We start from the raw sequence: 288,358 nt of genomic DNA, 5'->3' as shown, positions 1-288,358 counted from the left end.
GGAGGAGAGGAGCAAAGTGTAGGCCGAAGCCTGCACTGGTGGCAGCTTTTGGTCGGTTGTGCCAGCGTGGCTTGTGCTGGACACGATGCCGGCTACACAGCGGGGGAACAGCTGGCGTTGCTGAACCCCACTAACACATTGGCTGGTGTTTTTCTCTGTGCAGCTAGCATTTCCGGGCAAAAACTAGCGTTGTTACAGCCCAGGGTCAGCAGGAGGAGGAGAGGAGCAGAGTGTAGGCCGAAGCCTAGTTGAACCAATTTCAAAGGTTACCTTTAACCCCCCCTCAGGTGTTACAAAGAGCAAGAGCCACTCCTTCTGCAGCATTAATGCTGCACAAGTAAAAGGTTGCTCTATTAATTTGTCTACTTGCACAAGCTGAATGCAACACGTAGACTATTTAGCCCATTATACTGTTTAACAGTAGTGGAGGCGTGACTTGTCTTTTTAAAGAAAAGCAGCACAGGTGTCGAAAACACCTTTTTGCATGGGCGCAGCTTCCTGAGCGTTGTTAGTTGCTGTACAGGAGTCTGCGCTCTTGTGATCCTTTGGCCATGCGCTGTGAGCGCTTCCTGTCTTATGACCTCATTTCATGTTGGCCGTTGCGGTTAGCGATGGACATGAATCCCAGACCCACAGTGTGTTTTTAAAAAATCACACTGCGGTGCTGGGATTCGTGCCCTGGTGCAGTAAATATGTTTGCCGCTCACACATGTCCTTACACCTGCTTCAGACTGGACGGCCTCATCTGATCCCTTATCGCATGCCGCGGCCATGAGGCCGCACAGTCAGAAGAAGGCGGAAGGAGGGGAGTGAAAACAGGGGAACATATGCACTGCTCGTGCCCATCAATCACACCCTCGCAGTCAAAATATATGAGACAACGGGGGGCGTTGTGTCGGGCAGGGGGGACGCACAGGCACAGCCAGCCAACCAATGATGTCAGGAGACGGGCAGCGCTAACAATGGGGGTGCTGCGTGTCATTAAAAAGGAAAGTCACACCTCAGGGACATTGTAATGGTCTGTAATGAGACACATTTTGTACTTGTTGAGTTCCACGTGTGCAAGGAGAAAAAGTCAGCCACCTTGTACAAATGCAGCAGTACTGCTGTACAAGGTGGCTGTTATACATAGAAACACCTGGGGGGGTGGGGGGCAGGCTCCCTTCAATTTCAGTTCATGTGCCTGCGTGGCGTTTGCAGGTCACGTTGCAAGCTACACAGCAGGGGAACAGCTGGCGTTGCTGAACCCCACTGACACATTGACTGGTGTTTTTCTCTGTGCAGATTGCATGTCCGGGCAAAAACTAGCGGTGTTAGAGCCCAGGGTCAGCAGGAGGAGGAGGAGAGGAGCAAAGTGTAGGCCGAAGCCTGCACTGGTGGCAGCTTTTGTTCTGTTGTGCCAGCGTGGCTTGTGCTGGACACGTTGCCGACTACACAGCAGGGGAACAGCTGGCGGTGCTGAACCCCACTAACACATTGGCTGGTGTTTTTCTCTGTGCAGCTAGCATTTCCGGGCAAAAACTAGCGGTGTTTGAGCCCAGGGTCAGCAGGAGGAGTAGAGGAGCAGAGTGTAGGCCGAAGCCTAGTTGAACCAATTTCAAAGGTTACCTTTAACCCCCCCTCAGGTGTTGCAAGGTACAAGAGCCACACCTTGAACAGCATTAATGATGCACAAGTCAAAGGTTGCTCTATTTAATTTTGCTCCTTGCACACGCTGAATTAAACACGTACACTATTTAGCCCATTATACTGTCAAACAGTTGTGGAGGCGTGACTTGTCTTTTTAACGAGACGCAGCACAGGTGTCAAAATTTGCACCTAGGTACTGGGCGCAGATTCCTGAGCGTTGTTATTTGCTGTACAGGAGTCTGCGCTCTTGTGTTATCCCTTGGCAATACCCTGTTAGTGCAGGCCGTCTCATGACCTCATTTCATGTTGGCCGGTGCGGTTAACGATGGCCATAAATCCCAGACCCACAGTGGCTTTTCCTAAAGTCACACTGCGGTGCTGGGATTCGTGGCCTTGTGCAGTAAATATGTTCGCCGCTCACACATGTCCTTACACCTGCTTCAGACTGGGCGGCCTCAGCTGATCCCTTATCGCATGCCGCGGCCATGAGGCCGCACAGTCAGAAGAAGGCGGAAGGAGGGGAGTGAAAACAGGGGAACATATGCACTGCTCGTGCCCATCAATCACACCCTCGCAGTCAAAATATATGAGACAACGGGGGGCGTTGTGTCGGGCAGGGGGGACGCACAGGCACAGCCAGCCAACCAATGATGTCAGGAGACGGGCAGCGCTAACAATGGGGGTGCTGCGTGTCATTAAAAAGGAAAGTCACACCTCAGGGACATTGTAATGGTCTGTAATGAGACACATTTTGTACTTGTTGAGTTCCACGTGTGCAAGGAGAAAAAGTCAGCCACCTTGTACAAATGCAGCAGTACTGCTGTACAAGGTGGCTGTTATACATAGAAACACCTGGGGGGGTGGGGGGCAGGCTCCCTTCAATTTCAGTTCATGTGCCTGCGTGGCGTTTGCAGGTCACGTTGCAAGCTACACAGCAGGGGAACAGCTGGCGTTGCTGAACCCCACTAACACATTGGCTGGTGTTTTTCTCTGTGCAGCTAGCATGTCCGGGCAGAAACTGGCGTTGTTTGAGCCCAGGGTCAGCAGGAGGAGGAGAGGAGCAAAGTGTAGGCCGAAGCCTGCACTGGTGGCAGCTTTTGGTCGGTTGTGCCAGCGTGGCTTGTGCTGGACACGATGCCGGCTACACAGCGGGGGAACAGCAGGCGGTGCTGAACCCCACTAACACATTGGCTGGTGTTTTTCTCTGTGCAGCTAGCATGTCCGGGCAGAAACTGGCGTTGTTTGAGCCCAGGGTCAGCAGGAGGAGGAGAGGAGCAAAGTGTAGGCCGAAGCCTGCACTGGTGGCAGCTTTTGGTCGGTTGTGCCAGCGTGGCTTGTGCTGGACACGTTGCCGACTACACAGCAGGGGAACAGCTGGCGGTGCTGAACCCCACTAACACATTGGCTGGTGTTTTTCTCTGTGCAGCTAGCATTTCCGGGCAAAAACTAGCGGTGTTTGAGCCCAGGGTCAGCAGGAGGAGTAGAGGAGCAGAGTGTAGGCCGAAGCCTAGTTGAACCAATTTCAAAGGTTACCTTTAACCCCCCCCTCAGGTGTTGCAAGGTACAAGAGCCACACCTTGTGCAGCATTAATGCTGCACAAGTAAAAGGTTGCTCTATTTGTTTTGCTCCTTGCACACGCTGACTAAAACACGTACACTATTTAGCCCATTATACTGTCAAACAGTTGTGGAGGCGTGACTTGTCTTTTTAACGAGACGCAGCACAGGTGTCAAAATTTGCACCTAGGTACTGGGCGCAGATTCCTGAGCGTTGTTATTTGCTGTACAGGAGTCTGCGCTATTGTGATCCCTTGGCCATGCGCTGTGAGCGCTTCCTGTCTTCTGACCTCATTTCATGTCGGCCGTTGCGGTTAGCGATGGACATGAATCCCAGACCCACAGTGTGTTTTTAAAAAATCACACTGCGGTGCTGGGATTCGTGCCCTGGTGCACTAAATATGTTTGCCGCTCACACATGTCCTTACACCTGCTTCAGACTGGGCGGCCTCATCTGATCCCTTATCGCCTGCCGCGGCCATGAGGACACCCAGTCTGAAGAAGGCGGAAGGAGATGAGTGAACACAAGCAAACATATGCACTGCACATGCCCATCAATCACACCCTCGCTGTCCAAAAAAATAAGACACCGAGGGCCGTTGTTTCGAGCAGGGGAGATGCACAGGCGCAGCCAGCTAACCAATGATGTCAAAAGACGGGCAGCGCTAACAAGGGTGGTGCTGCGTGTCATTACAAAGGAAAGTCACACCTCAGGGACATTGTAATGGTCTCTAATGAGACACATTTTGTACGTGTTGAGTTCCACGTGGGCAAGGAGAAAAAGTCAGCCACCTCGTACAAATGCAGCAGTACTGCTGTACAAGGTGGCTGATATACATAGAAACACCTGTGGGTGGGGGGCAGGCTCCCTTCAATTTCAGTTCATGTGCCTGCGTGGCGTTTGCAGGTCACGTTGCAAGCTACACAGCAGGGGAACAGCTGGCGTTGCTGAACCCCACTAACACATTGGCTGGTGTTTTTCTCTGTGCAGCTAGCATGTCCGGGCAGAAACTGGCGTTGTTTGAGCCCAGGGTCAGCAGGAGGAGGAGAGGAGCAAAGTGTAGGCCGAAGCCTGCACTGGTGGCAGCTTTTGGTCGGTTGTGCCAGCGTGGCTTGTGCTGGACACGATGCCGGCTACACAGCGGGGGAACAGCAGGCGGTGCTGAACCCCACTAACACATTGGCTGGTGTTTTTCTCTGTGCAGCTAGCATGTCCGGGCAGAAACTGGCGTTGTTTGAGCCCAGGGTCAGCAGGAGGAGGAGAGGAGCAAAGTGTAGGCCGAAGCCTGCACTGGTGGCAGCTTTTGGTCGGTTGTGCCAGCGTGGCTTGTGCTGGACACGTTGCCGACTACACAGCAGGGGAACAGCTGGCGGTGCTGAACCCCACTAACACATTGGCTGGTGTTTTTCTCTGTGCAGCTAGCATTTCCGGGCAAAAACTAGCGGTGTTTGAGCCCAGGGTCAGCAGGAGGAGTAGAGGAGCAGAGTGTAGGCCGAAGCCTAGTTGAACCAATTTCAAAGGTTACCTTTAACCCCCCCCTCAGGTGTTGCAAGGTACAAGAGCCACACCTTGTGCAGCATTAATGCTGCACAAGTAAAAGGTTGCTCTATTTGTTTTGCTCCTTGCACACGCTGACTAAAACACGTACACTATTTAGCCCATTATACTGTCAAACAGTTGTGGAGGCGTGACTTGTCTTTTTAACGAGACGCAGCACAGGTGTCAAAATTTGCACCTAGGTACTGGGCGCAGATTCCTGAGCGTTGTTATTTGCTGTACAGGAGTCTGCGCTATTGTGATCCCTTGGCCATGCGCTGTGAGCGCTTCCTGTCTTCTGACCTCATTTCATGTCGGCCGTTGCGGTTAGCGATGGACATGAATCCCAGACCCACAGTGTGTTTTTAAAAAATCACACTGCGGTGCTGGGATTCGTGCCCTGGTGCACTAAATATGTTTGCCGCTCACACATGTCCTTACACCTGCTTCAGACTGGGCGGCCTCATCTGATCCCTTATCGCCTGCCGCGGCCATGAGGACACCCAGTCTGAAGAAGGCGGAAGGAGATGAGTGAACACAGGCAAACATATGCACTGCACATGCCCATCAATCACACCCTCGCTGTCCAAAAAAATAAGACACCGAGGGCCGTTGTTTCGAGCAGGGGAGATGCACAGGCGCAGCCAGCTAACCAATGATGTCAAAAGACGGGCAGCGCTAACAAGGGTGGTGCTGCGTGTCATTACAAAGGAAAGTCACACCTCAGGGACATTGTAATGGTCTCTAATGAGACACATTTTGTACGTGTTGAGTTCCACGTGGGCAAGGAGAAAAAGTCAGCCACCTCGTACAAATGCAGCAGTACTGCTGTACAAGGTGGCTGATATACATAGAAACACCTGTGGGTGGGGGGCAGGCTCCCTTCAATTTCAGTTCATGTGCCTGCGTGGCGTTTGCAGGTCACGTTGCAAGCTACACAGCAGGGGAACAGCTGGCGTTGCTGAACCCCACTGACACATTGACTGGTGTTTTTCTCTGTGCAGATTGCATGTCCGGGCAAAAACTAGCGGTGTTAGAGCCCAGGGTCAGCAGGAGGAGGAGGAGAGGAGCAAAGTGTAGGCCGAAGCCTGCACTGGTGGCAGCTTTTGGTCGGTTGTGCCAGCGTGGCTTGTGCTGGACACGATGCCGGCTACACAGCGGGGGAACAGCAGGCGGTGCTGAACCCCACTAACACATTGGCTGGTGTTTTTCTCTGTGCAGCTAGCATGTCCGGGCAGAAACTGGCGTTGTTTGAGCCCAGGGTCAGCAGGAGGAGGAGAGGAGCAGAGTGTAGGCCGAAGCCTAGTTGAACCAATTTCAAAGGTTACCTTTAACCCCCCCCTCAGGTGTTGCAAGGTACAAGAGCCACACCTTGTGCAGCATTAATGCTGCACAAGTAAAAGGTTGCTCTATTTGTTTTGCTCCTTGCACACGCTGACTAAAACACGTACACTATTTAGCCCATTATACTGTCAAACAGTTGTGGAGGCGTGACTTGTCTTTTTAACGAGACGCAGCACAGGTGTCAAAATTTGCACCTAGGTACTGGGCGCAGATTCCTGAGCGTTGTTATTTGCTGTACAGGAGTCTGCGCTATTGTGATCCCTTGGCCATGCGCTGTGAGCGCTTCCTGTCTTCTGACCTCATTTCATGTCGGCCGTTGCGGTTAGCGATGGACATGAATCCCAGACCCACAGTGTGTTTTCAAACAATCACACTACGTGGCTGGGATTCGTGGCCTTGTGCAGTAAATAGGTTTGCCGCTTACACATGTCCTTACACCGGCTCCAGACTGGGCGGCCTCAGCTGATCCCTTATCGCCTACCACGGCCAGGAGGCCGCACAGTCTGAAGAAGGCGGAAGGAGATGAGTTAAGACAGGCGAACATATGCACTGCTCGTGCCCATAAACCACACCCTCGCTGACAAAATAAATATGACAACGAGGGGCGTTGTTTCTAGCAGGGCGGATGCACAGGCGCAGCCAGCTAACCATGATGACAAAAGACGGGAAACGCTACCAAGGGGGGTGCTGCGTATCATTACAAAGGAAAGTCACACCTCAGGGACAGTGGAATGGTCTCAATGAGACACATTTTGTACGTGTTGAGTTCCACGTGGGCAAGGAGAAAAAGTCAGCCACCTTGTACAAATGCAGCAGTACTGCTGTACTAGGTGGCTGTTATACATAGAAACACCTGGGGGGGTGGGGCCAGGTTCCCTTTTAATTTCAGTTCCTGTGCCTGCATGGCGTTTGCAGGTCACGTTGCCGGCTACACAGCAGGGGAACAGCTGGCGTTGCTGAACCCCACTAACACATTGGCTGGTGTTTTTCTCTGTGCAGCTAGCACTTCCGGGCAAAAACTAGCGGTGTTTGAGCCCAGGGTCAGCAGGAGGAGGAGAGGAGCAGAGTGTAGGCCGAAGCCTGCACTGGTGGCAGCTTTTGTTCTGTTGTGCCAGCGTGGCTTGTGCTGGACACGTTGCCGACTACACAGCAGGGGAACAGCTGGCGGTGCTGAACCCCACTGACACATCACCTAGTGTTTTTTTCTGTGTAGACAACACTTCCAGGTGGCAACTGACAGTGTTGAAACCCAGGGAATCAAAGAGGAGCAGAGTGTAGGCCGAAGCCTGCAGTGGAGCAAGTTGAAAGGGAACCTTTAACCCCCCCCCCCAGGCATTTGTTGCTGAAAGAGCCATCTTGTACAGCAGTAATACTGCACATGGAAAATGGTGGCTCCGAAAATTATGCTCCTTGCAAACGCTGAAGTACACACTCATATAATGTGTCCCCTCACACCGTCAAACCATCCCGGAAGTGGGACTTTCCTTTGTAATGTGACACAGCACAGCCGTCATTCCAACCCCCTTGGTGCCGGGCACCACCTCCTCAACGTTGTTTGGTTCTGTCACGGAGCCCGCACTGTAATGTTATCCCTTGGCCATGCACAGTTAGCGGTGCCCGTCTTCTGACATCATGTAGGTGTCAGGCTGGCAGTGCCTGTGCGTCCAAGCTGCCCGAGATCCAACCTTGCAGTGTCATCTAATGTAGTCCCACTGCGGGCCAGGGATCCATGGGCATGCGCAGTGCATATCATCGCCTCTCACTCACCTCCTTCCTGCTTCTTCAGACTGTGCGGCGTCACGGCCGTGGCATGCTATTAGGGATCAGCTGACGCCGCCTAGTCTGAAGAAGCGTGAAGAAGGGGAGTGAGAGGCTAGTATATGCACTGCGCATGGCCATGGATACCAGGCCCACTGTGGGATCACATTAGACGACACTGCGAGGTGTGATTTCGGGCAGCGTGGACGCACAGGCGCAGCCAGGACGACAACAAATGATGTCAGAGGACGGGCAGCGCAAACTGTGCATGGCCAAGGGATAACATAACAGCGCAGGGTCCATGACGGAATCAAACAACGCTAAGGAGGCAGCGCACGGTGCCAAGGGGGTAGCAATGACGGCTGTGCTGTGTCACATTACAAAGGAAAGTCCCACCTCCGGGACGGTTGGACGGTGTGAGGGGACACATTACATGAGTGTGTAGTTCAGCGTTTGCAAGGAGCATAATTTCAAGAGCGACCTTTCCCTTGTGCAGTATTAGTGCTGCACATGGTGGCTCTTTCAGTAACAAACGCCTAGGGGGGGGGGGGGACAGGTCCCCTTACATTTTAGTTGTGCCAGCGTGGCGGTCGCATGACACGTTGCCGGATACACAGCTGGGGATCAGCTGACGTTACTGAACCCCAATAACAGAGGAGCGACTGTTGACTGTGCACACAGCACTTCCAGGCACCAACTGGCGGTGTTAGAGCCCAGGGACAGCAGGAGGAGCAGATTGGAGGTATTGCCGCACACACAGCTGGGGATCAGCTGACGTTACTGAACCCCAATAACAGAGGAGCGACTGTTGACTGTGCACACAGCACTTCCAGGCACCAACTGGCGGTGTTAGAGCCCAGGGACAGCAGGAGGAGCAGAGGAACAGAGTGTAGGCCGAAGCCTGATTGGAGCAAGTTGAAAGGAAACCTTTAACCCCCCCCCCCCAAGACGTTTGTAGCTGAAAGAGCCATGTTGTGCAGCACTAAGGATGCAAAAGGAAAAGGTTGCTCTTTTAATTATGCTCCTTGCAAACACCGAAGTAAACACTAAAAATGTGTCCCTTTATACCGTTAAACCGTTCCGGAGGTGCGAATTTCCTTCGTAATGGGACACAGCACAGCTGTCATTCCTATCCCCTTGATGCCGTGCGCTGCCTCCTCAGCGTTGTTTTAAGCTGCCACGGAGCCTGCGCTGTTCTGTTAGCCCTTGGCCATGCCCAATTAGCGCTGCCTGTCTTCTGACATAATTTGGTGTCAGGCTGTCAGTGCCTGTGCGTCCACGCTGCTCCAGATCCCACCTCGCAGTCTCATCTAACGTAATCCCACTGCGGGCCTTGGAACCATGGGCATGCACAGTGCATAACCTCGACTCTCACTCCCCTCCTTCCCTCTTCTTCAGACTGTGCGGTGTCACGGCCGTGGCATGCTAGGGATCAGCTGACGGCGCACAGTCTAAAGAAGGCGGAGGGAAATGAGCGAGAGCCCGAGGGGAAGATATGCACTGCGCATGCCCATGGATCCCAGGCCCGCAGTGTGACTCAATCAGAAGACACTGCGAGGCGGGATCTCGGGCACCGCGGCCGCACAGGCGCAGCCAGCCTGACACCAAATTATGTCAGAAGACAGGCAGCGCAAATAGGGCATGCCCAAGGGATAACAGAACAGCGCAGGCTCCGTGACAGCTTAAAACAACGCTGAGGAGGCAGCGCATGGCACCAAGGGGGTAGGAATGACGGCTGTGCTGCGTCACATTACGAAGGAAAGTCCCAGCTCCGGGACGGTATAACGGTATCAGTGAACACATTTTATAAGTGTTAAGTTCTGCGTGTGCAAAGAGCTAAAAAAAAAGAGCTACCTTTTCCTTGTGCAGCATTACTGCTGCACAAGATGGCTCTTTCAGTAACAAACGACGGGGGGGGGGGGGACAGGTTCCCTTACATTTAGGTTGTTGTGCCAGCGTGGCGGTCGCAGGACACATTGCCGGCTACACAGCTGGGGATCAGCTGACGTTACTGAAACCCAATAACACTGGGTCGTATGTTTTTACTGTGCAGCCTGCACTTCTGAGCCGCAACTGGCGGTGTTGGAGCCCAGGAATAGCAGTTCAGGTGGTAGAAAGATGAACACAGCAGGAGACCTGGATGACACCCAATTACTTAATCAGGCAGAGGAGTGGCAAATTCCTGCGAGATCCAGGCCTGGTTCATTTTCAGGAAAGTAAGCCGGTCAACGTTATCGGAGGATAGTCGCATGCGACGGTCTGTTAGTACACCACCTGCGGCACTAAAGACACGTTCCGATAAGACACTAGCCGCAGGGCAAGCCAGCACCTCCAATGCATACTGGCTTAGCTCTGGCCATGTATCCAGCTTAGAGACCCAAAACTTGAACGGGGAAGAGCCGTCTGGGAGTACAGTAAGAGGGCAAGCCATGTAGTCTGTCACCATCTGACGGAACCGTTGCCTCCTGCTGACTGGAGCCGCCGGTGATGGTGTAGACATTTGGGGCGGGCACACAAAAGTGTGCCAGAGTTGTGCCATACTGGGCTTGCCTTGGGCAGAGGCACTGCTTCTGCTCCCTCTTTGGGCAGAGCCTCCCCCACTGCCTCGACGCACTGAGCTGCTTTGTAAAGCACTAGCAGCACTCCTCTCAGTTGGACAGGAGAAGATGATGGAATTCACCAGTGTGTCGTGGTACTCCCGCAATTTACGCTCCCGGGTCAACGCAGGGATGAGGTTTTGGACGTTGTCCCGGTAGCGAGGATCGAGGAGGGTGAACACCCAATAATCAGGCATGTTGAGAATGTGGTCGATGCGGCGGTCGTTTCTCAGGCACTGCAGCATGAAATCCACCATGTGCTGCAGAGTGCCAACCGGCCCAGAAACGCTGTCCCCTGCTTGAGACATGATCTCTGCCCGCTCGTCATCACCCCACCCTCGCTGTACACACTGACCACTGGACAATTGTGTCGCTCCCTCCTCTGGACGGAGCTCTTCCTCCTCCATTGACTCCTCCTCATCCTCCTCACAAATTGGCCCCTGCGTACCCCTTTGTGAGGAACCACGTGGCGCTGACTCTCCAGAAGCTGATGGAAAAGGTGACTCCTCATCCTCCACCTCTTCCACCACATCATCCCTTAACCCTTGCAAAGTTTGCTGAAGCAGGCAGATAAGGGGGACAGTCATGCTGACTAGTGCATCATCTGCACTTGCCATCCGCGTGGAATAATCAAAAGGACGCAAAACCTGGCAGACGTCCTTCATAGTGGCCCACTCTGTGGTTGTGAAGTCTGATCGGCGCTGACTGCGACTTCTTTGCGCCTGATGCAGCTGGTACTCCATAACTGCTTGCTGCTGCTCACACAACCGCTCCAACATATGTAACGTGGAATTCCACCGGGTAGGTAGGTCACATATGATGCGGTGTTCCGGAAGGCGGAATCGGCGCTGCAGAGCAGCAATGCGGGATCTGGCCAAGCTGGAACGCCGCAAGTGAGCACACTCTAGGCGGACCTTGTGCAGCAGGGCATCAAGATCCGGATAGTCCCTCAGAAAACTCTGCACAACCAAATTGAGCACATGTGCCAGACATGGGATGTGAGTGAGGTTGCCAAGGGCCAAAGCTGCCACCAGATTTCGGCCATTGTCACACACTACCATGCCTGGCTGGAGATTCGCTGGCAGTAACCACACATCGCTCTCCTGCTTTATGGCATTCCAGAGCTCCTGCGCTGTGTGGCTTCGATGCCCCAATGAAACTAGTTTCAAGACGGCCTGCTGACGTTTGGCCACGGCTGTGCTCATGTCGGTCATAGGTAAACGTTCACGGGTCCATGTGGGGGTGGACTGTGACGGATCCTGCAGAGAGGAATCAGAGGAACTGGTGTAAGAGGAGGAGTCGATGCGTACAGACTGGATTCCTGCAATCCTTGGAGTGGGCAGGACACGTCCTGCGCCACTCGCACGATCTGTACCTGGCTCAACAACATTAACCCAATGGGCAGTGAGGGAAACATATCGCCCCTGTCCATGCTGACTGGTCCACGCATCGGTGGTGAGGTGGACCTTGCTACTGACGGCGTTCAGTAGCGCATGTTTTATGTTTGCCTCAACATGCCTGTGCAGGGCAGGGACAGCCTGCCTGCTGAAGTAAAAGCGGCTGGGCACCTTGTACTGTGGGACTGCCAATGCCATCAAGTCACGGAAGCTGTCAGTCTCCACCAGCCTGAACGAGAGCATTTCCAGGGACAACAGTTTGGCAATGCCTGCATTCAGAGCCTGTGCTCGGGGGTGGTTGGCCGAGAATGCCCGCCTTTTCTCCCATGCCTGTACTACCGATGGCTGTAGAGTAGACTGGGAGTGTGAGGATGACTGGGAAGGTGGTGCTGTGGGTGGAATTACACAAGGTCTCTGGGAGGAAGCCAAACCAGCTGTGCGTGAGCTGGAGGAAGAGGCAACACGAGCTGAAGAGGTGGTAGCTGCCGCTGTTGGTTGGCCTACATCTTCAGTGTGTTTCTGTAACTCCACCGCGTGCCTGGTCCGCACATGTTTCCACATATTTGTGGTATTGAGGTTGCTGACATTTTTCCCTCTTTTTACTTTATGATGACACAGCTTGCATTTGACAAAACAAATGTCATCTGCAACTGTGTCAAAAAAGGACCAGGCACTGCAAGTCTTGGGAGCGCCCTTTTTGGCTTTGGAAAGAGACAGGCTCCTAACGGGTGCCAAAGTGGAGGCTACAGGCTCCGCAGTCTTCCCCCTCCCTCTCCCTCTTTGGCCCGTAAGAGGAAGCTCTTCCTCTGAGCTGCTCCCACCACCTTCCTGTTCCTCACGCCACGATGGGTCAAGGACCTCATCATCTCCACTACCCTCTGCCACCAACTGCTCCTCCTGGGTAGTCTCAGCAGCACAGTACGCACGAGAAAGCGGCACCTGAGTTTCATCATCAGATGCGTACTGCGCTGTGGTCACCGGAGGCACTGGCCCACCTGCCTCTTCAGAGTCAGAGAGAAAAAGGTGTTGGGCATCACTGCACACTGCCTCTTCTTCCATTTCTCCAATGCTGCTTGGCTGGCCCCCTGTTTCCAAGCCAAGAGATTCAGAGAACAGAAGTAGAGACGGCTCCTGTCCTGGGCTCTCTGACTGCCTGGCCAATTTGGCAGGTGGTGAAGAGACAGATGGCTGCTCTCCAGTGCTCTGTGCCTGAGAGGATGTGGCACTAACTGAAGTCGATGCCGAGGCGTTAGCTGCCATCCACCCGACAACGGCTTCAATTTGGTCTTCACGCAGCAGCGGTGCACGGCGCTCTCCGACAAAGCTGCGCATGAAGGACTGTTCCCTGCTGAAACTGAGTGACGACGAGTCACCGGCGCCCGCAGCAGGCACAGAATCATCACGTCCTCTCCCTGCTCCTCTCCCTGCTCCGCGCCCACGCCCACGTGCCTTACTCCCTGCCCTCTTCATCTTGGTTGACAGATAAAGATAAGCAGAAAAGTACTAAGGCCTTAGTGTGCTTATTCCTGTAATGCTCCTCCTAACAGGTGTAAGAAACACTAATGTTGTAAATTGTGGACTAAACTTTATTATTTTTCAAATGTGGCCTACACAAGTGTAAGTTGTGTTTGGTGAACTTAACCTTTTTTTTGGTGCAGATCGGGCTACAGAGCTAGTTTAAATCACACGGAGACCGTGCAGACAGCCGTAAACGGCGCTGCAAGGCCAAGAAACCCTCCTCTAGGTTATCCTATATAGTGTTTTTCCACTATTTAGCTGGATACAAGTGGAAAGACACTAATAGGAATTTTTTTTTTCAAATTTTAAACTGGCTGCACTATTTGAAAAAAAGGAAATTGTTTTTCAAGGTATGAGGCAGTAACGCACCCTGAGCTGAATCCAACCGGCTATGGCTGCACACAGACTACAGGGCGAGCTGGGCTCACACGGAGACCGTGCAGACAGCCGTAAACGGCGCTGCAAGGCCAAAAAACCCTCCTCTAGGTTATCCTATATAGTGTTTTTCCACTATTTAGCTGGATACGAGTGGAAAGACACTAATAGGAATTTTTTTTTTCAAATTTTAAACAGGCTGCACTATTTGAAAAAAAGGAAAATTTTTCTCAAGGTATGAGCCAGTAACGAACCCTGAGCTGAATCCAACCGGCTATGGCTGCACACAGACTACAGGGCGAGCTGGGCTCACACGGAGACCGTGCAGACAGCCGTAAACGGCGCTGCAAGGCCAAAAAACCCTCCTCTAGGTTATCCTATATAGTGTTTTTCCACTATTTAGCTGGATACGAGTGGAAAGACACTAATAGGAATTTTTTTTTTCAAATTTTAAACAGGCTGCACTATTTGAAAAAAAGGAAAATTTTTCTCAAGGTATGAGCCAGTAACGAACCCTGAGCTGAATCCAACCGGCTATGGCTGCACACAGACTACAGGGCGAGCTGGGCTCACACGGAGACCGTGCAGACAGCCGTAAACGGCGCTGCAAGGCCAAAAAACCCTCCTCTAGGTTATCCTATATAGTGTTTTTCCACTATTTAGCTGGATACGAGTGGAAAGACACTAATAGGAATTTTTTTTTTCAAATTTTAAACAGGCTGCACTATTTGAAAAAAAGGAAAATTTTTCTCAAGGTATGAGCCAGTAACGAACCCTGAGCTGAATCCAACCGGCTATGGCTGCACACAGACTACAGGGCGAGCTGGGCTCACACGGAGACCGTGCAGACAGCCGTAAACGGCGCTGCAAGGCCCAAAAACCCCCCTCTAGGTTATCCTATGTAGTGTTTTTCCACAATAGAGCTGGAGACTGGTGGAAAAACACTAATAGGAAATTTGAGAAAAAATGTGCAGCAGGCTGCACTAAGAGCAAAAAAGAACAACTGTGTGAGGCAGTGTGAACCCCCCCTGAGCTGAATACAACCGGGTATATGGCTGCACACAGACTACAGAGTGAGCTGCACACACACACACACAGAGACCTTGCAGAACGCTGTTAAAACAGCGCTGCAAGGCAAGAGCAAGGTGAACAGTGAAGAACACACAGCGTTTTGCTAAATTAGCCTTTGGAAAGGAAAATAAAGCAATTAGCTAGCTCAACTGGCCCTCAGTTAGAACACAGCGTCCTGTCCCTAACTGAAATCACAGCAGAGTGAGCGCAAAATGGCGGCAGCGCTTTTTTATAGTGCAGAGTGACATCATTTCAGCAGCCAATCCAAGCCTTGCCAGTACTTACATGCCCACCATGCTAAACAGGATGTGCCCACACTTTCATTCATTCCTCATTGGCTGCTGCGTTCAATTTGAATTCTGGGAACTTCCGATTCCGGTATCCGATACGCGGGAAGTATCGGAATTCAGTATCGGAATTCCGATACCGCAAATATCGGCCGATACCCGATACTTGCGGTATCGGAATGCTCAACACTACTCATCACTCTTCTTAATAACCACCTTTATCCACCTCTATTTCTGCTGCATTTTACTTTTATTTTTATTTCTAATTACCAGTATTCTTATTTTTCACATATGTCATTTGCCTATTTCAGATTTATCTTTCTATTCAATTTCTAAGTTTGAGAAGATAATGTCATGTACTGGTCATATGATCATAGAGGATCTTTAAGCTGCTGTGAATAGTCTGCACCCCTCTGTCTGTGGGAGTAGAGTCCTTTAAGTCGTTGTGCATTTTCTAGGAGTCTGAGAAATAAATAATTGGCATCAGCTGTCTCATTGTCATTAATAGGCCAAAGAAATATATTTTTAAGACCAGTGCGTGTTTTCTAGTTGTCTTGGAAAAAAAATAATTGTCATCAGCCATCTTGTTGCCATTTAAATAATTTTTCTGGACCGGTGTGTTTTTTTTTTGCAGTCTGTGAAATAAAAAATAGGCATCAGCCATCTCACTGCCATGTATATGCCAAATAAATAATTTTTCTGGACCAGTATATGTTTTTTATATGACCAATAGAGGACAATGAAGCTACAATATGTTCCAAAAAATATAAATTTATTTAAATCACAATCATTGGATATATACAAAGCTTATTAATGTAGAAAATTACGTAAACATGCATACAAAACAGTGTCACCTAAAAAGAGGGGACTGGCTGTATATCAGGAGAAACAGATAGGGCCACAAATCTCTAAGTATCTATCACTATCATTGTCATCAGCCATCTTGTTGCCATTTAAATAATATTTCTGCACGGTGTGTGTTTTTTTAGCAGTCTGGGAAGTAAATAATAGGCATCAGCCATCTCATTGCCATGTATATGCCAAATAAATTTTTTCTTTCTGGGCCAGTATATGTTTTTTAGTAGTCTAGGAAAAAATATTTGTCATCAGTCATCTTGTTACCATTTATAGGCCAAATAAATATTTTCTCAGGTTTGCTGTTTCCTAGCAGTGCTACAAATAAATAACTGGCATCAGTCATGTCATTGCCGTCCATAGGCCAAATAAATAGTTTTTCAGGACCACTGTGTGTTTTCTTGTAGTGTTGCAAATAAATAATTGCGTCACAGGGCCAATAGGAGCTGCTACAGGACTTGAGCATTTGACCCCCGACCTCCAATGAGAGGTCGTCCCTTGGGCATGCTCAGAAGAAGAAAAGCAGGACTTAGTCCCAGGGATGCCTGCTCGCTGCTGATCAGTACTGGTTACAATGGCTGAGCCTGGAAGGACAGCAGTAAGCAGCCGCACAGTATCAGGTTGAGCCAGACACTGGGACCCATGTCTCTGCTGAGCAGGCTCCACTGCGGCTGGAGGAGAATAGGAGACCACAGCGGAGATGGTTCGAGATTCCCCCTGTGCAGCTGCATTAACGTGACACCTAACACTAATGGTCTGGGAAAAAATAATTATTATCAGCCATTTCATTGTCATTTTTAAGCCAAAAAATATTTTTTCAGGACCGCTGTTTGTTTTCTAGTAGTGTTGCAAATAAACAACTGCTATCTTGCTTGCATTTATAGTCCCCAAAAATATTTTTTCTGGAACAGTGTGCTAGTGTCCACGGTGGTCTCTCATTCTTCTCCAGCCGCAGTGGAACCTGCTCAACGAAGACATTGGTCCCAGCGTCTGGCTCGAGCTAATACTGTGCTGCTGGTTACTGCTGCCTTTCCAGGCTCTGCCCTTGTAGCCAGTACTGACCAGCAGCGAGCAGGCCTTTCTGGGACTAAATGCCGCTTTTCTCATACTGAGCATGCTCACGGAACGACCTCCCATTGGAGGTCGGGGGTCACATGTTCAGGTCCTGTTGTGGTTCCTATTGGACCATCTGGAAGGTCCCAATCTGCTACTGCCATAAAAGGTTTGCATGGCCGCTCGGCCATGCTCTAGTATAAACCTTGACAATGTGTGTGTGTGCTTGGAGGAATGACTGTCGATGGATGAAAGCTCCTTAATCATTCCCATTCTTTTTGTTGTTGACTGCTCGCGAATGGTGGAAGCTATCTAGCGCCCGACAGTGCTATCTGCACACTAAGCACATGTTGCAGTGCCCGTCTCTACGGCACTGTGCGTCATCAGTGTGCTCTCCTGACAACCGTCAGTATAGAGTGGGAACTCCCACTTGAACTGTTCATCTGTCTCAGGGCGTCCTCAGGCATGGGCTCAAAAGCCACCGAGGGTAAGAGCCAGTTCAATCACCAGATTAGTGGGGGTGATTATTAGGGATCCCACTAGTGTCTTGTAGCTGTACTTTGTGACTGCTAACAGGGTGCAGTGTATTGTGCGACTCTGTGAAGCAACAGAGCTCGCTACCATTTCACATGGGGTAAAATCTAACCCATGTGTAAGCTAAGTGTCCATTCGCCATTACATAGCAGCAGGTACCATCTCTGCACGGTGGACCCCAGGCTGCAAACGCACCTCACATCTATCTCTTCATTATATTTGGTGCGTTCCACTAGCCCTAACATTTTGCTAGTTCCAGGGTCTGGCTAGTAATGGCAGATTACAACGGTATATCCAGCAGCTGGAGGGTAGGTTGGCGGCTCTTGAATTTTACCGCAGTTGCTGTTCAGGCTGCTAGCGTGGCTGCAGCCAGTTTGTCCACTGACACCCCTGCTCCGACATTATCTCATCACCCATTACCAGACAAGTTTTCTGGAGACAGTAAGCTGTGTTGGGGATTTGTGAGCCAGTGCACTATACATCTTGAGCTCCTGGCTGCACGTTTTCCAACAAAAGGGGCTAAAGTGGAATTCATTTTATCCCTTCTGTCGGGAAGGGTATTGGACTGGGCAACGATGCTGTGGGAGCATAATGATCATGTGGTGCAGAGTACTCCAAGGTTCCTGGACACTCTGAAACAGGTCTTTATGGGACCTCGTATCATCCATGATTCAGCGCTTCAACTGTGGGCATTAAAACAGGGTTTGGCTTTGGTCAGCCATTTTGCCGTCTAGTTCTGGACTCTAGCATAAGAGCTGAAGTGGTTGGATAACAAGGGCAACAAAATTAATAAAGGGGATGGGAGAACTACAATACCCAGATAGATTAGCGAAATTAGGATTATTTAGTCTAGAAAAAAGACGACTGAGGGGCGATCTAATAACCATGTATAAGTATATAAGGGGACAATACAAATATCTCGCTGAGGATCTGTTTATACCAAGGAAGGTGACGGGCACAAGGGGGCATTCTTTGCGTCTGGAGGAGAGAAGGTTTTTCCACCAACATAGAAGAGGATTCTTTACTGTTAGGGCAGTGAGAATCTGGAATTGCTTGCCTGAGGAGGTGGTGATGGCGAACTCAGTCGAGGGGTTCAAGAGAGGCCTGGATGTCTTCCTGGAGCAGAACAATATTGTATCATACAATTATTAGGTTCTGTAGAAGGACGTAGATCTGGGTATTTATTATGATGGAATATAGGCTGAACTGGATGGACAAATGTCTTTTTTCGGCCTTACTAACTATGTTACTATGTTACTATGTTACTATGATAAAGTCCTGATTCCTGTGTTTTGGAAAGGACTGGCTGACCATGTTAAGAACACCTTGGCCACCAGGGAGATTCCCGCTACACTGGAGTAGCTAATAACTATATCCACTTGCATAGACCTCCATTCTAACGAGTGAAGGTTGGAGTGAGCCCAGTGTAGACAGAGGTTTCAATTGGCGCCTACCTTCGCCAAACCTCTGGGGTCACCTGTCCAGGCATCTGAGCCCTATGATGCTATGGAGGCTTCTTGTGCAGGTCCTAAGTTCTGGGCTGCTCGAACACCCATGCTCTGTAGTGTCTGCCAGCAGTCAGTACATTATTCCAAAAATTGTCAGCAGCGGCAGGGAAACAACTGCGTCTAGTAACTATAGGAGGGGGTTCACTAGACACAGCGACGTTCTCCTCCAAACTGTCCTTTAATGGGACAATTACTTTTGGCCTTTCTACTTTTGCGGTTGAGCTTTGTGTGGATTCCGGGGCGGAGGGAAATGTCATATCTTCTTCCTTTGCTCAACGGCATGCAATTCCTCTGGTTATGCTAACCAAACCAGTGACCGTTAAGGTACCTTCACACATAACGATATTGTTAACGATATCGTTGCTTTTTGTGACGTAGCAACGATATCGTTAATAAAATCGTTATGTGTGACAGCGACCAACGATCAGGCCCCTGCTGGGAGATCGTTGGTCGCTGAACAAAGTCCAGAACTTTATTTCGTTGCTGGATCTCCCGTGGACATCGCTGGATCGGCGTGTGTGACACCGATCCAGCGATGTCTTCACTGGTAACCAGGGTAAACATCGGGTAACTAAGCGCAGGGCCGCGCTTAGTAACCCGATGTTTACCCTGGTTACCATCCTAAAAGTAAAAAAAACAAACACTACATACTTACCTACCGCTGTCTGTCCCCGGCGCTGTGCTCTGCACTCCTCCTGCACTGGCTGTGAGCGTCGGTCAGCCGGAAAGCAGAGCGGTGACGTCACCGCACTGCTTTCCGGCCGCTGTGCTCACAGCCAGTACAGGAGGAGTGCAGAGCACAGCGCTGGAGGACAGACAGCGGTAGGTAAGTATGTAGTGTTTGCTTTTTTTACTTTTAGGATGGTAACCAGGGTAAACATTGGGTTACTAAGCGCGGCCCTGCGCTTAGTTACCCGATGTTTACCCTGGTTACCGGCATAGTTGGTCGCTGGAGAGCGGTCTGTGTGACAGCTCTCCAGCGACCAAACAGCGACGCTGCAGCGATCCGGATCGTTGTCGGTATCGCTGCAGCGTCGCTTAATGTGAAGGGGCCTTTAGAGTGGTGAATTGGTCTGAACTACCTTCACAGATCACACATCAACTATCCCCTTTTCATTAACCATGTCTCCATCTCATCAGGAGATCATCTCCCTTCTCGTCATTCCTGGGGGAATAGGTAAGATTCTTCTAGGGATACCATGGTTGCGTTACCACTCCCCACATATTGATTGGTCCTCTGGGAGAATACTGGGATGGAGTAAATCCTGTGAAGGTAGATGTCAGAGGGAGTGTGTTCAGGTTACCACTACGGAGATACCCACATATCTTAATTCTCTTCCCCAACACTACTGGTCCTATGCAAACATTTTCTCCAAGAAAGCTGCGGAGACTCTTCCGCCTCACCGCCCTTATGACTGTTCTTTTGACCTCTTGCCATTGGCAGAGCCTCCTCGGGAATGTGTCTATCCCTTGTCTCTCCCAGAGACGGAGGCAGCAATGTCACAGTACATCCAGGATAATCTGGCAAGAGGCTTCATTAGGAAGTCAGTGTCACCTGCGGGGGCAGGGTTCTTCTTCGTGCAGAAGAAGAGCAGAGAATTACGTCTATGTATAGACTACAGGGGTCTTAACGCTATTACCGTTAAGAATAAGTACCCTCTTCTCCTGATATCTGAGCTATTCGATAGGCTCCGGGGAGCTAGGGTATTTCCTAAGCTAGGAACCAACCATAGGGAGATTACTTCCTGAAAGGCCACTTATGACGGCAAGGAGGAGTAGTAGCTATAAGGATCTCTTAGTAAAGAGCCATTATGTTGCAAACCCCACTCCTTTCTTCTCTACTGGAAGACCACGTCAGGGCTGTTTTCCCTGTGGATCCTACCTGGAAAGCCGCAATGTGGAGCGAGTATGTGATTTTTACTCCTCTGATGGTAAACAAGTTTTTAAAATCAGGGAATATATCTCGTGCAGCAGTGACTTTGTGGTTTACTATGCCACATGCCCCTGTGGCCTTATATATATAGGACTTACATCCCGTGAATTATGGATTAGAACAAGGGAGCATGTTAGGGATATCAAGGCAGCCCAAACAAATGTTGACATCGCATCCTTGAAGACTCTTCCACGCCATTTCAGGCTGCGCCATGCCTGCAATTTGGATCTCCTTAAAATACGTGGTATTGATCGGGTACACGGTGGTATTAGAGGGGGTGATCTGAAGCGTAGGCTGGCGCAGCTTGAGCGTAGATGGATTATAAGATTGAACACCATGTCTCCATCAGGTCTAAACGAAAAAGTAAGCTTTTCTTCTTTTTTTATAATACTAATGGCCTTTTTTGATGATGTGATTTATGATGGTGGTCATCCGTTTGTCTCTGCAATGTTCATATTTGTTTTTAGTTTTTTTATTTTAATTTGTGTGTTTTGTGTTTTATTTTCTAATAGCGGATGTCTTTCCAGCATTGACGCTTTTTTGGTCCCATGTTCCCTAATTTAATGTTACATTCAAGAATGCCATGTTTACTATGTATGGAGCCGAATATTCCAACATGAATCCGGTTATCATCTGTGGCCATACATGTGATATCTAACCAGCCGATGGATCGGAAGAATCTATATGTTACTATACCATATTATGTGACTTGAAAGACATACTATTTACGGCGAAATGTGTTTATATATTTATTTATTTACATTATGTATCATTCTGCTTTGTCCTTTTCCGTTGCCCTTAATGGTGATGGCTGCTCCTGCTGTATGATATGTGTTGCAGCACATTGTATTCTGGCCACTGCATTCCGCTTTGCCTTTTTCCAGTGATGGCTGCTCTTGCTGTATGACATGTGGTGCAGCACATTGCATTCTAGCCGCTGTGTGCAGCGTGTATGGGCGGCTCCTAATCTGGCCCCCGTCGCCGAGGGCATCTTCACGTGGCGAATCTGGCGATCTGTAATTATGCTGGCTGGAACGTTTGTTTCCATTACTCACCGCCTCTGTGATGCCGGATGTGATGTATTGTGTCCTGTTTGGCTCCGCCTCTGCACGCTCATTCAACATGGCGGGTGTGGGCTCGTCTCCGTTCCAGAGTGCTTATTGGCTGCCTATGGGCATGGTGGGATATTTAAGATGGCGTTTGAGGCACATTATGCACTGCTCCCCGAAGAAGCAACAGCGAAACGCGCGTCGGGGCACCAGCGCATTGGGTGGTCAGCAGCATGGGTAAGTGGATCTGGAGATGTTCTTCACTTTGAATAATGTTGTCAGTGTGTTATGGATGATCACTGAACTTGTGACCATTACTTGGATCCTATTATTTTGAAGTTGGTCTCCTTTTTTTCTTGCCCGGGCTCTGTGCAGTGCATGGTGACATTCCAGTATTTACATTTGCTGTTTTTTATGCAGTATGCACTTTATGGATAATGGAGGCTGTTTAACCATAGCTTTACCTGGATGTCTCTATGCACTTGTATTATATACCGCCCATTGCTTTCCGTGGTTTAGTATTGCTGCCCGCTTGCTCTTTTTTAAATTTAGATAGAATTATATTGGTGGATTGAAAATATTATGGTTGTAAATAAAGTGATGGTAAAAAATAAAAATCAACTTGTAACCTTACAAAGTTGTAAATGTGGATTCATTAGCAACCTTGATTTATTTTGGGATTATATTTACTGATTTGGATCAAAAACTCTCTATGGTCTCTATGCATTAACTATTGTATTCTTGAGAGGATCCCTTGTTCCCCTCTTTTGGGGTATTGGGAATATGTATTATATTTCTCATTGGTTCCGGTATGTTCTCAAAACATGTCCACACAATAGCAAGGTTTTAATACATAGGTTGATACTAGCTCATGGCCTTGTGGCCATTCAAACCTTTTACAGCTGTAGCAGACAAGGACCTTCCTGGTGGTCCAATAGGAGCTGCTACAGGACCTGAGCATGTGACCCCAGACCTCCAATGGGAGGTTGTCCCATGGGCATCTTCTTATTACCGTTGATGAATGCTGAATCCCTTGACCTTTTATGCTAGGCCAGGAATTTGGCCTCATATGAAGGCCAGGATTTTTCTATGCATGAGTAGTGACTAGTGAATATCACATCGGGACATTATTACTTTGAGACCTTGTGACTAGTGTTGAGCGATACCTTCCGATATCGGAAAGTATCGGTATCGGTTTGGATCGGCCGATATTCAAAAAATATCGGATATCGCCGATACCGATACCCGATCCCAATGCAAGTCAATGGGACCAAAATATCGGAATTAAAATAAACCCTTTCTTTCCTTGTAGGTTCATTCTACATGAAGGAAAACAACTAAGAATAATGCCGGATGTATTTGGGGAGGTGGCGGAGACATTAAAGTCATAGAGGTTTATCCCAATCAAATAGAATAGCATGTTTTTTGTTTTTTTTTAAGACGTTCGGAGTGACAAAGATATTGACTATGTAAATTTTTTTTTTATTTTGTCAGATATTGATGTTTCACTATTCCACGCCCTTCCCCTTCTTTTTTTTCTTTTTTTTTTTCTTTTCCCACACTTTCATCTTCATCATCATCAGCATCTTTGACATCAACTTCTTCACCTTATTCATCTTCTTCTTCATCTTCTACCTATTTTTTTTTTTTTATTACATTCTTCATATTCATTTTATTCAACTATTATTATTCTTCTTATTCTACATATTCTTTTTATTCCACTGTTATTATTCTTCCTATTCTACTTCTTCATCATATTCTCATTTGTGACAGGCATTCCCGTAGTTGTTATCTATAAAAGTTTGAAGATTACACCTTCCGTTCTGCCAGTCACAAAAGTTACATTTGTCCGCGTTCAGTTTGGCCTGCAGCATCAGGCTTTATCCAGGGGCACCACGAGGAGGAACGGACTCACCCCCATACACTGCTTAGTCTTCTTCTGCATATAATTTAGATAATATCTTTTGCTCTGATATTAAGTCTTATGCTTAATGTTCTTCTGCTCTTTGTTCTGCAGCCTCTTGTTCTTCTGCTTCTCGGTCTTCCATGTTGTCGTCTCCAGGGTCGTCGTCTCCAGTGTCGTCATCTCCGCCGTCGTCGTCTCCGCCGTCGTCGTCGTCGTCATCGGGGTGGTCTTCCGTGTCGTCGTCATCGTGGTGGTCTTCCGGGTCGTCGACGTTAGGGTCTTCAACTTGGAAATGTAGCAGAAGGTACAAGAAGGCTGAGAAAATGCCAAGAACCAGCTGATGGAACTGGAACTCGGATGGCTACCCGAAGGTTCAAGAGCCTATGGAACTACCGAGGACCAGCTGACGTTACTGGAACCCGGTTACTAAGCAGGAGGTACCCGTGCTAAAAAGCACTACCAAGGACCGCCTGACGTTGACGGAACTCGGATACCCAGAAGGAGGCACCTAAGCCAAAGGCTCTGCCCGGAACCAGCTGACGTTACTGGAACCAGGATGGGGAGCAGAAGGTACAAGAGCAAAAGACACTGCCGAGAACCAGCTGACGGTACTGGAACCCGGATGGGTAGCCGAAGGTCCAAGAGCCAATGGAACTACCGAGGACCAGCTGACGTTACTGGAACCCGGTTACTAAGCAGGAGGTACCCGTGCCTGAAAGCACTACCAAGGACCACCTGACGTTGGTGGAACTTGGATACCCAGAAGGAGGCACCTAAGCCAAAGGCTCTGCCCGGAACCAGCTGACGGTACTGGAACCAGGATGGGGAGCAGAAGGTACAAGAGCAAAAGACACTGCCGAGAACCAGCTGACGGTGCTGGAACCAGGTGGTGGACCCGAAGGTCCACAGGAGAGGAGAGAACAGCTAGGCCGCGAGGCAGCCGCAGTTACCGAACCCCAACAGTCCTACAGGGGGAGCTGGGCCTACTGGCACTACAGAACCAGCCTTGACTACCAGTTCACGCAGCCCACATAGGAAGCTCCTAAACTGGAGGCACCCTGGAGTTGGCTAACCCGACCGCACCACGACGAGGCAAGCATAGGTGTCTCAGTGAGCTTGACACAACCCGGAAACAGCTGACGGTGCTGAAACCAGGCTTGGCACGAGGGAGTACCTGTGACAAAAACACTGCCGAGAACCAGCTGGCGGTGCTGGAACCCGGATGCGTTGCCCCAGTGTGCAAGAGCCAATGGCACGACCGAGGACCAGCTGACGGTGCTGGAACCCGGTTACTAAGCTGTAGGTGCCCGCGCTTAAAAGCACTACCAAGGACCGCCTGGCGTTGGCGGAACTCGGATACCCAGGAGGAGGCACCTAAGCCAAAGGCTCGGCCCGGAACCAGCTGACGGTGCTGGAACCAGGTGGTGGACCCCAAGGTCCACAGGAGAGGAGAGAACAGCTAGGCCGCGAGGCAGCCGCAGTTACCGAACCCCAACAGTCCTACAGGGGGAGCTGGGCCTACTGGCACTACAGAACCAGCCTTGACTACCAGTTCACGCAGCCCACATAGGAAGCTCCTAAACTGGAGGCACCCTGGAGTTGGCTAACCCGACCGCACCACGACGAGGCAAGCATAGGTGTCTCAGTGAGCTTGACACAACCCGGAAACAGCTGACGGTGCTGAAACCAGGCTTGGCACGAGGGAGTACCTGTGACAAAAACACTGCCGAGAACCAGCTGGCGGTGCTGGAACCCGGATGCGTTGCCCCAGTGTGCAAGAGCCAATGGCACGACCGAGGACCAGCTGACGGTGCTGGAACCCGGTTACTAAGCTGTAGGTGCCCGCGCTTAAAAGCACTACCAAGGACCGCCTGGCGTTGGCGGAACTCGGATACCCAGGAGGAGGCACCTAAGCCAAAGGCTCGGCCCGGAACCAGCTGACGGTGCTGGAACCAGGTGGTGGACCCGAAGGTCCACAGGAGAGGAGAGAACAGCTAGGCCGCGAGGCAGCCGCAGTTACCGAACCCCAACAGTCCTACAGGGGGAGCTGGGCCTACTGGCACTACAGAACCAGCCTTGACTACCAGTTCACGCAGCCCACATAGGAAGCTCCTAAACTGGAGGCACCCTGGAGTTGGCTAACCCGACCGCACCACGACGAGGCAAGCATAGGTGTCTCAGTGAGCTTGACACAACCCGGAAACAGCTGACGGTGCTGAAACCAGGCTTGGCACGAGGGAGTACCTGTGACAAAAACACTGCCGAGAACCAGCTGGCGGTGCTGGAACCCGGATGCGTTGCCCCAGTGTGCAAGAGCCAATGGCACGACCGAGGACCAGCTGACGGTGCTGGAACCCGGTTACTAAGCTGTAGGTGCCCGCGCTTAAAAGCACTACCAAGGACCGCCTGGCGTTGGCGGAACTCGGATACCCAGGAGGAGGCACCTAAGCCAAAGGCTCGGCCCGGAACCAGCTGACGGTGCTGGAACCAGGTGGTGGACCCGAAGGTCCACAGGAGAGGAGAGAACAGCTAGGCCGCGAGGCAGCCGCAGTTACCGAACCCCAACAGTCCTACAGGGGGAGCTGGGCCTACTGGCACTACAGAACCAGCCTTGACTACCAGTTCACGCAGCCCACATAGGAAGCTCCTAAACTGGAGGCACCCTGGAGTTGGCTAACCCGACCGCACCACGACGAGGCAAGCATAGGTGTCTCAGTGAGCTTGACACAACCCGGAAACAGCTGACGGTGCTGAAACCAGGCTTGGCACGAGGGAGTACCTGTGACAAAAACACTGCCGAGAACCAGCTGGCGGTGCTGGAACCCGGATGCGTTGCCCCAGTGTGCAAGAGCCAATGGCACGACCGAGGACCAGCTGACGGTGCTGGAACCCGGTTACTAAGCTGTAGGTGCCCGCGCTTAAAAGCACTACCAAGGACCGCCTGGCGTTGGCGGAACTCGGATACCCAGGAGGAGGCACCTAAGCCAAAGGCTCGGCCCGGAACCAGCTGACGGTGCTGGAACCAGGTGGTGGACCCGAAGGTCCACAGGAGAGGAGAGAACAGCTAGGCCGCGAGGCAGCCGCAGTTACCGAACCCCAACAGTCCTACAGGGGGAGCTGGGCCTACTGGCACTACAGAACCAGCCTTGACTACCAGTTCACGCAGCCCACATAGGAAGCTCCTAAACTGGAGGCACCCTGGAGTTGGCTAACCCGACCGCACCACGACGAGGCAAGCATAGGTGTCTCAGTGAGCTTGACACAACCCGGAAACAGCTGACGGTGCTGAAACCAGGCTTGGCACGAGGGAGTACCTGTGACAAAAACACTGCCGAGAACCAGCTGGCGGTGCTGGAACCCGGATGCGTTGCCCCAGTGTGCAAGAGCCAATGGCACGACCGAGGACCAGCTGACGGTGCTGGAACCCGGTTACTAAGCTGTAGGTGCCCGCGCTTAAAAGCACTACCAAGGACCGCCTGGCGTTGGCGGAACTCGGATACCCAGGAGGAGGCACCTAAGCCAAAGGCTCGGCCCGGAACCAGCTGACGGTGCTGGAACCAGGTGGTGGACCCCAAGGTCCACAGGAGAGGAGAGAACAGCTAGGCCGCGAGGCAGCCGCAGTTACCGAACCCCAACAGTCCTACAGGGGGAGCTGGGCCTACTGGCACTACAGAACCAGCCTTGACTACCAGTTCACGCAGCCCACATAGGAAGCTCCTAAACTGGAGGCACCCTGGAGTTGGCTAACCCGACCGCACCACGACGAGGCAAGCATAGGTGTCTCAGTGAGCTTGACACAACCCGGAAACAGCTGACGGTGCTGAAACCAGGCTTGGCACGAGGGAGTACCTGTGACAAAAACACTGCCGAGAACCAGCTGGCGGTGCTGGAACCCGGATGCGTTGCCCCAGTGTGCAAGAGCCAATGGCACGACCGAGGACCAGCTGACGGTGCTGGAACCCGGTTACTAAGCTGTAGGTGCCCGCGCTTAAAAGCACTACCAAGGACCGCCTGGCGTTGGCGGAACTCGGATACCCAGGAGGAGGCACCTAAGCCAAAGGCTCGGCCCGGAACCAGCTGACGGTGCTGGAACCAGGTGGTGGACCCCAAGGTCCACAGGAGAGGAGAGAACAGCTAGGCCGCGAGGCAGCCGCAGTTACCGAACCCCAACAGTCCTACAGGGGGAGCTGGGCCTACTGGCACTACAGAACCAGCCTTGACTACCAGTTCACGCAGCCCACATAGGAAGCTCCTAAACTGGAGGCACCCTGGAGTTGGCTAACCCGACCGCACCACGACGAGGCAAGCATAGGTGTCTCAGTGAGCTTGACACAACCCGGAAACAGCTGACGGTGCTGAAACCAGGCTTGGCACGAGGGAGTACCTGTGACAAAAACACTGCCGAGAACCAGCTGGCGGTGCTGGAACCCGGATGCGTTGCCCCAGTGTGCAAGAGCCAATGGCACGACCGAGGACCAGCTGACGGTGCTGGAACCCGGTTACTAAGCTGTAGGTGCCCGCGCTTAAAAGCACTACCAAGGACCGCCTGGCGTTGGCGGAACTCGGATACCCAGGAGGAGGCACCTAAGCCAAAGGCTCGGCCCGGAACCAGCTGACGGTGCTGGAACCAGGTGGTGGACCCCAAGGCCCACAGGAGAGGAGAGAACAGCTAGGCCGCGAGGCAGCCGCAGTTACCGAACCCCAACAGTCCTACAGGGGGAGCTGGGCCTACTGGCACTACAGAACCAGCCTTGACTACCAGTTCACGCAGCCCACATAGGAAGCTCCTAAACTGGAGGCACCCTGGAGTTGGCTAACTCGACCGCACCACGACGGGGCAAGCATAGGCGTCTCAGTGAAGTTGACACAACCCGGAAACAGCTGACGGTGCTGAAACCAGGCTTGGCACGAGGGAGTACCTGTGACAAGAACACTGCCGAGAACCAGCTGGCGGTGCTGGAACCCGGATGCGTTGCCTTGCCTATTAAAGATTGTCTTCCTAGAGCCCCAACTAGCGGTGTTGGAGCAAAGGGTAAGCAGGGGGAGATGAGTGTAGGCCGAAGCCTGCACTGGAGGCAGCTTTGTGTCTGCGTTGCGTTTGCAGGACACTTTGCCGGCTACACACTGGGGGAACAGCTGGCGTTGCTGAACCCCACTAACACAATGGCGTGTGTTTTTCTCTGTGCAGCTAGCACTTGCGGGCAAAAACTAGCGATGTTAGAGCCCGTGTTGAAGCAGGAGGAGGAGGAGAGGAGCAGAGTGTAGGCCGAAGCTTAGTTGAACCAATTTCAAAGGAAACCTTTAACCCCCCCCTCAGGTGTTACAAAGTACAAGAGACACACCTTGTGCAGTATTAATGCTGCACAAGTGAAAGGTTGCTCTATTAATTTGTCTACTTGCACACGCTGAATGAAAGACATACACAATTTACCCCATTCTACAGTCAAACTGTAGTGGATGCGTGACTTGGTTTTTTGATGAGACGCAGCACAGGTGTCCAAAATAACGCCTTGGTGCTTGGAGCAGCTTCCTGAGCGTTGTTATTTGCTGTACAGGAGTCTGCGCTCTTGTGTTATCCCTTGGCAATGCCCTGTTAGCGCTGCCCATCTTATGACATCATTTCATGTTGGCCGGTGCGGTTAACGATGGCCATAAATCCCAGACCCACAGTGTCTTTTCATAAAGCCACACTGCGGTGCTGGGATTCGTGGCCTTGAGCAGTAAATATTTTGGCCGCTCACACACGTCCTTACACCTGCTTCAGACTGGGCGGCCTCTGCTGATCCCTTCTCGCATGCCGCGGCCATGAGGCTGCACAGTCTGAAGAAGGCTGAAGGAGATGAGTTAAGACAGGCGAAGATATGCACTGCTCGTGCCCATCAATCACACCCTCGCAGTCAAAATAATTAAGACAACGAGGAGCATTTTATTCAGGCAGGGCGGACGAACAGGCGCAAGTAGCCAACCAATGATGTCAGAAGACGGGAAGCGCTACCAAGGGGGGTGCTGCGTATCATTAGAAAGGAAAGTCACACCTCAGGGACAGTGGAATGGTCTCAAAGAGACACATTTTGTACGTGTTGAGTTCCACGTGGGCAAGGAGAAAACATCAGCCACCTTGTACAAATGCAGCAGTACTGCTGTACAAGGTGGCTGTTATACATAGAAACACCTGGGGGTGGGGGCCAGGCTCCCTTCAATTTCAGTTCATGTGCCTGCGTGGCGTTTGCAGGTCACGTTGCAAGCTGCACAGCAGGGGAACAGCTGGCGGTGCTGAACCCCACTAACACATTGGCTGGTGTTTTTCTCTGTGCAGCTAGCATTTCCGGGCAAAAACTAGCGGTGTTTGAGCCCAGGGTCAGCAGGAGGAGGAGGAGAGGAGCAAAGTGTAGGCCGAAGCCTGCACTGGTGGCAGCTTTTGGTCGGTTGTGCCAGCGTGGCTTGTGCTGGACACGATGCCGGCTACACAGCGGGGGAACAGCTGGCGTTGCTGAACCCCACTAACACATTGGCTGGTGTTTTTCTCTGTGCAGCTAGCATTTCCGGGCAAAAACTAGCGTTGTTAGAGCCCAGGGTCAGCAGGAGGAGGAGAGGAGCAGAGTGTAGGCCGAAGCCTAGTTGAACCAATTTCAAAGGTTACCTTTAACCCCCCCTCAGGTGTTACAAAGAACAAGAGCCACTCCTTCTGCAGCATTAATGCTGCACAAGTAAAAGGTTGCTCTATTAATTTGTCTACTTGCACAAGCTGAATGCAACACGTAGACTATTTAGCCCATTATACTGTTTAACAGTAGTGGAGGCGTGACTTGTCTTTTTAAAGAAAAGCAGCACAGGTGTCGAAAACAACACCTTTTTGCATGGGCGCAGCTTCCTGAGCGTTGTTAGTTGCTGTACAGGAGTCTGCGCTCTTGTGATCCTTTGGCCATGCGCTGTGAGCGCTTCCTGTCTTATGACCTCATTTCATGTTGGCCGTTGCGGTTAGCGATGGACATGAATCCCAGACCCACAGTGTGTTTTTAAAAAATCACACTGCGGTGCTGGGATTCGTGCCCTGGTGCACTAAATATGTTTGCCGCTCACACATGTCCTTACACCTGCTTCAGACTGGACGGCCTCATCTGATCCCTTATCGCCTGCCGAGGCCATGAGGACACCCAGTCTGAAGAAGGCGGAAGGAGATGAGTGAACACAGGCAAACATATGCACTGCACATGCCCATCAATCACACCCTCGCTGTCCAAAAAAATAAGACACCGAGGGCCGTTGTTTCGAGCAGGGGAGATGCACAGGCGCAGCCAGCTAACCAATGATGTCAAAAGACGGGCAGCGCTAACAAGGGTGGTGCTGCGTGTCATTACAAAGGAAAGTCACACCTCAGGGACATTGTAATGGTCTCTAATGAGACACATTTTGTACGTGTTGAGTTCCACGTGGGCAAGGAGAAAAAGTCAGCCACCTCGTACAAATGCAGCAGTACTGCTGTACAAGGTGGCTGTTATACATAGAAACACCTGTGGGTGGGGGGCAGGCTCCCTTCAATTTCAGTTCATGTGCCTGCGTGGCGTTTGCAGGTCACGTTGCAAGCTACACAGCAGGGGAACAGCTGGCGTTGCTGAACCCCACTGACACATTGACTGGTGTTTTTCTCTGTGCAGATTGCATGTCCGGGCAAAAACTAGCGGTGTTAGAGCCCAGGGTCAGCAGGAGGAGGAGGAGAGGAGCAAAGTGTAGGCCGAAGCCTGCACTGGTGGCAGCTTTTGGTCGGTTGTGCCAGCGTGGCTTGTGCTGGACACGATGCCGGCTACACAGCGGGGGAACAGCTGGCGGTGCTGAACCCCACTAACACATTGGCTGGTGTTTTTCTCTGTGCAGCTAGCATTTCCGGGCAAAAACTAGCGTTGTTTGAGCCCAGGGTCAGCAGGAGGAGTAGAGGAGCAGAGTGTAGGCCGAAGCCTAGTTGAACCAATTTCAAAGGTTACCTTTAACCCCCCCCCTCAGGTGTTGCAAGGTACAAGAGCCACACCTTGAACAGCATTAATGATGCACAAGTCAAAGGTTGCTCTATTTAATTTTGCTCCTTGCACACGCTGAATTAAACACGTACACTATTTAGCCCATTATACTGTCAAACAGTTGTGGAGGCGTGACTTGTCTTTTTAACGAGACGCAGCACAGGTGTCAAAATTTGCACCTAGGTACTGGGCGCAGATTCCTGAGCGTTGTTATTTGCTGTACAGGAGTCTGCGCTATTGTGTTATCCCTTGGCAATACCCTGTTAGTGCAGGCCGTCTCATGACCTCATTTCATGTTGGCCGGTGCGGTTAACGATGGCCATAAATCCCAGACCCATAGTGGCTTTTCCTAAAGTCACACTGCGGTGCTGGGATTCGTGGCCTTGTGCAGTAAATATGTTCGCCGCTCACACATGTCCTTACACCTGCTTCAGACTGGGCGGCCTCAGCTGATCCCTTATCGCATGCCGCGGCCATGAGGCCGCACAGTCAGAAGAAGGCGGAAGGAGGGGAGTGAAAACAGGGGAACATATGCACTGCTCGTGCCCATCAATCACACCCTCGCAGTCAAAATATATGAGACAACGGGGGGCGTTGTGTCGGACAGGGGGGACGCACAGGCACAGCCAGCCAACCAATGATGTCAGGAGACGGGCAGCGCTAACAATGGGGGTGCTGCGTGTCATTAAAAAGGAAAGTCACACCTCAGGGACATTGTAATGGTCTGTAATGAGACACATTTTGTACTTGTTGAGTTCCACGTGTGCAAGGAGAAAAAGTCAGCCACCTTGTACAAATGCAGCAGTACTGCTGTACAAGGTGGCTGTTATACATAGAAACACCTGTGGGTGGGGGGCAGGCTCCCTTCAATTTCAGTTCATGTGCCTGCGTGGCGTTTGCAGGTCACGTTGCAAGCTACACAGCAGGGGAACAGCTGGCGTTGCTGAACCCCACTGACACATTGACTGGTGTTTTTCTCTGTGCAGATTGCATGTCCGGGCAAAAACTAGCGGTGTTAGAGCCCAGGGTCAGCAGGAGGAGGAGGAGAGGAGCAAAGTGTAGGCCGCAGCCTGCACTGGTGGCAGCTTTTGTTCTGTTGTGCCAGCGTGGCTTGTGCTGGACACGTTGCCGACTACACAGCAGGGGAACAGCTGGCGGTGCTGAACCCCACTAACACATTGGCTGGTGTTTTTCTCTGTGCAGCTAGCATTTCCGGGCAGAAACTGGCGTTGTTTGAGCCCAGGGTCAGCAGGAGGAGTAGAGGAGCAGAGTGTAGGCCGAAGCCTAGTTGAACCAATTTCAAAGGTTACCTTTAACCCCCCCCTCAGGTGTTGCAAGGTACAAGAGCCACACCTTGAACAGCATTAATGATGCACAAGTCAAAGGTTGCTCTATTTAATTTTGCTCCTTGCACACGCTGAATTAAACACGTACACTATTTAGCCCATTATACTGTCAAACAGTTGTGGAGGCGTGACTTGTCTTTTTAACGAGACGCAGCACAGGTGTCAAAATTTGCACCTAGGTACTGGGCGCAGATTCCTGAGCGTTGTTATTTGCTGTACAGGAGTCTGCGCTCTTGTGTTATCCCTTGGCAATACCCTGTTAGTGCAGGCCGTCTCATGACCTCATTTCATGTTGGCCGGTGCGGTTAACGATGGCCATAAATCCCAGACCCACAGTGGCTTTTCCTAAAGTCACACTGCGGTGCTGGGATTCGTGGCCTTGTGCAGTAAATATGATCGCCGCTCACACATGTCCTTACACCTGCTTCAGACTGGGCGGCCTCAGCTGATCCCTTATCGCATGCCGCGGCCATGAGGCCGCACAGTCAGAAGAAGGCGGAAGGAGGGGAGTGAAAACAGGGGAACATATGCACTGCTCGTGCCCATCAATCACACCCTCGCAGTCAAAATATATGAGACAACGGGGGGCGTTGTGTCGGGCAGGGGGGACGCACAGGCACAGCCAGCCAACCAATGATGTCAGGAGACGGGCAGCGCTAACAATGGGGGTGCTGCGTGTCATTACAAAGGAAAGTCACACCTCAGGGACATTGTAATGGTCTCTAATGAGACACATTTTGTACGTGTTGAGTTCCACGTGGGCAAGGAGAAAAAGTCAGCCACCTCGTACAAATGCAGCAGTACTGCTGTACAAGGTGGCTGATATACATAGAAACACCTGTGGGTGGGGGGCAGGCTCCCTTCAATTTCAGTTCATGTGCCTGCGTGGCGTTTGCAGGTCACGTTGCAAGCTACACAGCAGGGGAACAGCTGGCGTTGCTGAACCCCACTAACACATTGGCTGGTGTTTTTCTCTGTGCAGCTAGCATGTCCGGGCAGAAACTGGCGTTGTTTGAGCCCAGGGTCAGCAGGAGGAGGAGAGGAGCAAAGTGTAGGCCGAAGCCTGCACTGGTGGCAGCTTTTGGTCGGTTGTGCCAGCGTGGCTTGTGCTGGACACGTTGCCGACTACACAGCAGGGGAACAGCTGGCGGTGCTGAACCCCACTAACACATTGGCTGGTGTTTTTCTCTGTGCAGCTAGCATTTCCGGGCAAAAACTAGCGGTGTTTGAGCCCAGGGTCAGCAGGAGGAGTAGAGGAGCAGAGTGTAGGCCGAAGCCTAGTTGAACCAATTTCAAAGGTTACCTTTAACCCCCCCCTCAGGTGTTGCAAGGTACAAGAGCCACACCTTGTGCAGCATTAATGCTGCACAAGTAAAAGGTTGCTCTATTTGTTTTGCTCCTTGCACACGCTGACTAAAACACGTACACTATTTAGCCCATTATACTGTCAAACAGTTGTGGAGGCGTGACTTGTCTTTTTAACGAGACGGAGCACAGGTGTCAAAATTTGCACCTAGGTACTGGGCGCAGATTCCTGAGCGTTCTTATTTGCTGTACAGGAGTCTGCGCTATTGTGATCCCTTGGCCATGCGCTGTGAGCGCTTCCTGTCTTCTGACCTCATTTCATGTCGGCCGTTGCGGTTAGCGATGGACATGAATCCCAGACCCACAGTGTGTTTTTAAAAAATCACACTGCGGTGCTGGGATTCGTGCCCTGGTGCACTAAATATGTTTGCCGCTCACACATGTCCTTACACCTGCTTCAGACTGGGCGGCCTCATCTGATCCCTTATCGCCTGCCGCGGCCATGAGGACACCCAGTCTGAAGAAGGCGGAAGGAGATGAGTGAACACAGGCAAACATATGCACTGCACATGCCCATCAATCACACCCTCGCTGTCCAAAAAAATAAGACACCGAGGGCCGTTGTTTCGAGCAGGGGAGATGCACAGGCGCAGCCAGCTAACCAATGATGTCAAAAGACGGGCAGCGCTAACAAGGGTGGTGCTGCGTGTCATTACAAAGGAAAGTCACACCTCAGGGACATTGTAATGGTCTCTAATGAGACACATTTTGTACGTGTTGAGTTCCACGTGGGCAAGGAGAAACAGTCAGCCACCTCGTACAAATGCAGCAGTACTGCTGTACAAGGTGGCTGATATACATAGAAACACCTGTGGGTGGGGGGCAGGCTCCCTTCAATTTCAGTTCATGTGCCTGCGTGGCGTTTGCAGGTCACGTTGCAAGCTACACAGCAGGGGAACAGCTGGCGTTGCTGAACCCCACTGACACATTGACTGGTGTTTTTCTCTGTGCAGATTGCATGTCCGGGCAAAAACTAGCGGTGTTAGAGCCCAGGGTCAGCAGGAGGAGGAGGAGAGGAGCAAAGTGTAGGCCGAAGCCTGCACTGGTGGCAGCTTTTGGTCGGTTGTGCCAGCGTGGCTTGTGCTGGACACGATGCCGGCTACACAGCGGGGGAACAGCAGGCGGTGCTGAACCCCACTAACACATTGGCTGGTGTTTTTCTCTGTGCAGCTAGCATGTCCGGGCAGAAACTGGCGTTGTTTGAGCCCAGGGTCAGCAGGAGGAGGAGAGGAGCAAAGTGTAGGCCGAAGCCTGCACTAGTGGCAGCTTTTGGTCGGTTGTGCCAGCGTGGCTTGTGCTGGACACGTTGCCGACTACACAGCAGGGGAACAGCTGGCGGTGCTGAACCCCACTAACACATTGGCTGGTGTTTTTCTCTGTGCAGCTAGCATTTCCGGGCAAAAACTAGCGGTGTTTGAGCCCAGGGTCAGCAGGAGGAGTAGAGAAGCAGAGTGTAGGCCGAAGCCTAGTTGAACCAATTTCAAAGGTTACCTTTAACCCCCCCCTCAGGTGTTGCAAGGTACAAGAGCCACACCTTGTGCAGCATTAATGCTGCACAAGTAAAAGGTTGCTCTATTTGTTTTGCTCCTTGCACACGCTGACTAAAACACGTACACTATTTAGCCCATTATACTGTCAAACAGTTGTGGAGGCGTGACTTGTCTTTTTAACGAGACGCAGCACAGGTGTAAAAATTTGCACCTAGGTACTGGGCGCAGATTCCTGAGCGTTGTTATTTGCTGTACAGGAGTCTGCGCTATTGTGATCCCTTGGCCATGCGCTGTGAGCGCTTCCTGTCTTCTGACCTCATTTCATGTCGGCCGTTGCGGTTAGCGATGGACATGAATCCCAGACCCACAGTGTGTTTTCAAAAAATCACACTGCGTGGCTGGGATTCGTGGCCTTGTGCAGTAAATAGGTTGGCCGCTTACACATGTCCTTACACCTGCTCCAGACTGGGCGGCCTCAGCTGATCCCTTATCGCCTACCACGGCCAGGAGGCCGCACAGTCTGAAGAAGGCGGAAGGAGATGAGTTAAGACAGGCGAACATATGCACTGCTCGTGCCCATAAACCACACCCTCGCTGACAAAATAAATATGACAACGAGGGGCGTTGTTTCTAGCAGGGCGGATGCACAGGCGCAGCCAGCTAACCATGATGACAAAAGACGGGAAACGCTACCAAGGGGGGTGCTGCGTATCATTACAAAGGAAAGTCACACCTCAGGGACAGTGGAATGGTCTCAATGAGACACATTTTGTACGTGTTGAGTTCCACGTGGGCAAGGAGAAAAAGTCAGCCACCTTGTACAAATGCAGCAGTACTGCTGTACTAGGTGGCTGTTATACATAGAAACACCTGGGGGGGTGGGGCCAGGTTCCCTTTTAATTTCAGTTCCTGTGCCTGCATGGCGTTTGCAGGTCACGTTGCCGGCTACACAGCAGGGGAACAGCTGGCGTTGCTGAACCCCACTAACACATTGGCTGGTGTTTTTCTCTGTGCAGCTAGCACTTCCGGGCAAAAACTAGCGGTGTTTGAGCCCAGGGTCAGCAGGAGGAGGAGAGGAGCAGAGTGTAGGCCGAAGCCTGCACTGGTGGCAGCTTTTGTTCTGTTGTGCCAGCGTGGCTTGTGCTGGACACGTTGCCGACTACACAGCAGGGGAACAGCTGGCGGTGCTGAACCCCACTGACACATCACCTAGTGTTTTTTTCTGTGTAGACAACACTTCCAGGTGGCAACTGACAGTGTTGAAACCCAGGGAATCAAAGAGGAGCAGAGTGTAGGCCGAAGCCTGCAGTGGAGCAAGTTGAAAGGGAACCTTTAACCCCCCCCCCCAGGCATTTGTTGCTGAAAGAGCCATCTTGTACAGCAGTAATACTGCACATGGAAAATGGTGGCTCCGAAAATTATGCTCCTTGCAAACGCTGAAGTACACACTCATATAATGTGTCCCCTCACACCGTCAAACCATCCCGGAAGTGGGACTTTCCTTTGTAATGTGACACAGCACAGCCGTCATTCCAACCCCCTTGGTGCCGGGCACCACCTCCTCAACGTTGTTTGGTTCTGTCACGGAGCCCGCACTGTAATGTTATCCCTTGGCCATGCACAGTTAGCGGTGCCCGTCTTCTGACATCATGTAGGTGTCAGGCTGGCAGTGCCTGTGCGTCCAAGCTGCCCGAGATCCAACCTTGCAGTGTCATCTAATGTAGTCCCACTGCGGGCCAGGGATCCATGGGCATGCGCAGTGCATATCATCGCCTCTCACTCACCTCCTTCCTGCTTCTTCAGACTGTGCGGCGTCACGGCCGTGGCATGCTATTAGGGATCAGCTGACGCCGCCTAGTCTGAAGAAGCGTGAAGAAGGGGAGTGAGAGGCTAGTATATGCACTGCGCATGGCCATGGATACCAGGCCCACTGTGGGATCACATTAGACGACACTGCGAGGTGTGATTTCGGGCAGCGTGGACGCACAGGCGCAGCCAGGACGACAACAAATGATGTCAGAGGACGGGCAGCGCAAACTGTGCATGGCCAAGGGATAACATAACAGCGCAGGGTCCATGACGGAATCAAACAACGCTAAGGAGGCAGCGCACGGTGCCAAGGGGGTAGCAATGACGGCTGTGCTGTGTCACATTACAAAGGAAAGTCCCACCTCCGGGACGGTTGGACGGTGTGAGGGGACACATTACATGAGTGTGTAGTTCAGCGTTTGCAAGGAGCATAATTTCAAGAGCGACCTTTCCCTTGTGCAGTATTAGTGCTGCACATGGTGGCTCTTTCAGTAACAAACGCCTAGGGGGGGGGGGGGACAGGTCCCCTTACATTTTAGTTGTGCCAGCGTGGCGGTCGCATGACACGTTGCCGGATACACAGCTGGGGATCAGCTGACGTTACTGAACCCCAATAACAGAGGAGCGACTGTTGACTGTGCACACAGCACTTCCAGGCACCAACTGGCGGTGTTAGAGCCCAGGGACAGCAGGAGGAGCAGATTGGAGGTATTGCCGCACACACAGCTGGGGATCAGCTGACGTTACTGAACCCCAATAACAGAGGAGCGACTGTTGACTGTGCACACAGCACTTCCAGGCACCAACTGGCGGTGTTAGAGCCCAGGGACAGCAGGAGGAGCAGAGGAACAGAGTGTAGGCCGAAGCCTGATTGGAGCAAGTTGAAAGGAAACCTTTAACCCCCCCCCCCAAGACGTTTGTAGCTGAAAGAGCCATGTTGTGCAGCACTAAGGATGCAAAAGGAAAAGGTTGCTCTTTTAATTATGCTCCTTGCAAACACCGAAGTAAACACTAAAAATGTGTCCCTTTATACCGTTAAACCGTTCCGGAGGTGCGAATTTCCTTCGTAATGGGACACAGCACAGCTGTCATTCCTATCCCCTTGATGCCGTGCGCTGCCTCCTCAGCGTTGTTTTAAGCTGCCACGGAGCCTGCGCTGTTCTGTTAGCCCTTGGCCATGCCCAATTAGCGCTGCCTGTCTTCTGACATAATTTGGTGTCAGGCTGTCAGTGCCTGTGCGTCCACGCTGCTCCAGATCCCACCTCGCAGTCTCATCTAACGTAATCCCACTGCGGGCCTTGGAACCATGGGCATGCACAGTGCATAACCTCGACTCTCACTCCCCTCCTTCCCTCTTCTTCAGACTGTGCGGTGTCACGGCCGTGGCATGCTAGGGATCAGCTGACGGCGCACAGTCTAAAGAAGGCGGAGGGAAATGAGCGAGAGCCCGAGGGGAAGATATGCACTGCGCATGCCCATGGATCCCAGGCCCGCAGTGTGACTCAATCAGAAGACACTGCGAGGCGGGATCTCGGGCAGCGCGGCCGCACAGGCGCAGCCAGCCTGACACCAAATTATGTCAGAAGACAGGCAGCGCAAATAGGGCATGCCCAAGGGATAACAGAACAGCGCAGGCTCCGTGACAGCTTAAAACAACGCTGAGGAGGCAGCGCATGGCACCAAGGGGGTAGGAATGACGGCTGTGCTGCGTCACATTACGAAGGAAAGTCCCAGCTCCGGGACGGTATAACGGTATCAGTGAACACATTTTATAAGTGTTAAGTTCTGCGTGTGCAAAGAGCTAAAAAAAAAGAGCTACCTTTTCCTTGTGCAGCATTACTGCTGCACAAGATGGCTCTTTCAGTAACAAACGACGGGGGGGGGGGGGACAGGTTCCCTTACATTTAGGTTGTTGTGCCAGCGTGGCGGTCGCAGGACACATTGCCGGCTACACAGCTGGGGATCAGCTGACGTTACTGAAACCCAATAACACTGGGTCGTATGTTTTTACTGTGCAGCCTGCACTTCTGAGCCGCAACTGGCGGTGTTGGAGCCCAGGAATAGCAGTTCAGGTGGTAGAAAGATGAACACAGCAGGAGACCTGGATGACACCCAATTACTTAATCAGGCAGAGGAGTGGCAAATTCCTGCGAGATCCAGGCCTGGTTCATTTTCAGGAAAGTAAGCCGGTCAACGTTATCGGAGGATAGTCGCATGCGACGGTCTGTTAGTACACCACCTGCGGCACTAAAGACACGTTCCGATAAGACACTAGCCGCAGGGCAAGCCAGCACCTCCAATGCATACTGGCTTAGCTCTGGCCATGTATCCAGCTTAGAGACCCAAAACTTGAACGGGGAAGAGCCGTCTGGGAGTACAGTAAGAGGGCAAGCCATGTAGTCTGTCACCATCTGACGGAACCGTTGCCTCCTGCTGACTGGAGCCGCCGGTGATGGTGTAGACATTTGGGGCGGGCACACAAAAGTGTGCCAGAGTTGTGCCATACTGGGCTTGCCTTGGGCAGAGGCACTGCTTCTGCTCCCTCTTTGGGCAGAGCCTCCCCCACTGCCTCGACGCACTGAGCTGCTTTGTAAAGCACTAGCAGCACTCCTCTCAGTTGGACAGGAGAAGATGATGGAATTCACCAGTGTGTCGTGGTACTCCCGCAATTTACGCTCCCGGGTCAACGCAGGGATGAGGTTTTGGACGTTGTCCCGGTAGCGAGGATCGAGGAGGGTGAACACCCAATAATCAGGCATGTTGAGAATGTGGTCGATGCGGCGGTCGTTTCTCAGGCACTGCAGCATGAAATCCACCATGTGCTGCAGAGTGCCAACCGGCCCAGAAACGCTGTCCCCTGCTTGAGACATGATCTCTGCCCGCTCGTCATCACCCCACCCTCGCTGTACACACTGACCACTGGACAATTGTGTCGCTCCCTCCTCTGGACGGAGCTCTTCCTCCTCCATTGACTCCTCCTCATCCTCCTCACAAATTGGCCCCTGCGTACCCCTTTGTGAGGAACCACGTGGCGCTGACTCTCCAGAAGCTGATGGAAAAGGTGACTCCTCATCCTCCACCTCTTCCACCACATCATCCCTTAACCCTTGCAAAGTTTGCTGAAGCAGGCAGATAAGGGGGACAGTCATGCTGACTAGTGCATCATCTGCACTTGCCATCCGCGTGGAATAATCAAAAGGACGCAAAACCTGGCAGACGTCCTTCATAGTGGCCCACTCTGTGGTTGTGAAGTCTGATCGGCGCTGACTGCGACTTCTTTGCGCCTGATGCAGCTGGTACTCCATAACTGCTTGCTGCTGCTCACACAACCGCTCCAACATATGTAACGTGGAATTCCACCGGGTAGGTAGGTCACATATGATGCGGTGTTCCGGAAGGCGGAATCGGCGCTGCAGAGCAGCAATGCGGGATCTGGCCAAGCTGGAACGCCGCAAGTGAGCACACTCTAGGCGGACCTTGTGCAGCAGGGCATCAAGATCCGGATAGTCCCTCAGAAAACTCTGCACAACCAAATTGAGCACATGTGCCAGACATGGGATGTGAGTGAGGTTGCCAAGGGCCAAAGCTGCCACCAGATTTCGGCCATTGTCACACACTACCATGCCTGGCTGGAGATTCGCTGGCAGTAACCACACATCGCTCTCCTGCTTTATGGCATTCCAGAGCTCCTGCGCTGTGTGGCTTCGATGCCCCAATGAAACTAGTTTCAAGACGGCCTGCTGACGTTTGGCCACGGCTGTGCTCATGTCGGTCATAGGTAAACGTTCACGGGTCCATGTGGGGGTGGACTGTGACGGATCCTGCAGAGAGGAATCAGAGGAACTGGTGTAAGAGGAGGAGTCGATGCGTACAGACTGGATTCCTGCAATCCTTGGAGTGGGCAGGACACGTCCTGCGCCACTCGCACGATCTGTACCTGGCTCAACAACATTAACCCAATGGGCAGTGAGGGAAACATATCGCCCCTGTCCATGCTGACTGGTCCACGCATCGGTGGTGAGGTGGACCTTGCTACTGACGGCGTTCAGTAGCGCATGTTTTATGTTTGCCTCAACATGCCTGTGCAGGGCAGGGACAGCCTGCCTGCTGAAGTAAAAGCGGCTGGGCACCTTGTACTGTGGGACTGCCAATGCCATCAAGTCACGGAAGCTGTCAGTCTCCACCAGCCTGAACGAGAGCATTTCCAGGGACAACAGTTTGGCAATGCCTGCATTCAGAGCCTGTGCTCGGGGGTGGTTGGCCGAGAATGCCCGCCTTTTCTCCCATGCCTGTACTACCGATGGCTGTAGAGTAGACTGGGAGTGTGAGGATGACTGGGAAGGTGGTGCTGTGGGTGGAATTACACAAGGTCTCTGGGAGGAAGCCAAACCAGCTGTGCGTGAGCTGGAGGAAGAGGCAACACGAGCTGAAGAGGTGGTAGCTGCCGCTGTTGGTTGGCCTACATCTTCAGTGTGTTTCTGTAACTCCACCGCGTGCCTGGTCCGCACATGTTTCCACATATTTGTGGTATTGAGGTTGCTGACATTTTTCCCTCTTTTTACTTTATGATGACACAGCTTGCATTTGACAAAACAAATGTCATCTGCAACTGTGTCAAAAAAGGACCAGGCACTGCAAGTCTTGGGAGCGCCCTTTTTGGCTTTGGAAAGAGACAGGCTCCTAACGGGTGCCAAAGTGGAGGCTACAGGCTCCGCAGTCTTCCCCCTCCCTCTCCCTCTTTGGCCCGTAAGAGGAAGCTCTTCCTCTGAGCTGCTCCCACCACCTTCCTGTTCCTCACGCCACGATGGGTCAAGGACCTCATCATCTCCACTACCCTCTGCCACCAACTGCTCCTCCTGGGTAGTCTCAGCAGCACAGTACGCACGAGAAAGCGGCACCTGAGTTTCATCATCAGATGCGTACTGCGCTGTGGTCACCGGAGGCACTGGCCCACCTGCCTCTTCAGAGTCAGAGAGATAAAGCTTTTGGGCATCACTGCACACTGCCTCTTCTTCCATTTCTCCAATGCTGCTTGGCTGGCCCCCTGTTTCCAAGCCAAGAGATTCAGAGAACAGAAGTAGAGACGGCTCCTGTCCTGGGCTCTCTGACTGCCTGGCCAATTTGGCAGGTGGTGAAGAGACAGATGGCTGCTCTCCAGTGCTCTGTGCCTGAGAGGATGTGGCACTAACTGAAGTCGATGCCGAGGCGTTAGCTGCCATCCACCCGACAACGGCTTCAATTTGGTCTTCACGCAGCAGCGGTGCACGGCGCTCTCCGACAAAGCTGCGCATGAAGGACTGTTCCCTGCTGAAACTGAGTGACGACGAGTCACCGGCGCCCGCAGCAGGCACAGAATCACCACGTCCTCTCCCTGCTCCTCTCCCTGCTCCGCGCCCACGCCCACGTGCCTTACTCCCTGCCCTCTTCATCTTGGTTGACAGATAAAGATAAGCAGAAAAGTACTAAGGCCTTAGTGTGCTTATTCCTGTAATGCTCCTCCTAACAGGTGTAAGAAACACTAATGTTGTAAATTGTGGACTAAACTTTATTATTTTTCAAATGTGGCCTACACAAGTGTAAGTTGTGTTTGGTGAACTTAACCTTTTTTTTGGTGCAGATCGGGCTACAGAGCTAGTTTAAATCACACGGAGACCGTGCAGACAGCCGTAAACGGCGCTGCAAGGCCAAGAAACCCTCCTCTAGGTTATCCTATATAGTGTTTTTCCACTATTTAGCTGGATACAAGTGGAAAGACACTAATAGGAATTTTTTTTTTCAAATTTTAAACTGGCTGCACTATTTGAAAAAAAGGAAATTGTTTTTCAAGGTATGAGGCAGTAACGCACCCTGAGCTGAATCCAACCGGCTATGGCTGCACACAGACTACAGGGCGAGCTGGGCTCACACGGAGACCGTGCAGACAGCCGTAAACGGCGCTGCAAGGCCAAAAAACCCTCCTCTAGGTTATCCTATATAGTGTTTTTCCACTATTTAGCTGGATACGAGTGGAAAGACACTAATAGGAATTTTTTTTTTCAAATTTTAAACAGGCTGCACTATTTGAAAAAAAGGAAAATTTTTCTCAAGGTATGAGCCAGTAACGAACCCTGAGCTGAATCCAACCGGCTATGGCTGCACACAGACTACAGGGCGAGCTGGGCTCACACGGAGACCGTGCAGACAGCCGTAAACGGCGCTGCAAGGCCAAAAAACCCTCCTCTAGGTTATCCTATATAGTGTTTTTCCACTATTTAGCTGGATACGAGTGGAAAGACACTAATAGGAATTTTTTTTTTCAAATTTTAAACAGGCTGCACTATTTGAAAAAAAGGAAAATTTTTCTCAAGGTATGAGCCAGTAACGAACCCTGAGCTGAATCCAACCGGCTATGGCTGCACACAGACTACAGGGCGAGCTGGGCTCACACGGAGACCGTGCAGACAGCCGTAAACGGCGCTGCAAGGCCAAAAAACCCTCCTCTAGGTTATCCTATATAGTGTTTTTCCACTATTTAGCTGGATACGAGTGGAAAGACACTAATAGGAATTTTTTTTTTCAAATTTTAAACAGGCTGCACTATTTGAAAAAAAGGAAAATTTTTCTCAAGGTATGAGCCAGTAACGAACCCTGAGCTGAATCCAACCGGCTATGGCTGCACACAGACTACAGGGCGAGCTGGGCTCACACGGAGACCGTGCAGACAGCCGTAAACGGCGCTGCAAGGCCCAAAAACCCCCCTCTAGGTTATCCTATGTAGTGTTTTTCCACAATAGAGCTGGAGACTGGTGGAAAAACACTAATAGGAAATTTGAGAAAAAATGTGCAGCAGGCTGCACTAAGAGCAAAAAAGAACAACTGTGTGAGGCAGTGTGAACCCCCCCTGAGCTGAATACAACCGGGTATATGGCTGCACACAGACTACAGAGTGAGCTGCACACACACACACACACAGAGACCTTGCAGAACGCTGTTAAAACAGCGCTGCAAGGCAAGAGCAAGGTGAACAGTGAAGAACACACAGCGTTTTGCTAAATTAGCCTTTGGAAAGGAAAATAAAGCAATTAGCTAGCTCAACTGGCCCTCAGTTAGAACACAGCGTCCTGTCCCTAACTGAAATCACAGCAGAGTGAGCGCAAAATGGCGGCAGCGCTTTTTTATAGTGCAGAGTGACATCATTTCAGCAGCCAATCCAAGCCTTGCCAGTACTTACATGCCCACCATGCTAAACAGGATGTGCCCACACTTTCATTCATTCCTCATTGGCTGCTGCGTTCAATTTGAATTCTGGGAACTTCCGATTCCGGTATCCGATACGCGGGAAGTATCGGAATTCGGTATCGGAATTCCGATACCGCAAATATCGGCCGATACCCGATACTTGCGGTATCGGAATGCTCAACACTACTTGTGACGTGAAGAAACATCCTGGGACTGATCACAGCCTAAAGTCCTGGCCTTGCATGGGGAGGCCTGGGGATTTCAGTGCTCCTAGCGATGATAAGAAAGTGTGCCAAGCATTGGATGGTGGACGGTGAAAAGGGACCTGAAAGGTTAATGGCAATGTGAGTATAAGGACTTTTTTTTATTTTCAACATCTTATGATTATTATGTTCTCATATTCTGTTATTATGTTCTTATATTATATCTGCATGATTTGGCAAGTTTGAATCTTTTAAGATACATTCATCTTTACTACCTACGAAATAATACTCATCATTTGCTTCCCATTTCTAAACTCTTTATATTTTTCTTGCTCTGATTTATTTTTTCATTTGTGATTTTTCCTAAGCTTTTTTGCTTGCTAAATCTCATATAATACCCATAATGAATTTTTCATTTTCTAATTACAGTAAACAAATGTCTGTAAGGACCAAAATGAACATTAATGATACTACACTTTCACAAACTTCATTGGTCATTGGATATATTAAAGCTTTAACTTTCAGTAGCAGCCAAGCGTAAGTAAAGACAATAAATAGGGATGAGCGAATTTGAACGGTAAGGTTCGGGTCCTTACTGAACACCTAGTTTCTGTTCATGGAGCTCGTTAACGGATTTCTCCCTGAAGTCCATGTTACTATTCGGGTTTAGCAGCCCAAACATGCTGTGTTCCCCACTCTGTTATCTGTGTGACAGCACAAGAAACACCAGTTCTGATCGGTAGTGATCAGAGTGCTACATTGCCATGCTGTCATACAGATGACAGCGTGTGAGCCAGCAGTTGTGACCGGTTGTAAAAAGGTTACTGCCGATCACACTGGTTGGCTGAAGAGACTACTAATCTCATCATCGTACACCGGTCTCGCTGATAGCAGTGAGAGTAGACATACGATGATGAGCGTATCCTTCAGCCGATGCCTATGCAATAAATACGTAAAATGAAAAACCTGTGGACTTGATGTCAGCTGACTTTACAAAGCTGACATCAACCCCACAATTATTACCCAACTTGCCACTGCACCAGGGCAAATGGGAAGAGTCGGGCAAAGCTCCAGAAATGGCGCATTTAATAGATCCACCTTTCCTGTGGTGGCTACATGCTGCTATATTTAGGCTGGGGAGTGCCATTATCCATTGCCCCTTCCCAGTCTGAGAATACCAGCCTTCAGCTGTCTGCTTTAGCTTGTCTAGTTGTCAGCAATGGGAGGGAACCTTACGCCATTTAAAAAAATGATTTATTTAAATTATTTAAATAAAAAACAACGTGGAGACCCCTCTATTTTTTATAATCAGCCAAGATAACAGTGAAGGCTGACTGCTGTAGCCCGCAGCTTTCAATTTTTCCTGCACTGGCAAGCAAAAACAGAGAAGACCCTACACCATTTTTTATTTGATTTATTTATTGCACAGGTGCAAGCTAATGAATACTCTCAACATCGTACCCCTGCTCTCACTGCTGTCAGCAAGGCTGGGAGTACGATGATGATAGTAGTAGTTTCATCTGCCAACGCCAGTGACCCGGAGGTAACCAAACTTTTTTTTAAATGTTCGGCCTAGCTCGCCAAACCTGAACATTCATAGGTTCACCCGTCACTAACAATAAATCTTGACTTTAGGATGCATGAACCATACGATACAAGTCTATCGGTATGAAAAGAACAGTATTGATGTCATCAGGAATTCCTCTGAATTGGAAGTCACAGGTACACAGGGCTGCATATATGTAGGAAAATGTAACTGTACGGCAAAATGTAGAATAGAATGTTATACAGTGGAAGAAAAGCTGTGACACCACACTATTACATTTGTTGCAATGGATTCATCAACACCACCTGCTATTTCATATGAGAAATCATTTCCCAGTAGCAGTATATTTAGAGTATTCTTCTCTCTAGTAACTACTTTGGAATTTTTATTTGTGAAATCCTGTTTGGCACTGTCTGAATGAAAAAAAGTAGCACATTTATTTGCATATATTTCTTCGGTTCCAAGTCTTATTGTCACTTTCTTTTCATTAAAAGTATTTTTGAGTTTTAATAATCTGCAGCTGACAAAAAGTATTCATTTATTGCTTTTTTCTGTCTCTCTTTTTCTTTTTCTCCACCGATTCTTAACACCTACCAGCTGTGCCAAAATATTTTACATTTTCCGAAAGTCTGCAGTTTAGACAGATGCTATTTACAATTTACATGGTAATGACACTAGGCTAAGCAAAAATAGGAGTTTACTCTGAAGAATTATCTCATTTCTATTGCAAGGGAAAATAAAAAGCAAATCGACTCTATCTCTGGAAAACATTAAATGTCACTTTTGCCAAATGTACACTTTCCGCACATAATGTATGTGCAAAAGCAATGACTGCATCTATCCCCTTGGGTACTGCCTAACATTTTGAAACATCATCATGATCACCAGGGGAGTACTTAATGATACCTAGAGTTGGAATTTAGCTTATAAAGCTCAACAAGAAAACTAGCCAAGCGTTGTTTCTCAAAAGAAAACGATTTCCTCTCTAATATAAGGACACTTATAGCAATCAGCTTCTACGTAAATTCTGAACAATAAATACAAGTTGAAAGGAGATAATTAAGAGAGCTATATGTTCATCATTATTGGAAATTATGCCGATCTATCCTATCCATCATTTTGTGGAGCAGGTGCACTAATATGTCTGTCACTACATATACTCGAAACATCAGGAACGGATAGGATTCAACTGTGCAATCTATTGTAGTTTTTTTAGCTGTTGAGATGATATTTTGATGTTATTCTAAGAGCAGAAGCATTTTGCCAAAGTTTGCGATATCTGCATTAATGGACTGTATACTTAACTTTGCATTTTTCGAGCTTTATTAAAATGGTGAAAGTTTATAAAAATTGTGTGCTATGATGGAATCTTTGACCCCGTTTGCCTGTTTTTTTGCCTAGTTTTGTGTGTTAGAATCACCCACCTTACTGGTATAGGTGAGAGAATGTATTTGAGTGAAATTAAAGTCTACTCTGACTTTTTTGTTTAAAAATATAGATTTGTCGAAATGTGGATTTTCTGTAATTTTCTTTCACATAGATTTAGCAAAATTAGTGGCAACCTAGCCGCTATTTAGCTGATCAATAAAGATCAAGTAATAGGTTTAAAATGTAAACATTTTTGATATTCACCTTATAACTCACCTCTGTGACCTTAGGCATGAATGCGCAGTACTGCATTGGACCTCATCAAAGTTGGAAGTCCCGGACTAGTGTCGAGAGACCTGAGGATTTCAATGCTTCTGGCAGTGATCAGATGATGTGACGAGGACTGGACAAGGACAGTAAGTAGCGGATGGGTAAGAGGTGAGCAATAAGGTGAGTATACATTTTTTATGTACAGTGGGGCAAAAAAGTATTTAGTCAGTCAGCAATAGTGCAAGTTCCACCACTTAAAAAGATGAGAGGCGTCTGTAATTTACATCATAGGTAGACCTCAACTATGGGAGACAAACTGAGAAAAAAAAATCCAGAAAATCACATTGTCTGTTTTTTTATCATTTTTTTTTGCATATTATGGTGGAAAATAAGTATTTGGTCAGAAACAAACAATCAAGATTTCTGGCTCTCACAGACCTGTAACTTCTTCTTTAAGAGTCTCCTCTTTCCTCCACTCATTACCTGTAGTAATGGCACCTGTTTAAACTTGTTATCAGTATAAAAAGACACCTGTGCACACCCTCAAACAGTCTGACTCCAAACTCCACTATGGTGAAGACCAAAGAGCTGTCAAAGGACACAAGAAACAAAATTGTAGCCCTGCACCAGGCTGGGAAGACTGAATCTGCAATAGCCAACCAGCTTGGAGTGAAGAAATCAACAGTGGGAGCAATAACTACAAAATGGAAGACATACAAGACCACTGATAATCTCCCTCGATCTGGGGCTCCACGCAAAATCCCACCCCGTGGGGTCAGAATGATCACAAGAACGGTGAGAAAAAATCCCAGAACCATGCGGGGGGACCTAGTGAATGAACTGCAGAGAGCTGGGACCAATGTAACAAGGCCTACCATAAGTAACACACTACGCCACCATGGACTCAGATCCTGCAGTGCCAGACGTGTCCCACTGCTTAAGCCAGTACATGTCCGGGCCCGTCTGAAGTTTGCTAGAGAGCATTTGGATGATCCAGAGGAGTTTTCGGAGAATGTCCTATGGTCTGATGAAACCAAACTGGAACTGTTTGGTAGAAACACAACTTGTCGTGTTTGGAGGAAAAAAATACTGAGTTGCATCCATCAAACACCATACCTACTGTAAAGCATGGTGGTGGAAACATCATGCTTTGGGGCTGTTTCTCTGCAAAGGGGCCAGGACGACTGATCCGGGTACATGAAAGAATGAATGGGGCCATGTATCGTGAGATTTTGAGTGCAAACCTCCTTCCATCAGCAAGGGTATTGAATATGAAACGTGGCTGGGTCTTTCAACATGACAATGATCCAAAGCACACCGCCAGGGCAACGAAGGAGTGGCTTCATAACAAGCATTTCAAGGTCCTGGAGTGGCCTAGCCAGTCTCCAGATCTCAACCCTATAGAAAACCTTTGGAGGGAGTTGAAAGTCCGTGTTGCCAAGCGAAAAGCCAGAAACATCACTGCTCTAGAGGAGATCTGCATGGAGGAATGGGCCAACATACCAACAACAGTGTGTGGCAACCTTGTGAAGACTTACAGAAAACGTTTGACCTCTGTCATTGCTAACAAAGGATATATTGCAAAGTATTGAGATGAAATTTTGTTTCTGACAAAATACTTATTTTCCACCATAATATGCAAATAAAATGTTAAAAAAACAGACAATGTGATTTTCTGGATTTTTTTTCTCAGTTTGTCTCCCATAGTTGAGGTCTACCTATGATGTAAATTACAGACACCTCTCATCTTTTTAAGTGGTGGAACTTGCACTATTGCTGACTGACTAAATACTTTTTTGCCCCACTGTATATTTTTATCCTATGGGGTCAAGAGAGATCTCAGATCTTAATATGGGACATTCCGTTTGCAGAGAATAACTTTGCTAAAAATCGAATTTCCAAGGAGAATCTGCGCTATCCTGTGAATTTTGTCAGATCAGCTCAACTCTACTTACCGGAATCAACATTGTGCAAAAATGCATGATTACCTGCTCTATAGGGGGATAAAAAAAAATAAGCCCAGAGCATTAGATTATCACTACAGGACTAGATATCTCGTGCCTCTTGGTCCAACCCCACCCCACCACCGATTAGCAGATTTTTTGCCTATACTCAGTGTACATAGAAAGCAGCCAATCAGTAATGTGTAACGGGTTATGCACGGCTCAGCATTTCAAGCTCTGCTTGATCCGCAGCAGAGAAAACTGTGATTATGTTACAACTACTGCACCCAGTAACCTAAGTGGTAAATCACTGGAATCGCAGTCTCTGTCCCTACATCATTCGGCTGCGAGATTACATATCAAAAATCTGCTGACGTATTCTGTTTATTAATTGTCAATGAAAACTGAAGTCAAACTCAGTGGGATCCAATTCCAAATTTGTAAAACAGCCCCCACCTACTATGGGCCATTTCTAAAACTAGCACATTCAACATGTGATAAGGTAAAAAAAAGAGTGAAAAAGTGGTATGTTGGCCTGCATTTTTGCAATATTGCAAATATTGCAACATTCCTTGTATGCTGAATTATCCTATACATGTTATGGATCAACCAGTTGAAAATGTTATGTTAACTGACAGTCAAAAAGAGGCAAAGAAAGAGAGTCTGAAAATTACTAGCTGCCGAATGACCTTCAGCATGAACAAACGGGTGTGTAATGAACATTTATTTCCATTTTTGTAATTAAATCTATAATGCACTGTGAATGCTCTTAACTGCTGTAATGTCATCGGATATCCATCTCTGATAAATATTTAAAAGCTGAGAACTCAATGTCATTTTCAATATTTTAATAATCTCTCTCTTGTCTTACTTCAATTAGTGTCTATATGCTAAACATTGATAGACTAGAATAAAAAGTATGCTTTGTTTTCTAAACACATTATTTTAATATAATTTAATTATGATATAATATACACATGTAAGGGAATCCTCAATTATATCTGCTTAATCTAATTGTAGCAGAAATAAGGCTGCTTAGGAAGCTAAGTGTTGTGGTTAGTTTAAGAATTATACTTCAATTATCAAATTTGTAATTAATTTAAAATGGTCACTATTGTTTCTACACATTCTGCATGCATAAATCAATATTAAAAACAAATATAAGAAACTTTTTTAACACATCTTATTACAGAAATATGCTTTTTTCCTCACTTATGAACCACTTTTCCGCTTCCCCGCCTCCTGAACTTATTCACTGCAAAGTACAGCTTAACTCCATCTTGCTTAAAGGGATTGTCCACCTTTTGGGAACAATTTAGTCTTTCCTTTTTAAATGCATGCAATTGGGGCTAAAAATCCCCCTAAAAGAATTTGTCCTGTCCAAATCGATAAGTCTGCAGTCACTTTGTGTGACTGCAGACTAATGGATCTCTCTAGAGCACCAACTGTGCACTGTCGGGATTCACCTGTTTCTGAGCAAGGACCAGAGGATATGTATGCGTTATACATACTTCAATCCAAAACCTGGCTAGTGGGCACGGCCGTGCTCCATACACTAGTGATGTGGTCGTCCAGTGGCCATGGATGACTAAAGGTCACGGCCTCAGTCTATACAATTTAATGGAGCGAGTCTGCACCCACTGGACGGCCTCTAGCCAGGAATTTGTAGAACGCATTCATACCCCTGGTCTGCCACACTATAGTTAGAGGGATCTGCCACATTATCTTTATTTTATCATATATGTTGGGGACATAATTTTGTGTCACTTACTAGTATTCAGGTAGGACGGGTTCTCTTCCTTCTCTTGTTAGTGCAGCTTTCTTCACAGACTGCACAGATCTTTAGTCCGTATATTGGCTGCTGACGGATGAGCATGTGACCATTCCTGTCCATCAGTCTCCTCCAATAGAAAAGCAGTTTTCTTATGAGAGGTTTTCTATTGGACAGGTCCAGTAAAATGCTCCACCAGAAACTAATGTATGCACTGGAGACCTGTGCAGTCTGTGAGGAAAGCAGTACTAACAAGAGAAGAAAGAGAACCCGTCCTACCTGTAGAATAGTAAGCGGCACAAAATCATGTCCTCAACATATCTGATAAAATAAAGATGTGGCTGACCCCAATACCTCATTCAATACCTCAATGTTATACAGCGGCTATAGGAGGCAAATGGTGCAAAATCTTTATACATAACTGATTTTTTTTTGCCCCATATGCATGCATTTCAGTAAAAAAGAAATTGTCCACAAAGGTGGACAACCCCTTTAAGGTTTGTTTCCATCATCTTAGATAAGTATTATTTAATGTGCTTGTAAAACCAATTTAGCCATTTTCCTGCATTAAAATTCCTCCAAATCACATCCTTTTTATATTAATGTTTACTGCTCATTGACAAGGGGACCAGCCATTGTGGTAGTGGCTGAATATATCAAGCTCCTTCCAACTGAACTTGTAAGAACTGTCCTGAAGCTAGCAGAGATTGCTAGAGTGCAATGCTTACCTGGGCTTTACCAAGTCTCCCAGGTGATTTGTCCCCTTTAAGAATTTGTTCACACATACCTTTTTTACTCTTAGCATCTTTGCATATGACTTTCCTATAAATTGGAATACCTTACTTTACTGTTTGGAATAATATAGCAGAATATGTTCTTCTACATTAAAAATATTCAAAGATCTAAAGCATAAATGAGTAAAAAAACTTTTAATGTATACGTCAAATAGAAGATCTTGAGCTAAACAGAGTCTTTCTGGATAGAAGAAAATGCCTGTCCCACTTTGAAATTATCAATGGATTTTTGCACGCATTGAATCCTTTAAAGGCCTGGAGCATGTGTGTGACCCACAGCCGGAGTGGCACGATGGGAAACAGCACCTGCAAGGAGGATGCCGAATACCGCTATCGCGCAAGACATCATGTTGTTACACTTGAACAAGAAAGGAAAATGCATAAATAGTTGTGCAACATGAAGCTTCTAATATAACGCATTACTGGCAATCTACAGAAGATTACAATAACATACTTCACTGTCAGTCTGCATAGTATTTTCATGTCTGTAGACTCTATACACAACTTTAAATAAAACACTCCACAGCAGAAAACAATTTCAACGGCCTACCCGCTGTGAACAGGTTGAAGGAAATCTGTCATCTAAAAAAACACTACGTAAACTAACAACATTGTGAAATAGGAAAATTTGCCTCTATGAAATTCATAACTTTGGTGTAAAAAATATTGTCGTTGGGCATAAAAAGCAGTTTGTCACATATGCAAATGAGAGTGTTCAGTGGACTCTTGGCGTGGCCCCTTAACTTTCATGCTCCATCCTCTTCCACTAAGCAGATTGACTGAGCACACTTGGGCAGAGTGAGGACTGCCTGAAAAGAAAGGTTTGGCATATAAGCAAACAGTAAAACCAAATAAATGAGCCAGAACACATGTTGGTATAACTGCAATGTGTAGATGCACATTTACACTGCGGCAGACAAACCTTTTTCTTGCTGTGCATCTCATGTGCATAGCTTTCCACCCCAAGGAACTAAAGTGTCAGGTATTGGTCTTGCTCTGCCCTTATCTACAGCTGCTGGCAAAAATTAAGAGACCACCACATCAAAACCCTGTCATGGGCAGCCCAATCTCCAGGCCGGAACCCCATTGAAAACCTCTGGAATGTAATCAGGAGGATGATGGATAGTCACAAGCCATCACACAAAGAAGAACTGCTTAAGTTTTTGCAGTGTGAAAGACTGGTGGAAAGCATGCCAAGACGCATGAAAGCTGTGATTAAAAATCATGGTTATCCCACAAAATATTGATATCTGAACTCTTCCTGAGATAAAACATTAGTATTGTTGGTTCTAAATGATTATGAACTTATTTTCTTTGCTTTATTTGAGGTGTGAAAGCACTGTTTTTTTTTTATTTTGACCATTTTTCTTTGTCAGAAAAAAAACAAAGCTTGGAAATTCGGAGACATGTTGTCAGTTGTTAATAGAATAAAAGAGCAATCTATATTTTACTCAAAGATAGACCTATAAAGAGAAAAATCAGACAAGCTGAACATTTTGCAATGGTCTCTTAATTTTTTTCCAGAGCTGTATTTTGAGATCTGCTGACACATAGCAGGGTGAACCACAAGAGGCAAGGTCCATCCAGATTGGGTACACTTTACTGCTGTCAGATGGCTTTTATGCTCTTTTGATCAAAATAATGTCAAATAAATACCCTCTGTTATTTACTTAAATATTTAGCTAATGCAGGGTATTTCCTAATTTTTTTATGCTAGATTTTGTGTAAGTAGCCACAGTGTGAATGTGCATCTACACGCTGCACTTATACAAACATTTCTGGCTCCTTTCTTTGTATTTGCTTTAGGTTTTTGTACTTTATACATACAAAGTTATGGCTCCTCCTTTTTTGGGCCTTGTATCTTGTCTACATAGCTTTCCTCGGGCAGGTGCAGAACAGTAAGGTCTGGGTCCTGCTCTGCCACACTCTATTTTGGCATCTGCTGACACATAGTGAGGTGAACTACAATAGTTAGGGTCCATCCTAATTGGATACATCTTGCCATGGTGGGATGATTTTTTTCACTCTTATGTTCAAAAAAGTGTCCACTAACTATCCTATGTTATTTATACTGTATGTACTATTGCTATTCAATTACTGCAGGATATTTGCTCCTTTTCGTTTTTACATGGCACTGTGGTGGTCAGTACTTGGGCCACAACAGATCAGTGGTTCCCAGTGGAATACAGTTTGTACATTAGAGTCCTTTTACACCTCAAGTATCACTGGGTCTCTCTCTCCTATAGAGTGTAAGCTATTATGGTCAGTGGGGTCCTCTCTCTCCTGTAGAGTGTAAGCTCTTATGGCAGTGGGGTCCTCTCTCTCTCCTGTAGAGTGTAAGCTCTTATGGTCAGCGGGGTCCTCTCTCTCTCTCTCCAGTATAGTGTAAGTTCTTATGGTGAGCGGGGTCTCTCTCTCTCCTGTAGAGTGTAAGCTCTTATGGTCAGCGGGGTCCTCTCTCTCCTGTAGAGTGTAAGCTCTTATGGTCAGTGGGGTTCTCTCTCTCCTGTGGAGCGTAAGTTCTTATGGTCAGCAGGGTCCTCTCTCTCCTGTAGAGTGTAAGCTCTGATGGTCAGAAGGGTTCTCTCTCTCCCCTGTAGAGCGTAAGTTCTTATCAGCAGGGTCATTTCCCTTCTGTAGAGTGTAAGCTCTTATAGTCAATGGGGTCCTCTGTCCTGTAGAGTGTAAGTTCTTATGGTCAGCAGGGTCCTCTCTCTCCTGTAGAGTGTAAGCTATTATGGTCAGCGGGGTCCTCTCTCTCCTGTAGAGTGTAAGCTCTTATGGTCAGCAGGTTCCTCTCTATTCTGTAGAGTGTAAGCTCTTATGGTCAGCGGGGTCCTCTCTCTCTCCTGTAGAGTGTAAGCTCTTATGGTCAGCAGGTTCCTCTCTATTCTGTAGAGTGTAAGCTCTTATGTTCAGTGAGGTCCTCTCTCTCTCCTGTAGAGTGTAAGCTCTTATGGTCAGCGGGGTCCTCTCTCTCTCTCCTGTAGAGTGTAAGCTCTTGTGGTCAGTAGGATCCTCTCTCTCCTGTAGAGTGTAAGCTCTTATGGTCAGTGGGGTCCTCTCTCTCCTGTAGAGTGTAAGCTCTCATGGTCAGCAGGGTCCTCTCTCTCCTGTAGAGTGTAAGCTCTTGTGGTCAGTAGGATCCTCTCTCTCCTGTAGAGTGTAAGCTCTTATGGTCAGTGAAGTCCTCTCTCTCCCCTGTACAGTGTAAGCTCTTATGGTCAGCAGGGTCATCTCTCTCCCCCCAGTAGAGTGTAAGTTCTTATGGTCAGCAGGGTCCTCTCTCTCCTGTAGAGTGTGAGCTCTTATTGTCAGCAGGGTCCTCTGTCTCTCTCTCCTGTAAAATCTTATCTCTTATGGTCTGTCTCTCCTGTAGTGTGTAAGATATTATCGTCAGCGGGGAACTCTTTTTCTCACCTCTCCCCCATGTGTAATTTCAGACCAATTACAAATTTTCAGAGCAATTACAGTATTGAGATTCAAGCAAATTTATTTACCATGAATCAAATCTTTGTGGAAAGAAATGGCAAACTTGAATTTCAGAAGATCCGTTCATCCATGTTATCAATGTTATATATAACCCCTTTAATCACTTTTTACAATGTCATTTTTACAGGTATTTTGGAAAGATTCACCTATTAACAGTTAGTTAATTGTCTTCAAAATTGCATATTATGTACATTTTTGGACCTCACTTGTGAAGTGAAGACAACTCTAATACACTAATCAGTAATATGATGGCAAAGAGCATTTTACTTCACTTGTTCCCTTGCAAGCTGAGAGATATGGCATACTCTGCACATTAATTCCACAGAAACAAAAAGTTTTAGTTACACATAATTTAGATGGAAATAATATTCTTCCTAAAAAGTTTTTGGATATGTACTTATCTGCAATTTTTCATCAACATGAAAATGTACTAATCTCCATCATCACTTCTTGTAATGTATAGCTGAGCGAATCTTAGAACTGCCATTATTACAGTCACTCAAAAGCTGTTTACAATGATTACATAAACTGCAAAAATCCTCATCAATGTTGAAGCACTGACAGGCATATTTTAAGAGCGTATGCTATTTTTTATTTGGAACATGAAAAATATTAGTACAAAAAGAAAAGTAAAAGAAGCATTGATGATTCTGACTGCTGAAGTACTTTAGAACTACAGTTAGGGTTCATTGCTTACATTTGAAACTTATTAGCAAGATACACTACATAGTAGATGAAAGGAACTTTATAAAATGCCCAAAATGAAAACATATTTTGCTGTACCCATCAATTAAAAGGAATGTGATTTTTTGGGGGGGATTTTTGTTGGTTTAAATAAATTGCTTTCATTTTAGTGTATGGACTTGGAAGACCATGAAGAGCCTTGACACGTCGAGAGATTGCAAATTTTGGGAAAAAATATCAACTAATATCTCGTATAGTTGTTCATCTTTGCATGATGCAGCCATGCTCTGTAATAATGGAGGAGAAAATTTAGGATATCTGTTATAGATAAGCGGATCTTTGCATTTGATTTCGCCAACTTCAAATTTTCCCCAAAATATTACACTCTACAGAAGAGAGAAGAACCTGCTGACCATCAGAGCTTACACTCTACAGGAGAGAGAGGATCCCACTGATCATACGAGCTTATGCTCTACAGGAGAGAGAGGACCCTGCTGACCTTAAGAGCCTGCATTCTACAGGGGAGAGAGGACCCTGCTGACCATAAGAGCTTACACTCTACAGGAGAGAGAGACCCCGCTCACCATAAGAGCTTACACTATACAGGAGAGAGAGAGAGGACCCTACTGACCATAACAGCTTACACTCTACAGGATGGAGAGAGAGAGGACCCTACTGACCATAACAGCTTACACTCTACAGGATGGAGAGAGAGAGGACCCCTCTGATCAAAAGAGCTTAAACTCTACCAGAGTGATCTGACCCCACTGACCATAATAGCTTACAGTATACAGGAGAGAGAGGGCCCCTCTTTCTATAAGAGCTTACACTCTACGAGAGAGAGAGGACCCTGCTGAGCATAAGAGCTTTCGCTCTACAGGAGAGAGCGAGAGGATGCCTCTGATCATAACATCTTACACTCTACCAGAGAGATAGGACCCCACTGGCCATAATAGCTTACAGTCTATAGGAGAGAGAGGGGGATACTGACGATAGGAAATACACTCTACAAGAGAGAGAGGACCCTGCTGACCATAACAGCTTACACTCTACAGGAGAGAGCGAGGATCCTGCTGACCATAAGAACTTGCACTCTACAGGAGAGAGAGTGGGAGAGAGAACTCCTCTTATCATAAGAGCTTACACTCTACCTGAAAGAGAGGACCCCACATACCATAGGAGCTAACAGTCTGCAGAAGAGAGAAGGCCAATCTGACCATAAGAGTTTACACTCTACAGGAGAGAGAGGGCCCCTTTGACCATAAGAGTTTACACTCTACTTTACAGAAAAGACATGAAAATGACCACACTGATAGTGAAAGCTGACACTCCACAGGAGAGAGAGGGAGTAAGAGGACCTTGATGACCATAAGAGCTTACACACTACAGGCAAGAGAGAGAGGATTGTGCTAAAAACAAGTGTTTACACTCTAAAGAAGAGAGAGACTTACTCTGTACGGCCGATTTCACAAGTCCTGATATTTTAAGTACTGGAATAAACGGTATCGGAGATATCTGTGTCCGTGTGTCTGTGTGTACTACGTGCGGCACATGTGTGGCAACGGTGTGCCGCATCAGTACTACACGGATGGCTGCTGGAGAAGAAACACTGTTCCCCGGTGGCTGGTGATGAAGCCGGCTCTCATCATTCTCCCCTGCTCTGAAGGCGATCGACGCAAGCAGAGGAGAATGATGTCCGAACGATGTCAACAGGTGGGGGCTTTTGGGACTCTTACCCCCCATCATTTGACACCTGCTGCCTCTAATAACAGTGACAGCAGGAGCAGATGATCGGGGTATTCCATAGCCACTGCCTGCGATCTAACTTATTAAATGAATGATAAAACCAACTTGGGTCGCCACCTTTTTTTTTTACCTAACCTGGCAAAACTCATAGCTGAGGGCTGCAACACTCATCTGTCAGCTTCTGCAAAGTTGGTTATCAAGAATGGAGAGGTCCCCATGCTGTTTTTTTAAATTATTGAAACAAATAATTTTAAAAAACTGTTTGGGGTCCCCCCATTTTTGACAACCAGCCTTGCCAAAGCTCACAGCTGGGGGCTGCTATTCTCAGGCTGGTAAGGTGCCATGGATATTGGCCCCCCAGCCTAGAATCAGCAGCCCACAGCTGCCTAGAAAACGTGGAGACCCCTCTATTCTTGATAACCAACCATGCAGAAGCTGATAGCTGAGGGTTGCAGCCTCCAGCTGTGAGTTTTGCCTGGTTGGTTCAAGACAATAAGGGGAACCCAAGTCGGGTTTTTCATTAATTTATTTAGTTAGATTGCAGGCGGCGGCTGTAGAATACCCCAATCATCCGCTCCTGCTGTCAATGTTATTAGCGTGTGCTATTAGTGTTATAAGAGCCCCAATAGCTCCCACCTGCTGTCAAAGTTCAGATATCATTAAGAATGATGAGAGCTAGGTTCAGCACCAGCAGCGGGGAACAGTGCTTACTGTAGCGCTTCTTCCCCATGGCCGTTCGTATGATACTGATGCATCGCACTGACGGCAACCGTGTGTGGTACTTGTTTACACAGACCCATTGACTTGATTGGATCTGTGTAATCCGTGCAGCTGCACAAAAACAGACATGTCTAAGTGTGGGTCACTTGGACACATGATCCGTGAAAAAACACAGATTTGTGCACAGACGCATTCATTTGAGTGGGTTTATGTGTTTCAGAGTCTCCGGTAAATGTGAAAACTGTCACCACAAGTACGGGAGACACTGATGTGTGAAAGATGCCTCACTCTGGAGATGCAAAACAACTCTGATGTACAAACTGTGCTCCCATGGGAACCACTGATGATTCAAATACTGACCACCACTGTACAAGGTATGATAATCCGCTAGATGTCATAGTTGAAAGGCATTATGGAGAGGCAGTGTGGCCAGGCAAAATGACATCATCACTTTCTCTTCAACAGTGTGGGATATGGCAAGTTTCCTTTTTCTAAATCAAATTTCAAAATGTTTAAATTCACATGAAATCTTGAATTTCAGGAAATTTGTCTTAAACGTGATTCTTTTCAAAACGATTTGCTCATCTCTAGCATATATACTTGTAAAGGGCTATTACATAGTGCAGGTCAGCCTGATCTAAAAGTATGTCACCAGCAGTTTGTAAGCTGGAATATTTATGTGCATGTATCTGTGTGACTTATAGAAGTCTTATATGTGCGCATTTATAAGTAGACAATCCCACTCCTCATGGTTGATAGGTGTGAGTGCTTATTCATCAGTATTTTGCACCTGTGCTGTTCCAGTCTATTACCATAGAGGCCAGCTTCATCCTGTAGTGCTATTGTGAAAAGGTGTTGGTGAGGATGGCTATTTTTTCTGTGATGTTTGAAAGGAATGTGTCACCTATAGATGTTGTGTTTTTTAGCTTGACACATAATGCATTCCCAATAACACCATAACTGGCAGTTAAAACAATATCAGAAGCTGTACATGTCAAGTTAGGCGTCAAACTACAGTATTTTGTTTCAAGCTATTTTTATGTATGTAGTATGAGTGTGTGGCACCCCTAGGGGTATTTGCCACAAAAACAGTTACTGACACTAAATACAAATACTAAAATAGCAAGACTGCACTACCACCTCCGGCCAGAAGGGGGAGCTCCAGAGACTCCCCTTGATCCATTCTGGTCTGAGAGAAGAACTGGCAGTTGGGCTAAGGAGCTGAAAGTGAGAGGTCATACAGCTGAATTTCTAACAGCCTTATGACGGTTTCTAGGCCCAAATCACCGGCCTGAGGAGAAAAGGGACGGAGAAAAAGGACATTGTGAGAACCGGGTAGCATTAATCACTACCCAGAACAGGCGCAAAGACGGATACCGGATCCGTAGCTGTATTCATTATATATAATACAGCAACCGGAAAAACGTGAGGTGATATCAGCTTCACTAGGGCCGGACGAAGCAACAGACACAGAGTTCAGCGGTACTCCTGGAGGGGGTAAGCCGATAAAAGGACTCGGGTTGCCCGTCGAACCAGGACCCGGAGGGGACAGATTGGGCCGGCAGCCAATTCACATACAGCAGCAGGGCCACACAGAAACTGCGTACAATAAGAGGCGAAGACCCCGGCAGGGTCAAAGTAACTCAGAGTTCCCATACAGACTCCGGTGACAGGACTGGTTGTAAATCCCTTTATGTTGAAGTAAACTGGTTAAACGTTTCAGTGCCTCAGACTTTCATTTGGACAATAGCTATCTATCCAGGATCAGGATCATCACCGCTGAGAGAACCTGCTGCTGATCAAGTAAGTGCCTGTTCCCTCATGATACCCCTTACACTGTGCATTGCCTGAGGCCACAGCACCGGGTCAAGCCACCCGTGACATCTCCCCCAAGAGACAGACCCCATTGGTCCGGTGCTGGGTACCCCGGTCTCCTGGGCGTCACAATTGGCGTCACGAACAGGATAGAGCCAGCCCATATACCGGGTATTGTGTGGCGTGATTGGAGTCCAAAACTGTGAAAACTTGGATGAAAAATCTTGAAAATTGACTTTATTTAAGAAAATTCAATTTCCCATTAAAAACTATTGAAAGTGACTTTTCCCCATTGGTTATAATGGAGTAAAGATGGCCGCCATCACCTCATAACCGTTAGGCACGAGACTGTTAATTGAGCTACGCCATTACCTGAGCCCCAGTCTGACTGAAAAACTTCAGAATCCGCCATTACAGAGCGCGTGGCGGGCGGGAGCAGTAGGGGGCGTGTCATTGTGGGCGGCACCAAGCTGAGCGCTCTGACGTCAGAGCAAGGGGAAAACCAATCCTGCTGCACAGCGGAACGAATCTACACTATCCCGACGGAAGCGGAGGACCAGAAGGGTCCGGATTAACTAAGGGGGCACAGTATGTCACAGCACGGAGACGCCGCAGCACCCGGCGACGGTAATGCAGCTGAAAGACAGAGTGTCGATAGAGAGTCCGGTAGCGCAGCGGTGCAAGGAGTGGCGCCCATCATGCCGGTGCTGATGCCATATACCCCGGGTGGCCCGTGGCTTCCAATGTATGAAGGTGAGCCTAATACCCTTGACGATTTCAGAGAAAAGATGCTGGCCCATTTTGACATGTTCCCCGTGGGTGAAGTTCAGCGTGTTAGTCTCCTGATGATGCAGTTAAGTGGCCATGCTAAGCGAGAAGTCACAGCATGGGCAGCTGATCTAAAAGGCACTGTTGAACGCATATTTGCTGGATTAAAAGCTACATTTGAAACCACTGCCGGCAGCAAAGCTAAAGTACGATTCTTTAATTGCAAACAAAAAGCTAATGAGGGCGTGAGAGACTTTGCCTTAAGCCTGCAGGAAGCCCTTAAATCACTTACACTGGCTGAACCCATTTTTAACACCGGAGCGGATAAACTGCTAAGAGATCAATTTATTGAGGGACTCTACACCCCTTCTCACCGGGGGCATGTGAGTATGCTTGTTTTTAAGAACCCTGAATTGACATTTGCCCAATTAAAGGAGAGCGCTATACGTCTCCAGCTGGCAGAGGCACCTCGGGATCAGGATCCTGCGCAACCCATGGCAGAGGCACCTCAACAACAGGGAGTGCAAGTGACATCAGCTATGTCCGGGGCCATTGCTAAGCCCCTGGGGCCCAGTACTAATGAGGCTCTTCAACAAAAGCTTGACTCTTTAACTGATGTTGTTGCTTCAATGGCTAAAACCATGCAGGAGATGAGAGGACCCAAGATGGAGTTGGCAAACCGTAGAGAGGATGTTCCATGGATGAGACCCCGGAAATACCCGACATGGAGAGGACAACCCCGCGACCGCTACCATCCGGATGGACAGCCAATTTGCCGCCATTGCCAGCAGCCAGGCCACTTTGCACGAGATTGTGATTTAAACGAGAATCCCCTGGGAATGCGGGCCGCTTCACAGGAATGAACTTTCAAGACCCAACACCCTGGCACGACAGGTACATCGGAGGACGACCCATTATCCCTATCGTGCTGGACGAAATTCCCCTCAACGCTTTGCTGGACACAGGTTCCCAGATTTCATCTATACCGTATATCCTTTATAAGAGGTACTGGGATGATGCAGATATTGATGAAGGGCACTCTGATGTTGAACTAGATATATGGGCCAGTAATGGTAAGTTGGTACCAAAACTAGGATTCAGGGAGATGACCATAAAGATTGGTAAAGTAGAATTGAAGAAACAGGGTATAATTGTTGTTGATCTTGACCGGCGGAACTGTGAACCAACTGTATTGATAGGAATGAATGTGTTAGAGAACTGCTTTGCCGAAGTTATTTCTGTCTTACAGCAAATTGCTGAAACTGCCCAATCCTACCATCAGAGAGTTCTCCGGAGGGAAATAAAAGTATTGATGTTAAGGCAACAGGTAGAAGTTGCAGGTGGAGAAATCGGCAGTGTGAGGGTAAGTGATCCAACGTCTATTGTAATCCCACCAAAAACAGAAATGCTGGTATGGTGTAGAGCAGCCATTGGTACTAAGGGACGAGATTATCAAGCCTTAATAGAACCAGTGTATACCGACAGCAGGCCCACTATACTCACAGCACGAGGGGTAGTCGAGGTACACCGGGGACGAGTGCCGGTACGACTTTTGAACTGTGGAGAGGAAGAGGTCACTTTGCCAAGGTATGCTACAGTGGCAAAGCTATATACTGTTGACAACAATGCCATCACAACCATTGAGCCCTTAGAACCAACCTGTCAGGTGGAAGTCAACGGCTCAGATGGAGAATTGGAGGATTGGTGCCAAGGCTACACGTGGGCATAAATTCAACACCTACCCCTCAAAAACAAGGGGTGTATAGGCTAGTGAAGGAATATGAACAAGTCTTCAGTAAACACCCATTGGACTTCGGACGGATAGAAGGGGTAGAACACACAATCCCCACCGGTGACCATCCCCCAATAAAAGAAAGATATAGACCCATACCGCCCGCTCACTATCAATGTGCAAAAGATATGCTGAGGGAGATGAAACAGGCCGGGGTAATAAGAGACAGCTGTAGCCCCTGGGCAGCCCCTCTAGTGATTGTCAAAAAAAAGGACGGAACCATGAGAATGTGCGTAGACTACCGGCGGATTAATAACATCACCCATAAAGACGCCTACCCCTTGCCTAGGATAGAAGAGTCCTTGACTGCTTTGAAATCTGCTAATTATTTTTCCACCTTAGACTTAACAAGCGGGTATTGGCAAGTCCCTGTGGCTGAGAGAGATAAGGAAAAGACGGCATTCACCACACCAATGGGTCTATGTGAATTTAATCGCATGCCATTTGGACTCTGCAACGCATCCGGTACCTTCCAGCGGCTGATGGAATGCTGCCTCGGACACAAGAACTTCGAGACCGTCCTCCTGTACCTAGATGATGTGATCGTCTACTCAAAGACTTACGAACAACACTTAATAGACCTGGCAGAAGTGTTCGAAGCCTTATCCAGGTATGGCATGAAAATCAAGCCATCCAAATGTCACCTTCTCAAGCCAAAGGTACAGTACCTGGAACACATCGTAAGTTCGGAGGGAGTAGCACCGGATCCCGAGAAAATAAGCACCATAAGGGATTGGCCGAGACCTACCAACGCAAAAGAAGTGAGGCAATTCCTGGGATTGGTGGGTTACTATCGCAGATTTATAAAAGGATTTACCAAGTTGGCAGCACCCTTGCAAGACACCTTGGTAGGGCAGACAAAGAAACCTTCAAACCGAAACCCTCCTTTTCAGTGGAACGACGAAAGGGAAGACTCCTTTGAACAACTAAAGAAGGCACTAACCGGAGAAGAGGTTCTGGCATACCCAGATTACCATCAACCTTTCATCCTCTACACCGATGCCAGTAATGTGGGACTAGGAGCGGTGCTGTCACAAAAGCAAGAAGGTCGGGAGAAAGTCATCGCCTTTGCAAGTAGAAAGCTCCGGCCAACTGAAAAAAATTCAGAAAATTACAGCTCCTTCAAATTGGAACTACTGGCAGTAGTTTGGGCTGTGACTGAACGTTTCAAACACTATCTGGCCGCTGCAGAATTTATTGTCTATACTGACAACAATCCGGTGACCCATCTGGACACAGCCAAATTAGGTGCGTTAGAACAGCGATGGATAGCCCGGTTATCTAATTACAACTTCATAATCAAGTATCGAGCAGGTCGCAAGAATGGAAATGCCGATGCCCTATCCCGGATTCCACACTTGAGAGATGTAGAAGAAGAAACGGGGGAGCTTGAAGAAATTGAACTACCAGCCTTCCATCATCCCAAGGCAAAACATCATCAGTCAAGTGCCTATCAGAAACAACAAGAGGTGAATTTTAATCCGTTAGCACACCATAGATGGGCTGACACCCAAGACAGCAATCCGGCTGTGAAGTTGGTGAAGGAACTGCTGACTTAGCAAAGTGCATCTCCCGATGAGGATGCCCCAGAAGAGACGCATCAACTCTGGAAAGAGAGAGGCAAAATGTTCCTGTATCAAGGGAAGCTCTGTAGAAGGTACACCAATCCGAAAACAAATGAATTGGTTTGGCAGATTATCGTGCCTAAACAAGATGTGAAGATGGTCCTCGAAGCTTACCATAATGGTGCTGGTCACTTCGGTTGGAAAAAGTTAGAAGTACTTCTAAGAGAAAGATTTTATTGGGTCGGGATGAGAAAATCAATCGAACAGTGGTGCAGAAACTGTGGCCCGTGCAACCTCAGAAGAAACGATCAAAAGAACCAAAGAGCACCACTGCAGCCCATTATCACCAAACAACCACTTGAACTTGTAGCCATAGACCACGTGAAGTTGACACCAAGCCGGTCCAGCTATGTCTATGCCTTGACCATCGTGGACCATTAATCACGCTTCTTGGTAGTAGTACCCGTAAAAGATCTGACAGCAAAAACAGCAGCCAAAGCGTTCCAAACGTACTTTTGTAGACCCCATGGATATCCGGAACAGGTTCTCACCGACCAATGTACAGCCTTTGAATCAGAGATCTTCAGAGAATTCTGTAATATGTATGGTTGCAAAAAGATCCGGACGACGGCCTATCATCCACAAACAAACGGCTTATGCGAGAAGATGAACCATATTGTAATAGACCTACTAAAGACTTTACCTGAGACAGAAAGGAATCAATGGCCAGAGAAATTGCCTGACTTGGTGGATCTGTATAATCATGTCCCGGTGATTGGTGAACTGCACCCCAGCTTACCTTATGCGTGCAAGACCCAGCCAATTACCAATCGATCTAGAAATGGGAATTCTGAAACCAGACGCAGAAGTTCAAGACTCCAATTGGGATATCATACGGCAAAAGCAGTATCGCCAAGTGCAAGAGAGTGTGGAAAGAAGCCTTCAGCAAACTAGAGAAAGACAAGAGCGAACTTTCAACCAGAATGCTCTAGCGACCCCATTAAGACCGGGTGACCAAGTGCTCAAGAGAAATCGTCGAACCAATAAACTAGACAATCAGTGGGAAGCCGTACACTACACAGTTTTACAAACAAGAATGGATAATCCTAAAATGTGTCTCATTAGCAAAAACGGAGGCTTAACATCTGTACTAGTGTCAAGAGACAATCTTAAATTATGTCCGGAAGCATTGAAAGAGCCAGAGGTTGTCCAGCCAGAACCAGAAGTTATTCAACCCATGCAGGTCCAACCAGTAAAGGAAAAAGAAGAGGAAATGTATCACACCTGTATAGGAGACTTTCCCAAAACCCTACTAACATACCATGGTGCAGTAGTGGTTCCCATGGTGGCCTTTTACCCAACACCGAACCCAATACCAGAAGTCCCAAGACAGGAAGAGGCTGACCCCGTACTACGGGAGGTTCCAGGCCAGGAAGAACAGATTCCTGATCAGAGTAATCCCATTCACGGTGGACTTGCCAACTCCATAGTCGTGGAATTATCTTTAGCAGAGCGGGCAGATACTACATCCGCAGTAGACAGTAGTACACCACATGAAGAGACACCGCTATTACGTAGATCACAGCGTAGTACCCAGGGTCAATTACCGGCCAGGTATGCGGATTACCAACTATAAAACTATAGTCATTGTTATCATTCTGCAACGTTTAAGCCCAGTACCTACAGAGACTTGTCTGTATGAACTTATTGCATATTCTTGAACTTTTTATCAGCCCGGAGGCACTAAATCAAAGCTCCGGAAAGACTGCTTTTTGAACTTTGCTTTTTGCTCTTTTTGAACTTTCTTTAGACTTTATATTGGTAACTCCGTTGGAAAAATGGAACTAAATTCTTGGACACAAAGTGCAGTGCCTTTCCTAGTACCTTCAAGGATAGAACTGTATTAATGGACGCTATTTGAAGTGACTTTTTACAGAACTCTATTTTTGTTTCCTTGAGTGGTTTTTGTAACTTTTCATTTTTAAGACTCTGTACATATTAATTGTTATTTCAAAATGTTATCGTCCCACAGTCCCGGAGTACTGTTCTTAACTAAGGGGGAATGTGGCACCCCTAGGGGTATTTGCCACAAAAACAGTTACTGACACTAAATACAAATACTAAAATAGCAAGACTGCACTACCACCTCCGGCCAGAAGGGGGAGCTCCAGAGACTCCCCTTAATCCATTCTGGTCTGAGAGAAGAACTGGCAGTTGGGCTAAGGAGCTGAAAGTGAGAGGTCGTACAGCTGAATTTCTAACAGCCTTATGACGGTTTCCAGGCCCAAATCACCGACCTGAGGAGAAAAGGGATGGAGAAAAAGGACATTGTGAGAACCGGGTAGCATTAATGACTACCCAGAACAGGCGCAAAGACGGATACCGGATCCGTGGCTGTATTCATTATATATAATACAGCAACCGGAAAAACGTGAGGTGATATCAGCTTCACTAGGGCCGGACGCAGCAACAGACACAGAGTTCAGCGGTACTCCTGGAGGGGGTAAGCCGATAAAAGGACTCGGGTTGCCCGTCGAACCAGGACCCGGAGGGGACAGATTGGGCCGGCAGCCAGTTCACATACAGCAGCAGGGCCACACAGAAACTGCGTACAATAAGAGGCGAAGACCCCGGCAGGGTCAAAGTAACTCAGAATTCCCATACAGACTCCGGTGACAGGACTGGTTGTAAATCCCTTTATGTTGAAGTAAACTGGTTAAACGTTTCAGTGCCTCAGACTTTCATTTGGACAATAGCTATCTATCCAGGATCAGGATCATCACCGCTGAGAGAACCTGCTGCTGATCAAGTAAGTGCCTGTTCCCTCATGATACCCCTTACACTGTGCATTGCCTGAGGCCACAGCACCGGGTCAAGCCACCCGTGACATCTCCCCCAAGAGACAGACCCCATTGGTCCGGTGCTGGGTACCCCGGTCTCCTGGGCGTCACAAGTGTCAAGTTAGAAAATGCTATATCTGTCCACCTGTATCATTTACACTAATTTAAAATACATCCTGCCTTATACAGATGAATGAAGAATTTCTAAATGAATAAAATTTGCTACAAATATAATGTTTTAACAAATATGATTTCTTTATTTTGTTTGCATGAATCCAGTAAACTTTTGCCATTTCTGCACGTCTGCTGCCACTCCCTACGTCATCACTCAGTTGTCTCCAATTTAGTCTCCCTGCCTTTGTATAAGCCTCATGTGGTCACTTGAGGTGTGAGACATATCAATGACATGCCTCAAGTCAGACAAGACTACATGGGGCATAGTCAGTGGTGGCACTTACCTAAGTGTAAGGCTAGGTTCACAATGCATTGTGTGAACCTGTTTAACGGAAAGTAAGTGCAGACCTGCCTGTCTGGGATGCATGTAAAGAAGCTGCGGAGACACCATCACGTGTTTCTCGACGCAAGCAGTGAATAGCCAGGCCTTTCCCCGGGAAGGAACAACCACGGGAAGGGCAGCATCCTATGAAGGAAAGCCACCTATGCCAAGCATGGTATCCATCCACAGACAGCTGTTTCGGGGTTTTTGCCCCTCATCAGTGTGGAGTAGGAATCTGGCTATTAGGAGCAGTGCCTAGTAAAAAGGCTATAAAGGCACAGATGATTGGCCTCGGGGAGACCAAAACATCCAACACCGCGGAGACACCATCACGTGTTTCTCAACGCAGTGATTCCAGAACACTGCCCCCATCCCTTATGGTTAATATGCAGATGCATGTAAAGAAGCTGCGGAGACACCATCACGTGTTTCTCGACGCAAGCAGTGAATAGCCAGGCCTTTCCCCGGGAAGGAACAACCACGGGAAGGGCAGCATCCTATGAAGGAAAGCCACCTATGCCAAGCATGGTATCCATCCACAGACAGCTGTTTCGGGGTTTTAGCCCCTCATCAGTGTCGAGTAGGAATCTGGCTATTAGGAGCAGTGCCTAGTAAAAAGGCTATAAAGGCACAGATGATTGGTCTCGGGGAGACCAAAACATCCAACACCGCGGAGACACCATCACGTGTTTCTCAACGCAGTGATTCCAGAACACTGCCCCCATCCCTTATGGGAAATATGCAGATGCATGTAAAGAAGCTGCGGAGACACCATCACGTGTTTCTCGACGCAAGCAGTGAATAGCCAGGCCTTTCCCCGGGAAGGAACAACCACGGGAAGGGCAGCATCCTATGAAGGAAAGCCACCTATGCCAAGCATGGTATCCATCCACAGACAGCTGTTTCAGGGTTTTTGCCCCTCATCAGTGTGGAGTAGGAATCTGGCTATTAGGAGCAGTGCCTAGTAAAAAGGCTATAAAGGCACAGATGATTGGCCTCAGGGAGACCAAAACATCCAACACCGCGGAGACACCATCACGTGTTTCTCAACGCAGTGATTCCAGAACACTGCCCCCATCCCTTATGGGAAATATGCAGATGCATGTAAAGAAGCTGCCGAGACACCATCACGTGTTTCTCGACGCAAGCAGTGAATAGCCAGGCCTTTCCCCGGGAAGGAACAACCACGGGAAGGGCAGCATCCCATGAAGGAAAGCCACCTATGCCAAGCATGGTATCCATCCACAGACAGCTGTTTCAGGGTTTTTGCCCCTCATCAGTGTGGAGTAGGAATCTGGCTATTAGGAGCAGTGCCTAGTAAAAAGGCTATAAAGGCACAGATGATTGGCCTCGGGAGACCAAAACATCCAACACCGCGGAGACACCATCACGTGTTTCTCAACGCAGTGATTCCAGAACACTGCCCCCATCCCTTGTGGGAAATATGCAGATGCATGTAAAGAAGCTGCGGAGACACCATCACGTGTTTCTCGACACAAGCAGTGAATAGCTAGGCCTTTCCCCGGGAAGGAACAACCACGGGAAGGGCAGCATCCTATGAAGGAAAGCCACCTATGCCAAGCATGGTATCCATCCACAGACAGCTGCAGGCATGTACTATGGAGGACAGAGAATGAATTTCAATCCAATATTGCAGCCAGCATGCTGCCAGCGGGTAAGGAAAGGGTGAATCAAACACCCGAAAACCCCGCCCCTATGGCTGAAAATTGTTCCCTCCAAATTCAAGTGACTGAGTCCCTTTAAGAATACGGGCATCATATTGAAGACATTGCAGCAACAAAGCACTCATGTGTCAGGCACTTCCATGAGGTCCAAGTCCATGCTGTGTTGGTGGTGGGGTAACATTCAAAGTTGCTTCCTCCATCCCCTCATCTCAACCACAGAAAACAGAAAGCATATCATTATCCTCTTAAACTTCTGACTGTTGCACGTCCATCATCTCAATCTCCTTAGTTTGTTCCTAGGCTCCTGCATCTTCACTAACAGTTTGTCTGGTACCATGAGCCCCCTTTATCGGTTTAATCAACCCTCCCATGGCACCCGCCTGTGTGACGATAGTCCAGAAATTTGAGATTTTGTTATTCCCTCTGCATCCTCCTCTACTTCCACCTCTTGTTCTGGGACCATCAGTGATTGACAGTTATCTCTGTATGCACACTTTTCGAAAGAAAGCTGTTAGTGTCATTGATAGGACCTCCTACTGGACCCAAAATTCCAGAAAGAGTTGAGGATTAAATGAATAAAACTCAGGTTAGAATGAATCTTTTCTCACTTAAAATTATATCAATTTACTCCAATTTACTCCACTCCCCCATGCATCAGTTAAGAGAGAACTCTTACGTGATGCCTGCATCTTGGACTGCATTTTCATGGTGACAGCTTCCCTTTTGTGACCACCCTTTGCCTTCTAAAATAATAAATTCTTCCATGCACACTTACACTCAGTTTTCAAAGTACCATATCTCAGAAGGAAGATATTTCTTCAAGTAATACTAAAGCTATTTTATTATGTTTAGATCAGGCTTCCATAGTGGACTCCTGGGTCTTTTTTACTTTGAAGATGATTCCAAGGACTACACGATGACTGTGGCTGTGATGCATCCAAAGTTCACTTAGCACTGCTGTTACATTGCAGCACAATACAAATTAATGGGATCATACTGTTACCTCAAGTGCACAGAGCCTATGAGAAGCAAGTTGCAAAAATCTAAAGAAGTTGAACTTTTTGTTGCTTGCTTGTTATAGCTTCAGTACCTTAAGAGTCACAATGCAGTCCCATTTAATTGCAATGTGCTACTATGCAGCAATGGCATCTAGCAAATTTCAGTCATGTATAGTGTTGAGCATTCCGATACCGCAAGTATCGGGTATCGGCCGATATTTGCGGTTTCGGAATTCCGATACCGATTTCCGATATTTACCGCATATTGGATACCGGAATCGGAAGTTCCCAGAAATCAAACTGCATGCAGCAGCCAATGAGGAATGAATGGAAGTGTGGGCACATCCTGTTTAGCATGGTGGGCATGTAACTACTGGCAAGGCTGTGATTGGCTGCTGAAATGATGTCATGATGCACTATAAAAAACGCTTGCCGCCATTTTGCGCTCACTCTGCTGTGATTTCAGATAGGGACAGGACGCTGTGTTCTAACTGAGGGCCAGTTGAGATAGCGAATTGCTTCATTGCGCTTTTCCCAGGCTAATTTAGCAACCACTGTGTTCACTCTTCACCTTGCTCTTGCCTTGCAGCGCTGTTTTAACAGCGTTCTGCAAGGTCTCTCGTGTGTGTGTGTGTGCAGCTCACTCTGTAGTCTGTGTGCAGCCATAGCCGGTTATATTCAGCTCAGGGGGGGTTCACACTGCCTCATACAGTTCTATCCATTGTCCTTTTTTGCTCATAGTGCAGCCTGCTGCACATTTTTTCTCAAATTTCCTATTAGTGTCTTTCCACCCGACTCCAGCTAAATTGTGGAAAAACACTACATAGCATAACCTAGAGGGGGGTTTTTGGGCCTTGCAGCACCGTTTACGGCTGTCTGCATGGTCTCCGTGTGAGTGCAGCTTCTCCGTGTGAGTGCAGCTCGCCCTGTAGTCTGTGTGCAGCCACAGCCGGTTTTATTCAGCTCAGGGTTCGTCACTGTCTCATACCATAAAAAAAATTGTCCTATTTTGCTCATAGTGCAGCCTGCTGCACATTTTTTCTCAAATTTCCTATTAGTGGCTTTCAACCCGTCTCCAGCTAAATTGTGGAAAAACACTACATAGGATAACCTAGAGGAGTGTTTTTGGGCCTTGCAGCGCCGTTTACGGCTGTCTGCACGGTCTCTGTGTGAGTGCAGCTCGCCCTGTAGTCTGTGTGCAGCCACAGCCGGTTGTATTCAGCTCAGGGTTCGTCACTGTCTCATACCGTAAAAAACTTGTCCTTTTTTGCTCATAGTGCAGCCTGCTGCACAATTTTTCTCAAATTTCCTATTAGTGGCTTTCCACCCGTCTCCAGCTAAATTGTGGAAAAACACTACATAGGATAACCTAGAGGAGTGTTTTTGGGCCTTGCAGCACCGTTTACGGCTGTCTGCACGGTCTCCGTGTGAGTGCAGCTCGCCCTGTAGTCTGTGTGCAGCCACAGCCGGTAGTATTCAGCTCAGGGTTCGTCACTGTCTCATACCGTAAAAAACTTGTCCTTTTTTGCTCATAGTGCAGCCTGCTGCACATTTTTTCTCAAATTTCCTATTAGTGGCTTTCCACCCGTCTCCAGCTAAATTGTGGAAAAACACTAAATAGGATAACCTAGAGGAGTGTTTTTGGGCCTTGCAGCGCCGTTTACGGCTGTCTGCACGGTCTCCGTGTGAGTGCAGCTCGCCCTGTAGTCTGTGTGCAGCCACAGCCGGTTGTATTCAGCTCAGGGTTCGTCACTGTCTCATACCGTAAAAAAAAACTTGTCCTTTTTTGCTCATAGTGCAGCCTGCTGCACATTTTTTCTCAAATTTCCTATTAGTGGCTTTCCACCTGTCTCCAGCTAAATTATGGAAAAACACTACATAGGATAACCTAGAGGAGTGTTTTTGGGCCTTGCAGCGCCGTTTACGGCTGTCTGCACGGTCTCCGTGTGAGTGAAACTCGCTCTGTAGCCCGATCTGCCCCCCCAAAAAAGTAAAGTTCACCAAACACCACTTAACACTTGTGTAGGCCACATTTTATCATTAATAAAGTCTAGTCCACACTTTAGAAAATTAGTGTTTCTTACACCTGTTAGGAGGAGCATTTCAGGAATAAGCACACTAAGGCCTTAATACTTTTCTGCTTATCTTTATCTGTGAACCAAGATGAAGAGGTCAGGGAGTAAGGCACGTGGGCGTGGGCGCGGAGCAGGGAGAGGAGCAGGGAGAGGACGTGGTGATTCTGTGCCTGCTGCGGGCGCCGGTGACTCACCATCACCCAGTTTCAGCAGGGAACAGTCCTTCATGCGCAGCTTTGTCGGAGAGCGCCGTGCACCGCTGCTGCGTGAAGATGGATGGCAGCTAACGCATCAGCATCGACTTCAATTAGTGCCACATCCTCTCAGGCACAGACCACTGGAGACCAGCCATCTGTCTCTTCACCACCTGCTAAATTGGCCAGGCAGTCAGAGAGCCCAGGACAGGAGCCGTCTCTACTTCTGTTCTCTGAATCTCTTGGCTTGGAAACAGGGGGCCAGCCAAGCAGCACTGGAGAAATGGAAGAAGAGGCAGTGTGCAGTGATGCCCAACAGCTTTGTCTCTCTGACTCTGAAGAGGCGGGTGGGCCAGTGCCTCCGGTGACCACAGCACAGTACGCATCTGATGATGAAACTCAGGTGCTGCTTTCTGGTGCGTACTGTGCTGCCGAGACTACCCAGGAGGAGCAGTTGGTGGCAGAGGGTAGTGGAGATGATGAGGTCCTTGACCCATCGTGGCGTGAGGAACAGGAAGGTGGTGGGAGCAGCTCTGAGGAAGAGATTCCCCGAACGGGCCAAAGAGGGAGAGGTAGGGGGAAGACTGCGGAGCCTGTAGCCTCCACTTTGGCACCCGTTAGGAGCCTGTCTCTTCCAAAAGCCAAAAAGGGCGCTCCCAAGACTTCCAGTGCCTGATCCTTTTTTGACACAGTTGCAGATGACATTTGTTTTGTAAAATGCAAGCTGTGTCATCAGAAAGTCAAAAGAGGGAAAAGTGTCAGCAACCTCAATACCACAAATATGTGGAAACATGTTCGGACCAGGCACGCGATGGAGTTACAAAAACACACTGAAGACCTAGGCCAACCAACAGCGGCAGCTACCACCTCTTCAGCTCGTGTTGCCTCTTCCTCCAGCTCACACACAACTGGTTAGGCTTCCTCCCAGGATCGCCATGGAAGAACCTCTGGCACTGTTGTCCAGAGACCTAGTGTAATTCCACCCACAGCACCACATTCCCAGTCATCCTCACACTCCCAGCCTAGTCTACAGCCATCTGTAGTACAGGCATGGGAGAAAAGGCGGGCATTCTCGGCAAACCACTCCCGAGCACAGGCTCTGAATGCAGGCATTGCCAAACTTCTGTCACTGGAAATGCTCTCATTCAGGCTCATGGAGACTGACAGCTTCTGTGACTTGATGGCATTGTCAGTCCCACAGTACAAGGTGCCCAGCCGCTTTTACTTCAGCAGGCAAGCCGTCCCTGCCCTGCACAAGCATGTGGAGGGACACATAAAACACGTGCTACTGAACGCCGTCAGTAGCAAAGTCCACCTCACCACCGATGCGTGGACCAGTCAACATGGACAGGGGCGATACCTTTCCCTCACTGCCCATTGGGTTAATGTTGTTGAGCCAGGTACAGATCGTGCGAGTGGCGCAGAACGTGTCCTGCCCACTCCAAGGATTGCAGGAATCCAGTCTGTACGCATTGACTCCTCCTCATACACAAGTTCCTCAGAATCATCGCTGCAGGAGCCGTCACCGTCCACCTCCACATGGACCCGTGAACGTTTACCTGTTTCGACTGACATGAGCACAGCCGTGGCCAAACATCAACAGGCCGTCTTTAAATTAGTTTCTTTGGGGAATCGAAGCCACACAGCGCAGGAGCTCTGGAATGCCATCAAGCAGGAGAGCGATGTGTGGTTTGTGCCAGCGAATCTCCAGCCAGGCATGGTAGTGTGTGACAATGGCCGAAATCTGGTGGCAGCTTTGGCCCTTGGCAACCTTACTCACATCCCATGTCTGGCACATGTGCTCAATTTGGTTGTGCAGAGTTTTCTGAGGGACTATCCGGCTCTTGATGCACTGCTGCACAAGGCCCGCCTAGAGTGTGCTCACTTGCGGCGTTCCAACTTGGCAAGATCCCGCATTGCTGCTCTGCAGCGCCGATTCCGCCTTCCGGAACATCGCATCATATGTGACCTACCTACCAGGTGGAATTCCACGTTACATATGTTGGAGCGGTTGTGTGAGCAGCAGCAAGCAGTAATGGAGTACGAGCTGCATCAGGCGCAAAGAAGTCGCAGTCAGCGCCGATCAGTCTTCACAACCACAGAGTGGGCCACAATGAAGGACGTCTGCCAGGTTTTGCGTCCTTTCGATTATTCCACGCGGATGGCAAGTGCAGATGATGTACTAGTCAGCATGACTGTCCCCCTTATCTGCCTGCTTCAACAAACACTGCAAGCGTTAAGGGATGATGTTGCGGAAGAGGTGGAGGATGAGGAGTCACCTTTTCCATCAGCTTCTGGACAGTCAGCGCCACGTGGTTCTCCACAAAGGGGTAGGCAGAAGACACTTTGTGAGGAGGATGAGGAGGAGTCAATGGAGGAGGAAGAGCTCCGTCCAGAGGAGGGAGTTACACAATTGTCCAGTGGTCAGTGTGTACAGCGAGGGAGGGGTGATGAAGAACGGGCAGAGATCATGTCTCAAGCAGGGGACAGCGTTTCTGGGCCAGTTGGCAGTCTGCAGCACATGGTTGATTTCATGCTGCAGTGCCTGAGAAACGACCGCCGCATCGACCACATTCTCAACATGCCTGATTATTGGGTGTACACCCTCCTCGATCCTCGCTATCGGGACAACGTCCAAAACCTCATCCCAGCGTTGACCCGGGAGCGTAAAATGCGGGAGTACCACGACACACTGGTGAATTCCATCATCTTCTCCAGTCCAACTGAGAGGAGTGCTGCTAGTGCTTTACAAAGCAGCTCAGTGCGTCGAGGCAGTGGAGGAGGCTCTGCATAAAGAGGGAGCAGAAGCAGTGCCTCTGCCCAAGGCAAGACCAGTATGGCACAACTGTGGCAAACTTTTGTGTGCCCGCCCCAAATGTCTACACCATCACCGGCGGCTCCAGTCAGCAGGAGGCAACGGTTCCGTCAGATGGTGACAGACTACATGGCTTGCCCTCTTACTGTACTCACAGACGGCTCTTCCCCGTTCAAGTTTTGGGTCTCTAAGCTGGATACATGGCCAGAGCTAAGCCAGTATGCATTGGAGGTGCTGGCTTGCCCTGCGGCTAGTGTCTTATCGGAATGTGTCTTTAGTGCCGCAGGTGGTGTACTAACAGATCGTCGCATGCGACTATCCTCCGATAACGTTGACCGGCTTACTTTCTGAAAATGAACCAGGCCTGGATCTCGCAGGAATTTGCCACTCCTCTGCATGATTAAGTAATTGGGTGTCATCCAGGTCTCCTGATGTGTTCATCTTTCTACCACCTGAACTGAAATTCCTGGGCTCCAACACCGCCAGTTGCGGCTCAGAAGTGCAGGCTGCACAGTCAAAACATACGACCCAGTGTTATTGGGTTTCAGTAACGTCAACTGATCCCCAGCTGTGTAGCTGGCAATGTGTCCTGCGACTGCCACGCTGGCACAACAACCTAAATGTAAGGGAACCTGTCCCCCCCGGCGTTTGTTACTGAAAGAGACACCTTGTGCAGCAGTAATGCTGCACAAGGAAAAGATAGCTCTTCTAGTTTAGCTCCTTGCACACGCAGAACTTAACACTTATAAAATGTGTTCACTGACACCGTTATACCGGAGGGACTTTCCTTCGTAATGTGACACAGCACAGCCGTCATTCCTACCCCCTTGGTGCCGTGCGCTGCCTCCTCAGCGTTGTTTTAAGCTGTCGCGGACCCTGCGCTGTTCTGTTATCCCTTGGCCATGCCCAATTTGCGCTGCCTGTCTTCTGATATAATTTGGTGTCAGGCTGGCTGCGCCTGTGCGGCCGCGCTGCCCGAGATCCTGCCTCGCAGTGTCTTCTGATTTAATCACACTGCAGGCCTGGGATCCATGGGCATGCGCAGTGCATATCTTCCACTCAGGCTCTCGCTCATCTCCCTCCGCCTTCTTCAGACTGTGCGCCGTCAGCTGATCCCTAATAGCATGCCACGGCCGTGACGCCGCACAGTCTGAAGAAGAGGGAAGGAGGGGAGTGAGAGGCGAGGATATGCACTGCGCATGCCCATGGATCCAAGGCCCACAGTGGGATTACATTAGACGACACTGCGAGGTGGGATCTCAGGCAGCGTGGACGCACAGGCACTGACAGCCTGACACCTAAATGATGTCAGAAGACAGGCACCGCTAAGTGTGCATGGCCAAGGGATAACATAACAGCGCACGCTCCATGACAGCTTAAAACAACGCTGATGAGGCGGCGCACGGCACCAAGGGAATAAGAATGACAGCTGTGCTGCGTCCCATTACGAAGGAAATTCCCACCTCCGGGACGGTTTTACGGTATCAGGGGACACATTTTATAAGTGTTTACTTCTGTGTTTGCAAGGAGCATAATTAAAAGAGTAACCTTTTCCTTTTCAATCTTTAGTGCTGCACAAGATGGCTCTTTCAGCTACAAACGCCTTGGGGGGGGTTAAAGGTTCCCTTTCAACTTGCTCCAATCAGGCTTCGGCCTACACTCTGTTCCTCTGCTACTCGTGCTGTCCCTGGGCTCTAACACCACCAGTTGGTGCCTGGAAGTGCTGTCTGCACAGTCAACAGTCGCTCCTCTGTTAATGGGGTTCAGTAACGTCAGCTGATCCCCAGCTGTGTGTGCGGCTATACCTCCAATCTGCTCCTCCTGCTGTCCCTGGGCTCTAACACCGCCAGTTGGTGCCTGGAGGTGCTGTCTGCACAGTCAACAGTCACTCCTCTGTTATTGGGGTTCAGTAACGTCAGCTGATCCCCAGCTGTGTATCCGGCAACGTGTCATGCGACCACCACGCTGGCACAACTAAAATGTAAGGGAACCTGTCCCCCCTAGGCGTTTGTTACTGAAAGAGCCACCTTGTGCAGCACTAATACTGCACAAGGAAAAGGTGGCTCTTTAAATTATGCTCCTTGGAAACGCTGAACTACACACTCATATAATGTGTCCCCTCACACCATTAAACCGTCCCGGAGGTGGGACTTTCCTTTGTAATGTGACGCAGCACAGCCGTCATTCCTACCCCCTTGGCTCCGTGCGCCGCCTCCTTAGCATTGTTTTATTCTGTCATGGACCCTGCGCTGTTATGTTATCCCTTGGCCATGCACAGTTTGCGCTGCCCGTCCTCTGACATCATTTGTTGTCGGCCTGGCTGCGCCTGTGCGTCCACGCTGCCCGAAATCCCACCTCGCAGTGTCGTCTAATGTGATCCCACAGTGGGCCTGGGATCCATGGGCATGCGCAGTGCATATACTAGCCTCTCACTCCCCTTCTTCCCGCTTCTTCAGACTAGGCGGCGTCAGCTGATCCCTAATAGCATGACACGGCCGGGACGCCGCACAGTCTGAAGAAGCAGGAAGGAGGGGAGTGAGAGGCGATGATATGCACTGTGCATGTCCATGGATCCCAGGCCCGCAGTGGGATTACATTAGACGACACTGCGAGGTTGGATCTTGGGCAGCTTGGACGCACAGGCACTGCCAGCCTGACACCTAAATGATGTCAGAAGACGGGCACCACTAAGTGTGCATCGCCAAGGGAAAACATTACAGCGCGGGCTCCGTGACAGAATCAAACAACGTTGAGGAGGCGGTGTCTTATTTATTTTGACTGCAAGGGTGTGATTGATGGGCATGTGCAGTGCATATGTTCGCCTGTCTTCACTCATCTCCTTCTGCCTTCTTCAGACTGTGCGGCCTCATGGCCGCGGCATGCGATAAGGGATCAGCGGAGGCTGCCCAGTCTGAAGCAGGTGTAAGAACATGTGTGAGCGGTGAACATATATACTGCACAAGGCCATGAATCCAAGCCCCGCAGTGTGAATTTTTGAAAACACACTGTGGGTCTGGGATTCGTGGGCATCGCTAAACGCACCAGCCGACATGAAATGAGGTGAGAAGACAGGCAGCGCTCACAGCGCATGGCCAAGGGATAACACAAGAGCGCAGACTCCTGTACAGCAAATAACGACGCTCAGGAGGCTGTGCCCAGCATCAAGGCGTTATTTTGGACACCTGTGCTGCGTGTCCTTAAAAAGGCAAGTCACGCCTCCAATCAGTTTGACTGTATCATGGGCTAAATTGTGTACGTGTTTCATTCAGCGTGTGCAAGTAGAAAAATTCATAGAGCAACCTTTTACTTGTGCAGCATTAATGCTGCAGAAGGTGTGGCTCTTGTAGTTTGCAACACCTGAGGGGGGGTTAAAGGTTACCTTTGAAATTGGTTCTACTAGGCTTCGGCCTACACTCTGCTCCTCTCCTCCTCCTGCTGACCCTGGGCTCTAACACCGCCAGTTGTTGCCCGGAAGTGCTAGCTGCACAGAGAAAAACACCCGCCATTGTGTCAGTGGGGTTCAGCAACGCCAGCTGTTCCCCTGCTGTGTAGCCGGCAACGTGTCCTGCACAAGCCACGCTGGCACAACAGACCAAAAGCTGCCACCAGTGCAGGCTTCGGCCTACACTCTGCTCCTCTGTGATTCCTGGGTTTAAACACTGTCAGTTGTCACCTGGAAGTGTTGTCTACACAGAAAAAACACTCGCTGATGTGTCAGTGGGGTTCCGCAACGCCAGCTGTTGCCCTGCTGTGTAGTCGGCAATGTGTCCAGCACAAGCCACGCTGGCACAACACACCTAAAGCTGCCACCAGTGCAGGCTTCGGCCTACACTCTGCTCCTCTCCTCCTCCTGCTGACCCTGGGCTCTAACACCACCAGTTGTTGCCCGGAAGTGCTAGCTGCACAGAGAAAAACACCCGCCATTGTGTCAGTGGGGTTCAGCAACGCCAGCTGTTCCCCTGCTGTGTAGCTGGCAACCTGTCCTGCAAACGCCACGCAGGCACCTGAACTGAAATTAAAGGGACCCTGCCACCCCCACAGGCGTTTGTATGTATAACAGCCACCTTGTACAGCGGTAATGCTGCATTTGTACAAGGTGGCTCACTTTTTCTCCATGCACACGTCGAACTCAACCCGTACAAAATGTGTCTCATTAGAGACCATTACATTGTCCCTGAGGTGTGACTTTCCTTTTTAATGACACGCAGCACCCCCATTGTTAGCGCTGCCCGTCTTCTGACATCATTTGTTGGCTGCCTGTGCCTGTGCGTCCGCCCTGCCCGACACAACGACCCTCATTGTCTGATATATTTTGACTGCGAGGGTGTGATTGATGGGTATGTGCAGTGCATACTGTATGTTCGTCTGTCTTCACTCATCTCCTTCCCCCTTCTTCAGACTGTGCGGCCTCATGGCCATGGCATGCGATAAGGGATCAGCTGAGGCCGCCCAGTCTGAAGCAGGTGTAAGGACATGAGTGAGAGGCGAACATATTTACTGCACAAGGCCACGAATCCCAGCCCCGTAGTGTGACTTTATGAAAAGACACTGCGGGTCTGGGATTCCTGGCCATCGCTAACCGCCAGTTGGTGCCCGGAAGTGCTGGCTACACAGAGAAAAACACCCGCCATTGTGTCAGTGGGGTTCAGCAACGCCAGCTGTTCCCCTGCTGTGTAGCCAGCAACGTGTCCTGCAAATGCAACGCAGACACAAAACTGCCTCCAGTGCAGGCTTCGGCCTACACTCTGCTCCCCCTGCTTATCCTTTGCTCCAACACCGCTAGTTGTGGCTCTAGGAAGACAATCTTGAATAGGTCCAAATCCGGGTTCCAGTACCGTCAGCTGGTTCTCGGCAGTGTCTTTTTCACGGGTACTCCCTCGTGCCCAGCCTGGGTCCAGCACCGTCAGCTGGTTCCGGGTAGTGTCAAGGTCACTTAGACTCCAATTTGTTGTCCCGTCGTGTTGCGGTCGGGTTAGCCAACTCCATGGTGCCTCCAGTTTAGGAGCTTCCTATGTGGGCTGCGGGAATTGGCAATCAAGGCTGGTTCTGTAGTGCCAGTAGGCCAAGCTCCCCCTGTAGGACTGTTGGTGTTCGGTAACTGCGGCTGCCTCGCGGCCTAGCTGTTCTCTCCTCTATTGTGGACCTTCTGGTCCACATCCTGGTTCCAGCGCCGTCAGCTGGTTCCGGGCAGAGCCTTTGGCTTAGGTGCCTCCTTCTGGGTATCCGAGTTCCGCCAACGCCAGGCGGTCCTTGGTAGTGCTTTTAAGAGCGGGTACCTACAGCTTAGTAACCATGTTCCAGCACCGTCAGCTGGTCCTCGGTGCCATTGGCTCTTGCACACTTGGGCAACGCATCCGGGTTCCAGTACCGTCAGCTGGTTCTCGGCAGTGTCTTTGTCACGGGTACTCCCTTGTGCCCAGCCTGGGTCCAGCACCGTCAGCTGGTTCTGGGTAGTGTCAAGGTCACTTAGACGCCAATACGTTGTCCCGTCGTGTTGCGGTCGGGTTAGCCAACTCCATGGTGCCTCCAGTTTAGGAGCTTCCTATGTGGGCTGCGGGAATTGGCAATCAAGGCTGGTTCTGTAGTGCCAGTAGGCCAAGCTCCCCCTGTAGGACTGTTGGTGTTCGGTAACTGTGGCAGCCTCACGGCCTAGCTGTTCTCTCCTCTCCTGTGGACCTTCTGGTCCACATCCTGGTTCCAGCACCGTCAGCTGGTTCCGGGCAGAGCCTTTGGCTTAGGTGCCTCCTTCTGGGTATCCGAGTTCCGCCAACGCCAGGCGGTCCTTGGTAGTGCTTTTAAGCGCGGGTACCTACAGCTTAGTAACCGTGTTCCAGCACCGTCAGCTGGTTCTTGGTGCCATTGGCTCTTGCACACTTGGGTAACGCATCCGGGTTCCAGTACCGTCAGCTGGTTCTCGGCAGTGTCTTTGTCACGGGTACTCCCTCGTGCCCAGCCTGGGTCCAGCACCGACAGCTGGTTCCGGGTAGTGTCAAGGTCACTTAGACGCCAATACGTTGTCCCATCGTGTTGCGGTCGAGTTAGCCAACTCCATGGTGCCTCCAGTTTAGGAGCTTCCTATGTGGGCTGCGGGAATTGGCAATCAAGGCTGGTTCTGTAGTGCCAGTAGGCCAAGCTCCCCCTGTAGGACTGTTGGTGTTCGGTAACTGTGGCAGCCTCACGGCCTAGCTGTTCTCTCCTCTCCTGTGGACCTTCTGGTCCACATCCTGGTTCCAGCACCGTCAGCTGGTTCCGGGCAGAGCCTGTGGCTTAGGTGCCTCCTTCTGGGTATCCGAGTTCCGCCAACGCCAGGCGGTCCTTGGTAGTGCTTTTAAGCGCGGGTACCTACAGCTTAGTAACCGTGTTCCAGCACCGTCAGCTGGTCCTCGGTGCCATTGGCTCTTGCACACTTGGGCAACGCATCCGGGTTCCAGTACCGTCAGCTGGTTCTCGGCAGTGTCTTTGTCACGGGTACTCCCTCGTGCCCAGCCTGGGTCCAGCACCGTCAGCTGGTTCCGGGTAGTGTCAAGGTCACTTAGACGCCAATACGTTGTCCCGTCGTGTTGTGGTCGGGTTAGCCAACTCCATGGTGCCTCCAGTTTAGGAGCTTCCTATGTGGGCTGCGGGAATTGGCAATCAAGGCTGGTTCTGTAGTGCCAGTAGGCCAAGCTCCCCCTGTTGGACTGTTGGTGTTCGGTAACTGCGGCAGCCTCGCGGCCTAGCTGTTCTCTCCTCTCCTGTGGACCTTCTGGTCCACATCCTGGTTCCAGCACCGTCAGCTGGTTCCGGGCAGAGCCTTTGGCTTAGGTGCCTCCTTCTGGGTATCCGAGTTCCGCCAACGCCAGGCGGTCCTTGGTAGTGCTTTTAAGCGCGGGTACCTCCTGCTTTGTAACCGTTTTCCAGCACCATCACCTGGTCCTCGGTAGTGCCATTGGCTCTTGCACAGTTGGCCAACGCATCCGGGTTCCAGTACCGTCAGCTGGTTCTCGGCAGTGTGTTTTGCTCTTGTACCTTCTGCTCCCCATCCTGGTTCCAGTACCGTCAGCTGGTTCTGGGCAGAGCCTTTGGCTTAGGTGCCTCCTTCTGGGTATCTGAGTTCCACCAACGTCAGGTGGTCCTTGGTAGTGCTTTCAGGCACGGGTACCTACTGCTTAGTATCCGGGTTCCAGTAACGTCAGCTGGTCCTCGGTTGTTCCATTGGCTCTTGGACCTTCGGGTAGCCAACCGAGTTACAGTTCCATCAGCTGGTTCTCGGCATTTTCTCAGTCTTCTTGTACCTTCTGCTACATTTCCAAGTTCAAGACCCTAAAGACGACGACCCGGAAGACCACCCCTAAGATGACGACGACACCAGAGACGACAACCACTGAGATGACGACGACCCTGGAGATGACGACCCTGAAGACCACCACGATGACGACAACGACAACGACGGCGGAGACGACGACGGCGGAGACGACGACCCTGGAGACGACGACCCTGGAGACGACGACATGGAAGACCGAGAAGCAGAAGAACAAGAGGCTGCAGAACAAAGAGCAGAAGAACATTAAGCATAACACTTAATATCAGAGCAAAAGATATTATCTAAATTATATGCAGAAGAAGACTAAGCAGTGTATGGTGGTGAGTCCGTTCCTCCTCGTGGTGCCCCTGGATAAAGCCTGATGCTGCAGGCCAAACTGAACGCGGACAAATGTAACTTTTGTGACAGGCAGAACGGAAGGTGTAATCTTCAAACTTTTATAGATAACATCTACGGGAATGCCTGTCACAAATGAGAATATGATGAAGAAGTAGAATAGGAAGAATAATAATAGTTGAATAAAATGAATATGACGAATGTAATAAAAAAAAAAATAGGTAGAAGATGAAGAAGAAGATGAATAAGGTGAAGAAGAAGTTGATGTCAAAGATGCTGATGATGATGAAGATGAAAGTGTGGGAAAAGTAAAAAAAAAAAGGTGAAGGGCGTGGAATAGTGAAACATCAATATCTGACAAAATAAAAAAAATCTTAACATAGTCAATATCTTTGTAACTCCGAATATCTTAAAAAAAATTAAAATTCCTGCTATTCTATTTGATTGGGCTAAACCTCTATGCCTTTAATGTCTCCGCCACCTCCCCAAATACATCCTGTATTATTCTTAGTTGTTTTCCTTCATGTAGAATGAACCTACAAGGAAAGAAAGGGTTTATTTTAATTCCGATATTTTGGTCCCTTTGACTTGCATTGGGATAGGGTATCGGTATCGGCGATATCCGATATTTTTTGAATATCGGCCGATCCAATCCGATACCGATACTTTCCGATATCAGAAGGTATCACTCAACACTAGTCATGTAACAACTGTCACGGCCAAAGTGCCATTTAGCCCTAGCACTAATAACATTTGCTGTATGTTCAGGGTCATTGTCTTGCTGCAGAATAAATTTGAAACCAAATAGGAACCTCCATGATACTACATCTTATTGGGTAGGTATCTGCCTGTATTATAAGCATTTAAAACACCATTAAACTTGACCAAACAACCAAGATCGATTGCTGAAATGCAGCCTCACACTTGCAAGTAACCTTTACTGTACTTCACTATTGCCTGCAGGTACTCAAAATTTTACCACTCTCCAGATGATCAGTGAACAAATCACCTCCTGCTACCATAAATACTACATTTTTTCTGCACCCCAAGATTGAAGGTCTGTGTTTTGTCTAAATTTTTCCATGAAAACCCCTACTGGCCTTACTATTACAAACAGTAGATGGGTGTAGCTGTGGTTCAATGTTTGTTGTCACGGTTAAATTGATGGTACTGTTGGACATCTTCAAATTGTGAAGAAAAGTAAGTATGATGAGTCTTTCATCTGCAACACTGTTTCTTTGGCTAATCATTGCATCTGCCATTTCTATGTATCATCAATACAGAAAAATACAGACAGATACTTAACTATCAGTCAATATCAGGGAAGCATCTGATTGGCTATAAATTTATTCTGCATAAAGATAGTGAATCCAACATACAACCAATTTCATTAAACTATCATGGCTTGTAGAAGACAAATGATAGGCAAACATTTCCTGATCGACAGTCGTTTAATGCTGCCAGTCGATTTGTTTAATATGACTCTTTTTTGTGTTTAGTGTAAAATGTTGCTATACTACTTGTTATGTTTTATTACAGGGGTTGTTCAGTTTCTATTTAAAATTTAAAAGTTGCAAGGATGGCTTAAAAAAAATAAATTTTCACTAATTTCTACTAACCTCTGTAAATCTCAAGCCTATCCCCTTAATGCCAGCAATACGTCTTTTAACTGACCTGAGATATAAGAGAATAGCCTCCCCATACAGGTGACAATCCAGTAGATGTAGGCTGTCCACTATAGCTGACAACTTGCTGCATCAGCCACAATCAGTGTTTGCACAGTCCAACTCTGTTTAACCCCTTAGATGCTGCTGTCAATAGTGACTACATCATTATAAATGGTTAACAGAGTGTGGGGGCTTCCTATTTAACCAAATTTGGTGTTCTCAGATCTTGATTTTGTGGTCCTGATGTTTGCCATAGCAATTCATGACCAAATAGCTGCCCTAGAGTCTGACGGCTGTAGTATTCAGTTCAGAAGTTAGAGATATTTAGGTGGTAAAAATGCACATTTTCATTTCTGTCATGCCACTTTGCATTAATTCCTGTAAAGCACCTGAAGAGTTAATAAACTACCTGACTGCAGTTTTCAATATGTCAGGGGGTGCTGTTTTTAAAATGGTATCACGTTTGGGGGTTTCCCAATATATGAGACCCCTAAAGTCGCTTCAAACCGGAATAAGTCCCTTAAAAAATAAATTTAGTAAATTTCCTTGAAAAAATGAAAAATTACTGCTACATTTTTAATCCTCCTAAAATGCTAACAAAATAAAATAACATTTTACAAATGGTGCTGATGTAAATCAGACATGTGGGAAATGTTATTTATTAATGTTTTGCTGTGGTATGACTATCTGGATTAAAGGGATAATCATTCAAAGTTTGAAAATTGCTAATTTTTTTACATTTTTCTCAAATTTTTGATATTTTTTATAAATAAACACAAAACATATTGACCTAAATTTTCCATTACCATAAAGTATAATGTGTCACGAAAAAACAATCTCAAAATCACTGGGATTTGTTGAAGCGTTCCATAGTTATTACCACATAAAGTGACACTGGTCAGATTTCAAAAATTTGGCTCCGTCACTAAGGGCTATTGTAGGCTCCTCTGGTGTTCGGAATTGGGACAGGAAGTGATGGTGCTTCATTATTCACTTATGTGGCAATTGATACCTTTGATCCAGTCAGCCAGTCACAGGTCTCAGCAATCATGTAACCTAAGATCTGGATACCATTGCTTATTGGAGCTGTCTTGTTTAAAAGTAATTAGAAGAAGTGATTATACCCTTTAGTTTAATAATCTATGCTGCTTATAATTATTTTTCAGATTTCAAACAACCTATTTAAATTCCTCTATCAATAGACTCTGCTGACTCTGACCCTTTCTATATAGTAAAGCTGACAATTTCGCTATGAAAATACTTGAAGTCTGTTTATTGTGTGCTCTATTGAATATATATTCAATGACATCATCTGCAAACGGAGGACAAGATGGCAAATGTGCAGGCAAAACCATAAAGCCCTAAAAACATCCCAGTGCAGTTGGACAATTAAAGGAACAAACTGCAATACACAGCATAGAAACGCAGAAAGAGGCACCAAAGCAGGCTTTATAGTCCAAAATATCAAAATAGTTTATTATATTAAAGGATCAACAAACAGGTATAATGTGAACATAAGGGGAACATGCAAAGAGTGTGGCACACTATGCCCAACCGGAGCAGCTGACGGTACGTGGGGTAAATCATATCTAGCACATAGGGAAACTCCACACTGTAAGGCCAGCATAAGGCCAGTAAAAGCTGATAAACAGCCACACTCCCATCATTAATTAGCCGCGTTGCAATATATATATATAATGCGGAAGACATAGCATAGGGAGAAGGAATGACCCAAAACCTACCCGTAATCTGTGCACCAGCCACCGCGCCGTCCACCGCTCACCCCGACACGCGTTTCGGAATGAAACCTTCCTCAGGGGGCGGCTAATTAATTATGGGAGTGTGGCTGTTTATCAGCTTTTACTGGCCTTATGCTGGCCTTACTGTGTGGAATTTCCCTATGTGCTACATATGATTTACCCCACGTACCGTCAGCTGCTCCGGTTGGGCATAGTGTGCCACACTGTTTGCATGTTCCCCCTATGTTCACCTTATACCTGTTTGTTGATCTTTTAATATAATAAACTATTTTGATATTATGGACTATAAAGACTGCTTTGGTGCTTCTTTCTGCGTTTTTATTGTGTGCTCTAGTCTGAAAAATGAAGTTGCATCAAATTTCCTTTTACAGCCTTATTAAACATTTGTTATTGTATAATCATTAAAAAACTCAGTATGACAACTTTCTGTATTTAGAAAGCTCTCTCAATGAGAGCTAAAGTACAAAATTTCAAAATACTAGTATAATTAGAGTGACATTGAGCATATTACATTATTAAATTAAGGAAAAGTGAAATATGTTTTTGATATTTTCTTAATTTGAACTCATATATCTTACATAAAGCTTTTGAGAAATAGAATTCGTTCATCAGCCCTGTGCAGTATTGATTTACAAAAGCTTAGAATTCCCTAGACGACACATTTCAAGCAAAGCAGCTAGCGATGGGCTGAGAAGCGATGAGAGTAGAGAGACATAGGTGAGTCTGGTCACACATATATCCAGCAGTGATTCAGAAAAACCAAGACCAACATTTCCTTTCTTCTTTCTATCAAACAAAAAAAAAAACATTTTCCTTTTTTTGGATGTGACTGACTCTTTCCCTGAAGATCAGGACCTCAAGGTCTTATGAAGGCAGACCTGTATGTGACATAATACCAAGAGGCATCACTTCTCAAATCCGGACCACCATATCGAGGATCTAAAAGTCATAACCCTGAGGAAACGCTTCAAACATATCTTAGAAAGAACATTCTTTCAAATGGGAATAATTAGAACTATATTTGGCTTAAAGGAAATAGAATAACTCTTGATTGTTGAATTGCTCTAGTATAACTCAAATTTATTATCTCTATTCTCATCCTTTCTAAGCCTTTCTCTCTTTTTCTCTCCTTTCCTCATCAGATAGTAAGCTCGATAATTTAGACTTTTATATTCCACTTAGTCTCGATGAATGTCTTCTACTTTTAGAACTTAGCTAAAATAATTAATTTTTAACAATCAAAAAACATATTTGAACCATTGTTGATCCATGTTCAGACTTTATTCAGAGTTGTCTAATTTAATACATGTAGGTGCATGGTATACATATTATTATGACAAGGGGCAAATCTATAAGGGGAAAGGAATTACCAGCATTGAGGAGCATGCCGAAGTTAATGTTAGCGCTGATTATATATTCAATTATATCCATGTCTTTAAGACATGAATACTATTGAATATAGTTGTCCAACCAAGAGACATGATAAACTCCCTTGCTTGCCATTTGGCACCATCTCTATGATTCCACCAATGCAATGACTTGACACAGCTGTCACAGCTCTTCTTTGAAGGAAGCTTGCCACTATGTCTGCTTTTAAATTGTCAAGATATTAGCACAAAGCTTTTACAATGTAATAGAGATCCCGGCAGGAGTGCAAGCTGTGAAGGTGTCGTCAGTGCGGGGACTGTCAACCGCATGCAGCCACTGAATCCTGATTAATTTAAATGAATAAACGTCCGATCGTATTAGTCCTGGTTCATTAGCTTAAAGTGAGGTGCTGTAAATAAGTTGATTTTCTCTAATATTTATAGTTCTAAAATACAAAAAATGTATTGCTAGAATACAATATTCTAAAAAGTTGTGGAGGCAGTTTTCTCACATTTTAAATTGCATTAGTAAGTTAGACAGCATGAAAATAATCAAGTTTGCAAATGAATTACTTTTTCTTTCTGCTCTCATTCTCCTATCTTTTATAGTATACAACTTGTTTCCATAATGCTTGGTATCCAGAATCATGCTGAGAGTAGGCAGTAGTTACATTCCAAGATAGGGGTTAGCTCTTAGCATACCAGTCAGCTCTATCTAGTCTAATATTACTATACAGCATTTAGCTACACACCTCTCTCCCATCTTCTGAGTATATGCAGTTACAAATCACTATACTCTTATAATAGATGGGACCCACAAAAGGAGAAAATATTAATGTGTGGGGGAACAAATAAGGCATTAATAATGTATGAGTGCACAAATGGGACGTTAATAATGTGAAGGGGTACAAAAGGGGCATTATTAATACTTAAGCCCACAAATGCAGGTAATACTATGCAGGGCACCAGGGTGAAAATGTGTCACTATGGGAATTTTGTAGAAGTGGAGTACTAAGTGGAGAGGGTATTCTATTAATGAATAGAGTCAGTATATAGTTAAAAATTCTTCTTTCAGTCTACATCTATGGGCAGAGACAGACTGCCGTATTTCTCGTGTGAGAATCACATCCTAAACCTCGTACTGGCTGTCGGCTCTCCTGACCTAAGCTTGACAGCTGCATAGTAATCTATCATGCTGTCTTGCTCAGGTCAGGTGAGGTGCCTGGCCAGTCTGTACAGTGTCATGTGATTCTCACATGAGAAATACAGCAGTCTGTCTCTGCCCTATGTGTTACATTCTGCAGAGACTAGTATTGCCTGGAAGAATTTACAGTGGTCTGTATTAAAGAAAAAAGGAGGAAAAAGAATTACGGTATATTAATAGTAGATGTCACCAAAAAATCACTGGATTCACTTGTACTCTTCTGGTGAGGAGCCCAGGTCCAATTATTGTCCTAGGGACCATAGAACTCTAGTAAAAGTTGTTGATATTATATCTTCCATGGTAAGGCATTCCATTACTTTTATTATTTCCCTTGCGATAGAGTCACCTGTAAGTCACTTGTTAATATATTTAAAAAACTAATTTACATCTGGTCCTATAAAATGAAAGTTCCTATAATCTAATTTATTACCAGCTTCCTTGAGATATTGTCTGGTTAGCAAAAAGTGGGATAGAAAAATACATTGAACTTTGAAATAATTATTTATTTTTAAAAGCTATCATTATAGAAAATGTACATGTTAAAATGGGCAGTTTAGAAATAAACTGGTATTTATAGCACAATGTTCTTGAGAAGATCAACAGCTGTTTATGAAAGTGCAGAATGCAGTCTTCCTTTCACACATATGAAAGGTCTCGATAAAATGAAAAAAATATATATATTTAAAAAAGATATTCTGCGGTTGTCATAAAATTAAAAAAAATAGGCCAACTACTGTAAGCAAAGAAAACTTATATTTTTTTCTTAGATTCATTTGGGAATTTGGGACTGCTCATTCAAAAATCATTTAGAATTGAGAGTTCTCAGTGGTTGATACCTTTTAATGGCTAATTGAAAAGATGGTAACAAATTGCAAGCTTTCGAGACTACTCTGGCCTCTTCGTCTGAGTAGTCTCGAAAGCTTGCAATTTGTTACCATCTTTTCAATTAGCCATTAAAAGGTATCAACCACTGAGGACTCTCAAGTCTAAATATTTTTCTATCTACTGGCTAACACGGTATAAAGATATGTATCTTTCCTGTAAAAAAATAATTAGCATTTTCCCATTTTCAGTATACATTATTTAAAATCCACAAAATGTCCTTCATTGGGGAAGTCTTTAATAATAAAAAATGGAATAATAATTACCATATTTTTCATACTATAAAACACACTCCTCCCCTCCCAAATTTGGTGGGGAAATGAGAGTGCGTCTTATTGACCGAATGTAGCTCACTGAGGGTCGTCAGCGGCAGGAGTTGGAAAATACTGCGGGAGATGCTGAAGGCCCTGGGCTGGGAGAATGGGGTATTTGGCATTATGGGGAAGTACTGCGAGTCCCAGGTTGATGGGAGTGGGAGTCTGGTGGTGCAAGAGCTTCCAAGACTTTTTCAGAAAGCCCAAAACCACCGCACTTCAATGGTTCCAATGTGGTAGATTCAGGGAAAATGGCCCCCAAAGGTGGTGTATGCACAGATCTCATCTTCCGAGACAGAAATCTGTGTATACGTCGCCTCTGGCATCCACCGCATTGGAATCATAAAAGTGCAGGGGCTCCAGGCTTACACAAAATGTCAGCTGAACCCCTGCACCACATAGCATCACCGAACCCCCACTTTCTACCGGTCCAGCATGGGAATCGCAGCATCACACCACAGCATTGCACTTCCAAGCACCTCCTGTACTCCTGCTCCACTACCGCCACCACCCTTCTGCTGGAAAGCTGAATTCGGACAGGAAGACAGACCCCATTTAGCGCATTAATTTATATCCCTATTTTCCACCTCAAAATTTGGGGTGCGTCTTATGGTCCAAAAAATGCGGTGTACATTAAAAACTCAGAATTACATAACATCACTATCAATGATCACTTGAATTGGGAATAAGGCATATTACATATGTACTCTAAAATAGACAGCGTAGCTAATCCTCAAACCAAATACAATGAGACATCGAGATGAAGAGATTTTGCTTTTAAAATGTAGAACCTGAAATTGATTCCCATATTCTACAGTAGATGTGGCCTCATCAGTAATTCATAAAGGAATAACAATGCATTGGGATTGCAGGATTTTATCTTTTTTTTATAAATCCTAAAATTTTGTTTGCTTTTGCGGCAGCTACTTGACTTTGAGTACTGCTGCTCAGCTTACTTGTAACCAGAATACCCAAGTCGCTCTCCTGTTCTGTAGTCCAGAGTATACTCCCATTTAATGTATATGCAGCAATAGGATTACTTACCAGTGTCACTTTAAGAGGTCATAACTCTAGAACGCTTCAATGGATACTGGTGATTTTGAGACTTCTTTCTTGTGACTAGTGATGGGCGAGCGCTAAAATGCTCGTGTGCTCATTGCTTGGGTTGAGCAAATTGGAATACTCAGATTCTCAACCCGAGCCCAATGTAAGTCTATGGGAAACCTGAGCATTTTTGCCGCGATCCCTCCCGGGGGTCCTTTTAGGGTCAAGACATCAGAAAGATGGGAACAGTGCTCAAGTGACACAGGAACATCATGGGGAAGACCCCTGGAAGCATTTCTGACTGCTAGGTCACAGCTGTGACCAATGTTGTCATCAGATTGTGACATCACTTTTATAGGAGCACACAAAAACATACAAAAACAAAAACAAAATGGATTTTCCTAGGAAATATATTAAGGAACATCCTTTCCAGGGTAAAAATATGTAGGTAAGGCAAAATGAAGAACCCCCCAAAAATCATTGCTTTCAAACAATACAAATGCATTCACTGTGAAATGTCATTGTAACATTTAACAACCTTAGCTGGCCATGTGGTGTGTGACACATCATCAGACACATCTTATTTAATTTATGAAGGAGGGACTCTAAAAGTCACAAAGCCTATTTTTATAGGAGCATCAGTCGGCATTAATATTCTTAAAGGGCCATTATTAAACAGTGGGTCTCCTATACTGTTATTGCCTATGCAGTGAGTGGCTGGGCTGCCAAAAATTAGGACGCACCACAATACCCCTTTCATGAGACATACAGGAGGGCTTCCTGAAAAAATGTTCCTATTTTAAGAAAGTGGGGTCGCTCATAGTGTTTGCCTATGCATTGCATTGAATGCAAGGCCTGCCCTGCTCCAAAGTTACAGGCACCACAATAAGCCTTTAAGCCCACTTACTGGATGGCCACAGGAAAACCAAGTTCACATTATTCATTTGGCACTGCCAGACTGTTTGATTATGCAGTAAATGCAATGCCTGCCCTGCCCCAAATTCACATGCACCCCAATAAGCCTTTGAAACCACGTACTGGATGGCCGCAGGAAAATCAAGTTCACATTATTCATTTTGTACTGTCATGCTGTTTGCCCTGCGGCAAAGTTACACGCACCCCATTAACCCTTTGAAAAGACATCCTGGATGGCCACATGAAAGCAAAGTTTCCATTATTATAATTTTTAGAAGTCACATAAAGTTTGCCCATGAAGTGAATAGGTTCCTTTGATAGCAGCCTTCAGCTCGTCTGCATTGTTGGGTCTGATGTCTCTCATCTTCCTCTTGACAAATCCCCATCGATACTCTATGGGGTTAAGGTCAGGTGAGTTTGCTGGCCAATCAAGCACAGTGATACTGTTGTTTTTAAACCAGGCATTGGCACTTCTGGTAGTGTGGACAAGTGCCAAGTTCTGCTGGAAAATGAAATTTTCATCTCCAAAAAGCTTGTCGGCAGAGGGAAGCATGAAGTGCTCTAAAATTTCATGGTAGATGGCTGACTTTGGTCTTGATAAAACACAGTGGTCCAAACCAGCAGAGGACATGGCTCCCCAAACCAACACTGATTGTGGAAATTTCACACTAGACCTCATGCAGCTTGGATTGTGGCTTCTCCACTCTTCCTCCCGACTCTGGGATTTTGAATTTCAAATGAAATGAAAAAATTATTTTGATTTTAAAAACAACACCTTGGACCACTGAGCAACAGTCCAGTTCTTTTTCTCCTTGACTCAGGTAAGACACTTCTGGCGTTATCTATTGGTCATGATTATTATTATTATTATTATTATTATTTATTGTTATAGCGCCATTTATTCCATGGCGCTTTACATGTGAGGAGGGGTATACATAATAAAAACAAGTACAATAATCTTAAACAATACAAGTCATAACTGGTACAGGAGGAATGAGGACCCTGCCCGCGAGGGCTCACAATCTACAAGGGATGGGTGAGAATACAGTAGGTGAGGGTAGAGCTGGTCATGCAGCGGTTTGGTCGATCGGTGGTTACTGCAGGTTGTAGGCTTGTCTGAAGAGGTGGGTCTTCAGGTTCTTTTTGAAGGTTTCGATGGTAGGCGAGAGTCTGATGTTTTGTGGTAGAGGGTTCCAGAGTAGGGGTGATACGCGAGAGAAATCTTGTATATGATTGTGAGAAGAGGAGATAAGAGGGGAGTAGAGAAGGAGATCTTGTGAGGATCGGAGGTTGCGGGTAGGTAAGTACCAGGAGACGAGGTCACAGATGTATGGAGGACACAGGTTGTGGATGGCTTTGTACGTCATGGTAAGGGTTTTGTAGTGGAGTCTCTGGGCAATGGGGAGCCAGTGAAGGGATTGACAGAGGGGAGAGGCCGGGGAATAGCAGGGGGACAGGTGGATTAGTCGGGCAGCAGAGTTTAGAATAGATTGGAGGGGTGCGAGAGTGTTAGAGGGGAGGCCACAGAGCAGGAGGTTGCAGTAGTCAAGGCGAGAGATGATGAGGGCATGGACTAGGGTTTTTGCAGATTCATGGTTGAGGAATGAACGGATTCGTGAAATATTTTTGAGTTGAAAGCGGCAGGAAGTGGAAAGGGCTTGGATATGTGGTTTGAAGGAGAGATCAGCGTCAAGGATTATCCCGAGGCAGCGAGCTTGTGGGACTGGTGAGAGTGGGCAGCCATTTACTGTAATGGATAGGTTCGTTGGGGGGGTCGCGTGAGATGGGGGAAAGATGATGAATTCTGTTTTGTCCATGTTAAGTTTTAGAAATCTAGTGGAGAAGAAGGATGAAATAGCAGACAGACATTGAGGGATTCTGGTTAGAAGGGGGGTGATATCTGGTCCAGAGATGTAGATCTGTGTGTCGTCAGCGTAGAGGTGATACTGAAAGCCATGAGATTCTATGAGCTGTCCCAGGCCAAAGGTATAAATGGAGAAGAGCAAGGGCCCAAGAACTGAACCTTGTGGGACTCCGACAGATAAGGGGCGAGGTGAGGAGGTGGTGTGTGAGTGGGAGACGCTGAATGTCCTGTCTGTTAGGTATGATGAGATCCAGCATAGGGCCAAGTCTGCGATGCCAAGGGATGAGAGGGTTTGTAATAATAGGGAATGGTCCACTGTGTCAATGGCAGCCAACAGGTCGAGGAGGAGGAGGATAGAGTAGTGTCGCTTGCTCTTGGCGGTTAAGAGGTCATTGGTGACTTTAGTTAGGGCAGTTTCGGTGGAATGGTGTGACCGGAAGCCAGATTGTAGGCGGTCAAAGAGCTAGCAAGAAGAGAGATGGGAGGACAGTTCAAGGTAAATGTGTTGTTCCAGTAGTTTGGAGGCATAGGGGAGAAGTGATATAGGGCGATAGCTAGATACAGAGGATGGGTCAAGAGAGGGCTTTTTGAGGATAGGTGTGATGGAGGCATGTTTAAAGCTTGAGGGGAAAACACCAGTTGTTAGTGATAGGTTGAAGAGATGGGTTAGGGTTGGGATGAAGACTGTGGTGAGGTTTGGGATGAGGTGGGATGGGATGGGATGATTGGCTTGACACAAGGAATGTGACACTAGTAGCCCATTGTTAGGGCTAGCGGAATGCACCAAATAATAAAGGAATAGATATGAGGTGCGTTCGCAGCCCGGCGTCCACCGTGCAGAGAAGGTACCTGCTGCTATATAATGGCGGATGGACACTTAGCTCACACGTGGGTTAGACTTCACCCTGTGTAAAATGGTAGCGAGCTCTGTTGCTTCACAGAGTCACACAATACGCTGCAGCCTGTTAGCAGTCACAAGGTGCAGCTACAAGACACTAGTGGGATCCCTAAGAATCACCCCCACTAATCTGGTGATTAAACTGGCTCTGAGCCTCGATGGCTTTTGAGCCCGTGCCTGAGGACGCCCTGAGTCAGATTCGCAGTTCAAGCGGGAATTCCCACCCTATACTGATGGTTGTCAGGAGAGCGCACAGATGGCGCATGGTGCCATAGAGACAGGCACTTCAACGTGTGATTAGTGAGGAGATAGCACTGTCGGGCGCTAGATAGCATAAATCCACCAGTCGCGAGCAGTCAACAACACTAGGAAGGTGAATGATTAATGAGCGACAGTCACACATCTACACACACTTGTTTTCAAGTACACACTAGCGCATGGCCGAGCGACCATGCGAACCTTTTATAGCTGCAGTGCTACGGGACCTTCCAGATGTTCCAATAGGAGCCGCAACAGGACCTGAGCATGTGACCTCCGACCTCCAAAGAGAGGTTGTCCCGTGGGCATGCTCAGAATGGGAAAAGCAGGACTTAGTCCCAGAAAGACCTGCTCACTGCTGATCAGTGCTGGCTACAAAGGCAAAGCCTGGAAGGGCAACAGTAACCAGTCACACAGTGTCAGCTTGAGCCAGACACTGAGACGGATGTCTCCAATGAGCAGGCTCCTCTGCGGCTGGAGAAGAATGGGGGACCGCAGCGGAGATGGTTCGAGATTCCCCCTGTGCAGAGGGGGGAACTCAACACCTAACACCCATGTCCTGGATACATCTTTGTGTGGTGGCTCTTGAAGCAATGACTCCAGCAGCAGTCCACTCCTTGTGAATCTCCCCCAAATTTTTGAATGGCCTTTTCTTAACAATCCTTTCAAGGCTGCAGTTATCCCAGTTGCTTGTGCACCTTTTTCTACCGCACATTTTACTTCCCATTAATATACTTGGATACAGCACTCTGTGAACAGCCAGCTTTTTTAGCAATGACTTTTTGTGGCTTATCCTCCTTATGGACTGTGTCAATGACTGCCTTCTGGACATCTGTCAAGTCAGCAGTCATCCCCATGATTGTTAAGCCTACTGAAACAGACTAGGGGACCTTTTTAACCCCTTAGTGACAGAGCCAATTTGGTACTTAATGACCGGGCCAATTTTTGCAATTCTGACCACTGTCACTTTATGAGGTTATAACTCTGGAACGCTTCAATGGATCCCGCTGATTCTGAGATTGTTTTTTTGTGACATATTGTACTTCATGTTATTGGTAACATTTCTTCGATATTACTTGTGATTATTTATGAAAAAAACGGAAATATGGCGAAAATTTTTAAAATTTTGCAATTTTCAAACTTTGTATTTTATGCCCTTAAATCAGAGAGATATGTCATGAAAAATAGTTAATAAATAACATTTCCCACATGTCTACTTTACATCAGCACAATTTTGGAAACAAAATTTTTTTTGTTAGGGAGTTATAAGGGTTAAAAGTTGACCAGCAATTTCTCATTTCTACAACACCATTTTATTTTAGGGACCACATCTCATTTGAAGTCATTTTGAGGGGTCTATATGATAGAAAATACCCAAGTGTGACACCATTCTAAAAACTACACCCCTCAAGGTTCTCAAAACCACATTCAAGAAGTTTATTAACCCTTTACGTGCTTCACAGGAACTGAAATAATGTGGAAGGAAAAAATGAACATTTAACTTTTTTTGCAAACATCTTAATTCAGAACCATTTTTTTATTTTCACAAGTGTAAAAACAGAAATGTAACCATAAATTTTGTTATGCAATTTCTCCTGAATACGCCAATACCCCATATGTGGGGGTAAACCACTTTTTGGGCGCACCGCAGAACTTAGAAGTGAAGGAGTGCCGTTTGACTTTTTCAATGCAGAATTGGCTGGAATTGAGATCGGACACCATGTCACGTTTAGAGAGCCCCTGATGTGCCTAAACAGTGGAAACTCCCCACAAGTGACACCATTTTGGAAACTAGACCCCTTAAGGAACTTATCTAGATGTGTGGTGAGCACTTTGAACCCCCAAGTGCTTCACAGAAGTTTATAATGTAGAGCCTTGAAAATAAAAAATCGCTTTTGTTTACACAATAATGATCTTTTCGCCCACAAATTCTTATTTTCACAAGGGTAACAGGAGAAATTAGACAACAAAAGTTGTTGTGCGATTTCTCCTGAATACGTCGATACCCCATATGTGAGGGTAAACCACTGTTTGGGCGCACCGCAGAGCTTGGAAGTGAAGGAGCGCCGTTTTACTTTTTCAATGTAGAATTGGCTGGAATTGAGATTGGACGCCATGTCGCGTTTGGAGAGCCCCTGATGTGCCTAAACAGTAGAAATCCCCCACAAGTGACCCCATTTTGGAAACTAGACCTCCCATGGAACTTATCTAGATGTGTGGTGAGAACTTTGAATGCCCAAGTGCTTCACAGAAGTTTATAATGCAGAGTCGTGAAAATAAAAAATATTTTTTTTTTCCACAAAAAAGATGTTTTAGCCCCCAAGTTTTTATTTTCACAAGGGTAACAAGAGAAATTGGACCCCAAAAGTTGTTGTCCAATTTGTTCTGAGTATGCTGGTACCCTATATGTGGGGGTAAACCACTGGTTGGGCGCACGGTAGAGCTCGGAAGGAAGGAGCACCGTTTCGGAATGCAGACTTTGAAAGAATGGTCTGCGGGCATTATGTTGCGTTTGCAGAGCCCCTGATGTACCTAACCAGTAGAAACCCTCCACAAGTGACCCCATTTTGGAAACTAGACCCCCCAAGGAACTTATCTAGATGTGTGGTGAGAACTTTGAATGCCCAAGTGCTTCACAGAAGTTTAGAATGCAGAGTCGTGAAGATAAAAAATATTTTCTTTTCCACAAAAAAGATATTGTAGCCCCCAAGTTTTTATTTTCACAAGGGTAACAGGAGAAATTGGACCACTAAAGTTGTTGTCCAATTTATCCTGAGTATGCTGATGCCCCATATGTGGGGGTAAACCACTGTTTGGGCGCACGGCAGAGCTCGGAAGGGAAGGAGCGCCTTTTTGGAATGCAGACTTTGATAGAATGGTCTGTGAGCATTATGTTGCGATTGCAGAGCCCCTGATGTACCTAAACTGTAGTAACCCCCCACAAGTGACCCCATTTTGGAAACTAGACCCCCCAAGGAACTTATCTAGATGTCGGGTGAGAACTTTGAATGCCCAAGTGCTTCACAGAAGTTTAGAATGCAGAGTCGTGAAAATAAAAAATATATTTTTTTTCACAAAAAAGATATTGTAGCCCCCAAGTTTTTATTTTCACAAGGGTAACAGGAGAAATTGGACCACTATAGTTGTTGTCCAATTTGTTCTGAGTATGCTGGTACCCTATATGTGGGGGTAAACCACTGGTTGGGCGCACGGCAGAGCTCGGAAGGAAGGAGCACCGTTTTGGAATGTAGACTTTGAAAGAATGGTCTGCGGGCATTATGTTGCGTTTGCAGAGCCCCTGATGTACCTAACCAGTAGAAACCCTCCACAAGTGACCCCATTTTGGAAACTAGACCCCCCAAGGAACTTATCTAGATGTGTGGTGAGAACTTTGAATGCCCAAGTGCTTCACAGAAGTTTAGAATGCAGAGTCGTGAAGATAAAAAATATATTTTTTTCCACAAAAAAGATATTGTAGCCCCCAAGTTTTTATTTTCACAAGGGTAACAGGAGAAATTGGACCACTAAAGTTGTTGTCCAATTTATCCTGAGTATGCTGATGCCCCATATGTGGGGGTAAACCACTGTTTGGGCGCACGACAGAGCTCGGAAGGGAAGGAGCGCCTTTTTGGAATGCAGACTTTGATAGAATGGTCTGTGGGCATTATGTTGCGATTGCAGAGCCCCTGATGTACCTAAACTGTAGTAACCCCCCACAAGTGACCCCATTTTGGAAACTAGACCCCCCAAGGAACTTATCTAGATGTCGGGTGAGAACTTTGAATGCCCAAGTGCTTCACAGAAGTTTAGAATGCAGAGTCGTGAAAATAAAAAATATTTTTTTTTTCACAAAAAAGATATTGTAGCCCCCAAGTTTTTATTTTCACAAGGGTAACAGGAGAAATTGGACCACTAAAGTTGTTGTCCAATTTATCCTGAGTATGCTGATGCCAAATATGTGGGGGTAACCCACTGTTTGGGCGCACGGCAGAGCTCAGAAGGGAGGGAGCACCATTTGACTTTTTGAGCGCAAAATTGGCTGTCGTGTTTGGAGACCCCCTGATGTACATAAACAGTGGAAACCCCCCAATTCTAGCTCCAACCCAACTCCAACACACCCCTAACCCTAATCCCAACCCGATCCATAATCCTAATCACTAACCCTAACGATAATCACAACCCTTACCCCAAAACAACCCTAATGTCAACCATAACCATAACCCTAATCAAAACCCTAAATCCAACACACCCCTAATCCTAATCTCAACCCTAACCTCAAACCTAACCCTAATCCAATACACCCCTAATCACAACCCTAACCTTAACCCTAATCCCAAACCTAACCCTAATCCCAAGCGTAACCCTAATGCCAACCCTAACCCTAATACCAACCCTAATCCAAACCCTAACCCTAATCCCAACTCTAACCCTAATTTTAGCCCCAACCCTAACCCTAGCCCTAAGGCTACTTTCACACTTGCGTCGTTTGGCATCCGTCGCAATCCGTCAGTTTTGGACAAGAAACGGATCCTGCAAATGTGCCCGCAAGATGCGTTTTTTGCCCATAGACTTGTATTGCCGACGGATCGTGACGGATGGCCACACGTCGCGTCCGTAGTGCACTGTATCAGTGTTTTGGCGGACCGTCAGCACAAAAAACGTTCAATGTAACGTTTTTTTGTACGTCGCATCCGCCATTTCTGACCGCCCATGCATGGTCGTAACTCCGCCCCCTCCTCCCCAGGACATAGATTGGGCAGCGGATGCGTTGAAAAACTACATCCGCTGCCCACGTTGTGCACAATTTTCACAATGTGCGTCGGTATGTCGGGCCGATGCATTGCGACGGCCCCGTACCGACGTAAGTGTGAAAGAAGCCTAACCCTAAATTTAGCGCCAACCCTAACTCTAAATTTAGCCCCAAACCTAACCCTAAATTTAGCCCTAACCCTAACCCTAGCCCTAACCCTACCCCTACCCCTAGCCCTAACCCTACCCCTAGCCCTAACCCTACCCCTAGCCCTAACCCTAGCCCTAACCCTACCCCTAACCCTACCCCTAGCCCTAACCCTACCCCTAACCCTAGCCCTAACCCTACCCCTAACCCTAGCCCTAACCCTACCCCTAACCCTACCCCTAACCCTAGCCCTAACCCTAGCCCTAACCCTACCCCTAACCCTACCCCTAGCCCTAACCCTAGCCCTAACCCTAGCCCTAACCCTACCCCTAAACCTACCCCTACCCCTAACCCTACCCCTAACCCTAACCCTACCCCTAACCCTACCCCTAACCCTAACCCTACCCCTAATTTTAGCCCCAACTGCTCTTCTCCTGCCGGCCGGCAGATGGAGACAGATGGCGGGCGCACTGCACATGCGCCCGCCATTTTCTTTTGCCCAGAAGATGCCGGCGGCCAGGAGGAGCAGCAGGAGGATCCAGGGACACAAGTGAGCATGATAGGGTCCCCGAATCCCCCTATTTCTCTGTCCTCTGATGTGCGATCACATCAAAGGACAGAGAATTACACTTAGCTTTTTTTTCTTTTTTTTTTTTTTTTGCGGTCGCCGGTAAACAGTTAATTACCGGCGATTGCAAAACAGGGGTCGCTAAAACCGACCCCCGATCATGCTCTTTGGGGTCTCGGCTACCCCCGGCAGCCGAGACCCCAAAGATTCTCGCGGGGCCGGCCGGCGGGCGCACTGCGCATGTGCCCGCCATTTTCAAGATGGCGGCGCCCACCGGGAGCCACGAGGAGCATCAGGGGAGATAGGTAAGTATTGGGGGGCTACCTGGGACCCCTTTTCTCTATCCACCGATGTGCGATCACATCGGAGGATAGAGAAATTAAAAAGAGATCGCGTTTTCTTTTTTTGTGATTGCCGGTAAACGGTTAATTACCGGCGATCGCAAATGCGGGGTGGGTTAAAAACCCCCCAAATCATGTTCTCTGGGGTCTCGGCTACCCCCGGCAGCCGAGACCCCGGAGAAAATCCGACTCTGGGGGGCGCTATTTACTTTTTTCCACAGCGCCGTTAATTAACGGCGCTGTGGTTTAAGTACCCTTAGCGGCCGCCGTTAAAAGGCGTATCGGCGGTCGCTAAGGGGTTAAACCCTTAGGAAGCCTTTGCAGGTGTTTTTGTTAATGATTCTAATTTTCTGCGATAATTACTTTTCATGTTTTCTTTGGCTGTAAGCCATAATCATCAACATTAACAGAAATAAACACTTGAAATCAATCACTCAGTTTATAATGATTCTATATAACATATGAGATTCACTTTTTGTTTTGAAGAACTGAAATAAGTTAACATTTTGATGATATTCTAATCTAGTGAGAATCACTTGCATGTGTTCCTAGTTGTCAAAGTTACAATTTCCTGCATCAAGATTTTTTTGCATCATTATATAGCTATTGCTTTGTGGGTCAGGATGAATATGCTACATAGGTAAGTAGGAATAGACTTACAGTAAGTACCAGACTGTGTTAGGTCAGCAGTGACAAGACTACATTGCCCATTGAATATCGTAGTCAGTTAATCCATTATGGTCTTAATATTTGGACCACTATCAATCATTAACCTTTCTCATAGTCCAGAAAACAACTGGAAGAAACAACTGGAATTTTTTCACCAAGACCAACAATAAAAAGGTCTGAAAAATTGTCACAGCATCATTTCATCAGACTGTTATATTTCCATTGATATGCAGAATGAATAAAAAGATTTTCCACTTTAATCAATCATTGTAGACTTTCTAAAGTTAAATATGGGTTCCTTTTCTTTCCTTCAATGAAAGACTGTGGGCTTTCACAAATATGGTACCAGCAACAAACAGTGTTTCATTAGCCTAGTAAATCAGAAACTGTAAATTGCTTGTGTAACTCTCCCCACACAGTGTACAATTAATGTTCATGGAGACTGAATGAATCAATGAATGAATGAACCAAAATTAAGAAAAAGCAATATCTTATCCTTTTTTGATTAAGTCTGCATTAAAATAACAGGTCAAATTCAAATGGTAAATGTAATAATGTCCCTTGGCCCAAGTTCATTTAATGTCAAATTCTCTTTTGACTTTGCTTTAGTACACGTATTAATTTCTAAGAGCTTTATTATGCAACCATAAACTGTAAGTACTTTAAATATCTCGACTAGCTCCCACTGCATGAAAACATTTACAGCTTACTTTCCATTAGGGATGCACAAATTGATCCCATGTAGATCCGTGGGAGTGATTCCAAACACAAGCAAAGTGTGTGTTCTTCACAGAAGAAGAAATTGAGAATATCTGACACTGATATTCAAGGATGTTGATGCAGTTGTTGGTCCTTTTAAATAGACACTTATAAAGAGGTTTGATATAATTAAAGCCCTGATCAACATATTGTTCATGTTAAAAGGTGCCCGTCCGTTAACCTTCACAAAGAAAACAAGGACATAGTCATCCTTTCTAGTTACTTGGTAATGAAAAAAATCTAAATGGCAGGACAAAATAAGGCTGCGTTCACACGTGGCGTTTTTGCAGAGTTTTTTGCTTCGTTATCATTTTGCAATTTAAAAGCTGCTTTCTACAATTCAAGCAAGAGCTAGAAGATTTCAGAAATCTCATGCACACACTTGGATCTTTTTTTCCTGGGTTAATTGGAAAACTGTTGCATTCTATAAATCTGCAGCATTTCAAATTCTTTTAGCTTTTTTGGAGTTTTTTTTTTACCCATAGAAAGAAATGAACAAGTGTAAAAAATGCAGCTAAAATACAACAAAAATGCAGTGAAAATGCAGCAAAAAATTCAGTAAAACTTGTGATTTGGCTGCAGCTTTTTGCCTGCCGAGACATCAGGTTTTAGGCTGCAGAAAAACATTCAGCAAAAATCCAAACTGAAAATGAGTGATATAATAGAACTAGCTATTGAACCCATTCTACGCCCGGGTGGCGAGCATTTATATTGGTATATGGTCTCCCTCCTGTCATGTGCTGCTCCATCCTGCGCCCCCATCCTGTCATGTGCTGCTCCATCCTGCGCCCCCATCCTGTCATGTGCTGCACCCATCCTGCGCCTCCATTCTGACATGTGCTGCTCCCATCATGCGCCCCCATTCTGACATGTGCTGCTCCCATCCTGCGCCCCCATTCTGACATGCGCTGCTCCCATCCTGCGCCCCCAATCTGACATGTGCTGCTCCCATCCTGCACCCCCATTCTTATATGTGCTGCACCCATCTTGCGCCTCCATTCTGACATGTGCTGCACCCATCCTGCACCCCCATCCTGTCATGTGCTGCTCCCATCCTGCGCCCCTGTTCTGTCATGTGCTGCTCCCATCCTGCGCCCCCGTTCTGTCATGTGCTGCTGCCATCCTGCACCCCTGTTCTGTAATGTGCTGCCCTATTCTGCCATGTGCTGCTCCCATCCTGTGCCCCCGTTCTGTCATGTGCTGCTCCCATCCTGCGCCCCCATTCTGACATGTGCTGCTCCCATCCTGCGCCCCCATTCTGACATGCGCTGCTCCCATCATGCACCCCCATTCTGACATGTGCTGCTCCCATCCTGCACCCCCATTCTGATATGTGCTGCACCCATCTTGCGCCTCCATTCTGACATGTGCTGCACCCATCCTGCGCCCCCATCCTGTCATGTGCTGCTCCCATCCTGCGCCCCCGTTCTGTCATGTGCTGCTCCCATACTGCGCCCCCGTTTTGTCATGTGCTGCTGCCATCCTGCACCCCTGTTCTGTAATGTGCTGCCCTATTCTGCCATGTGCTGCTCCCATCCTGCGCCCCCGTTCTGTCATGTGCTGCTCCCATCCTGCGCCCCCGTTCTGTCATGTGCTGCTCCCATCCTGCGCCACCGTTCTGTAATTTGCTGCTCCCATCCATATGCCCCGTACATTGCTCCATAAAAGTTTATGGCCCCCATAAGATGCTCCATAGTATATGCCCCGTACACTGCTCCATAAAGGTTGATGGCCCCCATAAGATGCTCCATAGTATATGCCCCATACACTGCTCCATAAAGGTTTATGGCCCCCATAAGATGCTCCACAGTAGTAAATGCCCCGTACACTGCTCCATAAAGGTTGATGGCCCCCATATAATGCTCCATAGTATATGCCCCGTACACTGCTCCATAAAGGTTGATGGCTCCCATAAGATGCTCCATAGTAGTAAATGCCCCGTACACTGCTCCATAAAGGTTTATGGCCCCCATAAGATGCTCCATTGTATTATATGCCCCATATGCTGCTGCGATATATAAAAAAAAAAAAAACATACTCACCTATCGTCGCTGGGCGCCGAGTGCTGGGGGGCCTGAGCAGGCGGGGACACCGGCACGCTGTGGGGGTCAGGTGCTGGTGTATGAGGGGGATATAGGGTAATATCAGTGTATGAGGGGATATAGGGTAATATCAGTGTATGAGGGGATATAGGGTAATATCAGTGTATGGGGGATATAGAGTAATATCGGTGTATGATGGGGATATAGGGTAATATCGGTGTATGAGGGGGATATAGGCTAATGTCGGGGTCTTTGTTACATTAGCTGCTCTCTGTATCCAGCATTGCCTCCGGGCTCAGTAATGTCTACAGTGATCTATGGGAGGAGGAGGACATTCAGCCGCCGTCTCTGCTCTGACTAATGGCGGCTGTCAGGCAGATACTTCCCAGCTGTGATCGGGGACCTCCCACCACCAAGCTTCTGGAGCTGTGGACGGTCTCCGTGTATTAATAATGCTGCACTCACCCACAGCGGAGGGTCGGGCTCAGGGCTGCTGTCAGCTGTTTCCGGGAGCTGCTTCTTCCTTCCGCCCGATGCTGCTCTGTGCTGAGTGTGGGTCACGGTGGCTGCTCCTGATCCAGCGTTGCGTGCCGCTTCTTCCGGGTGCTCTGGCTGTGACTGTTCAGTCAGAGGGCGGCGCGCATTAAGCACGTCATCGCTCCCTCTGAACTGTGAACGTCACAGGCAGAGGACCCGGAACACGGAGCCGCACGCAGCACTTTAACGGGGGACAGGTGAATATAATACTTACCCTGCTGGCGCGTCCCTGCCTTTCCGTTGGAGATCGCGGTATGCGTTCAGTGCTTATGCATACCACGATCTCCTGGGAGCGTCACTCTGTGGGGTCAAGACTGCACCGGCGCTTGTGCAGTCTATAAAGGCTTCGGACAGAGTGACGCTCCCAGCGTTATATTATAGATCTGCTATCCAAAAGTGCTAAAATGAAAAAAAATATGTCTAAAGAGTCTTGAACAATTAAAAACAAGCCAAATCTAGATTTGCTCAATGATAAAAAAATAATAATTATTATAATAAAAATAGTATTATTATAATATTTATTATTTGCTTTCCGTTTTTATCTCCCCTTCTTCTCAGAACCATAATTCTTTCATTTTTCTGTCCACATAGATAAATTAGTGCTTGTCTTTAGGGACAAATTGTACTTTTGAATTACACCATTTATTTTTCTACATAGTGTACTGGAGAATTGGAAAAAAATTCCAAGTGCGGCAAAATTGTGAAAAAAAATGCAATTTTGACATTTTTCGTGGGGGGAAATGTTTTCATGATATAAATTTTGTCGTAAAAATTACCTTGCAATAAGATTCCCCTCATCAATACAATAACAATGGTATTCAATATATTCCATTTTTTTATTATTTTAGTGGTGAAAAAAAATCTGAAGATTTTAAGAAAAGTGTATTTGGCTTGTGTCCCCATGTTGTAAGGCCCGTAACAAGTTTACTTTTCAGCCGACACAGCTTATTTTTTGTGAGGCAAGAAGAAGGCGTTTTTACTAATACCACATTGGGACTTTTTAATTGCTAGTTACAGCTTTTGTTGTGGAATTGTGGCAACTGAAAAAAAACGTAATTTTGGCGTTCTTGAATTTTTTTGTGAATTATGTTTATCAATCAGGTTAATTGTTTTATATTTTGATATAACAGACTTTTCTGAACTCTGTGATACCACATGTGTGTTTTTTATTTTTATAATATCTTTATTTTCAATGGTGAAAAAGAGGGTTATTTGAACTTATATTTATTATTTTTTCTATTTTTTTACTTTTCATTGTTATTGTTAATCTACTTAGGAGACTTGAAGATGTGATTCTCTGATCTCTTGTCCTATACACAGCAATGCCACAGCATCACTGCATGTAGCAGAAATCATGGTTTCCTATGAAGCCTGGCCACAGGCAAGGTTTCAAAGAAGCTACATAATTATAGGCACGGGGGTCATCAGTTGACCCCTCGACTGTTATGACTACTCCTTGGCGACCAATGCAGAAAATTCTGGCATTTGTTAAATGCCGCTGTAAGAAATTGACAGTGGCATTTAACAGGTTAATAATTGCTGACGGAGCAACTCTAGCCGAAAATGTTAGCGGCAGGTCCTAACTGTAATACTCAGCCATAACCTGCTGGTTCGGAGCTGGCTCACTGCAAGAGTCCGCTCCATACACCCGCTTCCAACATGCACAGTACATGTATGGCAGGTATCTCAAAGGGGTTAAGTGGATTAAGATAACATTACAGAAAATATATTTACTGATGTCAAGGAAGATGTCAAATAATACATTTTTCTGCCATGGTATCCCATGGCTGTGTTATCTGTGTTAAAGGGACACTGTCACCTGAATTTGGAGGGAACAATCTTTAGCCATGGAGGCGGGGTTTTTTTTACGTGTTTGATTCACCCTTTCCTTACCCGCTGGCTGCATGCTGGCTGCAATATTGGATTGAAGTTCATTCTCTGTCCTCCATAGTACACGCCTGCGCAAGGCAAGATTGCACCTTGTGCAGGCATGTACTACGGAGGACAGAGAATGAACTTCAATCCAATATTGCAGCCAGCATGCAGCCAGCGGGTAAGGAAAGGGTGAATCAAACACCCCAAAACCCCGCCCCTATGGCTGAAGATTGTTCCCTCCAAATTCAGGTGACAGTGTCCCTTTAAGGTAAACTTGTCTGCATCTTTACATGTGCTCACTACTTGTAACTACTGATGAGCGGGTGTGCTCGTTACTCGAGATTTCCGAGCATGCTTGGGTGTACTTCGAGTGTTTTGGGCATGCTCGGAGATTATGTTTGAGTCACTGCACCTGCATGATTTGTGGCTGCTAGACAGCCCGAATATATGTGGGGATTCCCTATCTAGCAGCCACAAATCATGCAGCTGCCGTGACTCAAACATAATCTTTAAGCATGCCCAATATACTGGGAGAACACCCAAGCATGCTCGGAAATCTCAAGAAATGAGCACACTCGCTCATCACTACCTGTAGCCTGTCTCGCTCTATACACCCACACCTTGATGTTGACATACATGTTCATAATGGTGAAGGTTGGGGTTAATTTAGTAATTCTTTGCTCATGACATTGTTAACCTTGTAAAAGAGTGAAGGCCATAGCTAGGAAGCTTTAGAAGTACTCTGTCATGCACAAATAATTCCATTAACATCAAATTACTGTTTGTGTTACAAATAAAGAAGAAAGCCTTTGTATGATAGAGAGGAATTGTACAGAAAGTATTGTGCCTACATTCATTTGTTACAGTTTTATTTAAGAAATTTCAGTGAAGAAATGTTTATCTTTTCACAATAAATTCTTGTCTCACTCATTCAATGAGTAATTTCAAGGTCTCTGTGCTTTCAAACCACTTGCGGCCTGAACAGAGGTAAGCAGTAAACCCACTGATAAGACACACACTCTGATAACTGGGTACCTGTGTCCGAGAGCAAACCTGGCTACAAATAGTCTATTACCCCTAAATCGGCATAGTTAGCAAGATCAGTTTGAACTGCTGAAAATGTTTTCAGGGAATATTCATGGCAAGCAAAGATGTTGCCTGAATGGAGTGTAAAAATGTCAAATGGCGATGCAGTGTGAAAGGAAAGAACCGTCCATCTCGGGAGTGGAGGGCACAGAAGAGCATGAAGAAATGCCCAGCTCAATAAAAGTCCAGCCAAGAATAAGAAATGACCTGTAGTGAAAAATCATCCTACTGTGGGAGGCGCAAACTAGAGAAGGTACATTGGAAGTAGAAGCCCTGCCCACCTGAAGGTGAAATGAAAACACAGGAAAAGTAACTGAAGGTGGAAACACCAAGAAAGAGAAGTGACACACCTGGCACATCCAATGTATGGTCCCGAAAAGGAGGAGCCAAAGAGAAAAGGCCACAAGGAAGAGAAAGATGGCTCTATAATCCTTCTGGATGTGGAGACAACAGTGTGAAATACAGAGTGACACAATGGTTTCTCAAAGTGTTGTGTTGAGTGAGTCAGACAGTGACAGTGATGACATGTACAGTCTGTATGCAGAGGAGGCAGTCGAGGTTTATATTACTCGCATCCTGCATATTACGACCCCTGTAGCTGCAACATGAGCAGAGTCCAAGGAGATGGTCGGAAAGGGCAGCAGATGGATGAAGCAGCTCTTGAAGCTGTGGTCAATAGTGGCTGGATACTCCAATTTGACTAAAAAAAAGGCAATGGATTCCTGGAAGAGCTACATCATGAAGATCAGATGTATGTGAAAAGCAGCATCATATAAAAGAAGTATCTGACACACAGAGTGCATAATCTTTATCCTGGGGAAGTAGTACAATTCATGAAGGTGTGAAGCAAGAATTGGTAGTTTTCAGGAGGAGTGACCTGATGAGCCATCACAGAGGACGTGGAATACTGAAAGAAGAAAATTGCTGAAGAGGAGGATAGGCAGCGATGACAGCATACTGCCTGGGAAGAACCTGCCAAAAACCAAAAGTCTCCAAAGGCCAGGAAGAGAGGGAACATCAATAATATTCTCAGAAGGAAAGAAGATCCACTCTCCTTATGAGCCAGTTGGCTGAAAGCTTCAGTACCACTCCTTCCATTGGCAATACTATAAATACTTTTAATCTGTCCACTAATAATAAAACCACAGTGAAGCTGTAGGTACTTTGTAAGGGGATTGAATAATGTTGCCTTCCCTCCTTAATAGGTCCTGGTATTGTATGTTCTAGTGCAATATAAGTTAGTGTGTATTTGCTGCTATATTGTGGTACTGCTGCATGAATATATGTATTAACATCTATAAATAATGGTACTACTACACTAATATGTGAATTACCGTTTCCTGTGAAATGTACATATTTGTGATGCTATGTTTAGAACAGGGAAAGAGTAGTGTCCAATTATGGTCACTAGATGTGGGGCACTATAGTATTCATAGTCTAATTAGTAACTTATTGTAAGTAAATGGTTAACTGTATGAGGGGCTGCTGTGTGGTAAGCTAGGAACATTTCCCTTAGATAGTCAGAAAGGCCTAGGTGCCCGAAGTGTCCACACGGGCTCTAAGCCCAGGACACCGCAGCAACCACATAACATTTCAAGTGGAGAATACATTTATTCAGAGTCCTATAGAGATAGAAGGACAATATACAGAAGCAGAGCCAATGCAGTTTGGAGTGGAAGAAAGAAAGCGGTCCAGGAAAGTACAGGGCACCGATGGTTCAAGATGTGGCAGATCATTGCATGGGCAGACATTCTCAAATCCGGTGCAAAACAGATGAGGAAAATCCCAGAAACAGGATGTTTGGACAAGGAGAACACTGCAGTACCCCCTAAGGCATTATTACCCTGTTATGTACTGTAGGATGAGGAACTGAGTACAGGGAAGATGCAGGATGTATATTGTATTGAGTCTGAAGTTTATGCTGGTTCTGACAAGAATGTGCTGCAAAGTTCTTTGTTTTGCATTTGAAACGGACTGTGTCTAAATTCTTGTGAAGTTGACTATAGAATGTCCCCAGCACCACATAGGAGTCCCTGACAGTGTGGTGAGAGAAGAGACAGGTGTGCTGATGGAAGAATGTTATTTTTCTGTGAGAGAAGGCCAGGACACAAAGACCCCAGTGTCCTCAGCCATGATAACTGTCCTGGTCCAGCCTCTTACCACTTCGCAAAATACAGATGAACCTCCCGGATCAAATATCAGGACCAGCCTGGAAGTTGAGAAGACAATTGTGAAATAGAGGCTGGTCTTCAGAAAAATATTTTATTTATCTAGGTAAAATAGAAAGCTCTATATGAAAGGGCAACAGCTCAAGTCAACATTAATGAAAAATATATTCACAGTATTACTTGCTCAATATTCTCAACGTCCTCCCTATTTGGGGGACTTTTGTACCTCCACAATAATTATACCACAAAAAGACTTGATCACCCAGTATTAGAAGAATAAGTGACCTAGACTGAGGTACTGATAAAAACTAACAGTTTATTGAAAATTATTAAAAACAATATATAAATACTACAAAGAAAGGTATTAGACCTAGAAGGAGGGACACAAAAAAGCCATAGGCTACATCCAAATCGTGGACTAGTTTAACACAAACATGTGTTAATTACATCCATGCTACCTATACTCTATGTGCATAATGATATATGGTAAAACATCCCCTCATAGGAATGTGCCGATGTAGACTGTCATGCGGAGGCGGGCTAAACCCATCCACTAATATGATACATGATTGTCACTAGCAAATATAGAGTATTGTATTAGAATGGGTATATTACCTTAAGGTCTGCCACGTGGATGTATGCCCCGGCGTCCCTCTGCCCCGACGCGCGTTTCGCACTGCTTCTTCTTCTAATGAAAAATAGTAAGAGACCTAGCACTCAACTTTAGGTAAGATGCAGCAGGAAAAATTTATTGTAGTAAATACAGGAAAACGTTTCGGTCAGTTGTGACCTTCATCAGTTACAGGAGGTTATTAAATAAAAGTCAGTAACGGGAATTATAATTGCTGCACGATCATATATCAAAATTAGTTCAGCGTGGTTGTTGTAGGCAAACCTTCTATGAGAAAATAGGAAGATTCCTGGAGCTGCAGTGCTCTCCGACGCACATATTGTACGGTATGAAACACAGAGCAGGACTGATTAATGCGTTACAACTGAAAAGTCTTTGTCAAGATCTAAAAAAATAAAACATTAATACTGTAAAACGAGATCCTGTCTCAGATTTAGACCATGGGGTGATCGAGTTTCCAACATAAAAATCCAGTATGACTGTCTATTTAATAATGTCTCTTGTGCTTGCTGATAAAGTTTAGTGTTAAAAAAGAAGTCCTGATACCTGTGTTTTTGGTGCTTTCTTGTCAGCATTTTTCAACAACCATTCATTTTAATGGGTGAAAAACACTGAAAAAATGCTGATAAAAGTGACATGCTCCATTGTGCAAAAAAAAAAACATGAAGCACAAAATCCTGAAAACAAACAAACCAAGATGTGTGCATGAACACCTAGTGTGAACTTAGCCTTTTTGAGTTTTTTTTGTGTTCTTACACAATAAAAATTATTTTATAGAAAAAATAATTGTTTCTGCATCGCTGCATTCTGAGAGCTATATAATTTTTTTTTCCACTGGTGAAGCTGTATGTCAGCTTGTTTTTTGTGGGACAAGATTATTTTTTTATGGTGCTCACTGAAGGGATTAACTAGTGTGACAGTTTTATAGGTTGCATTTTTCCAGACACCACGGCAATAGCAAATATGTGTACTTTTTTTTTGTTTGTGTTTGCTTTTTCATAAAAAAAATCTATTTATGGATATAATCTATAAATATTATTTTTATTATTTTGTGATTTTTAAAAAAATAGTTTTCAATATTTTTTTACTTTTTTTCTTAATTCCGCACTTTAACTTTTAGAACTCTGATCGCTTCTATAATGCATTGCAATGTATCAGAATTGCATTGCTTTATACCTGCCATTGTTCGACTGAAGACTCTTACACCATGCTCTGAGCATGGTCTAACAAGTTTTCCACAGCCTGGTGACACATATGTCGTCATGGCAATGATTGGGCCCTTGTGGGGCGCCCATCAGAGGGGAAAGGGAGCCCCCTCCCTCTTACTAACTTGTAAATGCTGAGATCAATATAGATCGCAGCATTCAGGGGGTTAAACAGCCGGAGGCAGTGCAGGCACCACTTGTGGAAGTGAGGGCCTGGTGTCAGGTGTCAAGTTAGCTGAGCACCCAGTGGCGATGTTGTGGGCACAGTTACTGCGCCTGCAGGATCACCATGACATATCTATATTTCATCGATTGGGAACTTCTTCCCTACCATGGTGTATAGATACATCAAATGTCTTAAAGGGGTTAGTCCCTATGCAGAAATCAGAACTTAAGCAGGGTATCCTGGATTACGACCTTTTAGTGGCTGCTGGGAGGTAGAGCATCCTTGAACGATGGCTGTGATTTTGGATAAGATCCAGAAGTTTAAAATCAGGAAGAACACTGGAGATACAGAATGTCAAGAACTAAGCAATATAAACTGTGCAGGAGGTGTGGGTTAAATCCGCGCTGCCTTAATGATGAAGTTCCAAGGATAATACATTTAAAAGGTGGTTTATTCAACGCGTTTCAAGGTCAGTGCGATCTCTTCTTCCATGGCATGGAGTCGGCAGCAGACAGATCTCACAGCATGGCACTGGGTATGTAAAAAATGTAAGCACGTTGTATCTGTATGTTGTATGTGGAATGTCCTGAAGAAGAGGTCGCATTGACCTTGAAACGCGTTGAATAAACCACCTTTTAAATTTATTATCCTTGGAACTTCATCATTAAGGCAGCGCGGATTGCACAGTTTATATTGTCATAAGCAGTTGATCGGCTTCATTCAACAAAATCAGGTGAGCAATTCTAAGAAAGCTCTCTTGGTTATCTAGAAGATTAAACCCTATTTTGCGCTTTGTGTCTCCATTTTTTTCCTATAGAAGAACTAAGCAATGAAATACCAGAAGAAGGCTAAACTAAAAAGTTAACCTGGAAAGTTACAATTTATAACTGGCACTCAAAGCAAACTGCAGTTGGTTTAAATAAAGGGTGACCTCACCCATGTTTTACGGCAAAGCCCTTATTACAAATATCAATCACATTAATAGAAAACTGTTTGGTGCCTGCATCTCCCAGTGGCATCTGAAATGTCATATGAGTGGCCTTTTTTATGCCATAACTGAACATGTTTTTTATCTTTACTTTCATGGGAAACATTAGACTATTTTTCAAAAACCTGACCTGCACATCCAAACATAGACTGAGTGTGAACAGGTGCTGAACCCAGAGTCGCCAACTCGTATATAGTTAAATAAATAGGGCAGCACACTGCAGCGCCAAAACATGCAAACTTGAAAAAACGAAATTTGAACTGCATTACTGCACTAGAAATATGAAAAATGAGAGCTTTCAGCGCACAAAAATGGCCAATTTTATGTGTACCTCGTAGCCACGTTAAGGCATCTCTCTTATACGAGGTCCTACGTTTGACCTACCTCACTGAGAATAAACGTCTCCATCTGAATGGGTACATGTAGAAACCTCTTCTTGGACTCAAATTCTCTCTCTATGTGGAGGGGTATTGGACCTACTATAATTAAAACACCTGAAGCTAGGAGGCGGGGAGTGCACGATCAGAAGGCTAGAGAATACATTTCAAAAACCTGACCTGCACATCCAAACATAGACTGAGTGTGAACAGGTGCTGAACCCAGAGTCGCCAACTCGTATATAGTTAAATAAATAGGGCAGCACACTGCAGCGCCAAAACATGCAAACTTGAAAAAACGAAATTTGAACTGCATTACTGCACTAGAAATATGAAAAATGAGAGCTTTCAGCGCACAAAAATGGCCAATTTTATGTGTACCTCGTAGCCACGTTAAGGCATCTCTCTTATACGAGGTCCTACGTTTGACCTACCTCACTGAGAATAAACGTCTCCATCTGAATGGGTACATGTAGAAACCTCTTCTTGGACTCAAATTCTCTCTCTATGTGGAGGGGTATTGGACCTACTATAATTAAAACACCTGAAGCTAGGAGGCGGGGAGTGCACGATCAGAAGGCTAGAGAATACATTTCAAAAACCTGACCTGCACATCCAAACATAGACTGAGTGTGAACAGGTGCTGAACCCAGAGTCGCCAACTCGTATATAGTTAAATAAATAGGGCAGCACACTGCAGCGCCAAAACATGCAAACTTGAAAAAACGAAATTTGAACTGCATTACTGCACTAGAAATATGAAAAATGAGAGCTTTCAGCGCACAAAAATGGCCAATTTTATGTGTACCTCGTAGCCACGTTAAGGCATCTCTCTTATACGAGGTCCTACGTTTGACCTACCTCACTGAGAATAAACGTCTCCATCTGAATGGGTACATGTAGAAACCTCTTCTTGGACTCAAATTCTCTCTCTATGTGGAGGGGTATTGGACCTACTATAATTAAAACACCTGAAGCTAGGAGGCGGGGAGTGCACGATCAGAAGGCTAGAGAAAGCTCTCATTTTTCATATTTCTAGTGCAGTAATGCAGTTCAAATTTCGTTTTTTCAAGTTTGCATGTTTTGGCGCTGCAGTGTGCTGCCCTATTTATTTAACTATATACGAGTTGGCGACTCTGGGTTCAGCACCTGTTCACACTCAGTCTATGTTTGGATGTGCAGGTCAGGTTTTTGAAATGTATTCTCTAGCCTTCTGATCGTGCACTCCCCGCCTCCTAGCTTCAGGTGTTTTAATTATAGTAGGTCCAATACCCCTCCACATAGAGAGAGAATTTGAGTCCAAGAAGAGGTTTCTACATGTACCCATTCAGATGGAGACGTTTATTCTCAGTGAGGTAGGTCAAATGTAGGACCTCGTATAAGAGAGATGCCTTAACGTGGCTACGAGGTACACATAAAATTGGCCATTTTTGTGCGCTGAAAGCTCTCATTTTTCATATTTCTAGTGCAGTAATGCAGTTCAAATTTCGTTTTTTTAAGTTTGCATGTTTTGGCGCTGCAGTGTGCTGCCCTATTTATTTAACTATATACGAGTTGGCGACTCTGGGTTCAGCACCTGTTCACACTCAGTCTATGTTTGGATGTGCAGGTCAGGTTTTTGAAATGTATTCTCTAGCCTTCTGATCGTGCACTCCCCGCCTCCTAGCTTCAGGTGTTTTAATTATAATAGGTCCAATACCCCTCCACATAGAGAGAGAATTTGAGTCCAAGAAGAGGTTTCTACATGTACCCATTCAGATGGAGACGTTTATTCTCAGTGAGGTAGGTCAAACGTAGGACCTCGTATAAGAGAGATGCCTTAACGTGGCTACGAGGTACACATAAAATTGGCCATTTTTGTGCGCTGAAAGCTCTCATTTTTCATATTTCTAGTGCAGTAATGCAGTTCAAATTTCGTTTTTTCAAGTTTGCATGTTTTGGCGCTGCAGTGTGCTGCCCTATTTATTTAACTATATACGAGTTGGCGACTCTGGGTTCAGCACCTGTTCACACTCAGTCTATGTTTGGATGTGCAGGTCAGGTTTTTGAAATGTATTCTCTAGCCTTCTGATCGTGCACTCCCCGCCTCCTAGCTTCAGGTGTTTTAATTATAGTAGGTCCAATACCCCTCCACATAGAGAGAGAATTTGAGTCCAAGAAGAGGTTTCTACATGTACCCATTCAGATGGAGACGTTTATTCTCAGTGAGGTAGGTCAAACGTAGGACCTCGTATAAGAGAGATGCCTTAACGTGGCTACGAGGTACACATAAAATTGGCCATTTTTGTGCGCTGAAAGCTCTCATTTTTCATATTTCTAGTGCAGTAATGCAGTTCAAATTTCGTTTTTTCAAGTTTGCATGTTTTGGCGCTGCAGTGTGCTGCCCTATTTATTTAACTATATACGAGTTGGCGATTCTGGGTTCAGCACCTGTTCACACTAAGTCTATATTTGGATGTGCAGGTCAGGTTTTTGAAATGTATTCTCTAGCCTTCTGATCGTGCACTCCCCGCCTCCTAGCTTCAGGTGTTTTAATTATAGTAGGTCCAATACCCCTCCACATAGAGAGAGAATTTGAGTCCAAGAAGAGGTTTCTACATGTACCCATTCAGATGGAGACGTTTATTCTCAGTGAGGTAGGTCAAACGTAGGACCTCGTATAAGAGAGATGCCTTAACGTGGCTACGAGGTACACATAAAATTGGCCATTTTTGTGCACTGAAAGCTCTCATTTTTCATATTTCTAGTGCAGTAATGCAGTTCAAATTTCGTTTTTTCAAGTTTGCATGTTTTGGCGCTGCAGTGTGCTGCCCTATTTATTTAACTATATACGAGTTGGCGACTCTGGGTTCAGCACCTGTTCACACTCAGTCTATGTTTGGATGTGCAGGTCAGGTTTTTGAAATGTATTCTCTAGCCTTCTGATCGTGCACTCCCCGCCTCCTAGCTTCAGGTGTTTTAATTATAGTAGGTCCAATACCCCTCCACATAGAGAGAGAATTTGAGTCCAAGAAGAGGTTTCTACATGTACCCATTCAGATGGAGACGTTTATTCTCAGTGAGGTAGGTCAAACGTAGGACCTCGTATAAGAGAGATGCCTTAACGTGGCTACGAGGTACACATAAAATTGGCCATTTTTGTGCGCTGAAAGCTCTCATTTTTCATATTTCTAGTGCAGTAATGCAGTTCAAATTTCGTTTTTTCAAGTTTGCATGTTTTGGCGCTGCAGTGTGCTGCCCTATTTATTTAACTATATACGAGTTGGCGACTCTGGGTTCAGCACCTGTTCACACTCAGTCTATGTTTGGATGTGCAGGTCAGGTTTTTGAAATGTATTCTCTATCCTTCTGATCGTGCACTCCCCGCCTCCTAGCTTCAGGTGTTTTAATTATAGTAGGTCCAATACCCCTCCACATAGAGAGAGAATTTGAGTCCAAGAAGAGGTTTCTACATGTACCCATTCAGATGGAGACGTTTATTCTCAGTGAGGTAGGTCAAACGTAGGACCTCGTATAAGAGAGATGCCTTAACGTGGCTACGAGGTACACATAAAATTGGCCATTTTTGTGCGCTGAAAGCTCTCATTTTTCATATTTCTAGGGCAGTAATGCAGTTCAAATTTCGTTTTTTCAAGTTTGCATGTTTTGGCGCTGCAGTGTGCTGCCCTATTTATTTAACTATATACGAGTTGGCGACTCTGGGTTCAGCACCTGTTCACACTCAGTCTATGTTTGGATGTGCAGGTCAGGTTTTTGAAATGTATTCTCTAGCCTTCTGATCGTGCACTCCCCGCCTCCTAGCTTCAGGTGTTTTAATTATAGTAGGTCCAATACCCCTCCACATAGAGAGAGAATTTGAGTCCAAGAAGAGGTTTCTACATGTACCCATTCAGATGGAGACGTTTATTCTCAGTGAGGTAGGTCAAACGTAGGACCTCGTATAAGAGAGATGCCTTAACGTGGCTACGAGGTACACATAAAATTGGCCATTTTTGTGCGCTGAAAGCTCTCATTTTTCATATTTCTAGTGCAGTAATGCAGTTCAAATTTCGTTTTTTCAAGTTTGCATGTTTTGGCGCTGCAGTGTGCTGCCCTATTTATTTAACTATATACGAGTTGGCGACTCTGGGTTCAGCACCTGTTCACACTCAGTCTATGTTTGGATGTGCAGGTCAGGTTTTTGAAATGTATTCTCTAGCCTTCTGATCGTGCACTCCCCGCCTCCTAGCTTCAGGTGTTTTAATTATAGTAGGTCCAATACCCCTCCACATAGAGAGAGAATTTGAGTCCAAGAAGAGGTTTCTACATGTACCCATTCAGATGGAGACGTTTATTCTCAGTGAGGTAGGTCAAACGTAGGACCTCGTATAAGAGAGATGCCTTAACGTGGCTACGAGGTACACATAAAATTGGCCATTTTTGTGCGCTGAAAGCTCTCATTTTTCATATTTCTAGTGCAGTAATGCAGTTCAAATTTCGTTTTTTCAAGTTTGCATGTTTTGGCGCTGCAGTGTGCTGCCCTATTTATTTAACTATATACGAGTTGGCGACTCTGGGTTCAGCACCTGTTCACACTCAGTCTATGTTTGGATGTGCAGGTCAGGTTTTTGAAATGTATTCTCTAGCCTTCTGATCGTGCACTCCCTGCCTCCTAGCTTCAGGTGTTTTAATTATAGTAGGTCCAATACCCCTCCATATAGAGAGAGAATTTGAGTCCAAGAAGAGGTTTCTACATGTACCCATTCAGATGGAGACGTTTATTCTCAGTGAGGTAGATCAAACGTAGGACCTCGTATAAGAGAGATGCCTTAACGTGGCTACGAGGTACACATAAAATTGGCCATTTTTGTGCGCTGAAAGCTCTCATTTTTCATATTTCTAGTGCAGTAATGCAGTTCAAATTTCGTTTTTTCAAGTTTGCATGTTTTGGCGCTGCAGTGTGCTGCCCTATTTATTTAACTATATACGAGTTGGCGACTCTGGGTTCAGCACCTGTTCACACTCAGTCTATGTTTGGATGTGCAGGTCAGGTTTTTGAAATGTATTCTCTAGCCTTCTGATCGTGCACTCCCCGCCTCCTAGCTTCAGGTGTTTTAATTATAGTAGGTCCAATACCCCTCCACATAGAGAGAGAATTTGAGTCCAAGAAGAGGTTTCTACATGTACCCATTCAGATGGAGACGTTTATTCTCAGTGAGGTAAGTCAAACGTAGGACCTCGTATAAGAGAGATGCCTTAACGTGGCTACGAGGTACACATAAAATTGGCCATTTTTGTGCGCTGAAAGCTCTCATTTTTCATATTTCTAGTGCAGTAATGCAGTTCAAATTTCGTTTTTTCAAGTTTGCATGTTTTGGCGCTGCAGTGTGCTGCCCTATTTATTTAAACATTAGACTATTAACATATTCTATGTTAATTATGTTTTACACATGAAAAGAATTATTTTACTTTATAAAAATCCATGCAAGTACCTATGTATATAATTGAATTACGGCCCTGATTATTTTGTGCTGTTACCTTGGCTCCATCATTGACTCTTCGGAACATAATGCTTTGCACTGAATAGCACATTTAACTAACTTTCCCTTTTTTTATGTAGAACATGAAGGAATCTTCATCGACTTTTAAATTAGAAATACAAAACTGATGTTCCATTTACTCCTTTTTTTATTTATTTCCTATATATTCCAGCAGCATGCCGAGATGATATAAACTCATTCACATTCTCATAAAATTGCTACTTTGATGGTTTTCATGTTTGTAGTCAATCAATGACTCATGCCAATGTGCACTTCAGTTATGCTCAGCGGGGGGGAGAGCTAAATCGACTGACAAGATCTCAGAAGGATTCTTTCTGCTTTGCCATACAACGGCCAATGATGGCATAAACAAAACATTTGTTGGATTATTTTAAGGTTACCCAAGTCGTAATGAGTTACATTCCGGCAGTTTGCTTTGTGCTCAAAACTTCTCAAGTGCAAAATCTCATTAAAAGAGCAATAATAATCAGCGATGAGGAGTGAAATTTTGCTCTGCATTTAGATCAGATGTGTTAATTGTGTTAATTATTCAACCAGTTTCTTTAGAAAAATTAAGGATAAAAATGAATTTATCTCCTGTTGTTAGATAAATATATACATAAAACACGTTCTATTATCTTAATCAAACAGTATCTACATACTTATGTTTATAGACCTAAGAATTTTGCTGTAGGGGATGCAGAGTTAACTGTCACTCTCAGGTCCTGGTGCCTGATGGGTGCACAAAGGCCCGTCTCCTTCATAAAAATACATACGTATTACACTGGTCAACACAATTTTTCTGGCAAAATGTTTTAAAACATATTTTAAGTCAATTTTGGCTGCTGAATACGAACATGAACTCCGTTTTTGGCTATCACATCTGGATTTCAAGATTTTCAATTTTTGATGAAAATTACTCCTATCTAATGTTTTATGATAAAAACACAGGATTTTTGATACTACATTGTATATTTTTAATCAAGAAATAACAAAGATTACAAAGTCTATACACAGCAAATCAAATATACTTACAGAATTAAACTACAAAATATAAAAACACATATATATGGCACACAGATGAATGACAAATGGCAGTTATTTGAACTTTCTTTACTTGGCTGATCTGTGATGTACGTTTAGCTTCTGTGTTGTCTCTCATCAAGCTCCAGCAATAGTCAGCCATCATATGTGAGTAATCGAAAATGAGAAAGCAGACGCACTATCAGCTCCACACCACCAATTGTAATCCCTCAGAACAGTCAGCGTTCTTTTAAGCCACTACGGAATGCGGTGCTCGTAGAAAACAGGTGAAAGTTCTGTAGAAACAAAATATAGAAGAATACGAGCACTCACCATTCGTGCAAAAAGTGTCCATCCTTTACTGAGGCTTCATAGTAAAACAGCAGGACATAGCAGGGAGAACCTGTGGTTCCAAACGACGACGGCCGTTTCGCTCTCCTGAGCTTCTACGGGCAATGGAGCAGACCTGTATTCCACCATATGGAGCAATGGTTCCTTGGTCTGTTCCTCAAAAATGTATCTTTTCAGAGGAATACAGAGACTAATTATATTCATAGCTCCTGTTAAGGCATTCTTCCACAGTTTAGGAGCAAGGTGGGGGAGGTGATCCTTCATTGATGCATTGTTCAAATAATCTACATATTTATCCTAAGTTGTGTAGTTTAGTAAACTGCAGCGGGCTGATGCAATACGTAATCAGCAGGCATTTACCAATTAACATACAATAAGAGTGAACAGCCAGGCTCATATGAAACAATGGCTCAATTGACGCCTTTGGAACACTATCAAAGTAATGAAATGATTATTTTTACCTTTATCTTATGTATACATAATATCCAGCAAGCAAGTCTTCCTATGCTAACTGTCACTGAATGAAAACATTGATTCCAGAGGCTGAACACTCTACATGTGGAGTTAGTGCACTAAAACTGACAAGCAAGGAAATCTCTAAAAAAAAAAACACAACAAGCAAGGGATAAGTGCAGGGCAAGTGAGGACTTAGGTATCCTGCTCAGCGACAGGTTGAAAAAACCTGTATAGGGACTGTTAGGTGTCGAGTTCCCGCCGCTGCACAGGGGGAATCTCGAACCACCTCTGCTGCTGTCTCCCATTCTTCTCCAGCCGCAGCTGGCTCAGGCAGATACTCCGTGCTTGGTTACTCCTGCCCTTCCAGGCTCAGTCATTATAACCAGCACTGTTCAGCGGTGAGCAGACGCTCCTGGGACTAAGTTCTTCTTTTCCTCTACTGATCATGTCCAAGGGAATACCTCTCATTGGAGGTCAGGGGTCACATGCTCAGGTCCTGTAGCAGCTCCTATTTGACCACTAGGAAGGTCCCGGAGAGCTTCCTCTATAAAAGATTCACATGACCGCACGGCCATGTGCTAGCATAAACTTGATAAGGTGTGTGTAGATGAATGACTGTTGATGGATGAAAGCTCCTTAATCATACCCATTCCTAGTGTTGTTGACTGCTTGCGAATGGTGGAAGCTATCTAGTGCCCGACAGTGCTACCTGCACACCTAGCACACGTTACAGTGCCTTTTGCAATGCCCTCTTATACGGCACCGTGTGCAATCTGTGCGCTTTCCAGACAGCCTGTCAGTGTATGGTGAGAATTCCCGCTTGGACTCTGCATCTGACTCGGGACATCCTCAGGCACGGGCTCAAAGCCACTGAGTGTCAGAGCGAGTCCAATCACCAGATTAATGGGGGTGATTCATAGGGATCCCACTGTCTAGCAGCTGCACCCTGTGTCTGATAACAGGGCGCAGCGTATTTTGGCGGCTCTGTGAAGCAACAGAGTTTGCTCCTATTCACACGGGGTGAAGTCTAACTCACGTGTGAACAAGTGTCCATCCACCATTACCCAGCAGCAGGTACGATCTCTGCATGGTGGACCCGGGCTGAAAACGAACCTCATATCAACCTCTTTATTATTTGATGCATAGAGACCACAGATAGTTTTTTGATCCTAATCAATACATAAAATACTAAATAAATCAAGCTTGTCAAATAAATCCTCACTAACAATTCTGTAAAGTTACAAAATGTCTTTTATTTATACAATCATATTATTTACAACCATAACAATTTTAATACATAAAAAAATCTTATTTATATTAAAAGGAGAGCAAGCGGGCAGAGACAATCGGACGTCCAGATTTTTTTTATAAATAAGATTTTTTTGATGGATTAAAATTGTTATGGTTGTAAATAATATGATTGTATAAATTTAAGACATTTTGTAACTTTGCAGAATTGTTAGTGAGGATCTATGTGACAACCTTGATTTATTTAGTATTATATGTATTGGTTAGGATCAAAAAACTCACTGTGGTCTCTATGCATCAAATATTGTATTTTTGAGAGGATTCCTTCTTTCCCCCTCCCCTTTTTCCATTTTGGGTGTTGGGAATATGTATCACATATTTCATTGGTTTCGGTATGTTTTAACTCTTTATTATTTGGTGTGTTCCGCTAGCCCTAACAGGGATGTCAGGGATATCAGGGCACATCCTTAGGAGAGTGCAGGAGGTGTCCATTTCCCCATTCCCCATAGCAGGGCCCATTGTTGTTAATTTGTCCCTGGTGAACTCTTGTGTGTTCTGCAGTTTTGTGATCGTCCCCTCGTCGGGTCGTGTCAAGCCAGGACAGTCACTTCGGGACAGTTATGATGTCATGACGTGTTCTAATCCTCCATGGACTTGCTCAGAACTTTCCCAGGTCTAATTAGATCAGGACGTCCCATCCTAGAGTGAAGAGATGCTCGGCAGTAGTGTTTAGAAAATGCCATGAATACCAGACATACAGGTGCATCTTACAGAATTATAATATCATCAAAAAGTTTATTTATTTCAGTTCTTCAATACAAAAAAATATAATGTTATATAGAGTCATTACAAACCGAGTGATCTATTTCAAGTGTTTATTTCAACTAATGTTGATTATGGCTTACAGCCAAAAAAAACCCCAAAAGTCATTATCTCACTAAATTAGAATACTTTATAACACCAGCTTGAAAAATGATTTTAAAATTCAAAATGTTGATCTACTGAAGTGTATGTTCAGTTAATGCACTCAATACTTGGTTGGGGCTCCTTTTGCATCAATTACTGCATCAATGTGGTGTAACATGGGGGCGATCAGCCTGTGGCACTGTTGAGGTGTTATGGAAGCCCAGGTTGCTTTGGTAGCAGCCTTCAGCTCGTCTGCAATGTTGAGTCTGGTGTCTCTCATCTTCCTCTTGACAATACCCCATAGATTCTTTATGGGGTTAAGGTCAGGTGAGTTTGCTGGCCAGTCAAGCACAGTGATAATGCTGTTTTTTAGCCAGGTATTGGTACTTTTGGCAGTGTTGACACTAGGAGTGTTAACTAGGGTTGTGCGAAACGGGTCGTTCATTTTCAAAAGTCGCCGACTTTTGGTAAAGTCGGGTTTCATGAGACCCGATCCGACCCTTGTGCGGGGTCGGCCATGCGGTACGCGACTTTCGCGCCAAAGTCGCGTTTCAATGACGCAAAAAGCGCCATTTCTCAGCCAATGAAGGTGAACGCAGAGTGTGGGCAGCGTGATGACATAGGTCCTGGTCCCCACCATCTTAGAGAAGGGCATTGCAGTGATTGGCTTGCTGTCTGCAGCGTCACAGGGGCTATAAAGGGGCGTTCCCGCCGACCGCCATCTTACTGCTGCTGATCTGAGCTTAGGGAGAGGTTGCTGCCGCTTCGTCAGAAGCAGGGATAGCGTTAGGCAGGGTCCATTAACCCCCAAACCGCTTGTGCTGTAGCGATTTCCACTGTCCAACACAACCTTCGGTGTGCAGGGACAGTGGAAGCTACATTTTTTTTTTCTCAGCGCTGTAGCTCATTGGGCTGCCCTAGAAGGCTCCCTGATAGCTGCATTGCTGTGTGTACGCCGCTGTGCAAACCAACTGCTTTTTTCAAAGCACAAATCCTGTTGTTCCTTCCGTTCTGCACAGCTATCTTTTTTGTTTGTCCACACTTTTTATTTAATTTGTGCATCAGTCCACTCCTTATTGCTGCCTGCCATACCTGGCTGAGATTACAACAGGGAGATAGTAATTGTAGGACAGTCCCTGTTTTTTTTTTTTGTGGGAGATTAAGATTGGCATTTCTGCTAGAGTGCCATCCCTGTGTGTGTCATCTCTCACTCAGTGGGCCATAGAAAGCCTATTTATTTTTTTGCTTGATTTCGGTTCTAAAATCTACCTGAAAAAATCACTACATCAATCAGTGGGAGAAAAATATTGGCCTCTGGGCTTGTGTGCCACTCCTGACTCCTGTGTGTGCCATCTCTCACTCAGTGGGCCATAGAAAGCCTATTTATTTTTTTGCTTGATTTGGGTTCTAAAATCTACCTGAAAAAAATCACTACATCAATCAGTGGGAGAAAAATATTGGCCTCTGGGCTTGTGTGCCACTCCTGACTCCTGTGTGTGCCATCTCTCACTCAGTGGGCCATAGAAAGCCTATTTATTTTTTTGCTTGTTTTGGGTTCTAAATCCTACCTGAAAAAATCAATAAATCAATCAGTGGGAGAAAAATATTGGCCTCTGGGCTTGTGTGCCACTCCTGACTCCTGTGTGTGCCATCTCTCACTCAGTGGGCCATAGAAAGCCTATTTATTTTTTTGCTTGATTTGGGTTCTAAAAGCGGGGTTCTTTTTTGTTGCTAAAAAAGATGGTTCCTTGAGACCCTGTATTGATTATCGCCTCTTGAATAAAATCACGGTCAAGTTTCGCCCGAAGGCCATTTTGAATACCTTGTGATGCCATTCGGGCTCACTAATGCTCCATCTGTTTTTCAGTCCTTCATGCATGATATTTTCCGGACTTATATTGATAAGTTCTTGATTGTATATTTGGACGATATTTTGATTTTTTCCGATGATTGGGAGTCTCATGTGGAATAGGTTAGGATGGTATTTCAGATCCTTCGTGACAATGCCCTGTTTGTGAAAGGGTCTAAGTGTCTCTTTGGGGTGCAGAAGGTTTCCTTTTTGGGCTTTATTTTTTCTCCTTTGTCTATAGAGATGGATCCGGTTAAGGTTCAGGCCATTCATGATTGGATTCAGCCCACATCCGTGAAGAGCCTTCAGAAATTTTTGGGTTTTGCAAATATTTATCGCCGTTTCACTGCTAATTTTTCCAGCGTGGTTAAACCCTTGACCGATTTGACGAAGAAAGGCGCTGATGTGGCGAATTGGTCCTCTGCGGCTGTCTCTGCCTTTCAGGAGCTTAAATGTCATTTCACTTCTGCTCCAGTGTTGCACCAACCGGATGTTTCTCTTCCATTTCAGGTTGAGGTTGAAGCTTCTGAGATTGGGGCATGGGCCGTTTTGTCTCAGAGGGATCCTGTTGGTTCCTTGATGAGACCGTGTGCCTTCTTTTCCTGTAAGTTTTCACCTGCTGAACGCAATTATGATGTCGACAATCGGGAGTTGTTGGCTATGAAGTGGGCGTTTGAGGAGTGGCGACATTGGCTTGAGGGAGCTAAGCACCATATTGTGGTCTTGACCGATCATAAGAATTTGATTTACCTCGAGTCTGCCAAACAGCTGAATCCTAGACAGGCTCGATGGGCCTTGTTTTTTCCCGTTTTGATTTTGTGGTCTCGTACCTTCTGGGTTCTAAGAACATTAAGGCTGATGCCCTCTCTAGGAGTTTTTTGCCTGATTCTCCTGAGGTCTTAGAACCGGTCGGTATTCTGAAAGAAGGGGTGGTCCTTTCTGCCATTTCCCCTGATTTATGACGGGTTCTTCAGGAATTTCAGGCTGACAAACCTGACCGCTGTCCTGTGGGGAAACTGATTGTTCCTGACAGATGGACTAGTAGAGTGATTTCTGAGGTTCACTGTTCCGTGTTGGCTGGTCATCCTGGCATTTTTGGCACCAGAGACTTGGTTGGTAGGTCCTTTTGGTGGCCTTCTTTGTCGCGTGATGTGCAGTCCTGTGGGACTTGTGCGCGGGCCAAGCCTTGTTTTTCCCGTGCTAGTGGGTTGCTTTTGCCATTGCAGGTCACTGAGAGGCCCTGGACGCATATTTCTATGGATTTTATTTCCGATCTTCTGGTTTCCCAGAGGATGTCGGTTATCTGGGTTGTTTGTGACCGGTTCTCTAAGATGGTTCATTTGGTGCCTTTGCCTAAATTGCCTTCCTCTTCGGATTTGGTTCTGTTGTTTTTTCAGCACGTGGTCCGTTTGCATGGTATTCCGGAGAATATTGTGTCCGACAGAGGTTGCCAGTTTGTTTCTAGGTTTTGGCGGGCCTTTTGTGCTAGGCTGGGCATTGATTTGTCTTTTTCTTCTGCGTTTCATCCTCAGACAAATGGTCAGACCGAGCGAACTAATCAGACTTTGGAGACTTATTTGAGATGCTTTGTGTTTGCTGATCAGGATGATTGGGTGGCTTTCTTGCCATTGGCCGAGTTTGCCCTTAATAATCGGGCTAGTTCGGCTACTTTGGTTTCGCCTTTCTTATGTAATTTTGGTTTTCATCCTCGATTTTCTTCTGGGCAGGTTGAGCCTTCTGACTGTCCTGGTGTAGATTCTGTGGTTGACAGGTTGCAGCAGATATGGGCTCATGTGGTGGACAATTTGGTGTTGTTTCAGGAGGAGGCTCAGAGTTTTGCTAACCGTCGTCGGTGTGTTGGTTCCCGGCTTCGGGTTGGGGATCTGGTCTGGTTGTCTTCCCATCATGTACCTATGAAGGTTTCTTCTCCTAAGTTTAAGCCTCGGTTTATTGGTCCTTATAGGATTTCTGAGATTATTAATTCGGTGTCTTTTCGACTGGCGCATCCGGCTTCTTTTGCGATCCATAATGTCTTCCATAGATCTTTATTGCGGAAATATGTGGAGCCTGTTGTTCCCTTTGTTGATCCTCCGGCCCCTGTGTTGGTTGATGGGGAGTTGGAATATGTTGTTGAGAAGATTTTGGATTCCCGTTTTTCGAGGCGGAAGCTTCAGTACCTTGTCAAATGGAAGGGTTATGGCCAGGAGGATAATTCTTGGGTTTTTGCCTCTGATGTCCATGCCGCTGATTTGGTTTGTGCCTTTCATCTGGCTCATCCTGATTGGCCTGGGGGCTCTGGTGAGTGTTCGATGACCCCTCCTCAAGGGGGGGGTACTGTTGTGAATTCTGCTTTTGGGCTCCCTCCGGTGGTTGTAGGTGGTAATGCAGTTGTCCCTGGCCTGCAGTCCTGGACAGGTGTATCTGCTGATTGCAATTCTGACTGGGGTATTTAGGTTTGCAGGACTCATTAGTCCTTGCCAGTTGTCAATGTTTCTTGGGAAGTGTTGGATCTCTGTCTGGCTTCTCCTGCTTAGCTGCCAATTCAGCAAAGATAAGTGTCTGTTTCTTTTTCTCTGGCACACAAGCTGTGTGCTTGTTTTTTGATTGTATTCCTGCTCTGAGTGTAGGAGTCTCTGGAGTTGCAGATATACGTTCCACGTCTTTAGTTAGATGGAGGAATTTTTTGTATAATCTGCTGTGGATATTTTTGGAAGAGTTTTAATACTGACCGCACAGGACACTGTTCTATCCTTTCCTATTTTAGCTAGAGTGGCCTCTTGTGCTAAATCCTGTATTCTGCCTGTGTTTGTCTTTCCTCTCCTACTCACAGCCAATATTTGTGGGGGGCTGCCTATCCTTTGGGGTTCTGCTCTGAGGCAAGATAGTATTCCTATTTCCATCTATAGGGGTATCTAGTCCTCCGGCTGTGCGAGGTGTCTAGGGTTTGTTAGGTACACCCCACGGCTACTTCTAGTTGCGGTGTTAAGATCAGGATTTGCGGTCAGTATAGTTACCACCTACTCCAGTGAAAGTTTTCATGCTGCTCCAAGGTCACCGGATCATAACAATCTGCACAGTAAGATTCACTGTGCTAGTGGTGATCCCACCGAGGTCACTGCAGTTCATTTGACCAGCTGGGAACACAGCTTCAATGATCGGTAGTAACCTCGATGACGTTACCACTGGTCACTGGTGCTGAGCTTGCAACAGCTCATTCATCAGTGGTTCTCAGCCTGGACGGGTGCATCTTGGCGCCATCAAGATTGAAAACTGTTTATAACCCAGACACGGATTACGGTGTTGGACAAAATGATCAACAGGTAAGGGATATTGTTGCTTTTTGCTGGCTTGTTTTATTACAGGAGACAAGGGATTCAATGGAATGAGCATTAGGTAAGTATACAGTTAGGGCCAGAAATATTTGGACAGTGACACAAGTTTTGTTATTTTAGCTGTTTACAAAAACATGTTCAGAAATACAATTATATATATAATATGGGCTGAAAGTGCACACTCCCAGCTGCAATATGATAGTTTCCACATCCAAATCGGAGAAAGGGTTTAGGAATCATAGCTCTGTAATGCATAGCGTCCTCTTTTTCAAGGGACCAAAAGTAATTGGACAATGGACTCTAAGGGCTGCAATTAACTCTGAAGGCGTCTCCCTCGTAAACCTGTAATCAATGAAGTAGTTAAAAGGTCAGGGGTGGATTCCAGGTGTGTGGTTTTGCATTTGGAAGCTGTTGCTGTGAGCAGACAACATGCGGTCAAAGGAACTCTCAATTGAGGTGAAGCAGAACATCCTGAGGCTGAAAAAAAAGAAAAAAATCCATCAGAGAGATAGCAGACATGCTTGGAGTAGCAAAATCAACAGTTGGGTACATTCTGAGAAAAAAGGAATTGACTGGTGAGCTTGGGAACTCAAAAAGGCCTGGGCGTCCACGGACAACAGTGGTGGATGATCGCCGCATACTTAATTTGGTGAAGAAGAACCCGTTCACAACATCAACTGAAGTCCAGAACACTCTCAGTGAAGTAGGTGTATCTGTCTCTAAGTCAACAGTAAAGAGAAGACTCCATGACAGTAAATACAAAGGGTTCACATCTAGATGCAAACCATTCATCAATACCAAAAATAGACAGGCCAGAGTTAAATTTGCAGAAAAACACCTCAAGAAGCCAGCTCAGTTCTGGAAAAGTATTCTATGGACAGATGAGACAAAGATCAACCTGTACCAGAATGATGGGAAGAAAAAAGTTTGGAGAAGAAAGGGAACGGCACATGATCCAAGGCACACCACATCCTCTGTAAAACATGGTGGAGGCAACGTGATGGCATGGGCATGCATGGCTTTCAATGGCACTGGGTCACTTTTGTTTATTGATGACATAAGAGCAGACAAGAGTAGCCGGATGAATTCTGAAGTGTACCGGGATATACTTTCAGCCCAGATTCAGCCAAATGCTGCAAAGTTGATTGGACGGCGCTTCATAGTACAGATGGACAATGACCCCAAGCATACAGCCAAAGCTACCCAGGAGTTCATGAGTTCCAAAAAGTGGAACATTCTGCAATGGCCAAGTCAATCTACAGATCTAAACCCAATTGAGCATGCATTTCACTTGCTCAAATCCAGACTTAAGATGGAAAGACCCACAAACAAGCAAGACCTGAAGGCTGCGGCTGTAAAGGCCTGGCAAAGCATTAAGAAGAAGGAAACCCAGCATTTGGTGATGTCCATGGGTTCCAGACTTAAGGCAGTGATCGCCTCCAAAGGATTTGCAACAAAATATTGAAAATAAAAACATTTTGTTTGGGTTATGTTTATTTGTCCAATTACTTTTGACCTCCTAAAATGTGGAGTGTTTGTAAATAATAATCTTTATTTTTATATAGCGCTAACATATTCCACAGCGCTTTACAGTTTTGCACACATTATCATCACTTTCCCCAATGGGGCTCACAATCTAGAATCCCTATCAGTATGTCTTTGGAATGTGGGAGGAAACCGGAGTGCCCGGAGGAAACCCACGCAAACACGTAGAGAACATACAAACTCTTTGCAGATGTTGTCCTGGGTGGGATTAGAACCCAGGACTCCAGCGCTGCAAGGCTGCAAGACTCCACTGCGCCACCGTGCTGCCCCTAAAGAAATGTGTACAATTCCTACATTTTCTATCAGATATTTTTGTTCAACCCTTCAAATTAAACGTTACAATCTGCACTTGAATTCTGTTGTAGAGGTTTCATTTCAAATCCAATGTGGTGGCATTCAGAGCCCAACTCGCGAAAATTGTGTCACTGTCCAAATATTTCTGGCCCTACCTGTAACTGTGTTTAATATGCAAATTGCCTCTTTAGAGAAAAAGAGGACTTGAACTCTATAGCGCCATCTGTTGGAAGTAGGGATCCTGGGTCATTCCATGTCAAGTGAACCAATGATTTTTACCTCTATATTATTAATTATTTTGAGATTTTGTCATTTGGTAATAGTGTGTCAGAGAATGCAAAATGTGAGGAAAAAAAATTCTAGATATTTTTTTTTAATTGCTTTTCCAAGTTCGGAAAAAGTGCGAATTTCGGTGAGTGCGAATTTCGGTGTTGCCTGCCTTTACATTTCTCCTCATAACTCAGGCTAGAAAAAAGATAGAGAAACAAAACAAACACCATTCTACTCTGAACTGTACATGCTTTCACGAGATATGTCACAAGAGTATCTTTGTTAATATTTTACCCATGCGAACAGAAACGGAAAATTTTAAAACGCATTTCCGAAAAAAACATTTAATTTCAAAATGTCAAAAACTGCACATGTGCCCGCTATGATCCTAGCCACATCTGTACCAAAATTCAAGTTGGGATCGTGATGGTATCATATTTAAAAAATAAAACTATTACAATGTCAATTTGAAAATCTTAAATTCAGATCTGTTCAGCCTGTGGTGTAAAAGTGTGGGGTGTATATTTACCAAATAATCCAGGATTTTTAGATATTACTGCATTATTTTATTATGTTACAGCTTAGAAGCAGGAGAGGACAGAGGAGAAAGCTTTGTCAGTGCTCAGCCTGAGAATGAACGGGGTAGACAGTGAGTGCAGAGCAGATGACAGGCCGGCAGTTTGATCCTCCAGAGGCCATATTCAGACCAAAGCTTAACACCCAGGCAGCTTCTCAAATGGAGGGAGAAAGATATTCTTAACATCCAGTTCATGTATTGTACAAACCAGGTCTACGAAGGGAGGAGAGTTTTGTGAAAACATCGGTTACAGGAAGCAGAACCCTTCACAGGGACTCAGCAATACCGGACTGTCATCCCATGTAGTGACAGAGCAATAAAAACAGTGAAGTCCATGAAGTGGTAAAAGGCGGCACAAGATTGGCAATGGATGACATAACTGGTGATGTGACCTGTGAATATGATTGGCGCTAGTGGCGGCTACTGCACTCTCCAAAGATTGTGAAAATGAAGGCGTAGAAGTGACTATTCTGCACCTTCTGGTGCAGCACCATCCTTTGTGTATCCAAGAAAACCAGACATTGTAAAAGTTAACAAAAATCAGATATAACTCAGGTGGAGCCGAACACCATGACAGGCCGTACATACTCTGACACAAAAGAAAAATGGCCATTGCTAGTAAGGGCTTATGGACAAGATGACATTTCTCCCACTAGAAGGGACACATTGATGATAAAAGGTCAGTTTAAAAACCTACTATTAATTGTTTGATTAGTTCATATTTTATAGAACGAGGATTTATCTACTGTACTGGTCTTCTTAAACACTTCATAAATGACATGTTTAGTGATATAACAGAAAAAAATTGTTACATGTATAAATAAGTGGTAAAAATATTGGTTCTTTAATCTTGTTTTTAACATATAATTAGGATGAGACTGTATTTAGAAAATCACACTTGAGGAAATGATCACCTTTTTTCTTTTGGCTTGCTCAGCATTTTCAACCTGAATACATTGAACAAGTTGTGTTATTGTTATAACATAGTAACATAGTAACATAGCTAGTAAGGCCGAAAAAAGACATTTGTCCATCCAGTTCAGCCTATATTCCATCATAATAAATCCCCAGATCTACGTCCTTCTACAGAACCTAATTGTATAATACAATATTGTTCTGCTCCAGGAAGACATCCAGGCCTCTCTTGAACCCCTCGACTGAGTTCGCCATCACCACCTCCTCAGGCAAGCAATTCCAGATTCTCACTGCCCTAACAGTAAAGAATCCTCTTCTATGTTGGTGGAAAAACCTTCTCTCCTCCAGACGCAAAGAATGCCCCCTTGTGCCCGTCACCTTCCTTGGTATAAACAGATCCTCAGCGAGATATTTGTATTGTCCCCTTATATACTTATACATGGTTATTAGATCGCCCCTCAGTCGTCTTTTTTCTAGACTAAATAATCCTAATTTCGCTAATCTATCTGGGTATTGTAGTTGTCCCATCCCCTTTATTAATTTTGTTGCCCTCCTTTGTACTCTCTCTAGTTCCATTATATCCTTCCTGAGCACCGGTGCCCAAAACTGGACACAGTACTCCATGTGCGGTCTAACTAGGGATTTGTACAGAGGCAGTATAATGCTCTCATCATGTGTATCCAGACCTCTTTTAATGCACCCCATGATCCTGTTTGCCTTGGCAGCTGCTGCCTGGCACTGGCTGCTCCAGGTAAGTTTATCATTAACTAGGATCCCCAAGTCCTTCTCCCTGTCAGATTTACCCAGTGGTTTCCCATTCAGTGTGTAATGGTGATATTGATTCCTTCTTCCCATGTGTATAACCTTACATTTATCATTGTTAAACCTCATCTGCCACCTTTCAGCCCAAGTTTCCAACTTATCCAGATCCATCTGTAGCAGAATACTATCTTCTCTTGTATTAACTGCTTTACATAGTTTTGTATCATCTGCAAATATCAATATTTTACTGTGTAAACCTTCTACCAGATCATTAATGAATATGTTGAAGAGAACAGGTCCCAATACTGACCCCTGCGGTACCCCACTGGTCACAGCGACCCAGTTAGAGACTATACCATTTATAACCACCCTCTGCTTTCTATCACTAAGCCAGTTACTAACCCATTTACACACATTTTCCCCCAGACCAAGCATTCTCATTTGGTGTACCAACCTCTTGTGCGGCACGGTATCAAACGCTTTGGAAAAATCGAGATATACCACGTCCAATGACTCACCGTGGTCCAGCCTATAGCTTACCTCTTCATAAAAACTGATTAGATTGGTTTGACAGGAGCGATTTCTCATAAACCCATGCTGATATGGAGTTAAACAGTTATTCTCATTGAGATAATCCAGAATAACATCCCTCAGAAACCCTTCAAATATTTTACCAACAATAGAGGTTAGACTTACTGGCCTATAATTTCCAGGTTCACTTTTAGAGCCCTTTTTGAATATTGGCACCACATTTGCTATGCACCAGTCCTGCGGAACAGACCCTGTCGCTATAGAGTCCCTAAAAATAAGAAATAATGGTTTATCTATTACATTACTTAGTTCTCTTAGTACTCGTGGGTGTATGCCATCCGGACCCGGAGATTTATCTATTTTAATCTTATTTAGCCGGTTTCGCACCTCTTCTTGGGTTAGATTGGTGACCCTTAATATAGGGTTTTCATTGTTTCTTGGGATTTCACCTAGCATTTCATTTTCCACCGTGAATACCGTGGAGAAGAAGGTGTTTAATATGTTAGCTTTTTCCTCGTCATCTACAACCATTCTTTCCTCACTATTTTTTAAGGGGCCTACATTTTCAGTTTTTATTCTTTTACTATTGATATAGTTGAAGAACAGTTTGGGATTAGTTTTACTCTCCTTAGCAATGTGCTTCTCTGTTTCCTTTTTGGCAGCTTTAATTAGTTTTTTAGATAAAGTATTTTTCTCCCTATAGTTTTTTAGAGCTTCAATGGTGCCATCCTGCTTTAGTAGTGCAAATGCTTTCTTTTTATTGTTAATTGCCTGTCTTATTTCTTTGTTTAGCCACATTGGGGTTTTCCTATTTCTGGTCCTTTTATTCCCACAAGGTATAAACCGCTTACACTGCCTATTTAGGATGTTCTTAAACATTTCCCATTTATTGTCTGTATTCTTATTTCTGAGGATATTGTCCCAGTCTACCAGATTAAGGGCATCTCTAAGCTGGTCAAACTTTGCCTTCCTAAAGTTCAGTGTTTTTGTGACTCCCTGACAAGTCCCCCTAGTGAAAGACAGGTGAAACTGTACAATATTGTGGTCGCTATTTCCTAGATGCCCGACCACCTGCAGATTTGTTATTCTGTCAGGTCTATTAGATAGTATTAGGTCTAAAAGTGCTGCTCCTCTGGTTGGATTCTGCACCAATTGTGAAAGATAATTTTTCTTGGTTATTAGCAGAAACTTGTTGCCTTTATGGGTTTCACAGGCTTCTGTTTCCCAGTTAATATCCGGGTAGTTAAAGTCCCCCATAACCAGGACCTCATTATGGGTTGCAGCTTCATCTATCTGCTTTAGAAGTAGACTTTCCATGGTTTCTGTTATATTTGGGGGTTTGTAACAGACCCCAATGAGAATTTTGTTACCATTTTTCGCTCCATGAATTTCGACCCATATGGACTCGACATCCTCATTTCCTTCGCTAATATCCTCCCTTAAAGTGGACTTTAGACAAGATTTTACATAGAGACAAACCCCTCCTCCTCTCCGATTTTTACGATCCTTTCTAAACAGACTGTAACCCTGTAAGTTAACTGCCCAGTCATAGCTTTCATCTAACCATGTCTCGGTTATTCCCACTATGTCAAAGTTACATGTAGATATTTCTGCTTCTAGTTCTTCCATCTTGTTTGTCAGGCTTCTGGCGTTTGCGAGCATGCAGTTTAGAGGATTTTGTTTTGTTCCAATCTCCTCGCTGTGGATTGTTTTAGAAATGTTCTTACCTCCCTTCTGAGTATGTTTTCCTGGATCTTCTTTGTTCAAGTCTAATGTTTTTCTTCCCGTCCCCTCTTCTTCTAGTTTAACGCCCTCCTCATGAGTGTAGCGAGTCTTCTGGCGAATGTGTGTTTCCCAGGTTTGTTGAGGTGTAGTCCGTCTCTGGCGAGGAGTCCATCGTACAAGTAATTCACACCGTGGTCCAGGAATCCGAATCCTTGTTGTCTGCACCATCGTCTTAGCCAGTTGTTCGCATCAAGGATCCTGTTCCATCTCCTGGTGCCATGCCCGTCTACTGGAAGGATAGAAGAAAAAACTACCTGTGCATCCAGTTCCTTTACGTTCTTCCTCAACTCTTCAAAGTCTTTGCAGATTGTCGGTAGGTCCTTCCTTGCCGTGTCATTGGTGCCAACATGTATCAGAAGAAATGGGTGGACGTCCTTGGAGCTGAAGAGCTTTGGTATCCTATCGGTCACATCCTTGATCATCGCACCTGGAAGGCAGCATACTTCTCTTGCAGTTATGTCCGGTCTGCAGATGGCTGCTTCTGTGCCTCTCAGTAGTGAGTCTCCCACCACCACCACTCTTCGTTGCTTCTTGGCTGTACTTTTTGCTGTCACTTGTTGCTGTGTGCTTGCTGGTATTGCTTCTTCCTTAGGTGTGCCATCTTCATCCTCTACAAAGATTTCATATCGGTTCTTCAGTTGTGTGGTTGGTGATTTCTCCATGGTCTTCTTGCTTCTTTTGGTCACATGCTTCCACTCATCTGCTTTTGGAGGTTCTCTGACACTTTTTTCACCTTCTGTGACCAGTAGAGATGCTTCTGTTCTGTCTAGAAAGTCTTCATTTTCTTTGATGAGTTTCAAAGTTGCTATTCTTTCTTCCAGACCCCGCACCTTTTCTTCTAAAAGGGCCACTAGTCTACACTTCTGACAGGTGAAATTTGATTCTTCTTCTGGTCGATCTGTGAACATGTAGCACATGCTGCAGCTCACCATGTAGGTTGTCACATCTGCCATGTTGCTCCTAGATCCTGCTGACTTGCTGTGTGTTTTCCTTCTTGTGTAATCTACTCAGCCAAGCTCTCTTGCAATAATGTCCAACAGGCCTTACGGCGCGCGGTTTGGTGATGCTTTCCAAGCAGCTGGTCCCGGCTGTACCCAACGATCTTCTAGCTTAGGGAGACTCTTCGCTTATCTCAGAAGGCACCTGGAATATGCAAATTAGCCTCCTCAAGCTTGAATCCCTGGTTTGGTGATGCTTTCCAAGCAGCTGGTCCCGACTGTACCCAACGATCTTCTAGCTTAGGGAGACTCTTCGCTTTTCCCAGAAGGCACCTGGAATATGCAAATTAACCTCCTCAAGCTTGAATCCCTGGTTTGGTGATGCTTTCCAAGCAGCTGGTCCCGGCTGTACCCAACGATCTTCTAGCTTAGGGAGACTCTTTGCTTTTCCCAGAAGGCACCTGGAATATGCAAATTAGCCTCCTCAAGCTTGAATCCCTGGTTTGGTGATGCTTTCCAAGCAGCTGGTCCCGGCTGTACCCAACGATCTTCTAGCTTAGGGAGACTCTTCGCTTTTCTCAGAAGGCACCTGGAATATGCAAATTAGCCTCCTCAAGCTTGAATCCCTGGTTTGGTGATGCTTTCCAAGCAGCTGGTCCCGGCTGTACCCAACGATCTTCTAGCTTAGGGAGACTCTTCGCTTTTCCCAGAAGGCACCTGGAATATGCAAATTAGCTTCCTCAAGCTTGAATCCCTGGTTTGGTGATGCTTTCCAAGCAGCTGGTCCCGGCTGTACCCAACGATCTTCTAGCTTAGGGAGACTCTTTGCTTTTCCCAGAAGGCACCTGGAATATGCAAATTAGCCTCCTCAAGCTTGAATCCCTGGTTTGGTGATGCTTTCCAAGCAGCTGGTCCCGGCTGCACCCAACGATCTTCTAGCTTAGGGAGACTCTTCGCTTTTCCCAGAAGGCACCTGGAATATGCAAATTAGCCTCCTCAAGCTTGAATCCCTGGTTTGGTGATGCTTTCCAAGCAGCTGGTCCCGGCTGTACCCAACGATCTTCTAGCTTAGGGAGACTCTTCGCTTTTCCCAGAAGGCACCTGGAATATGCAAATTAGCCTCCTCAAGCTTGAATCCCTGGTTTGGTGATGCTTTCCAAGCAGCTGGTCCCGGCTGTACCCAACGATCTTCTAGCTTAGGGAGACTCTTTGCTTTTCCCAGAAGGCACCTGGAATATGCAAATTAGCCTCCTCAAGCTTGAATCTCTGGTTTGGTGATGCTTTCCAAGCAGCTGGTCCCGGCTGTACCCAACGATCTTCTAGCTTAGGGAGACTCTTTGCTTTTCCCAGAAGGCACCTGGAATATGCAAATTAGCCTCCTCAAGCTTGAATCCCTGGTTTGGTGATGCTTTCCAAGCAGCTGGTCCCGGCTGCACCCAACGATCTTCTAGCTTAGGGAGACTCTTCGCTTTTCCCAGAAGGCACCTGGAATATGCAAATTAGCCTCCTCAAGCTTGAATCCCTGGTAATGGAAATTTGGTTTGGATAAATCTATCCCGTGTGTGCTGCAGCCGTTCCCAATAAGACTGAGTGTTTTGAGCGCTCATCAAGAATGGACTGTACACCATTGTGACAGAAAAGCATTTCATCAATACTGATGATTTATTGTACATACATAGTTTGATAATTGCATATCGAAAGTAGTGGTTAAGGGTGGTTAGTTAATTACCATATTGTCTAACTCCTCTGTTATTGGTTATCTAAATATATATGGAATATTGTGATTAATGCACATATGGATGCTGATTAAGCAAGTAAAATGTAGCTCTCTGCATCCATCTAGGACAAAGTTGAGACATCTGATCAGCACTTAATATATCTGGTTTTGTTCTGCTTTTGCCCGGAAAACCCCCATACAGTCTGTCTGGCTTATATCAGTTTATGTTAACAACCTTCCCATGTTGTTTATATCAGCCATTTTAAGCCATTGATTATAATGTATATATTAGCTGTGAGTATATATGATTATAGAGGAGTATACATGCAAGTGAGATCTACATGATATATATATTTCTATCACATTATGATGATTAAGATGTATTTATTCTGGCACTTCGGTATTTGTTTTTTGTGTTTCTTTATTGTTGCATATAAATGTTGAATGCAATAAATTATAATTTGAAAAGAAAAAAGGAAGAAACTCACATAAACCTAAAATCAGATGATTCAAGGCTTTAAAGAAAAAATACAAGTTTGATAGGTCCCAAGTTGAATCCCTGTACAAAAATAAACAAGAACACAAGTAACACACATGCATGTTTTCACAATTTTAAAACATAATTTTTTTTCACAAATGCGCATCAAAATTTTGAATTTGATTTCTCCAAAACAAATTATAAAGAAACATAGTATTGTGACACGTCAAGCGAAAGCGATACCGTTCTGAGAAAAAATGTGCATCTCCCACCTCTTTACCTTAATTCTAGCCCAAGATATGGTAAAAAATGTACAGCTATACCAGGCCAAAATCCGGGCATTTTTGAAACTTTAGAAATCTGTAAAAAATTAACCAATGAAGAAAAAAATTCAAAACTTTTAATTTGTAATTAACTAAAGGTGTACTTCATTAAAACAAATAATAAAAAAAATCTAAAGGCATAAGGTAAAAAAAAAAATCATATTTGGATCACTTGATATGGAATGACCCACCTTCTAGCCACAATCAACCCTTTAACAAGTCTTGCAATATGACTTAGGATAAAAGCCAAATCTGTGTTTGTCATTTTTAAATAAAAATGTAAATGTGTGTTTTGCTTGATTTCAAATAAAAGACTTTATTCAGTCTGTGTCTTTATTTACCATACAACTATAGGATTCTGCTGAATCGAATAGCCTCAAAAGTATGGAGGACCGTGATCAATAACAAAATCTGTAAGTTAGCAACAAAAGTCCCCCAACACAGCGTAAAGAATCAATAATCTTTATTGAAAATACAAATTTTAAAATGTTTTAATGAGATAAGAGCAAACTGAAAAACAGGATGGACAGAAATATACATTGGACAGTAGGGTTGAGCGAAACGGGTCGAAATTTTTCAAAAGTCGCCGACTTTTGGCAAGGTCGGGTTTCATGAAACCCGACCCGACCCCAGTGTGGGGTTGGCCATGAAGTCGGCGATCTTTTGAATCTAGAATCGGAATTCCGATACCGATTCCCGATATGTTTAAGATATCGGGAATTGGTATCGGAATTCAGATTTAAGTGTAAAATAAAGAATTAAAATAAAAAATATCGCAATACTTACCCTCTGACGCGCCCTGGTACTAACCGGGAACCTTCCTTCCTTAGAATCAGCCTTCCAGGACCCTGCGGTGACATCGCGGTGATGTCGCGGCTTGTGATTGGCCGCGCGGCCGCCCATGTGACCGCTCGCGCGGCCAATCACAAGCCGCGACGTCACCCGCGACGTCACCGAAGGTCCTGGAAGGGCTGATTCTTAGGAAGGAAGGCTGCCGGAAAGAAGCAGGGCGCGTCCGAGGGTGAGTATATTCCTATTAGGTATATACTCACCCTCGGACGCGCCCTGCTTCTTTCCGGCAGCCTTCCTTCCTAAGAATCAGCCCTTCCAGGACCTTCGGTGACGTCGCGGGTGACGTCGCGGCTTGTGATTGGCCTCGCGAGCGGTCACATGGGCGGCCGCGCGGCCAATCACAAGCCGCGACGTCACCGCAGGGTCCTGGAAGGCTGATTCTAAGGAAGGAAGGTTCCCGGTTAGTACCAGGGCGCGTCAGAGGGTAAGTATTGCGATATTTTTTATTTTAATCCTTTATTTTACACTAAAATATGGATCGCAGGGCCTGAAGGAGAGTTTCTGATCCTTCAGACCCTGAGAACCATGGAAACCCAATGCACTGCATTGGGTTTCCGGTTTCGTCCGACCCCGACCCCGACTTTTTTATAGGATCGGCCGATTTCACTCGACCCGACTTTTTCAAAAGTCGGGTTTCGTGAAACCCGACCTGATCCTATAAAAGTAAAGGTCGCTCAACCCTAATGGACAGAACATGTATGCTGACAGTATCCTGGGTATAAATATACCATGTGTACTGCATCCAAGATAAAGAATTTAATATCATCCGTTTGAGTATAGTGCTCATATCCAAAAGAGTCTCAAGACAGATGTAAAATACTTAATACATCACGCACATGTATCTGGGAGTTCCTCTCTCCCTGATTGGCCCCAGGAAAAAAACATGTAATAGAGTATAAAGTGCAATAGAGTATAATGTGCATAATCCCCTAAGGGCAATCAGGGACAGTGTCATTCATGTCAAAGATCAACGGAACTAATTAGAGCAGCAAAAGTAAAAACCAGATACATATAAATTCCCAGAGTTCAGTTCCGTCCAAAGTACCCCTTAAGCATTTTTTTCCTGAGACCAATAAGAGAGAGAGGAACTCCCAGATACATGTGTGTGATGTATTAAGTATTTTATATCTGTCTTAAGACTCTTTTGCCTATGAGCACTATGCACTTTATTATGTATTTACCTACATGCAATATTGAACTGTGCCTCAAGCAGATGATATTAAAGGGAACCTGTCACCCGCAAAATCGAAGGTGAGCTAAGCCCACCGGCGTCAGGGGCTTATCTACAGCATTCTGTAATGCTGTAGATAAGCCCCGATGTATACTGAAAGATGAAAAAAAGAGGTTAGTTTGTACTCACCCAGGGGAGGTTTCAGTTCTGTTCTGGTCCGATTGGTGTCACAGTCCGGGGCTTCCCATCTTCTTATGATGACGTCCTCTTCTTGTCTTCAGGTTGCGGCTCCGGCGCAGGCGTACTTTGTCAGCTCTGTTGAGGGCAGAGCAAAGTACTGCAGTGCTCAGGAACCGGGCATCTCTGACCTTTCCTCAACAGGGCAATCAAAGTACGCCTGCGCCAGAGCCGCAGCGTGAAAACAAGAAGAGGACATCATCATAAGAAGATGGGAGGCCCCGGACTGGACCGCGACGCACATTGGACCAGAACAGAACCAGGACCGCCCCTGGGTAAGTATAATCTAACCTCTTTTTCTCATCTTTCAGGATACATCGGGGGCTTATCTACAGCATTACAGAATGCTGTAGATTAGCCCCTGATGCCGGTGGGCTTAGCTCACCTTCGATTTTGGGGGCGACAGGTTCCCTTTAAATTCTTTATCTTGGATGTAATACACGTGGTATATTTATACCCAGGATACTGTCATTATACATGTTCCATCCAATGTATGTTTCTTTCCATCCTGTTTTTCAGTTTGCTCTTTTCTCCTTAAAACATTTTAAAATTTGTATTTTCAATAAAGACATTATTGATTCTTTATGCTGTGTTGGGGGAATTTTGTTGCTAGTTTACAACTATAGGATTCTGTCTGTGTCTTTATTTACCATACAACTATTGGATTAGTAATGGATAGGTGTATTATAGATGCCTCTCCATTTCTAAGCCGTGGGCTTGATGTCACAAGAAAATACAAAGGTGACATCAACCCCACCTATATTAATTTCACTTGCCACTGCTACAGGACAAGTTGTAAGAGTGAGGCAAAGCACCAGAATTTGTGCATTTAATAGATGCACCTTTTCTGAGCAGCTGCAGGCTGCTATTTTTGGCAAAGAGCCAATATCCGTTGCCCCTTACTAGCCTGAGAATTCCAGCCCCCAGCTGTATGCTTTAGCAAGGCTGGTTGTCAAAAATGGGGGGACCCACCCCATCTTTTTTAAATTATTATTTTAAATAATTAAAAACCAAGTGTTGGGACCCCTCTATTCTTGATAACCAGCCTTGTGGATGCTGACTTCTGAGGGTTGCAGCCCCCAGTTGTGTTTTTTGCCTGATAGGTTACCAAAAATACATGGGAACCCACGCTTTATTTATTTGCAATGTTGTCGCCGGCTGATGAATACTCCCATCGGCCGCTTCACTGTTATTAGTGGTAGCAAGTGTCGGTTGATGGAAGAAGTAGTCCCATCAGGGGACACCAATTACCGGAGGTAAACTTTATACCTCCGATCACAGCTACGGAGTTATTCTGTTATTTGACAGCGTGAGAACCGTGGCAATTTGAACTGCGGTGATGATATTAACTCTCAGAAGCAGTGCTTGCCACGCTGTCATGCACATGACAGCTGTACAAACACCCAATGTTCGGGGGACCAAACCCAAACAGTAACACAGACTTCCTGGTGAAGTCTGTGCCTGAACAGTAGGTGTTCAGTACGGACGCCGAACTTTACTGTTCGGGTTCGCCCATCTTAAGTCAAGACAAAACTTTATTTTTTTTTCTAAAATGTTGTTTACCCAAATTTGTAATTTTCACAATGGATAATAGGATAAAACTTACCCCATATATTTGTTATGCAATTTTTCCTCCGGAACATGATACTACCCCATATGTGGTCAGCAACTGCATTTTGGGCACATGGTAGGGCTCAGAAAGTAGAGAGCATTATTATATTTTTGGAACATACATTTTTCTGGAACAGATAGTGAATTCCGTGTTTGCAGAGCTCCTGACATATGAAAACAGCAGAAACCATAGACAAGTGACCATATTTTGTAAATTAGGCTCATCAAGGTATTCATCAAATGGTGTACTGTCATTAAAAAAATCATATTTTTTTGCACTAATATACTGTTTTAGTACAAACTTTATCATTTTCACGAGATGTAATACTAAAAATTGGAACCCATAATTATGCAATTTCTCCTGAATACAGGGATACCCCAAATGTGGTCAAAAACTCATGTTTAGGCAGAATGCAAAGCTTGGAAAGCAAAAAGCATTATTTACTTTTCGGAACACAAATTTGGACACCGTGTGTTAGGAGTCGAGTTTCCTCTGCTGCACAGGGGGAATCTCGATCCGTGTCTGCTGCGGTCTCCCATTCTGCATCGGCCGCAGTGCAGCCTGCTCAGCGGAGACGTTGCTCCCAGCGTCTCGCTAGGACTGGTGCTGTGCAAAGGGTCACTACTGCCTCTCCAGGCTCTGCTATTGTACCCTGCACTGATCTGTGGCGAGCAGGCTTTTCTGGGACTAAGTCCTGCTTTGCACACACTGAGCATGCCCAGAGCAAGATCTCTCAGTGGAGATCTAGGGTCACATGCTCATGAACAGCAGCAACTTCCATTGGTCCTTCTTGGAAGGTCCTTGTAGGTGCTAGGACTAAGTCCTGCTTTGCACTCTGAGCATGCCCAGGGCAAGATCTCTCAGTGGAGATTTAGGGTCACATGCTCAGGTACTGCAGCAACTCCATTGGTCCTTCTCTTAAGGCCCTGTACGTGCTGCAGCTATTTAAGGCTCGCATGGCCGCACGGCCATGCGCTAGTATCAAATGTGTTTTGGCTTATTCCAGTGGATACTATACCACTCCGTTCTTATGTGGTGTGAAGCTGTAGCATTGGGACTGTACACTCAGGCAGGCAGCTAGCGTCAGTGGGGGCAATTAGCCGTTGGCTTAGCATCTGGTTCCTTCATGTGTGCGGTTAGCACAGAAGAGTTCCAGAGCAAGCACAACCCTAGTTAGGGTTTTAGTTTTGTGTGCAGCGCGATTCTGTGAAGCAACAGAGTTCGCTATCAGTTCACACGGGGTGAAGCTTAACCCACGTGTGAGCTCAGAGTCCATCTGCCTTTACTTAGCAGCAGATATCTCTGCACGGTGGATCCCGGGCTGCGAACGCACCTTGTAGCTATCTACCTATTACTCGGTGCATTCCGCTAGCCCTAACGGTATACTAGCACCAGGATCTGGCTAAGTAATGGTGGCTGAACAGTGATTGCAGGGGTACATCCTGCTGCTGGAGGGCCAGTTGACGTTTCTTGAGCGTGCAACCTCGGCGGTGGATGTTACCGCAATAGCTGTTCAGGCTGTTAGCGCGGATGCAGCAGCTTTACCCACTGCCACCTCTGTTCCGACCCTATCTCACCTCCCTTTGCCTGAGAGATACTCAGGGGACAGTAAGTCCTGTAGGGGTTTCGTGAGCCAGTTTGGTATAGACCTTGAGCTCCTGGCTGCACGTTTTTCCACTGAGCGGGCAAAGGTGGGATTCATATTTTCTCTCTTGTCGGACAGAGCGTTGGAGTGGGTTACGCCGCTGTGGGAGCGCAATGATCATGTTGTGCGGAGTGTTCCTCCGTTTCTGGACACTCTGAAACAGGTCTTTTTAGGACCACAAGTCACCCATGACACAGCGCTCCAACTGCTGGCTTTGACTCAGGGTTCAACCATGGTCTGCCATTTTGCTGTTCACTTCCGGACTTTAGCGTCTGAGTTGGAATGGCCAGATAAAACCCTCATTCCCGCATTTTGGAGGGGGCTGGCTGACCATGTGAAGGACGCTTTGGCTACTAGGGAGATTCCCGCCACACTGGAGGAGCTCATAGCTGTATCAACTCGCATAGACCTTCGTTTTCACGAGCGAAGGTTGGAGCGAGCCCAGTGTAGGCAGAGGTTTCGGCTGGCTCCCACCTTCGCCAGACCTTTGGAATCTCCAGTCCAGGCGTCCGAGTCACATGAGGCCACAGATGTGACACGAGCGGGATCCAAGTCCCAGTCCGCTCGTGCACATAAGGTCTGTCATGCTTGCCGGCAGTCAGGACATCTTGCCTCCAAGTGTCCTCAGCGGTTGGGGAAACGTCAGCGTCTAGTGGTAGTTGGAGGAGGTACACTAGACACGGCGACGTTTGCCTCAAAGTTGTCCTTCAAGGGGACAATTACCATCAGTCCATCCACTCTTACGGTAGAGCTATGCGTGGACTCTGGGGCGGAGGGCAATTTTATGTCTTCCGCTTTCGCCCAGCGTCACGCAATATCCCTGGTGATGCTTGCCAAGCCAGTAACCGTTCGAGTGGTAAATGAGTCGACACTACCCTCACAGATTACCCACCAAACCATTCCTATCACGCTTTCTGTGTCTCCATCACATCAGGAGATTATCTCCCTATTAGTCATTCCTGAGGGAATTGATGAGGTCCTGTTGGGGATACCATGGCTACGCTATCATTCTCCTCATATAGAGTGGTCCTCTGGGAGAATTTTGGGATGGAGTAAATCCTGTGAGGGTAGATGTCAGAGGGAGTGCACTCAGGTTGCTACAACACAGGTACCCGCAGATCTTTCCTCTCTCCCCAAGCACTATTGGCCCTATGCAGACGTGTTCTCCAAAAGGGCTGCGGAGACCCTTCCACCTCACCGCCCCTATGACTGTCCTATTGACCTCTTGCCTGGTGCTGAGCCTCCCCGGGGTCGAGTCTATCCATTATCTCTCCCGTGTTGCATTTGCAGAGCCCCCGAGGTGCCAATAAAGCATAAACACTCACAAGTGACCCCATTGGTCAAACTAAACTTGATAAGGAATTGATCTAGGGTATGGGGAACATTTTTAACCCACAAACTACATCACAGAATTTTGTAAGATTGGGCTTTGAAAACCAAAAATATAAGGTTGTTCCCTAAAATTTTATTTTAGCTGCAAAGTTTTAATCCACACACGTACTATTAGGAGAAAATGGATAGGACAATTTGTTATGCAATTTTTACCGAATATGGCAGTACCCCATATGTGGTTACATGCTACTTTTGGATCACATGGCAGGTATTAGATGGGTAGGATTCCAGATTAGCAGAAACCCCCACAAGTGAAACCATATTGAAAACTACACTGCTTAAGGAATTGATCTATAGGTGTAGTGAGTATTTAGAACCACAGATGCCTCACAGAATCTTATAACATTGGGACATGGAAATACAGAAAAAAATTGGTCTAAGCCCATTGTATAATCTCTCTAAATGTATAGTATCAGCAATAAAGAAGATATAAATTTCAACTTTTATTTAATAATAAGTAAAAATAGAGCTACCTTTGGAAGGAAAGTGAGATAACAAGTGCATGATGAAATAAGGAGTACTATTTAACTTTTGGAGCACAGATATTGCTAGAGTAATTTGCTGATGACATCTGCGGAGCCTCAAAGGTGCCAGAACAATAACAGAAGAAAAACCTCAAAAGTGATCCCATTGTAGAAACTGCACTTTTCAATTAATTCAACTGAAATAAACCTTTATCTCAATTCTTGTGCCTCCTGCAGTCAAATTAAACTATCTTATAATATCACATAATACAGACATCTATTTAAATGAGGTCTTACAAGCTGACCAAGTCGTAGTCTAGTTATGAAGCCTGAATAGCACCACTTCAGCGTTTTGTTTTATTGCAATGCTAGAGTGGCGCTTGTAATGTAAATGTCCTATCCCATCTTTCATACTTATCTGCTACCATCTTTATCTTTTATCAGTGACCAGTCGGTCTCCAGCAGTTTGTCACCTGTTGGATCACACCAGTGTTTGCTTGGTGAGCCATAGTCCATTTTTCAATACAAGTCAAAGAAAAGTCTGATTCAGGCTCTCATTGGGAGCTCATGACCATTACTCCTGACTTCCTGTTAGTCAGAAGTTGTTGTCACAAAGTGGCACTGTGGGACCGGAGGGGCTCCAGGAAGAGCTGAAGATGGTGAGGGATAAGTATAATATTAGGGACCTTGCACTAGAAGCACCATCAAAACAAAACGCTGGATTGGTGCTTTTAAGAAAAATGTGTAAGTCATTAACCCCTTTCTGCCAGCTGACGGAATAGTACGTCAGCTGGCAGATCCCCTGCTTTGAGGTGGGCTCCGGCGGTGAGCCCACCTCAAAGCCGCGACATGTCAGCTGTTTTGTACAGCTGACATGTGCGCGCAATGAGCGCGAGCGGAATCGCGATCCGCCCGCGCTCATTAACTAGTTAAATGCCGCCGTCAAGCGCTGACAGCGGCATTTAACTAGCGCTCCCGGCCGCGCGGCCGGAAGTGCTCGCACTGCTGACCCCCGTCACATGATCGGGGGTCAGCAGTGCATCGCCATAACAACCAGAGGTCTCCTTGAGACCTCTATGGTTGTTGATGGCCGATTGCTTTGAGCGCCACCCTGTGGTCGGCGTTCAAAGCAACCCTGCATTTCTGCTACATAGAGGTGATCTGTACTTCACCTCTATGTAGCAGAGCCGATCGAGTTATGCATGCTTCTAGCCTCCCATGGAGGCTATTGAAGCATGCTAAAATTAAAAAAAAAAAGTGATTAAAAATATAAAAAAAATTAAAAATATATAAAAGTTCAAATCACCCCCCTTTCGCCCCAATCAAAATAAAACAATAAAAAAAAATCAAACATACACATATTTGGTATCGCCGCGTTCAGAATCGCCCGATCTATCAATAAAAACTAAGGATTAACCTGACCGCTAAATGACGTAGCGAGAAAAAAAATCAAAACGCCAAAATTACGTTTTTTTGGTCGCCGCAACATTGCATTAAAATGCAATAACGGGCGATCAAAAGAACGTATCTACACCAAAATGGTATCATTAAAAACGCCAGCTCGGCACGCAAAAAATAAGCCCTCACCTGACCCCAGATCACGAAAATTGGAGACGCTACGGGTATCGGAAAATCGCGCAATTTTTTTTTTTAGCAAAATTTGGAATTTTTTTTCACCACTTAGATATAAAATAACCTAGACATGTTTGGTGTCTATGAACTCATAATGACCTGGAGAATCATAATTGCAGGTTAGTTTTAGCATTTAGTGAACCTAGCAAAAAAGCCAAACAAAAAACAAGTGTGAGATTGCACTTTTTTTTGCAATTTCATCACACTTGGAATTTTTTTCCCGTTTTCTGTTACATGGCATGGTAAAATCAATGGTATCGTTCAAAAGTACATCTCGTCCCGCAAAAAATAAGCCCTCACATGGCCATATTGACGGAAAAATAAAAAAGTTATGGCTCTGGGAAGGAGGGGAGCAAAAAACGAAAATGAAAAAGCGGAAAAAGCTCCGGGGGTGAAGGGGTTAATGCTTTGTAAAAACTAGTTGTACAAAAAAAAATACTGAGATTAGATTTTAGCAACATCCATGTGAACTATTTTCAGCCACAAAATAAATAACAGTTTAAATTACTTAGAAGAAAAAGCCTCAAGTTTACATTCAAAACAAATACAAAAAAATCTCATCTTTAACAAAAAAGGGACTCAGATCTAAAGCTGCTTCTAGCAGTTGTTTCGAAGCTTGATGACCTTGTCCGTATGATAACAGATCAGAAATGTGAGGTCAGCCTAAAATCTAAAGATGTAAAAACCAAGATACAAATAAATGGCAAACATGGTCTGCTATAATAAATTCTAGATCAAAAAGAATATGACTGCTTAGAAAATATTTCATCTTAGGTTTTACCCATTATAACTGTTCATAGAATTTTGTACAGTTACTTTTCATAATTAAAGCAAATATATCATACAAGTCTTTCACAAGTATTCCAGCACATTTAAGTCATTATCCAGGTTTCAGTTGCTCATGTTTAATTAATATAAAAATAATAAAAATGTTCAACTTGCTTTTGGAATTATCCTCTCATCATTTTCAATGAAGGGTTACAATCAAATTTTTTCGACACCCATTGTATATTAGGTTTATTACTACATTTTACAGATTTTCTGTTGTTTGCAATAAACCAATGAAACTACAACAATTTAAATAGCTTATCACAGCTAGAGTTGCCATCACAGACTCTTGACTTGAACACTCTAGAAAATCTTGATGGGATTTTCAGAAGGAAGTTGCAGCATGCAAATGTAAGAAAATCATTGAACTAGAGGCCATTTCCCATAAAAAATTGAATAAGATTCCTCAGGAACATTGATACAAGCCGGCTTGTGGTTATTGATGATGTTTAAAACAGTTCATAACAGATGGGTTACATTCAGAGGCAGAAATCCACTACATAACTTTGCATCAAAAAGTAAATGATTGCAGTCTAGACAATGTTTTGTTATGAAAAAAACACATCAAAACAGTTTCACAAATCTCTGTGGTACTTTGCAATAATGTATCAATATGTTTTACTTCACATTAAAAGATCTTCAATGTGCATTAGTTGTGCAAGTTCTGATTTCTGCCACTTCCAATGGTTATTATTGACACTTGCCTTTTTTACATGACCAGTCACAAGTGATGAATGGATCTTTTGAAATTCAAATTCACTGACTTCACTGAATTTTCCTTAAAGGGACTCTGTCACCTGAATTTGGAGGGAACAATCTTCAGCCATAGGGGCGGGGTTTTTGGGTGTTTGATTCACCCTTTCCTTACCCGCTGGCTGTATGCTGGCTGCAATATTGGATTGAAGTTCATTCTCTGTCCTCCATAGTACACACCTGCACAAGGCAAGACTGTAAAAAGTCATAATGTTATAAATAATTTAAAAAAATTTTGTTATTCTCACCTTCCGGCGGCCCCGAAGCCTTCCCCATCCTCGAGATGCTCTGGGCAGCTCTGTTCCCAGTAATGCTTTTTGAAATAACCCCAGATGACGTAGGATCATGCGAGACCTCTACGTCATCAAGGGTTATTGCCGCAAAGCATCACTGGGAACAGACCAGGCGAGATCATTGCTAACTCCTGGGCTGGATCCAGGGGCCGCCAGAAGGTGAGTATATAACTATTTTTTATTTTAATAATTTTTTTAACAGGGATATGGTGCCCACACTGCTATATACTATGTGGGCTGTGTTATATACTCCGTGGCTGTGCTATATTCTACGTGGATGCTATATACTACGTGGCTGTGCTATGCACTACGTGGCTGTGCTATATACTATGTGCACTGTGCTATATACTATGTGGATTGTGCTATATACTACGTGGACTGTGGTATATCCTACGTGGGCTGTGTTATATACTACGAGGCTGTGCTATATACTTCATGGGCTGTTATATGCTACGTGGCTGTGCTATATGTTACATGGGCTGTTGTTGTGAATTCCGCTCTTGGGCTCCCTCCGGTGGTTGTAAGTGGCACTTTAGTGAGTTCTGCTCTTGGGCTCCCTCTTGTGGTTTCTAGTGGTATGGCTGCTCCTTGGAGTTAGCTGTCATCAGCTGTCTCCACTTATCGTCTCTTCTGCTCGGCTATTTAGGTCTGGCTCTTTCTTCAGCCAGTGCCACTTGTAAATGGTTACTGGTTGGATTCACATCTCTTTGGAGTTCCCTGTTATCCTGACCAGTTCAGCTAAGCTAAGTTTTTGCTTGTTCTTTTCTGTCCATAGATTGTGGACTTATCCATTCTGTGCTTTCTATGTTTGTCCAGCTTATCAGTGTGAATTTATTCTGTCTTGCTGGAAGCTCTGGGAGGCAGATTTGCCCTCCACACCTTTAGTCAGGTGTGGAGATTTTTTGTAAACTCTACGTGGATTTTTGTAGTGTTTTATACTGACCGCACAGTATTCCATCCTGTCCTATCTATTTAGCTAGACTGGCCTCCTGTGCTCATCCTGGTTTCATTCTGTGTATGTCTTTTCCCTCTCCACTCACAGTCATTATTTGTGGGGGGCTAATCTATCCTTTGGGGATTTTTTCTGAGGCAAGATAGTTTTCCTGCTTCTTTCTTTAGGGGTAGTTAGCTCTTAGGCTGTGACAAGATGCCTAGGGAGAGTTAGGAGCATTCCACGGCTACTTCTAGTGTTGTGTTGAGCTTAGGGACTGCTGTTGTGAATTCTGTGGCAGAGTTCACTCCTGTGGTCACAAGTGGTACTTCGGCTGATTCTCTCTGGGAGCTTCCGTTTGTGGAGGAAAGTGGTACTGCAGCTTCTGAGTTTCCTCCCTCAGGTGATCTGGTGAGGTCGTTAGCTGCTTCTCTACTTAACTCCACCTGATGCTTTGATCCATGCTTCCTGTCAATGTTCCAGTGTTGGACTTGTGTTTCTCTGGATCATTCCTGTGGCCTGCTGCTCTGCATAGCTAAGTGCTTCTTTGCTATTTGTTGCTATTTTTTCTGTCCAGCTTGTCTATTTGTTTTGCTGGAAGCTCTGGGACGCAAAGGGTGTACCTCCGTGCCGTTAGTTCGGTACGGAGGGTCTTTTTGCCCCTTTGCGTGGTTTTCTTTAGGGTTTTGTGTAGACCGCAAAGTTATCTTTCCTATCCTCGTTCTGTCTAGAATATCGGGCCTCACTTTGCTGAATCTATTTCATCCCTACGTTTGTCTTTTCATCTTACTCACAGTCATTATATGTGGGGGGCTGCCTTTTCCTTTGGGGTATTTCTCTGAGGCAAGGTAGGCTTATTTTTCTATCTTCAGGCTAGTTAGTTTCTCAGGCTGTGCCGAGTTGCATAGGGAGCGTTAGGCGCAATCCACAGCTGCCTCTAGTTGTGTTTGGAGAGGATCAGGAATTGCGGTCTACAGAGTTTCCACGTCTCAGTGCTCGTTCTATTATTTTGGGTTATTGTCAGATCACTGTATGTGCTCTGATCGCTATGTACATTGTGTTACTGAATTGCCTATCATAACAGTACAGGAAGCCAAAAGTACTAATGATTCTCAATAGAGGGAAAAAAGAAGTTCTGAGACCATTTTTTTTTCCTTTGCACTGTGATTTGTCTTTTTTCCCCCTAGACATTTGGGTGGTTCAGGACACAGGTGTTACAATGGACATTAAAGGTCTGTCTTCATGTGTAGATCAGCTCACGGCAAGAGTTCAAGATATTCAAAATTTTGTGGTTCAGAATTCTTTGTTAGAACCGGGAATTCCTATTCCAGATTTGTTTTTTGGAGATAGAACTAAATTTCTGAGTTTCAAGAATAATTGTAAACTGTTTCTGGCTTTGAAACCTCGCTCCTCTGGTGACCCAGCGCAACAGGTTAGGATCGTCATTTCTTTTTGGCATGGCGACCCTCAGGACTGGGCATTTTCTCTTGCGTCAGGAGATCCTGCATTGAGTGATATCGATGCGTTTTTCCTGGCGCTTGGATTGCTGTACGATGAGCCTAATTCAGTAGATCAGGCAGAAAAAAATTTGCTGGCTCTTTGTCAGGCTCAGGATGAGATAGAGCTATATTGCCAGAAATTTAGAAAATGGTCCGTGCTCACTCAATGGAATGAATCTGCGCTTGCAGCCATTTTCAGAAAGGGTCTCTCTGAAGCCATTAAGGATGTCATGATGGGATTTCCTATGCCCGCTGGTTTGAATGAGTCTATGTCTTTGGCCATTCAGATCGGTCGACGCTTGCGTGAGCGTAAATCTGTGTACCATTTGTCGGTATTACCTGAGATTAAACCTGAGCCTATGCAGTGCGATAGGACTATGACCAGAGTTGAACGGCAAGAACACAGACGTCTGAATGGGCTGTGTTTCTACTGTGGTGATTCCACTCATGCTATCTCTGATTGTCCTAAGCGCACTAAGCGGTTCGCTAGGTCTGCCGCCATTGGTACTGTACAGTCAAAATTTCTTCTGTCCGTTACCTTGATATGCTCCTTGTCGTCGTATTCTGTCATGGCGTTTGTGGATTCAGGCGCTGCCCTGAATTTGATGGACTTGGATTATGCTAAACGTTGTGGGTTTTTATTGGAGCCCTTGCAGTGTCCTATTCCATTGAGAGGAATTGATGCTACACCTTTGGCCAAGAATAAGCCTCAATACTGGACCCAGCTGACCATGTGCATGGCTCCTGCACATCAGGAGGTTATTCGCTTTCTGGTGTTGCATAATCTGCATGATGTGGTCGTGTTGGGGTTGCCATGGCTACAAGCCCATAATCCAGTATTGGATTGGAATTCCATGTTGGTGTCCAGCTGGGGTTGTCAGGGGGTACATGGTGATGTTCCATTTCTGTCAATTTCGTCATCCACCCCTTCTGAGGTTCCAGAGTTCTTGTCTGATTACCGGGATGTATTTGATGAGCCCAAGTCCGATGCCCTGCCTCCGCATAGGGATTGTGATTGTGCTATCAATTTGATTCCTGGTAGTAAATTCCCAAAAGGTCGACTGTTTAATTTATCCGTGCCTGAGCACACCGCTATGCGCAGTTATGTGAAGGAATCCCTGGAGAAGGGGCATATTCGCCCGTCATCGTCGCCATTAGGAGCAGGGTTCTTTTTTGTAGCCAAGAAGGATGGTTCGCTGAGACCGTGTATAGATTACCGCCTTCTTAAAAAGATCACTGTTAAATTTCAGTACCCCTTGCCATTGTTATCTGATTTGTTTGCTCGGATTAAGGGGGCTAGTTGGTTCACTAAGATAGATCTTCGTGGTGCGTATAATCTGGTGAGAATCAGGCAAGGCGATGAATGGAAAACTGCATTTAATACGCCCGAGGGTCATTTTGAGTATCTCGTGATGCCGTTCGGACTTGCCAATGCTCCATCAGTGTTTCAGTCCTTTATGCATGACATCTTCCGAGAGTACCTGGATAAATTCCTGATTGTGTACTTGGATGACATTTTGATCTTCTCGGATGATTGGGAGTCTCATGTGAAGCAGGTGAGAACGGTTTTTCAGGTCCTGCGTGCTAATTCTTTGTTTGTGAAGGGATCAAAGTGTCTCTTTGGTGTGTAGAAGGTTTCATTTTTGGGGTTCATCTTTTCCCCTTCTACTATCGAGATGGATCCGGTTAAGGTCCAAGCCATCCATGATTGGACTCAGCCGACATCTCTGAAAAGTCTGCAAAAGTTCCTGGGCTTTGCTAATTTTTATCGTCGCTTCATCTGCAATTTTTCTAGTGTTGCCAAACCATTGACCGATTTGACCAAGAAGGGTGCTGATTTGGTCAATTGGTCTTCTGCTGCTGTGGAAGCTTTTCAAGAGTTGAAGCGTCGTATTTCTTCTGCCCCTGTGTTGTGTCAACCAGATGTTTCTCTTCCGTTCCAGGTCGAGGTTGATGCTTCTGAGATTGGAGCAGGGGCTGTTTTGTCACAGAGAGGTTCTGGTTGCTCAGTGATGAAACCATGCGCTTTCGTTTCCAGGAAGTTTTCGCCTGCTGAGCGAAATTATGATGTGGGCAACCGAGAGTTGCTGGCCATGAAGTGGGCATTCGAGGAGTGGCGTCATTGGCTTGAAGGAGCTAAGCATCGCGTGGTGGTATTGACTGATCATAAGAACTTGACTTATCTCGAGTCTGCCAAGCGCTTGAATCCTAGACAAGCTCGTTGGTCGTTGTTTTTTGCCCGTTTTGACTTTGTGATTTCGTACCTTCCGGGCTCTAAAAATGTGAAGGCGGATGCTCTGTCTAGGAGTTTTGTGCCCGACTCTCCGGGTTTATCTGAGCCGGCGGGTATCCTCAAGGAAGGAGTAATTGTGTCTGCCATCTCCCCTGATTTGCGGCGGGTGCTGCAAAAATTTCAGGCTAATAAATCTGATCGTTGCCCAGCGGAGAAACTGTTTGTCCCTGATAGGTGGACGAATAGAGTTATCTCTGAACTTCATTGTTCGGTGTTGGCTGGTCATCCTGGAATCTTTGGTACCAGAGAGTTAGTGGCTAGATCCTTTTGGTGGCCCTCTCTGTCGCGGGATGTGCGTACTTTTGTGCAGTCCTGTGGGATTTGTGCTCGGGCTAAGCCCTGCTGTTCTCGTGCCAGTGGGTTGCTTTTGCCCTTGCCGGTCCCGAAGAGGCCTTGGACACATATCTCTATGGATTTTATTTCTGACCTTCCCGTTTCTCAAAAGATGTCAGTCATTTGGGTGGTCTGTGATCACTTTTCTAAGATGGTCCATCTGGTACCCTTGTCTAAATTACCTTCCTCCTCTGATTTGGTGCCTTTGTTCTTCCAGCATGTGGTTCATTTGCATGGCATTCCAGAGAATATTGTTTCTGACAGAGGTTCCCAGTTTGTTTCGAGGTTTTGGTGAGCCTTTTGTGGTAGGATGGGCATTGACTTGTCTTTTTCCTTGGCTTTCCATCCTCAGACTAATGGCCAGACCGAACGAACCAATCAGACCTTGGAAACCTATCTGAGATGCTTTGTTTCTGCTGATCAGGATGACTGTGTGTCCTTTTTGCCTTTGGCTGAGTTCGCCCTTAATAATCGGGCCAGCTCGGCTACCTTGGTTTCGCCGTTTTTCTGCAATTCTGGGTTCCATCCTCGTTTCTCTTCAGGACAGGTTGAGTCTTCGGACTGTCCTGGTGTGGATACTGTGGTGGACAGGTTGCAGCAGATTTGGACTCAGGTAGTGGACAATTTGACCTTGTCCCAGGAGAAGGCTCAATTTTTCGCTAATCGCAGACGCCGTGTGGGTCCCCGACTTCGTGTTGGGGATCTGGTTTGGTTATCTTCTCGTCATATTCCTATGAAGGTTTCCTCTCCTAAGTTTAAACCTCGTTTTATTGGTCCGTATAGGATTTCTGAGGTTCTTAATCCTGTGTCTTTTCGTCTGACCCTTCCAGATTCTTTTTCCATACATAACGTATTCCATAGGTCATTGTTGCGGAGATACGTGGCACCTATGGTCCCATCTGTTGAGCCTCCTGCCCCGGTTTTGGTGGAGGGGGAATTGGAGTATATTGTGGAGAAGATTTTGGATTCTCGTGTTTCAAGACGGAAACTCCAGTATCTGGTTAAATGGAAGGGTTATGCTCAGGAAGATAATTCCTGGGTTTTTGCCTCTGATGTCCATGCTCCCGATCTTGTTCGTGCCTTTCATGTGGCTCATCCTGGTCGGCCTGGGGGCTCTGGTGAGGGTTCGGTGACCCCTCCTCAAGGGGGGGGTACTGTGGTGAATTCTGTGGCAGAGTTCACTCCTGTGGTCACAAGTGGTACTTCGGCTGATTCTCTCTGGGAGCTTCCGTTTGTGGAGGAAAGTGGTATTGCAGCTTCTGAGTTTCCTCCCTCAGGTGATCTGGTGAGGTCGTTAGCTGCTTCTCTACTTAACTCCACCTGATGCTTTGATCCATGCTTCCTGTCAATGTTCCAGTGTTGGACTTGTGTTTCTCTGGATCATTCCTGTGGCCTGCTGCTCTGCATAGCTAAGTGCTTCTTTGCTATTTGTTGCTATTTTTTCTGTCCAGCTTGTCTATTTGTTTTGCTGGAAGCTCTGGGACGCAAAGGGTGTACCTCCGTGCCGTCAGTTCGGTACGGAGGGTCTTTTTGCCCCCTTTGCGTGGTTTTCTTTAGGGTTTTGTGTAGACCGCAAAGTTATCTTTCCTATCCTCGTTCTGTCTAGAATATCGGGCCTCACTTTGCTGAATCTATTTCATCCCTACGTTTGTCTTTCCATCTTACTCACAGTCATTATATGTGGGGGGCTGCCTTTTCCTTTGGGGTATTTCTCTGAGGCAAGGTAGGCTTATTTTCCTATCTTCAGGCTAGTTAGTTTCTCAGGCTGTGCCGAGTTGCATAGGGAGCGTTAGGCGCAATACACAGCTGCCTCTAGTTGTGTTTGGAGAGGATCAGGAATTGCGGTCTACAGAGTTTCCACGTCTCAGAGCTCGTTCTATTATTTTGGGTTATTGTCAGATCACTGTATGTGCTCTGATCACTATGTACATTGTGTTACTGAATTGCCTATCATAACAGAATGCGGTCAGTACAGTTACCACGTCCTTCAGAGCTCGTTCCATGTTGCTCCTAGACCACCGTATCATAACCGACTGTGCTATGTGCTATGTGGCTGTGCTATATGCTACATGTGCTGTGCTATATGCTACGTGGGCTGTTATATGCTACATTTACGTTTACTGAACAAGTTCTGTTATACATATTCTAGAATACTCAATGTGTTAGAATCGGGCAACCATCTAGTTTAATATAAATAGCTACTATGTATATGCTCACAAACAGGAGTTAAAGGCAACAATATTGGTATGGCGGCAGGGTCCGGCTCCTATCAACCCAACGCGTGTTGTCACACCTGTGACTTCATCAGGGGCAAAGAGTGTGCCTTTGAGTCATGTATGTGAATATATATATATATATATATATATATTCATATAATGAGGGATGATATTGTCATTTGGTGAGAAAGATCCACTAAGTCACAAGTCAGCATTAACATAAGAACCGACACAACAGGAAAGACGAGGACAATGGGCTAGGCTGGACCATGTACCACAAAACAATGGTTACCACAATAGTCTGCACAGATGATAGCAGTGTGATGTGAATTCTCTCTAAATAACAATTTATAATGCTTAGAGAAAGCAGTGGGCTAACTATCAGGACTGAGGAGCAGTAGGTGCAAATTGTGGAAACCACAGGAAAATGTAGTCGCGGCTTGTGATTGGTCGCGTGAGTGGTCACATGATGCTACTGCGACCAATCACAAGCCGTGACATCATCGAAGGTCCTTAATGCGCTCATTCTTAGGAAGGGAATCATGGCGGTTGCAGCGGTGACAACCAGGGCCCGTCCGAGGGTAAGTATATCAATATTTTTTATTTTTATTCTTTATTTTACACATGAATATGGATCCCAGGGCCTGAAGGAGAGTTTCCTCTCCTTCAGACCCTGGGAACCATAGAGGAATACCTTCCGATATTTGTGTCCCATTGACTTGTATTGGTATCGGATATCGGTATCGGCGATATCCGATATTTTTCGGATATCGGCCGATACCATCCGATACCGATACTTTCAAATATCGGACGGTATCGCTCAACACTACCTTTGACCTTAGAGAAGCAAATTTCTCCTTGTACCATGTGTTAAGAAAGGTACACAGCCTGTATTTCATGGTGGATAAAATGTCTTTCAAGTGATGATCTTGGGAAAGGCATCTGGACTTAACTCTGCTATGTGTGATGGAATACAAAAGAGTCAAATGTTCAGTGTCCTCACCAGGAAGAACACTAACCATCCTTTCCTCTTCGCGATGCACAGACTCCTCCTCCTCTTCAGGTCATCAATGCTGGACAGTCATAAAGCTGGGATTGGGAATACACTCTGTAGAGCAGAGAAAAAAATCCTGTTCCTCCTCCTAATTATCCTCCTACTCCTGCTCCTTGTCATTACCCAATCTGGCCTGAGAAGATTGTGTGAAGCTGGCCTGTGTGGTATCAGCCACTGTACAATCTATAAACATAGAGATTTGCGCAGCATTCAAAGCTTCCTCTTTCAGATTCTGCTTCAAACATTTTAATAGACAGAGCAGTGGGATGGTTACGCTCACAATAGCATCATCAGAGTGCTCCATCTTGGATTAACACTAACCATTCTTTCCTCCTCACTATGCATAACCTCCTGCTCCTCTTCAAGTCATGCATGCCGGACAGGCATTGAGCTGGGATTGGGAATCCCCTCTGTAGTTCAGAGCAAAAAATCCTGTTCCTCCTCCTGTTCCTCATCATTACCCCGTGTGGTCTGAGAATATTGTGTGAGGCTGGGCTGTGTGGTATCAGCCACTGTACTATCTTGCTTCATAGAGTTCTGCTAGGCATTCAAAGCTTCTTCTTTCAGATTCTGCCTCAAACATTTTAACAACTTACTGTTGCTCTTATTCATTCTCGTCTGGACTACTGCATGTCTCTTCTGATCGGTCTCCCTCTTTCCAAACTTTCTACTCTCCAATCCATGCGGCAGCCAGGGTCATATTTCTGTCCAGCCGCTTCACTGATGACTCCATCTTGTGCCAGTCATTACACTGGCTACCCATTCGCTACAGGGTCCAGTATAAACTCATCTCTCTCACCACAGTTCTGCACCGCCTTATATCTCCTCTCTCATCTCCGTCTATTGCCCTACACGTGCCCTCCATTCTACAAATGACCTAAGACTAACATCCCCGGTAATCCAAACCTCGCACCTCCGTCTCCAAGACTTCTCTCGTGCTGCGCCAGCTCTCTGGAATGCACTTCCCCAGACGATCAGACTGATAACTAGCCCCAACCTATTCAAGCGTGCTTTAAAAACCCATCTTTTCAAACAAGCCTACCACATCAACTACTCAGTAAACTAACTTTGTCCTGTTCCCTCCTTCCAAATATTGTCTGCATGTGAATCTGCACCCTACTATTCATCTGTCTCTACACCCTCCATACACATGATAACTGCACTTGATACTTGACTATTATACTTAAACACACGGGCTGATGACTGGATCATGCAGCTTTATATGAAAATCTCTATTATAATTGCCAGACCTGAAATAACAAGCACTTTTCACCTATTGTGTCCCCCCATTTCCTTGTAGATTGTAAGCTTGCGAGCAGGGACCTCACCCCTAATGTCACTGTTTAAATTGTCTTAACTTGTACTGAATTTATTGTCTGTACATGTCCCCGCTTAATTGTAAAGTGCTGCGGAATTTGTTGGCGCTATATAAATAAAAATTATTATTATTATTAGACAGAGCAGTGGGATGGTTATGCTCAGAATAGCATCATCAGCGTTCACCATCTTGGTGCAGTACTCAAAGTTTTAAAGAACCTCACAGCAGTTGTTATGCGTGGGGGCTGAGCGTTACTCTGATTGGCATTGAGAAGATGGAATTCAGAGACTGCCCTCTACTGGTCACTAAGCCTTGCCAACATATAGAAAGCCAAATTCCAGCTTGTGGGCAAGTCACAAATCAGTCGATAATGAGGCAAATTATAGTGCTGCTGCAGCAAAGCTAGACTGGCGAAAGCCTGAGATGACTTTTGGAAATGTGCGCTAACAGCATATCTTGGCAAGTAGGTAAAGCAAGTCTAAGTATTGTTGTAAAAACCACTGTACAACCAAGTTCAGCACGTGGGCCATGCATGGAATGTGTATCAGCTTGCTGAGCTTTAAAGCTGCCACCAAGTTACACCTATTATCGCACACAACCTGGTTGAAGGTTCAGCGAGGAGAGCCACTGATCGGTTTGTTCTTTCATCCTTTTCAACAGTTCAGCTGCGTTGTGAGTTTTATCACCCAAACAGATGAGCTTCAGTAGAGTGTTCTGCCTCTTCACCAAGGCAGTGCTGCAGATTTCTTAGCTGGGGAGTGATAAGGAGGCTATTTCCTGTGAGGATGATGATGAGGAGGAGAGACAGGAAGTGGAATATGAGGAGACTGAAACCCTGGTGGAAGTTGAGCCCGCTATTCTTGATGTGGATAAGATGTGTGATGTGTCAGTCTCTGAATCTGTCTCGGACTCCACCAGGTTAACCCAGTTTGTCATCAGGGAAATGTATTGTTCCATTCCACAAAAAATTGTCCACGTGTCTGTGGTTAGGTGGACCTTCCCTATGACTGTGTTGGCCAGAAAATGGCCGAGAACACCAGGGAAAATAGTGTCTGCTGGGAATCTTGTTGAGATTGTTGCCATTTAAAACAATGTGGATACTTTCTACTTCATCTACTTTGTGATCTAGCACTGAAAAAATAAAAGGGAGAGCAGAGATGCTATTTTCAGGAGCAGATACAAATTTTCCAGATTTTTCTGCATGAAGGACTCTTCGACAGAAAAAATGCATGACATTTTTACTGAAAACTATTTTTAAAATTTCTCAAAATTGCATTCATGTAGGAAATATATATATTTTAAATGATTTTGGTCAATCTTGAAAACATGTCTGCAGTTGGGTAGAATTAGAGCTATGTGAGCCTCAGTAGCCTTAACCCTTTAACCCCTGCAGCTTTTTTTGGTTTTGCGCTGTCTTTTTTGCTCCCTTTCTACTCAGAGCAATAACTTTTTTATTTTCTGTCACTATGGCCATTTGAGGACTTGTTTTTTGTGGGACAAGTTGTACTTTTGAACGACACCATTGGTTTTAAGTTGTATTGTACTAGAAAACGGGAAAAAAATTGAAATGCGGTGAAATCACAAAAAAGTGCAATCCCACCCTAATTTTTTGTTTGGATTTTTTTCAAGGTTCACTAAATGCTAAAACTGACCTGTCAATATTCTCCAGGTCATTACAAGTTTATAGACACCAAATATGTCTAGGTACTTTTTTATCTAAGTGGTGAAAAAAAATTCCAAACTTTGTTTGAAAAAAAATGCTCCATTTTCCGATACCTGTAGAGTCTCCATTTTTCGTAATCTTGTTTTATGTGAGGGCTTATTTTTTGTGAGCTGAGCTATTATTTTTTATGATACCATTTTGGTACAGATATGATCTTTATGATCTTTTGATCTTTTTATCAATGTCGCGGCGACCAAAAAAACACAATTCTGGCATTTTGACTTTTTTCTTGCTATGCTGTTTAGCAATTAGGTTAATCCTTATTTATTTATTGATAGATCAGGCAATTTTGAAAGCGGCGATACCAAATATGTGAATGTTTGATTTTTTTATTTTTTTTTATTTTGAATGTGGCAAAAGGAGGGTGATTTAAACTTTTAATTTTTTTATTTTTTTACAATTTTAAAAATATTTTGTTTTACTTTTGACATGCTTTACATAGTAACATAGTAACATAGTTAGTAAGGCCGAAAAAAGACATTTGTCCATCCAGTTCAGCCTATATTCCGTCATAATAAATCCCCAGATCTACGTCCTTTTACAGAACCTAATAATTGTATGATACAATATTGTTCTGCTCCAGGAAGACATCCAGGCCTCTCTTGAACCCCTCGACTGAGTTCGCCATCACCACCTCCTCAGGCAAGCAATTCCAGATTCTCACTGCCCTAACAGTAAAGAATCCTCTTCTATGTTGGTGGAAAAACCTTCTCTCCTCCAGACGCAAAGAATGCCCCCTTGTGCCCGTCACCTTCCTTGGTATAAACAGATCCTCAGCGAGATATTTGTATTGTCCCCTTATATACTTATACATGGTTATTAGATCGCCCCTCAGTCGTCTTTTTTCTAGACTAAATAATCCTAATTTCGCTAATCTATCTGGGTATTGTAGTTCTCCCATCCCCTTTATTAATTTTGTTGCCCTCCTTTGTACTCTCTCTAGTTCCATTATATCCTTCCTGAGCACCGGTGCCCAAAACTGGACACAGTACTCCATGTGCGGTCTAACTAGGGATTTGTACAGAGGCAGTATAATGCTCTCATCATGTGTATCCAGACCTCTTTTAATGCACCCCATGATCCTGTTTGCCTTGGCAGCTGCTGCCTGGCACTGGCTGCTCCAGGTAAGTTTATCATTAACTAGGATCCCCAAGTCCTTCTCCCTGTCAGATTTACCCAGTGGTTTCCCGTTCAGTGTGTAATGGTGATATTGATTCCTTCTTCCCATGTGTATAACCTTACATTTATCATTGTTAAACCTCATCTGCCACCTTTCAGCCCAAGTTTCCAACTTATCCAGATCCATCTGTAGCAGAATACTATCTTCTCTTGTATTAACTGCTTTACATAGTTTTGTATCATCTGCAAATATCGATATTTTACTGTGTAAACCTTCTACCAGATCATTAATGAATATGTTGAAGAGAACAGGTCCCAATACTGACCCCTGCGGTACCCCACTGGTCACAGCGACCCAGTTAGAGACTATACCATTTATAACCACCCTCTGCTTTCTATCACTAAGCCAGTTACTAACCCATTTACACACATGCTTTAGTAGTCTCCATGGGAGACTAGAAGCTGCCACAACCCGATCGCCTCTGCTAAATAAAGGTGATTAACAGCTCGCCTCTATATAGCAGAATTACTCACTTGCTATGAGTGCCAACAACTGGGTGGTGCTCACAGCAAGCCAGCACTGAAAACCATAGAGGTCTACCTCTGCTTGTCATGCCAACACACCGGTTACCTGCGATCATGTTGCGTAGGTCACCGGTGGGCGGATTCAGATGCAATTGCCAGAAGCACTTGATAAATGCTGCTGTCAGCATTTGACAGCAGCATTTAACTGGTTAATAGCTACGGGTGGATCGCGATTCCACCCGTGGCTATTGTGGGCACATGTCACCTGTTCAAAACAGCTGACATGTCCTGGGAAAGATGTGCGCTCACTCCCGGAACCCATATGAAGGGGAGAGAGTCTGTCATCAGTGTAAATAGGAATATGATTGATTTAAAAAATAGTACAAGACCTTCATGAATTGAGAAATCATTCACCTATGAGACGATCATTTTTATTATAAACTCTTTTCTTATTCAGCCTTTCATTACAAAGATCTGTTTTTCTGAAAGTTTGGAAGTATACAGAAGGAGTGGTGGTTGTGTCTGTGATGACACAGCATTTAATCATAATTATCCAGACATTTATTTTCAGTAAGCCAGATACGTAGACTGTTATCTTTATGTTAACTCTTCTTGTAGGTTGAATTGATTTATGTAAATTGATGAATATTTGTTATGCAGCTCCTATACCAGCTCCTACAGTTTATTGTACTATTATCTTTGCAAAACAAAGGTGCAGGGTGACTGAACAATGATGTTTTCTGATATGTTGTTACATATTACATGAAGTTTGTTGGCTTGCAAACATTGAAGGATAAACTATAAATAATGCAAGTTAATCTCATCACCCCTTCCCCATGACCTGTGATTTGTGGTTTGAAGAACTATAAAAAGGGTACGCCTCTGTAAAAATGTATCCAGAAATCAAAGGAATCAGAGACTCTTTACAAAACCACAGCCAGTAACACTTTACCGGATAGCTGCCAGATCATGGGTCCATCATGAGGGACACAAATTTGACATTCTACAGGATGCCAGCTTAGGAGACCACACTCCTGGCTGAAAGAAAACACATCTGCTCCATTGGCCATCACTTAACCCATGCATGCATTTTTGGAAGTCAGAATTCGGACCCACCGTTCATCTGAGCGCTGTTCTACTATTTTGGCCACCGGTCATCTGAGTCCCATGGATACATTTGGGAAAGCCAGGATTTGGACCCATCGGTCTCCTGGCTCCATGGAGATTTTCAGAAAAGCCAGGTTGTGACTCTCCGGTCACCTGACCTTCTAGCTCAATGGATTGTCAACTTTGTAAGCTTGATGATACTTCCTGTCTGTGCTTGCCAAAGGTTGCATTAGTCGACCCTGGAAGCTTTGAAGTCACAGCTGCTCTTATTCCATGTTCAGTGGGATGATCCCTTGTCCATGTGTTTTGGCAAGCAGGCTAGAACACCCAGTATGCCTCCACTGTGTTGTTTTTCTTGTCTGTAATGGCAATGGCTTCACAAGATTTTTGGCACATTTAAAGTGCCTGATGGAGATGATGTTAAAGCTTCATGGTAGGAATCATTTATATGAGACTTCATGATGCGCAAGATGAGGTCCTTGGCATGTTATTACGATTAACCCCTTAGTGACGGAGCCAATTTGCAGCTGAATGTCCAGGCTTACAAATCTGATCAATGTCATTTTATGAGGTTATAACTTTAGAGAGCTTTAACGGAACCCACTGATTCTGAGAATGTTTTTTTCATGACATATTGTACTTCATGATAGTGGTAAAATGTATTCGACATTACTTTCGTTTATTTATGAAAAATTGGAAAACTGGTGAAAAAGTTCAAAATTTTGCAATTTTCAAACTTTGAATTTGTATGCCCTTAAATCAGAGAGATATGTCACACAAAATAGTTAATAAATAACATTTCCCACATGTCTACTTTACATCAGCACAATTTTGGAAACAACATTTTTTTGTTAGGAAGTTATAAGGGTTAAAAATTGACCAACGACTTCTAATTTTTATAACAAAATTTACAAAACCATTTTTTTAGGGACCATCTCATATTTAACATCAGTTTGAGGGGTGTACATGACAGAAAATTCCCAAAGTGACACCATTCTAAAAACTGCACCCCTCAAGGTGCTCAAAACCACATTCAAGAAGTTTATCAACCCTTTAGTTGCTTCACATGAACTGAAGCAATATGGAAGGAAAAAATTAACATTTAATTTTTTTTACAAACATTTTAATTCAGAACCATTTTTTTCATTTTCATAAGTGTAAAAAGAGAAAATAAACCACAAAATTTGTTGTGCAATTTCTCCTGAAAATGGCGATACCCCATATGTGGAGGTAAACCACTGTTTGTGCGAACGGCAGAGTTAGAAGAGAAGGAGCGCCATTTGACTTTTCAATGCAGAATTGGCTGGAATTGAGATCAGGTGCCATGTCACGTTTGGAGAGCCCTTGATGTGCTTAAACAATGGAAACCCCCACAAGTAATGACATTTTGGAAACTAGACCCCTTATGGAACTTACTTAGATGTGTGGTGATTAGTGTTGAGCATTCCGATACCGCAAGTATCGGGTATCGGCCGATACTTGCGGTATCGGAATTCCGATACCGAGATCCGATACTTTTGTGATATCGGGTATCGGTATCGGATCAATAGGGATGTGTAAAATAAAGAATTAAAATAAAAAATATTGATATGCTCACCTCTCCGGCGGCCCCTGGACATCATGCTGCTAACCGGGAGGCTTCTTTGTTTAAAATGCGCGCCTTTAGGACCTGGGAATGACGTCCCGGGTTCTGATTGGTCGCGTGCCGCCCATGTGACCGGCACGCGACCAATCAGAAGCCGTGACGTCATTCGCAGGTCCTCAATTCCTAGAATTAGGAGTTTTTGTGAATGAGAATGACGTCGCGGCTTCTGATTGGTCGCGTGCCGGTCACATTTTTTCCACAAAAATGATATTTTCACCCCCAAATTTTTATTTCCACAAGGGTAACAGGAGAAATTAGACCAACAACATTATTGTGCAATTTAACATAGTAACATAGTTAGTAAGGCCGAAAAAAGACATTTGTCCATCCAGTTCAGCCTTTATTCCATCATAATAATTCCCCAGATTTGTCCTGAGTATGCCGATTCCCCATATGTGGGGGTATACCACTGTTTGGGTGAACGGCAGAGCTCAGAAGAGAAGGATCGCCGTTTGACTTTTTTAATGCAGAATTGGCAGGAATTGAATTCGGACACCATGTTGTGTTTGGAGAGCCCCTAATGTGCCTAAACAGTGGAAACACCCAACAAATGACACCATTTTGGAAACTAGACCCCTTAAGGAATTTATCTAGATGTGTGGTGAGCACTTTGAACCCCAACGTCCTTCGCAGAAGTTTCCAACTTAGAGCCGTGAAAATAAAAAATCTTATTTTTTCCACAAAAACATTTTTGCCCCCAAATTTTTATTTTCACAAGGGTAACAGGAGAAATTAGATTACCAAAGTTGTTGTGCATTTTGTTCTGAGGACGCTGATACCCCATATATGGGGGTAAACTACTGTTTAGGCACACGGCAGAGCTCAGAAGGGATGGAGCACCATTTGACTTGTTGAACGCAAAATTGGCTGGAATCAATGGTGGTGCCATGTCGCGTTTGGAGACCCCCTGATGTACCTAATCAGTAGAAACCCCCAATTCTAACTCCAACACAAACCCTAGCACACCCCTAACCCTAATCCCAATCCTAACCACAACCCTAACCCCAACACACCCCTAATCCTAATCCCAACCCTAACCCTAACCCTAATCACAACCCTACCCCAACACATCCCCTAACCGATATCCCAACCCTAAAAATAACCCTAATCAGAAAGCTAACCCCTAACAATATTTCCAACCCTAACCCTAATCCCAACCCTAACCCTAATCCCAACCTTAACCCTAATCCAAACCCTAACCGAATCCCAACTCTAACCCTAACCCTAATTTTAGTCACAACCCTAACCCTAACTTTAGCCAACTATAACCCTTATGGGAAAATGGAAATAAGTACATTTTCTTTATTTTATTTTTTACCCTATGTAAGGGGGTGATAAAGGGGGGTTTATTTACTATTTTTTTATTTTGATCATTGTGACAGGGTCTATTACAGTGACCAAAATGAACCAATAGGAAAAATCTTCGGTGTCAGCAGACAGATCTCGGCTGGCGCACTGCGCATGCGCCTATCATTTTCTTACCGGAAGAAGACGCCAGTGACTGAGTGGGGAAGTAGGAGGACCCAGGGACACCAGGAGACACTGGTAAGTATCGGTGGGCGATCGGAGACCCTATTTCTCTGTCCTCTGATGAGCAAGCACATCAGAGGAAAGAGAAATTAAATGTCAAATCGCCTTTTCTTTTTTTTTTTGCGGTCGCCGTTGTATGGTCAATAATGTCGATTGTAACCCAGGGGTCCTTAAAACAGACCCAAATCATGTTCTCTGGGGACTTTGCTACCTCTTGCACCCGAGACTTCATAGAAAATAAGACTCTAGGGGGCTTTATTCACTTTTTCCACAGTTCTGATAATTATCAGCGCTGTGGTTTAAGTTCCCTTAACTATCGCCGTTAAAAGGCGTATCGGCAGTCGTTAAGGGGTTAAAACGCTGAAAGAAAATACCAGTATATAAAAAATATTTTAAAATCATTGGAGATGTGAACACATTGAAATCCAGTAAATTCTATCATAAATCATCATTGTGACACCTCTGTTTATTCTGCTAAACTAATAGCCCTGAAACACTTTCACCTTTCAATGTGAAGAAATAACTTTGCACATCCTTCAGGTCTATGTTATCAGCCTGACTCTAAAATGTAGAGACAAAAAAACCTTTTCTTAATTTCAATGGTGTGTTCTGCAACATTCGGGCAAATTCGTCAAACTAAATTGTAGCAATTCATGGATAAAGTACTGTAAATGGTCTGAATTTATCAGTGAAATGTTCACTGAAAGTAAGCAGAATGTTTTCTGCTGTTAAATAAGTTATTATTTCTTTGTCTCATGATTTAATGTTCTACTTTCATACATAAGGACCTGAGAAGATATAAATTTCACTAACATCAGATTTTTAAGGTAAACATGTATTATCATGCAGAATCCCTGTTGGAAAAATTACCAAAGCATTGTGTTTACTTGGCTACATCTTATCTCAAAGTCACAAAGCAAAAATCATTTCCAGGTATCCAGCTTGAGATACTTTTGCTTGACAGTTTGAGTCAGAATGAATGTCAAAATAAATACATGCAACTATTGACCTTTTGTATCTCCTAGCTCTCCATTCTCACAGAGCTATTTTAACAGAGTGGCGCTTTACACATCTTAACAGCAAGAAATTCGGCCTCCTGTTGTTAAAGCTCAAAATTGTAATCGTGCTATTTTTGTTTTGATTTTTAAACATTACATTTTATAACATTGTAAATACAATTAAATGTCAAATGCATAAATCACTCAGCTGTAGATGTGTATCACCTTGAATACGTTTAAATTAGCCTAATATTTCACTAGCACAATTACAACGCAACCATTTCAAATATTCCAAAATATGTATGCTGGCACCTGCTGTTTTTCCATGCATTTATTTTCTGCTCTATATGTTATGTTGACCCTATTTGATTGTATACAGTCACATCCTCTAGAGTTTCATTTGACAGTTATGAAAACTAGGCAAATAAAAGACAATTCTAGCAATATAAATTGAATGGGTTAAGAGCCATCCACTCATACAAAGCTTCCATAGGCAGACTTGATGCAAGACATTCTAAAATGCCCCGTCAAAACTGATTTTTATCCTTTTACCCAGGATCTAAACTTAACTGCAAAGGCCTCTAGTGGACCAGCAGGAGGAGGGACCACTGAAGTGATTGAGGATAAGGATGTAGTATGTTTTGGACAGTGATCGCGCCACCCAACAATGATGTCACTGTCACCTCTCTCGATGTCAGCACCACCTAGTCAGTGGGCACAGAAGCAAGGCCAAGTGGGCATGTTACAAAATGTGCACCTTTAAACCCCTTCACCCCCAAGCCTGTTTTCACCTTTCTGACCAGGATCAATTCTGACCAGTGTCATTGTATAAAGTAATAATACTGGAACGGACAATGCAAAGTTAGGAGGGATAGCTAACACTAGAAAAAAACAGAGAAAGAATTCAGAAGAATCTAGATAAGCTTGAATACACAATGAACAGTGACTAATAGAGTGGTATTTAATAGGGAGAAATTCAAAATTCTACATCTGGGCAAGAAAAACAAAAATTACATCTACAGAATGGAAGGAATAGAACTAAGCAACAGCACATGTGCAAAAGACTTAGGTATACTAATAGTAACATAGTAACATAGTAAGCAAGGCTGAAAAAGACATTTGTACATCCAGTTTGGCCTATATTCCGTCAGAATAAATCCCCAGATCTACGTCCTTCTAAAGAACCTATTAACTGTAAGATACAATATTGTTATGCTCCAGGAAGACATCCAGGCCTCTCTTGAATCCCTCAACTGAGTCTGCCATCACCACTTACTCAGGCAAGGAATCCCAGATTCTCACTGCCCTAACAGTAAAGAATCCTCTTCTATGTTGGTGGAAAAACCTTCTCTCCTCCAAACGCAGAGAATGCCCCCTTGTGATCATCACATTCCTTGGTATAAACAGATCCTAATAGATTTCAGACTGCACATGAGTCAGCAGAGTGATGCAGCAGCAAAAAAGTCAAACACAGTTCTAGGATGTATTAAGTGAAGCATAGACTCTAGATCATGTGAAGTAATTATACCCCTCTTCTCCTCCTTCGTCAGGCCTCATCTTTCATACTGTGTCCAGTTATGGGCATCACATTTTAAATAAGACATTGAAAAACTTGAGCAAGTTCAGAGAAGAGCTACCAGGATGGTGAGCGGACTGAAGAATGAACAGAAAAAGGATATTGTGAATATTTAGCTGGCAAAAAAGAAGGCCAAGAGGAAACTGAATAGTTGTCTACAAATATCTGAAGTGCTGTCACAGTGTAGAGGGATCATCCTTATTCTCATTTTCACATGGAAACATGAGAAGCAATGGAATGAAACTGAAAGGGAGAACATACAGATTAGATATTAGAAAAAACTTTTTGACAGTGAGGGTAATCAATGAGTGAAACAGGCTGCCACAGAGGCTGGAATGACATCTGTCTGAGATGGTTTAGTTAATCATGCACTGTATTGAGCAGGGAATTGGGCATGATGACTCTTGAGGTCCCTTCCAACTCTAACATTCTATGAACACTTCAACATATCCTAGTGATTATGAGATTATTTTTTAATAATACATTGTATTCATGGTAGTGGTAAGTTTAGGCAGATACATTTTGCATTTATTTTTGAACATATCATAGGTCAAATCCTCTTTGTCAAACTCATCATTCTTCTCGACATTCTGGGCATCCCAAATGACCAATTCCTGGCCAAATTCAACCAAGTATTGATGGCCATGTATTCGATCTGCTGAAGCTAGCAAAATTCCTGTATTTGCCTTTTTCTATTGAGGTTGTAGATAATGATAGCAAAACAATAAGCTGCAAGGACAGATACAACATAAAGCCGTTCAACAAATCAACAAACATCAATTCAACCTACAACAAGAGTCAATGTTCAGACTCATATGAACAATAGGTCATGTCTCTGGGCCTACTGTATGTTACAGAACAAAGGCTGTACAGCACTCCTCTGAAGATAGGTCGACAGATAGGATTCCTCTCCACAAATAATGTAAAAATAAATTTGGCTCTCCAAATAGATGCAAAAAATGTAAAGTTATTTTATTAGAACAGGTTCATCAGCTGTACAAACAATGTTGACATTTCAGCCAGTTACACGGCCTTCATCAGAACTACAAGATATAAATAACAAAAATAAAAATGTAAACATGCAAACTCTACACAGAATATAGATAGAAATTCTACTGAGAAAAACACAGCATAAAGCAGAAACGCAGATCAGTGAACTCTGCTGTAGAAAATATTATAGCAGTGTTTGTAAATTAAGACAATGTAAACAAAGAACTAAAATGTCATTAAATCCAAAAAGGACATTTTGCCAGGAAAAATGGCAATATGCCCAAAGATTTAAAGGATATATTAAGGTTATATTCACAAATAGAAGCAACCACTGGTATAGGATCTTGAGGAACTGTGGAAGATAGATGCAAATACATTCAATATATTATGCTCAGCATGACATTTAAAACACATTCATATAACACTGGAATGGAAAGAGACATAGCACAGAGAGTTCAGTCATATTAGTTACTCACCAGGGAAACCTTCATAGAATGCCTGATACAGCGCTAGAGGTATGCACTGCTGTGCAGCAGATGTTTAACTATGTTTGCGGTGTTCTTGGAGTGTTATATATAGTCGCGGTACGCCACATTGAATGTGTTAGACCTTGATAACAGAAGTAAAGTCATGGTTGGATGAGGGACTAGAAACTCCCTGTATGTGGATCGCCCCCAGTGTAGGGCAATGGGGTACTCGGCATCGGGTCCTGTGGTTCGGGGGATGTCACGGTGGCTGACCCGGTCCGTGGCCCTCAGGGGTGTCCAGTAAAAGAGTTTATATACGGGCAAGGTCTTAAAGGGACAGTGTTCGTGACGCCACCTGTGGTATTCTGTTAGGGTGACTGACGCTGCTTAGGGGTCCGCTGGGGTGATGTGATGGCAGCTAGATGGTATACCTTCCCACAGGTGAAGTGTGTCCCCAGGGCTTCCCAGAGTGTAGATGGTGGATGGTAAATGGTGCAAGGCGCAGTGAATAATGAGGACACAAGGTTGCAGTCTCTTTACCTTTACTGAAGGCTTCAGCATCCACAGTCCAGGGTAGGTACCACAGGGTAGGCAGAGTCCGACCGGTCTGAAGGCAAATCCAGAGTCCCCTTATCCAGGTAGAATTCAGTAGCCTTCCTACTAGCGCCTGGGTGTTGTAGTACCTCCCTGCTGAGCAACTCGGTAAGGTCCTCACAACTGTTGTAGATGTTCTAGATGTTATTTCTTCACCTCTGTCCCCCAGATGGTGTGGATATGACAACCCGTATGACTGATGGGCTGAGGCTTGTTTATAGGGACCCTAGAGATGCCCCGACCACCACAAGTTACCACCGTGTCTTCTTAGTTATTAAGGTCAGGCAGCCAACTTGGAATTGACTGTTCTGCCAGTCTCTGAAGTAAAGCGTAGAGTCTATTACTCCCTCGGTGTTCCGGCCACCGGCTACGCGCCTCAGAAGGAGGCAGCCTCTCTTAGGGCAGAACTCCTTCTGGTTTTCTTCTCCTTGTGCTATGACTTCGTGTCTCACTTTCTACAATACAATTTCTCTTCACATCCTTTCTTAGGATGCTGCCGCACGTGGGGCAGGCGCAGCTCCTTGTCTTTCTATCTAGGCCTCTGAAAGGACCCTACCCCTGTCTGGGGCCCTCTGTCTGCAGCCTTGTGGTGTTCCTCCTTTCCCGCTGTCTGCCTGACAGGAACTGACTGGGTGAAGCCCAGGCAGCGTCTGACTAACTTTCTATCCAACCCACCAGTTTTTCCCTAATGTGAGGAGTGGCCTAGTAGATATAACCTTTGCTCCCCCTGGTGGACTGGAGTGTGAAGTGTAGTGTATGGTTTGTGATACCTGGTAGGGTGAACTCCTTTAGTGCCATCAGATGTAACATCACTCCCCTTGGTGGAAGAGTAACATTACTGCAACAACTAGGACTCTGGGGCGCTGCATATGCATCATTGGAAGTGGCGCATTAGTGAAAAAAGGTGTCACCTCTATGTTTTAGAGTTGATGGAGACAATGCACTGAGTGTGCTCGGCTGTGGTGTCGGAAGTGACGCTGTGGTTAGATGGAAAGTAAGTTCCTCTGTGACCATGGCACAGGATGAAAAAAAAGTGTCACTTTTATGTGATCAAGTTGGTGGGGAGAACTTCATGGTACAAGGAAAGGCGCGTATGTTAGACTGGTGACTCAAAGAGGAGGCAGCTATGGGGCTCAGAGAGGACTTGTTTTTTTGCAAAATTCAATCCAGTTAGCAATACATTTATAAAGCAGTGAAAATACTAGCCAGACACATGTGAATCGTAACAGATATGTATGGTTAAAGCAAAAAATGAATGAAAAATAATACCAGAAAAATGTTGTCAAGGTTCAAACTGATATGAATCACTCATGTCCCTGGCCCTACTGTATAATATGTCTTTCTTAATTAAGAATAAATGTGGTGCTGTCTAACCGTTTTAATTTGCATTCGACTTTTTGATTGCGCTTTATTCCACTTTTTTTCTGGCAGTAGGATGGAAAAGCAAAGCTTTTATGGAGTTCACTGAAGGAGTTATATAGTGTGACTGTTCTATAGGTCATTTATCTATTTATTGATTTAATATTTTTTTCATTTCTTACTTATTTTTTAGATTTTTATCAAATTATTTTTTTCATTTTTTTAAACTTTTCTACATAGTTCCTCTATGGGACATTTTTACTTTAATCTCTGGTATAATGCATTGCAATGAGCATTATTTTACAGGCTTTCCATAGCTTGCTGACCTGGAAGTCATCAAGACGACCTTGGATTGCCATGGCAACTATCGGGCCCTTGTGACAACAATATTGTCACAGTCACCTCTCTCCTTGTCAGTACCACCTAGTCAGTCATCAGGGCCATCTCCCTACCTTTACTTGCCTGCTTTATACTACAATTGCTATCAATCATGGTATTTAGGTGGTTAAGTTGACCTGGTAGTGACCACCGAGGCTTGGCTTTCACTTCAGTTGAGCTCCTGATGGCAATTGTGCGAGCACTGCTCCTGTGCGCATATGATTGCCATGACATAAGTTTATGTCATTTTTTGGGAAACCCTTCTTGACCATTATGTAAACTTATATCAAATGTCATGAAGAGGTTAACAGGAAGTTGCTTCACCAATATTATGTCCTGACAAATTCCATAATATATCTTTGCAGCCATCATGGTTCAATTTTTGTGATAAATATCTCCAAATCCCCTTTGAAAGGTGAAAATCTAAATTATGAAATTTGGTTTGCTAAGGGAGGTCAGGAACTGACTTACCTCCTGCGAAGATGTAAAAAAATGATTCTTATGAAAAAAAAGTATCAAAACATGATATAACAGCATATTGTAGAATAGTAATACCAGTTAAGTAATGCTATAGGCACAAAGAAGGTTATGGCATCACTTCATAATTTTCATTTTTTTAAAGTCACTTTACTTTTTGGTTTTGTAGTATTAGTTTAAGTTTTTGGAGCCACATAATTCACTACATTCATAATGAATTTGGCATAAATTAAATAATGATCTCTTTTCCTGTCTTGTACTATTTTAATGACTTTTTGATGCCAAATGTTTCACATTTCATATAATGATACAAAAATTGAGTCAAAATATTGATGTTCTAAAAAATACAAGGGACTGGAGTGAACTTGCACCAGATTTTGTGACTTTTTCAAAAGACAGAATACATGAATGAGGTGAAAGCATCTGGAATTGCTAAACTTAGCTCGCAAACTGGAAAGCAAAGTAAGACAAACAAAGGATCAGATAAAATAGACTTAAAAAAAGAAACAATTAGAATCATGAATCAGCTGCAAACTAAATAATCTACGAGGCAATGGTGAATCGGGAGTCCATGTATTTTTTGTAACAAGTTTGTGCCATGTTCCATCAGCAGCTTATCTTCCATGAGAGCAAATAATCAGATGTGATGATTTGTTTTTGCAACACATGTCATTGGAGTTCAGTTGGTAGAACTCTAGTCATGATGCATAGCCACTAGTGATGGACGAGCCTACTTGGCCCTGCTCAATACTCAATTTGAGTACCTTGTTGCTCAATCGAGTATTTAGCGGTGCCAAGTATTGCGTAGTGTTCAAGTGCCCCTGTAAGAATCTCATTTGAATTATCTGAGCAAAGTGCCACACTGAAGCTGGGTATTCCCCTGCTGGGAGTGCAGGGAACCCTCTGTCAGCCGGACAAGAGAGAAAGAGATATCGATCCACCGGAAAAATACTTGAATTTCCAATTCAATCCTATTATGCTCGCCACTCGAGAATGGCTGAGTATCTGACGTCCTTGATTGAGGTTCCAAGCATTCAAGCATTATGGCGCTCGATCATCACTAATGGCCACTTTTACTCAACTGCCATTTATTTGACCATTGACTCCCATTCATGTTGCTGACATAATGCAATGAATCTTCCTGTAATGCCTTAACAGACAATACAGTAAGGAAATGTACATTTCCAATATTGGCTCACAAATATAAAAATAAAAAAAAATAAATGAATAAACAACCACGACATTTAAAATTAAAATAAATTATTTACGTATTTTAACTGTTTGAAATTGAAGGAAGTTACCCTTGAATAGATTTCCAGGTCAGAAATGGGTAAATTCAATTGTTATAGAGGAGTGAAGCGAAAGGTTTTCCAATCTATGGATTAAACATTTTTTTTCTGATGTTACAAGGGCAAATACAACATAAAGCATACCAATAGAAAATAATTGTATTTCCACAATTCCAAATAAAGCCACTAAAATGACATCCACTGTATCCATTCAAGTAAGTTTTACTTGTCTTAGTTTCTCATTGTTATGACTAACACTTTTACTTTCTACACACAGATTTTAGAAATGTGCCTCTCTGTTTCTGTGCCACCGGCCATCATTTTATTGCATTGTATTGCAATGTATTAAAACATATCGCAGATGGTCTGTAAAAGTAAATATTACTGCCCGTGTCATCCATCACATTGTGTCACACTGTGATATTATGCCAATATGGCCAATAGCAAGTGTCAAAGCAATGTCTGTGTTTGCACTAAGGCTTGAACATTTTCACTTGCTCTAAATGGTTTGAAATACTGACAGGGAACACTTTATATCGTAGGAGAGAAATGCAATTTTACATCTAAGGCTAGAAAATCTGGGTGGTTTTGGAAATAAGATCTTTAACTTTTAGTCAAGGAAAGTAAAACAAAACAGAAAATCCTTCTAACTTTTTTGTTTTATATCATACACATATAGAACACATGATAGATAGATAGATAGATAGATAGATAGATAGATAGATAGATAGATAGATACAGTAGACACTTAAAAGGTTATGCAAAATTGATGCAAAGCCTACCAAACAAAACATCCAACTTTTGTTAGAATATATAAAAATAGAAAAAATAGGCAGCACTTCAATAGATACCAAAAATAAATGGACCTTAAGTAGCCCATGTGGAGTAGTGACATTTTAGTTCTAGTGAACCTTTTACAAGCTTGGAAAATTTTCAATAGAACCAAAACGTCACCACGCCACATGCTCTAATTAAAGTTCATTTAATTCTATTTTTTTTCCTATTTTTAGATAGATTGATAGAAAGAGTAAAAATTAAGCGCACCAAGAGGGTATGGGGGAAGAGCCTCCCTGGCAAGGACCAAACCATTCAGATGAACAGCAACAACTGAAGGCACCACTGCAAAGATTTGTGGTAAAAATAGAGTGGTTTATTTAGCTCACAGTGACAACGTTTCGGTTCAGATGTGTGAGTCTTTTTCAAACAATGACAAAGTGCATGTGCCATATATTTATATCTAAATTAGGTATTACAAACGCTCAATAGACTTTGCAAACAGCCAACACAGTGCTGCATGAGATTCGGCGGCTCTAAATAACGGTGAAATCAGTAATATTACCAGTCATCAGAGTTACGAGGTCACGCTGCCCTTGGTGTGACTTTGTGACACTGATAAATGGTAATGTTAATTATGTCTCCGCTCTTCATAATGGCTAGGTCTCGAGCAGCGTTGCGTGTTCCGGCAGTGGCTATTTGCAAAGACTATTAAACTGATGCAGTACCCAATTTAGGTACAATTATGAATACGGTGACTTTAATTAGAAGCAGCTTTTCTTCAGTATTTTTCTTTCTCAGGTTTACCAGACCAAGTCACTGGTGGGGAATTTTGGTATTTCTCTGTACTTTTTTCCCATTGGAGCCTGGTGCAGGTTTATTGTGGATCAACAGGTTCATGATTATTATGAAACCAATATTTCAACCTATTGTACTAGGACTACAGGAGAGTTTTTTCATCAATACTTTAATATCAATTTCAGAAAGAATCTTGTTGGAGAAATTTACAACGAGTGACATTTTTTCCTCCTCATTGGGGATGTACAGTTCTTTGTGCTTCTGCTGATTCTCTTTTCGACCTGCGATGATGATATTTTCCCCCTCTCCTCTTTTTGTGTCATGATTGGCCATTTTTGCAGTTCCTGTCTGAAAAATAGTGTCATTAGAGAAAGTATTATTAAAAGCCACATGTCCACCAGATAACGGTTGCTGATTGTTGTGATTATAGATCTTCCCTGTACAATTGTCCTCAATATCTCTGTGCCATTTTTGTTGCTTGATTCCCTCCAAATCTTGTCAAATTTGTTTTCTCATTGGAGCCTGGCATTTAAATATACCATATTATTGGTTAATATTTATGCTTATCTTATCGAATATGATGACACTTTTGTCTCTATAATGCCATTTAATTATTTAATATATTTATGCCAATACTTTTGCCCTCTTACAATATGGCGTCTTTTCCTTCTATAAGCCTCACTCTGTATCTTGTGTTGAGGCTTCACATCCCATTATTGCTGCTACGTTTGAGCTAACTTCTGCCCTGTAATCTATAGTGAGATGGTGACATTATCTGAGACCAGAAAAGAACATTGTACATGTAAGTGATGGGCAGCAGACAGGTGCTTTGGCTGTTTCTGGGCCAGAATGGCAGTAATGTCATGGGGTGTCATGATCTTCAGCTGGTTACCAATAATTATGTCAGAAGTCTTGTCCAGCACAGGTGGGTTGCAAACATGGCTCCCATGCAGGTTGGGACTCCACAGACCACTGGATAAAGTCTGGCAGAGTAGTTCCCAAGAGGGCATTGTCTTCCTCTGTGAAGCTGTGTCAGGACTCCAGTTGCATGCCCTTTCTTCTTCATGAACAACAGGCAGAACAGTTTGTTGCAGTCTGGTATTCAGTATGTAGAATCCATCAATGGCTTCTTGGATTAGACTGAAGGGAGTGTCCTTGAAACAGTCATACAGGGGTTGGATGTGTAGAGATGCATCAGGATCCAGGGACGACAGGAGGATGCTGCTTTCCCATCTTCGATCAGGTGTTTTGTTTGGTCTGAGATGCAGTGTCCTAGAAACACACCTTTTTCTTTGGAGCGTTTGGAGCCTTTGCAGTCATTGTCTGCCAGGAACTGAAGTAAGGAAATGGACAGCGTCTGTGCTTGTCAGCGTGTCTGCGTAGAGGAGGAGGTCATCCATGTACTGTAAGAGAGTGGCAGTGGAATGTGTCATCTTCCAGGGCTCCAGGACCATGATAATGGCTAGGGTGAACATTAAGGGGCTATTATGTGCCTGTTGAGGCATCACAGTCCAAGTATATTGCCGACCCTCATGTGTGAAAGCAAATAGGTACTGGCTGTCAGGATGTAGGGGTACACTGAAGAAGGCATTGGCTTTGGTCAATCACCCTGAACGATAGGGAGGTAGGCGGGATTTGATGAAAGCAGAGAGTATGGGTTTGGCACAATAGGTGTGTCCAGTAGTGTTGAGCATTCCGATACCGCAAGTATCGGGTATCAACCTATATTTGCTAGATCGGAATTCCGATATCGAGTTCCGATACTTTCAGTATATCAGATACCGGAATCAGAAGTTTCCATAATTCTAAGAGCCAGTTTCATTTACTTCAGCCAATGAGGAATGTATAGAATTGTGGGCACATCCTGTTCTGCATGGTGGGCATGTAACTACTGGCATGGCTGTGATTGACTGCTGAAATGATGTCATGATGCACTATAAAAGTCGCCGCCGCTGCCATTTTTGCTTCACTCTGCTATGAATTCAGTTAGGGACAGGATGCTGTTTTCTGAATGAGGGGCAGTTTTGAGATAGCGATTTGCTTCATTGTGCTTTACCCAGGCTAATTAAGCATCCGCTGTGTGAGAACCTTGCTTTTGCCTTGCAGCGCTGTTCACAGCTGTCTGCAAGGTCTCTGTGTGTGTGAGTGCAGTTCACTCTGTAGTCTGTCCATGTCCACAGCCACAGCCGGTTGTAGGCAGCTCAAGGTGCATCACTGCCTCATACTGTTCAATCCATTGTCCTTTTTTGCAATTAGTGCAGCCTGCTGCACATTTTTTCAAAATTATCCTATTAGTGGGTTTCCCTCTGTATCCAGCTAGATTGTGGGAAAACACAATATAGGTATCGATAGAGGAGCTTTTCTTGGCCTTGCAGCACCGTTCACGGCTGTCTGCACAGGCTCTGTGTGAGTGCAGCTCACTCTGTAGTCTGTTCTGCCGCCACAGCCGGTTGCAGTCAGCTCAGCGTGCGTCACTGTCTCATACTGTTCCATTGTCCTTTTTCCAATTAGGGCTGCCTGCTGCACATTATTTCAAATTTATCCTATTAGTGGGTTTCCCTCCGTATCCTGCAAGATTGTGGAAAAACACTATATAGGAATATGTAGAGGAGCTTTTTTTGGCCTTGTAGCGCTGTTCACGGCTTTCTGCACTGTCTCTGTGTGAGTGCAGCTCAATCTGTAGTCTGTTCTGCACAACAAACAAAAAGTTTATAAAGTTCACCAAACACTACACTTGACAGTTGCGTAGGCCACATTAGCTCATACTAAAGTGTAGTCGACACTTTATAAAATTAGTATTTCTTATACCTGTTAGCAGCTGTTCAGGAATAAGCACACTATGCCCTTAGTACTTTTCTGCCAATCTTTATCAGTCTACCAAGATGAAGAAGGCAGGGAGTAAGGCACATGGTCGTGGGCGTGGAGGTGGAGCAGGGAGAGGACGTGGGGATTCTATGCCTGCTGCGGGCACCAGTGACTCATTATCCCCCAGTTTTAGCAGGGAACAGTCCTTCATGCGCAGCTTTGTAGGAGCTCACCGTACCCCGCTGCTGTGGGATGAACAAATTGAAGCTGTTGTCGGATGGATGCAGCTAACGCATCGACTTCAATTAGTGCCACATCCTCCCATGCACAGAGCACTGAAGAGCACCCATATGTCTCTTCACCACCTGCTAAATTGCCCAGGCAGTCAGAGAGCCCAGGACAGGAGCCATCTCTACTTCTGTTCTCTGAATCTCTTGGCCTGGAAATAGGGGGCCAGCCAATCAGCATTCTAGAATCTGAAGAAGAGGCAGTATGCAGTGATGCCCAACCGTTTTGTCTCTCTGAATCTGAAGAGGCGGGTGGGCCAGTGCCTCCAGTCAGCACACCTCAGTACGCATCTGATGATGAGACTCAAATGCCACTTTCCGGTGCGTACTGTGCTGCTGAGACTACCCAGGATAAGCAGTTGGTGGAAGAGGGTAGTGTAGATGATGAGGTCCTTGACCCATCATGGCGTGAGGTACAGGAAGGTGGTGGAAGCAGCTCTGAGGAAGAGATTCCCCGAACGGCCCAAAGAGGGAGAGGGAGGGAGAAGACTGCGTTGCCTGAAGCCTCCACTTCGGCACCCATTCGGAGGATACTTTTTCCAAAAGCCAAAACGGGCGCTCACAAGACTTGCAGTACCTGGTACTTTTTTGACACAGTTGCAGCTGACATTTTCTTAGTCAAATGCAAGCTGTGTCATCAGAAAGTCAAAAGAGGGAAAAGTGTCAGCAACCTCAATACCACAAATAGGTGGAAACATGTGCGGACCAAGCACGCGGCGGAGTTACAAAAACACACTGAAGACCTAGTCCAACCTACAGCGGCACCTACCACCTCTTCAGCTTGTGTTGGAGCCTCTTCCTTCAGCTTACTCACAGCTGGTTCGGCTTCCTCACAGGATCGCCATGGAAGAACCTCTGGCACTGTTGTCCAGAGACACAGTGTAATTCCACCCACAGCACCACGTTCCCAGTGATCCTCACACTCCAAGCTCAGTCTACAGCCATCGGTAGCACAGGTACGGGAGAAAAGGCGGCCATTCTCGGCAAACCACCCCCAATCACTGGCTCTAAATGCTGCCATTTCAAAACTACTGTCCCTTGAAATGCTCTCATTCAGGCTGGTGGAGACTGACAGCTTCCGTAACTTGATGGCATTGGCAGTCCCACAATACAACGTGCCCAGCTGCTTTTATTTCAGCAGGCAAGCCGTCCCTGCCCTGCAAAAGCATGTGGAGGGAAACATTAAACATGCGCTACTAAATGCCGTCAGTAGCAAGGTCCACCTCACCACCGATGCGTGGACCAGTCACCATGGACAGGGACGATACCTTTCCCTCACTGCCCATTAGGTCAATGTTGTGGAGCCAGGTACAGATCGTGAGAGTGGCGCTCTACGTGTTCTGCCAACTCCAAGGATTGCTGGAATCCAGACAGTACACATTGACTCCTCCTCATACTCAAGTTCCTCTGAATCATCGCTGCAGGAGCTGTCACAGTCCACCTCCACCTTGATCCGTGAACGCGTATGTAACGGGGTCTACCACGCTGGGGTACCTCTTTCAGTACCACCCCGTGTTTCAGGAGGTCCTCTCTGCTTTGACTGGAGTCTGAATGAAGGATGCTGGCTGGAATTGCTTGGTTACATGGGCGCATATAAAGGATCACTGCTTCTCCACGTATTTCCAGTCTGACAACACTTTACTCACAGGACACAGAATATATCACACAGATACAGAGGGCAGGCCAATAGAAAAGCGGCAGGCCAGACATACATTACAATAGCCACAGGTGGCCAGAGCCTGCCGATATTTACTGTGGGAATTACAAAGTTGGGGGGCGGACAAAAGGGGAACATCGTGTCCCCTCTGCCCAGGGGCGCAGCCTGTGGGCTGATGCATTAGGGACATGCATCTCACATGGAACCTATTATACATACATATAACTGCACAACATATTCTGGGTGCTGAGTGGTTCCGTAACACGTAACACGTGGCTCCCCTTTTCAGCGACGCGATCAGCATACACAGTCTGATACTTAACTGATCGGTTTGGGGATGACCGAAGTTTATGGGGTTGGTACAAGTTCTGTTTGTTGACTTCATCCATCGGCGTTACCATTTTGTTTGCCAGGTCTGTAGTGGATGGTGAAATCCAGAGATTGTAGGGCTAAACTCCACCGCAGCAATCTGGCGTTGTCTCCGGAGACCCGATTAAGCCAGACCAGGGGATTATGGCCCGTTAGGAGGGAAAACTGTTGTCTATACAAATATGGTTGCAACTTTTTGAGTGCCCATACTACCACAAGGCACTCTTTCTCGATGGCCGCATAGCTTACTTCACGGGGCAGTAGTTTCCGACTCAGGTACAGTAAGTGTTGTGAATTCAGCTTTTGGGCTCCCTCCGGTGGTTGTAGGTGGTAATGCAGTTGTCTCTGGGTTGCAGTCCTGGACAGGTGTATCTGCTGATTGCAATTCTGACTGGGGTATTTAGGTTTGCAGGACTCATTAGTCCTTGCCAGTTGTCAATGTTTCTTGGGAAGTGTTGGATCTCTGTCTGGCTTCTCCTGCTTAGCTGCCAATTCAGCAAAGATAAGTGTCTGTTTCTTTTTCTATGGCACACAAGCTGTGTGCTTGTTTTTGATTGTATTCCTGCTCTGAGTTTAGTAGTCTCTGGCGTTGCAGATATACGTTCCACGTCTTTAGTTAGATGGAGGAATTTTTTGTATATTCTGCTGTGGATATTTTTGGAAGGGTTTTAATACTGACCGCACAGAACTCTGTCCTATCCTTTCCTATTTTAGCTAGAGTGGCCTCTTGTGCTAAATCCTGTTTTCTGACTGTGTGTGTCTTTCCTCTCCTACTGACAGTCAATATTTGTGGGGGGCTGCCTATCCTTTGGGGTTCTGCTCTGAGGCAGGGTAGTATTCCTATTTCCATATTTAGGGGTATTTAGTCCTCCGGCTGTTACGAGGTGTCTAGGGTTTGTTAGGTACACCCCACAGCTACTTCTAGTTGCAGTGTTAAGATCAGGATTTGCAGTCAGTATAGTTACCACCTACTCCAGTGAAAGTTTTCATGCTGCTCCAAGGATCATAACAGTACAACTGGCCCATAATGAGTTAAATGCATCTCAGAAGAAGGGAAGAAAGGTGTTGAGCCATTTTTTTTTCTTCAGTCTGCTTTATCTTCTCTTCCCTCTTTATCTCTGGGTGGCTGAGGAGCCTTGTGCAAGCATGGATGTTCAGGAATTAGTTTTTCGTGTAGACCAGCTTGCTGCTAGGGTACAGGGTATTTCTGATTATATTGTTCAAACTCCTGTTTTAGAGCCGAAGATTCCTACTCCTGATTTGTTTTTTGGTGACAGCTCCAAATTTTTGAGTTTTAAAAACAACTGTAAACTATTTTTTGCTCTGAGACCTCGATCCTCTGGTGATTCCATTCAGCAGGTTAAAATCGTCATCTCCCTGCTGCGTGGCGACCCGCAGGATTGGGCATTTTCCCTGGAATCTGGGAATCCGGCTTTGCTTAATGTAGACTCCTTTTTTCAGGCTTTAGGATTTTTATATGATGAACCTAATTCTGTGGATCAAGCTGAGAAGACCTTGTTGGCCCTGTCTCAGGGTCAAGAGGCGGCAGAATTGTATTGTCAGAAATTCAGAAAATGGTCTGTGTTGACTAAATGGAATAATGATGCTTTGGCGGCAATTTTCAGAAAGTGTCTTTCTGAATCCGGTCTGAGTGATTCTATGTCTCTGGCCATTCAGACTGACCGGCACTTACGGGAGCGCAGAACTGTGCGCGCTGTGACGTTGTTCTCAGAGCAGACTCCTGAGCCAATGCAGTGTGATAGGATTCTGTCTAAAACGGAATGACAAGGATTCAGACGTCAGAATAGGTTGTGTTATTATTGTGGCGACGCTTCTCATGACATTTCAGTCTGCCCTAAGCGGACAAAGAGGATCGCTAGTTCATTTACCATCAGTACTGTACAACCTAAATTTCTGTTATCTGTGTCCTTGATCTGCTCATTGTCATCATTTTCTGTCATGGTGTTAGTGGATTCAGGTGCCGCCTTGAACTTAATGGACTTTGAGTTTGCCAGGCGTTGTGGTATTCCCTTGCAGCCTTTGCAGAACCTTATTCCTTTAAGGGGCATTGATGCTACACCCTTGGCTAAAAATAAGCCCCAGTTTTGGACACAGGTGACCATGCGCATGGCGTCAGCCCATTGGGAAGATTGTCGATTTCTGGTGTTGCATAATTTGCATGATGCTATCGTGCTGGGTTTTCCGTGGTTGCAGGTACATAATCCTGTGTTGGATTGGAAGTCCATGTCTGTGACTAGTTGGGGTTGTCAGGGGGTTCATAATGATGTTCCTTTGATGTCAATCTCCTCTTCTTCCTCTTCTGAAATTCCAGAGTTTTTGTCTGATTTTCAGGATGTATTCGATGAGCCCAAGTCCAGTTTCCTTCCACCGCACAGGGACTGCGATTGTGCTATTTACTTGATTCCAGGCTGTAAGTTTCCTAAGGGTCGACTTTTCAACCTGTCTGTGCCTGAACATACCGCCATGCGGAGCTATATTAAGGAGTCTTTGGAGAAAGGGCATATTCGGCCATCTTCTTCACGGTTGGGAGCGGGGTTCTTTTTTGTTGCTAAAAAAGATGGTTCCTTGAGACCCTGTATTGATTATCGCCTCTTGAATAAAATCACGGTCAAGTTTCAATACCCTTTACCTTTGCTTACCGATTTGTTTGCTAGGATTAAGGGAGCTAGTTGGTTTAAGAAGATTGACCTTCGGGGGGCATATAATCTTGTTCGTATTAAGCAGGGTGATGAATGGAAAACTGCATTTAACATGCCCGAAGGCCATTTTGAATACCTTGTGATGCTATTCGGGCTCACTAATGCTCCATCTGTTTTTCAGTCCTTCATGCATGATATTTTCCTGACTTATATTGATAAGTTCTTGATTGTATATTTGGACGATATTTTGATTTTTTCCGATGATTGGGAGTCTCATGTGGAACAGGTCAGGATGGTATTTCAGATCCTTTGTGACAATGCCCTGTTTGTGAAAGGGTCTAAGTGTCTCTTTGGGGTGCAGAAGGTTTCTTTTTTGGGCTTTTTTTTTTCTCCCTCGTCTATAGAGATGGATCCGGTTAAGGTTCAGACCATTCATGATTGTATTCAGCCCACATCCGTGAAGAGCCTTCAGAAATTTTTGGGTTTTGCAAATTTTTATCGCCGTTTCATTGTTAATTTTTTCCAGCGTGGTTAAAGCCTTGACCGATTTGATGAAGAAAGGCGCTGATGTGGCGAATTGGTCCTCTGCGGCTGTCTCTGCCTTTCAGGAGCTTAAACGTCAATTTACTTCTGCTCCGGTGTTTGAGGAGTGGTGACATTGGCTTGAGGGAGCTAAGCACCGTATTGTGGTCTTGACCGATCATAAGAATTTGATTTACCTCGAGTCTGCCAAATGGCTGACTCCCAGACAGGCTCGATGGTCCTTGTTTTTTTCCCGTTTTGATTTCGTGGTCTCGTACCTTCCGGGTTCTAAGAACCTTAAGGCTGATGCCCTCTCTAGGAGTTTTTCGCCTGATTCTCCTGAGGTCTTAGAACCGGTCGGTATTCTGAAAGAAGGGGTGGTCCTTTCTGCCATTTCCCCTGATTTACGACAGGTTCTTCAGGAATTTTAGGCTGACAAACCTGACCACTGTCCAGTGGGGAAACTGTTTGTTCCTGACAGATGGACTAGTAGTGTGATTTCTGAGGTTCACTGTTCCATGTTGGCTGGTCATCCTGGCATTTTTGGTACCAGAGACTTGGTTGGTAGGTCCTTTTGGTGGCCTTCTTTGTCGCGTGATGTGCGTTCTTTTGTGCAGTCCTGTGGGACTTGTGCGCGGGCCAAGCCTTGTTGTTCCCGTGCTAGTGGGTTGCTTTTGCCATTGCCGGTCCCTGAGAGGCCCTGGACGCATATTTCTATGGATTTTATTTCCGATCTTCCGGTTTCCAAGAGGATGTCGGTTATCTGGGTTGTTTGTGACCGCGCTTCTCTAAGATGGTTCATTTGGTGCCTTTGCCTAAATTGCCTTCCTCTTCAGATTTGGTTCCGTTGTTTTTTCAGCATGTAGTCCGTTTGCATGGTATTCCGGAGAATATTGTGTCCGACAGAGGTTCCCAGTTTGTTTCTAGATTTTGGCGGGCCTTTTGTGCTAGGCTGGGCATTGATTTGTCTTTTTCTTCTACGTTTCATCCTCAGACAAATGGTCAGACCGAGCGAACTAATCAGACTTTGAGAGACTTATTTGAGATGCTTTGTGTCTGCAGATCAGGATGATTGGGTGGCTTTCTTGCCATTGGCCGAGTTTGCCCTTAATAATTGGGCTAGTTCAGCTACTTTGGTTTTGCCTTTCTTTTGTAATCTTGGTTTTCATCCTCGTTTTTCTTCTGGTTGAGCCTTCTGACTGTTGAAGGTTGAGCCTTCTGACTGTCTTGGTGTGGATTCTGTGGTGGACAGGTTGCATCAGATTTGGGCTCATGTGGTGGACAATTTGGTGTTATCTCAGGAGGAGGCTCAACGTTTTGCTAACCGTCGTCGGTGTGTTGGTTCCCGGCTTCGGGTTGGGGATCTGGTCTGGTTGTCTTCCCGTCATGTTCCTATGAAGGTTTCTTCTCCAAAGTTTAAGCCTCGGTTTATTGGTCCTTATAGGATTTCTGAGATTATTAATCTGGTGTCTTTTTGACTGGTGCTTCCGGCCTCTTTTGCTATCCATAATGTCTTCCATAGCTCTTTATTGCGGAAATATGTGGAGCCCGTTGTTCCCTCTATTGATCCTCCGGCCCCTGTGTTGGTTGATGGGGAGTTGGAATATGTTGTTGAGAAGATTTTGGATTCCCGTTTTTCGAGGCGGAAGCTTCAGTACCTTGTCAAATGGAAGGGTTATGGCCAGGAGGATAATTCTTGGGTTTTTGCCTCTGATGTCCATGCCACTGATTTGGTTCGTGCCTTTCATTTGGCTCATCCTGATCGGCCTGGGGGCTCTGGTGAGGGTTCGGTGACCCCTCCTCAAGGGGGGGTACTGTTGTGAATTCTGCTTTTGGGCTCCCTCCGGTGGTTGTAGGTGGTAATGCAGTTGTCTCTGGGATACAGTCCTGGACAGGTGTATCTGCTGATTGCAGTTCTGACTGGGGTATTTAGGTTTGCAGGACTTATTAGTCCTTTCCAGTTGTCAATGTTTCTTGGGAAGCGTTGGATCTCTGTTTGGCTTCTCCTGCTTAGCTGCCAATTCAGCAAAGATAAGTGTCTGTTTCTTTTTCTCTGGCACACTGTGTGCTTGCTTTTTGATTGTATTCCTGCTCTGAGTTTAGTAGTCTCTGGAGTTGCAGATATACGTTCCACGTCTTTAGTTAGATGGAGGAATTTTTTCTATATTCTGCTGTGGATATTTTTGGAAGGGTTTTAATACTGACCGCACAGAACTCTGTCCTATCCTTTCCTATTTTAGCTAGAGTGGCCTCTTGTGCTATATCCTGTTTTCTGACTGTGTGTGTCTTTCATCTCCTACTCACAGCCAATATTTGTGGGGGGCTGCCTATCCTTTGGGGTTCTGCTCTGAGGCAAGGTAGTATTCCTATTTCCATCTTTAGGGGTATTTAGTCCTCCGGCTGTGACGAGGTGTGTAGGGTTTGTTAGGTACACCCCACGGCTACTTCTAGTTGCTGTGTTAAGATCAGGATTTGCGGTCAGTATAGTTACCACCTACTCCAGTGAAAGTTTTCATGCTGCTCCAAGGTCACCGGATCATAACAGGTAAGCTACCGGGTGTTCTTGGCTGTCCGGCCCGACTTGGCTCAGTACTGCCCCCAATCCAAACATAGAAGCGTCTGTGTGAACAAGGAAATATTTAGTTGGATCGGGTGCGGCCAATACAGGGGTATTGGTGAAAGCGTCCTTTAGTTGGCAGAAGGCTTCCTCACACTCTGGGGTCCAGGTTACCTGGCGGGGTTGGTTCTTACAGGTCAGATCAGTGAGGGGCATGGCTACGCTGCTGTAATTGGGAACAAATTTCCTTTAATACCACGCTTTCCCTAGAAACGCTATGACCTGGGTTTTAGAGCGCGGGATGGGCCATTTGGCTTCGGCCTCAATCTTGGCTGGCTCTGGTCGCTGTTTCCCACCCAATGCCCTAAATATTGAACCTCTGCTTTGCCCACGTGACACTTGTTTGGGTTCAGGGTGATTCTGGCCTTGTGGATCCTGTCCAATACTGTTTCTAGGTGATTTAGATGCTCTTCCCATGTCGCACTGTAGATGGCGATGTCATCCAGGTAGCCACAAGCATAGTCCTGGAGACCATCCAGAAGCCTGTCAGCCAGCCTCTGGAAGGTCGCCGGGGCATTCTTCATCCCAAATAGCATAACTCGAAACTGGAATAAGCCGAACGGGGTGACAAATGATGACTTGGGAATAGCGTCAGGACTAAGGGGAATTTGCCAGTAGCCTTTGCATAGATCGATGGTGGTCAAATACTTTACCCCCACCAACCGGTCTAACAAGTCATCCACACGCGGCATGGGATATGCATCCGTCACTGTTTTCTCATTGAGCTTACGGTAGTCTACACAAAACCGTGTAGTCCCATCCTTCTTGGGCACTAAAACTACGGGGGATGTCCAGGGACTTACTGACTCTTCAATGACCCCTAAATGCAACATTTCTTGTATCTCTTGTTGCATCCCCTCTCGTACAGACTCAGGGACGCTTAAGGAGTTTTGTCGCAGGGAGGTCTGATCCCGGGTCTCAACCTTGTGTTGTGCCAGGCGAGTGTACCCTGGTCTCCCCCAAAACATCCTCTGTCGCTGCATCAACAACTCCTCTGCCTGCTGTCTCTACTGGGGGCCTAGGTCTTCACCCAAGTGTACCTGGCCCCATGTTTTAGACTGAGTCCTTTCCCCTAAGACATCCGGCAAGGGAAGACCAGCTAAATCCTCTGCTTCAGGTGCACAGATGGCCACTACCTCTTCAGGGTGCTCCCGGTAGGGCTTCAACATATTCACATGGAACATGCAGATAACCCTGGGGTTGTCACAATCGGCAACATTATAGGTTGTGTTTGCTATTTTCCCCACTATCTGGTAGGGCCCCTGCCATGCAGCTTGGAACTTGTTCTGCCTAGTGGGCTCTAACACCAGAACCTTCTGTCCTATTTCCAAGGTGCGCTCTCTGGCCCTCCGATCGTACCATATGCGCTGACACCGCTGGGTCACCTGCATGTTCCCATGTACAGCCTGGGTCAGCTCCTGCAGGCGGTCCCGGAATTCCAGCACATAGGTTACAATAGGTAACCCCTTCTATGAGGCCCTCCCCTTCCCAGTGTTCTAGCACTAAGTCTAGGAGTCCCCTTACCCATATACCAGCTCGAACGGGGAGAACCCCGTGGATTCTTGGGGCACCTCCGGATAGGCAAACAGGAGGTGTGGCAAGAAATTCTCCCAGTCCCTGGAGGTCCTAGTAAAAGTCCCAATGAGTTGTTTTAACGTCCCGTTGCAACGTTCACATAACCCATTGGTTTGCGGGTGGTACGGGGCACTTCTAATGGACTTTACGCCGCACAGCTTCCACCGTTGGTTGGTCACCTCTGCTGTAAACTGGGTACCCTGTTCTGAGATAATCTCCCGGGGAAATCCATTGTATTCCTGGAGCCCCTAGAGAGCTGTCGCATCACCTGATGCTGCCATTCTCCATGGGAGATTGTCGTGGGACACTCATGGATTTCTGCAGATCAGGGAGTATATTGGTTATTTGTTATTTTCATATTTTTTACAGATGACACTGGCTTCGGGATCAAAATGACAAGTAATGGTGAATATGTAATCTATGTTATATGTACTGTATGCCTATATGTATGTATTGTATGTAATGTATGAATGTATTGTATGTAGTATGTATGTGGTATGTATGCATGTACTATGTATGTTGTATGTTGCATGCATGTATGTTGTATGTATTGTAGCATGGCTAACGGGTGTGTGGTCGATGGGAGGTATGTGTCTCATAGGTACCTTGTCGCTGTAATGTAGCCCGGAATATTTCTTTGTTTTACATAACCATATATTTGTGTTTCAGGACCTGTGGTGATGTCAGACCACATGGCTAATCATGTGATAGATTACTGGGTGTGGTTAGTCCTATATAAGACAGGCTAATGCTTAACACAGTAGATATGTGTGGAGGTGAAACCCTCCTGAGTGTGTCAAGGCTTCAGGACTGAGCCGGATGAACTGGACACTTGTTTTTCTTTGCCTGAACCAAAGGCTATTTGTTTTCTGTTGTTTTGCCATATGGTTTATGAAGCAATAAACCCAGTGAACTTTAAAGTAACATGCCTCCTGAGTGTCAGCCATCGCACCTGAGTGAGTGGAATCCCTACAATTGGTGGTAGACGTGCGGGCATCGTTCCCAGCAGAGACGTAAGTCTATTGTTTAATGTCCTGGGTCAAGTCTGTTGCAAGCCAGCAAGCATCGCCGGGGAAAATGGAGGACCTGCTGAAACACTTGGTTCAGTTACAGTCACAGCAGGAGCAACGGCAGAGCCAGCAGGAGCAAAGGCAGCAAGAGACCAACAGGCTGTTGATGCAGCAGATACAACAGAGCCAGCAGGAGCAACGGCAGCAGATGCAACAAAGCCAGCAGGAGCAATGGCAGCAGATGCAGCTTCTGGCAACCGCCATCCAGGGCAAGATGAGCTCCCCAACCTCAGGTCTGGCTGATGACACCCACGTCCGGAAGACGGTAAGATGCGCATTGCAGAAAATGACCCCCGGGGATGATGTTGAGGCATTCCTGACGGTGTTTGAGAGGGTCGCTGAGAGGGAAAAACTTCCGCCAGAGCAGTGGGCAGAGGTATTGGCGCCATACCTGACGGGAGAACCCCAGAAGGCATACTATGACTTGACCTTGCAGGATGCCAAAGAGTATCACAAATTGAAAGCCGAGATTCTCGCACGTTTTGGGGTGACACTGACTGTCAGGGCACAGCGAGTTCACTGCTGGGCCTATCACTGGGACAAACCACCTCGTTCCCAAATGTTTGATCTGTTGCACCTGGTCCAGAAATGGCTGCAGCCAGAGTCATCTACGCCTGCACAGATGGTAGAACGGGTGATGATGGATCGGTTTGTACATTCCCTCCCGAGGCCTATACAGTCTTGGGTTGCCCAGGGTGATCCCCAGAATGTCGACGAGCTGATCGGACTGGTTGAGAGATACCAAGGGTTGGAAGGCTCCTTCGGGAGGCAGCCCATGCCGTACTGGGGGTCCCAGAAGGGAGCTGAGTCCCAAAAAGGGGTGGTGCGTCCAAGGTCACAAAGGGCGGGGGAGGTGGTGCCCAAGGTCCCTACGGGTGATATTATTTGTTGGAGGTGCCACGGGCCAGGACATAGCTGCCCGTTGTTCCCAGACCACTGAGCAGATGGACTGCAGCATGGGACGCCGTTGTTCATACTATCCAGCCTGTAGTGTGAACTCTCCATCCAACGAGGGACCTCAAGCGTGTCCCGTAAAGGTGAACGGTCGAGCAGTAATAGCACTGTTAGACTCGGGGAGCCTAGTGACCCTGGTGAGGGCCACTTTTCCTCTCCACTTGCTCCCAGGAAAAAAGGTCGGAGTGCGGTGCATACATGGTGATGCAAAGGACTACCCTATGGCCAGGGTGGACATTGAAACGGCATGTGGCACTGAGTCCCACATAGTCGGCGTCGTTCAGGACTTGTTGCACCCTATAATTATTGGCCGGGATTTCTGTTTGTTTTGGGATTTGTGGGGGAAAGGTTCTGAGCTCCCTAGCAAGAGTAGGGAACCAATGAACCCTGGAAGGGTGTCGCCACACCCAGAGTCAGACAGGTTTCCTTTTTGTGTCCTGGTTGGAGATGAGGAGGAAGTGTCCCCTGCATCTGACATTCTGGAGTTAGAGGTATCCGGTGAAAATTTTGGGACTGCCCAACATAGGGACCCCACTCTAAGGGAAGCCTTTAATAATGTCACAGTTATTGACGGGGTGGTACAGGAGCCGGGGGCAGACACAAGATTTCCCCATTTTCTGATGAGTGGGGAGTTGTTGTACCGGGTCACGAAAATAAGGGAGGAGTTGGTAAAGCAGTTGGTAGTGCCGGGTCCGTATAGACGGAAGGTGTTGGACATGGCCCATTCACACATCTTGGGTGGACACCTAGGGGTGGAAAAAACGCAGGAACGGGTTATGCAGAGGTTCTATTGGCCTAGGTGTCACCGGGAAATAGTGAACTATTGCAGGTCCTGCCCTACATGTCAGCTAACTGCTCCCACTCCTCATTTCCGGAACCCCCTTGTGCCACTGCCCATTATTGAGGTACCGTTCGAGAGAATTGCCATGGACTTGGTCGGTCCCTTAGTTAAATAAGCTTGGGGCCATCAGTATATATTAGTCATCCTGGACTATGCCACACGCTATCCTGAGGCAATTCCCTTGAGAAATTCTTCCTCAAAGAGCATAGCCCGCGAGTTGGTCCATGTCTTTTCCCGGACAGGTCTGCCGAAGGAGATCCTGACTGACCAGGGTACACCTTTCATGAGCAAGGTGATGAGGGAGTTATGCAAAGCCCTGAAAATCTCCCAGTTGAGGACCTCGGTGTACCATCCCCAGTCAGATGGCCTTGTTGAGAGATTTAACAAGACACTGAAGAGCATGCTGAGAAAAGCTATAGAGAAAGACGGTAGAGACTGGGATTGTCTCTTACCCTATCTGATGTTTTCCATTCGTGAAGTTCCACAGGCCTCCACAGGGTTCTCACCGTTTGAGCTTCTATATGGCCGACATCCACGAGGACTCCTGGATATAGCCAAGGAAACCTGGGAAGCCGAAGTCACGCCCCACAGAAGCGTCATTGAGCATGTGGCCATGATGCAGCAGAGGATTGCAAAGGTGATGCCTATCGTGAAAGATCACCTTCTCCAAGCACAAGAAGCTCAGGCCAGGGTCTACAACCGGTCTGCAAGAGTGAGGCAGTTCAATCTGGGAGACCGAGTTCTTGTGTTAGTTCCGACGGTGGAAAGCAAGTTCTTGGCCAAATGGCAAGGGCCATATGAGGTTGTCGAGGAACTTGGTGAGGTAAATTATAAAATTCACCAACCAGGAAGACGGAAACCATTCCAAGTTTACCATGTCAACCTCATCAAGCCGTGGCAAGATAGAGAGCCGACAGTAACTCCATCGTTGTTAAGCAACCCAGAAGGTGAGGTTGGAGCGGTTACTATAGCAGAGACGCTATCGAAGACCCAGAAACAGCAGTGCCCGGAGTTACTCCAGAAAAACAGGGACCTGTTTTCAGAGTTGCCAGGACACACGAAGGTCATAGAGCACGAGGTTCTAACAGAGCAACATGTGCGGGTGAACGTGAAGCCCTATCGTATTCCTGAGGCTCGTCGAGAAGTTCTCTCCAAGGAAGTGGAGCGTATGTTGAAGCTTGGAGTCATTGAGGAATCCAAGAGCGGTTGGTCGAGCCCAATTGTCCTGGTCCCAAAACCTGATGGAGAGTGGAGGTTTTGCAACGACTATCGGAAGTTGAATGAGGTCTCCAAGTTTGACGCTTATCCCATGCCCCGCGTTGATGAGCTCATCGAAAGGCTTGGGCACGCCAGATATATATCCACCTTGGATTTGACAAAGGGGTATTGGCAGATCCCCATGGCACAGGAAGCCAAGGAGAAGACGGCCTTTTCGACACCTGATGGATGCTTCCAGTATGTCCGGATGCCGTTTGGCATACAGGGAGCTCCGGCGACCTTCCAGAGGGCTATGGATAGAGTCATTGCACCCCATAAGGCCTACGCTGCTGCGTACCTAGATGATATCGTCATCTTTAGCCCGGACTGGGAGAGTCATCTGGAGAAAGTCCAAGCGGTGTTTGATGCTCTAAGAGAGGCGGGAATTACAATAAACCCGAAGAAGTGTGCCTTGGGTAAGGAAGAAGCTAAATACCTAGGCTATATAGTGGGTCGTGGAGAAATAAAGCCCCAAATCAGGAAAGTGGAGGCAATCCAAACGTGGCCGAAACCACTTTCAAAAAAGCAAGTTAAAGCCTTTCTGGGAATCGTGGGATAGTACAGGAGGTTCATCCAGAACTTCGCCACAGTGGCTGCGCCTCTGACTGATCTGCTGATGGGGACAAAGTCAGTGATGGTTAAATGGTCCGAAGAGACAGAGTCAGCCTTCCAAGAGTTGAAAGGGGCTCTATGTAAGCAGCCCGTTCTGATGGCCCCAGACTTCAAGAAAAAATTTATTCTTCAGACAGATGCCTCAGATGTTGGGGTAGGAGCAGTCCTTTCCCAAGAGCTACATGGGTAGGAGCATCCTGTTCTCTATCTGAGTAGGAAGCTGTCCTCATCTGAGAAGAACTACTCAGTCGTGGAAAAAGAGTGTTTGGCCATAAAGTGGGCGGTGGACACGTTACGGTACTATCTGCTGAGTCGTAAATTCAGACTAATATCTGACCATGCCCCACTTAGATGGATGAGGGAAACAAAGGGTAAGAATGCTAGGGTCACCCGTTGGTTCTTAGCTCTGCAGGACTTTAGTTTCCATGTGGAACATAGGGACTAAAAGCTGCACGGTAATGCGGATGCCCTATCAAGAATCCCTTGTTTAGTTGGGGAAAGTGCCAAGCCCCACGGCTTTAGGCAGGGGGGGAGGTATGTAGCATGGCTAACGGGTGTGTGGTCGACGGGAGGTATGTGTCTCATAGGTACCTTGTCGCTGTAATGTAGCCCGGAATATTTCTTTGTTTTACATAACCATATATTTGTGTTTCAGGACCTGTGGTGATGTCAGACCACATGGCTAATCATGTGATAGATTACTGGGTGTGGTTAGTCCTATATAAGACAGGCTAATGCTTAACACAGTAGATATGTGTGGAGGTGAAACCCTCCTGAGTGTGTCAAGGCTTCAGGACTGAGCCGGATGAACTGGACACTTGTTTTTCTTTGCCTGAACCAAAGGCTATTTGTTTTCTGTTGTTTTGTCATATGGTTTATGAAGCAATAAACCCAGTGAACTTTAAAGGAACACGCCTCCTGAGTGTCAGCCATCGCACCTGAGTAAGTGGAATCCCTACAGTATGCAGTATGTATGTATGTATGTAGTATGTATATATGTAGTATGTATGTAGTATGTATGCAGTATGTATGTAGTATGTTGTATGTATGTAGCATGTATGTAGTATATTTGTAGCATGTAGTATGTATGCATGTATGTAGTAGGTATGTAGTATGTTGTATGTATGTAGTATGTATGTAGTATGTAGGTATGTTGTATGTATGTATGTAGTATGTATGTAGTATGTTGTAGGTATGTTGTATGTATGTATGTATGTATGTAGCATATAGTATGTTGTATATATGTTGTATGTATGTGGTATGTTGTATGTATGTTGTATGTGTGTATGTATGTTGTATGTATGTTGTATGTATGTATGTAGTATGTATGTAGTTTGTTGTATGTCTGTATGTAGCATGTATGTAGTATGTTGTATGTATGTTGTATGTATGTTTGTGGTTTTTTTTTACATTCAACACATTAGCCGGATGATGGGACTAATACTGTCCCATCATTGGCTAATGCGTCAATCACTGCCATTGTAGCAGGCATCGCCCGATAGGACTTGTAGTCCCATCGGACGCTGCCTGCAAACAAAGACCCCCGAGAGGCCCATACAGACCCCCAGCAGGCCACACAGACCCCCGGCAGGCCACACAGACCCCCATCAGGCCGCACAGACCCCCGAGAGGCCCATACAGACCCCCAGCAGGCCTGCACATACCCCCAAGAGTCCCGTACAGGTCCCAGCAGGCCCACACAGACCCCCGAGAAGCTCGTACAGGTTTTTTTGAATTACGATATTTGTTTCCCATTGACTTGCATTGGTTACCGGTATCGGTATCAGCGATACCCGATATTTTTTGGATATCGGCCGATGAAATCCGATCCCAATACTTCCCGATATCGGAAGGTGTCAGTGAACACTACACGTGATTCAAGCCATTCTACTTGGAGTTTGTCAGGTTCAAGAACTAGTCGCATCCTTGGCAAAAGGGAATATCCTGCTGTAATTTGAGTGAGCCTTTCTAAATCTGTCCATGAGGCAGAGTGTAACTTCTATATTTGACACTTCCTTTTATAAAATGGCATGGGATGTTTTACTGGATCTGGCAAGCTGCTCACTAGGGTATCTGTCTCCTGATATTTCCAGGAGTCCTTGCGTGGAGTAGGTTGCAAGCTACAGTGTAAGCTTTGAGGTTTAAAAGATGATGATTGTGATGATGTCCCCTCACCATATAGTGATGGATGCTGTGCATTATCAGTCTGAGCCGTTGATTCTTGTCTTCCCTGTTCCCCTTGATCATGTACCTCCATGTCATGTTCATCTTTTTCTTCGTTATTCTTTTTATAGACTGCATTAATTAATGAAGCTACAGTGGATGCTGGACAGGAGGTGGCATAGGGGTTGCCATCTACATAAATAATTGCCAACAGGGTAGGACTATTTGGGTTGGTCATCTGACAGTCAGAACAAGTCTCAAGATATACTGCATTCTGTAATTGACAGCTGGCACATGTCCAGTCATTAGGAATGTATATAGGAGGTATCAATGACTGTAATGCAGATGTTGCAACTGACACCTTTTCCTTGGCATAACAATCATTAACCTTGTCATATTCCTCTCTCCATGCCTGTCTTCTCACTTTCTTTATCATCTTATAAAATACTGCAGGGTTCGGTGAACCTCATAATACCTTAGGCTTGGACGCTGCTCTCTACTCATTAACACATTCTTCCATTTCTTCTTATCCAGTCTTCCTCTCTTTTGGATCGCAGGATTCTTTTTAAGATACTTTTCTCCTTCCCCGGTATACAACCATGGGTTTCATGTTACCACCACCCATCCTATCATCTGAATTCTGAGTGCATCTGAGGGACATGTGTGTCTATCTCTTGAGACAAGTTCCCACGGGGTTTTGAACAGTTAACCGGTAGGTATATACTTAAGCTAAGCGCTTTCAGATTCTGGGTGTGTGACTGGAAAAGCTTTATGTACTCTTTATGTCCAAGGAAAGGGGTCTTCAGTGATATTGTGACATCTAGTTATCTTGAGCACAGTGATATAGGAAGTTAGCTAACAATTACCTCCAGGGTATATAAAAGTGATGAGCGAACGTGCTCGAAACTTCTCGGTACTCGCCTGAGTATCACTGTGCTTGGAGTACTTGGCGAGCACCGAGTATTTTTGGGATTATTCGGCACTCTTTAGAGTGCCAACGACAATGCAGGGATTGTCTGCCAGGCACTGTAATGTTGTAGCATTACAGTGATTGGCTGGCTGCACAGCATCATCAGGTCTATAAGAGACCTGGCGCTGCCCTACTCGCTGCATTCTGCCCCGGACTTAGCGAGTGTAGGGAGAGCAGCTGCTGAGATAGGGTCAGAATTGTCCTTGTAAGAATTAGTGTAGATATGCAACTGTTCAGTCCACAACACATCAGTCAGAAGCTGGAAGCACTGCAGCACTGACTCAGCCAAGCTGCAACAGGCTGTGCTGAAGCTAATCTGCATAGGTGACAATCCGCACAATGCAGAAGAGTTGTGGACAGTGCTGAAAGAGCAGTGAGATATTTGGATCACACCACTGAATCTACAGCCAGGCATTGTCATGTGTGACAATGGCCGGAACCTGGTGGTGGCTCTGAGGCAAGGTGAGATCACACACGTACCTTGACTCGGCCATGTGCTTAACCTCATGGTTTAACGTTTTCTGAAAAGCTACCCAGAGTTTCAGGACCTGCTAGTGAAAGTACTCCGTCTGTCTGCCATTTTAGAAAGTCAACTACAGCTTCAGCCGCCCTTGCCGTGCTTCAGCAGCATTTGCAGCTTCCGGCTCACCGACTGGTGTGTGATGTCCCCACGTGTTGGAACTCTACACTGCATATGTTGGAAAGGATTTGTGAGCAGAAAAGGGCAGTTGTTGTCTACCAACATCATCAATGCTGTCGATATTCAGTTCAGACTCCACACATAAGACCTCAGGAGTGGACATAGATGTCAGACATATGTACCATCCTACAAAACTTTGAGGACTGACCAAGATGGTGAGCAGCGATGATGCCATAATTAGTGTCACGATCCCACTTCTCAGCATTCTGAAAACCTCTCTGCTCACAATTAAAGAGGATGCATTACAGGAAGAGCACGAGGACATGGACCAAGGAACCATACAGGGGGATTACACTCAGCCCAGCCTCATGTCTTCCCAACATGGATTGGTAGGAAATGAGGAGGAGGAAGAACAGGAGCTACTTTCATGCGCTATAGACAGTACTTCAAGCACAGCTGTCATAGCGTCTGTTCAGCGAGGATGGCCTGAGGACAGAGAGGAGGAGGATGAGGAGGACAGCATGGTCAGTCATCCTGCTGGTGAGGACACAGAAGTCTTGCCTGTTAATAGTCTGGCACGCATGGCTGACTTTATGTTGCGCTACGTTTCACGTGACCCTTGCATTATAAAAATTTTGGGTGACACTCATTACTGGTTGGTGAAACTTATAGACCCAGGCTACAAGGAGAACTTTCAATCTCTTCTGCCAGAGGCAGAGAGGTGTACTAAAATGTTGCAGTACCAGAGGGCCCTTGTAGCGGAATTACTTAGAAAATTCCCATGTGAGAATGCTGGCGGCAGACGTCAGAGTTTGTTGTACAACCAAGGAGTCCAAGCGAGAGAGACAGAAGTACAATCCAGCTCAGGCAGGGGAACAATGGCAAAGTTCTGGGACAGTTTTCTCAGACCCTCCCATAGTGCTAGCACAGAGGCAAGGGGTGCTGTCAGAAGAAGTGCAATGTTTGGGAAGATGCTGAGGGAGTACCTTGCAGATCGTACAAACGTCCTTCGTGATTCCTCTGTGCCTTTAAATTATTGGTTGTCCAAGCTGGACACGTGGCATGAACTGGCTCTCTACACCTTGGAGGTCCTGGCCTGCCTTGCTGCTAGTATTCTGTCAGAGCGGGTTTTTAGTGCCGCTGATAGAATTATAACAGATAAGCGCATCCGCCTGTCAACTGAAAATGCTGACAGGCTGACTCTTATAGGAATGAAAAAGGGCTGGCTTGGGCAAGATTTCTGTACACCACCAAGTGAAAACAGCGAAACATAACCTGTAATACATTGTCTTTTTTGTGGAGGTGTATTCTCATGCACCTCTCCCCAACCACACGTGGCTATCCGCTTCGTGATTTTGTCTGTTATCCTCCTTATCCTCATCCTCTTCATCCACAACCAGTACAACACCAGGTTGAACATATTTCGTGATGCAAGAGTCACTCAATTTTTGGGAAAGGGTTTTTTCAGATGCCCATTACTAATTAGTAACCAAAATAAACTCCCCCAGGTGAACTGTCAACAAGATGAGATGTGCGTATATTTTTCCCATTAATTCTTATATATTCCAGTTTTAATACCTCTGCACCGTCCTTTTATGACCTAGTGTATACCTCTACAATATGAAAATATTGAAATACTATTATATATATATTTTTTATATCCCTGTCTCTGAGCTGTTGCTAGGGTCAAACATATCTAGTTGGACACAATCTGGCATCATATATATGAACCTGTGTTCGCCCCTCCCTTTTGTTATTTACTTTCATCAGTGGATTCACATCCTTTTTTTATTTTTAGTATGATTTATCTTTATGTCTCCTCATTCTCCACCACTAGATCACCAGGCTTAACGTCTTCTGTGCTGCTACAGGCAGTCCAATTTTTGGCAAGGGTGTCTATGATGCCCATAGTATATTTTTAAAAAATGTATTCCCCTTAGGGAAATGTTTGTCAGACCATGCACTGCGTGTATGGGCATTACAAGTCTAGGAGACACACTCCTTTACATTGGGCCTAGTTTTTCATGAGGCCTTCAAGAATGTCTCCTCATTCTCCACCACTAGATCACCACGCTTAACATATTCTGTGATGCTATATACAGTACAATTTTTGCCAAGCCTGCCTATGATGTCCTTAAAAAAGGTACCCCCCATGGTGAAAAGTTTCTCAGCCCATGCACTTCATGTATGGTCGTTACAAGCCTAGTAGAGCAGCTTCTTATCATTGGGCGTAGTTTTAATGAAGCCTTCCTCCACCTCTCTTCATTTTTCACCACTAGATCACCAGGGTTCACGTGTTCCGTGCTTCTATAGACAGTGAATTGAATGGCAAGGGTGTCTATGATCCCAATTAAATATTTTTTTACAAATGTATCCCCCATAGTGAAATTTTTGTCAGCCCCTGCACTTAGTTTATGGGCATTGCAAGTCTAGGAGACACACTCCTTAACATTGGGCCTAGATTTTAATAATCACTTCCTCCACATATCATCATTCTCTGCCACTAGAACACCATCGTGAACATGCTCTGTGCTGCTACAGCCATTTAATTTTTGGCCAAGGGTGTCTATGATCCCCATAAATGTAACCCCCATGGGGAAATGTTTGTCAGCCCATACACTTAGTGTATGGGCATTACAAGTCTAGGAGACTTGCTCCTTTAAATTGGGCCTAGTTTTTAATGAGGCCTTCCTCCACCTCTCATTATTTTCCACCACTAGGTCACCAGGGTTCACGTGTTCCGTGCTGCTACAGATAGTTAATTTTGGCCAAGGTGTCTGTGATCCCCATTAAATTTTTTTTTTAAATGTACCCCCCATGAGCAAATGTTTGTCAGCCATGTGTATGGGCATTACAAGTCTAGGAGACACACTCCTTTGTAATGGTACAGTTTTTTCATGAGGCCCTCCTCCATGTTTCTTCCAAAGGGGATTGGGGTGCGTGCAAATTTGGGTCAAGGCGGAACTTGCACTCAATGCATATGGAAACAGTATGGCAGGACCAACTGAAGAATGTGAAGTGGGTTTTCCTGTGGCCATCCAGTACCTGGGTTCAAAGGCTTATTGGGGTGCATATGACCTGATAGCAGGGCAGGCCTTGCAGGTAATACATAAGAAAACAGTATGGCAGGACCAACTGAAGAATGTGAAGTGGGTTTTCCTGTGGCCATCTAGTACCTGGGTTCAAAGGCTTATTAGGGTGCATTTGACTTGATAGCAGGGCAGGCCTTGCAAGTAATACATAAGAAAAAAGTATGGCCGGACTAACTGAAGAATGTGAAGTAGGTTTTCCTATGGCCATCCAGTACCTGGGTTCAAATGCTTGTTGAGGTGCATATGACTTGATAGCAGGGCAGGCATTGCAGGTAATACATTAGAAAACAGTATAGCAGGACCAACTGAAGAAAGTGAAATCGTTTTTCCTGTGGCCATCCTGTACCTGGGTTCAAATGCTTATTGGGGTGCATATAACTTGATAGCAGGGCAGGCCTTGCATTCAATGCAACATTTTTTCAGGAAGCGCTCCTGTAGCTCTCATGAAAGGGGTTATTGGGGTGCATTGTAATTGTTGGAAGCCCAGTCACTCACGTTATAGGCAATAACAGCATAGGAGACCCACTGTTTAACCCCTTTACCTCCAAGGGTGGTTTGCACGTTAATGACCGGGCCAATTTTTTACAATTCTGACCACTGTCCCTTTATGAGGTTATAACTCTGGAACGCTTCAATGGATCCCAGTGATTCTGACAATGTTTTCTTGAGACATATTGTACTTCATGATAGTGGTAAATTTCTTTGATATTACCTGCGCTTATTTGTGAAAAAAATGGAAATTTGGTGAAAATTTTGAACATTTTGCAATTTTCCAACTTTGAATTTTTATGCAATTAAATCACAGAGATATGTCACACAAAATACTTAATAAGTAACATTTCCCACATGTCTATTTTACATCAGCACAATTTTGGAACCAACATTTTTTTTGTTAGGGAGTTATAAGGGTTAAAAGTTAACCAGTAATTTCTCATTTTTACAACACCATTTTTTTTTAGGGGCCACATCTCATTTGAAGTCATTTTGAGGGGTCTATAGATGATAGATGATAGAAAATACCCAAGTGTGACACCATTCTAAAAACTGCACCCCTCAAGGTGCTCAAAACCATATTCAAGAAGTTTATTAACCCTTCTGGTGCTTCACAGGAATTTTTGGAATGTTTAAATAAAAATGAACATTTAACTTTTTTTCACAAAAAATTTACTTCAGCTCCAATTTGTTTTAGTTTACCAAGGGTAACAGGAGAAAATGGACGCCAAAAGTTGTTGTACAATTCGTCCTGAGTACACCGTTACCCCATATGTGGGGGTAAACCACTGTTTGGGCACATGACAGAGCTCGGAAGCGAAGGAGCGCCATTTGACTTTTCAATGCAAAATTGACTGGAATCGAGATGGGACACCACGTTGTGTTTGGAGAGCCCCTGATGTGCCTAAACATTGAAACTCCCCACAAGTGACACCATTTTGGAAAGTAGACCCCCTAAGGAACTTATCTAGATGTGTGGTGAGTACTTTGACCCACCAAGTGCTTCACAGAAGTTTATAATGCAAAACCATAAAAATAAAAAATCATATTTTTTCACAAAAATTATATTTTCTCCCCCAATTTTTTATTTTCCCAAAGGTAAGAGAAGAAATTGGACCCCAAAAGTTGTTGTACAATTTGTCCTGAGTACGCTGATACCCCATATGTGGGGGAAAACCACTGTTTGGGCACATGGGAGAGCTCGGAAGGGAAGGAGCGCCGTTTGACTTTTCAATGCAAAATTGACAGGAATTGAGATGGGACGCCATGTTGCGTTTGGAGAGCCACTGATGTGCCTAAACATTGAAACCCCCCACAAGTGACACCATTTTGGAAAGTAGACCCCCTAAGGAACTTATCTAGATGTGTGGTGAGCACTTTGACCCACCAAGGGCTTCACAGAAGTTTATATTTCGCTGATATATTTGGTTCACCTTTTACATCTATCTCTATAATAAATACTTATTTCAACAATAGAACCACATATTCCCGCATTAGTGTCTACTATTCTGTGCTGCGAGCTGGGCCAGTTGTAAACCTGTGTTATTATCTCCATTCTACATTGAAATGCTATGTATAGTTCTATCATCTGTTCATATGTGTACGTAGAGCAGCTGCTCCTGTTATCAAATTATTACCTTGTCATTGGTATTTCTATCATAATGTATATTACATGTCCAGGGGGAGGTTCCTTGTAGGAATCTATGATGTCATATTTTCTTTTTAAATGTTTTTAAACTGTAGTGTGTTGTTCTGTGTTTTGGTTGATATAATAAAGTATTTATGGTTATTTCTATACATTTTTTGTTATTGCTTGGTGGTCCCCTTTATATAGCATGACATCTTTTTCTCGGTGCTTTTGCAGTTTATGGCTATTGTCACACATGATCATGCCTGGCTGTAGATTCAATGGTGAGAGACACAGATGTGTCTGGACTGTTATTCCTTTCGATAATGCTTCCGCAGTGTGCAGTTTGCCTCCTAGACAATTTGGCTTCAGCAAAGCCTTTTGCCATTTCGCTGAGGCACTGCTGTAGAGCTTCCAGCTTCCGACTGATGTGGAAGACATGCTCTGAGATAGCACATTGGAGATGGACGATGATGAGGAACAGAATGAAGTGCAGGAAATGGTGTAGGCGGTAAAGGAAACCCTGATAAAAGAAGGGCCAGCAATACTGTAGATTGTAAGCTCTTATGGGCAGAGTCATCAATATCTTTGCATTAATTATTGTGTTATCACTAACTTTGTTAAGCCTGCTATATATGAACTGTTGAATTGTAAAGTGCTACAGAATATTTGTTGACACTATATAAATAAAGATTATTATTAGTATATTACTATTCGGCCTAAGTTGCACATGTGCCGTGCCAAGGTGGGACTCGTCCCTGACCTCCACGATGTACAAAGACTATTTGAATCCAGAAAAAATGTAAATGCTTTTTTTTGGAATGTTATATGTTGTGAATTCTGTGGCTGAATTCACTCCTGTGGTCACAAGTGGTACTGCAGTTTCTGAGCTTCCTCCCTCAGGTGTTCTGGTGAGCTCGTTAACTGCTTCATTACTTAACTCCGCCTGATGCTGCTATCCTTGCTCCTTGTCAATGTTTCAGTGTTGGATCTGAGCTTCTCCTGATTGTTCCTGTGACCTGCTGCTCTGTATAGCTAAGTGCTTTTTGCTTTTTTGTTGCTTTTTTTCTGTCCAGCTTGTCTTTGTTTTGCTGGAAGCTCTGAGACGCAAAGGGTGTACCGCCGTGCCGTTAGTTCGGCACGGTGGGTTTTTTTGCCCCCTTTGCGTGGTTTTGCTTTAGGGTTTTTTGTAGACTGCAAAGTTCGCTTTACTGTCCTCGCTCTGTCCTAGAATATCGGGCCCCACTTTGCTGAATCTATTTCATCCCTACGTTTTGTCTTTTCATCTTACTCACAGTCATTATATGTGGGGGGCTGCCTTTTCCTTTGGGGAATTTCTCTGGGGCAAGTCAGGCCTATTTTTCTATCTTCAGGCTAGCTAGTTTCTTAGGCTGTGCCGAGTTGCCTAGGTAGTTGTTAGGCGCAATCCACAGCCGCTTTTAGTTGTGTTTAGGATAGGATCAGGTGTGCAGTCTACAGAGTTTTCACGTCTCAGAGCTCGTTCTTGTATTTTTGGGTATTTGTCAGATCACTGTGTGCGCTCTGATCGCTAAGCACACTGTGTTTCTGGATTGCCTTCATAACACCTGTCATTGGCAAACATAACAGTACAAGGAGCCACACTAATGATTCTCAATAGAGGGAAAGAAAAAGTTCTGACATCATTTTTTTTTTTTTTTTTTTTTCTGCTCTGTGTTCACTTTTTTTTTTTCCCCTAGACATTTGGGTGATTCTGGACACAGGTGTGGACATGGATATTCAGGGTCTGTGCTCTTCAATGGATAATCTCGTTATAAATGTACAAAAAATTCAAGATACTATTGATCAGAAATCTATGTTAGAACCAAGAATTCCTATTCCTGATTTGTTTTTTGGAGATAGAACTAAGTTTCTAAGTTTCAAAAATAATTGTAAGCTATTTCTGGCCTTGAAACCTCATTCTTCTGGTAATCCTATTCAACAGGTTTTGATTATTATTTCTTTTTTGCGCGGCGACCCTCAAGACTGGGCATTTTCTCTTGCGCCAGGAGACCCTGCATTGAGTAGTGTCGATGCGTTTTTCCTGGCGCTCGGATTGCTGTACGATGAGCCTAATTCAGTGGATCAGGCTGAGAAAAATTTGCTGGCTTTGTGCCAGGGTCAGGATGATATAGAAGTATATTGTCAGAAATTTAGGAAATGGTCAGTACTCACTCAGTGGAATGAATCTGCGCTGGCAGCTTTGTTCAGAAAGGGTCTCTCTGAGGCTCTTAAGGATGTCATGGTGGGATTTCCTATGCCTGCTGGTTTGAATGAGTCTTTGTCTTTGGCCATTCAGATCGGTCGACGCTTGCGCGAGCGTAAATCTGTGCACAATTTGGCGGTACTGCCTGAGGTTAAACCTAAGCCTATGCAGTGCGATAGGACTATGACTAGAGTTGAACGGCAGGAATACAGACGTCTGAATGGTCTGTGTTTCTACTGTGGTGATTCCACTCATGCTATTTCTGATTGTCCTAAGCGCACTAAGCGGTCCGCTAGGTCTACCGTCATTGGTACTGTACAGTCCAAATTCCTTCTGTCCATTACCTTGATATGCTCTTTGTCGTCGTTTTCTGTCATGGCGTTTGTGGATTCGGGCGCTGCCCTGAATCTGATGGATTTGGATTATGCTAAACGTTGTGGGTTTTTCTTGGAGCCTTTGCGGTGTCCTATTCCATTGAGAGGAATTGATGCTACACCTTTGGCCAAGAATAAACCTCAATACTGGGCCCAGCTGACCATGTGCATGGCTCCTGCACATCAGGAAGTTATTCGCTTTCTGGTGTTGCATAATCTGCATGATGTGGTCGTGTTGGGGTTGCCATGGCTACAAACCCATAATCCAGTATTGGATTGGAATTCCATGTCGGTATCCAGCTGGGGTTGTCAGGGGGTACATGGTGATGTTCCATTTTTGTCGATTTCGTCATCCACCCCTTCTGAGGTCCCAGAGTTCTTGTCTGATTATCAGGATGTATTTGAAGAGCCCAAGTCCGATGCTCTACCTCCGCATAGGGATTGTGATTGTGCTATCAATTTGATTCCTGGTAGTAAATTCCCTAAAGGTCGATTATTTAATTTATCCGTGCCTGAACACGCCGCTATGCGCAGTTATGTGAAGGAATCCCTGGAGAAGGGACATATTCGCCCATCGTCATCACCACTGGGAGCAGGGTTCTTCTTTGTAGCCAAGAAGGATGGTTCGCTGAGACCGTGTATTGATTACCGCCTTCTTAATAAGATCACTGTTAAATTTCAGTATCCCTTGCCATTGTTATCTGACTTGTTTGCTCGGATAAAGGGGGCTAGTTGGTTCACTAAGATAGATCTTCGTGGTGCGTATAATCTGGTGAGAATCAGGCAAGGAGATGAATGGAAAACTGCATTCAATTCGCCCGAGGGTCATTTTGAGTATCTAGTGATGCCGTTCGGACTTGCCAATGCTCCATCTGTGTTTCAGTCTTTTATGCATGACATCTTCCGTGAGTATCTGGATAAATTCCTGATTGTTTACTTGGATGACATTTTGATCTTCTCAGATGATTGGGAGTCTCATGTGAAGCAGGTCAGAATGGTTTTTCAGGTCCTGCGTGCTAACTCTTTGTTTGTGAAGGGATCAAAGTGTCTCTTCGGTGTGCAGAAAGTTTCATTTTTGGGGTTCATCTTTACCCCTTCTACTATCGAGATGGATCCAGTTAAGGTCCAAGCCATCCAGGATTGGATTCAGCCGACATCTCTGAAAAGTCTGCAAAAGTTCCTGGGCTTTGCTAATTTTTATCGTCGCTTCATCTGTAATTTTTCTAGCATTGCCAAACCATTGACCGATTTGACCAAGAAGGGTGCTGATTTGGTTAATTGGTCTTCTGCTGCTGTGGAAGCTTTTCAGGAGTTGAAGCGTCGTTTTTGTTCTGCCCCTGTGTTGTGTCAGCCAGATGTTTCTCTTCCGTTCCAGGTCGAGGTTGATGCTTCTGAGATTGGAGCAGGGGCGGTTTTGTCACAGAGAGGTTCTGATGGCTCAGTGATGAAACCATGTGCTTTCTTTTCCAGGAAGTTTTCACCCGCTGAGCGTAATTATGATGTGGGCAATCGAGAGTTGCTGGCCATGAAGTGGGCATTCGAGGAGTGGCGTCATTGGCTTGAAGGAGCTAAGCATCGCGTGGTGGTATTGACTGATCATAAGAACTTGACTTATCTCGAGTCTGCCAAGCGCTTGAATCCTAGACAGGCCCGTTGGTCGTTATTTTTTGCCCGCTTCGACTTTGTGATTTCGTACCTTCCGGGCTCTAAAAATGTGAAGGCGGATGCTCTGTCTAGGAGTTTTGTGCCCGACTCTCCGGGTTTATCTGAGCCAGCGGGTATCCTCAAGGAAGGAGTCATTGTGTCTGCCATCTCCCCTGATTTGCGGCGGGTGCTGCAAAAATTTCAGGCGAATAAACCTGATCGTTGTCCAGCAGAGAAACTGTTCGTCCCTGATAGGTGGACTAATAAACTTATCTCTGAACTTCATTGTTCGGTGTTGGCTGGTCATCCTGGAATCTTTGGTACCAGAGAGTTAGTGGCTAGATCCTTCTGGTGGCCATCTCTGTCACGGGATGTACGTACTTTTGTGCAGTCCTGTGGGATTTGTGCTAGGGCTAAGCCCTGCTGTTCTCGTGCCAGTAGGTTGCTTTTGCCCTTGCCGGTCCCAAAGAGGCCTTGGACACATATTTCGATGGATTTCATTTCTGACCTTCCCGTTTCTCAAAAGATGTCAGTCATTTGGGTGGTCTGTGATCGCTTTTCTAAAATGGTCCATCTGGTGCCCTTGGCTAAATTGCCTTCCTCCTCTGATTTGGTACCTTTGTTCTTTCAGCATGTGGTTCGGTTGCATGGCATTCCTGAGAATATTGTTTCTGACAGAGGTTCCCAGTTTGTTTCAAGGTTTTGGCGAGCCTTTTGTGGTAGGATGGGCATTGACCTATCCTTTTCCTCGGCTTTCCATCCTCAGACTAATGGCCAGACCGAACGAACCAATCAGACCTTGGAAACATATCTGAGATGTTTTGTTTCTGCAGACCAGGATGATTGGGTGTCCTTTTTGCCGTTGGCTGAGTTCGCCCTTAATAATCGGGCCAGCTCGGCTACCTTGGTTTCTCCATTTTTTTGCAATTCTGGGTTCCATCCTCGTTTCTCTTCAGGACAGGTTGAGTCTTCAGACTGTCCTGGTGTGGATTCTGTGGTGGATAGGTTGCAGCAGATCTGGACTCAGGTAGTGGACAATTTGATCTTGTCCCAGGAGAAAGCTCAACTTTTCGCTAATCGCAGACGCCGTGTGGGTCCCCGACTTCGTGTTGGGGATCTGGTTTGGTTATCTTCTCGTCATATTCCTATGAAGGTTTCCTCTCCTAAATTTAAACCTCGTTTTATTGGTCCGTATAGGATTTCTGAGGTTCTCAATCCTGTGTCTTTTCGTTTGACCCTCCCAGACTCCTTTTCCATACATAATGTATTCCATAGGTCGTTGTTGCGGAGATACGTGGCACCTATGGTTCCATCTGTTGAGCCTCCTGCCCCGGTTTTGGTGGAGGGGGAATTGGAGTATATTGTGGAGAAGATTTTGGATTCTCGTGTTTCTAGACGGAAACTCCAGTATCTGGTTAAATGGAAGGGTTATGCTCAGGAAGATAATTCCTGGGTTTTTGCCTCTGATGTTCATGCTTCCGATCTTGTTCGTGCCTTTCATGCGGCTCATCCTGGTCGGCCTGGGGGCTCTGGTGAGGGTTCGGTGACCCCTCCTCAAGGGGGGGGTACTGTTGTGAATTCTGTGGCTGAATTCACTCCTGTGGTCACAAGTGGTACTGCAGTTTCTGAGCTTCCTCCCTCAGGTGTTCTGGTGAGCTCGTTAACTGCTTCATTACTTAACTCCGCCTGATGCTGCTATCCTTGCTCCTTGTCAATGTTTCAGTGTTGGATCTGAGCTTCTCCTGATTGTTCCTGTGACCTGCTGCTCTGTATAGCTAAGTGCTTTTTGCTTTTTTGTTGCTTTTTTTCTGTCCAGCTTGTCTTTGTTTTGCTGGAAGCTCTGAGACGCAAAGGGTGTACCGCCGTGCCGTTAGTTCGGCACGGTGGGTTTTTTTTGCCCCCTTTGCGTGGTTTTGCTTTAGGGTTTTTTGTAGACTGCAAAGTTCGCTTTACTGTCCTCGCTCTGTCCTAGAATATCGGGCCCCACTTTGCTGAATCTATTTCATCCCTACGTTTTGTCTTTTCATCTTACTCACAGTCATTATATGTGGGGGGCTGCCTTTTCCTTTGGGGAATTTCTCTGGGGCAAGTCAGGCCTATTTTTCTATCTTCAGGCTAGCTAGTTTCTTAGGCTGTGCCGAGTTGCCTAGGTAGTTGTTAGGCGCAATCCACAGCCGCTTTTAGTTGTGTTTAGGATAGGATCAGGTGTGCAGTCTACAGAGTTTCCACGTCTCAGAGCTCGTTCTTGTATTTTTGGGTATTTGTCAGATCACTGTGTGCGCTCTGATCGCTAAGCACACTGTGTTTCTGGATTGCCTTCATAACACCTGTCATTGGCAAACATAACAGTTATACACCTACCACCAAAATTTAACACAATGCACTGAATGCTCTATGGATGATTAATTAAATCCAGAAAAAAAATTGAACTCTTTTTTGGACTCATATATATATAATCAAAATGTAAATCAAAGCATGTAATACTCTTTAGATGACTGCTTGAATCTAGAAAAGAATTTGAACTTTTTTGGAGTTTATATACCACCAAAATATAAAACAAATCACATAATACTCTATGAATGACTAATTGAATCTAGAATATTTTTAACGCTTTTTTTGAGCGTTATATGCCACTGAAATGTAAAACAAAGTACCGTATATACTCGAGTATAAGCCGAGATTTTCAGCCCATTTTGGGGGGCTGAAAGTCCACCTCTCAGCTTATACTCGAGTCATACCCAGGGGTCGGCAGGGGAGGGGGAGCGGGGGCGGTCTAATAATACTCACCGGCTCCTGGCACGGTCCCTGCAGGTCCCTGGCTTCCCCGGCGCCGACAGCTTCTTTCTGTACTGAGCGGTTACATGGTACCGCTCATTACAGTAATGAATATGCGGCTCCACCTTCCATAGGGGTGGAGCCGCATATTCATCATTGTAATGAGCGGTTACGGTGGCGGCTCAATACAGGAAGAAGCTGCCGGAAGCGGGGAAGCAGGAACTGAACAGCGCCAGGAGCAGCTGAGTATAACGGGGAGGGAAGCGCTGCGCGATATTCACCTGCTCCTCGTTCTGGCGCCGCTCCATCTTCAGCGTCTTCTGCAGTGACGCTCAGGTCAGAGGGCGCGGTGACGTGGTTAGTGCGCGCCCTCTGCCGGAACGTCAGTGCAGAAGACGTTGAAGATGGAGCGGCGCCGAAACGAAGAGCAGATGAATACTGAAAGTGCCGGGGGCCTGAGCGACGGAGAGGTGAGTATGTGATTTTTTTTAATCGCAGCAACAGCAAATGGGGCAAGTGTCTGTATGGAGCATCATATGGGGCATAATTAACATTTGTGCAGCACTATATGGGGCAAGTGTCTGTATGGAGCATCATATGGGGCCATAACATTTGTGCAGCACTATATAGGGCAAGTGTCTGTATAAGGCCATACCATTTGTGCAGCACTATATGGAGCAAGTGTCTGTATGGAGCCATAATCAATGTTTGTGCAGCACTATATGGGGCAAGTGTCTATATGGGGCCATAATCAACATTTGTGCAGCATTGTACGGGGCAAGTGTCTGTATGGAACATCCTATGGGGCCATGGGGCCATAACATTTGTGCAGCACTATATGGGGCAAATATCTTTATGGAACATCTTATGGGGCCATAATTAACGTTTGTGGAGCATTATATGGGGCAAATATCTTTATGGAGCATCTTATGGGGCCATTAATAACCTTTATGCATGATTATATGGGGCATATTTTAATATGGAGCATCTTATGAGGCCATCATGAACTGTATGGAGCATTATACGGGGCTCCTGATTCAATATGGATATTCAAAAACACTTAACCTACTGATGTCTCAATTAATTTTACTTTTATTGGTATCTATTTTTACTTTTGACATTTACCGGTAGCTGCTGCATTTCCCACCCTAGGCTTATACTCGAGTCATTAAGTTTTCCCATTTTTTTGTGGAAAAATTAGGGGGCTCGGCGTATACTCGGATCAGCTTACACTCGAGTATATACGGTACATAATACTCTATGGATGGCTAATTAAATCCAGAATTATTTTTCAATGTTTTTTTGGAGTGTTACATACCACCAAAATGTAAAACAAAGTATGTAGTATTCTAGGGATGATTAATTGAATCCAGAATTTTTTTTCAACGCTTTTTGGAGAGTTACATACCACCGAAATGCAAACCAAAGCACATAATACTCTCTGGGTGACAAATAGTGATGAGTGGACCAGAATAGTAAAGTTTGTGGTCCATACTGAACACCTAGCTTTCGGGCACTTAATCCAAACGTGGACATCTTGAACAAGTCTGTGTTACTATTCAGGTTTGGCACCCCAAACATATAGTGATTCTCACGCTCTCATATGCATGACAGTGCGAGAACTCTCGGCAGCTCTGATCAGCAGTAAGATCATTACCTGTCCTTTTGCTTTAAATATGTATAACAATCTCGGCTGAAAGCAAGTTTTTTTGATCAGACTTAAGGCCGGTCAAGTTCTTTATCAGGGTCAAAATGAATGGTTTTCATCTGTTCACCCTTATATAGGAATCTGGTCTTAATTGCCGTAGAATATAGGTTGTATATGGAAAATAATTGCTTAAAGGGACACTGTCACCTGAATTTGGAGGGAACAATCTTCAGCCATAGGGGCGAGGTTTTCGGGTGTTTGATTCACCCTTTCCTTACCCGCTGGCTGCAATATTGGATTGAAGTTCATTCTCTGTCCTCCATAGTACATGCCTGTGCAAGGCAAGATTGCCTTGTGCAGGCTTGTACTACGGAGGACACAGCATGAACTTCAATCCAATATTGCAGCCAGCGGGTAAGGAAAAGGTGAATCAAACACCCGAAAACCCCACCTCTATGGCTGAAAATTGTTCCCTCCAAATTCAGGTGACAGAGTCCCTTTAAAAGTGGAGGAAATGGTGCGGGTATGCTTTGGGTTATTTTTTGTGAATCACAAATTGAATCTGAAAATGTTCAAATTCACATGAAACCTTGTGTGCTATAAGAAATATGTAATTGTTTCTATATTATGTATATCTTTGATGAATGTACAGCCACAGCTTACTGCAGTCTTGTGAAAGGGTATTTTCACATTGTGTGGATTGATAACCTTGGTTATTATCTATCTTTTTTCATTAGTTTCAGTACTTGTAGATAATGCAAATTTGCCTTTTTTTGCTAATCTTTTGCATTAATTACTTGTTTTATTTATGAATGTGTTAATTATTAGATAACGAATGTTATGTGTTATGTGAACTGTTCAGAGTCACTACCACAGTTCTGTTCTGAAAAGTAAGAAAGCGTATTACATTATTTCTCAGCAAAGGCATGAGATTAATAGCTATTCTGTGTCTTTTGTACATTACATCTGAGACTTAATTACAATTTTTATACCTCTTTTGTTCAACATGTCTTATCAGTACATAAATTTGAATTAGCATTTTTTCTGCATTCCATGGATTGTTGTGCATTTATATTTATGTACACGTTGAAGGCATATATTATATTTGTTTGCATGTTTCTTAAATGCATTAGTGAAAGTAAGTAAAAAAATAAATCAACTGTATGAAACTAATTAAATTGCACCAATATGCAATGAGTCAAATCATTATATCATTTCACTTACCATGCTAGACAATGGTTCAGCTCCAGGATCACAATGCAAAGTATATTTTTGCATGTTTGTTTTCCTCTTTACCTTGATGCTATGTTTATTTGATACATAAATTCAATCGACAAGCCATTTTTCAGGTTTTGAAATCTGCTTATGTTGTAGAATCTGGCATGATGCAGAGCTCGACACCCTATGTCTGTTATCAAAGACCCCCAGCAATAGGATGATGACAGGGTCTTCTTCTGGGACCTCTAATTATTATTTGCAGAGAAATCTTGCCTATCTGTTCTATTCTTCTCCAGCTCTACTACGAGGTGACACACAGTTAACATTTGACACCTTTCCATATGTGTGCAAAATAGACTTTACATGCAAGAACACATTTACACTGACCAGTTATGATGAATAAGCATTCCTAGGAACGCTTGATTCATGGCAGTTGGCCAATGTAAACAGACTGACAATCACCCAACATATAAGCAAGATGCTCAGTTGCCAGAAGCATGCTTAAAATAATTTGTCTTGGTAGCACATTGTCCTGTGTAAACGGATTATGTGCCACTAAGAGTCTGAGCACACAGAAAAATCTATTATCGCTCTGCAGCGCCCCAGTGACCTGGTCGTTGCAATATGGCCCCAAGGCGAGTAGCGGTACGTCCAATGGCACTAAAGAGTTCTCCTGAGCAGGTATCACCAGAACACATTACACTTCACACTCCGGCCACTAGGGGGAGAAAAAGGCTTTATTTATTGGGCCACTCCTCACACTGGTAAAACTAGGGGCTGGGGAGGAAGTTAGTCAGAAGCTGACTGGGTTGGAACCAGGCAACATCCCGTGGCAGGGGGTGTTGCGGGGAGAAGACACAGGGGGGTCCCTGTCAGGTGTGGGAACCTGGTGGGTGCCTAGCGAACAGAACAGAACGTAACAGAACCGCGCCTGCACACCTTGCGGCGGTATCCTAAGGAAGAGACAAGAGGGGAAGAATATTGTGGAACAGTGTAAACGAGATCAGCACAAAGGAGAGCCAGTAAGAGTCGTGCCGAGAGAGGAAGGCAACATCTTACTGAGGCGCGTAGTCGGTGGCCGGATCACCGTAGGAGTAACTGACTTCACGCATTACTTCAAATTCCGCTGGACAGTCAATTATAGGTTGGCTGTCTACGTTCTACACCTACGAAGACATAGGGGGCAACATTGGGAGAGGGGCGTCTCTAGGGTCCCGGAAGACCTCCAAGCCTTCCCATCAAACGGGTGGCGTCCAAGCCATAACATATCTGGGGGACGTTAGAAACTAGCAACATCTGGAACCAAAGAAAGAGAGAGATAGAAAGCTGTAGAGAATGACGAACAAGAACAGCAGTTGTGAGGACTATTCCGAATGCTCAGCAGGGTAGGACTACAACACACAGGCGCTATTGGTAGGCAACGATTTCCATCTGCGAGGGAAACTCTGGATGTGCCCATCGGACCGGCCGGTCTATGATAGCCCGGTTGAACGTGCTCTGGACTGAGTGTACTGAAGCCTTCAGTAAATGGTAAAGAGACTGCAACCCTGTGTCCTCGTTATTGCCTGCACCTCACACCATCACCATCCACCTTACTGGGAAGCCCTGGGGACATACTTCACCTGGGGGAAGGTATACCATCCAGCTGCCATTCCATCACCCCAGCGGACCCCACAGCAGCATCGGTCACCCTGACCGAACACCACAGGTGGCGTCACGAACTCCTGACAGACTATACTACCACCTTCATTGGACGCCCCTTAGCAGGGTCGCGGACCGGGTCTAGCCACCGTGACAGCCTCAGAACCGAACCAGAGAGGCCCGGTACTGAACCGTCATGGCCCTCTGTCTGGGGGCGCTCCAGCTCACTGTATGCATTAACATTGTGGTCTGTCTGTCTGAACCCCAAGCTTGTCTTGTCCAGTCTTGGGGTTTAAATGGAATCTATCATGATTTTGCTATATAAGCTGAGGACAACATGAGGTAGGGGATAGAACACAGATTTCAAAAATGTGTCACTTATCAAGTTGTGTGCTTTTGTTTACTTACAATTAAGGTGTAATCACTGGGAGATTATCATTGCTGTACCTAGATGCAGCGTGAGACCTTGTCTCACTCTGCCACCTCCTCTGATAAAAAACACAAAAATTGAGCTTAACTTGAGTTCGTACACATGCAAAGGTTAAACACATGTTCACATTGGCCACACAACATTAAAACCTACAAGAAAGAAAAGTAAGCAAAAACCCTGACATAACTAAGTGAAAAAGCAAAAGTGCATTTAAATAGCACAGTTTTTAGTAATACTGTTTTTTGATAAAAAAAAAATAGCACAAAAGCCATCCCACCGCATCAAGGTAACTCTTGATAGGGACAGTCCTACACTGTCTAATATTGAAACCTTACCATGTGTCAATGTTGACCTCAGTGTGAATAAGGGCACGTCCTATGATAAGCAGCCCGCTCTCAATAGACAATGTACATAGAGAGCCTAGTGGGGCGAGGGCATCTTTCTCAGCTCTGCTTCATGCAAAATCTAAGAACTTGGATTGCATAACAACTTCTGTATGCAGTGACCTAAGTGATACACTGCTGGAGTCAGATTTTTTGTTGCATACAGCATGCTGCTCTCAGATGAGGTAGCAAAAACCGGCTGTAAGATGCGCTTTAACCCATGGGATCGCGATCCAAGCGCGGCTGTTAACTAGTTAAATGCCGAGGTCAATCACTGACAGCGGCATTTAACTCGTGTTTACAGGAAGCACATTGCTAATCCTGCCCATCAGTGGCCCGTTACATGATCGCGGGTCACCAATGGGTTGACATGACATCCAGAGGTCTGCAGCAGACCTCTTTGGCTGTCATTGCTAGATTGCTATGAGCGCCGCCCCGTGGTCACTGCTCATAGCAAGTGAGCATTTCTGCTACACACAGGCAATCAGATCATTTCCTGTGTGTAGCAGAGGAGATAAAAGTACTGCAGCTTCTAGTCTCCCATGGAGACTACTGTAGCATGCAAAAAGTTAAAAAAAAGTTTTAAAAATTAATAAAAATGTAAAAAATATAACAGTTCAAATCACCCCCCTTTCTCCATATTCAAAATAAAACAATTAAACAAAGAGGAAAAAAAAGAAAAACGCTAGAATTATGTTTTTTTGTAGCCTCTACATTGCAATAAAATGGAATAACGGGAGATCAAAAAAAGTGTCTACACCAAAATGGTATCAATAAAAACTTCTGCTTGGTCCACAAAAAATAAGTGGAGATGCTGCAGGTCTCGTAAAATGTAGCCATTTTTTGGGATTTTTTTCACCACTTAAATAAAAAAAGAAACTAGACATGTTGAGTGTCTGTAAACTCATAATGGCAGGTCAGTTTTAGCATTTAGTGAACACGGTAAGAAAAATAAAAACAACTGTGGAATCACATTTTTTTGAAATTTCACCGCACTTGTAATTTTTTTCCTGTTTTCCAGTAGTCGATATGTTAGAACCAATGCTGTAGTTCAAAAGTAAAACTTATCACGCAAAAAAATAAGCGCTCACATGGTCAAATTGACTGAAAAATATAAAAGTAATGGTTCTGAGAAGAAGGGGAGAAAAGACGGAAATTTAATAACTGAACTACCACTCTTTGTGACTGCAGACTAGTTAATCATCACAGCTTGCAAACTATGTGCTGTCAGAACTCTCCAGAGCTGATGTTGGGGACTGGAGGGGGAAAGATCGTTAGCATGCGATTTGAATGCATGCCATCATATGCTAACTAGATGGTTAAGGTCTCACTGAAACTAAAAGAATTGAGTGAGGGCAGACAAGTCTAGCTGGAATAAAGCCCAAGTATGCAATTTGCATATTTCCAGTCTTATCACCAAGCATTCCTGGCACCAGCACCAAAGTATTCTGTGTGCACTGTGAGGATTCACAAGTCTGCAGTCACTTAGAGTGACTAAAGACTTGAACCGCAAGCCTATTCAACCCCTTTAAACAAATGCTGATCAACTTACAAGTAGTCAGTGGTTATTTACCTAATGCTATTATAGTGTTAATATACATGAGAAGACATTCCCCTGCCTCCAGATAGCCATGAAAAATGCAATTACCCAACTTGTATGTTAGGTGATTGGATCACTTATGCTGACATAAAAATCCATTGTTAGCACCCATTCACATGGGGAATGTGCTGATGATTACATGATGCTGCATGTGGAATGGAAAGAATGATCATTCTCGCAGTCATTATATTTATATTAGTAGTTTATTGCCATGCGTATTCATGATCTAATCAAATCAATTATGGCCAGCTGTGCAGTTGCTGGCCGCTGCAACTGTCAGAAGATGGAGGAACTTCATCACGGAGCACTTCTCGCCACCACCGGCACCAAGAACAGCTGATCAGCAGTGGTTCTAGGTGTTGCAACCTCCACCAGTCAGACATTGATGACCTATCCTGAAAATAGGTCATCAATGTTAATGTTATGCTTGGGCATCATGTACTACCTATTAAATGTTAAATACATTGACATTTATATGCCTATACCACTGCATACCTGGCTTTTGACTTAATTAAAACAAAAATGGGCAACACGGTGGCTCAGTGGATAGCACTGCAGCCTTGCAGAGCTGGTGTCCTGGGTTCAAATCCGACCAAGGACAACATCTGCAAGGAGTTTGTATGTTCTCCCTGTGTTTGCGTGGGTTTCCTCCAGGTTCTCCGGTTTCCTCCCACATTCCAAAGACATACTGATAGGGATTTTAGATTGTGAGCCCCATCGGGGACAGCGATGATAATGTGTGCAAAACTGTAAAGCGCTGCGGAATATGTTGGCGCTAGAGTTGAGTGACCTTGACCTTTTTAGAGTCGAGCCGGGTTTCGCGAAACCCGACTATCTCAAAAGTCGGGTCGAGTGAAATCGGCCGATTATGACGTAAAGTCGGGATCGACCGAAACACGAAACCCAATGCAAGTCAATGGGGCAGCATAGTCGGCAGTGAGTGGGGGCCAGGAAAACACCTAGAGTGCCCATTTTAATGTCAAAACCATCCATTCTTCTTAATGAAGCTTGTCAAGCGTAATTTACCTTATAATAATTGGAAGGCATTTGAAATTGGGGGTCATTTGGCTAAAGTTGTGGTGGGTAGGGCTGGTTCAAGTAATTAGTGGGCCCAGGAAATCTGGACCACGTCACGGCAGTGGAGCAGGGAGAGGTAAGTATTTCAACTTTGCAAGTGCTGTGAACCTGAGCAAGCAGGGGGGGCCCACTCGTTGGCATTGGCACTGGCACAGGGCCCCTCAAAGTACAGCGGTGTGTTTGCACGGCGGGGGCGCCTCCCACCGGCAGCAACACTTTTGCGTACCATGAGAGGCCCTGTGCCAGTGACGTCGCCAACTAGTATTCCTCCCCCCACCTGATGAAGGAACCTGCACTTTCATCTGCACCTTCCTGTTTGTCCCCGTGTAAGGTGGTATGGTATGCGGGATGGGGGACCTGACTTTCAGCAGGGTCACAATCTTGCAGTGTAGCGTGCACGGGAAATGTTGCGTTATGGGTCAATGTACCAGCAGACTCATCTATCACTGGCTGGGCAATGGGCAGGATGAGGAGGAAACACAGATATAGGCCCAAAGAATAAAGTGGGCTAAATGCAGTTCAAAATTGGTAACACAGGACTAATCAGGGGGCATTGCAGTGGAGGACAACTGGAATGAGAGGCTGACACAGAGAGTAGGCCCAAATCAGTAAGTAGTCGAAATGCAGTTCAAAATTGGCAACAGTAGTAAACAGGCGGCACAGCTTTGTTCAGTGGAGGAGAACAGCAAGGAGTGGCAGACACCGATAGTAGGCCCCAACCCAACTAGTAGGCCAAATGCAGTCTAACATTAACAACTACTTAACGAGCGCCTGAAAACGGAATTTCAGGACAGGAAACCAGGAGAACAGCAAGGAGCGGCAGACACCGATAGTAGGCCCCAAACCAACTAGTACGCCAAATGCAGTTGTTCCGTTTAACCACAATTTAATGAGAGCCTGAAGATAGAAGTTCAGGAAAGGCAACCTGGAGAACACCTTGGAGTGGAACACACCATCTCTCTACACCCCATACCCAATTTGTAGGTCTAATGCAGCGTAGTTTCCAACAACTACTAAACGAGAGCATGATGATCGAAGCATTGGCGAGGAAACCTGGGGAACACCTTGGAGTGGAACACACCATCTCTCTACACCCCATACCCAATTTGTAGGCCTAATGCAGCGTAGTTTCCAACAACTACTAAACGAGAGCATGATGATCGAAGCATTGGCGAGGAAACCTGGGGAACACCTTGGAGTGGAACACACCATCTCTCTACAGTGGAACACACCATCTCTCTACACCCCATACCCAATTTGTAGGCCTAATGCAGCGTAGTTTCCAACAACTACTAAACGAGAGCCGGAAGATCGAAGCTCAGGAAAGGCAACCTGGAGAACACCTTGGAGTGGAACACACCATCTCTCTACACCCCATACCCAATTTGTAGGCCCAATGCAGCGTAGTTTCCAACAACTACTAAACGAGAGCCGGAAGATCGAAGCAATGGAGAGGAAACCTGGGGAACACCTTGGAGTGTAACACACCATCTCTCTACACCCCATACCCAATTTGTAGGCCTAATGCAGCGTAGTTTCCAACAATTACTAAACGAGAGCCGGAAGATCGAAGCAATGGAGAGGAAACCTGGGGAACACCTTGGAGTGTAACACACCATCTCTCTACACCCCATACCCAATTTGTAGGCCTAATGCAGCGTAGTTTCCAACAACTACTAAACGAGAGCCGGAAGATCGAAGCAATGGAGAGGAAACCTGGGGAACACCTTGGAGTGGAACACACCATCTCTCTACAGTGAAACACACCATCTCTCTACACCCCATACCCAATTTGTAGGCCTAATGCAGCGTAGTTTCCAACAACTACTAAACGAGAGCCGGAAGATCGAAGCTCAGGAAAGGCAACCTGGGGAACACCTTGGAGTGGAACACACCATCTCTCTACACCCCATACCCAATTTGTAGGCCCAATGCAGCGTAGTTTCCAACAACTACTAAACGAGAGCCGGAAGATCGAAGCTCAGGAAAGGCAACCTGGGGAACACCTCGGAGTGTAACAAACCCTCTCTCTACACCACGGAAGGGCTGATTCTTAGAAAGGAAGGCTGTCGGAAAGAAGCAGGGCGCGTCCGAGGGTGATTATATTCTTATTAGGTATATACTCACCCTCGGACGCGCCCTGCTTCTTTATTTGTAATGAATGTTTATTTGCAATGTGGTTTTGACTTACTCTATTTTTTTGGTAAATAATGATTTTATTATTTTCATTGTTTTGCATCTTCTTGGCAATAATATAAAGAAGACGCGACAGGACAACACTCGGTGGATGCCATATCTGTGTTTAAAATTGAAAAATCCTTTCAGTTAACTACTTGCAGGAGAAAGTTATTGTAGCTGGTGGCCATTTTTAGTACTGTACCAGATTTTTGTTGTATGTGTTTGTTTTTAATGTTAAAATGTCTGCATTTGATATCTCTCCAGTATTTTCTTTTTTATAAGCAAAATACTTATTTTTATATTTTCTGATGTTGGTTCCAGGGGTACACGGGCAGCAGTGGTGTGGTCAGTGGAGGCCTAGTGTAAGGAGTGACCGCAGACAGGCATCGAAGGCCTAAAATAATAACACATGGCTGTAGGCAATTTTAAATTGGTTCCAGGGGTACACGGGCAGCAGTGGTGTGGTCAGTGGAGGCCTAGTGGAAGGAGTGACCGCAGACAGGCATCGAAGGCCTAAAATAATAACACATGGCTGTAGGCAATTTTAAATTGGTTCCAGGGGTACACGGGCAGCAGTGGTGTGGTCAGTGGAGGCCTAGTGGAAGGAGTGACCGCAGACAGGCATCGAAGGCCTAAAATAATAACACATGGCTGTAGGCAATTTTAAATTGGTTCCAGGGGTACACGGGCAGCAGTGGTGTGGTCAGTGGAGGCCTAGTGGAAGGAGTGACCGCAGACAGGCATCGAAGGCCTAAAATAATAACACATGGCTGTAGGCAATTTTAAATTGGTTCCAGGGGTACACGGGCAGCAGTGGTGTGGTCAGTGGAGGCCTAGTGGAAGGAGTGACCGCAGACAGGCATCGAAGGCCTAAAATAATAACACATAGCTGTAGGCAATTTTAAATTGGTTCATGGGGTACACGGGCAGCAGTGGTGTGGTCAGTGGAGGCCTAGTGGAAGGAGTGACCGCAGACAGGCATCGAAGGCCTAAAATAATAACACATGGCTGTAGGCAATTTTAAATTGGTTACAGGGGTACACGGGCAGCAGTGGTGTGGTCAGTGGAGGCCTAGTGGAAGGAGTCACCGCAGACAGGCATCGAAGGCCTAAAATAATAACACATGGCTGTAGGCAATTTTAAATTGGTTACAGGGGTACACGGGCAGCAGTGGTGTGGTCAGTGGAGGCCTAGTGGAAGGAGTCACCGCAGACAGGCATCGAAGGCCTAAAACAATAACACATGGCTGTAGGCAATTTTAAATTGGTTACAGGGGTACACGGGCAGCAGTGGTGTGGTCAGTGGAGGCCTAGTGGAAGGAGTGACCACAGACAGGCATCGAAGGCCTAACATAACAAAAATGTCAATACAATGGTATTGTCAGTGGCAGGCATTGAAGGATGTCAGCGCATAGACTAAACATTGGTGGAGCTGTGAGATAATTTTGCAAGTGGTAGAGCACTGTTTGAGCTGGGGTGGGGGGAAACTGTCTTGTGGCTGGCGGTACAGGCCCAGGGCCCCTCATATTACAACGGTGTGTCTGACGTTGGGTGCGCACCACCACCGCCAGAGACACTTTATTGTACTAGGAGGGACCCAGTGGCAGTGCCGTCGACCAAAAGCGGGCTCACCCACCTCTTCAGACAAACTGCACTCTCACGGGTGCTGTCGCCAAGTGTCGATACCACGGCCCCGTGTGGGGAGTTTGGCCATTTAGTGAGGTGTAAACATGTCGTATGCTGGACAATCAGGTGCAGAAAATTACGAGATTGGAAAAGGCATTCAGCATAGTCCACAGGCAAGACCTTTTCATAGGAAAGCTAGGTGTCAGCCGGGCAAGGTGGGGCAAAAGATTTCGAAATCCAGTTGTGGTTCATTTTAATGAAGGTTAGATCATCTACATTTTGGGTAGCCAGACGAGTCCTTTTTTTTGTTAGTATTGAACCTGCAGCACTGAATACTCTTTCTGATAGGACACTAGCTGCCGGGCAAGCAAGCTCCTGCAATGCATATTCTGCCAATTCTGGCCAGGTGTCTAATTTTGATGCCCAGTAATCAAATGGGAATGACGGTTGAGGGAGAACATCGATAAGGGATGAAAAATAGTTTGTAACCATACTGGACAAATGTTGTCTCCTGTCACTTTGAATTGATGCTGCAGTACCTGTCCTGTCTGCGGTCATAGCAAAATCACTCCACAACCTGGTCAGAAAACCCCTCTGGCCAACGCCACTTCTGATTTCTGCCCCTCTAACTCCTCTGGTCTGCTGGCCCCTGCAGCTCGTGTGAGAACGATCACGGGCGCTGTGTGCAGGGAATGCCAGAAGCAAACGGTCAACAAGAGTTGATTGTTTGGTTGCTAATATTAGTTCCAAGTTCTCATGTGGCATTATATTTTGCAATTTGCCTTTATAGCGAGGATCAAGGAGGCAGGCCAACCAGTAATCGTCATCATTCATCATTTTAGTTATGCGTGTGTCCCTTTTGAGGATACGTAAGGCATAATCCGCCATGTGGGCCAAAGTTCCAGTTCTCAAATCTGCGGTTGTGCTTGGTTGAGGGGCAGTTTCAGGCAAATCCACGTCACTTGTGTCCCTCAAAAAACCAGAACCCGGCCTTGCCGCGCCACCAATTTCCAGTGGCCCCGGAAAAGCTTCCTCATTAAAAATATAATCATCCCCATCATCCTCCTCGTCCTCCTCCTCCTCTTCGCCCGCTACCTCGTCCTGTACACTGCCCTGGCCAGACAATGGCTGACTGTCATCAAGGCTTTCCTCTTCCTCAGCTGCAGACGCCTGATCCTTTATGTGCGTCAAACTTTGCATCAGCAGACGCATTAGGGGGATGCTCATGCTTATTATGGCGTTGTCTGCACTAACCAGCCGTGTGCATTCCTCAAAACACTGAAGGACTTGACACATGTCTTGAATCTTCGACCACTGCACACCTGACAACTCCATGTCTGCCATCCTACTGCCTGCCCGTGTATGTGTATCCTCCCACAAAAACATAACAGCCCGCCTCTGTTCACACAGTCTCTGAAGCATGTGCAGTGTTGAGTTCCACCTTGTTGCAACGTCTATGATTAGGTGATGCTGGGGAAGGTTCAAAGAACGCTGATAGGTCTGCATACGGCTGGAGTGTACGGGCGAACGGCGGATATGTGAGCAAAGTCCACGCACTTTGAGGAGCAGGTCGGATAACCCCGGATAACTTTTCAGGAAGCACTGCACCACCAGGTTTAAGGTGTGAGCCAGGCAAGGAATGTGTTTCAGTTGGGAAAGGGAGATGGCAGCCATGAAATTCCTTCCGTTATCACTCACTACCTTGCCTGCCTCAAGATCTACAGTGCCCAGCCACGACTGCGTTTCTTTCTGCAAGAACTCGGACAGAACTTCCGCGGTGTGTCTGTTGTCGCCCAAACACTTCATAGCCAATACAGCCTGCTGACGTTTGCCAGTAGCTGCCCCATAATGGGAGACCTGGTGTGCAACAGTGGCAGCTGCGGATGGAGTGGTTGTGCGACTGCGGTCTATGGACGAGCTCTCGCTTCTGCAGGAGGACGAAGAGGAGGAGGAGGGGGTGCGAACGGCTACAGCCAATTGTTTCCTAGACCGTGGGCTAGGCAGAACTGTCCCAAACTTGCTGTCCCCTGTGGACCCTGCATCCACCACATTTACCCAGTGTGCCGTGATGGACACGTAACGTCCATGGCCATGCCTACTGGTCCATGCATCTGTTGTCAGGTGCACCTTTGTGCTCACAGATTGCCTGAGTGCATGGACGATGCGCTCTTTAACATGCTGGTGGAGGGCTGGGATGGCTTTTCTGGAAAAAAAGTGTCGACTGGGTAGCTCGTAGCGTGGTACAGCGTAGTCCATCAGGGCTTTGAAAGCTTCGCTTTCAACTAACCGGTAGGGCATCATCTCTAACGAGATTAGTCTATCTATGTGTGCGTTCAAACCCTGTGTACGCGGATGCGAGGCTAAGTACTTCCTTTTTCTAACCATAGTCTCATGTAGGGTGAGCTGGACTGGAGAGCTGGAGATCGTGGAACTAGCGGGGGTGCCGGTGGACATGGCAGACTGAGAGACGGTGGGAGATGGTATTGTTGCCACCGGTGCCCTAGATGCAGTGTTTCCTACTACGAAACTGGTGATTCCCTGACCCTGACTGCTTTGGCCTGGCAAAGAAACCTGCACAGATACTGCAGGTGGTGCGGAAAATGGTGGCCCTACACTGCCGGAAGGGATGTTGCGTTGCTGACTAGCTTCATTGGCCGAGGGTGCTACAACCTTAAGGGACGTTTGGTAGTTAGTCCAGGCTTGCAAATGCATGGTGGTTAAATGTCTATGCATGCAACTTGTATTGAGACTTTTCAGATTCTGTCCTCTGCTTAAGGTAGTTGAACATTTTTGACAGATGACTTTGCGCTGATCAATTGGATGTTGTTTAAAAAAATGCCAGACTGCACTCTTTCTAGCATCGGATACCTTTTCAGGCATTGCAGACTGAGCTTTAACCGGATGGCCACGCTGTCCTCCAACAGGTTTTGGCTTTGCCATGCGTTTTGGGCAAGATACGGGCCCGGCAGATGGAACCTGTTGCGATGTTGATGCCTGCTGCGGCCCCTCCTCCTCCGCTTCAGAACTGCTGCCGCCTGCACCCTGTTCCCCCAATGGCTGCCAATCGGGGTCAAGAACTGGGTCATCTATTACCTCTTCTTGTAGCTCGTGTGCAACTTCGTCTGTGTCACCGTGTCGGTCGGTGGTATAGCGTTCGTGATGGGGCAACATAGTCTCATCAGGGTCTGATTCTTGATCAGCACCCTGCGAGGGCAATGTTGTGGTCTGAGTCAAAGGACCAGCATAGTAGTCTGGCTGTGGCTGTGCATCAGTGCACTCCATGTCAGATTCAACTTGTAATGGGCATGGACTGTTAACTGCTTCACTTTCTAAGCCAGGGACGGTATGTGTAAAGAGCTCCATGGAGTAACCCGTTGTGTCGCCTGCTGCATTCTTCTCTGTTGTTGTTTTTGCTGAAGAGGACAAGGAAGCGACTTGTCCCTGACCGTGAACATCCACTAACGACGCGCTGCTTTGACATTTACCAGTTTCACGAGAGGAGGCAAAAGAGCTAGAGGCTGAGTCAGCAAGATAAGCCAAAACTTGCTCTTGCTGCTCCGGCTTTAAAAGCGGTTTTCCTACTCCCAGAAAAGGGAGCGTTCGAGGCCTTGTGTAGCCAGACGACGAACCTGGCTCCACAGCTCCAGACTTAGGTGCAATATTTTTTTTCCCACGACCAGCTGATGCTCCACCACTACCACTACCCTCATTACCAGCTGACAATGAACGCCCCCGGCCACGACCTCTTCCACCATACTTCCTCATTGTTTTAAAAACGTAAACAAACTAACGGTATTTGTTGCTGTCACACAAATTACACGGTGAGCTATAACTTCAGTATGATTTAGCTACCCCTTTACAGGTGAGTGAGACCACAACGAAAATCAGGCACAATGTTACACACTCTGTTGTTGGTGGCAACAAATGAGAGAGATGCCACACACGCAGGACTGTCACTGAAGCACAAATGTAAATATTAATCTCCCACTGATTTGATTTTTTTTTTTTTTAAGGGAGACTTTAGGAAAAAAAAATAATAGAATAAAATGATTTTTTCAGGAAGAATTTAGAAACCAAATAAAATAAAATGATTTTTTTCAGGGAGAATTTAGAAAACAAATAAAACAAAAAAAGGCTTTCTATGGCCCACTGAGTGAGAGATGACGCACACAGGAGTCAGGAGTGGCACACAAGCCCAGAGGCCAATATTTATCTCCCACTGATTGATGTAGTGATTTTTTCAGGTAGATTTTGGAACCCAAATCAAGCTAAAAAAAATAATAGGCTTTCTATGGCCCATAATTGGAGAGAGAGAGAGAGATGGCACACCCAGGAGTCAAGACTGGCACACAAGCAGAAAGAGCAATATTAATCTCCCACTGATTTTTTTTTTTTTTTTTTTTTCAGGGAGACTTTAGGAAAAAAAAAATAGAATAAAATGATTTTTTGAGGAAGAATTTAGAAACCAAATAAAATAAAATGATTTTTTCAGGGAGAATTTAGAAAACAAATAAAACAAAAAAAGGCTTTCTATGGCCCACTGAGTGAGAGATGACGCACACAGGAGTCAGGAGTGGCACACAAGCCCAGAGGCCAATATTTATCTCCCACTGATTGATGTAGTGATTTTTTCAGGTAGATTTTGGAACCCAAATCAAGCTAAAAAAATAATAGGCTTTCTATGGCCCACAATTGGAGAGAGAGAGAGAGATGGCACACCCAGGAGTCAAGACTGGCACACAAGCAGAAAGGGCAATATTAATCTCCCACTGATTTGTTTTTTTTTTTTTTTTTTTCAGGGAGACTTTAGGAAAAAAAAAAAATAGAATAAAATGATTTTTTCAGGAAGAATTTAGAAACCAAATAAAATAAAATGATTTTTTCAGGGAGAATTTAGAAAACAAATAAAACAAAAAAAGGCTTTCTATGGCCCACTGAGTGAGAGATGACGCACACAGGAGTCAGGAGTGGCATACAAGCCCAGAGGCCAATATTTATCTCCCACTGATTGATGTAGTGATTTTTTCAGGTAGATTTTGGAACCCAAATCAAGCTAAAAAAATAATAGGCTTTCTATGGCCCACAATTGGAGAGAGAGAGAGAGATGGCACACCCAGGAGTCAAGACTGGCACACAAGCAGAAAGGGCAATATTAATCTCCCACTGATTTGTTTTTTTTGTTTTTTTTTTTCAGAGAGACTTTAGGAAAAAAAAAATAGAATAAAATGATTTTTTCAGGAAGAATTTAGAAACCAAAGAAAAGAAAATGATTTTTTCAGGGAGAATTTAGAAAACAAATAAAACAAAAAAAGGCTTTCTATGGCCCACTGAGTGAGAGATGACGCACACAGGAGTCAGGAGTGGCACACAAGCCCAGAGGCCAATATTAATCTCCCTTTTTTTTTAAGGGAGAATTTATAAAACCAAAAAAAAAAATAAATAAATAGGCTTTCTATGGCCCACTATTTGTGAGAGAGATGGCACGCTCAGGACTGGCACACAAGCCCAGAGGCCAATATTAATCTCCCACTTTTTTTTTTTTTTCCAGGGAAAATTTATAAACCCAATAAAAAAAAAAATAAATAAATAGGCTTTCTATGGCCCACTATCTGAGAGAGAGAGATGGCACGCTTAGGACTGGCACACAAGCCCAAAGGCCAATATTAATCTCCCACTGATTGATTTATTGATTTTTTCAGGTAGAATTTAGAACCCAAATAAAGCAAAAAAAAAGAAAAATGGGCTTTCTATGGCCCACTGAGTGAGTGATGATGCACACAGGAGTCAGGAGTGGCACACAAGCCCTGAGGCCAATATTTTTCTCCCACTGATTGATGTAGTGATTTTTTCAGGTAGATTTTAGAACCAAAATCAAGCAAAAAAATAAATAGGCTTTCTATGGCCCACTGAGTGAGTGATGATGCACACAGGAGTCAAGAGTGGCACACAAGCCCTGAGGCCAATATTTTTCTCCCACTGATTGATGTAGTGATTTTTTCAGGTAGATTTTATAACCCAAATCAAGCAAAAAAATAAATAGGCTTTCTATGGCCCACTGAGTGAGAGATGACACAGACAGGGATGGCACTCTAGCAGAAATGTCAATCTTAATCTCCCACAAAAAAAAAAAAAAAAAAACAGGGAGTGTCCTTCAATTACTATGTCCCTGCAGTAATCTCAGCCAGGTATGGCAGGCAGCAATAAGGAGTGGACTGATGCACAAATTAAATAAAAAATGTGTACAAACCAAAAAGATAGCTGTGCAGAAAGGAAGGAACAAGAGGATTTGTGCTTTGAAAAAAGCAGTTGGTTTGCACAGCGGCGTACACACAGCAATGCAGCTATCAGGGAGCCTTCTAGGGCAGCCCAATGAGCTACAGCGCTGAGGGGGAAAAAAAAAAAAATGTAGCTTCCACTGTCCCTGCACACCGAAGGTGGTGTTGGGCAGTGGAAATCGCTACAGCACAAGCGGTTTGGTGGTTAATGGACCCTGCCTAACGCTATCCCTGCTTCTGACGAAGCGGCAGCAACCTCTCCCTAAGCTCAGATCAGCAGCAGTAACATGGCGGTCGGCGGGAACGCCCCTTTATAGCCCCTGTGACGCCGCAGACAGCAAGCCAATCACTGCAATGCCCTTCTCTAAGATGGTGGGGACCAGGACCTATGTCATCACGCTGCCCACACTCTGCGTTTACCTTCATTGGCTGAGAAATGGCGCTTTTCGTGTCATTGAAACGCGACTTTGGCGCGAAAGTCGCGTACCGCATGGCCGACCCCGCACAGGGGTCGGATCGGGTTTCATGAAACCCGACTTTGCCAAAAGTCGGCGACTTTTGAAAATGAACGACCCGTTTCGCTCAACCCTAGTTAGCGCTATTTAAAAAATAAAGATTATTATTATTAAAAAATTAAGATCCTAAATAGGGCTATCAACAAATCATAAGTGTAACAATAGAGCAAAGTCCTTAATGTTCCTCTATATTAAGAAAATCACAAAGGGTCAGTGCAAGGGATGGACATAGGAGCATATGAAACAATTGCATAAGGGCCGAGTAAATGATGAGATTAAGAGATATTGATTTAATTCATATATATACAGGGTGGGCCATTTATACGGATACACCTAAATAAAACAGGAATGGTTGGTGATATCAACGTCCTGTTTGTGGCACATTAGTATATGGGAGAGGGAAACTTTTCAAGATGGGTGGTGACCTGTTGTGAATTCTGTTGTCGAACTCCCTCCTGTGGTCGTGAATGGTACTTCGGTGAGTTCTGTCCATGGACTCCCTCTGGTGGCTGTGAGTGGAGCTGCTGCTTCTGAGGTTCCATACACAGGTGACGTGGTTTATCCTTTGGCTGGCTGCTCTATTTAACTCCACTTAGATCGTTACTCCATGCCAGCTGTCAATGTTTCTGCATTGGTTCAGTTCGCTCTTGGATCTTTCTGGTGACCTGTCTACTCCAGCAGAAGCTAAGCTCCTGATAGTATCTAATTTGTTCATTGTTTTCTTGTCCAGTTGGATATCATGATTTTGTCTTGCTAGCTGGAAGCTCTGGGATGCAGAGTGGCATCTCCGCACCGTTAGTCGGTGCAGAGGTCTTTTTGCACACTCTGTGTGGTCTTTTGTAGTTTTTTGTGCTGATCGCAAAGCTACCTTTCCTATCCTCTGTCTATTTAGTAAGTCTGGCCTCCCTTTGCTGAAACCTGTTTCATTTCTGCGTTTGTGACTTTCATCTTTACTCACAGTCAATATATGTGGGGGGCTGCCTTTTCCTTTGGGGAATTTCTCTGAGGCAAGGTAGGCTTTATTTTCTATCTCTAGGGCTGGCTAGCTCTTAGGCTGACGAGGCGCCTAGGTAGAGTCAGGAGCGCTCCACGGCTATTTCTAGTGTATGTGATAGGATTAGGGATTGCGGTCAGCAGAGCTCCCACATCCCAGAGCTTGTCCTGTGTGAGTTTTAACTATCAGGTCATTCCGGGTGCTCCTAACCACCAGGTCATAACAGTACAGCTGGCCCGATTATTAAGGGCGAACTCAGCCAAAGGCAAGAAGGACACCCACTCATCCTGATCAGCAGAAACAAAGCATCTCAGATATGTTTCCAAAGTCTGATTAGTTCGTTCGGTTTGGCCATTAGTCTGAGGATGGAAAGCCGAAGAAAAAGACAAATCAATGCCCATCTTAGCACAAAAGGACCGCCAAAACCTTGAAACAAACTGGGAACCTCTGTCCGAGACGATGTTCTCCGGAATGCCATGCAAACGAACCACATGCTGGAAAAACAATGGCACCAAATCAGAGGAGGAAGGCAATTTAGACAAGGGTACCAAATGGACCATCTTAGAGAAGCGATCACAAACCACCCAAATGAACGACATCCTTTGAGAAACAGGGAGATCAGAAATAAAATCCATGGAAATATGCGTCCAGGGCCTCTTCGGGACCGGCAAGGGCAAAAGCAACCCACTGGCACGAGAACAGCAGGGCTTAGCCCGAGCACAAGTCCCACAGGACTGCACAAAAGAACGCACATCCCGTGACAAAGAAGGCCACCAAAAGGATCTAGCCACCAAATCTCTGGTACCAAAGATTCCAGGATGACCAGCCAACACCGAACAATGAACCTCAGAGATTACTCTACTAGTCCATCTATCAGGGACAAACAGTTTCTCCGTTGGACAACGGTCAGGTCTATCAGCCTGAAACTTCTGCAGCACGCGCCGCAAATCAGGTGAGATGGTAGACAAAATTACCCCCTCTTTAAGAATACCAGCCGGCTCCGGAACACCCGGAGAGTCAGGCACAAAGCTCCTTGACAGGGCATCAGCCTTCACATTCTTAGATCCCGGAAGGTAAGAAACCACAAAATCAAAACGGGAGAAAAAGAGCGACCATTGAGCCTGTCTAGGATTCATCCGTTTGGCAGACTCGAGATAAGTCAAATTCTTGTGATCCGTCAAGACCACCACACGATGTTTAGCTCCTTCAAGCCAATGTCGCCACTCCTCGAATGCCCACTTCATGGCCAACAACTCTCGATTGCCAACATCATAATTGCGCTCAGCAGGCGAGAATTTTCTAGAAAAGAAGGCACATGGTTTCATCACCGAGCCATCAGAACTTCTCTGCGACAAAACAGCCCCTGCTCCAATCTCAGAAGCATCAACCTCGACCTGAAACGGGAGCGAAACATCTGGCTGGCACAGCACAGGGGCAGAAGAAAAACGACGCTAGAACTCCTGAAAAGCCTCTACAGCCGCAGAGGACCAATTGACCACATCAGCATCTTTCTTGGTCAAATCAGTCAACGGTTTAGCAATACTAGAAAAATTAGCGATGAAGCGACGGTAAAAATTAGCAAAGCCCAGGAACTTCTGTAGGCTCTTCACAGATGTCGGCTGAGTCCAATCATAAATGGCCTGAACTTTAACAGGGTCCATCTCGATAGTAGAAGGGGAAAAAATGAAACCCAAAAATGAAACCTTCTGAACTCCAAAGAGACACTTTGACCCCTTCACAAACAAGGAATTCGCATGAAGGACCTGGAACACCATTCTGACCTGCTTCACATGAGACTCCCAATCATCCGAAAAGACCAAAATGTCATCCAAATATACAATCATGAATCTATCCAGGTACTCTCGGAAGATGTCATGCATAAAGGACTGAAACACAGATGGAGCATTAGAAAGCCCGAATGGCATAACCAGGTACTCAAAATGGCCCTCGGGCGTATTAAATGCTGTTTTCCATTCATCGCCCTGTTTAATTCGCACAAAATTATACGCCCCTCGAAGATCTATCTTGGTGAACCAACTAGCCCCCTTAATCCGAGCAAATAAATCAGACAGCAGCGGCAAAGGATACTGAAATTTGACTGTGATCTTATTAAGAAGGCGGTAATCAATTCAAGGTCTTAAAGAGCCATCCTTCTTGGCCACAAAAAAGAGCCTTGCTCCCAATGGTGACGACGTTGGGCGAATATGACCCTTCTCCAAGGATTCCTTTATATAACTCCGCATAGCAGCGTGCTCTGGCACAGATAAATTAAACAGTCGGCCCTTAGGAAACTTACTACCGGGAATCAAATTAATAGCACAATCGCAATCCCTATGAGGAGGTAGGGCACCGGATTTGGGCTCCTCAAATACATCCCGGTAATCTGATAAAAACTCAGGGACTTCAGAAGGAGTGGAAGGCGAAATTGACAACAATGGAACATCACCATGTACCCCTTGACAACCCCAGCCGGACTCAGACATAGATTTCCAATCCAATACTGGATTATGGACCTGTAGCCATGGCAACCCCAAAACGACCACATCATGCAGATTATGCAACACCAAAAAGCGAATATCCTCCTGATGTGCAGGAGCCATGCACATGGTCAATTGCGTCCAGTACTGAGGTTTATTCTTGGCCAAAGGCGTAGCATCAATTCCTCTCAATGGAATAGGATACTGTTATGACCTGGTGGTTAGGAGCACCCGGAATGACCTGATAGTTAAAACTCACACAGGACAAGCTCTGGGATGTGGGAGCTCTGCTGACCGCAATCCCTAATCCTATCACACACACTAGAAATAGCAGTGGAGCGCTCCTGACTCTACCTAGGCGCCTCGTCACAGCCTAAGAGCTAGCTAGCCCTAGAGATAGAAAATAAAGCCTACCTTGCCTCAGAGAAATTCCCTAAAGGAAAAGGCAGCCCCCCACATATATTGACTGTGAGTAAAGATGAAAGTCACAAACACAGAAATGAAACAGGTTTCAGCAAAGGGAGGCCAGACTTCCTAAATAGACAGAGGATAGGAAAGGTAGCTTTGCGATCAGCACAAAAAACTACAAAAGACCACACAGAGTGTGCAAAAAGACCTCTGCACCGACTAACGGTGCGGAGATGCCACTCTGCATCCCAGAGCTTCCAGCTAGCAAGACAAAATCATGATATCCAGCTGGACAAGAAAACAATGAACAAATTAGATACTATCAGGAACTTAGCTTCTGCTGGAGTAGACAGGTCACCAGAAAGATCCAAGAGTGAACTGAACCAATGCAGAAACAATGACAGCTGGCATGGAGTAACGATCTAAGTGGAGTTAAATAGAGCAGCCAGCCAAAGGATAAACCACGTCACCTGTGTAAGGAACCTCAGAAGCAGCAGCTCCACTCACAGCCACCAGAGGGAGTCCATGGACAGAACTCACCGAAGTACCATTCATGACCACAGGAGGGAGTTCGACAACAGAATTCACAACAGTGACCGTGGTGGCCATTTTGAAGTCAGACATTTTGGATCTAAATTTTTTTTTTTCAATGGGAAGAGGGTCATGTGACACATCAAACTTATTGAGAATTTCACAATAAAAACAATAGTGTGCTTGGATTTAACATAACTTTCTTCTCTCATGAGTTATTTACAAGTTTCTCTTTGTTTACAGCCATTGACATGACGCAGAGGTTAACACGTGAGGAGCGGATAGAAATTGTGTTGATGTCTGGTGAATGCAGTACCCGGGTCATTGCAGGAGATTTCAGTGCAAGACACGCTACACAAGACAACTGTCACCATTCCCATTTTATTTAGGTGTATCCATATAAATGGCCCACCCAAAATATAAACATAATGTTCTGTGTAAACTGACGGTCCTGTTCCAATTTTTGTTTTGCCCATTCTGCAAATTCAGCTTGCCGATCTGGGTCACCAACCATTCCCCTTTTATTTAGGTGTATCCATATAAATGGCCCACCCGGTATATTTAAAAAGTTTAGAAAAAGTGAACTGGAGTGATAGCAGAAAATTACCCTGTTATCATATAACAGGGTATATAAAGGATATCAACAGAGAGCTAAATGATCCTTGGTTTGTCAATAGTAAATGAGTGAAACAATATGAAACCTGAAAATAAAAAAAATAGCCAGCAGCAGATAGCAAAACCAGGTATAAGCTTTGCAAAAAAAAAGTAGTGAGGAAAGACTAGAAAATGAATATACCTTAACCTTAAGTTGCGGTGCCACTACCCTGACGCACGTTTCAGCGGACGTGCCTTCATTTCTGGGAAAGAGCTTCCTTGTCAAAGACATTAAAGGAAACCTGTCAGGAAGATCATCTCTATTAAGCCATTTATATGGACAAGCAGGTCTTCAAAATGTTGAATAACATTCTATATTTGATCCGATGTCTTATTCCCGAGAAATCCACATTTCTTCTTAATATGTAAATGAGCTGTTAAGATCTTTGAGCTGGACATAGATCTTCCTGAGAATCAGCCGCCAGAGCTTATTATAAATGAAAGTTGGCGTTAACAGTATTAGACATGTAATGCACCCAAAAAAGAACATGGACCACAATTATTAGGTTCTTTCGAAGGATGTAGATCGGGTGATTTACTCTGATAGAATATAGGCTGAACTGGATGGACAAATGTCTTTTTTCGGCCTTGCTAACTATGTTACTATGTTATTATGTTACCTCTGAAAATTCATATGTTGATGTAATGCCGCTAGGTAAATATATATTACTGAACATGAGGTTCTTAGTATAACATTCTGATCAGAACGTATGAAGCGCACTGCCACGTCATGGGGAGTCTCTCCGTAGGTCCCTATCACCTTCACGGAGTGGAGCCATGCACTAACCAGTGCTGCAGCGACAATGCATGGGCAGGGTGGACACCCTGGTGCCTCACAGCACCCATGCTGCAAGACTGAGTCCTCATGACTCCAGACCGCACCGCCCCACCAGCAGAAAACCACAGCAACAATATGTAAATTACTGAACATGGCTGTTGACTTCATACAGTCTGATCAGAATGTTAAAGTAAGAACCTCATGTTCATTTATGCATCTTTTTGCCTAGCGGCATTAGATCAGTGTATGATTTTTGGAGGTGCTGTCCAGTATCTTTTTTCACTTTAGACATGTAATGACAGACAGTCTATTCTGCTGATCTACATGTCTCAAACTGTTAACACCTCCTTTTATCTAAAAGAAGCTCTGGGGGGTAGATTTTCAGTGAGATTTAAGTCTGGCCCATAGATTTTAACAGCTGTTTTACATATTAAGAGCAACATATTTATTTGGAAGAAGACATCAGATCACAGATATCATTTTGTTCAGCTTCCTATGACCTGCATGGTCATATAGATGACTTAGGAGGATCCTACCGACAGCTCAGCTAAAGTTAATTACCTGGAATACACACAAAATGTTAACTCAAATCTAATGAAACCTTCTCTAAGCCATAAAAAAGATACATTTTCAAAACGGAAATAGAAATAATACAAATATTTGCTCTATTACAGTGGTAAACACGGTCTAATAAAAAAAAAATATTGCGCATGTATAAATAATTTGCAATCTGACTTTGTGAAATTAATATTTCAATAACTAAAGTCCAATAAAAAATAATGTTCTTTAGTAAAAAATGAGATAAAACATTTTATCTACAGTATGTCTGAATGAATGTAAATATTTTTTCTATCATTCATTTTAACATTATGCTGAGACAAAATGCCAACTTTCTGCCAAAAAGCTGTTAGCACCACGCATTAAATTCAAAAATCCATTAGCGAATGTATCCTGCCTGCACGGGGGAAACGAAATATAATTATTTATTTATTTTAGATTCACACATTTTCATTTTAATAATATTTTAGCTGAACTCTTAATTGTAAATATAAATGACAGTGGAATCTGTTAAGTTCCTCATACTTCCTCTTAGTAAAATACAGTAATATATGAAAGATACATAAGATTTAACCCCTTCATGACCCAGCCTATTTTGACCTTAAAGACCTTGCCGTTTTTTGCAATTCTGACCAGTGTCCCTTTATGAGGTAATAACTCAGGAACGCTTCAACGGATCCTAGCGGTTCTGAGATTGTTTTTTCGTGACATATTGGGCTTCATGTTAGTGGTAAATTTAGGTCAATAAATTCTGCGTTTATTTGTGATAAAAACGGAAATTTGGCGAAAATTTTGAAAATTTCGCAATTTTCACATTTTGAATTTTTATTCTGTTAAACCAGAGAGATATGTGACACAAAATAGTTAATAAATAACATTTCCCATATGTTTACTTTACATCAGCACAATTTTGGAAACAAAATTTTTTTTTGTTAGGAAGTTATAAGGGTTAAAATTTGACCAGCGATTTGTCATTTTTACAACGAAATTTACAAAACCATTTTTTTTAGGGACCACCTCACATTTGAAGTCAGTTTGAGGGGTCTATATGGCTGAAAATACCCAAAAGTGACACCATTCTAAAAACTGCACCCCTCAAGGTACTCAAAACCACATTCAAGAAGTTTATTAACCCTTCAGGTGCTTCACAGCAGCAGAAGCAACATGGAAGGAAAAAATGAACATTTAACTTTTTAGTCACAAAAATTATATTTTAGCAACAATTTTTTTATTTTCCCAATGGTAAAAGGAGAAACTGAACCACGAAAGTTGTTGTCCAATTTGTCCTGAGTACGCTGATACCTCATATGTGGGGGTAAACCACTGTTTGGGCGCACGGCAGGGCTTGGAAGAAAAGGAGCGCCATTTGACTTTTTGAATCAAAAATTGGCTCCACTCTTTAGCGGACACCATGTCACGTTTGGAGAGCCCCCGTGTGCCTAAAAATTGGAGCTCCCCCACAAGTGACCCCATTTTGGAAACTAGACGCCCCAAGGAACTTATCTAGATGCATAGTGAGCACTTTGAACCCCCAGGTGCTTCACAAATTGATCCGTAAAAATGAAAAAGTACTTTTTTTTCACAAAAAAATTCTTTTAGCCTCAATTTTTTCATTTTCACATGGGCAACAGGATAAAATGGATCCTAAAATGTGTTGGGCAATTTCTCCTGAGTACACCAATACCTCACATGTGGAGGTAAACCACTTTTTGGGCACATGGTAAGGCTCGGAAGGGAAGGAGCGCCATTTGACTTTTTGAATGAAAAATTATTTCCATCGTTAGCGGACACCATGTCGCGTTTGGATAGCTCCTGTGTGCCTAAACATTGGCGCTCCCCCACAAGTGACCCCATTTTGGAAACTAGACCCCCCAAGGAACTTATTTAGATGCGTAGTGAGCACTTTAAACCCTCAGGTGCTTCACAAATTGATCTGTAAAAATGAAAAAGTACTTTTTTTTCACAAAAAAATTCTTTTCGCCTCAATTTTTTCATTTTCACATGGGCAGTAGCATAAAATGGATCATAAAATTTGTTGGGCAATTTCTCCTGAGTACGTCGATACCTCATATGTGGGGGTAAACCACTGTTTGGGCACTCGGCAGGGCTCGGAAGGGAAGGCGCGCCATTTGACTTTTTGAATGGAAAATTAGCTCCAATTGTTAGCGGACACCATGTCGGGTTTGGAGAGCCCCTGTGTGCCTAAACATTGGTGCTCCCCCACAAGTGACCCCATTTTGGAAACTAGACCCCCCAAGGAACTTATCTAGATGCATATTGAGCACTTTAAACCCCCAGGTGCTTCACAGAAGTTTATAACGCAGAGCCATGAAAATAAAAAATAATTTTTCTTTCCTCAAAAATGATTTTTTAGCCTGGAATTTCCTATTTTGCCAAGGATAATAGGAGAAATTGGACCCCAAATATTGTTGTCCAATTTGTCCTGAGTACGCTGATACCCCATATGTGGGGGTAAACCACTGTTTAGGCGCACGGCAGGGCTCGGAAGGGATGGCACGCCATTTGGCTTTTTAAATGGAAAATTAGCTCCAATCATTAGCGGACACCATGTCACGTTTGGAGAGCCCCTGTGTGCCTAAACATTGGAGATCCCCCAGAAATGACACCATTTTGGAAACTAGACCCCCAAAGGAACTAATCTAGATGTGTGGTGAGGACTTTGAACCCCTAAGTGCTTCACAGAAGTTTATAACGCAGAGCCATGAAAATAAAAAAAAAAATTATTTTCTCAAAAATGATCTTTTAGCCTGCAATTTTTTATTTTCCCAAGGGTAACAGGAGAAATTTGACCACAAAAGTTGTTGTCCAGTTTCTCCTGAGTACGCTGATACCCCATATGTGGGGGTAAATCACTGTTTGGGCACATGCCGGGGCTCGGAAGTGAAGTAGTGACGTTTTGAAATGCAGACTTTGATGGAATGCTCTGTGGGCGTCACGTTGCGTTTGCAGAGCCCCGGATGTGGCTTAACAGTAGAAGCCCCCCACAAGTGACCCCATTTTGGAAACTAGACCCCCAAAGGAACTTATCTAGATGTGTGGTGAGCACTTTGAACCCCCAAGTGCTTCATAGAAGTTTATAATGCAGAGCCGTGAAAATAATAAATACGTTTTCTTTCCTCAAAAATAATTATTTAGCCCTGAATTTTTTATTTTCCCAAGGGTTACAGAAGAAATTGGACCCCAAAAGTTGTTGTCCAGTTTCTCCTGAGTACGCTGATACCCCATATGTGGGGGTAAACCACTGTTTGGGCACATGCCGAGGCTCGGAAGTGAAGTAGTGACGTTTTGAAATGCAGACTTTGATGGAATGCTCTGTGGGCGTCACGTTGCGTTTGCAGAGCCCCTGATGTGGCTTAACAGTAGAAACCCCCCACAAGTGACCGCATTTTGGAAACTAGACCCCGAAAGAAACTTATCTAGATGTGTGGTGAGCACTTTGAACCCCCAAGCACTTCATAGAAGTTTATAATGCAGAGCCGTGAAAATAAAAAATACGTTTTCTTTCCTCAAAAATAATTATTTAGCCCAGAATTTTTTAATTTTCCCAAGGGTAACAGGAGAAATTTGACCCCAATATTTGTTGTCCAGTTTCTCCTGAGTACGGTGATACCCCATATGTGGGGGTAAACTACTGTTTGGGCACATGCCGGGGCTTGGAATTGAAGTAGTGACGTTTTGAAATGCAAACTTTGATGGAATGCTCTGCGGGCGTCACGTTGCGTTTGCAGAGCCCCTGATGTGCCTAAACAGTAGAAACCCCCCACAAGTGATCCCATTTTAGAAACTAGACCCCGAAAGGAACTTATCTAGATGTGTGGTGAGCACTTTGAACCCCCAAGTGCTTCATAGAAGTTTATAATGCAGAGCCGTGAAAATAATAAATACGTTTTCTTTCCTCAAAAATAATTATTTAGCCCAGAATTTTTTATTTTCCCAAGGGTTACAGGAGAAATTGGACCCCAAAAGTTGTTGTCCAGTTTCTCCTGAGTACGCTGATACCCCATGAGTGGGGGTAAACCACTGTTTGGGCACACGTCGGGGCTCAGAAGGGAAGTAGTGACTTTTGAAATGCAGACTTTGATGGAATGGTCTGCGGGTGTCACGTTGCGTTTGCAGAGCCCCTGGTGTGCCTAAACAGTAGAAACCCCCACAAGTGACCCCATTTTAGAAACTAGACCCCCAAGGAACTTATCTAGATATGTGGTGAGCACTTTGAACCCCCAAGTGCTTCACAGACGTTTACAACGCAGAGCCGTGAAAATAAAAAATCATTTTTCTTTCCTCAAAAATTATGTTTTAGCAAGCATTTTTTTTTGATTCACAAGGGTAACAGGAGAAATTGGACCCCAGTAATTGTTGCGCAGTTTGTCCTGAGTACACTGATACCCCATATGTGGGGGTAAACCACTGTTTGGGCACACGTCAGGGCTCGAAAGTGAGGGAGCACCATTTGACTTTTTGAATACGAGATTGGCTGGAATCAATGGTGGCGCCATGTTGCGTTTGGAGACCCCTGATGTGCCTAAACAGTGGAAACCCCTCAATTCTAACTCCAACACTAACCCCCCCACACCCCTAACCCTAATCCCAACTGTAGCCATAACCCTAATCACAACCCTAACCCCAACACACCCCTAACCCTAATCCAAACTGTAGCCATAACCCTAATCACAACCCTAACCCCAACACACCCCTAACCACAACCCTAATTCCAACCCTAACCCTAAGGCTATGTGCCCACGTTGCAGATTCGTGTGAGATATTTCCGCACCATTTTTGAAAAATCGGCGGGTAAAAGGCACTGCGTTTTACCTGCGGATTTTCCGCGGATTTCCAGTGTTTTTTGTGCGGATTTCACCTGCGGATTCCTATTGAGGAACAGGTGTAAAACGCTGCGGAATCCGCACAAAGAATTGACATGCTGCGGAAAATGCAACGCAGCGTTTCCGCGCGGTATTTTCCGCACCATGGGCACAGCGGATTTGGTTTTTCATATGTTTACATGGTACTGTAAACCTGATGGAACACTGCTGCGAATCCGCAGCGGCCAATCCGCACCGTGTGCACATAGCCTAACTCTAAAGGTATGTGCACACGCTGCGGAAAACACTGCAGATCCGCAGCAGTTTCCCATGAGTTTACAGTTCAATGTAAACCTACGGGAAACAAAAATCGCTGTGCCCATGCTGCGGAAAAACTGCACGGAAACGCAGCGGTTTACATTCCGCAGCATGTCACTTCTTTGTGCGGATTCCGCAGCGGTTTTACAACTGCTCAAATAGAAAATCGCAGTTGTAAAACCGCAGTGAAATGCGCAGAAAAACCGCGGTAAATCCGCCATAAATCCGCAGCGGTTTAGCACTGCGGATTTATCAAATCCGCAGCGGAAAAATCCGCAGAGGACCAGAATACGTGTGCACATACCGAAACCCTAACCCTACCCCTAACCCTAACCCTACCCCTAACCCTACCCCTCACCCTACCCCTAACCCTACCCCTAACCCTACCCCTACCCCTAGCCCTAACCCTACCCCTAACCCTAACCCTACCCCTAACCCTACCCCTAACCCTACCCCTACCCCTAACCCTAACCCTACCCCTAACCCTACCCCTAACCCTAACCCTACCCCTAACCCTATTCTAACATTAGTGGAAAAAAAAAATTTCTTTATTTTTTTATTGTCCCTACCTATGGGGGTGACAAAGGGGGGGGGTCATTTATTATTTTTTTTATTTTGATCACTGAGATATAATCTATCTCAGTGATCAAAATGCACTTTGGAACGAATCTGCCGGCCGGCAGATTCGGCGGGCGCACTGCGCATGCGCCCGCCATTTTGGAAGATGGCGGCGCCCAGGGAGAAGACGGACGGGACCCCGGCTGGATCGGTAAGTATGATGGGGTGGGGGGGGACCACGGGGGGGGGAATCGGAGCGCGGGAGGGGTGGAACGGAGCACGGGGGCATGGAACGGAGCACGGGGGGGCTGGAACGGAGCACGGGGGGTGGAACGGAGCACCGGGGGGGTGGATCGGAGTTCCGGGGGGGTGATTGGAGCACAGGGGGGTGATTGGAGCACGGGGGGAGCGGACAAGAGCACGGGGGGGAGCGGAGCACTGGACGGAGGGGAGCCGGAGCAGTGTACCGGCCAGATCGGAGGGCTGGGGGGGCAATCGGTGGGGTGGGGTGGGGGCACATTAGTATTTCCAGCCATGGCCGATGATATTTCAGCATCGGCCATGGCTGGATTGTAATATTTCACCCGTTATAATAGGTGAAATATTACAAATTGCTCTGATTGGCAGTTTCACTTTCAACAGCCAATCAGAGCGATCGTAGCCACGAGGGGGTGAAGCCCCCCCCTGGGCTAAACTACCACTCCCCCTGTCCCTGCAGATCGGGTGAAATGGGAGTTAACCCTTTCACCCGATCTGCAGGGACGCGATCTTTCCATGACGCCACATAGGCGTCATGGGTCGGATTGGCACCGACTTTCATGACGCCTACGTGGCGTCATGGGTCGGGAAGGGGTTAAAAAAAAAAAAAAAGTTTTTTATTTATTTGTGCAAACAGAAGAAAATAAGTTAAAAAAAAATTATAAAATACATGTCAAAAACGATTTACAAAATACAGTACATATCTGCTGGTTGCAGCAAAACTTTGGAAAAAATAGTGCTCAAAAGCATAGACTACTAAGTTTTTAAAAACAACTGTGCTAGAGACAATTGCAGACACGTGCAAAATACACAGGTGCGGTATATCATGGTGTACATCTGATGCGTATGTGATAATCTATTACTTTTTCAAAAACTGATTGCACCTCGAAATGGATTAAAGGAATCAACCTTTCACTTTTGCAATTAGTTTTTAATAAAAAAAATTTGAGTAAATCACTAGATTCCTTGATAGGGAGTTGATCCAGAGAATTAGTCTGATTGCCGTATGTGGAGTCGGGAAGGAATTTTTTTCCCCTATGTGGAGCTTATTCTTTGCCACATGGGCTTTTTTTTTAGCCTTCCTCTGGATCAACATGTTAGGGCATGTTAGGTTAGGCTATGGGTAGGACTAGATGGACTTAAAGTCTTCCTTCAACCTCAATAACTATGTAACTATGTAAATGACAGGGTGTTGGTGCACTGTCTGGTGAGGAGGTACAATGCACAGCAAATAGTAAGTTACCTGCTGTCTGGAGGCGAAATTCGTTTTGTGATCTATGAACTGAGGACTTCCAATAGAGGTGTATTGTAACTCCTTCCTAGGCAGCGCATAGAAACCCCTCCGTTTATTCTATCTCTTGATAACTCACTCTTTCCCGGAACTGGTTCTGTCCTGGTGCTGTCTCCCATCTCTAAGATGAAGTTCGCTCATCATGTACAACCTTTCATTCCACCACCTGAGCATCAACATAACTCTAGACCTTTTGTCTCTTCCCCATTATCCCGTAGAATGTAAGTCTGTCATTGTTATTTTGTTTACTGTAAACGATATCTATAATTCTGTGTGTAACCCCTTTCTCGTGCACAGCACCATGGAATTAATAGTGCTTTATAAATAAATAATAATAATAATAATAATAATAATAATTTTTCTATAAAAAAAAGTATTAGCACTGTTTGCATTTCAAGTATCTTAGGTTCCCAGTACAATTCCGGGAGTGTGACAATAATTCATCGGAGAGGAACTCAGAACAAGCCACAAGAATATGTGCACCCAAAATAATTTTGCTAGCAGGTGAACCTACTCAGTTTTTCAAGAGAAAAGATTCTTCAGGAAATGCTTGTTTTCTTTTTGCCGACAAGCAGTGTACAATAAAATTAAAATTTGCTCAATTTTTTGAGAATGGATTGGTAGAGATACTAGGTGTAAGACGTTTCAACAATAGGAGTGAATGGAAAAAATACCGTATATACTTGAGTATAAGCCGAGATTTTCAGCCCATTTTTTATGCTGAAAGTGCCCCTCTCAACTTATACTTGAGTCATTGTCCCAGGGGGCCGGCGGGAAAGAGAAAGCTGCAGGAGTGGCGGCTGTCACATCATACTCACCCCCTCCTGATGCAGGTTCTGCAAGTCCCTGCTTCTCAAATGGTCTCTGACGCCAGCAACTCTTCCTGTGTTCAGCGTTCATGTGTTACCACTCATTAAAGTAATGAATATCGATGCGACTTCACTCTCATAGGCGCGGAGCACATATTCATTACTTTAACCCCTTAGTGACAGAGCCAATTTGGTACTTAATGACCGAGCCAATTTTTGCAATTCTGACCACTGTCACTTTATGAGGTTATAACTCTGGAACTTTTCAACAAATCCCGCTGATTCTAAGAATGTTTTTTCGTTTCATATTTTACTTCTTGTTAGTGGTAACATTTCTTCGATATTACTTGCGATTATTTATGAAAAAAATGGAAATATGGCGAAAATTTTTAAAATTTTGCAATTTTTAAAATTTGTATTTTTATGCCCTTAAATCAGAGAGATATGTCACAAAAAATAGTTAATAAATAACATTTCCCACATGTCTACTTTACATCAGCACAATTTTGGAAACAAAATTTTTTTTTGTTAGGGAGTTATAAGGGTTAAAAGTTGACCAGCAATTTCTCATTTTTACAACACCTTTTTTTTTTAGGGACCACATCACATTTGAAGTCATTTTGAGGGGTCTATATGATAGAAAATAACAAAGTGTGACACCATTCTAAAAACTACACCCCTCAAGGTTTTCAAAACCACATTCAAGAAGTTTATTAACCCTTTACGTGCTTCACAGGAACTGAAACGATGTGGAAGGAAAAAATGAACATTTAACTTTTTTTTGCAAACATTTAAATTCAGAACCATTTTTTTTATTTTCACAAGTGTAAAAACAGAAATGTAACCATAAATTTTGTTATGCAATTTCTCCTGAATACGCGAATACCCCATATGTGGGGGTAAACCACTGTTTGGGCGCACCGCAGAGCTTGGAAGTGAAGGAGCACCGTTTGACTTTTTCAATGCAGAATTGGCTGGAATTGAGATCGGACGCCATGTCACGTTTAGAGAGCCCCTGATGTGCCTAAACAGTAGAAACCACCCACAAGTGACACCATTTTGGAAACTAAACCCCTTAAGGAACTTATCTAGATGTGTGGTGAGCACTTTGAACCCCCATGTGCATCACAGAAGTTTATAACGTTGAGCCGTGAAAATAAAAAAATCGCATTTTTTCTACAAAAATGATTTTTTGCCCCCAAATTTTTATTTTCACAAGGGTAACAGGAGAAATTAGACCACAAAAGTTGTAGTGCCATTTCTCCTGAGTACGTCGATACCCAATATGTGGGGGTAAACCACTGTTTGGGTGCACCGCAGAGCTTGGAAGAGAAGGAGTGCCGTTTTACTTTTTCAATGTAGAATTGTCTGGAATTGAGATTGGATGCCATGTCGCGTTTGGAGAGCCCCTAATGTGCCTAAACAGTGGAAACCCCCCACAAGTGACACCATTTTGGAAACTGGACCCCCCATGGAACTTATCTAGATGTGTGGTGAGAACTTTGAATGCCCAAGTGCTTCACAGAAGTTTAGAATGCAGAGTCGAGAAAATAAAAAATATTTTTTTTTCCACAAAAAAGATATTGTAGCCCCCAAGTTTTTATTTTCACAAGGGTAACAGGAGAAATTGGACCACAATATTTGTTGTCCAATTTATTCCGAGTACACTGATGTGCCATATGTGGGGGTAAACCACTGTTTGGGCGCACGGCAGAGCTCGGAAGGGAAGGAGCGCTGTTTTGGAATGCAGACTTTGATAGAATGGACTGTGGGCATTATGTTGCGATTGCAGAGCCCCTGATGTACCTAAACAGTAGTAACCCCCCACAAGTGACTCAATTTTGGAAACTAGAACCCCCAAGGAACTTATCTAGATGTGTGGTGAGAACTTTGAATGCCCAAGTGCTTCACAGAAGTTTAGAATTCAGAGTCGTGAAAATAAAAATATATTTTTTTTTCCACAAAAAAGATTTTGTAGCCTCCAAGTTTTTATTTTCACAAGGGTAACAGGAGAAATTGGACCCCAAAAGTTGTTGTCCAATGTATCCCGAGTACGCTGATGCTCCATATGTGGGGGTAACCCACTGTTTGGGCGCACGGCAGAGCTCAGAAGGGAGGGAGCACCATTGGACTTTTTGAGCGCAAAATTGGCTGTCGTGTTTGGAGACCCCCTGATGTAACTAAACAGTGGAAACCCCCCAATTCTAGCTCCAACCCTAACCCCAACACACCCCTAACCCTAATCCCAACCCGATCTATAATCCTAATCACTAACCCTAACGTCAAAACAACCCTAATGTCAACCCTAACCATAACCCTAATCAAAACCCTAAATCCAACACACCCCTAATCCTAATCTCAACCCTAACCTGAAACCTAACAGTAATCCCAATACACCCCTAATCACAACGCTAACCTTAACCCTAATCCCAAACCTAACCCTAATCCCAAGCGTAACCCTAATGCCAACCCTAACCCTAATACCAACTCTAATCCAAACTCTAACCCCAAATCTGACCCTAACTTTAGCCCCAACCTTAGCCCTAACTTTAGCCCCAACCCTAACCCTAGCCCTAAGGCTACTTTCACACTTGCGTCGTTTGGCATCCGTCGCAATCCGTCGTTTTGGACAAAAAACGGATCCTCCAAATGTGCCCGCAGGATGCGTTTTTTTGCCCATAGACTTGTATTGCCGACGGATCGTGACGGATGGCCACACGTCGCGTCCGTTATGCTCTGGATCAGTTTTGTTTTGGCGGACCGTCGGCACAAAAAACGATCAATGTAACTTTTTTTGTACGTCGCGTCCGCCATTTCTGACCGCGCATGCGTGGCCGTAACTCCGCCCCCTCCTCCCCAGGACATAGATTGGGGAGCGGATGCATTGAAAAACTAAATCCGCTGCCCACGTTGTGCTCAATTTTCACAACGTGCGTCGGTATGTCGGGCCGACGCATTGCGACGGCTCCGTACCGACGTAAGGAACACAGGAAGAGTTGCTGGTGTAACCCTAACCCTGAATTTAGCCCCAACCCTAACCCTAAATTTAGCCCCACCCTAACCCTAACCCTAGCCCTAACCCTAGCCCTAACCCTAGCCCTAACCCTAGCCCTAACCCTAACCCTAGCCCTAACCCTAACCCTAACCCTAGCCCTAACCCTAGCCCTAGCCCTAGCTCTAACCCTAGCCCTAACCCTAACCTTAGCCCTAGCCCTAACCCTAGCCCTAACCCTAGCCCTAACCCTAGCTCTAACCCTAGCCCTAACCCTAACCCTAGCCCTAACCCCTAGCCCTAACCCTAGCCCTAACCCTAATTTTAGCCCCAACTGCTCTTCTCCTGTCGGCCGGCAGATGGCGATAGATGGCGGGCGCACTGCGCATGCGCCCGCCATTTTCTTTTGCTCAGGAGATGCCGGCGGCCAGGAGGAGCAGCAGGAGAACCCATGGACACCGGTAAGTATATTAGGGTCCCCGAATCCCCCTATTTCTCTGTCTTCTGATGTGCGATCACATCAGAGGACAGAGAATTACACTTTGATTTTTTTTTTTTTTTTGCGGTTGCCGGTAAACAGTTAATTACCGGCGATCGCAAAACAGGGGTCAGTAAAACCGACCCCGATCATGTTCTTTGGGGTCTCGGCTACCCCCGGCAGCTGAGACCCCAAAGATTCTCCCGGTGCCGGCTGGCGGGCGCACTGAGCATGCGCCCGCCATTTTGAAGATGGTGGCGCCCATTGGGAGCCACAAGGAGCACCGGGAGAGATAGCTGAGTATCGGGGGGCTACCTGGGACCCCTTTTCTCTGTCCTCTGATGTGCGATCACATCGGAGGACAGAGAAATTAAAAAGAGATCGCGTTTTTTTTTGCGATCGCCGGTAAACGGTTAATTACCGGCGATCGCAAATGCGGGGTCGGTTAAAAACCCCCTGAATCATGTTCTCTGGGGTCTCGGCTACCCCCGGCAGCCGAGACCCCAGAGAAAATCCGACTCTGGGGGGCGCTATTCACTTTTTCCACAGCGCCGTTAATTAATGGCGCTGTGCTTTAAGTTCCCTTAGCGGCCGCCGTTAAAAGGCGTATTGGCGGTCACTAAGGGGTTAATGAGCGTTACCATGTGATCACTGAACACAGGAAGAGCTGCAGGTGCCAGAGACCATCTGAGAGGCAGTAACTGCACCAGGATGGGTTGAGTATAACGGGGGAGGGGGAGCCATGCGATATTCACCTGTCCCCGTTCCACTGTCGGACTCTGAGTTCCATGTCCTCTGGCTGTGACGTTCAGGTCAAAGGGTGTGATGACGTGTTGAGTGCATGCCCTCTGTCTGAACAGTCACTGCAGAGACCCAGAAGACACAGCGGCATGCGGCGGTGGAACGGGGACAGGTGAATATCACAAGTGTCGGGGGCCTGAGCATCTTATGAGGCCATCAACCTTTATGGAGCATTATATTGGGCATATTATTCTATGGAGCATCTTATGGGACCATCAAACTTTATGGAGCATTATATGGGGCATATTATTCTATGGAGCATCTTATGGGGCCATCACTAACCTTTATATGGAGCATCATATTGGGCATATTTTAATATGGAGCATCTTATGGGGCCATTATTAACCTTTGTGCAGCATTATATTGGGTCAGATTTTTTTCTATGGAGCATTTTATGGGGCTCACCATGAACTTTATAGAGCATTATATGGGGCATATTTTGTATGGAGCATCTTATGGAGCCATCATGAACTGTACAGAAACTTATATGGGGCTCCTGATTCAAAATGGATATTCAAAAACATTTGACCAACTGATGTCTCAATTAATTTTACTTTTATTGATATCTACTTTTTGAAATTTACCAGTAGCTGCTGCATTTCCCACCCTAGGCTTATACTCAAGTCAATAAGTTTTCCCAGTTTTTTGTGGCAAAATTAGGGGTCTTGGCTTATACTCGGGTTGGCTTATACTCGAGTATAGACGGTATACCAAAAATACAAATTTTTTAATTTTACAAACAAAACACAATGCTTTTAAACTGTATCCAACTTTTCTCAGATGCTACCCAAGGCACCTAGTAATGTTACGTACAGCCAAATGCTTTGTCTTTTTAATTAAGTTTTAAATTTTCATTTTTGTTTTTTTTTTCCCATTGGCTACATCTACTACCGTGAGAGTGCCCTACATCTGGTATCTCTACCAGTCATTACTCACTGCTAGTACTTTCTTGGATGAATAGCCAACAGCACACTAGGCCATCTGCTTACTTCATGTATTTGGAGCTCAGAAAGTACTTTTTCCTCTCTCCTTTTCTCCCACCATGGAAAAATCCACTAGTATATATTCTTGAAAATAGAAGGATTTTCATTAAAAATTAAATTGCATTGTTGCTTGTCACATGTTCTTTGCAACTGTAATCATTTATGATGTTGAGAAAACCCTTTTGAGAACTTAATGTGTTACTTTGAACTTTAGAAAGTGAAAACAATATACAGTGGATGTCTAAGGACTCCATATTGGTCGCTGCAGGCAGCTAAAATATATAATTTGACTCTGCATCAAAAATATTTTTTACAATATCTATAAAGATAGTAAAATCACAACTGTGTAAAATTGAAGACATTTAGAAGAGTGATTGACTCTACATTCAGTATAGTTTATTATATGTTCTCTGATATATTGGCAGTCACGGATTTCTTATATCATTCTTGTATTTCTTAGCAGGAAAATATAAAAATTTTCATCCATGTTTTTGATTTCTGTATATCAGACTTACCATCATTTTTTTAACTGTGCATTGCAATTTTTTTTATAGATGAAGAGTTGCAAAATATTTTAATCCTTAAAAAAATCTTCGAATTGGCAAGTAAATTACTACAGTGTTGTACCTTCAAATTATCAAGAAAATCACAGTACGGTACCGTCCAAAGTCAAGTCTCTATAGCCCTAGTATTTTGTTTGATCTTTACTGTTAAAGCTTATTAGTTATTCTCATAAAATTTATCTAAATGTGCAGATAGAACTACACTTCTAATTAAAAATCTTTGAGTTAGTCATCTCTCTTTTATGACAAGCTGGACTTTCTTTGAAAAGTAGAAAATGTATTCTGATAACATGCAGTGTATCACATGTGAAGTCTAAAAAATGGAAAATGCAATGAGAGAAAGCAAAACTCCTTGTTCGAGTTAATTAATTTTAGCGTAACTATTATTTCAATGATGTATGCCAAATGTACGGTAGTAAAAATTCAAGTTCCCTGAGTTAATAATCCTAAACTATGCAACAGTTTTTGGACTTTTCTATTCTCTCACCTTTTTCTTCTGTCCATACCAGTGCAGACAATAACCGTGAAGACCCTGTGCAGGACTTGGTTCTAGGTAACCCTCTACTTAGCCCTCTGTCAGACCCCGCCTGCACAAACACATGCACATTTACACTAATAGCAAAATCAGACTGTGATCCAAAATGGGGACAGTGATGATAATGTCTGTAAAGTACGGTGGAAAATAATGGCACTAGACAAATAAAAAAAATAGTAATAAAATGAGTGGATCATGCAAAAATTCCAAATAGCCTGTTCACATTTTTTCCTAGGAAATTTGATTTGCAAAGATGTTATTCTCCGTAAACTTAGAGTGTTATGTAAAAGTTTGCACCCCTGGTCAAAATTACTGTTATTGTGAACAGCTAAGCAATTTCAAGATTAAGTGATATCTAAAAGACCTAAAGATAAAGATTTCCTTTGTATTTTAGGCCAAAAAAATATGTTTTGTCATCTTTTACATTTTAAACATTGCAAAGAGGAAAATGATCCGATGCACCATTGGGGATTTGTGTTCTCAGATAACTTTGACCAAAGTTTCAGACCTTAATTAGCCTGTTAGGGTTATGACTTTTTCACTATTGTCATTAAGAAAGACCAGGTGATGCAAATTTCCCAGCTTTATATAAAAACAACCTCCTCTCACCTTGTACCAAAAAACAGCATCCATGGGTTTTTCTAAGCAGCTGCCCAGCACTCTGTAAATGAAAATGTTGGAGACCAACACAGCAGGAGAAGGCATTAAGAAGATGGCAAAGCATTTTCAAGTTGCCCTTTCCTAGACTCAAAATATAATTAAGAAATGACAGCCAACAATGGAGGTCAAGATAAGGTGTGTAAGACCAATCAAAATTTCAATGAGAGCTGCTCCCAGGATTGCAAGAGAAGCAAATTAAAGCCTCAACTTGACTGCAAAAGAACTTCAGAAAGATTAAGGAGACTCTGGAGTTGTGGTGCATTGTCCTACTGTTCAGAGACACCTGCGCAAATATGGCCTTCATGGAAGAGTCATCAGAAGAAAACCTCTCCTGTGACCTCACCAAAAAATTCAGTTTCAGAAGTATGTAAAAAGAACATCTAAAGAAGCATGATGCATTTTAAACAAGTCCTGTCGATTGATGAGGCTAAAATAGAACTCTTTGGCCACAATAATAAAAGGTATGTGTAGAGAAATAAAGGGCACAGAATTTCAGGAAAAGAACAACTCACCAACCATTAACCCCTTCACAATCTATGACATATAGGTATGTCATAAGTTGCCTCCCCTTGTTTGATGCGGGCTCCGGTACTGAGACCCATTGCATTCAGGCACATGACAGCTGATAGATTCAGATGTCATGTGCCCCTACCAGCCACTGATGAAATCGCGATCAGCTCATGGTTAGCATACTAAATGCTGCTGTCGATCTCTGACTGAGGCATTTAACGTGAACGTGCCAGAAGCACAATATTAGCTCCGCACATTGGTGCCCTTATCACATGATCTCAGGGCACCAATGGGTCTGCACAACAACCCGCCATTTGCAGGAGACCCCTGTGGTTGTCATTGTTGATCTGCTATGAGGGCTGCCCCATGACCAGCATTCATAGCAGATGAGCATTTTCGCTAGACATGGTAGTGCTGAAGCCCTGTTATGTGTAGCACAAGCGATCAGCAGATCGCAGCTTCATGTCTTCTAAGGAAACTATTGAAGCAAGTGAATAGTAGTGATGGATAAACATGTGGATGTTCGGGCCTGGAAATTTTGGCCAAACATCTAAACAAATGTCAATTCAGATGCCAGATCCCGAACTCGGATCTCATTCAGTTGAATAGGGGGCCCGAGCATCCATTGTTTGCCTCTGTGCAGGACAGAGCGACAAACATGGGCTCTGATCAGTGGAGAAGTCTGTGTTCGGGGGTCCATGCCCAAATACTAGGAGTTCGGTACCGATCCAAAACTTTACTGTTCGGGTTCGCACACCTCGATTGAAAAGTAAAAAAAAATGTTTTAAAAATATTCTAAAAAATTAAAGAAATATAAAAGTTCAAATCACCTCCTTTTACCTCAAAATCAAACAATTTAAAGAATAAAAATACACTTATCTGGTATTGTAACATTTAGAAACAATTAATATATTAAACTCTCCGCAACATTACAATATGGTGCAATTACAAGTGATCAAAACATTGTATCTAATTCAAAATGGTATTAATAAAAACATCAGCTCAGTGTGCCAAAAATAAGCCCTCATTTAGCCCCAAATCACAAAATTCAGTACAAACTTTGGATTTTTTCTTCACCATTTAAATGAAAAAGAACCTATATACAGTATGTGTTGTATCTGCAAGCTCATAATGATTTTGACAATCATAATGGCAGATCAGTTGGCATTTAGTGAGCAAAGTAGAAAAGCAAAACAAAAAACAAGTGTGGAATTGCACTTTTTTTGCAATTGCACTGCACTTTCAATTTTTTCCCATTTGTAAGTACAATATATTGTAAAATCAATATTGTCATTCAAAAGTACAACTTGTCCTGCAAAAAACAAGCCCTCACATGGCCATATAGATGGAAAAATACAAAGGTTATGGCTTTGGGAAATGGGGATCAAAAAACAAAAGTGTAAAAAATGAAATTCCCCAAGTCATGAAGGGGTTAAGCATGGAGATGGATCAATCAGGCTTTGGAGTTATGTTGCTGCCAAAGGCATGGGGAACATTTCACGGGTAGCAGGAAAAATTAATTCAATGAAATTTCAAAGCAATTCTTAATGCAAACATAACACCATCTGTAAAAAAAAAGCTAAAGTTGAAAAGAGTATGGCTTCTACAAATAAATAATGATCCTAAACACACGTCAAAATCCACAGTAGACTACCTCAAAAGGTGCAAGCTGAAAGTTTTACAATGGCCCTCACAGTCCTCTGATCTGAACATCATTGAAAATCTTTGCCTAGACCTCAAAATAGCAGTGCATGCGAGATGACCCAGGAATTTCACAGAACTAGAAGAATTTTCCAAGGAAGAATGGATGAAAATCCCTCAAACAAGAACTGAAAGATTCTTGTCTGGCTACAAAAAGCATTTACAAGCTGTGATACTTTTTAAATGGGATACTACCATATACTAACCATAATCCAAAAAAGGGGCAAAACAATTATTCACGTTCTGCCATGTACAATAAAAGAAGCGAAAACAAATGGACACAATAGCTAGTTAAAAGTAATATAAACTTTAATTGTAATTATTTAAGAAAACCATATAGAAAAGGGGGTAACAGATGCAACAAAAAAGTAATAGAGAACAACCTAGTACCACATCAGGTAAACAAAAATGATGCAAAAGGCACTGAAAAAAGCCACAGAATACTAGTAAATAGCTTGTACAGAAAATCAAATTGATACAGTCAAAAATAAGTACCAATGACCTAATTAATAAAGATAAGGAATATACAGTACAGACGAAAAGCTTGGACACACCTTCTCATTTAAAGATTTTTTTGTATTTTCATGGCTATGAAAATTGTTCATTCACACTGAAGGCATCAAATCTATGAATTAACACACATGGAATTATATACTTAAAAAAAGTATGAAACAACTGAAATTATGTCTTATATTCTAGGTTCTTCAAAGAAGCCACCTTTTGCTTTAATGACTACTTTGCACACTTTTGACATTCTCTTGATGAGCTTCAAGAGGTAGTCGCAGGGAATGGTTTTCACTTCACAGGTGTGCCCTGTCAGGTTTAATAAGTGGGATTTCTTGCCATATAAATGGGGTTGGGACCATCAGTTGTGTTGTGCAGAAGTCTGGTGGATACACAGCTGATAGTCCTACTGAATAGACTGTTAGAATTTGTATTATGGCAAGAAAAAAGCAGCTAAGTAAAGAAAAACGAATGGCCATCATTACTTTAAAAAATGAAGGAGACAGGTTGTGGATGGCTTTGTATGTCATGGTTAGGCTTTTGTACTGGAGTCTCTGGGTGATGGGGAGCCAGTGCAGGGATTGACAGAGGGGAGAGGCCGGGGAATAGCGGGGGGACAGGTGGATTAGTCGGGCAGCAGAGTTTAGAATAGATTGGAGGGGTGCAAGAGTGTTAGAGGGGAGGCCACAGAGCAGGAGGTTACAGTAGTCAAGGCGGGAGATGATGAGGGCATGGACTAGGGTCTTTGCAGATTCTTGGTTTAGGAATGTGCGGATCCGTGAAATATTTTTGAGTTGGAGGCGGCAGGAAGTGGAAAGGGTTTGGATATGTGGTTTAAAGGAGAGATCAGTGTCAAGGATTACCCCGAGGCAGCGAGCTTGTGGGACTGGGGAGAGTGGGCAGCCATTTACTGTAATGGATAGGTTCGTTGGGGGGGTCGTGTGAGATGGGTGAAAGATGATGAATTCTGTTTTGTCCATGTTAAGTTTTAGAAATCTAGTGGAGAAGAAGGATGAAATAGCAGACAGACATTGAGGGATTCTGGTTAGTAGGGAGGTGATATCTGGTCCAGAGATGTAGATCTGTGTGTCGTCAGCGTAGAGATGATACTGAAAGCCGTGAGATTCTATGAGCTGTCCCAGGCCAAAGGTGTAAATGGAGAAGAGCAGGGGTCCTAGAACTGAACCTTGCGGGACTCCGACAGATAGGGGGCGAGGTGAGGAGGTGGTGTGTGAGTGGGAGACGCTGAATGTACGGTCAGTTAGGTATGATGAGATCCAGGATAGGGCCAATTCTGTGATTCCAAGGGATGAGAGGGTCTACAGCAGCAGGGAATGGTCCACTGTATCAAAGGCAGAGGACAGGTCCAGGAGGAGGAGGATAGAGTAGTGTCGCTTGCTCTTGGCGGTTAATAGGTCATTGGTGACCTTAGTTAGGGCAGTTTCAGTGGAGTGGTGTGACCGGAAGCCTGATTGAAAGCGGTCGAAGAAGGAGCAGGAAGATAGATGGGAGGACAGTTCAAGATGGACATGTTGTTCCAGTAGTTTTGAGGCAAAGGGGAGAAGTGATATAGGGCGATAGCTAGATACAGAGTATGGGTCAAGAGAGGGCTTTTTGAGGATAGGTGTGATTGAGGCATGTTTAAAGCTTGAGGGGAAAATGCCAGTTGTTAGTGATAGGTTGAAGAGATGGGCTAGGGTTGGGATGAAGACTGTGGTGAGGTTTGGGATGAAGTGGGATGGGAGTGGGTCAAGTGCACAGGTGGTGAGATGCGATCTTGAGAGTAGAGTGGAGAGTCCGTCTTCTGTAATGGTGGAGAAGTTGGTTTTGGAGGTGGAGGGCTGGGTAGTTGGGAGGAAGGGTTCTGGGGGTTGTTTACTAAAACTGTCTCTGATGTTCTCAATTTTCTCTACTTTTGGACTAACATCACCTGGTATGGATGCTGCTCTTCCTTCTCTTTATACGTTTCTGTCCGATTGGATCCTTGGACTTTGGAGCGTGCATCCCCCGTCTGAGTGCTGATGGTTGACTTTTTTGCACAGTTGTACAATTTTCATAGTCATGAAAACACAGAAAAATCTTTAAATGAGAGGGTGTGTCCAAACTTTAGGTCTGTACTGTATATAAAAATACGGACATAAATATGTCAAACAAGTAATTAATTGAAAACAGTGCCAAGTGCAAAAGAACAGTGCAAAATATAGCATAAAAAGTGGCAGCCGACTTTAACCCCTTCACCCCAAAGCCTGTTTTCACCTAAGTGACAGGGCCAATTTTTACAATTCTGACCACTGTCACTTTATGAGGTCATAACTCTGAAACGCTTCAACGGATCCTGGTGATTCTGACATTGTTTTCTCGTGACATATTGTACTTCATGATAGTGGTAAAACTTCTTCGATATGACTTGCATTTATTTGTGAAAAAAACAAAAATTTGTCGGAAATTATGAAAATTTAGCAATTTTCAAACTCTTAGTTTTTATGCCCTTAAATTAGAGAGTTGTATCACATAATATAGTTAATAAACAACATTTCCCACATGTCTGCTTTACATCAGCACAATTTTGGAAACATAATTTTTTTTGTTAGGACGTTATAAGGGTTAAAAGTTGACCAGCGATTTCTCATTTTTGCAACAAAATTTGCAAAACCATTTTTTTACGGACCACCTCACACTTGAAGTGACTTTGAGGGGTCTATATGACAGAAAATGCCCAAAAGTGACACCATTCTAAAAACTGCACCCCTCAAGGTACTCAAAACCACATTCAAAAAGTTTATTAACCCTTCAGGTGCTTCACAGGAATTTTTTGAATGTTTAAAAAAATTGAACATTTAACTTTCTTTTCACAAAATTTTACCTTCAGGTCCTATTTGTTTCATTTTACCAAGGGTAACAGGAGAAATTGGACCACAAAAGTCGTTGTACAATTTGTCCTGAGTACGCTGATACCCCATATGTGGGGGTAAACCACTGTTTGGGCACATGGCAGAGCTCGGAAGGGAAGGAGCGCCATTTGACTTTTCAATGCAAGATTTGCTGGAATTGAGATCGGAGCCCATGTCACGATTGGAGAGCCCTTGATGTGCCTAAACAGTGGAAACCCCCACAAGTGACACCATTTTGGAAAGTAGACCCCCTAAGGAACTAATCTAGATGTGTGGTGACTGGTGAGCACTTTGAACCTCCAAGTACTTCACAGAAGTTTATAATGTAGAGCCGTAAAAAAAAATTTATATTAATTTTCACAAAAAATGATTTTTTTGCCCCAAATTTTTTATTTTCCCAAGGGTAAAAGGATAAATTGGACCCCAAAAGTTGTTGTGCAATTTGTCCTGAGTACGTCGATACTTCATATATGGGGATAAACCACTGTTTGAGCGCATGGCAGAGCTCGGAAGGGAAGGAGTGCCATTTGACTTTTCAATGCAAAATTGGCTGGAATTGAGATCGGACGCCATGTCGCATTTGGAGAGCCCCTGACGTGCCTTAACAGTGGAAACCCCCCACAAGTGACCCCATTTTGGAAAGAAAACCCCCTAAGGAACTTATCTAGATGTGTGGTGAGCACTTTTAACCCCCAATTGTTTCACTAAAGTTTAGAATGTAGCATTGTGAAAATTAAAAAATCATTTTTTCTTTCCACAAAATGATGTTTTAGCCCGCAATTTTTTTTCCCAAGGGTAACAGGAGAAATTGGACCACAAATGTTATTGTCCAATTTGTCCTGAGTAAGCTGATACCCCACATGTGGGGGGGAACCACCGTTTGAGTGCATGGCAGAGCTCGGAAGGGAAGGAGCACCGTTTGAAATGCAGACTTAGATGGAATGGACTGCAGGTGTCATGTTGCATTTGCAGAGCCCCTTATGTACCTAAACAGTAGAAACCCACCACAAGTGACCCCATATTGGAAACTAGACCCCCCAAGGAACTTATCTAGATGTGTTGTGAGAGCTTTGAACCAACAAGTGTTTCACTACAGTTTATAACGCAGAGCCGTGAAAATAAAAAATATTTTTTTTTCCACGAAAATGATATTTTATCCCCTATGTTTTTATTTTCCCAAGGGTAACAGGACAAATTGGACCCCAAAAGTTGTTGTCCAACTTGTCCTGAGAACGCTGATACCCCATATGTTGGGGGGAACCACTGTTTGGGTGCACGGCAGAGCTCGGAAGGGAAGGAGCGCCATTTGAAATGCAGACTTAGATGGATTGGTCTACAGGCGTCATGTTGCATTTGCAGAGCCCCTGATGTACCTAAACAGTAGAAACCCACCACAAGTGACCCCATATTGGAAACTAGACCCCCCAAGGAACTTATCTAGATGTGTTGTGAGAGCTTTGAACCAACAAGCGTTTCACTACAGTTTATAACGCAGAGCCGTGAAAATAAAAAATATTTTTTTTTCCACGAAAATGATATTTTATCCCCTATGTTTTTATTTTCCCAAGGGTAACAGGACAAATTGGACCCCAAAAGTTGTTGTCCAACTTGTCCTGAGAACGCTGATACCCCATATGTTGGGGGGAACCACTGTTTGGGCGCATGGCAGAGCTCGGAAGGGAAGGAGCGCCATTTGAAATGCAGACTTAGATGGATTGGTCTGCAGGCGTCATGTTGCATTTGCAGAGCCCTGTTGTGAATTCTGTGGCTGAATTCACTCCTGTGGTCACAAGTGGTACTGCAGCTTCTGAGCTTCCTCCCTCAGGTGTTCTGGTGAGCTCGTTAACTGCTTCATTACTTAACTCCGCCTGATACTGCTATCCTTGCTCCTTGTCAATGTTTCAGTGTTGGATCTGAGCTTCTCCTGATTGTTCCTGTGACCTGCTGCTCTGTATAGCTAAGTGCTTTTTGCTTTTTTGTTGCTTTTTTTCTGTCCAGCTTGTCTTTTGTTTTGCTGGAAGCTCTGAGACGCAAAGGGTGTACCGCCGTGCCGTTAGTTCGGCACGGTGGGTTTTTTTTGCCCCCTTTGCGTGGTTTTGCTTTAGGGTTTTTTGTAGACTGCAAAGTTCGCTTTACTGTCCTCTCTCTGTCCTAGAATATCGGGCCCCACTTTGCTGAATCTATTTCATCCCTACGTTTTGTCTTTTCATCTTACTCACAGTCATTATATGTGGGGGGCTGCCTTTTCCTTTGGGGAATTTCTCTGGGGCAAGTCAGGCCTATTTTTCTATCTTCAGGCTAGCTAGTTTCTTAGGCTGTGCCGAGTTGCCTAGGTAGTTGTTAGGCGCAATCCACAGCCGCTTTTAGTTGTGTTTAGGATAGGATCAGGTGTGCAGTCTACAGAGTTTCCACGTCTCAGAGCTCGTTCTTGTATTTTTGGGTATTTGTCAGATCACTGTGTGCGCTCTGATCGCTGGGCACACTGTGTTTCTGGATTGCCTTCATAACACCTGTCATTAGCAAACATAACAGTACAAGGAGACCCTGCATTGAGTAGTGTCGATGCGTTTTTCCTGGCGCTCGGATTGCTGTACGATGAGCCTAATTCAGTGGATCAGGCTGAGAAAAATTTGCTGGCTTTGTGCCAGGGTCAGGATGATATAGAAGTATATTGTCAGAAATTTAGGAAATGGTCAGTACTCACTCAGTGGAATGAATCTGCGCTGGCAGCTTTGTTCAGAAAGGGTCTCTCTGAGGCTCTTAAGGATGTCATGGTGGGATTTCCTATGCCTGCTGGTTTGAATGAGTCTTTGTCTTTGGCCATTCAGATCGGTCGACGCTTGCGCGAGCGTAAATCTGTGCACCATTTGGCGGTACTGCCTGGGGTTAAACCTGAGCCTATGCAGTGCGATAGGACTATGACTAGAGTTGAACGGCAGGAATACAGACGTCTGAATGGTCTGTGTTTCTACTGTGGTGATTCCACTCATGCTATTTCTGATTGTCCTAAGCGCACTAAGCGGTCCGCTAGGTCTGCCGTCATTGGTACTGTACAGTCCAAATTCCTTCTGTCCATTACCTTGATATGCTCTTTGTTGTCGTTTTCTGTCATGGCGTTTGTGGATTCGGGCGCTGCCCTGAATCTGATGGATTTGGATTATGCTAAACGTTGTGGGTTTTTCTTGGAGCCTTTGCGGTGTCCTATTCCATTGAGAGGAATTGATGCTACACCTTTGGCCAAGAATAAACCTCAATACTGGGCCCAGCTGACCATGTGCATGGCTCCTGCACATCAGGAAGTTATTCGCTTTCTGGTGTTGCATAATCTGCATGATGTGGTCGTGTTGGGGTTGCCATGGCTACAAACCCATAATCCAGTATTGGATTGGAATTCCATGTCGGTATCCAGCTGGGGTTGTCAGGGGGTACATGGTGATGTTCCATTTTTGTCGATTTCGTCATCCACCCCTTCTGAGGTCCCAGAGTTCTTGTCTGATTATCAGGATGTATTTGAAGAGCCCAAGTCCGATGCTCTACCTCCGCATAGGGATTGTGATTGTGCTATCAATTTGATTCCTGGTAGTAAATTCCCTAAAGGTCGATTATTTAATTTATCCGTGCCCGAACACGCCGCTATGCGCAGTTATGTGAAGGAATCCCTGGAGAAGGGACATATTCGCCCATCGTCATCACCACTGGGAGCAGGGTTCTTCTTTGTAGCCAAGAAGGATGGTTCGCTGAGACCGTGTATTGATTACCGCCTTCTTAATAAGATCACTGTTAAATTTCAGTATCCCTTGCCATTGTTATCTAACTTGTTTGCTCGGATTAAGGGGGCTAGTTGGTTCACTAAGATAGATCTTCGTGGTGCGTATTATCTGGTGAGAATCAGGCAAGGAGATGAATGGAAAACTGCATTCAATACGCCCGAGGGTCATTTTGAGTATCTAGTGATGCCGTTCGGACTTGCCAATGCTCCATCTGTGTTTCAGTCTTTTATGCATGACATCTTCCGTGAGTATCTGGATAAATTCCTGATTGTTTACTTGGATGACATTTTGATCTTCTCAGATGATTGGGAGTCTCATGTGAAGCAGGTCAGAATGGTTTTTCAGGTCCTGCGTGCTAACTCTTTGTTTGTGAAGGGATCAAAGTGTCTCTTCGGTGTGCAGAAAGTTTCATTTTTGGGGTTCATCTTTACCCCTTCTACTATCGAGATGGATCCAGTTAAGGTCCAAGCCATCCAGGATTGGATTCAGCCGACATCTCTGAAAAGTCTGCAAAAGTTCCTGGGCTTTGCTAATTTTTATCGTCGCTTCATCTGTAATTTTTCTAGCATTGCCAAACCATTGACCGATTTGACCAAGAAGGGTGCTGATTTGGTTAATTGGTCTTCTGCTGCTGTGGAAGCTTTTCAGGAGTTGAAGCGTCGTTTTTGTTCTGCCCCTGTGTTGTGTCAGCCAGATGTTTCTCTTCCGTTCCAGGTCGAGGTTGATCCTTCTGAGATTGGAGCAGGGGCGGTTTTGTCACAGAGAGGTTCTGATTGCTCAGTGATGAAACCATGTGCTTTCTTTTCCAGGAAGTTTTTGCCCGCTGAGCGTAATTATGATGTGGGCAATCGAGAGTTGCTGGCCATGAAGTGGGCATTCGAGGAGTGGCGTCATTGGCTTGAAGGAGCTAAGCATCGCGTGGTGGTATTGACTGATCATAAGAACTTGACTTATCTCGAGTCTGCCAAGCGCTTGAAGCCTAGACAGGCCCGTTGGTCGTTATTTTTTGCCCGCTTCGACTTTGTGATTTCGTACCTTCCGGGCTCTAAAAATGTGAAGGCGGATGCTCTGTCTAGGAGTTTTGTGCCCGACTCTCCGGGTTTATCTGAGCCAGCGGGTATCCTCAAGGAAGGAGTCATTGTGTCTGCCATCTCCCCTGATTTGCGGCGGGTGCTGCAAAAATTTCAGGCGAATAAACCTGATCGTTGTCCAGCAGAGAAACTGTTCGTCCCTGATAGGTGGACTAATAAACTTATCTCTGAACTTCATTGTTCGGTGTTGGCTGGTCATCCTGGAATCTTTGGTACCAGAGAGTTAGTGGCTAGATCCTTCTGGTGGCCATCTCTGTCACGGGATGTACGTACTTTTGTGCAGTCCTGTGGGATTTGTGCTAGGGCTAAGCCCTGCTGTTCTCGTGCCAGTGGGTTGCTTTTGCCCTTGCCGGTCCCAAAGAGGCCTTGGACACATATTTCGATGGATTTCATTTCTGACCTTCCCGTTTCTCAAAAGATGTCAGTCATTTGGGTGGTCTGTGATCGCTTTTCTAAAATGGTCCATCTGGTGCCCTTGGCTAAATTGCCTTCCTCCTCTGATTTGGTACCTTTGTTCTTTCAGCATGTGGTTCGGTTGCATGGCATTCCTGAGAATATTGTTTCTGACAGAGGTTCCCAGTTTGTTTCAAGGTTTTGGCGAGCCTTTTGTGGTAGGATGGGCATTGACCTATCCTTTTCCTCGGCTTTCCATCCTCAGACTAATGGCCAGACCGAACGAACCAATCAGACCTTGGAAACATATCTGAGATGTTTTGTTTCTGCAGACCAGGATGATTGGGTGTCCTTTTTGCCGTTGGCTGAGTTCGCCCTTAATAATCTGGCCAGCTCGGCTACCTTGGTTTCTCCTTTTTTTTGCAATTCTGGGTTCCATCCTCGTTTCTCTTCAGGACAGGTTGAGTCTTCGGACTGTCCTGGTGTGGATTCTGTGGTGGATAGGTTGCAGCAGATCTGGACTCAGGTAGTGGACAATTTGATCTTGTCCCAGGAGAAAGCTCAACTTTTCGCTAATCGCAGACGCCGTGTGGGTCCCCGACTTCGTGTTGGGGATCTGGTTTGGTTATCTTCTCGTCATATTCCTATGAAGGTTTCCTCTCCTAAATTTAAACCTCGTTTTATTGGTCCGTATAGGATTTCTGAGGTTCTCAATCCTGTGTCTTTTCGTTTGACCCTCCCAGACTCCTTTTCCATACATAATGTATTCTATAGTTCGTTGTTGCGGAGATACGTGGCACCTATGGTTCCATCTGTTGAGCCTCCTGCCCCGGTTTTGGTGGAAGGGGAATTGGAGTATATTGTGGAGAAGATTTTGGATTCTCGTGTTTCTAGACGGAAACTCCAGTATCTGGTTAAATGGAAGGGTTATGCTCAGGAAGATAATTCCTGGGTTTTTGCCTCTGATGTTCATGCTTCCGATCTTGTTCGTGCCTTTCATGCGGCTCAACCTGGTCGGCCAGGGGGCTCTGGTGAGGGTTCGGTGACCCCTCCTCAAGGGGGGGTACTGTTGTGAATTCTGTGGCTGAATTCACTCCTGTGGTCACAAGTGGTACTGCAGCTTCTGAGCTTCCTCCCTCAGGTGTTCTGGTGAGCTCGTTAACTGCTTCATTACTTAACTCCGCCTGATGCTGCTATCCTTGCTCCTTGTCAATGTTTCAGTGTTGGATCTGAGCTTCTCCTGATTGTTCCTGTGACCTGCTGCTCTGTATAGCTAAGTGCTTTTTGCTTTTTTGTTGCTTTTTTTCTGTCCAGCTTGTCTTTTGTTTTGCTGGAAGCTCTGAGACGCAAAGGGTGTACCGCCGTGCCGTTAGTTCGGCACGGTGGGTTTTTTTTTCCCCCTTTGCGTGGTTTTGCTTTAGGGTTTTTTGTAGACTGCAAAGTTCGCTTTACTGTCCTCGCTCTGTCCTAGAATATCGGGCCCAACTTTGCTGAATCTATTTCATCCCTACGTTTTGTCTTTTCATCTTACTCACAGTCATTATATGTGGGGGGCTGCCTTTTCCTTTGGGGAATTTCTCTGGGGCAAGTCAGGCCTATTTTTCTATCTTCAGGCTAGCTAGTTTCTTAGGCTGTGCCGAGTTGCCTAGGTAGTTGTTAGGCGCAATCCACAGCCAATTTTAGTTGTGTTTAGGATAGGATCAGGTGTGCAGTCTACAGAGTTTCCACGTCTCAGAGCTCGTTCTTGTATTTTTGGGTATTTGTCAGATCACTGTGTGCGCTCTGATCGCTGGGCACACTGTGTTTCTGGATTGCCTTCATAACACCTGTCATTAGCAAACATAACAGAGCCCCTGATGTACCTAAACAGTAGAAACCCACCACAAGTGACCCCATATTGGAAACTAGACCCCCCAAGAAACTTATCTAGATGTGTTGTGAGAGCTTTGAACCAACAAGTGTTTCACTACAGTTTATAACGCAGAGCCGTGAAAATAAAAAATATTTTTTTTCCACGAAAATGATATTTTATCCCCTATGTTTTTATTTTCCCAAGGGTAGCAGGACAAATTGGACCCCAAAAGTTGTTGTCCAACTTGTCCTGAGAACGCTGATACCCCATATGTTGGTGGGAACCACTGTTTGGGCGCATGGCAGAGCTCGGAAGGGAAGGAGCGCCATTTGAAATGCAGACTTAGATGGATTGGTCTGCAGGCGTCATGTTGCATTTGCAGAGCCCCTGATGTACCTAAACAGTAGAAACCCCCCACAAGTGACCCCATATTGGAAACTAGACCCCCCAAGGAACTTATCTAGATGTGTTGTGAGAGCTTTGAACCAACAAGTGTTTCACTACAGTTTATAACGCAGAGCCGTGAAAATAAAAAAAATTTTTTTTTCCACGAAAATGATATTTTATCTTCTATGTTTTTATTTTCCCAAGGGTAACAGGACAAATTGGACCCCAAAAGTTGTTGTCCAACTTGTCCTGAGAACGCTGATACCCCATATGTTGGGGGGAACCACTGTTTGGGCACACAGGAGAACTCGGAAGGGAAGGAGCCCTGTTTTACTTTTTCAAAGCAGAATTGGCTGGAATTGAGATCGGACGCCATGTCGCGTTTGGAGAGCCCCTGATGTGCCTAAACAGTGGAAACCCCCAATTATAACTGAAACCCTGCACTCAAATTATCTGCAATTAAGATTTATTTCAAACGCAATCCAATTAGATTGCGTTTGAAATAAATCTTAATTGCAGATAATTTGAGTGCCGGATTTTTTTGATTGATACAAGATAAGGGAGTGGTATCCCTCTCCGAGCACCACCCTGTTACAGAGTGACGTGTACTATATATTTTTATATAACTGAAACCCTAACCCCAACCCTAACCCTAGCCCTAACCCTAACCCTAGCCCTAGCCCTAACCCTAGCCCTAACCCTAGCCCTAACCCTAGCCCTAATGGGAAAATGGAAATAAATACATTTTTTTACATTTTATTATTTTTCCCTAACTAAGGGGGTGATGAAGGGGGGTTTGATTTACTTTTATAGCGTGTTTTTTAGCGGATTTTTATGATTGGCAGCCATCACACACTAAAAGACGCTTTTTATTGCAAAAAATAGTTTTTGCATCACCACATTTTGAGAGCTATAATTTATCCATATTTTGGCCCACAGAGTCATATGAGGTCTTGTTTTTTGCGGGACGAGTTGACGTTTTTATTGGTAACATTTTCGGGCAGATGACATTTTTTGATCGCTTTTTATTCCGATTTTTGGGAGGCGGAATGAACAAAAACCAGCTATTCATGAATTTCTTTTGGGGGAGGCGTTTATACCGTTCCACGTGTGGTAAAATGGATAAAGCAGTTTTATTCTTCGGGTCAGTACGATTACAGCGATACCTCATTTATGTAATTTTTTTTATGTTTTGGCGCTTTTACACAATAAAAACTATTTTATATAAAAAAATAATTGTTTTTGCATCGCATTATTCTGAGAGCTATAACTTTTTTATTTTTCTGCTGATGATGCTGTATGGTGGCTTTTTTTTTGCGGGACAAGATGACGTTTTCAGCGGTACCATGGTTATTTATATCCGTCGTTTTGATCGCGTGTTATTCCACTTTTTTCGCCTGTATGATAATAAAGCGTTGTTTTTTGCGTTTTTTTTTTTTTTTTTTTTTTGCGGTGTTCACTGAAGGGGTTAACTAGTGGGATAGTTTTATAGAGCGGGTCGTTACGGACGCGGCGATACCAAATATGTGTACATTTATTGTTTTTTTTTTTTTTTTACATAAATAAATGGATTTATTGGGAAATGTTTTTTTTTTTAATTTGGGGATTTTTTTTTTTTTTTTTTTTACACATTCTATTTTTTTCTTTTTACTTTCTAACATTGTCCCAGGGTGGGACATCTCTGTATTAGATCAGATCGTTGATCTGACACTGTGCATAGCACACTGTCAGATCAACGATCTGACAGGCAGTTTAGGTGGCTTTCTGGTGCCTGCTCTCAGCAGGCGCCGGCTAGCCAGGTCACTTCATGACCCGGAAGGAGTCCGGCGGCCATCTTGGATCTGGGGACTCCTTCCGGGTCACCGGAGCAACGCGATCTCATTGCGTTGCTCCGGTGGGAGAGCGCAGGGAGCCCCCGTCCCTGCGCGATCCCCCTCTATGCCGCTGTCACTACTGACAGCGGCATCAGAGGGGTTAAATGCCCGCGATCGGCGATAGCGCCGATCGTGGGCATTGCTGCGGGGTGTCAGCTGTCATATACAGCTGACACCCGCACCCGATCACCGCGGCGCTCAGCGCGAGACCGCGGTGATCGGTGCGCCGTACTAGTACTGCTGCTGGCACTAATGCAGTGCCGGCAGCGCAGTACTAGTACGGCGCATGTCACGAAGGGGTTAAATGTCCTATAAACAATCTTATCAATGCAAAGTGCTTAGTGCTAAAGTGCAGTAAATAGTGGAAATAGTCACCCAAGGGAACCGACCTACATGACTAGTATTCATCAGTAAACCCCCAGATTGGGGAATACACAGCCAATGTTGTCTAATAGGGTAAATACCAGATTGTGCAAGACTATATGTAACCAACGTAAGGACACATAGAGCACATTAGCAGCATAGGGAAATGAAAAGGGACAATAAAATGAGCCAGCCTGTACCTGAATGCGGTGAGAGGGACCCCAACGTGTGTTTTGCACACTTGCTTCCTCGGGGGGGGGGGGGTGACTACCCATGCAGTGTGTCCCAACTTTTGCATCAGCCCATTTACCTTTTTGTAATTTTTTTAATGTAAAAAATGACATTTTTCCCACTTAATATTCAAAGGAAATGTGTCATATTTACCTTTTGGCCTTTTAGAGATCATTTCATGTTTAGCTTCTTTATCTGTTCACAATAACAGTAATTTTGACCAGGGGTGGCAAATGTTTAAAGTTAAAAGTACTTTCCGCTCACCTCTTTTGTCCTTCTGCCACTCCACTCACCACCAGTCACAATACTCCAGCCACTCATATTGGAATCACACTATGCAAGACTTCATTGTGTCATAACCTCCTGTGAAAGTTCTGCACAGGCATGCGACATGCATTCCAGACACATGTGTACAACCTTCCCTGATGATATGACAATCGGACGTCCAGCACAGTGCTAAAGACCAAAAGATGGCATTACGAGCATCAACTTATTAGATAATGCACTGAGTACCGAATGGATGATGATGAATAGTGGAAAGGCCAAGCACATGAGCAGAGAGGTGAGAATACCATTCTTTACATTTTAAAATTTTTAACCTTTTGATAGCACATTATGGTTCAGGAAAATTGTGGCCACTGGAAGTACAGTGGGGCAAAAAAGTATTTAGTCAGTCAGCAATAGTGCAAGTTCCACCACTTAAAAAGATGAGAGGCGTCTGTAATTTACATCATAGGTAGACCTCAACTATGGGAGACAAACTGAGAAAAAAAAATCCAGAAAATCACATTGTCTGTTTTTTTAACATTTTATTTGCATATTATGGCGGAAAATAAGTATTTGGTCAGAAACAAACAATCAAGATTTCTGGCTCTCACAGACCTGTAACTTCTTCTTTAAGAGTCTCCTCTTTCCTCCACTCATTACCTGTAGTAATGGCACCTGTTTAAACTTGTTATCAGTATAAAAAGACACCTGTGCACACCCTCAAACAGTCTGACTCCAAGCTCCACTATGGTGAAGACCATAGAGCTGTCAAAGGACACCAGAAACAAAATTGTAGCCCTGCACCAGGCTAGGAAGACTGAATCTGCAATAGCCAACCAGCTTGGAGTGAAGAAATCAACAGTGGGAGCAATAATTAGAAAATGGAAGACATACAAGACCACTGATAATCTCCCTCGATCTGGGGCTCCATGCAAAATCCCACCCCGTGGGGTCAGAATGATCACAAGAACGGTGAGCAAAAATCCCAGAACCACGCGGGGGGACCTAGTGAATGAACTGCAGAGAGCTGGGACCAATGTAACAAGGCCTACCATAAGTAACACACTACGCCACCATGGACTCAGATCCTGCAGTGCCAGACGTGTCCCACTGCTTAAGCCAGTACATGTCCGGGCCCATCTGAAGTTTGCTAGAGAGCATTTGGATGATCCAGAGGAGTTTTGGGAGAATGTCCTATGGTCTGATGAAACCAAACTGGAACTGTTTGGTAGAAACACAACTTGTCGTGTTTGGAGGAAAAAGAATACTGAGTTGCATCCATCAAACACCATACCTACTGTAAAGCATGGTGGTGGAAACATCATGCTTTGGGGCTGTTTCTCTGCAAAGGGGCCAGGACGACTGATCCGGGTACATGAAAGAATGAATGGGGCCATGTATCGTGAGATTTTGAGTGCAAACCTCCTTCCATCACAAAGGGCATTGAAGATGAAACGTGGCTGGGTCTTTCAACATGACAATGATCCAAAGCACACCGCCAGGGCAACGAAGGAGTGGCTTCGTAAGAAGCATTTCAAGGTCCTGGAGTGGCCTAGCCAGTCTCCAGATCTCAACCCTATAGAAAACCTTTGGAGGGAGTTGAAAGTCCGTGTTGCCAAGCGAAAAGCCAAAAACATCACTGCTCTAGAGGAGATCTGCATGGAGGAATGGGCCAACATACCAACAACAGTGTGTGGCAACCTTGTGAAGACTTACAGAAAACGTTTGACCTCTGTCATTGCCAACAAAGGATATATTACAAAGTATTGAGATTAAATTTTGTTTCTGACCAAATACTTATTTTCCACCATAATATGCAAATAAAATGTTAAAAAAACAGACAATGTGATTTTCTGGATTTTTTTCTCTCAGTTTGTCTCCCATAGTTGAGGTCTACCCATGATGTAAATTACAGACGCCTCTCATCTTGTTAAGTGGTGGAACTTGCACTATTGCTGACTGACTAATTACTTTTTTGCCCCACTGTAAATGACAAAATTGTTTTTGTAAAATTTGAGTATCATTTAGTTCGGCTCAAATGTATTCACTCATCTTTTTTCACTATCTGATGGATTTTGGAGTGTCTAGATGTTTTTTAAAAAGTTGCTAAATAGTTTTGCAAATGTACTTTAGTTTCTCCACTGGAGTGATTTTATATTAAGTTTGAAACTTTTGCACAAATTTTGCAATATTTCAGCAAAACAAGCATCTTTTTGCCTTAAATAGGCACAAGAAGGGTTCAATGCAAAAATGAAGAGCATTTTTGATTTTGAACCATTTTTAAAAACCATGTGCAACATTTTGAAGAATTTGGTGCAAAAACTTTAATGATTACAGTAAGAAAAAGTAAGTAAAGTAACTTTTAAAAACGCTTATGGCGAATTAGGTTATAAATGTCTTGTAAGTCAGTCGAGAAAACAAAATAATGAACCAGAAACTACTACATGTTGTCAAAATGAGACACCGTTTTATTGCTCTTTAAGGCAAAAAAATACTTTTAAAGCATAACAGTGTTTCAATAAAAAGATTTTGCAGGAAATAAATTATCAAAAAACATTATTACTTTAACAGGTGCATTTATGAAGTCTTTTAAATGGATAAGCACCCAGTTGTGTCAAATATTAGCGAATCATTCCTACTCCATACCATGCAGTTCTCCTCTCCTGGTGCTATGTCTTCTTGACATTTTATCATGGAAGACAGATAGACAGCCACATTTGGGGTAATTGATACCTGGAAGCAGATTGCTTTAGGCATTTTATCATACTCTATAGGAATCAAACTGTATGAATTTACTATCCATTTTAAAACTAGTGAATCAGAAGTAAAAATTCTGATATGAACACTATTAGACACAAAATTATTCCATATCCCCTCTGTGACCTTAGACGTACTATCCCGTCGAGGTGCCCTGGGCTTATCTGACCCTGGACGGGATAGTACGTCATAGCCGATCGGCCGCGCTCACGGGGGGAGCGCGGCCGATCGCGGCCGGGTGTCAGCTGCTTATCGCAGCTGACATCCGGCACTATGTGCCAGGAGCGGTCACGGACCGCCCCCGGCACATTAACCCCTGGCACACCGCGATCAAAGATGATCGCGATGTGCCGGCGGTACAGGGAAGCACCGCGCAGGGAGGGGGCTCCCTGCGGGCTTCCCTGAGCCCCCCGCAGCAACGCGATGTGATCGCGTTGCTGCGAGGGTCTCCTCACCTCCCTCCCTGCTCGAGCCCCGGATCCAAGATGGCCGCGGATCCGGGTCCTGCAGGGAGGGAGGTGGCTTCACAGAGCCTGCTCAGAGCAGGCACTGTGAAGCAGCCTGCACTCCTATCAGATCAGTGATCTGACAGAGTGCTGTGCAAACTGTCAGATCACTGATCTGTGATGTCCCCCCCTGGGACAAAGTAAAAAAGTAAAAAAAAAAATTTCCAAATGTGTAAAAAAAATAAAAAAAAATATTCCAAAATAATGAAAAAAAAAAAAAAATATTATTCCCATAAATACATTTCTTCATCTAAATAAAAAAAAAAAACCAATAAAAGTACACATATTTAGTATCGCCGCGTCCGTAACGGCCCGACCTATAAAACTGGCCCACTAGTTAACCCCTTCAGTAAACACCGTAAGAAAAAAAAAAAAAAAACGAGGCAAAAAACAACGCTTTATTATCATACCGCCGAACAAAAAGTGGAATAACACGCGATCAAAAGGACAGATATAAATAACCATGGTACCGCTGAAAGCGTCATATTGTCCCGCAAAAAAAGAGCCGCCATACAGCATCATCAGCAAAAAAATAAAAAAGTTATAGTCCTGAGAATAAAGCGATGCAAAAATAATTATTTTTTCTGTAAAATAGTTTTTATCGTATAAAAGCACCAAACCATAAAAAAATGATATAAATGAGGTATCGCTGTAATCGTACTGACCCGAAGAATAAAACTGATTTATCAATTTTACCAAACGCGGAACGGTATAAACGCCTCCCCCAATAGAAATTCATGAATAGCTGGCTTTTGGTCATTCTTCCTCACAAAAATCGGAATAAAAAGCGATAAAAAAATGTCACGTGCCCAAAAATGTTTTCAATAAAAACGTCAACTCGTCCCGCAAAAAACAAGACCTCACATGACTCTGTGGACCAAAATATGGAAAAATTATAGCTCTCAAAATGTGGTATTGCAAAAAATATTTTTTGCAATAAAAAGGGTCTTTCAGTGTGTGACGGCTGCCAATCATAAAAATCCGCTAAAAAACTCGCTATAAAAGTAAATCAAACCCCCCTTCATCACCCCCTTAGTTAGGGAAAAATAAAAAAAAATGTATTTATTTCCATTTTCCCATTAGGGCTAGGGTTAGGGCTAGGGTTAGGGCTAGGGCTAGGGTTAGGGCTAGGGTTAGGGCTAGGGTTAGGGCTAGGGTTAGGGTTAGGGCTAGGGTTAGGGCTAGGGTTAGGGCTAGGGTTAGGGCTAGGGTTAGGGCTAGGGCTAGGGCTAGGGTTAGGGCTAGGGTTAGGGCTAGGGTTAGGGCTAGGGTTAGGGCTAGGGTTAGGGCTAGGGTTAGGGTTAGGGCTAGGGCTAGGGCTAGGATTAGGGTTAGGGTTGGGGCTACAGTTAGGGTTGGGGCTAAAGTTAGGGTTAGGGTTTAGATTACATTTACAGTTGGGAATAGGGTTGGGATTAGGGTTAGGGGTGTGTCAGGGTTAGAGGTGTGGTTAGGGTTACCGTTGGAATTAGGGTTAGGGGTGTGTTTAGATTAGGGTTTCAGTTATAATTGGGGGGTTTCCACTGTTTCGGCACATCAGGGGCTCTCCAAACACGACATGGCGTCCGATCTCAATTCCAGCCAATTCTGCGTTGAAAAAGTAAAACAGTGCTCCTTCCCTTCCGAGCTCTCCTGTGTGCCCAAACAGGGGTTTACCCCAACATATGGGGTATCAGCGTACTCAGGACAAATTGGACAACAACTTTTGTGGACCAATTTCTCCTGTTACCCTTGGGAAAATACAAAACTGGGGGCTAAAAAATAATTTTTGTGGGAAAACAAAAAGATTTTTTATTTTCACGGCTCTGCGTTATAAACTGTAGTGAAACACTTGGGGGTTCAAAGTTCTCACAACACATCTAGATAAGTTCATTGAGGGGTCTAGTTTCCAATATGGGGTCACTTGTGGGGGGTTTCTACTGTTTAGGTACATTAGGGGCTCTGCAAACGCAATGTGACGCCTGCAGACCAATCCATCTAAGTCTGCATTCCAAATGATGCTCCTTACCTTCCGAGCCCTCCCATGCGCCCAAACGGTGGTTCCCCCCCACATATCGGGTATCAGCGTACTCAGGACAAATTGGACAACAACTTTTGTGGACCAATTTCTCCTGTTACCCTTGGGAAAATACAAAACTGGGGGCTAAAAAATAATTTTTGTGGGAAAACAAAAAGATTTTTTATTTTCACGGCTCTGCGTTATAAACTGTAGTGAAACACTTGGGGGTTCAAAGTTCTCACAACACATCTAGATAAGTTCATTGAGGGGTCTAGTTTCCAATATGGGGTCACTTGTGGGGGGTTTCTACTGTTTAGGTACATTAGGGGCTCTGCAAACGCAATGTGACGCCTGCAGACCAATCCATCTAAGTCTGCATTCCAAATGATGCTCCTTCCCTTCCGAGCCCTCCCATGCGCCCAAACGGTGGTTCCCCCCCACATATCGGGTATCAGCGTACTCAGGACAAATTGGACAACAACATTTAGGGTCCAATTTCTCCTGCTAACCTTGGAAAAATACAAAACTGGGGGCTAAAATATAATTTTTGTGGAAAAAAAAATATTTTTTATTTGCATGGCTCTGCGTTATAAACTGTAGTGAAATACTTGGGGGTTCAAAGCTCTCACAACACATCAAGATGAGTTCCTTAGGGGGTCTACTTTCCAAAATGGTGTCACTTGTGGGGGGTTTCTACTGTTTAGGTACATTAGGGGCTCTGCAAACGCAATGTGACGCCTGCAGACCATTCCATCTAAGTCTGCATTCCAAATGGCGCTCCTTCCCTTCCGAACCCTCCCATGCGCCCAAACGGTGGTTCCCCCCCACATATGGGGTATCAGCGTACTCAGGACAAATTGGACAACAACTTTTGTGGTCCAATTTCTCCTCTTACCCTAGAGAAAATACAAAACTGGGGGCTAAAAAATAATTTTTGTGGGAAAAAAATTTTGTTTTATTTTTATGGCTCTGCATTATAAACTTCTGTGAAGCCCTTGGTGGGTCAAAGTGCTCACCACACATCCAGATAAGTTCCTTAGGGGGTCTACTTTCCAAAATGGTGTCACTTGTGGGGGGTTTCAATGTTTAGGCACATCAGTGGCTCTCCAAACGCAACATGGCGTCCCATCTCAATTCCTGTCAATTTTGCATTGAAAAGTCAAACGGCGCTCCTTCCCTTCCGAGCTCTCCCATGCGCCCAAACAGTGGTTTACTGCCACATATGGGGTATCAGCGTACTCGGGACAAATTGGACAACAACTTTTGAGGTCCAATTTCTTCTCTTACCCTTGGAAAAATAAAAAATTGGGGGCAAAAATATAATTTTTGTGAAAAAATATGATTTTTTATTTTTACGGTTCTGCATTATAAACTTCTGTGAAGCACTTGGTGGGTCAAAGTGCTCACCACACCTCTAGATAAGTTCCTTAGGGGGTCTACTTTCCAAAATGGTGTCACTTGTGGGGGGTTTCAATGTTTAGGCACATCAGTGGCTCTCCAAACGCAACATGGCGTCCCATCTCAATTTCTGTCAATTTTGCATTGAAAAGTCAAACTGCGCTCCTTCCCTTCCGAGCTCTCCCATGCGCCCAAACAGTGGTTTACTGCCACATATGGGGTATCAGCGTACTCAGGACAAATTGGACAACAACTTTTGAGGTCCAATTTCTTCTCTTACCCTTGGAAAAATAAAAAATTGGGGGCAAAAATATAATTTTTGTGAAAAAATATGATTTTTTATTTTTACGGTTCTGCATTATAAACTTCTGTGAAGCACTTGGTGGGTCAAAGTGCTCACCACACATCCAGATAAGTTCCTTAGGGGGTCTACTTTCCAAAATGGTGTCACTTGTGGGGGGTTTCAATGTTTAGGCACATCAGTGGCTCTCCAAACGCAACATGGCGTCCCATCTCAATTCCTGTCAAGTTTGCATTGAAAAGTCAAATAGCGCTCCTTCCCTTCCGAGCTCTCCCATGCGCCCAAACAGTGGTTTACTGCCACATATGGGGTATCAGCGTACTCAGGACAAATTGGACAACAACTTTTTGGGTCCAATTTCTCCTGTTACCCTTGGTAAAATAAAACAAATTGGAGCTGAAGTAAATTTTTTGTGTAAAAAAGTTAAATGTTCATTTTTATTTAAACATTCCAAAAATTCCTATTAAACACCTGAAGGGTTAATAAACTTCTTGAATGTGGTTTTGAGCACCTTGAGGGGTGCAGTTTTTAGAATGGTGTCACACTTGGGCATTTTCTATCATATAGACCCCTCAAAATGACTTCAAATGAGACGTGGTCCCTAAAAAAAAATGGTGTTGTAAAAATGAGAAATTGCTGGTCAACTTTTAACCCTTATAACTCCCTAACAAAAAAAAAAATTGGTTCCAAAATTATGCTGATGTAAAGGAGACATGTGGGAAATGTTACTTATTAAGTATTTTGTGTGACATATCTCTGTGATTTAATTGCATAAAAATTCAAAGTTTGAAAATTGCAAAATTTTCAAAATTTTCGCCAAATTTCCGTTTTTTTCACAAATAAACGCAGGTACTATCAAAGAAATTTTACCACTATCATGAAGTACAATATGTCACGAGAAAACAATGTCAGAATCACCAGGATCCGTTGAAGCGTTTCGGAGTTATAACCTCATAAATGGACAGTGGTCAGAATTGTAAAAATTGGCCTGGTCATTAACGTGCAAACCACCCTTGGGGGTAAAGGGGATATAGAGTCCTTTTGGTAACACGGTCAAAACTCAAATATATATACATTGCCACAACAAGATCACATGCAGAAATAAGCCCAAGATACTAAAGATTATATTAAACCACAAATAAACTTTATTAAATACTAGATGGCAGCCCGATTCTAAAGAATCGGGAGTCTAGAATCCATATATACTTTATTTATTCAAATGTAAGAATAATACAATTAATAAATAATAGTAAGAAAGAACAAAAATAATAGGCAGTATATGGAGAAAACACCAAACAAAAGTTCAAAATTGGTGTGAAAATGTCACTGAACCACTTCACAACTAAATATATATAGTTTTGGTAAATGGTATTATCATTTTTTTGACGAAATTCGGCAGGAGCTTGAAGAGCAACGTCACTGGGCCCGCCTCCACGCAGTAGAAACTTGCTGTGAGGTAAAAATTCAAAAATCACACCAAAATGGCGGGCGGAGTGTGTCACAGTATGGCACGTTTCTGATTGGTCGCTCGCAGCAGGCGGCAACCAATCAGACACTGGACACTGTTGACGTCACTTATCTCCGGACATTAGCTCCGGACATTAGCTCCGGACATTAGCTCCGGACATTAGCTCCGGACATTAGCTCCGGACATTAGCTCCGGACATTAGCTCCGGACAAAGCCACGGAAGTTGGCAGAAATTGCAGGAAGTAGTATTCTAGGCAATTAATCTCCGGACATTAGCTCCGGACATTAGGTCCGGACATTAGCTCCGGACATTAGCTCCGGACATTAGCTCCGGACAAAGCCACGGAAGTTGGCACAAATTGCAGGAAGTAGTATTCTAGGCAATTATATATTAGATTATGTTAAAAAAATAGCAAAATAAATCAGTGCTGCTAAGAAATTACAGGGATATACAGCATGCAATTATCAGTCAGAACCAAAGTGTTCACAAGAAATATCCGAATATATATATTAAGATTTCATACAGTATATATATATATATATATATATATATATATATATATATATATATTAGCCAGCTTAATCTCATCTGCTCCAAATCGTTAATATAGTGATATTACCATGATATGTGAAGGTAGTGTCTAACCGCAGTAGTGCAAACAATATCCAGCAATACTTTGCAGGGGGGGAAAATTAACTAAATATATAGGTTAAGCTTTTATGTAATATATGGTTTATAATAGCCAAACTAATTCTACCCGCTACTAATGTAGTATTACCATGCTGTGGGCAGGCAGTTTCTAACCGCTACAGTGCAGACATTGCCAACCAATAATTAAATGTATGACCTATAGTAACTTACAAGTAAATACTGATAAGGTACCTTCCCCACTGCCCCCATTGTGCGTTTTGCCCTATCTTCATCAGGGGGCATGTCTACAAGGAGTGGAAGGTAAGTATATACGTGTTCCGTTGTCTAATCAGGGAGTTTATTATCGCCGTCACATGTGTGCTTAATAATGCAACGTGTCCCTGGTGACTTCTGTTCTCAGACCCCTGTGTACTGCAAACATCTAACCGTGTGTGTGCAGGTGTCACAATGGCCGTGTCTGAAAGATCCAGAAGCTCTCATCCGGGAACGCTCACTGGACCCACTGTGTCATAACTCTCAACAAGTGTGAATACTAAACCGCAATTGTGAAGTTTTCACAATCAGTAATGGCTTGGGGAGTCATGTCATTTGCTGGTTTGGGTACACTGTGTTTTATCAAGACCAAAGTCAGCACAACCATCTACCAGGAAATATACTTACTGTCCTAGTTATACAGAGGTAGCCCCAAGAAGGAGATACTCTAATGACCAACATGGGGGCAATATAACAATTGGTTACATATCTAAGCGTGCTTTTGATGACTTGGTGATCATGTGGGTAATATGCAAATAAATATAATATGAAATATTTGTTGGGTTGTGATACAGCATTGTATTTTGCTGAATATCTGGTGTGCATATCCAAATATAGTATCCTGGATGGCACTAACTTGCTATAGGGTGATTTCATGAAGCATGACGCAACCTACTGGTATTCAGTATTGGCTGCATGAGTAGTGCATTTACGCACCAAACGAGCGGATATGATGTCAATGGAGCACATTTGCGCTCCACGAGGGGATTGAATACACTGAGGCTGCGCAGCATACTGACACTATGTGAAGCGCATATGTCTTCCACAGAGCCGGCGCAGTGTTACTTCATGCCTAAGCGCGGTACGTGCAGTATTGATCCCACACTCAAGAACGCCAAGGGATGTTAATCAGGTGGGTGGAGATTATGTTTCCCACTATATAAGTAAGTGGATATGGGGTAATCACAGCACAGATTCTGGCAGATAGGAGAATGGTTCCTGTCTGAAGCTCGCCATCCTATTAAGGACAGTTGGAGTTATTTCTAAGTCCCCTGACGAACCCCAAGGGTAGGGTGTATGGGGGAGAAACGCATCTGGCCAGTAAGCTGGTGTATCGTCACAGCTGTTTGAAGGGACTGGCTGAGAAGTTATAAGCTAAGTGAACAAATCTATGAGCTATGATTTTGCACTTTATCTGCACACTCAGCACTAGGGTTGAGCGAAACGGGTCGAACATTTTCAAAAGTCGCCGACTTTTGGCTAAGTCGGGGTTTCATGAAACCCGATCCGACCCCTGTGCGCGGTCGGCCATGCGGTACGCGACTTTCGCTCCAAAGTCGCGTTTCAATGACGCGAAAAGCGCCATTTCTCTGCCAATGAAGGTAAACGCAGAGTGTGGGCAGCGTGATGACATAGGTCCTGGTCCCCACCATCTTAGAGAAGGGCATTGCAGTGATTGGCTTGCTGTCTGCGACGTCACAGGGGCTATAAAGAGGCGTTCCCGCCGACCGCCATCTTACTGCTGCTGATCTGAGCTTAGGGAGAGGTTGCTGCCGCTTTGTCAGAAGCAGGGATAGCGTTAGGCAGGGTCCATTAACCACAAAACCGCTTGTGCTGCAGCGATTTGCACTGTCCAACACCACCCTCGGTGTGCAGGGACAGTGGAAGTTTTTTTTTTTTTTTTTTTCCCCTCAGCGCTGTAGCTCATTGGGCTGCCCTAGAAGGCTCCCTGATAGCTGCATTGCTGTGTGTACGCCGCTGTGCAAACCAACTGCTTTTTTCAAAGCACAAATCCTCTTGTTCCTTCCTTTCTGCACAGCTATCTTTTTTGTTTGTCCACACTTTTTATTTCATTTGTGCATCAGTCCACTCCTTATTGCTGCCTGCCATACCTGGCTGAGATTACTGCAGGCAGGGAGATAGTAGCTGCCTGCCATACCTGGCTGAGATTACTGCAGGCAGGGAGATAGTAATTGTAGGACATTCCCTGTTTTTTTTTTTTTTTTTTTTTTGGTGGGAGATTAAGATTGGCAATTTGGCATTTCTGCTAGAGTGCCATCCCTGTGTGTGCCATCTCTCTCACATAGTGGGCCATAGAAAGCCTTTTCATTTTTCTGTATTTTTTTTTGTGGGGTGTATAAATTCTCCCTGATAAAAATACAGTGGGAGATTAATATTGGCCTTTGGGCTTGTGTGCCAGTCCTGAGTGTGCCATCTCTCTCACAAATAGTGGGCCATAGAAAGCCTATTTTATTTTTTTTGGGGTTTTATAAATTCTCCCTGAAAAAAAGGGAGATTAATATTGGCCTCTGGGCTTGTGTGCCAGTCCTGAGCGTGCCATCTGTGCCAGCCCTGAGCGTGCCATCTCTCTCACAAATAGTGGGCCATAGAAAGCCTATTTATTTTTTTTTTTGGTTTTATAAATTCTCCCTGAAAAAAAGGGAGATTAATATTGGCCTCTGGGCTTGTGTGCCAGTCCTGAGCGTGCCATCTGTGCCAGCCCTGAGCGTGCCATCTCTCTCACAAATAGTGGGCCATAGAAAGCCTATTTAATTTTTTTTTTTGTTTTATAAATTTTCCCTGAAAAAAGGGAGATTAATATTGGCCTCTGGGCTTGTGTGCCAGTTGTGAGCGTGCCATCTGTGCCAGTCCTGAGCGTGCCATCTCTCTCACAAATAGTGGGCCATAGAAAGCCTATTTAAATTTTTTTTTGGTTTTATAAATTCTCCCAGAAAAAAAGGGAGATTAATATTGGCCTCTGGGCTTCTGTGCCAGTCCTGAGCGTGCCATCTGTGCCAGTCCTGAGCGTCCCATCTCTCTCACAAATAGTGGGCCATAGAAAGCCTATTTTATTTTTTTGGGGGGTTTTATAATTTCTCCCTGAAAAAAAGGGAGATTAATATTGGCCTCTGGGCTTGTGTGCCAGTCCTGAGCGTGCCATCTGTGCCAGCCCTGAGCGTGCCATCTCTCTCACAAATAGTGGGCCATAGAAAGCCTATTTATTTTTTTTTTTTGTTTTATAAATTTTCCCTGAAAAAAGGGAGATTAATATTGGCCTCTGGGCTTGTGTGCCAGTTGTGAGCGTGCCATCTGTGCCAGTCCTGAGCGTGCCATCTCTCTCACAAATAGTGGGCCATAGAAAGCCTATTTAAATATTTTTTTGGTTTTATAAATTCTCCCAGAAAAAAAGGGAGATTAATATTGGCCTCTGGGCTTCTGTGCCAGTCCTGAGCGTGCCATCTGTGCCAGTCCTGAGCGTCCCATCTCTCTCACAAATAGTGGGCCATAGAAAGCCTATTTTATTTTTTTTTTGGGTTTTAGAAATTCTCCCTGGAAAAAAAAAGGGAGATTAATATTGCCCTTTGGGCTTGTGTGCCAGTACTAAGCGTTCCATCTCTCTCTCTCTCTCTCTCAGTCAGTGGGCCATAGAACGCCTATTTTTGGTTTTATTTGTTTTATAAATTCTCCCTGAAAAAATCATTTTATTTTATTTGGTTTCTAAATTCTTCCTGATAAAATCTTTTGTTTTTTATTATTTTTTTTTCTAAAGTCTCCCTGAAAAAAAAAAAAAAAAACAGTGGGAGATTAATATTGGCCTTTCTGCTTGTGTGCCAGTCTTGACTCCTGGGTGTGCCATGTCTCTCTCTCTCTCTCTCTCTCTCTCCAATTGTGGTCCATAGAAAGCCTATATTTTTTTTCCTTGATTTGGGTTCTAAAATCTACCAGAGAAAATAACTACATCAATCATTGGTAGAAAAATATTGGCCTCTGGGTTTGTGTGCCACTCCTGACTCCTGTGTGCGTCATCTCTCAGTCAGTGGGCCATAGAACGCCTATTTTTGTTTTTATTTGTTTTATAAATTCTCCCTGAAAAAATCATTTTATTTTATTTGGTTTCTAAATTCTTCCTGATAAAATCATATTTTTTTTATTATTTTTTTTTCTAAAGTCTCCCTGAAAAAAAAAAAAAAAACAGTGGGAGATTAATATTGGCCTTTCTGCTTGTGTGCCAGTCTTGACTCCTGGGTGCGTCATCTCTCAGTCAGTGGGCCATAGAACGCCTATTTTTGGTTTTATTTGTTTTCTAAATTCTCCCTGAAAAAATCATTTTATTTTATTTGGTTTCTAAATTCTTCCTGATAAAATCACATTTTTTTTATTATTTTTTTTTCTAAAGTCTCCCTGAAAAAAAAAAAAAAAAACAGTGGGAGATTAATATTGGCCTTTCTGCTTGTGTGCCAGTCTTGACTCCTGGGTGCGTCATCTCTCAGTCAGTGGGCCATAGAACGCCTATTTTTGGTTTTATTTGTTTTCTAAATTCTCCCTGAAAAAATCATTTTATTTTATTTGGTTTCTAAATTCTTCCTGATAAAATCACATTTTTTTTATTATTTTTTTTTCTAAAGTCTCCCTGAAAAAAAAAAAAAAAAACAGTGGGAGATTAATATTGGCCTTTCTGCTTGTGTGCCAGTCTTGACTCCTGGGTGCGTCATCTCTCAGTCAGTGGGCCAAAAAACGCCTATTTTTGGTTTTATTTGTTTTCTAAATTCTCCCTGAAAAAATCATTTTATTTTATTTGGTTTCTAAATTCTTCCTGATAAAATCACATTTTTTTTATTATTTTTTTTTCTAAAGTCTCCCTGAAAAAAAAAAAAAAAAACAGTGGGAGATTAATATTGGCCTTTCTGCTTGTGTGCCAGTCTTGACTCCTGGGTGCGTCATCTCTCAGTCAGTGGGCCAAAAAACGCCTATTTTTGGTTTTATTTGTTTTCTAAATTCTCCCTGAAAAAATCATTTTATTTTATTTGGTTTCTAAATTCTTCCTGATAAAATCACATTTTTTTTATTATTTTTTTTTCTAAAGTCTCCCTGAAAAAAAAAAAAAAAAACAGTGGGAGATTAATATTGGCCTTTCTGCTTGTGTGCCAGTCTTGACTCCTGGGTGCGTCATCTCTCAGTCAGTGGGCCATAGAACGCCTATTTTTGGTTTTATTTGTTTTCTAAATTCTCCCTGAAAAAATCATTTTATTTTATTTGGTTTCTAAATTCTTCCTGATAAAATCACATTTTTTTTATTATTTTTTTTTCTAAAGTCTCCCTGAAAAAAAAAAAAAAAACAGTGGGAGATTAATATTGGCCTTTCTGCTTGTGTGCCAGTCTTGACTCCTGGGTGCGTCATCTCTCAGTCAGTGGGCCATAGAACGCCTATTTTTGGTTTTATTTGTTTTATAAATTCTCCCTGAAAAAATCATTTTATTTTATTTGGTTTCTAAATTCTTCCTGATAAAATCATATTTTTTTTATTATTTTTTTTTCTAAAGTCTCCCTGAAAAAAAAAAAAAAAAAACAACCAAAAAAAACAGTGGGAGATTAATATTGGCCTTTCTGCTTGTGTGCCAGTCTTGACTCCTGGGTGTGCCATCTCTCTCTCTCTCTCTCTCTCTCTCTCTCTCTCTCTCTCTCTCTCTCTCCAATTGTGGTCCATAGAAAGCCTATATTTTTTTTCCTTGATTTGGGTTCTAAAATCTACCAGAGAAAATAACTACATCAATCATTGGTAGAAAAATATTGGCCTCTGGGTTTGTGTGCCACTCCTGACTCCTGTGTGCGTCATCTCTCAGTCAGTGGGCCATAGAACGCCTATTTTTGTTTTTATTTGTTTTATAAATTCTCCCTGAAAAAATCATTTTATTTTATTTGGTTTCTAAATTCTTCCTGATAAAATCACATTTTTTTTATTATTTTTTTTCTAAAGTCTCCCTGAAAAAAAAAAAAAAAAACAGTGGGAGATTAATATTGGCCTTTCTGCTTGTGTGCCAGTCTTGACTCCTGGGTGCGTCATCTCTCAGTCAGTGGGCCATAGAACGCCTATTTTTGGTTTTATTTGTTTTATAAATTCTCCCTGAAAAAATCATTTTATTTTATTTGGTTTCTAAATTCTTCCTGATAAAATCATATTTTTTTTATTATTTTTTTTTCTAAAGTCTCCCTGAAAAAAAAAAAAAAAAAACAACCAAAAAAAACAGTGGGAGATTAATATTGGCCTTTCTGCTTGTGTGCCAGTCTTGACTCCTGGGTGTGCCATCTCTCTCTCTCTCTCTCTCTCTCTCTCTCTCTCTCCAATTGTGGTCCATAGAAAGCCTATATTTTTTTTCCTTGATTTGGGTTCTAAAATCTACCAGAGAAAATAACTACATCAATCATTGGTAGAAAAATATTGGCCTCTGGGTTTGTGTGCCACTCCTGACTCCTGTGTGCGTCATCTCTCAGTCAGTGGGCCATAGAACGCCTATTTTTGTTTTTATTTGTTTTATAAATTCTCCCTGAAAAAATCATTTTATTTTATTTGGTTTCTAAATTCTTCCTGATAAAATCATATTTTTTTTATTATTTTTTTTTCTAAAGTCTCCCTGAAAAAAAAAAAAAAAAAAAAAAAAACAGTGGGAGATTAATATTGGCCTTTCTGCTTGTGTGCCAGTCTTGACTCCTGGGTGTGCCATCTCTCTCTCTCTCTCTCTCTCTCTCCAATTGTGGTCCATAGAAAGCCTACATTTTTTTTCCTTGATTTGGGTTCCAAAATCTACCAGAGAAAATAACTCCATCAATCATTGGTAGAAAAATATTGGCCTCTGGGCTTGTGTGCCACTCCTGATTCCTGTGTGCGTCATCTCTCACTCAGTGGCCCATAGAAAGCATATAGTTTGTTACATTTGTTTTCTAAATTCTCCCTGCAAAAATCTTTTTTTTTTTTTTTGGGGGGTTTCTAAAGTGTTCCTGAAAAAAATAAAAATAAAAAAAAAATAATAGTGTGACATTAATATTAACATTTGTGCTTCAGTGACAGTCCTGCGTGTGGGGCATCTCTCTAATTTGCAGCCACCAAAAAAAGAGTGTGTAACATTGGGCCTGATTTTCGCTGTGGTCTCACCAACCTGTAAAGGGGTAGCTAAATCATACTGAAGTTATAGCTCACCGTGTAAGTTGTGTGACTACAACAAATAACGTTAGTTTGGTTACGTTTTTAAAACAATGAGGAAGTCTAGTGGAAGAGGTCGTGGCCGGGGGCGTTCATTGTCAGCTGGTAATGAGGGTAGTGGTAGTGGTGGAGCATCAGGTGGTCGTGGGGGAAAAAATATTGCACCTAAGTCTGGAGCTGTGGAGCCAGGTTCGTCGTCCGGCTACACAAGGCCTCGAACGCTCCCTTTTCTGGGATTAGGAAAACCGCTTTTAAAGCCGGAGCAGCAAGAGCAAGTTTTGGCTTATCTTGCTGACTCAGCCTCTAGCTCTTTTGCCTCATCTCGTGAAACTGGTAAAAGTAAAAGCAGCGCGTCGTTAGTGGATGTTCACGGTCAGGGACAAGTCACTTCCTTGTCCTCTTCAGCAAAAACAACAACAGAGAAGAATGCAGCAGGCGACACAACGGGTTACTCCATGGAGCTCTTTACACATACCGTCCCTGGCTTAGAAAGTGAAGCAGTTAACAGTCCATGCCCATTACAAATTGAATCTGACATGGAGTGCACTGACGCACAGCCACAGCCAGACTACTATGCTGGTCCTTTGACTCAGACCACAACATTGCCCTCGCAGGGTGCTGATCAAGAATCAGACCCTGATGAGACTATGTTGCCCCATCACGAACGCTATACCACCGAACGACACGGTGACACAGACGAAGTTGCGCAGGAGGTACAAGAAGAGTTATTAGATGACCCAGTTCTTGACCCCGATTGGCAGCCATTGGGGGAACAGGGTGCAGGCGGCAGCAGTTCTGAAGCAGAGGAGGAGGAGGGGCCGCAGCAGGCATCAACATCGCCACAGGTTCCATCTGCCGGGCCCGTATCTTGCCCAAAACGCGTGGCAAAGCCAAAACCTGGTGGAGGACAGCGTGGCCATCCGGTTAAAGCTCAGTCTGCAATGCCTGAAAAGGTATCCGATGCTAGAAAGAGTGCAGTCTGGCATTTTTTTAAACAACATCCAATTGATCAGCGCAAAGTCATCTGTCAAAAATGTTCTACTTCCTTAAGCAGAGGTCAGAATCTGAAAAGTCTCAATACTAGTTGCATGCATAGACATTTAACCACCATGCATTTGAAAGCTTGGACTAACTACCAAACGTCCCTTAAGGTTGTTGCACCCTCGGCCAATGAAGCTAGTCATCAACGCAACATCCCTTCCGGCAGTGTAGGACCACCATTTAGCGCACCACCTGCTGTATCTGTGCAGGTATCTTTGCCAGGCCAAAGCAGTCAGGGTCAGGGAATCACCAGTTTCGTAGTAGGAAACACTGCATCTAGGGCACCGGCGGCAACAATACCATCTCCCACCGTCTCTCAGTCTGCCATGTCCACCGGCACCCCCGCTAGTTCCACGATCTCCAGCTCTCCAGTCCAGCTCACCCTACATGAGACTATGGTTAGAAAAAGGAAATACTTAGCCTCGCATCCGCGTACACAGGGTTTGAACGCCCACATAGCTAGACTAATCTCGTTAGAGATGATGCCCTACCGGTTAGTTGAAAGCGAAGCTTTCAAAGACCTGATGGACTACGCTGTACCACGCTACGAGCTACCCAGTCGACACTTTTTTTCCAGAAAAGCCATCCCAGCCCTCCACCAGCATGTTAAAGAGCGCATCGTCCATGCACTCAGGCAATCTGTGAGCACAAAGGTGCACCTGACAACAGATGCATGGACCAGTAGGCATGGCCAGGGACGTTACGTGTCCATCACGGCACACTGGGTAAATGTGGTGGATTCAGGGTCCACAGGGGACAGCAAGTTTGGGACAGTTCTGCCTAGCCCACGGTCTAGTAAACAGTTGTCTGTAGCCGTTCGCACCCCCTCCTCCTCCTCCTCCTCCTCGTCCTCCTGCAGAAGCAAGAGCTCGTCCACAGACCGCAGTCGCACAAACACTCCATCCGCACCTGCCACTGTTGCACACCAGGTCTCCCATTATGGGGCAGCTACTGGCATACGTCAGCAGGCTGTATTGGCTATGAAGTGTTTGGGCGACAATAGACACACCGCGGAAGTTCTGTCCGAGTTCTTGCAGCAAGAAACGCAGTCGTGGCTGGGCACTGTAGATCTTGAGGCAGGCAAGGTAGTGAGTGATAACGGAAGGAATTTCATGGCTGCCATCTCCCTTTCCCAACTGAAACACATTCCTTGCCTGGCTCACACCTTAAACCTGGTGGTGCAGTGCTTCCTGAAAAGTTATCCGGGGTTATCCGACCTGCTCCTCAAAGTGCGTGGACTTTGCGCACATATCCGCCGTTCGCCTGTACACTCCAGCCGTATGCAGACCTATCAGCGTTCTTTGAACCTTCCCCAGCATCGCCTAATCATAGACGTTGCAACAAGGTGGAACTCAACACTGCACATGCTTCAGAGACTGTGCGAACAGAGGCGGGCTGTTATGTTTTTGTGGGAGGATACACATACACGGGCAGGCAGTAGGATGGCAGACATGGAGTTGTCAGGTGTGCAGTGGTCGAAGATTCAAGACATGTGTCAAGTCCTTCAGTGTTTTGAGGAATGCACACGGCTGGTTAGTGCAGACAACGCCATAATAAGCATGAGCATCCCCCTAATGCGTCTGCTGATGCAAAGTTTGACGCACATAAAGGATCAGGCGTCTGCACCAGAGGAAGAGGAAAGCCTTGATGACAGTCAGCGATTGTCTGGTCAGGGCAGTGTACATGACGAGGTACCGGGCGAAGAGGAGGTGGAGGATGAGGAGGATGATGGGGATGAGTATATTTTTAATGAGGAAGCTTTCCCGGGGGCACGGGAAATTGGTGGCGTGGCAAGGCCGGGTTCTGGTTTTTTGAGGGACACAAGTGACGTAGATTTGCCTGCAACTGCCCCTCAACCAAGCACAACCGCAGATTTGACAACGGGAACTTTGGCCCACATGGCGGATTATGCCTTGCGTATCCTCAAAAGGGACACACGCATTACAAAAATGATGAACGATGACGATTACTGGTTGGCCTGCCTCCTTGATCCTCGCTATAAAGGCAAATTGCAAAATATTATGCCACATGAGAACTTGGAACTAATATTAGCAACAAAACAATCAACTCTTGTTGACCGTTTGCTTCTGGCATTCCCTGCACACAGCGCCCGTGATCGTTCTCACACGAGCTCCAGGGGCCAGCAGACCAGAGGTGTTAGAGGGGCAGAAATCAGAAGTGGCGTTGGCCAGAGGGGTTTTCTGACCAGGTTGTGGAGTGATTTTTCTATGACCGCAGACAGGACAGGTACTGCAGCATCAATTCAAAGTGACAGGAGACAACATTTGTCCAGTATGGTTACAAACTATTTTTCATCCCTTATCGACGTTCTCCCTCAACCGTCATTCCCATTTGATTACTGGGCATCCAAATTAGACACCTGGCCAGAATTGGCAGAATATGCATTGCAGGAGCTTGCTTGCCCGGCAGCTAGTGTCCTATCAGAAAGAGTATTCAGTGCTGCAGGTTCAATACTAACAGAAAAAAGGACTCGTCTGGCTACCCAAAATGTAGATGATCTAACCTTCATTAAAATGAACCACAACTGGATTTCAAAATCTTTTGCCCCACCCTGCCCGGCTGACACCTAGCTTTCCTATGAAAAGGTCTTGCCTGTGGACTATTCTGAATGACTTTTCCAATCTCGTAATTTTCTTCACCTGATTGTCCAGCATACGACATGTTTCCACCTCACGAAATGGCCAAACTCCCCACACGGGCCCGTGCTATCGCCACTTTGCGCTTGGACCCTTGAGAGTGCTGTTTGTCTGAAGAGGTGGGTGTGGCCGCTTTTGGTCGACGGCACTGCCACTGGGTCCCTCATAGTACAATAAAGTGTCTCTGGCGGTGGTGGTGCGCACCCAACGTCAGACACACCGTTGTAATATGAGGGGCCCTGTGCCTGTAACGCCGGCCACAAGACAGTTCCCCCCCCCAGCTCAAACAGTGCTCTACCACTAGCAAAATTATCTCTCACAGCTTCACCAATGTGTAGTCTAGGCGCTGACATCCTTCAATGCCTGGCACTGACAATACCATTGTTTTGACATTTTTGTTATGTTAGGCCTTCGAAGCCTGTCTGCGGTCCCTTCTTTCTACAACTACTACACTGACCAGGCCACTGCTGGCCGTGTTACCCTGGAACCAATTTAAAAGTGCCTACAGTCAGCCCAATTTTGTTATGTTAGGCCTTCGAAGACTGTCTGCCGTCACTCCTTCCACTAGACTTCCACTGACCATACACTGCTGCCCATGTACCCCTGGAACCAATTTAAAGTGCCTACAGCCAGCCCAATTTTGTTATGTTAGGCCTTCGAAGCCTGTCTGCGGTCACTCCTTCCACTAGACTTCCACTGACCAGACCACTGCTGCCCGTGTACCCCTGGAACCAATTTAAAAGTGCCTACAGCCAGCCCAAGTTTGTTATGTTAGGCCTTGGAAGCCTGTCTGCGGTCACTCCTTCCACTAGACTTCCACTGACCAGACCACTGCTGCCCGTGTACCCCTGGAACCAATTTAAAAGTGCCTACAGCCAGCCCAAGTTTGTTATGTTAGGCCTTGGAAGCCTGTCTGCGGTCACTCCTTCCACTAGACTTCCACTGACCAGACCACTGCTGCCCGTGTACCCCTGGAACCAATTTAAAAGTGCCTACAGCCAGCCCAAGTTTGTTATGTTAGGCCTTCGAAGCCTGTCTGCGGTCCATTCTTTCAACTACTACTACACTGACCAGGTCACTGCTGCCCGTGTACCCCTGGAACCAATTTAAAAGTGCCTACAGCCAGCCCAAGTTTGTTATGTTAGGCCTTGGAAGCCTGTCTGCGGTCACTCCTTCCACTAGACTTCCACTGACCAGACCACTGCTGCCCGTGTACCCCTGGAACCAATTTAAAAGTGCCTACAGCCAGCCCAAGTTTGTTATGTTAGGCCTTGGAAGCCTGTCTGCGGTCACTCCTTCCACTAGGCCTCCACTGACCACACCACTGCTGTCCGTGTACCCCTGGAACCAATTTAAAATTGCCTACAGCCATGTGTTATTATTTTAGGCCTTGGAAGCCTGTCTGCGGTCACTCCTTCCACTAGACTTCCACTGACCAGACCACTGCTGCCCGTGTACCCCTGGAACCAATTTAAAATTGCCTACAGCCAGCCCAATTTTTTTATTTTAGGCCTTCGATGCCTGTCTGCGGTCCATTCTTTCAACTACTACTACACTGACCAGGTCACTGCTGCCCGTGTACCCCTGGAACCAATTTAAAATTGCCTACAGCCAGCCCAATTTTTTTATTTTAGGCCTTCGATGCCTGTCTGCGGTCCATTCTTTCAACTACTACTACACTGACCAGGTCA

This window comes from Ranitomeya imitator, chromosome 3 (genome assembly GCF_032444005.1).
Source record: "Ranitomeya imitator isolate aRanImi1 chromosome 3, aRanImi1.pri, whole genome shotgun sequence".
Lineage (NCBI taxonomy): Eukaryota > Metazoa > Chordata > Amphibia > Anura > Dendrobatidae > Ranitomeya > Ranitomeya imitator.
Note: the sequence above shows the minus strand (reverse complement) of the source record.